Raw genomic sequence first — 288,358 nt, 5'->3', positions numbered from 1 at the left:
TCCCCAATGTTATTCAATCTGTATATTGAGCAACCAGTAAAGGAAACAAAAGAAAAATTTGGAGTAGGTATTAAAATCCATGGAGAAGAAATAAAAACTTTGAGGTTCGCCGATGACATTGTAATTCTGCCAGAGACAGCAAAGGACCTGGAAGAGCAGTTGAACGGAATGGACAGTGTCTTGAAAGGAGGATATAAGATGAATATCAACAAAAGCAAAACGAGGATAATGGAATGTAGTCGAATTAAGTCGGGTGATGCTGAGGGAATTAGATTAGGAAATGAGACGCTTAAAATAGGAAAGGAGTTTTGCTATTTGGGGAGCAAAATAACTGATGATGGTCGAAGTAGAGAGGATATAAAATGTAGACTGGCAATGGCAAGGAAAGCGTTTCTGAAGAAGAGGAAGTTGTTAACATCGAATATAGATTTAAGTGTCAGAAAGTCGTTTCTGAAAGTATTTGTATGCAGTGTAGCCATGTATGGAAGTGAAACATGGACGATAAATAGTTTGGACAAGAAGGGAATAGAAGCTTTCGAAATATGGTGCTACAGTAGAATGCTTAAGATTAGATAGGTACATCATGTAACTAATGAGGAGGTATTGAAAAGAATTGGGGAGAAGAGGAGTTTGTGACACGACTTGACAAGAAGAAGTGACCGGTTGTTCGGCATGTTCTGAGGCATCAACGGATCACAAATTTAGCATTGGAGGGCAGTGGGGAGGGTAAAAACCGTAGATGGAGACCAAGAGATGAATACACTAAGCAGATTCAGAAGGATGTAGGTTGCAGTAGGTACTGGGAGATGAAGAAGCTTGCAGAGGATAGAGTAGCATGGAGAGCTGCATCAAACCAATCTCAGGACTGAAGACCACAACAACAACAACAACAACAAGGTTTGATTCGATGGAATTTTCGTTCTACATTGGAATCGACTATCAAGTTGTGCCTCACTTCCAATAGAAATTCAGTTACCTCATGTATGTGAAAGCGAACATCATGTCTGTGTCACACCTCTGCCCCTGCTTGACACCAACACATCCTTAATTTTCCACCCATATGCGATGGTTTATTTATTTATTTAGCCGTTTGTAGACACATTAAAATGAATGGATATTGTCAGTACATGTACATTTACAAATTTATACAGTTTTTCGTTACATATAGTTAAACATTGTGAGACATATGTTATGTACAATCATTTTTGCTCTTACTACGGAATTCACTTAGAGTGTAAAAACAGTGTTCTTGCAAATACAATTTAAGATTTTTCCTAAAGCAGTACATGTTATCTGTTTTTCTGTGACAGTTTACTATACTGAATGAGATTTTCACTCTGCAGCGGAGTGTGCGCTGATATGAAACTTCCTGGCAGATTAAAACTGTGTGCCCGACCGAGACTCGAACTTGGGACCTTTGCCTTTCGCGGGCAAGTGCTCTACCATCTGAGCTACTAAAGTACGACTCACACCCGGTCCTCACAGCTGGCAGAAGTAAGTCGTGCTTCGGTAGCTCAGATGGTAGAGCACTTGCCCGTGAAAGGCAAAGGTCGCGAGTTCGAGTCTCGGTTGGGCACACAGTTTTAATCTGCCAGGAAGTTTCAGTTTATTATACAGTTTTACACCTTCATACAAGGAACCATTTTGAGTCTTATGTTTATTTTTCCTGTATAGGCGAAGACAGTGGTTTGTTCTTGTACCATAGTTATGAAAGCAGCTATTTGTACTATAATTTTCTATATTTTACTTGATATGGACTATGGTTTGGGATATAAATTCGCAGGCAACAGTTAGAATTTCTAACATTTTGAGAAGTTCTCTGTAGTGGGTCCATTTACTGGTTTTCGTTATAATTCTGACTGCTCTCTTTTGCATTTTAAATACTGTTTTTAAATTCTGAGCACTGTTTTCCGACAAAATTATACCATAACTGATTACTGAATGAATATAACTAAAGTATACAGTTCTCAGACTTTCATCACTGCATGTGGATGCAAGGACTCTTGAGTGCATAACATGTTGTGTACATCTTTTTCCAGAGTTTCAAAGCTTGTTCATTCCACTTCATTTGGCTGTCACTGTGGAGCCCTAAGAATTTTGTTGTACGTACATCATGTGTGAAGATTTAATCTATTTTAAATTTAAGGGACTCTGTTTCCTATTCATTCTAAAGCATATTGTATTTGTTTTCTTTATGTTGAGGGTTACTTTTTTTCCTGTGACCATTTGTAGACACCCCTCAGCACTTCAGTAGAATTTTCCAGCATTTGTGCTTGTCTTACTAGTGATTAATATGTTATGGTCAACAGTAAACAATATCTTCTTTTAATGGTTGATGTGTTGTGAGAAATCATTTATAAATACCAGACATAATACCGGGCCCAGTACAATTCCTTGAGGGACCCTAATATTGATATATTGTGGATCCAATATATGTTCCTCAATGTACCTTGATCCACTGGAGATGTGTGATCTCTATTGACTGTCCTCTGTTTTCTACAAATGAATGAAGTCATTTGTTATCTACTTCCCTTACTCCTAGTGCCTCTAACTTATGCAACAGTTCCTGGAGGTCAACTGTATCAGATACCTTAGACAGATCTAGAAAAAGACCAGTTACATAGCTGTTCTCATCTATTGCTTCTGAAACTGTTTTTTATGGATTTTGTGCCTCTTCCAGGAGCTTGAATTTGCTTAGATAGATCACAAGTCTGTTTTTCATTATCGTCTCTATCACTTTGGAAAAGGATGACAATAGGGCTATTGGTCCATAGTTCTCAATGTTTTCTGAATAAACTTTCTTGTGAACTGATAAAATTTTTGCGTATTTCAGATAGTCAGGGAAGAAACCAGTTTTGAAGGCTTCATTTATGATTTCTGTTAGTGCATCTTTGATACCATTTATGCATTTTTCCTGCACACACATTTGGATTTCATGTAAACCTGCCCAGTTTTTGTCCTTTAATTGCCTTACAACATTCCATATTTCCTCATCAGTAGCTGGAAGCAATACCATTCAGGTAGCTGTATAATTCTGTGATGGCTGATTAATTTTGGAAATTTTTTCTGTAACTTTTTTGCAATGCTGCTGAAGTAGGTATTCACATAATTTGCTAATTCTTTCAGGTTATTTGCTAAGTTTTCCTTGTTCTTGATTTGTGTGTTTGTACACCTCTGCTTTACAGTTCTTGTTTCTTGTTTCACTACAGCCCATATAGCTTCACTTTTATTATTGCCAAAATTTATCAACCTATCATTGGTTGATTTTTTTTCAGTATTGAGTACCTTCCTGTAGATTCTTTTGCAGTTTTTGTACTAATGCAAAAAACCTGGATTACTATTGTCCTTTTTAATCCACTTTAGATTTTTACAAGTTTGAGCAAATTCTCTAATTCCTTTACAAATCCATTTATTTTTGGTAGGTGTTCCAATAGGAATTAATGCTTTGGGGAATGTTTTAGTTTAAACTCAGACATGAAATTGGAGAATTTCCTATTCACTTCAGTTTCTGTATAAACTGCGTCACAACTGTAATGTGTCAACTGTAAGGAAAATTCTTGCAAAGCTGATAGAGATTAGACTCTTTCATATATGTGCAGTTTGGGTGCTTTTTCTAGACAAGCTTTTACTTGTACAATCTGACATAGATGGTCTGACAGCCCCAGTCCAGATTTTTAACGAGTACATCAGAGTTTTCTCTGCATATATCTGTAGCTACTTGGTCAATGTGAATGTGTGATTATTTTTATCATACAGCTGACTAGTGATGACATGCCAAACCTATGTAGGATAGTCAGAAATGTGTTACTGGTGTCATCTGTTTTACCTGTATTTATGTTAAAGTCCCCACACAAAATGTTGTTATGTTTTGAAGTCAATGCTAGTTGTAGGCTTCGTATAAGTTTTGAGATAAATATCTCTCAATTACCACTGGGAGGACAAAATACGCATGATGTAGTTAATTTCCTGGGCATATCTATAGCTGCTCTCTTTATTGCTAACACTTCAAAGTCTTTGTCTACACTTAACAAGACTTTCTGGCCTTAATTTCAATACTGTTCTTAATATAAATGCATGATCCTCCCCATTTCATTGTGTTGCTGTAATAAGAACATGCTCAGACCTAAGAGGGAAAATTAATGAATAAGATTTCGTTATCTGTGCACCACTGCTCTGTGCTGCAGAGAACAGAGCTGTCTAAGAACTCGACTTCCAGCTGTTGCACTTCGTCTTTTTCACACTGAATATTTTGGTGGAGTACTGTTAGACATTTAATGTTACTTACCTTGGTGACCTCTTTTTTGTCATACCTGCAATTAAAAAATCCTTCAGATGGGAAAGCGGTATTCTTTTCTGTCTTTTGTCATTTAATAACAAAATAAAATTTAATGCAGAGAATAAAAGCAAAGCAGTCTGGGATGCTCTAAAAAGGAAATGGGGAAAGGCAAACAAGCACAGAAGACCATACTGCTAAGGAAGGGGAATAAAGTAATAAATGATTCACAACACTTAGTTAACTACGTAAACGAGCATTTTTCAAGTTTTGCAGAGAACTTTCAGTAAAACTTCCCCAAAACAAATATAGCACCTGTGAATAATGTTGCACTAAACACAATGATGTTACTTCCAACGACAGAGAATGAAGTCAATAAAACAGTTCAAAAACTAAAAAATAAAAAGTCAGTAGGCTTAGACGAAGTACCAATGTGTGTACTAAAACACTGCATAGGGATTATACAAGGCCCCTTGACAAATTCACAAAGTTGAAGAATTCACAAAGTTGTACTTGTTATTCTTGATAACAATGAGTGTGTCACAGGCATATTTTTGGATCTTTCTATGGCGTTTGATACAGTCGATCACAAGATTCTATTAAATAAATTAGAAATATTAGGAATAAGAGTGGTAGCTAATGACTGGTTTCGATCACATCTAACAGATAGGGTACAAAGAGTAGAGATAACACATACTTCAAATAGATCTAAACATTTAGTAAAACACTTATCAGAATCGAAATAAATTAATATAGGGGTTTGGCAAGGTAGCATATTAGGACCAATACTGTTCTTGATATACATTAATGACTTTCCCTGTAGTGTTACCTATAGTGAAAAAATTCTCTTTGCTGATGACAGAGATATTATAGTCACTGAGAAAACAAGAGAACTCCTTGGCGAGAAAGCAAATGAAACTCTGAAGAAAGTTTATGATATGTCAATAAGCAATAAAGTGACATTGAACATAAAGAAAACTAATGCCATGAATTTCGATTTGAAGAGGAAAAATGACAATGCTAAATTAAATGTAGCTGGCACCTCTATAGACTGAGTAACAAATGCAAAATTTCTAGCCATGAATATCGATTCTCAGTTGAAGTGGTGTGAACCACAGTGTGAACACACAAAGCTACATGCAAACAGAATGTCATCAGCATGTTATGCCCTTAGAATCCTATCATCAGTGTGTAACATGCAGTGACTTTCAGTTACATATTACTTATACGTTCACTCAATTCTTAGCTGTGACATTCTTTTTTGGGGAACAAATGCACAAAATATGAACACAATTTTAAAACTCCAGAAAAGAGCCATAAGAATAATAACAAAAAATACTAGACGAGCTCATTGTAAAGATGTGTTCAAAACACTGGGAAATTTAACTGCTCCATGTGAATACATTTACCAGACAGTTGAGCACATCAAAATTAACATTGGTAATGACTGCACAAACAAATCTGTCGATGACCATGCAACAAGAGATAGACGCAACTTACATTAAAAAAGAAGAGATAAACATAAAACTCAAAACAGCAGTTTCTACAAAGGAATAAAACTGTACAATAAATTACCAAAAGAGATTAAAGAAATTGCAAAAATACACTTATTTAAAAAGGCAGCTAAAAAGTACCTGTTATGTAATGTATTTTATACATTGAAGGATTACTTAGATAAAACAGAGTAGGTGTTTGATAAAAAATGTTATACAAATAAATAATAATAATAATAATAATTATTATTATTATTATTATTATAAAACATACAACATTCCACATAACACCTTAATTTATGTTTTTCCTTATTTTTCTCCTTTCTAGAAATACTTACCCCCAAATTCTGCATAGCACAATACTAACACCTCTCCTTTTTCTGAGCTCGACATCTCACTCATTATGGAGGGATGCTGACTCAGTTTTTCAGGATAGCAAATGGGAAGTTGCAGTACAGAAAATGGCCTAGAGATCACCAGAGAGAGAGAGAGAGAGAGAGAGAGAGAGAGAGAGAGAGTGTGTGTGTGTGTGTGTGTGTGTGTGTGTGTGCAGTGTCTGACTGCGAGTAAGTGTTATGAAACAATGTGTGTATAGTGTGTGCAGTGTCTGACTGTGAGATATGAATGAACAGTGTTGCATTACATTATTTAATAAGTTATTTGTAGATGGTTCAAATGGCTCTGGACTTAACATCTATGGTCATCAGTTCCCTAGAATTTAGAACTACTTAAACCTAACCAACCTAAGGACATCACCTAAAACCCAACCATCACGAGGCAGAGAAAATCCCCGACCCCACCGGGAATCGAACCCGGGATACGGGCGCGGGAAGCAAGAACGCTACCGCACGACCACGAGCTGCGGACGTTATTTGTAGAAAAAAGTATTGTATACCAGGAGTAAATCTAATGATTGTCTCTTACTACAAGTCTGTAAATACATATATATATATATATATATATATATATATACAAATTAGCTTATTTTAAATTGATCTAAACTTGTAAATCCTTTGACATATCTTATATCCTTATAAAAAGAGATCTACGGATGAATAAAGGTACTACTACTACTAATACTACTACTACTTGCTGCCCTGTGGATGGTTGTTCCTGTGTTTGCTTCTACTCCTACTGTTGCTGGGATTACTTCTGCTGCTGCTGCCTGTGTTGCTGTTGTTGGCAGTGATGCTGTTGTCGGAATTTCTGCTCTGATTATTGTTTGTACTTCTACATTTGGTGTAACTGCAGTTGATTGTGTATGTTCTTCTGCTGCTATTTTTGTTGGGGTTATCACTTTCGATGAGATGGCTTCTCCATTATGATTTAGTACAATAATAGGCATGATGATGTTATTTGTGCACATCATTTCAGCCATCTCATTTATTCTAGAATCTATGAACTTTTTTCCATGTATATGTAAGTCCATACCTTGCATGGTGAAGTTTTTCCTTTCCAGGAATTGCACATCTAGGAAGTTTGTGTTCCTATATGCTTTGCATATGTTACAAAATTGCCTGTTGGACTCGGTTTCCTGGTTTACACATGACGTTTATATTAGGTCATATCTGTGCGGTATTCCAGTCACTTTTACACTTTCATTTTCCACTGTGTCCAGGGCTTTCCTTAAGTACCGGAAGGCACTTTTTAGTTCATTGCAATATACATCGTCTGCACCATCAACTATAACCAAAAACCGAGTTTCTTGTGTAGTGTTCTCACACTGTGAGTTCTTTACGACTTCGTGCATAGGAGCCCCTGGTTTTACATAGCTGATAGCTCTAAGATCATGTTCGTTTTGCAAGATTTTTGCGTGCTCGCGACCATTACTGTCTGAGTAAAGAACTAACTTGGATTTCCTAAGTGCCTATTTTACAATCTCCAGTTATCCGGTTAACCTCTATTCTCGGAATTGCGCAAGAAACGCGTTGTACGAACCCGGAACAACGCGTAACCAAGATAAATTCGAAGAGAAATTAACTGGCGATTTCTGGCCAGTTAGTGAGCTTAACTGGGGAATAACTTTTTAAGATGGCGGGGATAGCGATTCAACCAGCAATGACGAGATTTTGGCTGAACTGTTCATGATAGTAAGCAAGGAAAAGAAGGAGTGATGACACCGATTCAGAATTTATATCCAGGTTTTGCTTATCAAAGGATGCTGTACTTTGTCTTGTCAGTCTTATACGTCAGAAACTGGAGCATATGTCGGACAGGTGGGGTGTAGTGCAGCAGGGGATACAACCCGTCGGCTTTGAACAATGACGTCATTCCTTAGTCATAGATCGTAATGTCTTCACTTCGAGGCATAGATAATAAAGCAGTTCTGTGTTCTAATAAGCACTATCATTAAAATAATTGAATGTTAATCTAAAAGCGATCGCTTGATATTCAGTACATCATTAAACGTGTGATTTAATTAACTTAATTGTTTGCTTTTTATTCGCCCGGTACTTAATATTTTTCGTAATGATAATGAGGAAACAAAGGAATGCGAGAGAGATAAACATTGATCTTGTCAAAAGCCGAGAAGCGATTCTTCTTAGTGTTGTAGCTGCCTTCAGTAGCTAATAAGTGTATTTTGGCTTATAAAAAAAAGAATCTCACAAGATAGAATAAACTGATCCTACTTTATTAAGCAATAGTGTTTTTTGGCTTTTTAAAAAAAAAATCTCACGAGATAACTGAAACATAACAGCAAAAGCGAAAATGGTAAACTGCTAATAGAATAGATTAGCCATGCATAACACCCACCCACCTCCCCAGGAGTCGGAACTCCCGCACCCATTAGAATATACACATGCTTCAGTAGGTGATAAGTGTTTTTTGGCTTTTTAAAAAAAATCTCACTAGATAGAATAACCTGATCCTAAGATACAGATGCTTCAGTAGCTGATAAGTGTTTTTTGGCTTTTTTTTTAAAAACATCTCACGAGATAGAATAAAGTGATCCTACTTTATTAAGCAATCAATAAAAAAACGAAACTGAAACATAACAGCAACGAAACTGAAACATAACAGCAATTGCTGTTATGTTTCAGTTTCGTTTTTTTATTGATTGCTTAATAAAGAAGGACCACTTTATTCTATCTCGTGAGTTTTTTTTTTAAAGACAAAAAACACTTATCAGCTACTGAAGGGAGCTACAACACTAAGAAGAATCGCTTCTCGGCTTTTGACAAGATATTGCTTAATAAAATAGGATCAGCTTATTCTATCTCGTGAGATTTTTTTTTAAAAAGCCAAAAAACACTATTGCTTAATAAAGTAGGATCAGTTTATTCTATCTCGTGAGATTTTTTTTTAAAAAGCCAAAAAACACTTATTAGCTACTGAAGGGAGCTACAACACTAAGAAGAATCGCTTCTCGGCTTTTGACAAGATCAATGTTTATCTCTCTCGCATTCCTTTGTTTCTCAACATTCTCCTCAGCTCTTTCATACTTCTAATACATGGTCTCTGGCGACTTGTGACGTCATTGTTCAAAGCCGACGGGTTGTATCCCCTGCTGCACTAGACCCGACAGGTGGGACTACTCTGTTTTCTTAAATAATACTGTTTATTTGTAGTACTATGCTTTTGATTTCAGTACCTCGTGTTATTTATAAAAATCAGGCACATTAAAATGACGATTCGTACAAAAATAGTCTTGTTTATCTGGTGTGTGTTACAATTGCTTCAGTATCTTGCAAAGAACTAACCATGTCCAATACCCTTTTATATATTCTATACGTGTAGGATTTGAAGGACTAAATAAATAAATACACTATTTCGTTTTATTTAGCATACATAATAGACTTAACCAAATCGAAAAACCACGCCAATTATGTGTACAGTTTGCATTCATAGCGTTTTCTGTTTTTGGGGAAACATCGATTTTTCGTGTTGTAAAACATTTTGACAAAACAGTAGTGTCCCAGTCTTATCAACAGCAGAAAATATTGTTCCACTCTGTTTCCTATTGGGAATGTGCCTTTGTGCAAACATCACAGCATTGTCAAAAAACTTTCCACCTTTTACTGAAAATATTAGGATTACAGGCTCATTAATGCTTCACAGGAAGAAGAGCTTCAGAGGAAGAAGATTGTCTCCAAGCTATCATTATCCACTGAAGCCATTGAACTATCTGTTCTTACTCAGGCTAAGTTTAACACTGTGAGCTTAAGAGGGAAGTAAGATGTTTTGTTTTCACAAAATGATAGCTGTCTATGTATGCTATAAGAACAGAACAGGTTATCTGCATAGTTGTAGCATGTTGAAGGAGTGCCTGAAATGCTATGTTTTGAAATTTCCTTGAATATCAAGTTACTGTGAGTGTTCTCCTTTATGTCAAAATGTAGCTAGTTGAAGGTAACCTAAAATGAAATATGTTATATTGTACTTGTGTGAAGTACCATTTTTTCTGAAATTAATGGCGTATGATGGTAGTTTAATGTAATAGAAAGTTTGATAGTACACTAATGTTCGTAGTTCCCTCAGTCAAATCTATAGCAGAAAATATTGTTCACTCTTATATCCCACTAGGACAACAACTTTCTGTCTTTTAGTGAATGCTTCAGCAGCTTTCCATCTTTTAGTGAATGCTTCAGAGCAACAAAATAGTCCACTCTGTAGCATTATTCCCACAAACATGTGAATTGTTTGTGTTTACTCCAGCTATATTTAACACAGTAAAATTAATAGGAAAGCATAATTTTTAGAAAAAAAGAAAGCTATTGCAGATAGCTGTTGTATTTCTCAGTTATTAGTAATATCCACATAATGATGCACATATTTATCATAAAGTTATTATCTCTATGTGGCAAGAACATAGGTACATTTTATTCGGTTAACAATAATCATTAATATTGGATCTACATAATCAAACAGTGGAAAGAGTGGCTAGAATTATGTTTTTAAATTTCTCTTGAATTCCAGAATGAGACTTTCACTCTGCATCGGAGTGTGCGCTGATATGAAACTTCCCAGCAGATCAAAACTGTGTGCCAGACCGAGAGTCGAACTCGGGACTTTTGCCTTTTGTGGGCAAGTGCTCTGGAAACTGAGCTATGACTCACGATCCATCCCCACGGCTTCAATTGTACCAGTACCTCATCTCCTGTGTCATGCTTTGGTAGGTCAGTTTGTAGAGCACTTGCCCATGAAAGGCAAAAGACCTGAGTTCAAGTCTCAGTCCAGGACACAGTTTTAATCTCCCAGGAAGTTTCTCTTGAATTGTCTCATGTCATTGTTTTCTTACTTTCAGATATGACTCTGTTCTACAAATGAACCAGCTACTACAGCACTCAAATGTTTTGGCTCTGGTGATTTCTTTCTGTCCATTAAAGACTTTATTGGTATTGGCAAGGGTACAGCCAGTATGTGTATGACACTGGACAATATTCCCAAGAGACAGTTTATTATTTCAGTTCTCTGATGTAATGTATAGGAAAAGACAAGGAAATAAACAAATGTATATGGATTAATATATTTTTTCTGAAATGATTTGTATTAATTTTTATTTTCTGATCCTGTTTTTGAGCTTTATAACCAATACAGTTCTTTCTCCCTTCTCTGCTTTCTGTCAAGTTACATTTAAAGCAGCACCATCTGCAACTCTGCTAATTCTTTCACATTTGAGAACAGGTATTTGTATTCTGCAAACAAAACTGACAGTTCTAACCAGAGCTGACAAGAAAAGAAGGAAGAACACAGTGAAGGTGCCAGGCCTCTGATTACTTCACCCTCCTTTCCCAGATTACAATCAGGTGCTAGAGATGATTGCACAACCCAAAATTATCTATGAAACAGTTGTTCAACCATTTATGGTGTGATATAATAACAGCAGCCTCCAGTTTGGTATGTGCCATAGGTACATTTCCACCCCAAGATCATAGAACAGATAATGGATGCTTATTGTAAATGCTGGCATCTTATTCTTTATATATACCTTCAATATAATTAATAATCGTCACATCACAGAAACATGATTTATATAAGCATAAGAATTGCAAAAGTGCACAAATAGTGTTCAATAGTGTTCAATAATGTAACAAAGAGATTTTCTGCATAACATCCCATTGCTGCTATAATGAATGAAACATTTTAAGATGTAAATACAACAGCAAGCCAGTCAATAACATCTTTCAGAATTTTCAGTCAAATCAAGCTCTTTGATGTTGTCACAATTGGTTGAAGAGACTATAAAGACCAACTATTTCACAAAGCAGTCTGCACTTCACAGTTGCTTCTGTTTATGTGCTTGCTTACAATTAAATTCATCATCTGCCCTATTGCTACATTTGACGGAATACTATCATATAGAAATGTTGCATCTGAACCGAACTGACTGGGGCGTCTTTTTGTGACGATAATCATGTATTTTTGGAACTTACATTACACATATGGGGGCCACCAATCTACAGCCCCTGTTACCTTTTCTGTGCTTAATATTTACATGTTTCTTTCTATAAATAAAAAAATAGTCATACATCCAAAAGTTTAATTTCACAAAACAACTTGTGTGGTACCATTTATGCGTTAATGAACATGCTTTAATACCTTTTTCCACTTTATTGTCAAGTGAACAACACTGATGATAATAACGCGAAATTTATGAGGCAGTTTACAACAGTTTGTATACACGCCACCATCTTGTTTGATATTTGTCTGTTATCTACATGTGCAGCCAATTACAAACTAGTAGAATCTGACATTAAAAATAAAACTGAAGACAAATAAATATTCATCCGTAGATAACTGATTCGTAATGCACAGGCATATCAATATGTGATACCACAATCAGAGACTGCAAGAAGGCAGCATTGAACCAATGATCGAAGTTGACTGTGTCCCAGTCTTACACTAAACTTCAGAGTAGGTAACTGAAGGTGTAATACGTAAAAGAAAACAATCACACACACTTCAGAAAACTCTGGCTGTTCTGAAGAAGATGATATGATGCTGCAAAGACAAAGTTGTCTGAAGCAGAATGCACCAACTCTGGAACAGTGATTATGGACCTTCAGATCATACTCTTTGACACATAATTAATGCACAACTTGCTTAGTGACTGTTGCTGTCACTTAGTTACAACTCCAGAAACGGATTAGTCTTATAAACCAGGGAAAGACACTAAACTCTAATGATCCTCAAGTGTTATCTTGCTTACTACAGCCAATCTTAAGAGGTGCTGTTATTGAACAATGACAGTCCCATAACATAAGCAGGGAATCGCAAAACTACATATATAACTCCACTGTTGCCCAAGGTGTTATAAAAAATCCCTATAAATGTATTTCTGCATCATAAATACATAAATATATCAAGTGTTGCACATGTTATGCACCAATGAATAATACACCTTCCTAAGGGGCAAATATTACCTGCTCATTTATTTGTTTTGAGATATGTAACATATCTTTCAGTAATGAAATGGTAGTACACATGTTGAAGCCATGATAATTTAATAATGATGCTTTGGCTTGCTGTATGGTGGTTTTAATTGTGCTTGTGATAAGTAAAAAATTGATACTGCTATTCTGAATCCATGCAAAATTCTAGCATTAACAACAGGTTACAGGCCCAGGTGCAGTACGACAAATAAAGTTGGAAAAACTAATTAATTAATTCAATACATAATTCACTGTTGTGTCTCAGGAAATGGTGAAGTGCAGAATACCACTGTTTGATGGTACAAACTGAAATAACTGGAAATTTAGGACTGAAACACTTTTAAGTGAGTTGAAATGAGTGATTATTGTGGAAAATGGTAGAGCCCACTCAGGATGACACAAGTTAACAACGTGCACAGAAGGAAGCTCTTCTGAGATAACTTAGGGAAAATGATAACATGTGTAAGTCACAGATAATCCAAAGAATTTCAGGCAGTTACTTGGAATATGCTAAGAACAAGAAAAATGCCTATGATTTGTAGAACTCTTGAACTCAAACTTTTGAGTGGAAAGACATTGATAACCTTTGGCAAGACGGTGATACATATGGATGTAGTGGTAAATTGCTCTTTAAATATCAGTAAATTACCATCAGAAACACCAGCTGCGACATAGTTGTGTATCAAAGACTGGAATAAAAAACATTTACCAAAAGTAAATTGTCTTCTATCTGAAAAAAATGATAAAAGGTGTCAGAAAATGTGAAGTGACTCATAAATGTTATCACTAATGTCGTTTTGTGGAAGTAAAACTCAGTAAATAAGGTATTCGTGTGAGTGCAGAACTGAGTGCAGAAGATCCAGAAGTTTCTTCAGAAAAGTGTGACGCTGGACTCGAAATAAGTGTGAGGTAATACCTTTCAAACGACTTAAGCAAAGCTTGCCGAAAGCTAAGAAGTTAGATTCAGTATGTGGCCATCCCCACAGATGCGCAAAGCTGTGAACATGGGAGTGTATGTATTAGGCCTAAGAAATTCTCCCGTCCTGTGTTTAATATTAACGTTTTTCGTGTTCCGTTAAGGCCAATTCACACTGGCCATCATGTCACATTATGTCCCGTCCCGTCAAAACATTCTGCAATGCATGTGAAATGACGGCATACACTCTGGCCGTCCTGTTTCATCACTTCATATCATGGCAACATCTAGGTTTGTCGGGATGAAAGTTTTGACAGGTGACGTCATCCGTCCATTGTTGATCACATGACCCCCAAGTTCTTTTGCGCTGGATACTCAGTCATGCAACATCACCATATTTCGTTTCGTTTTGGTTTTCGTGTTTAATATCAGTTGCTTTTTGTTTGTTATTTATTATAAATTGTTTCGTTATTTCTTTTGTTAAAATTCGCAACAAATGACGAAAGATTAATTCAGGCACTGAGGCAGCAATGTGAAGTGTACATGAGTGTACTAAATTACTTGCGTTCTACTATATTAATAAAGTGGATTTTTATGCATAGCGGTATGGTATTTAACATTTTATGTTGAAACAGGGAGTGACGTTTCAAAACGCGAGAAGTCCACTCATGATCAAAAATTAGTTTTAAGCGGAATTTCTACTCTGCAAGGTGTGCTACATCGAGTTATGGTGTTGTTTCCATTCAAATCGATATTTTTAACCGTTTAAATGAGGTGGAAAATTTGAGTTTCGGTTCAAAGTGCAATAAGTCCATTTACTGCCGATTTCAAACGAAAGTTTTTTCAGTAATGCAAATAAAAACTGTGGCGCCCAAACAGAATGCGTTTTAAAACTTCACTACCATGTATCTGTTGTATACTTATACCACTTATTATTGTAGCCAGCGCATTGTCACATGAAACCGATTGGTTGGCCAGTATCTTGTTTATGAGGGAGCTTGCTGCTCGTGAAGGAGTTGTACGTGTAGGGGACCACTCCTCTGGACCCAGGAAAAGGCAGAAGAGCGTCGTGAAAAGAAAGATTGAGAAGGTGGAGAGGTAAGATGTTTTAAAAGACAATTTATTGTGAGATTATCTAGTGCATTGATTTTACTACACATAGTAACTATGAGGTTTGCTTTAATTTCTGGATAGGTTTCAACTCAAACGTGTACTATTTAACTCTTTCAGTTACCGTGATAAGGACCCTGAAATGCTGGTGTTTGAGTATCCTTGTGGACACAAAGAGGGAGGATTCAAATGCTGTACCATCCCTGTGTAGCATATAATCAGAAATAGGAGGAAAGTCTACAGACACTTTAACAAACAACAGCAGGGCAGGATTCTATCTTCATTTATAGTTGTCTCCAGTCCGAAACGACGACGTCCTCGGAAAGATGATGGAAAACTGAAGACTCAGACCACAAAGTTGCAGGTGAGCGTAGATAGCCTGAAATTTCCTGTGTATTGTAAGCTTTTTAGAGCTCTGTTCGGTATAGGAACAACTCGACTTAATAGCATTGCTTCCTTGGGAGTTTTTGGTAACATCATTTGAGAAAAAAGAGGAGGGGATCGCAGGACGAAACAAAATTTTGCAAAGAAAGATAGTGTGATAAAACTCATCGCAAATTTGAAGGCTAGAGAAAGTCGCTTTAGCAGTCAAAAAAGTAAAAGGCCGTATCTATCTTCAGACTAAAATATGACAAAACTTTTTAAAATGTATAGTTAAAGTGTCCCTGATTCATTAAAAGTAAAAAAAGGTGGTTCTTCAGCAACATATTCCCAAAAAAATTAATTTAGGGTTTGGTGATCCTGCAGTAGATGTTTATAGTGACTGCTGTAGAATACAACCTGAAATAAAACTAACTAAAGAGTTGGTCAAAAACACAAAGGGCGCGAGCAGAGCTTGCTGCTCATAAAATGAGAGCTAAACAGTTTTACAAAATTATGAAAGGGAAATTGCCCAATAGCTTGTCTTTATGCTTTGATCTGCAGCAAGTCCCAACCCTGCTAAAACTCGCTATTCGTAAGGCTTATTAAGCACAGCGACTGTTATATTACGCTCTCTGTCTTATATATACTGACAATAAGCCTCCAAACTTTTACTGCTGGAGTGAAAACCAGCCTGGCACAGGTTCAAATGAAGTAGCTTCAGCCTTAATAGACGCTTTGAGTAAGCTTAGATCTGAAGAAAATACTTCAACAATAAGACTATTTTGCGATGGCTGCACTGGAAAAAACAGGAACACCCATGTAGTTCATTCTCTCTATTGGTGGCTTTTAAAAAAATCTCCAGACTCAGTAAAGGTCTCCCAAACTGACATATAGCTGGGAGAGCAATGTGTTGACCATATGCCCCTCCACATCCCCATCCAGTGACACCTATGGGCTGAGGATGACACAGCGGCCAGTCGGTACCGTTGGGCCTTTATGGCCTGTTTTAGAGGAGTTCAGTTTTTTCCAGTACGCATTACATTTTCAGTGCATAGTCACTCCTACTTACCTGCAGATCAACTTTTTGGTAGTGTGGACAAAAACCTTTGGAAGTAAGCTCCTGAACAAAATCACAGATTTATAAAAAAACTGGAAATGTTCGTAGACTAGGAATAGACAGGGATGTTCTGAACTTCAAGGACCTCTGCCAAAATTTGAGGAAGCCAGTGGGGATAAGACATGAAATGGGCTATACTCAAAAAGAAATGGAAGGAGAAAATAATCCATGTTGTTTTTAGGATGGAGCCCTCATATGGTTTGGATGATGCATCAAAAAGTTGTATGACCCTGCTAAAAAGAGGTGTAGCAACAGATCAAATCCATCACCCAAATGTTGTAGGTCTGATACATCCAATAAAGTCAGAAAAAAGAATGATTTATTCGATCTTCTGAAACAATGCTTTGCTAATAGTTGAAATGAAGATGATTTCGTAAAATTTTATGCTGACATACTTCAGAGAGACTGTCTGGAAGACAAGGTGAAGATGTAGAGTGTGATTGCTTGGAGGAGGAACCATTATATCAAATGCTTTGTATAAAGTTTGATAGAATAATACCCAGTAAATTTTGAACATGACGTTTTTGATAGTGATATTCAAAATACGATTTTCTTTTCTACATCTTGTCAAAATGAATTTTACAGTTATTTTAAAACAATAAAGTAACTAAGAATTATTAATAATTTCAATTTAACTGCTTACAGAAGTTTTAGATAATTTTGAGACAAACAATGTATATTATAATTTGCAAGTTCGATAAAAATTATGGGTGTACTTTTAACAATGTTTGAAAATGGCGTGCTTAATTTTAATATTGAGTGAGAGATTAAAGAATATAGCATTTGCAAATTTGCTACAAAAGACAATATGTAAACAGTTGTAGTAAGCAGCCATTCAATGAAATGACTAATTTTGATTGTTTTCTTTCAACAACAGCAGGGCATTTGTTCCTGTTTCATTTGTATTGTGTCTTATTGGTGTAAATAAAAGACAAAGATTGTATTTTTGTTTTTTATTATATAAATTTGTTTCAAAACACACTACTTCCATTTGTCTGGTGCAAAACAAGCAAAGTCCATTAGATTTCAAAAATTCACTTGGCAACACTGCACTTAAATCAAGAAAACTAGTATCAGAAACAAAGGACTGATTTGTTTATTTGTAATTCCAACTTCTGAGACGTAGCAGAAGGAACGGAACAAAACAATTCGCAACCTTATAGACTGTGTAGTTCCCAAAATATGACTGCTCAACTGTGGCAGTATATGCATAGCCGCAAAATTTTACAGTCACATTCCAATATTCAAAATATTATTTGAAGGTCTCACCATTGTCTGATTTTAATGTATTATATACCAAAGAACATCATAGAGTGGAAAATGTCAAATTTTGACGAATATTTACGTACAATGTCTCCTAAAGGACTAGAATGTATAATTTATGAATAGTGATCTGTTTACTTTGAAAATCTATGAATAATTAGTGAATCACAGTATGGTTTTAGAAAAAACTTGACAATTGTTGAGTCTTAGACTCTGTAGTCAAATACATAGATCACTTTTTGCGATCTAAGTAAGGATTTTGACTGTGTAAAGCACACACCATTTTGGGGAAAAATGGAGTTCTATGGCATGGAAACTAACAACCTTAAACTTTTAATGTGTCCAGATTTTATGGACCTTACATGAGCTGGATCCATAATGACAGTGCAATACACTATGAGACTCTCAGAAAACTATATTATCAATAAAAAGCAATTGCAGAAACTAACATAAGAATATCTACCAATATAAGGACAGAGGCATGCATAAATAAGTTAAGGTGAAACACATTTTGGAGACGAATTGAGCACGTGGTTAATGGCACTGGAAAACCCCACTTAACAAGAGAACACCAAACTACAGTGCAGAAAGGGATAAGGCCAGAACAATACATTATTCCTTTTAATGCAAATATGGCCGGGACTGAGGATAAGCGGCTGCACGGCTTAAACAGGGCTACTGGCGACCTGGCAAGAAAAATAAAAATTCACCTGTAACGAGTCGGTGGTAGGGTGGAGCCATACTGGGCGATGCAAACGCGATATGCTGGGGAGATTTCCATTATATAAAAGCATTTTGAGAACTAAAAATTTCTAGATCTCTCTCATCTCGCAGTGGACCACACAAGTGTGTGGAAAATAGCGAGGGCATTGAGAGCTTTGCATCTGTTAAGTGTGGACGATATGCTTCACACATCATGGCGACAGACAGCAAAGAGGTAGTCAACTATTCCTGTGCAAATTTCTGAGGGCAATGAAATTGTGCCTGTCACTCCAACCCTACGTGAGTGTGCAATAGCCATTATTTAGACTAGAAAAACATTAATGTTCTACGAAATGCAGGAAAGTTGAGAGTGAGTGAATTCAGTCAAGGCCAGAGGAGGAATTAGCGTTTCAGATCCAGCACAGAAACAATGCCATTGCAGATCTCGATTGGTAAAGTACCATCGTGCATTAGGCCACAGTAAATGTTGAGTCGAGATTTTGCTCACTCCAACCCGCGTATGCTTTGACCATTGAGTATCAAGAGATAGGATACTAACCTACCCTCACACTGAGTACATGAGAGTTTTTCCATTGGTCTACAAAGGTATTTTTTTTCTCTACCAACTTAGTGCATTGACCCGCTACAGTATTGTAGAAGTAAATTTAATAGACGAAGATTTTTTATCATTCTTGCCTGTGATAACATTTTCATTTGTAGAGATATCGATTTAATAATTGCCAATTCAATATGTGCAAGAGTTAAATATTTTGTTATTGAGAGTTGAAGTAATTGAACATGATTGTTGTGTATCACTTGACCCCTGAAAGCACAGTTGATAAATGACATGTAGCATGAAAAAGGGAACAGCTGTTTTGTCTTTCTAGAATAGATCCCAAACCTTCACTTTCATTAATTCATGCATTCTAGTCATGTGACAGCAGCAATTCTAATTAATTTGATATGATCTGCACCTAATATTAGCTGCCTTACAGGGTTAGATTCATATTTTTATAGAATGTCTGTTTAACACCCTGGGCTTGAGAAGACAATTTAGATGCATTATCCATTTGCGCGTATATCTTACAAATGGCGACCCTACCAGGATGCAAAATTACAGTATTCTCCTTTTGATGGGTCCAGACTCGTAATCCTCTCAAATAATAAGCTGACGCAAATTGAAAAAAAAAATGTAAATGTAAATGTGACTCAACTGTGTAGGAAGTGTAGACAGAATTGTATTGAAGTATTTCTTATTTTCTGGCGCAACACATCATTAAATTGGATTGTGTTGAGTTCTGTCTCAACTCCAGTAACCAAAAGGCTACGAAAGACGAGGAAACGGCTTGAATATAGGACCAAGTATGATTTTTTGGGGTAGAATCAAGTCTTATGATCAGATGTTAATACGTACTCTGTTTCAAAAAATTCGCGAACACCATTGCTTAGAGGAACGCACAAAAATGGCAGAAAATAATAGAGTAAGACAAAGAGAAGTCGTGGAAGATCATGATAGGATCGAGTTGGACATGCAACAGGTAGATCAGCGTAAACAACACGAGACATAATATGTAGAAATACCGAATGAGACCGAAAATGCAACACATGATGTTCAATATGATCCAAAGAATGGACATGGGAACGGGGTTGGTAATGAATCAGACACTGAGTCTGTAGCAGGCGCGGCTCGTAATTAAAGGCTCTGAGGCGGAGCTGCCCCAAAATATACGTTAAAGTAAATTTCGCAAGAACGAATTACGTAATTTAAATTATCAGGACGAATTTCGCATGTTTCCCATTCCGATTAAAATAACGACGGTCAACGTTTTTGGAACTGTTTGTATCGACAGATGTGTTCCAAACGGTTAGTAGTGTTTAGGCTGCGCCTTGGAACTTCCGTAAGGTGTATGTAGTAGCAGTTTGGGGGTATGGCTTCTACATAGTACTGCTCTTTATGGGCGACCCGAGAAAGCTCAGAGCTTGCAGCATAAGGGTGTCATACTAACCACCACACGTTTTTCACGTTCCACTATCTATGTAATAAAGGAATGTAGAGTGGCCGAAAATTCGCTATCCAATCTCTGTCTCTGCACATCTCTACTACGCTTCGATGCGTCATTAATCGACGTTTAGTATTATTGTTTTGATAATGTTTTACATAGTTGTTTTGTTTCTGCCATTGGCTATTTTATCAACATTTAGAATAAGTTTGCAAATGTCCCGCCAGAGTGCACTAGACTACAGTACCATAACAGTACTGCCATCTACGAGAGTTTCGTAAGTGATTAGAGGACAAAGCTCGCGAAATTTGTCCCGTTACATTCCTTGCTTGCTGATGCTGACTGCTTTTGTTGATGCCATGTGATATTAGCAAGTTTCTTTTTCGGAGTGTATTTTGCAAGATTTTAGTGAGTTTTACTTGCTTGTGAATATCTGCGATATACCGCGAGTGTGAAACCAGCGCAATATGAATTCAGTGTGCAATTTAATAGGTAATAACTTGGAACACGGCCATAGGATGAAAGTGAAAGAACTTTGTGCAACCAGACCAGATCTAACGATCAATCAAGAACAGAAACAGTGCAAATGGAGGCAAGGATACAAACACAGTTCTAATAGAGCAATGTACGATGCAGCTGAGTGGTTGTGTGGTTGTCAAATGAAAAGCATTTTTCTGTTTCACCTATCTTCTTAGAAATAGTACTGATGGTACCTGGATGAAACTGGTATCACTGACTTAAAGGATTTTCACGCAAAGGTGATAAAACATATTTCCAGCGAAAAACATTTAAATGGTTTCATTGAGTTTTCAATGCTAGGGAAAGTGAACATTGTGTGCCAATTAGACAGTGCTTACCGTCGTAATATAAATATATAAATATATATAAATATATATTTATCAAAAAATCGGTATATTCTGGGTAAACTGATAGAATGTATTAAATTTTGCGGCAAATTCGAGCTTGCCTTAAGGGGCCACGACGAAACAAAAGATTCCAAAAACCCAGGAATTTTTCGAGAATTATTCAGTCTTATGGCAGAACTGGACTGCGTATCGAAGCAGCACATTGAGAAACGAGAAAACCGTGTTTTCTTAGGCCTATCGAAGACAATTCAAAATTAACTCCAGGAATCAATTTATGAGGTATGCCTCAATCTCATCAGGAGTGAACTGTCGAAGGCAACCTTTCTCGCAATAGAAGTTGATGAAGCTACTGACTGTGCAAATTTGTCACAATTGGTCCTAATAATTCACTATGAGCTACTGGGATAAATAAATGAAAGATTTATTTTCTTTGTACGCCCAAAAAGTCACAGTGCAGACGATGTAACTGCAGCTGTTCCCTGCGAGCTAGAGAAAGTGAATGTACATGAAACACCTGAAAAACTGATAGCTCAGTGTTACGACGGTGCTCCTGTTATGAGTGGCCATAAAAGTGGAGTTCAAACTAGAATTAGAGAAATGTACAGGAATGTTCACTTTATTCACTGTTACGCCCATCAGTTGAATATAATTGTTGAATGTTGTGTGACGGGGAATAAACAAGTGCAGATCTTCTTTAGCATCTTGGAAGGAATTTCCACCTTTATTTCCCAGTCTTCTAGCCGTACAGCCATTCTTGACGAAGTAGTGAGGAAGCGTATTCCTACCTGTCCTCAGTCCATCAGATGGAATTTTAAATCACAGAGCGTAACCATTGTGTACAAATACCAAAAGGAAAATGTTGAGTGCCTAGAAAGAATTATTCATGATGATACCAGTGATTACAAAACAATAAACAAGGCTACAGGACTGAAGGGTTTCCTGCAAGACGAAGATTTCCTCTTCTGGTTAAATGTTTTTAATACAGTCATGCCTCATTGTGAATTTCTCTTTAATCAGCTGTACCAGAGGAATATTGATGCAGTGAAAACTGTTGAATATGTATCGCACTTTGCAGATTCTGTCCACCAAATTAGGGCCTTACTTGAAATTGGCGATCACTGGGAACAGGTAGAACCAACTGCAAAACGGGGACGTTTCACAGAATCAAGAATAGTGTGTGCACGAAACAATTGCGACCTCATCACAACTCAGATCAAAGAACGGTTCAGTTTCAATGATTACTTATCGATTTCACAGCTGTTTGATTCATCGTTGTTTGCAAAACATCAAACTATTTTTCCGGAAAAAGAGCTTAAAATAGCTGTTAATTTGTTCAATTTACAGCCTTCAGACCTACGTCATGAGCTGAACGTGTTGTACAGCCGAAAAAATTTTATGAAGGCGTCAGGTGCTTTGACCTTGTTGAACTTTCTTTACGATAACAATCTGGCTAAAGCTTTTCCTGAAAGTGTAAAACTTCTGCAAATGATAATAACCTTCCCTATGACAACCGGAGAGGCAGAACGCTGCTTCTCTACGTTAAAGAGAGTGAAAACATTCATGCGAAACACTATGATGAGGACAGACTTTGTGAGCTTGCAATGTGTTCCCTAGAAAAAGAATTACCGAATTGCCCAAATTTCAATGAAATGGTCAAAGACCATTTTGATGCGCAGAAGGGGAGACGAGCTGACTTCGTCTATAAACAAATGAATTGAGGTAAGCAACAGTGCATTCACAGTTGATAAGAGGTAATTTGTTTATATGAAGTCCTACTTAGCTTATTAAGTGAAGTGAGTAAAAAAGGGTAGTGTCATGTTTAGCCAGATATAAACGTGATGACATTTTCCGAAACGAACCACTTTTGGTGCCGGTTCAGTGTGTTGCGCTACAGTGTCACATTTTGTGTACTTTAGCACAACAAACCGTACTAAAAATGACGTATTTTGGAGCGATCTTTAGTGCGCTATTTCACATAAGTGCATATTTTCGTAATACACAATAAATACGAACTGTTCGCTTCTCAAACATGTGAATTAATATGGCAGTTGCACGGACTGCTCATGCCACCCAATGACAGCAAAAAAAAAATGGTTCAAATGGCTCTGAGCACTATGGGACTTAACATATGTGGTCATCAGTCCCCTAGAACTTAGAACTACTTAAACCTAACTAACCTAAGGACATCACACACATCCATGCCCGAGGCAGGATTCGAACCTGCGTCCGTAGCAGTCCCGCTGTTCCGGACTGAGCGCCTAGAACCGCTAGACCACCGCGGCCGGCAATGACAGCACAAGACCTGTAACGTCACCAAAACATCACAGTATCGTCATGCGAACTCGTAAGCTTCGAGCTTTGGAGGTAAGCCACAATAAACGCCTTAAATTTAGAACTGAAAACACCAAAAATATTAAGCAGCCGCAAAGTTAACATCCATCGCATTAAAGATCTCTCCGAAACGTGTCTTTCCATATGATTTGCTGTAAAGTGTCAGAAAATGTAATGATGACATATAAAAACACTAACCAAAGATTTTAACTCGAAGTTAGCTTCTAATGATATTTAATACCTGATTATAGAAGATACATTACGTAAAATTATGGGTAGAGAGTGATTTGCCCACCCCCTCCCCCTGAATTCTTAGTTGTAGACTAATCTGTAGCATAAGCCGAGATCTATGTTGGCTCCGATCGATAAATGCCGCAGCCTTCCCAGTGTAGAAACCACGAGCTGCGACTGTTTTCTATTAACACTTTATGAAACGAATAGTTCTAAAAAACCTCCTCCATCTGATTTGTGGCCCTGGCAACCAACCTGTTGTTCTTGAAAGCAGTAATTTGCGTTGCAATCGCCGTAAAGACAATGCTAAATTTTTTTACAGTTAATGTATCCACTTCCAGTATTGGCAGGCTATAATTTGCACACGCTTGCCATCTATGGCTCCGATAAAGGCAACATTCTTCAGTTCTTCGGCTTCCTTTGGAATCGAAAAAGTAAAACATAATCATTACTTTCCCTGTTTTTTTTTTTTTTTCAGAATGACGACAAAGAGGACACAGAAACAAAAGATGAAGACGCAATTCAGACTTCAGACGAAAATGCGCCTCAAACACCAACTACTATTAAACCTAAAAAAGATAGCTCAGGAAATGGAGGGAGATGCTCGAGCTGCGGAAGCTTACCGGATTTTTAAAACTGTTGACAACAGAGATGATGAGTGGAGCGTGTATGGAGAGTTTATCGCCAATTAAATGAGAAAATAGATCAGAGGTTGAAAGCAGAGGAGAAAAAAATCACGGAGTAGCATCGTTAGTAACATTGAAATGAAAGGGATCATTCAACCCCAAGCTATCAGGTATCAACAGACAGGATATATAATCCGAACATCTGTCCGATTTGAGCGCTACCCTGTCAGGTGAAATAGATCACAACTATAACATATGTGAAGCACATCTTTGCAAATGTGCTATTCAAAGCAGCAGTGTGGGAGTATGAGAAACGAACTCCCAGCATCACAATCAGAAATAAGCTGTCCAGAGGCTGCGAAATTATACAGGGTGTTACAAAAAGGTACGGCCGAACTTTCAGGAAACATTCCTCACACACAAATAAAGAAAAGATGTTATGCGCTCATGTGTCCGGAAACGCTTAATTTCCATGTTAGAGCTCATTTTAATTTCGTCAGTATGTACTGTACTTCCTCGATTCATCGCCAGTTGGCCCAATTGAAGGAAGGTAATGTTGACTTCGGTGCTTGTGTTGACATGCGACTCATTGCTCTACAGTACTAGCATCAAGCACATCAGTACGTAGCATCAACAGGTTAGTGTTCATCACGAACGTGGTTTTGCAGTCAGTGCAATGTTTACAAATGCGGAGTTGGCAGATGCCCATTTGATGTATGGATTAGCACGGGGCAATAGCCGTGGCGCGGTACGTTTGTTTTGAGACAGATTTCCAGAATGAAGGTGTTCCGACAGGAAGACGTTCGAAGCAATCGATCGGCGCCTTAGGGAGAACGGAACATTCCAGCCTATGACTCGCGACTGGGGAAGACCTAGAACGACGAGGACACCTGCAATGGACGAGGCAATTCTTCATGCAGTTGACGATAACCCTAACGTCAGCGTCAGAGACGTTGCTGCTGTACAAGGTAACGTTGACCACGTCACTGTATGGAGAGTGCTACGGGAGAACCAGTTGTTTCCGTACCATGTACAGCGTGTGCAGGCACTATCAGCAGCTGATTGGCCTCCACGGGTACACTTCTGCGAATGGTTCATCCAACAATGTGTCAATCCTCATTTTGGCGCAAATGTTTTCTCTTTACGGATGAGGCTTCATTCCAACGTGATAAAATTGTAAATTTTCACAATCAACATGTGTGGGCTGATGAGAATACGCACGCAATTTTGCAATCACGTCACCAACACAAATTTTCTGTGAACGTTTGGGAAGGCATTGTTGGTGATGTCCTGATTGGGTCCCATGTTCTTCCACCTACGCTCAATGGAGCACGTTATCATGATTTCATACGGGATACTCTACCTGTGCTGCTAGAACATGTGCCTTTACAAGTACGACATAACATGTTGTTCATGCACGATGGAGCTCCTGCACATTTCAGTCGAAGTGTTCATACGCTTCTCAACAACAGATTCGGTGACCGATGGATTGTTAGAGGCGGACCAATTCCATGGCCTCCACGCTCTCCTGACCTCAACACTCTTGACTTTCATTTATGGGGGCATTTGTAAGCAACCCCGGTACCAAATGTAGAGACTCTTCGTGCTCGTATTGCGTACGGCTGTGATACAATACGCCATTCTCCAGGGCTGCATCAGCGCATCAGGGATTCCATGCGATGGAGGGTGGATACATGTATCCTCGCTAACGGAGGACATTTTGAACATTCCCTGTAACAAAGTGTTTGAAGTCACGCTGGTACGTTCTGATGCTGTGTGTTTCCATTGCATGATTAATGTGATTTGAAGAGAAGTAATAAAATGAGCTCTAACATGGAAAGTAAGTGTTTCCGGACACATGTCCACATAACATATTTTCTTTCTTTGTGTGTGAGGAATGTTTCCTGAAAGTTTGGCCGTACCTTTTTGTAACACCCTGTATATGCTGATAATGATACTGGTGAGAGTAAAGAATTTGCCAAAGTACGGGGACATCAGAAGAGCTTCATCAATTTTTGCGATTTAAACAGTATCTGAAATATTTTGCAGCAATTATTTAATTTCGATTGTAAATTACTTAAAATGAAAATTAAAAATTATTTAAATACAGTCAGTATTGAATGTTACGTACTTACCGTTATGTAATTCTTCAGCACTGATGAAATAGCTTCGCATACTTCTGGCACATGGGGGAAATAGCAGAATATGAGACTGAATGAGTACATTAGTGACTCGTATAAATTTCCAGTGGCGAAAAATCGTAATGTGATGCCCAGTCGAATTCTTGGTGAAATATTGTCTTGGCACTTGGTGTCTTCCTTTAGAAAACTGCAGTAAATAAATGAAGTCTGCATTGGACATTCTCGTAAAATTACTAAATAATTATCCATCATCTGCTACTAGATTTCCTAGTATACTCGTTCGTGGGCCTTCTTTAAATGTTATTCACTTCCGTCATCGTTTCCTTTCCCGTGTATTTTCATTTCCATTGTTACCTGCATGTGTAATGACCAAGTAAGCAACCGCCGCCATAACTTTATCACCCATTCTCCATGCAAGGCCGACCCAGTGTGGCACAAATCCTGTTGCTTTGATGTAAATTAACCTACTGCAAGCAACATAGGCTGCAAGATGTTACCTTTTGTAGCATGCTACAAGACGACGCACGACACACATTCGTAGCATGTTACAATGTTGTAAGAAGTTGCCCCAGCGTTAACAAGCCTTCAGATTCGCGCATGCGATTAGCTGCCTGAGTTAAGAGTGGGGGTACACTTAACGTTACTCGGGTTTTGCTTGAGGCGCGTTTTCTAATCGTTTCGAAGCTTTTACAGTTCTCGCGTTCGGCTATTTCACATTTACACTTCATAGTTAACAGTAAGGTAAGCATAACAGATGTTTATCCTCCACTGTGCGCGGGAATCTCACCAGAAATGCAAAGAGGGCTTCCACCTCACCGTAACAGCGCATGCTCATTAACGCCTGTTTTTTGAGTGCTTGAAAATAGCTGTCTGACAGCTGCTTACACGAACCCATTGTTACACCTCTTCCGAGATCAGCGCCATCAACATCTTTTCGAAATGGAAGGACACAACGGAAACTGTCAGTAATCGAGACAGATGGTGTTAATCGCCCGTGGAGCTGTACTAGACCTGGCTGTTGCCAAGATGTCATCGTCTTAGATGAACAATCGAAATGTAGATGTCCTTGTTAAATTGTATTCCTTTAGACTCTTGATTCGATACCGGGGAGGAAAACGCGTTGTACGAACACGTAATAACGCCTGACCGGAGAATAATCGCTGGATAACTAAACCGGTGATTGTGGCACGGTTAGTAAAGTTAACCGGAGAATAACTTTTGACAGTGGTAGGAATAGTTACAGAATTAGTGATGACAAGATTGTTTGTTAGAACGCGGAAGATGATGAAACGGGGACATCACACAAATTATGGAAGAATATCACGATTCCAAATTTATACAAAAATTTCGTTCTACAACTTTTCGGTCTCGTGCATGGGAAACTGGAGCGTATGAATGAAATGAACTATTTCCTAACATAAAGCTTTTTGATTGTAGTAGGCCAAATAGCTACTTCGTATTGGTTCTTCGTGAATTATATTCCCGAAACAGTCTCTCTGATTTGGTGTGTGTTACAATTGCGGCAATATTAGAAAGGCCTATTTTGTTTTATCGAGCACACACTGACAAAATAGACGTAATGAGATCCAGAAACCACACCAGTCTTGGGTACTATTTGTATTAACAGCTTTTTCAGTATTAGACGACATTTCGATTTTTCATGTAGCAAAACGTTTGACGAACTTGGAGATAATAGTTCTTTCGCAGAAAGAAAAGCACGCCATGTAAAGCTGAAACAAGATTAGAGAGAAAAATCGCTAGGATCTAAGGACGGAAGAAATGTGTACTGTCTTGCCTGTCTCTTGTCAGTGTTCTGCTACGCTACATCATACCATTACATATCGGGTGCCATTACTGCTACAAAAGGGGCTCAATATGGCGCCCATCAGTGTCCAGAAGAGTGCGAAAGCACAGGATTGGATTCTGCACAGCAGAGCGAAGCATGTCTGTAGATATGCTGGCTACCTCTCTTGATATGCTGCACTTCAATCAGCACATGTATGAAACGTCCCCTGGCAAACTCTGTCCTTCAGGTAGCTCCACAACCAGAATTCACAGGGAGATCAGGTGTTTGCGCGAGCCAAGCATTTGGAAACGATCGGCTGGTAATTCGATCGTTTCCAAATGTTTTTTGGAGAAGTGAGTGAACTTCACGAGCGATTTGCGGTTGGGCCCCATCTTGAATGAAAACTGTATGGCGCTTACGAGATGCTGCGAAGCATGTCGCAGTAACACTGGCAAGTCACACTGCGCTTCTTTGTTCCTTGAGCGCCAGCCTGTTCAAAAAAAGAATGGGCCAATGATGAACACAGGCGAGGAGCCACACCATACGGTGCACGTTCACCATAGACAGGAACTTTTTGCACAGTGACTAGAGGTGAAGGTCCCCACACTCGGCAGTTCTGTGTGTTCATCTCACACGTTAGAGAGAAATGAGCTACGTGTGTCCATAGAATGACCCAGGGCCAGGACTCGTCAATTTCAATCCTTGCGAGAAAAATGGAGAGCGAAGTCGGCACATCATTGTGCGTCCTGTGGTGCAGGCTGCTGCACGATTTGGATCTTGTATGGATACCATTTGAGAATGGTTCGAAGCACCTTCTGTACAGTGGACCACGGGATGTTCAACTGTCGTGACACAGCCACTGAGGCTCTGCTTCTTACAATGATGCCCGTGTTCCGCGGCTGCCTCGCTCAGCGGCTAAGTCCGCATGAAGGTCACTGTGCTCGACATCTATTGAGCATCCCACAGAGCAGAGCAGAGTGCCCAGAGAGCATCCCAGAGTGCCCCAGAGAGCTACAACACCAAGAAGAATCGCTTCTCGGCTTTTGGCAAGATCAATGTGTAGTATTTGTGGCCGTTAAAAGGGCCGTTTATTGAGACTCCACTTTCAATGATTGTATAAAGTAACATCACCCACAATGCGACAATCTTCTAAAGAGGAAGGACCACTAACCTTCACCCGTAAGTGAATACTACAATCGGAATTTATCTTACATCGTCTACGACAAGACAAAGACAAACTCCCATGCGGAAGAAGGTAAGAACCCTCATTAGCAATAATAATCTCAGAAACAGGAATAGTCCTGTAAGCTAAGATTTCCCTGCTTTCAAAAGATTCCAAACCAGCTCTACCTGCATTGTTACAGGCAACGAAAGCTACGGTTAGCCATCCATTACCCAAACTAGAGGAAGAGGATACCTTCATGCCTGACGATTGGGAATCGCGAGCGGCATTGTCTGCCATAGCAACAGCGATTTCATCAACCACCTTTGGTGCAACCGGTCATCGGCCTCTTGCCAGCGCAACGTCCAGTTCTCCAGTTCATTCGAACTTCTTCATCATGCTCCACACGGCGGTGAAGTAAGAGGACCCTTCTGTAATCGTTTCAGTCGGCGATATTCTCGAACTGCAGCTGCAGCATTACTATTGTTTTGATAATAGAGCTTCGCCAATAATGCCCTGCTCCTTTTGTCCAAGCCTTCGACCATAGATACTAGTAGACTGGCCTTGCTGTGCAGAAGATATGGGGCTAGTGTGGCTCCAACATAAACCACGTGACTGTTGGCAAAACGTGGCGGGATTTCAAATCAGCGGTCTGCCATCCTATGTTTGTATCGGATTTTTTCCACATTTCTCAATTGACTGCCAAACGCTTCCAACAAAAACTACTTTTTTATTTGTGAAAAATTATGCCAGATCTACATTTGACCTGGATTTGTTCAAAGTACCATTTATAAAATCTAACAAATACATCGAACGCCACTCTGGTGGGCAGCGGGACGAAATTACTATAAACTATCAATTATAGTAAAAAGTCGTTAAAATTCTTTTAAACAGTAAGAGTGGGCTCGTGTCAAAACTTTAAACATTGTATTCGCCACGTTTCGAGCTTTAGTCACTTATAAAAGAAAATGGGCTATGGGAATTATGTCAACTATAGGTGTCAAAATTGTTTACTTTAGGAGCAGGTCCATTTTATAGTATCAATTTTAGGTGCACTTCAAAGGTTCAGTTCCCACTATTTTTACAAAAGTTTAAACTATCAGTTTAAAAAAATGATATTTTAGATGAAAGGTGAGACTTTGCAGTTTCAGAAAATAATTTTGGAGCCTAGGTTTAAAAATGACAGACACTGTAAATACAAATTATAGATATACATTGTAAATAATAACTAACCTATCAAAACACTTCTCCGCGAAGTGCTTCGAGCAAAGGCGCGTATGTGCAAACGTCTTAAAGTTTTTCCGTTTCAGGGCCTGTATCCAAAGCTGCCTTCGGTTTTCATCCTTACGGAACCTATGAGTAGCAACGAGAAACGATTATACTTACTTCTGTAACCGAATTATCACAGATACTTTCCAAAATGTAATATCAGTCTGACTTTACAGGCATCACTTTCAACACTTTAATTTACGTGATACTCTATTTAAAGTGTAAAAAACATATAAAAGTCACTTCAGCAGATTTCAATAACCGCATCTGCACCATTTTACTTACACGTGAAATGTAATGCCATTTCCCCGACAAAACGACGAGTACAGCCATAAGCGCAAAACGAAACAACCATGTTTTGCCAACATTCACGTGACTTCAGCCCAGAGATGTTGGAGCCATGAAAATGACGTCAGGGCCAGTCTATTATATTTATGGTCGAAGGTCCAAGCCCTTACGGGGCAGCTCCGGCCGCCTTGGTGCAGGTCTTATTACATTCGACGCCACATTGGGCGACCTGCGCGCCGGATGGGGATGAAATGATGATGAAGACAACACAAAACCCAGTCCCTGAGCGGAGAAAATTCCCCGACCCACCCGGGAATCGAACCCGGGACTCTTAGGACGGCAGTCCGCCACACTGACCATTCAGCTACCGAGGCGTGAGATGACTGATCATGGCACCTGGTCATAGCTGGAATTGGACGGTGTTGCTGTGATGCAAGGGAATCATGCACCTCATACTCTGGACATTAATGCTACTAAGTTCGGTACTCGTACGGTAATTTCTTTCCGTGTTACAACGTGTTAAATAGGGAAAGTTTAATTATAACCAACCGGTACTCTAAATTGAAGTATTACAATAACTATGGGCAATAACGAAAGAAGCAAGTTCATTGTCAAGCTGTGATTTCATACTATAAGATGCGGAAAAACATTATTTTTTTACAGAATAGTTTCCCCACAATCAAATGAAGAATACTGTATAGCAGAGAACACACACGATTGCAAAGCAGTGTTTTTTACCTATACTAAAAGTAAAAGTTTTATGGAGAAACTGCATCTACGTAAATCAGTTTTCTGGGCCAAATCGAATGACTTAAAATTTCACTCCCCGTGTATCGTGTGATACAAGTTGCGTGTAGCGAACAGCAGCTGTATGATTGTGACTACCCAGCGGGAAGGGGAAGCTTGGCAGACCTCCCTTCTGTTTACCTCAATGCTCTGTGGTCGGCACACGGGCCCTGCAGTTGAGTGTGCCGAGTTTATAACGTCATAGCTCCAAAAAGCACGCTGGGGAAGTCTGTCCAAACATGCTGAGTAATATCTAGCATGTCAGATATTATGAACGTGCATTTGAACGTAGACCAATGAGATGGAAGAGCGCCACCTACGTCAGATGACAGTATTTCTTTTCAATATCGACTCACGAGACGCCATTTTGGCTTTCAATTGAAGCCCACATGTATATATGCCGTTTCTAAGAACCAGCTGTTGTGCTATAGACGTATGTACTTGCACTCTCCCAAAATTGTGTTAATTGGAAGTTATAATATGCATAGGTCACAAGTTTTCATTCTCCTATCGAGCTACATCCTGATCTCCACATCCCAATGCGACGAGGACTTGCATTCTTAAATGAACCTTTTTGGGGAAGAAGCCAATTCGAAGAGATAATAGCCGAAACAGCCACACCAGCATTGTTGAACATAGTTGGGGGAGACGAAATAAATGTCAAGCTGTACACCAGAACTCAAAGGCATTGCCACTACGTTTATTAACCCGCAAACATCCATACTTGCATGCGTTTCTGGACTTCACAATTTCTCGTGCGGCTAAATATGCATTAGTATAAATACGTCAGCTCTGAACAACTCACACAACTCTCTCTCTCTCTCTCTCTGTCTCCCACCCCTCCCTCCCTAACCATTGTATCTGGTGACCTGTACTAGGACGTCGCCATTGGGAAAGAGTTAACATGTTTGTAATAATTTAAAATAATTATATAATTTTTGTAAATTTCCTAATACATTAATTGTTGTCTTTCTATGTTCCGTGAATGGGATACTATATTATCGCAACAAGGATAGAAATCAGTGGGGGGGGGGGGGAGGGGGCACTGGGGGCCGAACCGCACAATAAACCTGGGTTCGGTGTGGGGCGGCGGTGGGTTGAGTGGACTGCCGAAACCTGTTGTGGTGGTGTGAACCACAGAGGGCTACGGCAGGGACGAAGTCTCTCCGTCATTTCTAGGTCCCCGGTTCAATAAAATACATGAGCTGAAATAGGTCAGAGGTTGAAAGCAGAGGAGAAAAAAAATCACGGAGTAGAATCGTTAGTAACACTGAAATGAAAGGGATCATTCAACTCCAAGCTATGAGGTATCAACAGACAGGATATATAAACCGAGCATCTGTCCGATTTGAGCGCTACCCTGTCAGGTGAAATAGATCACAACTCTAACATGCAGTAGGCACTGCCGACTTCTGTCCCTGCCGCGCATCGATAGATATTCGGAATACGATCCGATACATCAAAACAATGCCACGCCAACAACGGACAGTAGCACACGTCCTTCTACTTTGCTCGTGGATGAAGGGTTATTACGACACATGCAGTTTCCGATTTCTACCTTCTGGAACGTTTTGCCAAGAAATTGGACCGAGGTGCGGAAGGTATGCTTCGTGGCGGGTTATACACAGGCTGATGTTTTGCTGTGGGCCATTGACATGATGAAAACAAAATCACACCTACTAACAGTTTGAAAGGGCATTCCTAGACTGGTCCATCGCAGTGCAAGAGAGATTGGGACGCGAAGTGTTAAACCTGGCGCCATTCAGCAGTAAACACGGAGAGCTCAGAAGATACTTCGAGACAAATCTAAATAAAACCGGTACTGGACAAACCAGATAACACAGGTAGATGTCCTAAAAAATTTGTAAAGTCTGCTAGCAGCTAACAAACGTGAGAAATAAATCACCACTCCTGAGTACGATAGAGAGAATTTCCTGTCAATTCTCGATTCCATTGATCTTAACTATGAAGAGAGAAATGCACCACCAAAACGTGGCAGTGTGCTGGCAGACTGCACACGAACTAAGAAACAACACAGCGGGCATGGCAATAACAACCAACTCGAGTGGCAGCCATTTCCCCCTCGCAGAAATACCAACAGGAACCAAAATGGTAACGGAAAGGCACAAAAATTAAAGTGAGGATATAAAAATAACCAAGATCAGAATTTCTATTGGTCAGGACTTAATAGCCAGAGAGGTTATAGTCAGCAAAGGTATAAAGCGCGGCCGACCAGGGTCAATGACATGAACGGCAACTGATAAGGGCAGAAAGGAACCGGGCGACAAAATTATCTGCCACCGTCTGACTATAATCAGTAAAATCAAAATTACGTTTCTAATAGTGGCCAGGGACAGCGAAATCTCGAATCGAGAGCCGCCCAAAATATTAACAGGCGAAACCAGATGCTAATGTGTATATAGTTGAGGTTACCCCTAACGAGGAGGAGATCAGTGCTCAAGGTAATTCGGAAAGCTCGAACCGGTCTGGATGGGCCCCTGTTCGATGACCTGTAACAGGGGCGGTGACATGGAAGTAGGTAAAAGTTGTTTTCTTAGGTACAACATCTGTGCTGATATCAAAGATGATCTGTGCCAGGAAGATATTACCAACTGTGTAGATGAATACGAAGAGACAGTACAGGCAGTAATCAATGCTCAAATACTTGGTTTAAGGATACCCATAGTACAGGACGTTGGAGCTTCCACGAAGATAATTTCACAGAGTTTGTTTGATCAGTTACAAAAAAATAGTACACATACCGACGCTTCCAGTCCAAAATTGTAAAATTGAAAGCATTAATTCCTATTCAGAATGACAGGTTGCCTTTATAATGTATTTTTTTGTGGTTGAAAGGCTAACAGTAAACAGTCTTATCGGCATGGACACCTTTAGGAAGTACCAAGCACAAATTGACGTTGATAAGGAGAAGTGTCATTTCGTTGTGAACGACCAACAATATTCAGTACACTTTGTAAAGTCAAACTCCAGAGGAAGCAAACCAAAATACACTGCTGACATTTGGATATAATTCTTCTACCCACCGTCATGTTTGTAAACACACAGGAAATTCCAGAATGAGATATTCACTCTGCAGCGGAGTGTGCGCTGATATGAAACTTCCTGGCAGATTAAAACTGTGTGCCCGACCGAGACTCGAACTCGGGACCTTTGCCTTTCGCGGGCAAGTGCTCTACCAACTGAGCTACCGAAGCACGACTCACGCCCGGTCTCACAGCTTTACTTCTGCCAGTATCTCGTCTCCTACCTTCCAAACTTTACAGAAGCTCTCCTGCGAAGCTAGAGCACTTGCCCGCGAAAGGCAAAGGTCCCGAGTTCGAGTCTCGGTCGGGCACACAGTTTTAATCTGCCAGGAAGCTTCACACAGGAAATTGAGCAATTGCAGGAAGAGAAAAGAGGTCATGAGATTGTGTACACCGAGGCGAATTAGTCAGTGTCTCTTACGGAACAACAGAAGGAAGAATTGCAGGAGCTTTTAATATATTATGCTCGTGTTTCTGAATGACGCCCTGGCACACTCAAATACAAAATGGAGGTGTGCTAACATGAAACCATCTGCTTTTTATCTTACCCCATTTCAAGGGCCAAGAAGCAGGCTGTGAAGAAAGAGATCAATAGAATTCTAAACTTGTAAATAATACAACCATCCTTATCTCCATACAGTAGCCCCATTTTGACCGTTAGCAAATCAGATGGTACTGTCCTCATGTTCGATAAATAAAATTGTTTTGCCTCTCAGGACGCAACTTGACAACCTGGAAGAGCAACTTCTAAAATACCATTATGTTAAGTACCTAACCGTAATAGATCCCCAAGCCTTGTAAGTACACTGCCTTTGTATGTGAGTCAGAAGGTAAGAGTTCTGTGTTCTCCCTTTTCGTTTAAACGTCAATCTAGGCGTATTTATTTCTGCTTTAGATTGAGTCTTAGAACCTGAATTGTTAAGTAGAGTCTTTGCATATGTTGATGATTTACTGATTGCTACCCCCTTGGTCAGAACACTTAACGTTCTTGGCTCAAGTCCTGTACAGGTTTTAAGAGTACGAAGTCACAGCCAACCTAATGAACTCTCATTTCGGTAAGGAAATAGTTAAATTCCTCAGACACACAGTATCGCCTCAAGACATACTTCAGACTCTAAGAAGCTCGATGCTATCAGACACTGCCCTCTACCTCAAAATAAGAAGGAATTGAAGCGGTATCTTGGATTAGTATCTTCCTTCAGAAAATTTATAGCGCAGCACTTTTTAAATAGTGATGCCCTATTGAATCTTCTACGGAAGAACCACCACTGTTTATGGATCAAGCAATGCCAAACTGATTTTTACAACATTGAAAAAGCTCTTTTCAGTGCCATCGTCTTACATCATCCCAAAATGACTCCGGATTTTTGTCTGTGTACAGACATGTCCTACCAATGGCTGGGTGCTTGTTTATTCCAAATCACTGACACGAATGGGGAGCTTACCCCGTTAAGGTAATTAGTTTTGCTAGCAGGACCCTGTCTGAAGCCAAACGAGCATATTATGTGACCGAATTGGAAGCTCTCGCGGTAATATGGGCATTCAAAAAGTTCAAATATTACCTTCTCACTTGTAAACTCTTGCATAGGAGGATCATTAGGTAGTGTTTGTATTTACAGGAATTAGATTTTGAAATTGTGTATATCAAAGACTATAAAAACGTAATTTCTGATGGTTTATCAAGGGTTTCACTAGATCTAGATGAATTCTTGTAATTCGTGGAGAACAGTTCAGAAATCAGGGTTTTGTTGAGGAAAGATAAAACACAACAGCCATACTACTTCAGGATGTGTAAAAGCATAGAGCATCTACAGCAGAAGGATCCCAAATGGCAAAATGTAAGACTAAAACTGCTGCAGAACAATGATGACAGGCTGAAATTTTTTTTAATGATTTACCTAGGTGTACTGTTCATAGACACCACCCAGAGCAGAGCCAGTGATGTGTTTGTTTACCAGAGTACCACGTTAAGTACTGTACATTACACACTCACAATGTTTGGGGACGATATGGCATCCTCAAATGACTGATAAAGGTAAGAACATATTGTCACTGTCCACATTTAAGATGGAAATTTCTACAAGTAATACCGAAATGTGTTGGGTGTCAGAAGGCTAAGCATACAAATAAGTAAAAATTAACTGAACTACACACAAAATTGCTTAAAAGACCCTTGGACACGGTTGGACCGTATCCATAAGGGAAAGGAGGTGTAAGATATATGGTTGCTCTGTGCGATGTTTTCTCCAAGTATGTCAAATTGTGTGCTATGCGGTCAGTGTCTGTGAGCACCATCACCAGAAGAATTACACCTGACAGGCAACCATCAGAAAGTGTTCATCAACACTCACATCATTAAACAAACAACAGATTTATCCAGAATAGGCGTGGCTCATGGTTTCTATACTGGGGAAGGCTGCGTAATTTAACAATCGGAGCCAACATCCGCTACAGATTAGTCTGACGTAAACAACTAAGAATTCAGAGGGAAGCGGGGGGGGGGGGGGGTGCATAGATCACTCTCTACCAGGCGTGGCTGAAAGATCATCTGCAAATAAGTAAGTTGTAGTTGATGGCCCAACTATGTCATATGGTAAGTCATCTATATAAATAAGAAATAGAATTGGGTCAAGTACAGAACCTTGTGGGGACACTCATGTCCACAGGTAAGTAATCTGATTCTGCACAATTAAAAACCACCTTCTGCACTCTCTCACTTAGATAAGATTTTTTCAGTTCCAGAGCACTCCCTGTAGAGCCATAGAATTGCAGTTTGTTCAATAAGATTTCATGAGATACAGTTTCAAAAGCTTTTGATAAATCAGAGAGTTTATTCTGAACCACTAGCTTGCTCTCTAGTTGCTTCACACACTGTGTTACAAGTGATAAGGCAGATTTAACAGTTCCTAACCTTGATCTGAAGCCAAATTGACTATCTGTGAAGATTTTGTTTTCTTCAAGGTATTTTACTATTTGATTACTTAGTATAGGTTCTATTACTTTAGACAAAATTGGCACAATTGAAACAGGCCTAAAATTATCACAACTTGAGAGGCTGCCTTTTTTGTGTATTGGAGTGACTTCAAAAAACTTTAATGCCTTTGGGAATTGAGCCTCCAATATACATGTATTTACTAAATGTGTAATCAATTCTGGCAGTTGAACTGAATCACATTTTAACATGGCTGAACTTAAACCATAAACACCATTACTGTAACTGTTCTTCATTTTCTTCCGTATATTGGTAACATCCTGTACCTTGACCAGTTTAAAGCTAAATGTACTTTCAGGCTTTGTGGTGTTTCTCAGGTAATAATTATGCTCAGTGGCTATATTGGAAGTGCCAATCACTTTTATCATTTCTTGCACCTTCTCAGTGAAGACTGTATTGAACTGTGCAGCATTCAGACTACTGCTTTTAGCTTGTGAAGTCATTTTCTTATTGCACTGACTACTAATGATCTTCCGCATTGCACATGTATGATTTGTAGATGTTAACATTATATCTTTATATTTCTTTTTTTACACCTAGCTTCCTTTAAGATTTGTCTTAATCTTTTCTTTTTCACTGTGAGCATGTTTTTAATTACTTGAGAAGCTGTTCTTCTATACCAGTCATAATACTGATCACACTCCCTCTTGATCTTCAACACATTTTCATCCTTGACGGTATTTACTCTAAGTGTCTTTATTATTTAGTAACTTAATGGGAGAAGACATCTTAGCATATACAGAGAGTAGATATGAGATCTTCCACCTTTTTATCAATTGCATGTTCTCGATAAACCTGCAACCAATCACTTTTATCAATATGAGACTTAAACATATTTAGATTATCATAATTAATCACACATACTTTCTTTCCTGCCATGTGAACTGAGTCAGTGTTACAATTTCTTGTTATGTCTGTTCTAAGAAATAGTGGCCAGTGGTCAGATACCCAGGTCTTAATTACGTCTGACTTGAGGTGCATTAACTCATTTGATACAACTATATTGTCAATACAGGTACCTGTACCTTTATAATGTAGCCTCTTTATTTCAGTGGTTGTAATATAAAAGACAAAAGAATTTAATAAATTATTTACATATGAGTTATAGATAGTGGACAACTGAAAATTCAAATTGAAATCTCCACAGATTATCCTCCTACACTTATACTTACAGACTGTCTCACATAAAGACACTAACTTGTTAACAAAATCATCTGTTGAACTGCCTCCAGTCTTAGTTGAGTACAAAGCTACAACTATTACATTTAAATCTGTTAATCTAACAGCTGCAATTTCACAAAACATTTCTAAAGATAATGCCTTAACTTTTGCTATTGGTTCGTATTTAATCCCCCTTTTTTTTTAAAAAAAAAATATCACACACCCACCATGATTTTTATTAGTTCTACAATATTTGTCAGCTAGGGTGTAGCCCTCAGGGCAGTATAGATCTATTTCATCATGCTTTAACCAGTGTTCTATGAGACAGACTACATCTATCTGTTAAGTCCCTATGACATCTTCCACTACTTCCGACTTATTAGACGAACATTGTACATTCCAGTGAAGGGCATTAAAACTGTATGATCTGTGCTTGAGTCTGTTTACTTTGAGTCTTCCTCCCCATTCGGATTACCACTAAAAATTATTTAGATGGGAGGGAAGCACTGTTTTCCCTTTAGTCACCATATTAGTATTTGGTCTTGATTCTGGGATTAGAGATGATGCTGATTCATCTGCTGCTGATAGTGGTAGTGGTTCCGCCATGGCTGATTGGTGGAGTGTCAGCTACTGTTGTGACGATGCCTACTGTTGCTGTTGGTGCTCCTGGTGATTTCACAGTTTCCATAGTGGTTAATTCTTTATGAGATGAAGCTGTGGCTTGACTGTCTGCTGATGTTTATGCTGCTACTGCTGATGGTGGTTCTGCTGTGGCATCTGATATTTGTACTGCTGTTGTTGTTGCAGTTACTTCTTTTTGAACTGAAGCCACCACTCCTGCTGTGGCTTGACTGACTTCTGCTCCTGATGGTGATTCTGTTGTGGCATCTGATGGTTCTACTACTGCTGTTGTTGATACTGTAGCTGTTGTTCCTACTGGTTTCTTGTTTTTCATTTAATACTACTATTACTGGCACTGCTAGGCCAAATTCTCTAGTGTCTTCACTACTTTTTGTAGGTGAAATTGTTTTTAAGGTACGTTTTACCTTCCAGCAGGATCTTATTAATATGGCAATGCTTGCACATAGTTTACTTTCTCCTCTTCTATTTAAGTAAGTACTATGATGTATGAAGTGCCGTCTGTGCAATATAGCATTCACAACCAAGGCACTGACATTGGAGTACACACCTTCCAAGTCAATTATTGCACTGTTTAGTGTACATATTGCTAGGTTGTTTTCTGGGTTATCATAATGATAGGGAATTGTACACATCACAATTCTGGTATTAGTAATTACTGAACATAATCTTTTTGTGGTAATCATAATATTGTTGCTGTTTTTATCAGTCGTTTGAACCTGAAAGAATTACAACTACATCATCTAAGGTAAAGTTTTTTGTTAACTTGTCTACATCCTTGATCACACTTCCAAATAATGCATTTGGTTTGATCATAGCAGACACACTGAACTGTGACTCCAGAGTTTCCCTTACAATTGAAGCACAATGTCTGCCTTGAGCCTCTGACAACAGTAGAATCTTTTTTGATCCATTAACATTACGTTTCACAGTGTCCCTGTTTTCGTAATTAATATTTCCACTTCTGTCTACAGTGTTACTGTCACATAATTTCAATACAGATCCGTGATTATCAGTCTCAATTTTGGATACTTTTGTGGTGATGTCCTTGTCTACACTTTTTTGGTCATTAATAAACTGGATTTGTCAGTACTTAAACCTTCAGCCTTTTCTTGTGTGTTATGTTGGGAGGATGAATTGTTTAGGCCTACCACAGTTAGTTTGCTTTGTGGCCTCTCCTGTAGCACTGAACTGTTCACATTAGGCCTACTTGCAGAAATATTATTTTTGTCCTGTGTTTGAAGAACTTCAAACCTGTTGCTTGTCCTTCTAATTGATGAACAATCTTTTGAAATGCCTCTCTCTGTTTTAAATGTCTTTTTAGCCACCATATATTGTTTTGTTTTCACCACAGTTGATCATCACATGATTTAGCAACATATTTTTTCTCTCTTCGAATTTCACTATCATTTTGTTGCTTCTGTCGAGGAGGACATCGAGTTGACTTTTTAGTTATTTCACTTCATCAATTAGCACGTTAATAACTTCGTAAGAACAATCGTTGTTGTTTAAATTTAATCCTAATCCTTCTTCCATACATAACCAGTTTTTGCTTCGAATTCACATTTACACAGGCGGAATGAAACACAGTTTTGAATTTGATACACATTATTCCCCTGCACACACTTTCCACAATAACAGAGTCCTGAGACTTTGAGGTGAAATTATACTTTGCTGGTAAGATGATGTTGCTATGCTGTCTAATTTTACAGTTTCCTCACGTCTCTTTTCCTTAAATTTTGATGTTATAAAGCATGCTAAACACATATTTCCACTATATATATTACACTTGTCAATATATGAGTTACATTTACAACACTTATTTCTTCAAGTTTTACATTATTTGTTGAGTATTGTGACTGACTGTACGAACTTCATGCCATCTTAACATTATGTCGAGTCGTATGGATGCAAATATTGAGATAGATGGAAATATTCAGATAGTGTCGAAATACGTACCCTATTATCTGAATGCTTGTAAATTTATTTAAAAAATTTAAAGTCTTTTCCAGGTTTTTCCCCTTTACTTTTCTTTTTCAAATCAAAGCTTTTTCCCAAGTTAAAAATCTGGTGGCCCCTGATATTGCCTGCAAAAAAAGGCAATTTTGCTTGTTGAATGTTCAGTGGAAGGTCATTCACATATGTAAGGAAGGGAGTGGCCCAAAAGTGAACCCTCTGTGACCCCCTTCAGATTTTTTCTCCTTCTCTCCCTCATTAAAATTTTCTACCTTTCAAACCCTGAATTATTCAGTACAACCTTTTGCATCTTGTTTGCGAAGTATGATTCAAACTACCTGTGCATAAAGCCATCAGTTTTTCTAACAGAGTAACATGACCTAACATTCAAACACCTTTGAAAGACCAAAAAAAATACCAACTGATGATATATTATTTAAGGCTTGTACTATTTGATGAGTGAACATATAAATAGTGTTCTCAGTCGAGCAACCATTCTGGACTCCAAACTGTGATATGGTAAGTAAATTATTGTAATCTGCTATTGTTACTGTGTTAGTGATAAGCTATTGTTCCTATATTAGTAACAAGCTATTGTTCCATGCATACTATGCCTTTTTCCCACTTGACATACGCCATTTTGTTATGGGAGAATTTGACTAGAGAAAAAAAGTTCTCATTTGGGAAAAGAACGCAATCAGATACAGCTGTGGGGTATTTTAGATCATATTTCAAAAAACTAAGAATACCAACAGTTAACATCCCTCTTTATACTAAGTTGTCTAATACAACAGCAGATCGAAATCACAGTTGGTAGACTTTAAGAAAACTCAAGCAGCAGCATTTAGAAAAAGCATTTTGTATGATAGAAGAGTTCAAAATATGCCTTAAAGATTATTTTAAGTACTAATATAGTTTCATTAAATTAAACTAATATACAGTATGTGAATATATTGAATACATCATGTGCTGTAAGGTGGACAATTTTGTATCTCAATAGACAACAATGATCTAAAATATCTTTTTCACTGTGTGTCATTTATATAATTGTATATGTAACAGTGTATGTGCACAACAGATGAAAATGATTGCATTTCTCAATGCTTAAAAATGGATAACAAATGAATAAAGGTGCAGAAACCGACAGTGACGTAAATAACAATAAAATTATAAATAAGTCATTCTGAGTCACTGTTGTACATTTTACAGCTGAAGACAGAAACAACTGAAGGATCCTGTGGCACAGCGACATATTCATGAAAAATGCGAGCTACGAAATGGGCCGCTGCCCTACTCTCTGCAAAACCAAATTGCAGTTTCATGAAATTCTGGCACTTTATTTTCTTAATTTAATTCAGTTGCAAAACCAAATTGCAATTCTATAAAATTCTGGCACTTAATTTTCTTTCATTTAATTCAGTTACTTTTAAAGACCAGGAATTCTAATTTCTATGTCATCCATTTCACAGTAAGTGCAGCTTCTTGAAGCATTACTGACCTTTTTGAGGCATCCTATATCTCCTGGATGCTCTTCTTATTTAATATTATATTTTTTTGGATCATCAGTACTGTATTATATCATGTTAGGTTCTTTATTATGGCATAATGCCATACGCACTGGAACATGAAAACGCGCACTTGAAATGCAGCGAACAGTTGAAACTAGCCAGTACTGTGGAATTAAACATTTCATTTCAAATACATTGACTGCCTCTGCGGAAAAGGTTAGTAAAAGTCAAATTTCTTTAGCAAATAGACAAAAATAACTTAATTGTTCCGCAAGGCGATTAATGCTTGAGTGTCAGAAAGGTGGAAATAAAATAAAATCTGAAACTAATGACATATTTTAGCCTTCCGTAATTACGTGAATGTGTTTTAATTCACTTGTTAGCTCCCGGCCACAGATATCCGTTTTGTTTTCATTTGAGGTGAGAGTAAACGAAGGAGAACAGCAAAATCACTAAATGTAAACACTGGTCATGTGGAGACTACCCACTATAACTCAGACTGCTATGCGCATCAGCACCGGATCTACGACATTTGCGAACCGAGTCAATACCAAAAATATCGAATTTTCAAAATATGTTCATCTTGTAGCGCACATCTTTCTGAAAAGTCTGAAACACAAAACATGTATTCGAGGAAATGTAAGACATATTATTTGGTCTTAAGTATGCCAAGTTCAGTTCCATGCCTCTTCATAAAGCATTTTTTCACCGCATATCCAAACTATATTCAGGCGAGTGGAAACTGAAATGTCCTGTGGTGCCTCTCATGCTCCCAGTCGGCCGATTTGACAGCCTGTCCCAGTTAAAAAAATCTCGCAGTTAATATTGGATGGGATTATTTGTAATCGAGAGAACAATAACTCTTCAGAAAATCTGAACTCTTTATTGCCTATTAGTTAATAACTTGCTGTTCTGTGTGACATAAAATTAAATATAGTATATATAAAACCAATATTGACAAGAGATAAGCAAGAAATTACACGTTTCTTCAAGCCTTAGCTCGTAGCATTTTTTTCTCTCTACCCTTGCTACAGATTACATGGCGTGCTTTCCTTTCTGTGAAAGGATCTATTACCTCATCAAAGTTCGTCAAACGTTTTGTTACATGAAAAATCGGAATGTCGTTATTTAATACTGAAAATCTGTTAATACAAATAATACCCAAGACTGGTGTGGTTTCTCGATCGGATTACGTCTATTTTGTCACTGTCTGCTATATAAAACGAAATAGGCCTTTCTAATACGGCAGCAATTTTGTAAAACACCAAATAAACGAGACTGTTTTGGCACAAATGGCCATTTTTGCAACACGACAGAATATAATCCACGAAGTACTAATATCAAATGCCTATTAGGCCTACTACAAGCAAAAAGCTTTATGTTAGGAAATAGTTTCACATTTCATTCATACGCACCAGCTTCTCAAGCATGAGATCGAAAAGTAGTATTACGAAATTTTTATATAAATTTGGAATCGTCTTATTCTTCCATAATTTGTGTGATGTCCCCGTTTCTTCCCCTTCCTCGTTCTAACAATCTTGTCATCACCAATTCTGTAGCTATTGCCGCCATTGTTAAAATTTGTTCGCCGATTAACTTCACTAAACCTGTCAGAATCATAGGTTTAGTTATCCCACGATTATTTTCCGGTTAGGCGTCATTACGTGTTCGAACAACACGTTTTCCGCGTTACTTTCAGAATAGAACTGATGCGTCTGCTAGCTGGGGACTGTACAACTAGTGTAGCGATCTGGCCAAAAATTTTCTGTCAAAATTTCATTTTCTTGGATAGACCCAGAAGATAATACGTAATCTTTCTCACCTGTTATTCCTGTTAGTCGTTTATTGCCATTCTGTAGTCTGAATCTATGGATTTCGCTAGTAATTATAACAATGCTGATCATTCGCAAACCCAATCAACCACATAATCAGACAGCCATTAGCATTCATCCGTTCGGCTTTACTCCCTCAGCTCGTATTTCCCCGCCCCCTTTTGTCTGCGGAAAGTTTATTTCTAGATGCTACGAGGATTCTCCTGACAGACATCACGTACAGTATGCATGCATTCAAAACTCAACTTATAATTCATTCAGAAATCAACTTAAAATGTGTTCAAAAACAAACTGGGAAGCGTTTCAAAATCATATGAATAATCGATAGATAAACGTGCGATGGATGCTAGGCGCTTTGTGAAATAAGTTTTTTTTTCCTCTACAATATGAATTTGGTGCCCCCTTTTCCCGGTAGCATCTAGCTGCTTGCTGCGACTGCTTGCACAGCCAACAGCCACATTCCTGTAGCCAGAAGCGGGAGAATCTACTACTCAAAAGTGACTCAACTGCTCATGCGTATGAGCCCGCGCGTAACTGCTGAAACAAATCGAATGTAAACAGTTGCGATTTCACGCTCATTAGAGGCTATTTGTTGTTATAAAGCACTGCATACTCTTCCTAAAGCCTTTGACACATTTTCAGTTGGCAGACGCTTGCATGAGCACTGTGTCGTTGTTGCATATGGCGCATTTCCTTTGCAATTTTAGTTAGTTTCGTCTTTTTCCCTCGTTTATGTTTTATTGTTGAGTTATTATTCTGCAATAGCGGGATTCAGTAATATCTTTTGTTAGAGTATCAGTTCTTACCAGTCAAAATTACGAAAATTTAACAGAAAACTCAAAAAATGAAAAATTCCCGGAATTCTAAAAATATCTCGGGTTTTTCCCAGTTTTCTTCCGGATGAAAAAATTCCCGGGTTTTTCCCGTATCTCCCGGGTCGTATACACCCTGATCAAATAAAAAGGCTTGCACTAGCTGCAAACCATGTAAATACTAAGGGTTTCTTTATCATGACAATTATGTAATGTAGCTAACGAATTATCTTAGCTGTTTTTCAAATAGCTGTCACAACTTACTCGGTCACCAATGGAAGAGGCCAAATACGTGACTGATTATTACTTTCAGTTTACTCACTTTATTTTTGCTGTTGTGTACGAGGTGCATTCAAGTTCTAAGGCCTTCGATTTTTTTTCTAATTAACTACTCACCCGAAATCGATGAAACTGGCGTTACTTCCCGACGTAATCGCCCGTCAGACGTACACATTTTTCACAACGCTGACGCCATGATTCCATGGCAGCGGCGAAGGCTTCTTTAGGAGACTGTTTTGACCACTGGAAAATCGCTGAGGCAATAGCAGCACGGCTGGTGAATGTGCGGCCACGAAGAGTGTCTTTCATTGTTGGAAAAAGCCAAAAGTCACTTGGAGCCAGGTCAGGTGAGTAGGGAGCACGAGGAATCAATTCAAAGTTATCACGAAGAAACTGTTGCGTAACGTTAGCTCGATGTGCGGGTGCGTTGTCTTGGTGAAACAGCACACGCGCATCCCTTCCTGGACGTTTTTGTTGCAGTGCAGGAAGGAATTTGTTCTTCAAAACATTTTCGTAGGATGCACCTGTTACCGTAGTGCCCTTTGGAACGGAATGGGTAAGGATTATCCTCGTTGTCCCAGAACATGGACACCATCATTTTTTCAGCACTGGCGGTTACCCGAAATTTTTTTGGTGGTGGTGAATCTGTGTGCTTCCATTGAGCTGACTGGCGCTTTGTTTCTGGATTGAAAAATGGCATCCACGTCTCATCCATTGTCACAACCAACGAAAAGAACGTCCTATTCATGCTGTCGTTGCGTGTCAACATTGCTTGGCAACATGCCACACGGGCAGCCATGTGGTCGTCCGTCAGCATTCGTGGCACCCACCTGGTTGACACTTTTCGCATTTTCAGGTCGTCATGCAGGACTGTGTGCATAGAACCCACAGAAATGCCAACTCTGGAGGCGATCTGTTCAACAGTCATTCGGCGATCCCCCAAAACAATTCTCTCCACTTTCTCGATCATGTCGTCAGACCGGCTTGTGCGAGCCCAAGGTTGTTTCGGTTTGTTGTCACACAATGTTCTGCCTTAATTAAACTGTCGCACCCACGAACACACTTTTGACACATCCATAACTCCATCACCACATCTCCTTCAACTGTCTATGAATTTCAGTTGGTTTCACACCACGCAAATTCAGAAAATGAATGATTGCACGCTGTTCAAGTAAGGAAAACGTCGCCATTTTAAGTATTTAAAACAGTTCTCATTCTCCTCGCTGGCAGTAAAATTCCATCTGCCATACGTTGCTGCCATCTCTGGGACGTATTGACAATGAACGTGGCCTCATTTTAAAACAATGCGCATGTTTCTATCTCTTTCCAATCCGGAGGAAAAAAATCAGAGGCCTTAGAACTTGAATGCACCTCGTATGTACACACTTTTTCCCAGCATTAGAAATTTCACAGTATTTGACTCCTGTAGCCAAGAAGCATAACAGCTATGGTGAGTACCCAGCAAACTACTATACGACACATGGGGTTCCTCACTGGCTGTTAACTCTCAGCTTGTTAGTTATAGTTGACATAAAATGAATGTGCAATTATGTTGATTGTAGCTTCAGCAAGACTGACAGGACAACAGTTAGCTCAGCTTAGAGAAGCCAGTTATCCAAAGGTGAACTTGCACAAAGTGCATAAAACATTTATCTGCTTTATACTTTTAAGTTACGTGCTACATGGATATACTAATAATAGAGAGATACAATAATGTCTTATTAAACTTTATTAAATATTAATTTTTTGTTACATTTTCTTGATTGCACATTCACTGTTATCAAGTAGGGTTTGTAAACACCACTCTACAGCATAAATACTATACATTTATGTAAAACACTGCTGCAGTAGAATACACAATAGAATACAATTTTAAAATTTTAACCCTTAAATGCATGGTGTTACATACCTGCAACATGGATTGAAAAATTATTTTGTCCACCTTTAGAGAGAATTTAGTGAACTAACCCAAGTCTCACAGGTGCAACAAAGTATCTCTGATACTTAGTATTAGCTGTTGGCTGTACTGTGGGCTTCTGGTAACCTTTTTGGGAGTATGCAGAGAAGTCAAGTGTGAATTTTGCTTAGTTTTCAAAAGGGTGGGATAGGATGCAGCAGCACCAACTTGGCCAAATGTGGGAAGGTTAGTGGTGAGCAGGCAGCAATTTTCTTCATGCTGCCAGCTATGGGAATATGTGCTGTATCCCTTGTTTTTTAGGAACATACATCACATTTAAACTGGATCCATAAGTAGTCAGAACTGACTTGTGTCACACCAAATGAAACATCAAGTTCAACAACACTATTACTAAAGTAGCTTTTACTCTACAGCAATAGAAATTTTCAACTCTGACAACAAATGATAAAGTACATTTGTAGCCTAAAGTAGTCCAATTCCTGTTGATCCACTGTAGGGAGTTAAGAGGGTAAATTATTACTGTCATTAAGTTTGCTTAATTCTATGAGAACAGTAAATTGTAGCGATTAATAATGGATACAAAATCATATCTGTGATGGTTGAGAAACATGACTCTATGAATCTGCAGTTCACAATTGGTTCGCACAGATAATTGTAAGTTAATGGTTATTCCTGAAGCAGAGACCACAAAAGTCTGTGCAACAAAAAGAAAATCTAATAACACAGAAGTTAATTTTCGTAGCTGATGTCAGATGAAGAATAAATAAAATGCTTTAAGTTCTACATGCTAAACTTTCAGGGGAACACAGGGAAGATTTCATGGACTGAAGCAGCAGATTGTTCAGTACATGCGAGAAAAGTGGAAAAAGGCTTCCTCATTACTTGAGAAACTAATCAAATGAAGGTGCTGGAAATGAGGAGGAATTTTTCAACTGCATGAGGTGCAGAATTCAAAGCAAGTATGAGCTGGTGGATGGTATTTAACTTCTTCAGAACGATCAATATAATAATAAAGAGAGTCTGCAAATATTAGTCAGAATATGTTAAATACCAAAAAATTCACATGTTGGGCCTTCAAAGAAAGGGAGTCATCTTATATTCTGAGTTGTCTTACAGTGAGGTAAATACAAAGTCTAAAGGTAGTTATAGAAAATAAAAATCTTCAGTAAAAAACAATACAAAATGACAATGACACAACTCCACTGAGCACCAAATAAGGTTATTTTTTGTTTTAATTTACAGTATGTCCATATCAGGAAGAGAAGAGCGTCTAAGTTTTTTATTTGCTTGACATTCAGTAAATTCAGACGAGTTACGCCTGAGACGAACTGCCATACCAATGTTTTTGCGTGGGGGTTTCATCGGAATTTTTGAAGTCTTTACAGTAATATGTTGCTTTGTGTTGTTAATGTCTTTGAATGCTTCCCTTTTGTTAATTATACTTGAAGGGAGTCCATTTTCTTGTTGAGCGGCACTCTGCAAGACAATAAAAACAGAAATTTTTTTAGTAACTAACGAACAATTGGAATAAGTGCCAAATTTTTGTATAAAATACATTATACAAGACAACAATGAATCACCCTCACATAAAAGTAATTTCAATGCACTACAAAAACAAATAGTGATACTATTACAGGCGGGGCACATATTCACACTCTGCACAAAATTGTAAAGTATGCAAGAATGTAAGCTAGTTAATACATGTGTAGCACAATGTACAAGACAAAAGAGCACCTTCATGTTCACAATCCATGAGGAATATCACTGTACACTTCACAAAATCAATGAAGCAGTCAATGCTGTAAGACTAGTTACATGTTCTCCACAAATAGAAGCATTCTGTTGCTGGAAAACTACATGGAAATAATGGCTCAGACCACAAATTCAATAAGCCTTGCTGCAGCTTCTGGTGTGGCTGTTTTCCAAACTTCTATTCACTGACTCCTTTCATGCTTTCACAAATTGTGATCTCTAAATCCCATCATGAACAAGTGCTTTTCGGAATGCAAAGCAGGTCAAGCTAGACATTAATAGGCCAGAAGCAGCCACTGGTGGTCAGCAGTTATCCCCAGCTGATGCTAGGTTCTATCAATTTCTCTAAAAGAGTCTTTCATGTCTTGACAGCACTTGACGAAATGTTAATTTGTGTTGTTATTCTTTTGTTTTGTGAACTTGCTACCAGTAGTTGGTTGGTTTAAAACCGTGGGCAAGGGACCAAACTACGAGGTCATCAGTCCCGGCTACCAGAAAAAAAACGTGTGTAACAGCTTATTGTCAGCCACTTTCTGCAAAGTATGTATGTTGCACATTAAATCTGAATATATGAAATACCTGATTAGTCACATGAAAGCTATTTATGTGCGAAACAGCATTTAGCTGTTTTCATTCTACTGTAAATTATGAGAAATTTGTACAAATAATCTTATCCAGTGAAAAAGTGGAAATATTAAATCAAACTGAAGATAAATTTATGGTGGCACATGGAACTGTATGAGTAGTCCAGATGCAAAAGCCACTAACTGCATGATAAATGAAACTGAGATAATCGCAAAAAACTTGTCCCAACCAAGCTATTAAAGAATTAATTTCTTTTTTAAAAATAAGTAAAAAAATTAATTACTCAGTATTAATGGTTAAAATCTGCAATTATGTTATCTAAATTAAAATATTAAGTGAAACATTGACTTAGCAATTTTTGCACCCATTTATACAGTTAGCAGGTTTAGCAAACATTAGATACAATTACAAAACAAACATTCGGTTACAAAACCCGCTATTCTGTGATATGTCAGGAATAACAGAAGGATGGAATATAATTACTGCAAATGTGAACAAATTAATTTTATTTGAAAGATAAGTCTGAAAATTCTACAAACCTGATGCATTAAAATATGAAGGCGACATAATTTTACCAGGAAAAACTGACTTATTTAACATCAAAACAAGAACAGAAATGAATATCCATCAGTCAGGTTCTTTTTTAAATACACCATCATGTGTTGGACATCTCAAGATATTATAGAAAATAAAATAAGCTCCAAATTACATCTTAGTACAACATAGATAAAATTTTAGAAAATGATATAATTGGCAGAAAGTTGCATCTAAAACAAAAGTGGAGCTCCACGAGCTTTTTGAAGTATCAGAGTTGGTTCTTGAAAGTTCTACACCTGTTGTGATTGTCGTTGTGCCTTTTTCTTCTGCTGAAATTTTTTCCCCTCTTCAACTCCAAAATTATACAAGGATTCTTCACAAACTAGACAAATCATTTTATTTTTGCTTTTCATGAAAATGATTTTTTTTGGCTTTTTGAATCTAGAGATGTCAGTTACCAGTCACTTTCACTAAGTCTTCTGCACATGTCATAACAATTAGTATCAACACAATTTTCACAGCATAACATTGCTTTACTAGTACTTTTCATGTTCTTATATTTCTGTTTCGGAAAAATTTCTTTTCCACTGAGCAAGATGCCGCTTCCTTTCCCACGAAGGACTGTCGCCCTCGGTTTCGCTCTGGTCATTTCAAGTATTACTATGGTTTCAATTTATTGGACAATTCCTATTATTTCAATTACTCCCACTTCATTTGTACCATCTCCTGCATTTAAAGCGTCAACAAAATCACTCATTTTCTTCAAAACAATCACAGAAATACATCAACAGGAACGTTGCTCACTTGTTGAACTGTGCTTATCGGCAAATATTTCGACAACGCACTGGCAGCGAGAGCTTCACCTTTGCGTACACGTTTGCTACAGCGAAGCCAACCTAACTCTGAATACGAAAAATCTCTCTTCCAATCCTAACAAACTGAAATATACCTTTGAATGTCTCGATTGGTAAGCCTGATGCCAGTTGATGAGATTTGCATCTGGACATGGAACAGCGACCACCATTGCTGTTGAAATTTGTGGGTTTTGCTGGACTTTCAGCGAAGAGAATGTGTAGTTAGCGGATTTTGCAATTTAACATGATATTCTACATGGTATATATGAAGACAAGGAAAAAACTTCCTGGATTTCCTGGTTAAAAATACACTTTCTCCCAAGTGAAAACACGCTTTTTCCGTGTTAAGTGACAGTATATTTTCCCTTATCAATCCTTTGAATGGTTACGGTTTTATACACGGGCGTAAAATTTCCCGTCACTTTAGAACACGGAACACAGGGAAAAAAGACACGTTTTGGAAATGTCTTTGATGTGCAGCAACATGTACGCTGCGTATTTTCGTATTACGAAAGTATACATTGGAATTCCATCAAGCACTGCATGTTACTTTCCGAATAATTGAAATCGAGATTGCGATGCGCTTCTGTAAGCCAGTCATAGCTTCATTTCACTTGATCTCGCCAGCCGATGACAGTGAATATTCAGAGCATATGACATGTGATGTAGTCAGCCAACTGCAACATCACTGTTAAGTAGCGCGAACACACAAACAGGGAAAATATACATAGTGTTGCTACAAGAAAAGCAAAGCTTTCACATATAATATAGGTCTCCAAGGTTAAAAAACTACAGGAGAAGCTAAGCTTTCGCATATAATGTTTATCTTTTTTGCGCGAGTAAAATTTTTAATAACGACAAATATCTGATCTTCGTCATCAAAGACTTGATTTTTAAAAGAGTCAAACGCTCTGTGATTTAAGAAATTCATGGTACATTCTCGCACATAGTTCAACTTAACTAAAAGGATACTTACTTTGAAAGTAACGCTTTCAAAAACACCATTCGCAATATTTTCCCATGACCTGTTAGAAATAGGTTCGTATCAGCAGTTGCCAGAGAGCACAAATAACAGGTGACACCACACTTGCACAGCTACCATGACGTAGGAAGCCCCAATGTAAGTGTTAAACATTGAAAAAATCATACATTATGTCAGAAAATAAACAAGACATCAGAGGATACTCCAAGAGCATCGGATTTTCGTGAACCAAACTAAAATGTGCACATTTAAAGTGCATATTTGTATATCCAGATTCCCAATGAAGTACACCTTGACCTGTTATTAAGCTTTTCAGTGTGGTTTTCGGGATGTAAATTTTCTTGGAGCACCAGTACTGTATTCTATCATGTTTGGTTCTTTATTATGGCATAATGCCATACGCACTGGAAGATGAAAACTTGCACCTGAAAAGCAGTGAACAGTTGAAACTAGCCAGTACTGTGGAATTAAACATTTTGTTTCAAATACATTGACTGCCTCTGCGGGAACGGTTAATAAATGTCAAATTTCTTTAGCAAACAGACAAAAATAACTTCATTGTTCTGCAAGGCGATTAATGCTTGACTGTCAGAAAGGTGGAAATGTGAATGTATTTTAATTCACTTGATAGCTCCTGGCCACAGATATCCATTTTGTTTTCATTTGACGTGAGAGTAAACGAAGGGGAAACAGCAAAATCACAAAATGTAAACACGGGTCACGTGGAGACTACCCACTATAACTCAGACTGCTCTGCGCATCAGCCCCGGATCCATGGTATTTGCGAAATGGGTCGATACTAAAAAAAAATCGAATTTTCAAAAATATGTTCATCTTGTAGCGCACATCTTTATGAAAAGTCCGAAAGGTAAAACGTGTGTTCGAGGAAATTTAAGACATGTTATTTGGTCTTAAGTGTGCCAAAGTGCAGTGCCATGCCTCTTCATAAAGCATTCTTCTATCGCACATCACTGTATTTCACTCCGTGGAATTGAAACGTGTAATTTTGTAATGGATGTCATCAGACTATATTCAGGACAGTGGAAATTGAAATGTCCTGTGGTGCCTCTCCTGCTCCCAGTCGGCCGGTTTGACAGCCTGCCCCTCTTTTAATAAAAATATAAAAATCTCTCAATTAATAGCGGATGGAATTATTTGTAATCGGGAGAACAAGAACTCTTGAGGAAATTACCACTCTTTATTGCCTATTAGCTAACAACTTGATGTTTTGTGTGACATAAAATTATATATAGGATACGTAAAACCAATAAAGACAAGAGACAAGCAAGAAAGTACACATTTCTTCAATCCTTACCTCCTAGCATTTTTTTCTCTCTAATCTTGCTACAGCTTAACATGGCGTGCTTTCCTTTCTTCAAAATAATCTATTACCGCATCAAAGTTGGTCAAACATTTTGCTACATGAAAAATCAAAATGTCGTTGCTAATACTGAAAAAGCTGTTAACATAAATAATACCCAAGACTGCTGTGGTTTCTAGATCTGATTACGTCTATTTTATCACTGTCTGCTAGATAAAACAAAACAGGCCTTTTTAATATTGCAGCAATTTTGTAACATACAGCAAATATACGAGACTATTTTGGCACAAATGGCCATTTTTATAACACGACAGAATATAATTCACGAAGTGCCAATATCAAATGCCTATTAGGCCTACTACAAGAAAATGGTTTATGTTAGGAAATAGTTTCACATTTCATTCATACGCACCAACTTTTCAAGCATGAGATCGAAAAGCAGTATTAAGAAATTTTTATATAAATTTGGAATCATCTTATTCTTGCATAATTTGTGTGATGTACCCGTTTCTTCACCTTCCTCGTTCTAACAAACAATCTCGTCACCACCAGTTCTGTAGCTGTTCCTGCCATTGTCAGAATTTGTTCGCCGATTAACTTCACTAACCCTGCCAGAATCACAGGTTTAGTTATCCCACGATTATTTTCCGGTTAGGTGTTATTACGTGTTCGTACAACACGTTTTCCACGTTACTTCCAGAAAAGAACTTAAATGGCTGCTAGCCGGGGGACTGTACAACTGGTCCTTACTATGTAGCGATCTGGCCAAAAATTGGTCAAAATTTCATTTTCTTGGATACACCGAGAAGATACCAGTCACTTTCTCACCAGTTATTCCTGTCAATCGTGTATTTCCATTCTGGTAGTCTGAATCTATGGATTTCGCTAGTAATTATAACAATGCTGATTATTCGCATACGCAGTCAACCACATAATCAGACAGCCACTGGCATTCATCCGTTAGGCTTTACTCCACTCAGCTCGTATAGTACCATCCCCTTTTGTTTGCGGAAAGTTTATTTCTCGATCCAACGAGGATTCCTCTGACAGACATAACTTACACTATGCACGCATTCAAAAATCAGCTTCTGATTCATGCAGAAATCAACTTAAAATGTGTTCACAAATCAATAGGGAAGCATTTCAGAATCATATGAATAGTCGATAGACAAACGTGCGCTGGATGCTAGGCGCTGTGTGAAACAATTCCCCCCCTCAAGAATATGAATTTGGCGCCCCCTTTTCCTGGTAGCATCTACTTGTTTGCTTTGACTGCTTGCACAGCCAACAGCCACATTCCTGTGGCCAGAAGTGGGAGAATCTACTACTCAAACACGACTCAACTGCGCATATGCATGAGCCCGCGCGTAACTGCTAAGACGAATCTAATGCAAACAGTTGTTTCACGCTCATCGTAGGCAATTTGTTGTTATGAAGCATTGCATAGTCTTCCTAAAGCCTTTGACACATTTTGCTGTTGGCAGACGCTTGCATGAGCACTGTGTGTTCTTTGTTATATATCGCGCATTTCCTTTGCGATTTACGTTATTTTTGTTTAACGTTATTTTTGTTTTTTTCTCTTAATGTTTTATTGTTGGAGTATTATTCTGTAGTAGCGGGATACAGTAATATCCTTTGTTAGAGTATCGGTTCTTACCAGTCAAAATTACAAAAATTTAACTGAAAACTAAAACAATGAAAAATTCCCGCGGTTTTCACGGTTTTCTCCCGGATGAAAAAAATCCCGGATTTTTCCCGGATCGTATGCACCCTTTCCTATAGCCATTTTCAATGGTTTATAACAGGTTTTGCACCCTGAAACCTATTCCATCGTGTAGCCACTGAAAACATCTATATGGCAGTGTGCTCATCTTCAAATCAACAAAAAATGCATTTAATGGCCTATGGATCTGGGCTACTCATTTGCAATGGGCCAGACACCGGCTGCTGGGACCACAGCCCGACAACAGAAACCAGACCACAGTCTTTGACTAATGCCCTGCCAGCTCAGCAGCATCAGCAGAAAATAGAGACGTGATGTGGACTCTCACCACATGATCGACCGACCTACTGATTACACCAAGCCAGGCCATAGACACCACTCCAGATATTTCGATGAGGCCTTGACAAAAGGTGTCTTCCACAACTGTCAGCATGTGAAAACAGGATTTAAACCACCAGGACCAGCCTGTCAGCAAGTCATGGCACCTGGGCCGCCCGATGACATACAGACGGTGTTGGTCGTCAGCACAGTTATGATACTGCCTCCTCCGAGCCACAAACCAACAACCGTTGCCTAAGTGTCCAACATGGGCACAGGAACATCGCCATGCTACCACCCCACAGTTGTCAGTTGCTATCTGCCAGCATGCTGTGGTAGCAGGATGGCTCCTACAATCTATGGAAAACGCCTCCATTGGCATGCCCATACCAGTGTGTTGGGGCCCAAGGATCACCACCTGACATTCACAGTATGTCTCTTTCAGATGTGTTGAACCATTTCTGTTTCTGTTCATTGATAAAGTGTTCTAGCAACTGATTGGCTAGCTTCTTAGCCCACTCTATTGCCAACCTCCAGCAGAGAACCACTCGCCTACTCCTATCCTGCAATAAACCCATTACCATATTGATATCAAAATACCTGCTGGAACTGGAAATAGTCATCCAATAGAGCCTTTAAGAGAAGGCGGTGCAGCAGCAGCAATGGCTTTCAGCGTAAGTTTTCAAATAAGTGCTGGCAACACGTTTTATTCTGATTTTGGGTAGGCTATACTATATGCTTGTGGTGGTAGTGCTGAGTGAAACTGCTGTCCGCAAGAAAGCAACAACCCAGGAAACAATTCAGCATTTTCTAAACGAGGTAGCTGAGGTTAGAGCTGACAACGTAGTTTTGTGTAGAGAAGTTTGAAGGGAGAAAGGAAGGAAGGGTCATTTTCAGGTGTCTCTTCACCTATCATTGATGCTGGTATGCCCTCACTGGTGGCAACGTTTTCTAGTAAATCTGGGGAAGAAATTTTTTTGTATTTATGGATAGTTTGCATGCAGCTGTGAAATTAGTGAACTGGAGTGATGTACAGGTGTTAAGTAGGGGATTCCGGAACATATGTGATGTACAATGGCACTGCGGAATGCTCAGTCCCTTTCAGACTTTCAGGAAGAGTTAGTGGATCATTACAGGAGGAATACCTTGTGGGATTATCATGCATAAGTTAATAGTGTCATGCAGAAGCAGAGAGAATCAATAGAGGGTTTTGTGGATCGCATAAAGCAAATAAATATCAATACGTATGAATTAGAAAATGATGATTGTGCCCATGAAGAGATTTTGCGGGAGGCACAACAAAAGGCACTCAATGTGTTTCTGTGGGGGCTGCAATCTCGAATGTCATGGAAAGTATGCATGGAGTTTCAAGAACTCTGGATGGAGCAAAGGCAACTGCAATAGCTTTGACTGTAATTGATTCTCTAACTAAACCAAGCGAGAGGTGAGCAGTGTTTAATGCAGAGACTGTGTGTTACAGATGTGATGCTCCGAGACACAATCAACATTTCTGTACGAAATCACAATGTCAGAGGTGCAAGCAAGTGGGGCATTTTGTTCAAAAATGTCCACAGGAACACAAAGTTGAATCGGCGTAACACTTGTGTACCTGCGTTAAATGGTACATGGGGTGGTGTGACACACGTGCAACGCTCTCTGTAAGTTTGACTACAAGACGCCCTGGTACAAAATTAGTGGCAGACGTTTGTCTATTTGGTTACATAATGTAGTTGTTGGATACAGGATCACAGGTATCTATGACTGGCCAGAGTATACTGATTACAGTGAATCTGAGCTCACAATGCTGTATGTTATGTGGTGTGGGTAGTAGAAGTGTGAATTTTCTTGCTTCTCCATTGTTGTGTTTCTGAGAGAGAGAGAGAGAGAGAGAGAGAGAGAGAGAGAGAGAGAGAGAGAGAGAGACTTCCAAATATTTGTGAAAGTTCTGTCATCTGTGGATGTTAGCTATGACTCCATCCTGGGACAGTACTGAGTAAACATTACACTAAAACTGATCTAGCAGCACACAGTAGAGCTGGATGGGACATCATTCCATCTCAGTTTTATGGCTAAAAGAGCTGAACTGTCGCAAAGAACACCCGAGACATCAGGTAAACCAGTTATACTGCTTACACGGTCTCTCAGACTTGATGCACAGGCTTCGATACTGAGAGGTACAGGAAGGCTGGTCTGTATGAACGTAGGAGCTGATTTCCCAGTGAATGGTGTGTGTGCGCGATAGAACACTTGCGAGAGAATGAGGTGCTGGATCAGGTACAATGTTTTGAGTGACAGTTTGTCATACATGCAAAAGTTAGTGTCAAGATAGAATGTTAAAACCCTCATCTTCCCCTAAGAGTTAGACAGTAGCCTAATAGTGTCCATCAGCATAGATAATTTTGGTTGAGGAGGGATGAGTCTATCAAAAGAAACCCTGATAGCTATCTTAAGAGGTTTTAGGGTGAATGAGAAAGAGATTTCAATAGCTGGAACTGTCTGTCTAAATAGCGGCACTGAGGGGAAAGGTGTTGTATCTGAATGGATGTGGGACAGTGAATATGGAGAAGCTATTACAAGAATATCAGGACTGTTTAACCTTTGTGGACCATTACCGGCTAAACTTCTAGTACAGCATAGAATCCTCACTTGGAACGAACTACCAGTAAATGATAAACCACTATTTGCAACCAGTAATGTAGGAGGACAGACCAACAGCTCTGGGATGGAATCATAAAAGAATGTTCTAGCCCCTGGTCAGCCACAGAAGTATTTGTGCCCAAGAAGGCCTCAGGTGGGAAAAAAATGGTTGTAGGTTCTGCTGCAATTACAGGTTTCAAAATCAGTGAACAGTCACAGAAGTATAGCCCATGCCTAATATCACAGAGACATTAGACAATCTGAGGCAATGCCGTAACTTCACACTTTTAGATTTATGTAGAGGCTATCAATAATTAAAAATAGTACCAGAAGATCAGCCTAAGACAGTAATTTCATTATTATTTGGATGCTTCCAGTATCATCAGATGCCTTTTGGTCTTAAAAATGGGCCGGTGACTTTCCAACGCTTGTTAGCTGGTTTCCAACGCTTTTTAGATAGAGTTCAATGAGACCTGAAACCCAAGCTATCCTTGGTTTACCTAGTGATATAGTAGTATTGTCAAGGACATCCACGAGCACATAGTGTGCCTGCAAGAAATATTTGAATGGTTGCATCCAGCAGTTTAGACAAGTGATACTTCGTGTTGCAGGATAGCAGTCACTCATCAACCCTCAATTTGTGAAAGCTGCAAGGGATTTTGCAACGCCTAAGACAGTAAATGAAGTACAATCCTATCATGGGATCACCAATTTCTATGGGAAAGACATTCCAGAATTGGCTATGATAGCAAGACCCCTAACACATCTGTTTAAAGAGTGGTAAAATTTCAATGGGCTCTGAACTGTCATGAAGCATTTCGGCAGTTAAATGAATTACTAAGTTGTGTTCTCATTTTTCAAGGTGATCAAAAACAGTTTATCTTGTCTTGTGATGTGAGCAACCGTGCCCCAGACTGTCCTTAGCCAAGAGGTGCATGGGAAGGAAAACCCCATAGCCTATGTTTTCAAGCAACTGAATAAAGCAGAAAAACTATTAAACTACAGAAAAGAAAATGCTTGCATTATTTTTTGGTACCACATATTTTCGTTTCTGTTTGTGTGGGAGGCACTTTCAGGTAATCACAAATCACACAGCCCTGCAATGCGTTCTGGAGTTAAAGCATCCAACCAGTAGCCTAACATGTTGGGCCTTCAGGCTTTGTGAATTTGGATTTTAAGTAGTGCATCATCTGGGAAGTCTAAGGGTAACACTGGCTGGTTAAGTCGCAAAGTGTGCACTCTAGAATGCACAAGAATAAGCACCAAAGAATGGCCTAGATTTCCAGCTGCTGACCCTGATTTTTCAATACACAAAATGTAGAGATCAGCAAACATGACGTGGTTAATGTATTGTTCTGCCAGTCAGTTTACATGACGTTGAGGCAAGCCTATAATTCATCTTAGCTGGGTACAGCGGACAACGACCCTCAGACCATTGAGCAAAATTACTGTTGGCGACAGAAGAGACAATACATTGAGTGCTACGTAAAGAACCTGCATCCCTTGTACTCAAAGAGCTGAGTTGAGTCACAGGAAAACAATCACAATAAAAAGGTGAAATTACCTCAGTATACAATGGACAGTGGGTTATGTTATCTAACCCTCATATTCCGCAGTACCAAGGACCAGGTAAGGTAATCCTAATGACATCCCCAGTTAATGTTAAAATACAGTTACCAAAACAAACCACGACTGTCTCTATGAGTAGAATTCACCTGTTTCACATAGAACCAAAAGCACTGCCTCAATTACTGGCAGCTCCTTCTGAAGGGGGATGGGGATTGGGTAAGGAAAGCAGAAGAAAGGAAAGTAAAAGTAAGCCAGTAATGCAGGATGTACCTGAGATTGTTCAAACACATCCATACACCTTAAGAGCATGAGGTGGTCTCACTAACTGAATGTCTATGAGTACTCATGAGTTATTGGATATTATGATTATGTCTATGTTGTGTTGTTTTTTCTGGGAAAGGTTCACAGGGATGTTTGCATACAGATAACAGGTTACTGAACTGTTAACAGAACATTAGTGTGTCTGATTCAAATCAATTCTTTTGCTTTATATTTAGGTGGTATACAAGTATGCAAGCAGACATAAAAAGTGAGTTGGTAGTAAGCCAGAATGAGTTAGTATATGTCTGATACACGTTAGTGCGTAGCTGTAAGGTTGAAGATTCTTTATAACACTTGTTTTATAGGTCAATTCACTCATTTAATATGGTGTCCACTGTAGAGCCAGGCAAGCAGCTGTTTGCCCCACAAAATGAACACACACCACATCTGAATCATGTGAGTATATTATAATTTGTCCCAAGAAGCCTGCAACTAACTGTACCAAGGAGTTCATTATAAGTAAAACCAACTTTTTCCGAAGATAGGGTCACACTGGCTCTACTCAGTACCAAAATCAACTGTAGCTATTGCCACCTGCTAAGTGCCCAGTGCATAGAGTTACAGGGTCATGTACTACTAATGAGTGGTATGCAGTGTGACATTTCAAGTCCCACTTTCCAGTTACCTGCCACCATTATCAGAACAACAGTTCTGAACACGAACTACTCATTAGTTTACCTCCCAGACATACCTTTCAAAATCCTGTCCCTGGAATACCAGACTTTCCTACAGGCCAAGTTAGGTCCAACTCTCCTGGCTACGCTGGACCGAGTAATACCAGCACAAAATGGTCATGCGGTGATCAAACTGAACCATGCCACCGATTCATAACCATAGGAACTATCACATCAGCCATGTGTAGTTTTGATCGTAGTACATACTGTCTACTGCCATTTCAGGTGTACAGATGTCCAAATCCCCTCTTACCTTCCTTCAACTTGCAGGTCCACCAGTCATGCCAGTACCAGTGAAAAAGTGACTCAAACACAGTGAACAATAATAAATAGTGAAAAATGGGAAGAAAAGCGAGGGGGTGAGGAAAGTCAGTGCTTCAGCATCTTTGGAATGAGATACTGTATCTAGTGCAAGATAAAAACAGAAAGGAAAACACACCAAAGTTTTATCTGAGCACTGAAGGAAATATTATAGATGTGTTAAGTGGCTCTAACAGGTCCACCAACAAAATAGGAATCTGGAGGACTGGATTAGTCCAAGGAGGGAGGAAATTTAACAGCCAAGTCATCAGCAGCCAGGACAGCAGTCCACACCTTAAACCAGGTCGCAGATGATTGGCCAATGCACTGCCAGCTCAGCAATGCCAGCAGAGACAGCTTCCACAGCTGGCACTTGTGTGTCGACAATAGAGACGTCATGCTGCATGATCAACCAACTTACTTATTATGCCATGCCAAGCCATTGACCCCTCTCCATATGTTTAGATGTGACCTCGATACAGGGGACTTTTCATGACTCAGCACTGGAAACCAGTGTGCTGGGGTCTGAGATCACCTCTTGTAGTCTGTAGTCTGCCCATTTCAGATGTGTTTAATCATGTCTGTTCATGTTCATCAATAAAGTGTTCTATCAACTGACTGGCTACCTTCTTCACCCACTCCATCACAAGCTTACAGCAGAGAACCACTCACCTACTCCTAACCTACAGATGACTCATTACACATAAATATGTGATATATAGGTCACCAATACTGCATGCAAACTTACAGTACATGATTTTCTGTATCAAAGGTCTATCACATTCACAAGTTAATCTTCTGCACCAACTGGAATTGACTTATGATGTAGCAGAATATTCGAGTAAAAAGCCTTTCGAGGAGACAATAATTTCCATCTGAGTAATTCTAAATAAGGGCTTCATTATGGATACAGCAGACCCAAATAGCGATGATACTAGTAGTGAATGATCCTTTACAAAATATAAATGTTAACAGTGGAGGCCAGTGTCAACTACTAAATGTACTTATGCATGCAAGGACTTGCTCTAGAATAACGTAAGTAACAAAATCAAGGAAGAAGCAACATGGAAAATGGGACATTGTCAAAATTGACAATTTTTTTTGTACAAGGTTTTGACAGATGGTAGCGTCGACCAAAATAAGAAAAAAAAAATCTAGTACACATAGGCTCTAAAAAACATACACTAACATCTATGATTGCTCATCTTCGCTAATGTGAAACACATCTGACCCACTGAAAGCTCTATGCTACTATGAATGACCTACAGAGTGCTGTAAACATATGGGAGTACATTCTGTTACTGTCAAATAGCAGAGCTTCTAATGAAATACAACACGCATTTGTGACCCATCGCTAAAGAAGGTGCTCAAAATGGTGTCCACTCACAGTAAGGTATTCTCTGACTGACCCCTTAGGTAATCAAAAACAGCAGGCTCATCACAGATGCAGTGGCAGGCATTGACGAGGCATTCCTGTAGTGTGATCAAAAGTATCTGGACACCTGGCTGAAAATGACTTACAAGTTCGTGGTACCCTCCATCGGTAATGCTGGAATTCAGTATGGTGTTGGCCCACCCTTAGCCTTGATGACAGCTTCCACTCCCGCAAGTGTACGTTCAATCAGATGCTGGAAGGTTTCTTGGGGAATGGCAGCCCCTTCTTCATGGAGTGCTGCACTGAGGAGAGGTATCGATGTTGGTCAGTAAGGCCTGGCACAAAGTCGGCATTCCAAATCATCCCAAAGGTATTCTATAGGATTCAGGTCAGGATTCTGTGCAGGCCAGTCCATTACATGGATGTTGTCATCGTATAACCACTCCGCCACAGGCCATGCATTACAAACAGGTGCTCGATTGCGTGGAAAAATGCAATCGCCATTCCCGAATCGCTCTTCAACAGTGGGAAGCAAGAAGGTGCTTAAAACATCAATGTAGGCCTGTGCTGTGATAGAGCCATGCAAAACAACAAGGGATGCAAGCCCCCACCATGAAAAACACGACCACACCATAACAGAACTGTCTCCGAATTTTACTGTTGGCACTACACACGCTGGCAGATGACATTCACTGGGCATTCGCCATACCCACGTCCTGCCATGGAATCGCCATATTGTGTATCGTGATTCGTCATTCCACACAACATTTTTCCACTGTTCAATCGTCCAGCGTTTACGCCCCTTACACCAAGCAAGGCGTCATTTGGAATTTACCTTCATGATGTGTGGCTTATGAGCAGCCGCTTGGCCATGAAATCCCAGTTTTCTCACCTCCCACCTGTCATAGTACTCTGAGTGGATCCTGATGCAGTTTGAAATTCCTGTGTGATGGTCTGGACAGATGTTTGCCTATCACACATTATGGCCCTCTTCAACTGCCGGCAGTTTCTGGCAGTCAACAGACGAGGTCGGGCTGTACGCTTTTGTGCTGTACGTATCCCTTCACGTTTCCACTTCACTATCACATCGGAAACAGTGGACCTAGGTATGTTTAGGAACGTGGAAATCTCACGTACAGATGAATGACACAAGTGACACCCAATCACCTGACCACGTTCAAAGTTCCTTGAGTTCCGCAGGGTGTCCCATTCTGCTCTCTCACGATGTCTAATGACTACTAAGGTCGCTGATATGGAGTACCTGGCAACAGGTGGCAGCACAATGCACTAATATGAAATGCGTGTGCTTTTGAGGGTGCCCTGATACTTCTGATCACACTTTGTAATTAATCGGGCTTGCATATATCAAAGGTATCAAGTGTCCCCGGAACGAAAATTTAAAGGGATTGAAATTGGGGGAAGCAGGGACCTTCCTAACCAATCGACTGCCCATTAAATGTCTCTGTGAGGTGTTATCGGAAATGTTAGATATAATGGGCTGGTGATCAATCATACATGACTTCTCCAGCAATTGCTGGAATGGCACCTTCTTCAGCAAGGTAGACAAGTCGTTTGATAAGAACTTATAACACCTTGCACCAGTCAACCTATTTGGTAGTGGTAGTATATAACATCCTGCTACTCTATCAGCAATAATCCCAGCCCATACATTAAATTGGCACTGATGTCATTGTTATGAAAACTGACAATCCCATTTTGCATGAAACCAGCCTCTTCTGTGAACAGTATCTTCGTTGTTAAAAAGTGGATCTTCACCACATCTTTGCAACAGCCATTGGCTGAAAGGGATTCTCGGAAGCTGACCTTGTGGCTGAAGAGTTTGGATACACTGTAAATGATGTGTGTGTTGCAATAGTTCATGAAAGATTGACCAGACTAGAGAATGACAAACCCCCAACAGATACTGAAATTCTACATACACTAATTCCAGGGTCTTCTTCCACTCATTGCAATAAGCATCAACTCCCCACAACATGAGTGTGAACGGCGTGAGTTCTACCATGATCTTCCACTGTTCCAACTACAGAGGCAGAATCTGCTAGTTGCTGGAAAACATCGCTGAATAATTGTGCAGACAGTATCCTGCATTCTGGATATTTTTCAGCATACAAGACACAGGCTTCACAGTTGATTCAATTTACTACACCATATCAGAAGATCACGTCTACCATCCCCTGTGTGGAACAACAGGCTTCCATTATGCAGGTAAGTGCAAAGCCAGAACTATGATGTAAAAGCATTTCACAAACTTATCACAACACAAACTGTTCGGCTAGTCGGGGAGTATGGTTTGCAGTAACAACACTAACAAATGTTTACTGCACCTGTATCCATGGACAAATGTTCTCTGTTTTGGTCCACGGTACCACCTGTCAAAATATGGAATAATGGAATTTAGTTACCGCATTGTGTAGCTTGAGTTAGCCCACACGAATACTGCTCATCACACCTTCCAAGCAACGCCCAATGTCAACAGAAAGCATCAATTTGTTTCATGTTATAAACAGAACAGTGTGAAGTGGAATTTTATATGCCCATTCCACAGAGTGGGCCCAGATTAGTACCATATTTGTTTTAGAGATATGTATTAATAAAGATTGTTAAGCCTTTGTTTGCCTGACTTACCAGTGTGCTACTGCCAAGCAACAGAGCTAATCAGTCACTGCTGGACTACTGATTATTCTTCATGTTTTTACTGTCCTTGTTTATATTTAATGCAAAACCGAATATCACACTAGACTAATTTGGGACCACTGCATCGAACTGGCACATAAAATTCTGCTTTAAAAATAATTTTCTTTGTAACTGGAAACAGACCAATGCTTTCTGTTGACAATGGGCATAAAATGAGACATATGATGAGCAGTATTTGTTTGCGTCAATTCTCTATGCACATTGCAAAAATGAAGTTTAAATACCTGCAAAGACAGCAGAGAAAATGGTCTGGTGACTCTTAGGACATCCAGATCAACAAGTGGTATTGATGTAAGGAATAAAGATACAAGACACCAGATGTGTAATTACTATATGGCTTAAAATTAGTAATTAATATTGTGCTGTGTAGTTTAGGATACAGGCAGATTGAGTGAAGTAGGATTAATCTTTACAAGGGAAAACATAAGGATTAATAGATACAGCAATTAATGCATTGTAAATGTAGTTGATTACCGATTTCAACCATAAGGGATGAAGGGAATAATGCATCCTTGTGAATAATATAGTTTGAATGTTTAAATGCCTCAAAGGTATTTAATTTTAAATCAGGGCTGATGCTAAATATGCCAAGTGCTGTTGTGAATAAAAGTGAATAAAATTGTACTGGCACTGAAGAATTGCTATGTCACAATCTGAAAGAAGACCGAATATTGTTGATTGCTGGCAGTTGGCTTATGTATAAAACAGTTCGAAAACTGATCACATTCCGAGATGATGAGCATTACAAAAGGGACTGAAGAGTTCAGAATTAGAGTAAAACCTCCATTTTAAACTTTTTAGCAGACCGACCCAAAAAAGTGTAAAATGCAGGAAAGTGTAAAATATAGGAAAGCACAGGAAACGCACAAAGTGAAAAATGGCTAAATTACTCTTACTGTCTTTCTCTTTATATTGTTCAAAATACGAAATTAAAACAATTTAAATTTTGCCTGTTTAAAAAAATCTGAAGCAATTAATTGTTCTTATTTCTTTCTAACACAAAAAGCTCTTTAGCAAAACTACTTTTAAGAGATATTTATGTTCTAATGGGAGACTTATTATTTATAAATTACGGCAAATAAAATTTGCAACACAATATTGCGTAAAACACTTAACTTAGCAGTTTTCATAAAAGTAAAGCAACACGCACAAAAAAAGCTTGTTGCCAACAAGGAGGTCACTCAGTTCAGGGACGTGCTGGATTAATTTTAACCCTCATTTCAGACAAGGGACTCTGCAACTCCATTAAACTTAAACTAATGTATATAAAAAGAGGTTGAATCCAATCTTTATGAAAATTGTGTTTGTGTTTAACACGGAAATAAAGGTTTCTAATAACTGTATTACTGTAATATACCCCCATCAACAAAAGACACTCAGCTTCAAAATGAATCACTTTTCATTGACATCTGATCTGAGTTTCCTGAGTTACACAGCAAATAAAGTGTCTCGTACAGAAAATGAGACAAATTTTATCAATTTTAACTCAAGAACTAATACACTTTTAATAGAATAACTTCTTGAAAGTTTTTTGTGTTTTTTCACACTAACTGACATGTAGAAATTATTAATAATTAAAAAGAAAATGAAGTCAATTTTCTTGCTTTTCATCTGGCTGGAAATGGAATACCCTATTCAGTAACAGCAAACATGAAAGAATTGACAAATATTCAACTGCAATTTAGCCACTAAGGAAGACACTACTGTGCCTACAACAAGTGACAACCAAATGGGATGCTGATATCTATTCATACTAAAGTTGTGATAGGAGAAACAAATCATAGAAAAGTAACAGCAATTTAGTAAATCACTTTCTAGCATTTCAAATACAACGGATTCGCTCTACCATTTTTAAATGGATTTCAAGAAGACTTAGTTTCTACAGAAGAGATCTGAGGCTGCATAATGCAGGATCTCACACTTTTAATTTTATGGCCAAATGGAAAGGAAAGGGGAGGTTATAAAATATATATCAAATAGCATTGAATCAAGCAAAGTTTTTGGGTGGACCTTAGAGAATTTAATGGGAAAGCTAAATTTTGCAGGGGAAGAGAAAAAACGTGTCAGTAAATTCTATAAACTGCTAGCAAAACAACAAAATTCATCCAAAACAACGAAATTCAAGTACAATGATTATAAGACAAGTACATCATGCTATTGATAAAACGTTGAATGAAAGGAAAAATGTTGATCACATTATCAATGAAATTCTTAATTTGAAGTAAAAAGTTCTTTGCAAATACACAAGTTTTTCAATCAAAAGTTACACATAGATGATAAATCTTTCTTTTTATGTTCTCTAATCAATGTTCAGGTCTTGACACATGGAAGACATGTTATATCAACGCCTTCTCATCATAATCTTTATCTCCTTCAATGTTTCCACTTTGTTGAATGCAAAGAATATCCTCTATGAAGAGCAAATCAGATTTTGATATTTTGATCAAAGAGCAGGTGAGGTTTTTCACAGTAGTTGTATTCAGGTAATGGTCACTTGCTCTTGCCACATTCTGGAAATCTTCAAGCTTCACAGAGGCAACAATGAATGGTTGTACATGCTTTAGACGTCTTATCACTTTTGTGATTCCTCCTTTTTATCCATAATGCCAAAATTTGTGTCACAGGACAGTGCCAGACACTATAAATGTCTCCAAATTGTTAATAGTTACAATCCAAATAAGTACACTCATGCCCATAAATTAAGGATAATTGCAGAATGTGGACCCACACAATGTGACACTACACAAAAGTGGTACTAATAGCATAGGCACATAGGGAACACACACGGCACAGATCTGTAAGTCCACAGTATTGTTGATAAGTTGAGAAAACCGCCCCGAAACACATGTGCCACAAAACGCCACTGTTTCTTGTGCATGTACCCTGACATCAATATGGGATATGATCACCATGCACACAGGTTGGCATACTCTGGATCAGGTGGTTGAGCAGCTGCTGGGGTATAGCCTCCCATTCTTGCACCAGTGCCTGTTGGCACTCCTGAAGTGTTCTAGGGATTTGAAAACGTGCAGCGATACATCGACCGAGAGCATCCCAGACGTGCTCGATGGGGTTTAGGTCTGGAGAACAGGCAGGCCACTCCATTCGCCTGATACCTTTTGTTTCAAGGTAGTCCTCCACGATGGCAGCTTGGTGGGGCCACACATTATCATCCATCAAGCGGAAAGTGGGACTCACTGCACCCCTGAAAAGGCGGACATACTGGTGCAAAATGATGACCGGATACACCTTACCTGTTACAGTTCCTCTGTCAAAGACATGGCAGGGGTGTACTTTCACCAATTATGATCCCATCCCACACCAACAAACCACGACCTCCATAAAGGTCTCTTTCAAGGACATTAAGGGGTTGGTATATGTTTCCTGGGTCATGCCAGATGAAAACCCGGCGAGAATCACTGTTCAGACTATACCTGGACTCCCGCGTGAACATAACCTGGGACCACTGTTCCAATGACTATGTACTGTGTTCTTGACACCAGGCTTTACCGGCCCTCCTGTGACCAGGGGTCAGTGAATGCATCTTGGAGGTCTCCAGGCGAATAAACCATGTCTGTTTAGTCGACCGTAGACTGTGTGTCTGGAGACAACTGTTCCAGTGGCTGCGGGTAGGTCTCAAGCAAGGCTACCTGCAGTACTCCATGGCCATCTGCAGGCACTGATTGTGAGATATCTGTCTTCTTGTGGTGTTGTACACTGTGGACATCCTGTACTGTAGTGCCTGGACACGTTTCCTGTCTGCTGGAATCGTTGCCATAATCTTGAGATCACACTGTGTGGCGCACGGAGGGTCCGTGCTACGACCTGCTGTGTTTGAACAGCCTCCAGTTGCCCTAGTATTCTACTCCTCATAAGGTCATAAATATGTATTCTTTGAGCCATTTTCAACACACAGTCACCATTAGCACATCTGAATATGTCTGCACACTTACTTGCTGTACCGTACTCTGACATGCACCAACACACCTCTGCATATGTGGACTGCTGCCAGCGCCACTGTCCGGCAACAGCAGGTCAAATGCACCGCATGGTCATACCCCGAGGTGATTTAAACACAAAAACTGCCCACCAGAGCGTAGTTTCACCATGTATTAGCATTATCCTTCATTTATGAGCATGAGCGGAGAAGAATCATGCGATTATTGTTATATTCCATACTTATTACACCCAATTTGCAGAGCTTCTTCATGAATAAATCCAGGTGATTAAATACCATAACAGACAGTAATAAAACTCATTTCTAGCTACGTCCTTAGGTCACTAACACACAAAACTTTGTCCACTATCACTAATATGCAGGCATATATTGTAGTTGAACCAGTGTCTACTATAAAACATATTATAATGGTTTAATGGGTCAACACTGATGTCAGTATGACTTGCGTAATACCCATAAAAAGAGTGCAGAGAGTACTTGTACCCATTTGAGATCTAATGTAGTCGATTTCAACTTTTTCACAGCTTTTATTGATTTTTGTAGATATAGTTCCTTTTTAGCTCCACATCTCAGCTTCTCTGGTCCTGAACTTACTTTCATGCTGGTCACAAGTAAGTTGCACAAGAATCTGAAAGGGTGTAGCGACATGAAAGATTCTTTAAAATTTTTCTGAAAACCCAGTTCTAGAACCACTGATTAATACCAGTTGTGGGATGAGCTATTTGAAATAGACAGCTGATCCTGTATATATATTTAAATTTGTACTTCTGCCATGCTTAGTTGACTTGTGTCACAAATACACTGCAACACCAAGGAGTTGTGTGTCATTCATGAAACTCTGTAGGCATGTTTCTACATCTGAAAGATGACATCTATTGAAATTTTGTGCCAGTCGCATAAGAGTGGCGCTAGTAGCACCACTACTATGATTATGCAAATCGTGTTTGCACCAAATACATGTTGTAATGGTTGAGAGCGTTAGTTACCTTTCAGATTGGATGCGGTGAGTTGATGTTAGTCAAGAATGCCTTTAAGGCGACAAAAATGCCGTTATCAACACATCACTGAGGCTGTACAGAGTCATGTAATAGAGCTATGAGAAACTGGATGTTCCTTCTGCGATACTACAGAAAGACCTGGTGGGACTGTAGCACTGTACACAATTGCTGGCAGCAGTAGTCACAAGAACGTACGGTCGCAAGAATACTGGGCTCCATATGACCCAGTGGCATTACTGAGAGGGAAGACCACTGTATTTGGTGTATCATATCGCATCTGCAGAAGCTATTACAGTAGCAGTTGGCACCACAGTGACACAACAAACAGTTACAAATCTGTTACTTCAAGAACAGCTTAGAGCCAGACGCCCTGTGCTGTGCATTCCATTGAGCCCCAACCACTGACATTTGCGATGTCAGTGGTGTCAAGCAATAGCTCAATGCAGGGCAGAGTGGAAATCTGTTGTGTTTCCTAAGGAAAACTTGTTCTGCCTTGGTACCAGTGATGGCCATGTGTTGATTACGAGGAGTCCAGTTAAGGGCCTCCAACCAGCCTATATGCGTGGTAGACACACTGGACCTACACCTGAAGTTATGGTCTGGGATGTGATTTCGTATGACAATAGGAGCACTCTTGTGGTTCTCACATGCATCCCGACTGCAAATTTGTACGTCAATGGTGATTTGATCTCTTGTGCTGCCATTCATGATTAGCATACCAAAGTTGTTTTCCAACAGGAAGAAGATTGTCAACATACTGTTTTTGTAACCCAACATGCTCTACAGAGTATTGACATGTTGCCTTGGCCTGCTCGATCACCAGATCTGTCTCCATTTGAGCACATGTGGGGCATCATCGGACGACAACTCTATCAACATGCTCTAACAGCAGTAACCATTCCAGTATTGACTGACCAAGTGTAACATGCATGGAACCCCATCCAACAAACTGACATCCATCATCAGCACAACACAATGCAAGCATGTCTACATTTAACATTCTGGCAGTTACACCCATTATTAAAGTACCAGCATTTCACACTTGCAATGGCTTGTCTCGCACTGACATTAACCTATGATCTTGCAATGTTAATCACTTATAAATGTTAACTAGACAAATATATTCCCAAAATTTCATTACTCTACCTTAATTATTTCTTGAGGCTGCAATTTTTTTTCCATAAGTGTAATAACACTTCCGTTGGGAGAGAGGAAATATGAGCATTGATTCAACAGACATCCTGTTCTGTGTATTTCAACTTGTGTCAATGAGACTGAGGGTTCATTCCTTTGAGGTTTTGATAAAAACTATCCAGAACAATCTTAAGTTGAATGACCACATAATACAAATACAAGGAAAAGCAGATGCCAGACAGAGATTCAAAGAAAGAATCTTAAGGAAATGTAACTCATCTACATCTACATCCATACTCCGCAAGCCACCTGACGGTGTGTGGCGGAGGGTACCTTGAGTACCTCTATCGGTTCTCCCTTCTATTCCAGTCTCGTATTGTTCGTGGAAAGAAGGATTGTTGGTATGCCTCTGTGTGGGCTCTAATCTCTCTGATTTTATCCTCATGGTCTCTTCGCGAGATATACGTAGGAGGGAGCAATATACTGCTTGACTCTTCGGTGAAGGTATGTTCTCGAAACTTTGACAAAAGCCCATACCGACCTACTGAGCGTCTCTCTTGCAGAGTCTTCCACTGGAGTTTATCTATCATCTCCGTAACACTTTCGCGATTACTAAATGATCCTGTAACGAAGCGCGCTGCTCTCCATTGGATCTTCTCTATATCTTCTATCAACCCTATCTGGTACGGATCCCACACTGCTGAGCAGTATTCAAGCAGTGGGCGAACAAGCGTACTGTAACCTACTTCCTTTGTTTTCGGATTGCATTTCCTTAGGATTCTTCCAATGAATCTCAGTCTGGCATCTGCTTTACCAACGATCAACATTATATGATCATTCCATTTTAAATCACTCCTAATGTGTACTCCCAGATAATTTATGGTATTAACTGCTTCCAGTTGCTGACCTGCTATTTTGTAGCTAAATGATAAAGGATCTATCTTTCTGTGTATTCGCAGCACATTACACTTGTCTACATTGAGATTCAATTGCCATTCCCTGCACCATGCGTCAATTCGCTGCAGATCCTCCTGCATTTCAGTACAATTTTCCATTGTTACAACCTCTGGATACACCACAGCATCATCTGCAAAAAGCCTCAGTGAACTTCCGATGTCATCCACCAGGTCATTTATGTATATTGTGAATAGCAACAGTCTTATGACACTCCCTGCGGCACACCTGAAATCACTCTTACTTCGGAAGACTTCTGTCCATTGAGAATGACATGCTGCGTACTGTTATCTAGGAACTCCTCAATCCAATCACACAATTGGTCTGATAGTCCATATGCTCTTACTTTGTTCATTAAATGACTGTGGGGAACTGTATCGAACGCCTTGCGGAAGTCAAGAAACACGGCATCTACCTGGGAACCCGTGTCTATGGCCCTCTGAGTCTCGTGGACGAATAGCGCGAGCTGGGTTTCACATGACCGTCTTTTTCGAAACCCATGCTGATTCCTACAGAGTAGATTTCTAGTCTCCAGAAAAGTCATTATACTCGAACACAATACGTGCTCCAAAATTCTACAACTGATCGACGTTAGAGATATAGGTCTATAGTTCTGCACATCTGTTCGACATCCCTTCTTGAAAACGGGGATGAGCTGTGCCCTTTTCCAATCCTTTGGAATGCTACACTCTTCTAGAGACCTACGGTACACCGCTGCAAGAAGGGGGGCAAGTTCATTCGCGTATTCTGTGTAAAATTGAACTGGTATCCCATCAGGTCCATGAAGGAAGTCTCTTACAATGTGCTTGTACGACAGATTCTTTGGTACTGTTTGTGCTGTTTATCAATCTGGGATCCTTATGAGGTAGGACTGATAGAGAGAGAGAGAGAGAGAGAGAGAGAGAGAGAGAGAGAGAGAGAGAGAGAGAGAGAGAGAGAGAGAGAGAGGTTGAGGTTATGAGATCATTAGAGAGATAATCAACAAATCCAGTGGCAGTCATTACAAGAGAGGCAATGTGCATCAAAGGCAGATTTACTATTTAAATTGTGGCAGTGCACTTTCTGGGAAGAGTTGGACAACACATTACATTACTTCCTCATGCATCTCCCAAACTGAACAGGATGAGAAAATTAAAAAAAAAATAGGGGTAACGCAGAGGTTACTGGCAATCATTCTTCCCATGTGCTGTTCCAGGTGGAATGGGGAAGGGGGATCAGTTAGTGGTACCAGAAGTAGTACCCTCTGCCACACACTGTCAGTTGGCTTGCGGAATACTGATATACACTGAAAAGCCAAAGAAACTGGTACACCTGTCTGATATTGCATAGCCCCCCCCCCCCCCCCCCCCCCCACCCAAGCACACAGAAGTGCCGCAACACGAAGTGACATGGACTCTACTAATGTCTGAAGTAGTGCTGGAGGGAACTGACAGCATGAATCTTGAAGGGCTGTCCATAAATCTGTAAGAGTACAAGGGGTTGGAGATGTCTTCTGAACAGCACATCACAAGGCATCCCAGATATGCTGAATAATGTTCAGGTCTGGGGAGTTTGGTGCCCAGCAGCTGTGACATATCAGGGGTCCCATATCACTTCAACTGCACACCATTACAGAGCCTCCACCAGCTTGAACAATCTCCAGCAGCAGGGACCATGGATTCATGAGGTTGTCTCCATACCCATACACATCCATCCACTCAATACAATTTGAAACGAGACTCGTCCGACCAGGCAACATGTTTCCAGTCATCAGCAGTCCAATGTCGGTGTCGACTGGCCCAGGTGAGGCTTAAAGCTTTGTGTTGTGTAGACGTCAAGGGTACACAAGTGGGCCTTCAGCTCCGAAAGTCCATATCAATGATGTTTCATTGAATGGTTAGCACGCTGACACTTGTTGATGGCCCAGCACTGAAATATGCAGCAACTTGCGGAAGGGTTGTATTTCTGTGACGTTGAACGATTCTCTTCAGTCATCACTGGTCCTGTTGCTGCAGGATCTTTTTTTGCCCACAGCAACATTGGATATTTGATGTTTTACTGGATTCCTGATATTCATGATGCACTCATGAAATGGTTGTACAGGAAAATCCCCACTTCATCGCTACCTCTGAGATGCTGTGGCCCATCGCTCATGTGCTGACTATAGCACAAGGTTAAACCTCATTTAAATCTCGATAACCTGCCATTGTAGCAGCAGCAGCAACAATCTAACAACTGTGCCAGACACTTGTTGTCTTATATAGGCATTGATGACCACAGTGCTGTATTGTGCTTGATTACATATCTCTGTATTTGAATACGCATGCCTATACCAGTTTCTTTGGTGCTTCAGTGTAGATGCATATGCAGGACATGTATGAGCAGCTTATCATCACCTTTTGGACTTTGGGAAAGGTCGAATTATTGACATGATGGACATAGGAGCTTCATACCGATAGAGTGTACAGGCTGTAGTGGTGTGACTGCAGGACATGTGGTTAATTTATGGAGTAAGAACAACAATGTAGCGAAGAATAGTTGGCATGGGTTGTTTCAGAAGGACTGCACCACAAGGAGGTCATAGGATTGTTTGAGCTGCTTTGCCTATTAGATGGATGACAATAGCTGAAATTCGGGTAGCAGTTGCAGGCAGAGTGTCACTATAAAGAAAGGTAATGTCCCATTTTTTTTTGATAAATTGATTTTGTGTCATCCCTAGTCTGTTCCTCGTGGATATTTGGCAGTTGATGAAGCTTTGCATAGTTTTCCATGATCAATTCATTTTCATGTATGCATGAAAATTAAGCCAAGTAAGTATGGCATAAAACTGTTTGTTATTTCTAATGCTTTGATAGGGTACATACTTAGGATGGAGTTAAACTCAGGGAAATGGACACAGGAGTCAGGTGTTATGGAGTTTTTTAATCAATTGTTGCAGAATTATCTTTATAGGGGCAATACCACACACATGAATCACTAACACCCGTCACATGCTTACTTTATTTCTTATTTATGGGCACACACGATTTAGTAGCAGACATTTTGCATAAAGATACCGCCTACCAATAACAAACTGCATCCACCAGGTTTGCACAAAATATATGCCTATATAAGAAAGAGCCAGTTAGGACAAGTGTATCAGAAAGGAGCATCTTGATGATGTCCAAAGTTTGAAATTGCTGTGTGTATGCCCCAATGTTCCAAAACATACCTCAGTGAGGAAAATTAAAGTATAATGTGGATTTCACACGTTTCCTTTCTATATAAAATAAATCACACACTAGCAATTTCAAATACATGAGGGGGCAGACAAATGAAAATTGAACACAACGGGACCATGGAATGGTTCCATTCAGAAGTAATTACCACATATGTTAAGTCATTTATCCTACTGGGAGACAAGATGAACGATTCCTCTTTATAGAACATGGTCAGCCACTGATGGATCCACAACCCCAACCACTCCTGCACTTCCTCATCCACATGAAACCAACATCCATGCACATCTTTTTTCAGTCTGCCAAATGTGAAAACCACACAGTGAAAGATCTAGCCTGTAAGGAGGACGCTGCAGCATTTCCCAACAAAATCAGTAAATCATAGCATTGATCCAACAGCTGAAACATCCCACATCTCCCCAGCCAAAGAAATCCAAAACTGATTACACAAGTTCCGATTATGTCATGATGACCTCCTACTTTGACTGCAGGGGCGCTCTGCTCCTCAGGTTCCTTGAATGTGGAACCACAGTAAATGTGCAGCATTATGAAGACATTTTGCAGAAACTGCAATGCACCATAAATTCAACACCTACGAATGCTGTCAGATGGATTTGGTTGGGAAATACTGCAACATTCTCCATACAGTCTGGACCCTTCATTGTGTGATTTTCATATTTTTACATATTTGAAAACCTGATGGCAGTCATGTGTGAATGTTGGTTTTGTCGGACAAGGAACTCCAAGAGTGGGCGCCATTATGGATACATCAGTGGCCAGGCACATTCTACAAACAGCAATTGATCTTCTGTGTCTTAATGTGTATGGCAATTACTTCTGAGTGGAACCATTCCAGGTTCCTGCTGGGCCATGGGTCCAGGTTTCATTTGACTGCCACTTATACACTGGTGTCCAAAATTAAAGCAATAAATGGAAATTTTGCAAAGTTGCATTTAGTTTGCCTCGAAATAGTACAAACGGATGATAGTAAAGTACAAACAATGTAAAGAATACAGAACATAAACAAGTGCTACATGCATAACAATAGACAAGAATGTTTTTCATTTCTTCCAACTTAAAAGATTTGCACACACATTCCAACAACTGGTTAATGTGCTCAGTATGGGGTGTGGCCACCTCTGGCAGCAATACAGATCTGACAATGATAGGGCATGCTGTGAATGATGTCATAATCTCGTTTTGAGGCAATAATGCCCATTCTCTCTACAGAGCTGCTTGCAAGTCTAGGAGAGTGGTTGGTGAATGCTGACATGATGCAACCTATCTATCTAGGGGATCCCAGACATGCTCTATGGGATTCAAATCAGGAGAGTGGGCAGGCAACTTCATACACGAAATATCTTCCATTTACAAGAAAACATCAGCCACCTGTGCCGTACGGGTTCAAGCATTACCATCAGTCAGTACAAACTCTAGGGCTACAGCATCCTGCAACAACCACACCTGAGGTACCAAAACCTCATCACGATACTTAACAGCTGTTAAACCTTGCCGATTCACCTGTACAATTTCATGAAGAGGTGTTCGAGCAGCCAACATAATCCCTGCCCACACTGTTAGGCATCCTACTTGATAAGGGTCTATTTCCACAATGTTTGGATCCCAAAATCATGTTCAATGTTCCCTCCAAACACGAATCCACTGAGAATCACTCTCCAGACTAAATCAGGACTCATCTGTGAGAAGAACATTGGCCCACTGTCTGACCATCCACGTGGCATGTTGACAACTCCACCCTAGACGTTCCCCTCTGTCAAGACTTGTCAGAGCTACACATGCAGCAGGCTTCCGACAAAGGCCACTCTGTCAAAGCCTTCTGTACGCTGTTTGCCACAATACAACATGTCAAGTGGATGCTGCGAGGGCAGATGCCAGTTGCCATGCAGTGCTAAGGCGGTATCATAGTACCCTTACAGCTAAATAATGGTCCTCTGTTTCAGATGTCGCAAGTGGTCGGTCCTGCCCTCGTCTTTAGGATACAATTTCGGTCTCTAGAAAGTGTGACCACATTTGTGAAACAACAGAATGATTCACATTAAGCTATCGGGCCACATGAGCTTGCGCCTGTCCTGCTTCCATTCTTCCTATGGCCCTCCACCGCAGAGAGTGTGGTAGGTGTCTTCTCTGTGCCATACTGCACTGTCTATGACTATGTATACAGCTAATTTGGATAGGGGGTTACCCGGCAAACACTACCGTTTTTGAAAGGTGCCATGACATCATTGGCGTGATTCTCCGTTGACTGGAATGCCATCATCTGTGCAGAACATGGTCGTATGGACATCTGTTAAGTTTGTATGATTGTATCTGGTCAGGGAATCAGCGGTTTGTTGCTTTAATTTTGGACATCAGTGTATCATAATAATAACCTTGTATTATAAGAACCACCTCGTTAATAAGTAGGCCACACGGGACCTTTCCTCTGAGACATTGTACAAAAGTACCAAATTCACTGTTATAGAACTGTGATTTTTTTTGAAAAAATGTACTAAAATCGCCAGGCAAGTTGACTGTCCTGGGAGCTGGAGACCAGTGTGGAAATTAAAAGCAGTACGAGTTATGGTGTAGTGTGTTATTGAAGGAGGGCATGCTGTGAGAAACTAGGTGTGGGCTCCATTTTGTTGAGTTGGGAAAGTGGAAGGGGTCAGATGTGGAATAGGGTGATAGGAGGAGGGAGACTTTATGTACTGGTCTCTGCACCCTGGCGACTGTAGTTTTGAGTTGTGTGGGCACCAGAAAGAGCTGAGCCACATGGATTTTGAGTTATCTATTGCAACTTCTGGAGTATATTTCTGTATGAATATAGCAAAGATACACCCAGTACAGGAAATTAGCTTTTTTTAAAAAAACAGGAAAACCATTACTTTTGGGCTAACATTGTACTTCACTATGCAGTGTCTCTCAAGTGAAGTAAAGGATAATATTAGGTTAAAAATTGATTCCTTTGTGTCTTATTTTATCAGAAAATATCATTTTATTGTAGGCTAAAATTCTGGACAGAGAGAGAGAGAGAGAGAGAGAGAGAGAGAGAGAGAGAGAGAGAGAGTATCATGTACCCAGTGGCATATTTATCTACTGTGTGAATCATCAAAGTGATGATAACCTTAGATTTCAGAATAGTCGTACAATGTTGAAACTCGAAATGAGTGTTGGCAAAAGCTAGTACCCAAAAGATTGAGCATTTTGCTTAACAATTGATTATTGAAGTTTTATCTGATGGTATTTACAAGAATCTACTACATCGAGTGTTTATGTGGTCTCAAATTAAGGGTTATGTCAGAAAGAATAATACAAATGTATGCTAGCAGACAAAGAATGATCAAAATGAAGCTTCACCACCAGAATGGCATTACACTGTGAAAAACAAAGGCACTGAGCTTGAGGGAATGAATATGTAGATGATGATGATGATGATGATAACAATGAATAGCTCATTTTTTGTTAAATTCTGACAACAGTATTAATGCCCATACACATGCCACTGACTCACTCTCAATCAGAGAATGCATCTGTTGGTGGTATACCCTGCTGAGCTACAAATGTAACTGTGTTCACATTTTACAGTTTTTATCTCATTTGATGTATTGCCTGTTGGCTTTAATCTCAGGATCTCTGGCAGATGTTTAACAATTTTGTTGGCACTTTGTCAATGCAAGTGGCTGGTGTTCTGAGAGTTTCTTCCTCCATTTTTGGTAGCAGACTCCAATTACAGAATCAGAAATAACATGTGCAAGCAACATTTTTAGAATAACCAACACCGCACAGATGGACAGAATACTCAAAATAGAAAGGAGAGTAATCGGAAAAGGCATAAACAAAAGTTACCATGAAAACTGACACTGGACAGCAGCTTATAATGAGCCTGATCAGGAGTAACACATTGTTCTTTTGGACATCTTGTCAGGACACAGGAAAACACAACCATTATGAGAACAAGAGAGAGAAATTATGGAACAGTACAAATTGCAATACAAGTTTTAAAAAACAAAACTGACAAAATCAAGCAACTGGAAAAAATCAAGCTAAGCAATAAACAACATAAATTTACAATGGGTAGAGTGATTTCATATGACAAAAAGCTTAAGTCCAAATAATGAAGATTTATTTGGCCAACACGAAACTGAAAAATGATTTGTACAAAATTGTCTAAAGCAGTGCAATGAAAGACAACAAATGTAAATAAATAATAGATAAATTACTTTTACAGTGCAAATAATTAACCTGGAAATGGTTTCCTTGTTTCTACAATGTACTGTTTCAAGAACCTCAACACCACGAAAAAACAATATAACAAACTAATTTTATAGTGATGCTACAAAAAGGAAATACGTTCAGATCTGTACAATTTCCTCAATCTCATGAAGCCAGATGCATTTAATGAAATGTAATATGACTGACACAGCATAACCAACATAATACCCCAAACATGCAACCCACAAGTGACACCACAGGTTATGGTCAAGCTATCTTACAACCTTGGCGTATAACCACAAACAGCACCATCCAATGACACATGGTAGCCACTGGATGTTGCCCTCCTTTCACTAATGAGTGAAGACTTTCCTTAGTCATGAACATTTTCCATCAATCAGCCATGTTATTTCAGAATTGTACTAGATCTACTGGAGTATTCCTGTAGGGGTATTTTAAAGAATCGAGTTAAACTAAAGTAGTCAAATTACATCTGCTACAGTGGAGAATAATCCAGTTCCACCATTTTCAGGTCTTAATGAACTAGATGATGCTCTCTTACCTTGAAAACAGAATACATTCCACCATCGATCTCCCCAATGCCAGAAACAAATGTTTCATTCATATTTGGCAGTGGTGAAAGCAGCCTACGACGTGTCACCTGAAAGATTAGGGAATAAAAAGAAACAAATAAAGAAAGAAAGTTTGATAAATTGTATCTAATTGCAAATCTCTCAAAAATAACTTACCTTATTTGTATATGTCTTACCAGCTAAATTTTTAACCTAATTTATAACACACAATACAAAACTCACATTATTATGACAGTCTCTCTGGGGCACTAATTCATGTGGTTTTGGCCGGTATGCGAACTGCTGTTTCTTGTGTGATGATGTACTTTCAAAATCCAATTTTCGTTTCATTCCACCACTTTCTTTTGATGAGTGCTGTTTTTTCTGCTGAAAGCAAAATTATAATGGTTAATAAGTTACTAAAATATTCATCAAATAAATAAAACCCTGTCTCCACAGTTCTGTTCATTATAGCGGAGGAGAGTGGGGCTCCAGGAGCAGCAGAGGAAACTTTAGGTAAGTTGGCAAGCTATTCAGATTTCAAACTATAGCTAATATAAACAAACATAATCTGGAAACTACGAGAGGATAAATGATATTTTTAATTCTAAGTCTAATTGATTCTCTGCCCCATCTCCAGCAATAAAGTTAAATGTTCCTTTGAGTTGCTGCTGGTAGTGTGATCAAGTATGCATGAGGCATGCTTGCTTGCTGGTGTGCCTGTCTGCAACTCAATGGGTTATCTTTAAAGTTAGTACCAATCTATCCTTTTCCTAATATTGTTTATATGCCAACTGGGGGTTCCCATTGTTTGGCATCACATTTCATTCTTGTACTTTTCACTATGGGTACTTCATGTTTCAGTTCTCTAGTACAACGCAAAACCACAATGTAAGGAAAAGATACATTGCTACTTACCATATAGATGACATGTTAAGTTTCAGACAAGAACAATTAGGAAGAAACTTACATATAAGCTTTCAACGACAGCCCTCTTAAGAAAAACAAAGAAAAAGTGAAACACACAGACATTTATTCACACAGCAAGCACACCTCACAGACGCATGACCTCCATCTCTGGTAGCTCATTTCCGAATGCCACATGAGTGAGACGTGCTTGCGTGTGTGTGTGTGTGTGTGTGTGTGTGTGTGTTTCAGACAAGGGCTGTGGCCAAAAGCTAATGTGTAAGTGTCTTAATTGTGGCTGTCTGCAAATTAGTGTGTCATCTTTATGTTAAGTAGCAATCTATCTTTTCCTTACATTGTTAGCATGAAATAATAATCTTTAGTCTTGCATTTGGAGTAGGAATCATAATGTCAAACTGACCCTTTTCATTGCTTATACAAAACGTCTACAGATATCACTATCTAGTTTTGGTAAGCAAAATACATGTGCATTTATCAAAGTATGTTTCAGAAGTTTTAGGTCTTTCATGAACTTGACAGTACTCATATTATTACCTCAAAAACAGAATATGTTGCATCACTGATTTCCCTATTACCATAAATAAAACTTTTATTTAAATTTGAAAATGGAAAAGCGAGAGAGAAGCAGATTAGAAGGATCACACCTTGTACGTGATTAGTAGGGATATGGAGGAAAAACTACCTAAAAATCTTTGGTTATAGTGCTCTGAATATTAAAAACCAAACAGACAAGCTGGTTAAGGTTGAAGGTAAGACTTCAGTTGCATCAACAGCAGATTAAACAATGACAGAGGATGAAAACACTGTAGTGGAGAGAGACTGCAACATTGAGAAGTACTTTTTCTGAAAATAATTTCAAGTCTTTGCTACTGAAGATTTTTTTAGAGGCAAAACAATAATCAAAATAATAAAATAAATGCCAAAATTGAAGAACTGCTTTTCTGTACAAACAAAAAGGAAACACAATGTGACACAATGCAAATTTAGAGCAATGATGTCTACTATTAAACTGTATTCCCATTAACTGTCATGCATTATCAGTTGAAAACAATAGGAAGGAGCCTCAGAGCCAAAATCTCACAGAATAAACAAACAAATAAATGCAAAATCTCAAAACTATATGCATGATTTGCCTGTGTGAAATGAAATGATCAACAGGGGAACAACAACAACAAAAAACCACAAAGAACACAATTGACATTAAAAAAAATGTTATAATAAAATTATTTCTGTACCACTTTAATTTAGGAAACTTCAACAGTAAGTGAAAATGCAAATTTCTTAAAATTGTTAATTAGTTAATAAGCTATTTATCAAGAAACTGCAGAGTTTACTAAGGGTTAATACTCCCATAATCTTTTCACTTTTGTTATTGCACACCCATATAATTTTTTCTTTCACCAACAAGCTATGAAAATATTCCACGGAAAAAAAACCTGTAATTATAAAATCTAGAATTACCTGTGCAGTGAAAAAGTTCAGCATACTAACCAAATGTGAGCTACCATCTGCCAAAAACATGTTTCAATATCCTGAACGATTTAAAAAGATATGGTAGGCTTTATGAAAACCCATATAATTTTTCCTTTCACCAGCTACCGATGGCCCTCCACTGAAACTATAACTACAGTCGTATCGTTGCTTACGTGGGCAATGTGAGTGCAGGATTTACTCAAGACTGAAGACAGATGTAATGTCCTCTCGAGTCTAGAGAAAAATTCAATATATTACCTATATTTCATATGCAGCGAAGTATGAGCTAACATGCACTGAATGAAAACTCATGGTGACCCACGACCTGTATTTTTTGTTGCAAACTATTCGAATTTGTTGTTGTGAGGTACATAATCTCTAAATATCACAGTAACTAGCGCAATTAACAAGAAGACAGGCAATTCATCATGAAGCTTACATATAAAGCCATACGACACAATCTATTTTTTTCACAGAATAGTTTCTGTATAACAAATTGTCATGCTCCCTTGGTTTAATATTATGCTTGTGCTTGGTACAACACTCTGCAACTGTGCTAGTTGTCTGATCTATGTAGATGCAGCTGCTTTTGCAAGGGACACGATACACACTGGGCACATGAAGAGCTATGTCATATTTAACAGGGCACAATATATCTCGTGTCTTGGAGGATGGCGAGAACACTGGTCTCAGTCCATGTCTCGGCAGCACATGTCCTAACTTGCTGTTCATTGCCCCACAGTATGGCACGAAAGCAGCTGACTTGGCTCTTCAACTGATTTACAAGGCATCCTTATTTGGTGGCATCTGAAAGCAACTGCAAAGTTTCCTTTGTTACAACCATTTTCTCTAAACACGTCTCAAGTGATGCAATTCAGACTGTTGGTGGTTGTCATCAGAAATAACTTTTGCTCTGTGTATTAACACGTTCAGAACCGTTTTCCTGTGTACACGGTGGTGAAAATTATCGGCATTCACGTACCAATCAGTGTGAGTTGGTTTCCTCTACAATGAATGACCAGGCCAGCCTCCTGCCTTACACTCAATTAAAACATAGAAGTACGGTAGCTTGCCATCCTCCTCCATCTCGATGGTAAATTTAATATTGGGTGGGCACCATTCATGTCATCAGTGAACTGCTGCAATGTATTGTCACTGTGAGGCCATATCAGAAAGCTGTCATTGACGTGCCTTAGGAAGCAAGACTGACATAATGCCACCAAGTTCATAACCTGCTCCTCTAAGTGCTCCATGAAGAAATTCGTGACTGTCAGACACAGTGATGGGGCCATCACTGTGCCACCCAACATTTCATAACATTTGGTGCAGTACAAAAAACACTCACAAAAATGAAAGTAGGCCGAAACGACGTAATCGTTAAATAAAAGTTGCGTCACTTTTTACGAGGGTGCCAGTACAAGACAAGCAAAATTTTTTGGTCCAACAGTTCCACGTGGAACCATCAAACTGTTCTGTCATGTTTTAATGGCAACATACTTCTTTTAAAGTTAGCAGATAATCATGTACCCAAAAATCTTGCTGAATCATATACACTGTCACAAGTTTATGTGAATTTAAGAACTAAATATGGTTTATTGATGGCTCAGTTTACTCCTTTTTTTATTATTTGTTTCCTATGATTGACAGTCAAATCATTAAGTTATTGCAGAAAAAGTAACATGATCAATAATCTTGTCCTCTCTTTTACAAATTCAAAAGTGTACCTTATGTTATTCTGACAAGTTTGTAACAGCTTTTTGCTTTTTCAGGACCTGTTAATGTAACTACTAAGTTGACTGATAGTACAACTTAATCACTGAAGAACACAGGACACTATGTCTTGTGTCTGTTGCAGTCAGTCTCCTATTCGTTTCTAAACTCTTCTCCCACAATTAGTTTACTCTTTGCTAACCTATAGTTATTTTACAGCAGAGTGTTGTTGCCTTTGTCTCTTAGCTGGATTATCTGACAACTCATTGCCAAGCACCCCTGTATGAGTTCCCCCTGTATGAGTTCCAATCCATTTGAAAACAATATATCAGAATAGTTTTGTAATCTTCTGATATCAGGTTGTACTTCTCCAAACGAGAACTCTTTGAATCTTCTGATATCAGCTTGTACGTCTCCAAATGAGAACTCTTAGTCTCTCTCTCTCTCTCTCTCTCTCTCTCTCTCTCTCTCTCTCTCTCACACACACACACACACACACACACACACACACACACACACACCGGCCATTAACTTGAGGGGTAGTAGAATGGCAAACTGTTCTGCTGGGTTATTGATAAATATTGCAATTCCTGATCCTGTTCCTATCCTGATCCTGTTCCTATATGGCTTCCATTTGTTCATACACAAGCACATCAACACTACAGAGCTTCCCACACACTCTTTTGAAGTCTGCTATGTGGGGACGAGGGGCTAATTTATAAACTCTAGTACAGCATATACAATTTGTTTGGTATCTGTGTTACAAACTTTGACCATTTCTTATTCTTAATATGTATGGATATCAATCCTGCAGAAATTCACAACACTTCATTTCATCTGGTCTGATGACGAGGCCTTTCACTGTAACCAAATTGATTATTCTTTGTGTCATCTTAATTATGGTGCAAGCTGTATTATTGTTCTAGAGTCTGTACCGATACTGGAGAGATAAACAACAACATAAGTAATATTTCTCATTAGCTGATAATTATTAGTGCTTCAGTATGTTGGCCCCAACTGAGTACAGTAGACATTTAGACACATTACTTAAAGTTATATCGCTATCTCTCTCTCTCTCTCTCTCTCTCTCTCTCTCTCTCTCTCTGATATTGAATGTGTTTACCTATGCAAACACAGTGTTGAGTATGAAATTTAGATATTATGAGGGTTATTTGGAAAATAAGGTTTATTTATTATAAAATTTAACCATCACAGATTTTTCAAAAAATTGTTTTTATTTAATTCCTTACAAGTTTCTTCATTTTTGTACAGAGTTTTCTTATTTGTTCATACATCTACCATAACATATTCTAGGAGCTTTTGTATCCTTATGTCATTGATGTCTCCCGCCTATAAGAATAACCTGTTTCTAACCGCTGCTTTCACGTTGTCATCTGTTGTGAAGCATTTGCTACTGAGAAACTCTTAAGTAGTTGTACAAGTGAAAATTGCTCAGTGCTAAGTCTGGACTGTATCTTGGGTCCAATCTGTTCCCATCCAAACAATCTACATCTTCATCTACATACAAACTCCGCAAGCCACAGTACGGTGGACGATGGAGGGTACCCTGTACTACTACTAGTCATATTCTTTCCTGTTCCACTTGCAAATAGAGCAAGGAAAAAATGACCGTTTATATGCCTCTGTATCCCTAATTTCTCATATCTTTTCTTTGTGGTCCTTACAAGAAATGTATGGTGGCAACAGTAGACTCTCTCTGCAGTCAGCTACAAATACTGGTTCTCTGAATTTTCTCAATAGTGTTCCTCGGAAAGAACATCTGCTTTTCTCCAGGGAGTCCCATTTGTGTTCCTGAAGTATCTTTGTAATACTTGCATGTTGTTCAAAACCACCACTAACAAATCTAGCTGCTCGCCTCTGAATTGCTTTGATGTCTTCCTTTAATCTGACCTTTTGCAGATCTCAAACACTCAAGCAGTACTCAAAAATAGGTCACACTAGTGTCCTACATGCAGTCTCCTTTGTAGATTGAACCACACTGTCCCAAAATTCTCCCAATATACCAAAGCTGACCATCAACCTTCCCTACCACAATCCTCAAATGCTTGTTCTGTTTCATATCACTTTCCAGCATTGCACCTAAATATTTAAGTGACGTGGCTGTGTCAAGCAGGACACTACTATTAATTCTGTAACTGAACATTACGCTAGACATTTTGTCTAAGTTATCCTGTATCCTCCTACAGTCACTCAACTTCGACATTGCTGCCCATCCTGTCCACTAGATCACTGACACTGATCAGGCAGAACATTATGACCACCAAACTACTATCAATATAAACCAGTCCAGGTGACAGCAGTGTCACCTGGCAAGGAATGACTGCTAGCCAGACACATGCACAGTGCCTGTAGTATCAGTGAGTGTGCTGTGCATGTGTAGAATGGGAAAGATGCATTATCTATCTGAGTTTGACCAAGGGCAGACTGAGATTAGCCCAGAGGCTTGGCACAAGCATTTTGAAAACTGCGTGACTTCTTGGTTGTTCAAGAAGTGCTGCGGTGATTGTCTTCAACATGTGGTGAAACAAAGATGAAACCAGAAACCATGTCCATTCGTCGTGAGGTGTGTGTGCACGTGCGCGGCAATGAGAGGGCATGAATCTGTTGTCTTAGACAGAAAATCCATCTTCTTCCAGTGGAACAACTCCTTGGCACCTATACTGTGGGATAGAGACAAGCTAGCAGCAGCTCGCAGCTCCATTATGTCCTGGGGAACATTCATGTGGGCATCCATGGGTTATGCGGAGCTTGTGCAAGGCACCTTGACAGCCAAGGCATATCACACAATGGCTGCAGACCACGTACATCCCTTCACGATCATCATGTTTCCTGATGGCAGTGACATTTTTCAACAAGGTAATGCACCATGTCACAAGGCCAGGAGTGTGTTGAAGTGGTTCTAGGAACACAATGGTGAGTTCCAATTTATGTTCTGGCCCTCCAACTCACCAGATCTGAACCTGACTGAACACGTCTGGGATGTGATTGAATGTGGCTTCAGAGCTAATTGCCCCCCCCCCCCTTCCTGGAATTCACAGCAATTAGGTGACTTGTGTGTGCAGATGTGGAGCCAATTCCCTCCAGCAACTTACAGGTCTCATTCCTTCAATGTGTTGCCGCTGTTATCCATGCCACAGGTGTACATACCTACATAGGTGGTCATAATTTTCTGGCTGATCAGTTTCTGTATGTATAAGACAATAAAGAGTGGTCCTATCACACTTCTTTGGGGCACTCCTGACAGTACCCTTGTATCTGATGAACACTATCCATTTAGGACAGTATACTGCATTCTATTACTTAGGAAGTCTTTGAGACACTCACATATCCGGAAACCTGTTCCATATGCTCATAACTCTGTTAACAGTCTACAATGGAACAAATTGTCAAATGCTTTTCAGAAATCTAGAAATATGGGATCTGCCTGTTGCTGTTAATCCAGAATTCACAGTATATCATTGAGAAAAGGGCTAACTGAGTTTCACTTGAGCGATGCTTCTAAAACCCTGATTAGCGGACAGAAGCTTTTCTGTCTCTAAGAAATTTATTATATTCTAACTCAGAATATGTTCTAGAATTTTGCAGCAAACTGGTTTTAAGGGTATTGGTCTGTAATTTGGTGGGTCTATTCTTTTACCCTTCTTATACACAAAGAGTCCCCAGTGCTTTTTTCCAGTCGCTTAGGGGACTGCGCTGGGTGAGAGATTTGCGATAAATGCAAGCTAAATAAGGGGCCAATGACATAAGCACCCTTTGTAAAACCGAATTGGGATTTCATCTGGACCTGGCAGCTTATTTGTTTTTCAGTCTTTCAATTGTTTCTCTACACCAGAGAAGCTTATTACTATATCATTCATATGGTACTCTGTGCAATGGTCAAACAATGGTATGTTTGTATGATTCTCCAGAGTGAACACTTTCTTAAACACAAAATTTAAATCTTTGGCTTTAATTTTGCTATCTTCTTCTGTCACATCAAACTGGTCAATGAGTGATTGGATAGAAGCCTTAGATACACTTAGCAATTTTACACATGACCAGAATTTTCTTGGGTTCTCGGACAGGCCTTTTGCTATGGTATGACGGTGGTAGTTGTATGCTTCATGCATAGATCTTTTCACAGATGCACGAATCTCTACTAATCTTTGCCTGTCCTCATATGTGTGTAGTTCTATCTTGACTTGAGAATGCAACAGCCTCTGTTTTCTCAGCATTTCCGAATTTTGTAGTTAAATCTCAGTGGTTCTTTTCCATCCTTAATCCATTTACTAGACACATACTTATCCAGGGCATGATTTACAATCTATTACAACTTTGCCCGTAATTCCGCTATGTCCATCATACGGGAACTAAATGATGCCATCTTGATGCTAACAGAAACACTCTCTTAGCATTCTTGACTAATTTGTTAACTTTCATAACCATAGTCCCTATGATGACATGATCACTAATCCCAATTTCTATACTGATGCTGTATGTAAAGATGGCTGCAGAACCCGTGCACAAGTTGCCTTTAGTGCTGACATGAGCCACAACTTACAAATGACTGCACCTTGCTTGCCTGACAACCACAGGCAAGACTGCCTCCACATCTTGGATGAACAATGCCGGCAGACATACCGAGTGCACATTAGCTTCCTTTCCAGTCCTTGCTGCTATCTTCCTATGGGTTCCCGATAATTAAAATCCTCTGCCCTGATATGCTGCTCTGACCCTGCAGAAGGAATGGCCACTTGTTCACTCACAGGCCGAATAGGCGAGTCCAGATGGCCAGCTCCAAATTGGTCCTCCACCTCGAGCAAAGCGAACACCATCCCACCACTCACTCTGCTGTCAGGACAGATCCACCACATCGGGCACACTAGGAGGTGCCTCGGCAAGAGCCCATGGGCAAAACAAGTGACACCTGAGATGTCCCATGCAACATACTAGATACTCCACTACTGCAACACCCTGAGACAAGAGCGTGAATGTGGCACATTGTAGCCAAAAGTGCTTTCAACTCTTGAAGAACTGTGGCCACCTCCTCCTACATCTGCACATATATTACCCATGTTAGAAAGACTAACAGAAGAAGTAAACTATAGAAGCAGACAGAAACCCACATACGCAACTTCCTACGCTCCTAGTGTGTCACCAATGAATGCCGATGCCTTAATGAGGTGTGTAGCTAGCTGGCTGTTCAGAAAAAATGAAAATTCGCTACAGACTGCCTGAATTTACACTTATAGTTAAAATGCAAGATGAAACCTCTTAAATAGAAAGACATGTGTAAGTTAGGAAATTTGATCAGAAATAGGGTGTGAATGACAGAAGGCCATGTTAGTTATTTTGTACTACACATTGAAGTTTAGTCAGTGTAGCGCAGTAAGCAGCTTTGTTTCTTGTTGGTCCTTGCATATAATTGACTAACAAGATTCCATGTTCATCCCAAAACATGGTTACTATAACCTTGCATGTTGAGATTGTCTGCTCGACCTTGACTTTGACTAGTATTGTCATGTGACTGACTGATATTAAGACTCTGGGGTCACGTTAGATGATGGTGTTTGGTTTGTGGGGTGCTCAACTGCGTGGTCATCTGCGCCCGTCAAAGTCCCGATTTTTACACAGTCCAATTTTTTTTTTTTTTTTTTTTTACACAATCCAATCTAGCCACTGTCACGAATGATGATGATGATGATGATGATGATGACAACAGAAACACCCAGTCCCTGTTAAGAGAAAATCTTGAACCTGGGACCCCGTGATCCAGAAGCAGCAAAGCTAGCCACTAGACCATTAACTGCGAACAGCTTGTAAGAAACCCAATTCTTTCATCTTTTTCCCACTATTCCCTCCTTGTTTCCTTCCCTACCTCATCCTACCTACATCAGCTCAGGCAACTGCTTTCAATAATCGAGTATCAAATATTTATTTGTCTTTGTCATGGCAACAGGATGTGTATCTGTGCAATTGTGCATACTTTTGGTAGGAAAAGAGCTAGTGCTCAAAAGGTAGTGTCAATGCCGATTTCTGTTGGGTGTTTCTATGCTCCATGAAGTAATCCACTATAGGCGAGTGGTTGCCTTTCCATTATTGTACATATTACTCCATCCAGGAATTTCCATTATTGTTACAAACATGACCTGGGTATTATTTAAAGTGCAAAGCTGAGTCTGATAGGGTGTAAAGAGTTTCTGAGCAGCAATTTTCTGTGGAAAATATAGACTTGATAAACGTGGTAATGCGCTTTTAGTAAGTATGAAATAAAGATTGTGTACGTACATCTTCTTCCTCAGAACTGAGAAAACATGAAATTTTTGCACATATGAGGTTGAGACTCTGCCTAGGAATGAAGTGGTGAATGTAAACAAACCACGCGTAGCTTTCTGTGAATTTGTCACGAGTAATGTCCAAACATTAATTTGTATTTCATTTACTAAATAGGAATAGGGACAGATTAGGGTGCATAAATATTGCCGTAGGTTATATAAAGACTGTTTCTCACAAATCATCATCAGTTAAATGTGTCTTGTGAAGATTGCGAGGTCACATGTCTATGGACCTAGTGAGTGAGAGAGTTACTGAATTAAGAAAACTGCCCATGTTATTATACCACATCACATTAATCATATCATTTATAAGACACAAATGGATCTTCATGGCAAAATGGAAGCTTGGCAAACTTAACTAGAAGCTATTCTGCCAGTTGATGATCTCTGACTACAGATAAACCATTTATTACAGAGTAGGTCCCACCACTGACAATTCAGTGTTGCACTTACAATCTGATAATGAAGTTCTCAGGGAAACTTACAAGGCAGCCTGGGCCTTCGTGTAACAATAGGCATCTCTTTGCAGTCATGGGCAGATGGCAACACTGTAGGCATTCCAATTCTGACTGCTGGAGAGAACCTATTACTGTGCTTCAACATTTCTGGAGCACAACAACAAGAGCAAAAGAACCACTCCCTTTTCAATACTTCTAGGAAGCTATGAAGAAAGGGAAGCTAGAAACTGATTTCACTAATACAGACATATATACCTCTTACCAATATGGGAGTTAAAAGCTACCTTGTCTGTACTAAAGAACGTAGCTCCTGACCATGACAGTTTTCACACTACGGCCTGCAACAACTAAACTGCCAATGCAAAGACATATTCCAAAACTTTTTAACCAATTCTGGTCAAAAAGACACTGCTCAAATCTGAAAAAAAAAAAAAAAAACAACAAACTACAGCTTCTTCTCATGAAACAAGGGACAGATCACAGTCCACAAATAATTATCATTGCATTACACTTTTCAGTTAGCCAGGAAAGAATTTTTAGCTCTACGTCAACAACCACTTTGTAAGGGTGTTTGAAACCAAGAACGTTTCTCTCTTTCACTGTGGTTACAGAATATACAACCCGATCAAACTGGAGAGAGCTTGCTTGTAGGTAGCATGGCATACTACACAAATTAACATTTGCTGCACAGCTAATGGTCTCATTCATATCTTCTATTTTACTGTTATTTTTTTACATGCAGTCACAACTATTCTTCACATTGTTTCACGTATGAAAATTATGTCATAGAGGAAGTTATTCTGGTACTATTATTTTTATGCAGCTTTTAATAGTTGTCTGTCCACAGCTAATGTGGAGTACACTACTCTTTACACGTGAATGACTCCCCCTATTATCTTCTGTTTTGCCATTACAGCTCATCAAATGCAGCAGACTCCAGGTTGGAGAGATGGAAGGAAAACAATGATATTATTTGCAAAAGTTTTACACATCAGCGTTATTTACTCTGAAACACTTGACCTGCACCCAAGAGTCACTTTTCGTGTTTAAACATATGTTGATGTGTGGCCTTATACACTCCTGGAAATGGAAAAAAGAACACATTGACACCGGTGTGTCAGACCCACCATACTTGCTCCGGACACTGCGAGAGGGCTGTACAAGCGATGATCACACGCACGGCACAGCGGACACACCAGGAACCGCGGTGTTGGCCGTCGAATGGCGCTAGCTGCGCAGCATTTGTGCACCGCCGCCGTCAGTGTCAGCCAGTTTGCCGTGGCATACGGAGCTCCATCGCAGTCTTTAACACTGGTAGCATGCCGCGACAGCGTGGACGTGAACCGTATGTGCAGTTGACGGACTTTGAGCGAGGGCGTATAGTGGGCATGCGGGAGGCCGGGTGGACGTACCGCCGAATTGCTCAACACGTGGGGAGTGAGGTCTCCACAGTACATCGATGTTGTCGCCAGTGGTCGGCGGAAGGTGCACGTGCCCGTCGACCTGGGACCGGACCACAGCGACGCACAGATGCACGCCAAGACCGTAGGATCCTACGCAGTGCCGTAGGGGACCGCACCGCCACTTCCCAGCAAATTAGGGACACTGTTGCTCCTGGGGTATCGGCGAGGACCATTCGCAACCGTCTCCATGAAGCTGGGCTACGGTCCCGCACACCGTTAGGCCGTCTTCCACTCACGCCCCAACATCGTGCAGCCCGCCTCCAGTGGTGTCGCGACAGGCGTGAATGGAGGGACGAATGGAGACGTGTCGTCTTCAGCGATGAGAGTCGCTTCTGCCTTGGTGCCAATGATGGTCATATGCGTGTTTGGCGCCGTGCAGGTGAGCGCCACAATCAGGACTGCATACGACCGAGGCACACAGGACCAACACCCGGCATCATGGTGTGGGGAGCGATCTCCTACACTGGCCGTACACCACTGGTGATCGTCGAGGGGACACTGAATAGTGCACGGTACATCCAAACCGTCATCGAACCCATCGTTCTACCATTCCTAGACCGGCAAGGGAACTTGCTGTTCCAACAGGACAATGCACGTCCGCATGTATCCCGTGCCACCCAACGTGCTCTAGAAGGTGTAAGTCAACTACCCTGGCCAGCAAGATCTCCGGATCTGTCCCCCATTGAGCATGTTTGGGACTGGATGAAGCGTCGTCTCACGCGGTCTGCACGTCCAGCACGAACGCTGGTCCAACTGAGGCGCCAGGTGGAAATGGCATGACAAGCCGTTCCACAGGACTACATCCAGCATCTCTACTATCGTCTCCATGGGAGAATAGCAGCCTGCATTGCTGCGAAAGGTGGATATACACTGTACTAGTGCCGACATTGTGCATGCTCTGTTGCCTGTGCCTATGTGCCTGTGGTTCTGTCAGTGTGATCATGTGATGTATCTGACCCCAGGAATGTGTCAATAAAGTTTCCCCTTCCTGGGACAATGAATTCACGGTGTTCTTATTTCAATTTCCAGGAGTGTAATTAACAATGGATCAAAGAAAGTGGTCAAAGACATCTTTTAACTCTTGTTTCCATAATAAAGAATTTAGTTAGGTTGGTATTACAGTATCATATTTCTTTGTCAAAGTTGATATGTCAAATATTTATGTCAAAGAAGTTTGATGGTTTAATAGGGAACTTCATCAAATCTCGCCTGTCGTCAAATAAATATAATCAAATCTAGGGCCTCACAGTAGATTTGATTATAAAAGTCAATTGTCTTCTGTTCACTGCAATGTGAAATGTTAACATTTGACCAGTAGTGTGTTTGTAAATATGGCTGTGAAGTTTAATTTGTGTATGCCGTCAACAGCAAAATTAATAGAAATTATGAAGCTGATGAGGCCTTTACAATGTAATACAATGTAAGGCACCGTGAGTACAAAAATAGATTAAGAAGACTGGAGAGCTACAAATAAATTGCATGTGCGTATGCATGTCTTTTGGTAGTGTAAGGGACACTGTATTCTCTTGAGAACTCATATATTGAGTCAGAAAGTCGCTTACTGGATTCAGTTAATTTTCTGCCAGAAACAACTGATTGTAAAGGTAGGAGGTGTTACTGTCAGTAGACATCCCATCTTAGTTCCCCCTCAACTGTCTCAGGAATCAACGGATCTGGTACATCAGTGAAGGTGGCAACTACAGACGGAACAGGAAGGAAGGTAGCTAACACGCTGTCACCTGGAATAAGAGCTGCTTTGAACAGCCTGAAGGGGAGGAGGATTCATTACATATGTCTGCCACCGAATGGATGACTGTCATCAGTGACTTCCGACTTCTTTTAGATGAACTTATGCTGTGTTTCATATAGAACAGACTGAATCAAATTCTTGGTATGAAATAAAAACACCACGGAGACAGTATCATTGTAGACAATGACTGGTATCATGAACATCCTAGGTGCTTTTAGTGCTTACATTGTTTCCTTGGGTGACTTTTTGCCACATTCTTAGGGATCTAATTTTATTAGGGATAAAATGACAAGAAATAGGTTCCACGAACTTACCATATTCCTTCCCTTTAATAAAAGGTCCTCCCACACTCCAAGCATTCCCACTGTCAAGTTTTCTCTTCTTTCTGGAATACAGTATAAGTTCGTGCACAATTGCCTCTGGTGTTCCCTTCCAGGTGAAAATGTTGCAGTTGATGACCTGTTACCCTCAAGCAAAGCAATGTGCATGCTTACTGCACAATTACCCAGTTTATGCCAAACGAACCAGACATATATGGACTAAAACTCTGGACAGCTGCAGACATGAAATTTCATGTAATTTTCAATGCCTTCAGGTACCTTGGTAAGGAAATAGTCTGACCAGACAACCAAACGCTGGGAGAGTACAGCATTCCTTGGCTCATAGAGCCACTTCCAAACCAAAGGAGGAATGTGACAACAGACAAATCCTTCACATTCCTTCAGCTTGCCAAGAAACTTTAACAGAAGTGGGAACAAGGCAAAAAATTCACTGAAAACTCCCAAACTGTGTGAAGGAAAACAAGTATGACTTGACATTCTACAATCATCTTTAAGAACAATGATAAGCAAGAGTGCATCATGGCAGTGTGTCAAGAAGAAAAGAATATCATTCTTAGTGCACTACATCCTGAGGTAGCAGTGAGTAAAATAGCACAGAAGAAACTAGAAACTGTCCTCTTATACAATGCTACGGAGTATGGTGTGGATGTCATTGACCAGTGATTTGTAGATATTCGTTGAAGGTTGTTTGCGGAAGATTTTTGATGAATGTGTGTTACAACATTCTAGGCATTATAATACTTCTTTACTAATTATTTTATATACCAGGAAAAATCTTTGAACATTATTAGTCAAATATGTGGTATAACTACCAGTGGCTGGTACCAAGGTCAGCATTGTGAAAGGCTGTCTCTTTTTGATCAGCTGGTGACCTAGGAATATGGAATCCGCCTGTTGTCTATGGTTTGCAGGGTACCATGTGACAAAAGGGCAAGCTGTGTTTCGCATGAGCAGTGCTTTCTAAATCCACGTTGATTTCTGGATAGAAGCCTTTCTGTCTCAAGGAAATTTATTATATTCAAACTTGGAATGTGTTCAAGAATCCTGCAGCAAACTGATGTTCGTCTGTAATATGTGGATCCGTTCTTTTAACTTTATTATATAATGGAATCTTCCACTCACTTGGGACTGGGCCTATAGGATTTAGGTCTAGATGCCTAGTGACAGCAAGAGGTGAGAAACATTCTTGCAAAATTTTGTCAACAGAGTAGATAAGATTGGTGCTCCAAAGTTAATGGCAGAAGTTTAGCTTTGGGTTTCTACGTATTTTTAATTTTTTTTTTTGTCCATTTCTACATGATAGTCCAAAAGTTTTCATGTTACAGTCAAAGAGGAGAAGTTAATATGAAACAAAACTCTAGATTCACAAGAATGAAACACTGACTGGCACTGCTGTTTGACATGCTCTTCGCAAAATGTCTCTTTGTCGCCATTTAGCAATTTTTTTCTGGCAACTCTCAAAATCAAATCCAACAGGTGGAAGTGTTTTTTTCTTCAGAGATTCTTTGCGAGCCTGAATGACCAGCTCTGTGCAACATAATCTTTTAAGTTTTTCTACTGTTTCATCTGAAACGTTAATTTTGTGCATTTTGTTTATTCTTCTTAGGGGCAGATACAGGAATCCTGTTCCACTTGGCATTGTATGACTCTTTTTGTAATCTACACAATATTGAATTACGGAACAACAGTTTTTTTAACATTTGTCTGCACCTTCTGTTGCCTTCTCTCTTGGCAGGAACTATGACGCTTCCCTCCTTTTCATTTTCAGTAAAATTAATATTATCAACAGCACGTTGGTCCACGTATCTGCCAATTGTTTTCCATGGTAACTTTGGGTGCTTGCATTGTGAGGTAACAAAGCACATTATTGTGAATGGGAATCCAGTGGTGTGACAATGTTAGTGATTACTCTCTAAATTTATGAGGTAAGGGAATTTTTTAAAAAGTTATTGAAGGTCTAGTTCACACTACGGTATCTTCAGTTATCAACCAGCTATTATAGTGTTGATGACCTCAATGTCTAGAAACACTAAAAAACAACAAAGAAAACAAATACAGTAGGGTAAATGTCTAAAACAATACAGGAGTCAAAATATGAACTTTATTGAAACAAAGCATTTACACAGGCAGTTGCACTGGCAGAATGAAGATTTTAACTTAAGCCTGGTAACAATTTACTTTGTGAAATAATGGTGAAGTGTCTTACTTGATGAAGCTGCAGCATGTTCACATGGCAGTATCACACCACTGGCTGAACACCAGGATGCAAGACTGATTGTGGCAATCATTGATGATACTTCTTTTTTCAGACATTCGAGAATGCCCTGCTATATTGGCTGAATCAAACGGGTAACATTTGATAGGAGAAATAAGGTACAAATCCCATCACACTCCAGTTCTTGAGGGCAGGTTATTCATTGTCAAAATAGCTTTTCACAGGAATCCCTTGTTTTGTGAAACTTTTTGTACCTCCAGGACAAACGGGCAAATACGCTACTGCAGGTGTGGAAGCCCATGACTGTTCACACTGTTTGGACACTATCAGCCAATAGTTTGGCCTCCACCTCTCTGCCAACATCATCTGTTAATGATGCACGTGCAGCAAGATGGGCTGGTTTACTTCACCTCACTAGCATCATTGGCGTTGAAGTCTCTTTGGAGTTCATGATAGGACAAAATTATTAAAAAGAAAATGGCTTAGTAGTAATTAAAAGCCTCAAAATGAAAATCAGTCAAATCCCTACACTTCAATCTGCCATGGGAAGTAGATTACTTACTTATGGAAACAGAAACTGACCCTCAGCGTCTTTTTTTTTTTTATGGTATTTTATAAGCATGGAAGTAGTACACTGCGAAGCAAAATTTTCAGCTTCTTCATGAGAGATTCATAAGTACTATGTATATTGAGGAAATGAAGGCTTCCTGAGCTAAAATAGGAAAAAGAGAAAGAAGTAGTTAAAACAGAAATGTCATTTCTTGAAAATGTTACTATTATTTATAAAGTATTATGTGGTTTCGCCTTCAATTTTATCTCTTCCTTGTAGCGTACCTACAACAGTGGTGCATTGAGAGTGAGCTATAACACAGATCTTAAAATAACCAAAACAGCATGACCCTTCAGTCATGGAGAATTTGCTAGGAAGTTTTGTGGCTGCTGCAACAACCTTGTGTACAGAAAAATCTTCCAGTTTTCGAACCTGTTCCTCTTTCTCAGATAACTGGTGAAGAAATGTCAAATGTGGAAATGCAACTGAAAGATAAGATTAAAGATTTGTTTCTGTTTTTCCTCTTTGGCTTTGGATGAAAAACGTTGTTGCTTAGCTTGCTCTATTGTGAGCAGAGTAAGTTGATAGAGGAACTCCTTGATTTGGTGCCAATGCACAATACAACTACAACTGATGACTTGTTTTCTTACTTAGGCAATATGCTGACAGATATGATTGCAAAAGGTGGAGCTCCTGCAATGTTTGGTCAAACATCTAGCATCATTGTTTGATAAGGAACAAGGTGAAAGAAGTTGGTATCCAGCAGGAAAATCAGTAATGCACTGCATTCTACATCATGTTAATTTGATGGCAAAATGTGTCAAAGTAAGCGACGTCATGGACACACTGTAAAAACCGTTAATAATCTGAGATCACATGGTTTGAGACATTGGAAGTTTAAAACCTTCTTGGCTGAGCCAGTGTGTGATTATGGCAATGTGCTCAATTTTTGTGAGGTGCGTTGGTCGTCACAAGGTGTTTTAAAATGTTTTTTCAACTTCTGTAAAGTCAAAGACATGTACATGAAAGGAACACTAGTAAAAGAGTTTGATGACCTCCAGTGGATATTAGATCTTGCATTTCTGAATAAACTAACTTCTGATATTTTTGTCATGGGCTTTGCGTTTTAAAAGAAAATTGCTGTTGTGGATAAAGCAACTTTCAGGAAGGTCTTTTGCACACTTTTTGAATGTTGCACTACTTATAAATGAAATAAATTTTGAAAAGGAGACACTGAGCAAACATTACTTGGTGGGTGATCATCTTCATCGTCAAAATATTTAGTTGCTGTGTTAGGCCTACTTTCTTATGGAATTTCTCTCCACGATTTAGAAATTGTCTTTGACAGTAGATTTAGTCCCCCCATGAACCATGGACCTTGCCGTTGGTGGGGAGGCTTGCGTGCCTCAGCGATACAGATGGCCATACCGTAGGTGCAACCACAACGGAGGGGTATCTGTTGAGAGGCCAGACAAACATGTGGTTCCTGAACAGGGGCAGCAGCCTTTTCAGTAGTTGCAGGGGCAACAGTCTGGATGACTGACTGATCTGGCCTTGTAACATTAACCAAAACGGCCTTGCTGTGCTGGTACTGCGAACGGCTGAAAGCAAGGGGAAACTACAGCCGTAATTTTTCCCGAGGACATGCAGCTCTACTGTATGATTAAATGATGATGGCGTCCTCTTGGGTAAAATATTCCGGAGGTAAAATAGTCCCCCATTCGGATCTCCGGGCGGGGACTACTCAGGAGGACGTCGTTATCAGGAGAAAGAAAACTGGCGTTCTACGGATCGGAGCGTGGAATGTCAGATCCCTTAATCGGGCAGGTAGGTTAGAAAATTTAAAAAGGGAAATGGATAGGTTAAAGTTAGATATAGTGGGAATTAGTGAAGTTCGGTGGCAGGAGGAACAAGACTTTTGGTCAGGTGATTACAGGGTTATAAATACAAAATCAAATAGGGGTAATGCAGGTGTAGGTTTAATAATGAATAAAAAAATAGGAGTGCGGGTTAGCTACTACAAACAGCATAGTGAACGCATTATTGTGGCCAAGATAGACACAAAGCCAATGCCTACTACAGTAGTACAAGTTTATATGCCAACTACCTCTGCAGATGATGAAGAAATAGATGAAATGTATGACGAGATAAAAGAAATTATTCAGGTAGTGAAGGGAGACGAAAATTTAATAGTCATGGGTGACTGGAATTCGTCAGTAGGAAAAGGGAGAGAAGGAAACATAGTAGGTGAATATGGATTGGGGGGAAGGAATGAAAGAGGAAGCCGCCTTGTAGAATTTTGCACAGAGCATAACTTAATCATAGCCAACACTTGGTTCAAGAATCATAAAAGAAGGTTGTATACCTGGAAGAATCCTGGGGATACTAATAGGTATCAGATAGATTATATAATGGTAAGACAGAGATTTAGGAACCAGGTTTTAAATTGTAAGACATTTCCTGGGGCAGATGTGGATTCTGACCACAATCTATTGGTTATGAACTGCAGATTGAAACTGAAGAAACTGCAAAAAGGTGGGAATTTAAGGAGATGGGACCTGGATAAACTGAAAGAACCAGAGGTTGTAGAGAGTTTCAGGGAGAGCATAAGGGAACAATTGACAGGAATGGGGGAAAGAAATACAGTAGAAGAAGAATGGGTAGCTCTGAGGGATGAAGTAGTGAAGGCAGCAGAGGATCAAGTAGGTAAAAAGACGAGGGCTAATAGAAATCCTTGGGTAACAGAAGAAATATTGAATTTAATTGATGAAAGGAGAAAATATAAAAATGCAGTAAATGAAGCAGGCAAAAAGGAATACAAACGTCTCAAAAATGATATCGACAGGAAGTGCAAAATGGCTAAGCAGGGATGGCTAGAGGACAAATGTAAGGATGTAGAGGCTTGTCTCACTAGGGGTAAGAGAGATACTGCCTACAGGAAAATTAAAGAGACCTTTGGAGAGAAGAGAACCACTTGTATGAATATCAAGAGCTCAGATGGCAACCCAGTTCTAAGCAAAGAAGGGAAGGCAGAAAGGTGGAAGGAGTATATAGAGGGTTTATACAAGGGCGATGTACTTGAGGACAATATTATGGAAATGGAAGAGGATGTAGATGAAGACGAAATGGGAGATAAGATACTGCGTGAAGAGTTTGACAGAGCACTGAAAGACTTGAGTCGAAACAAGGCCTCGGGAGTAGACAACATTCCATTTGAACTACTGATGGCCTCGGGAGAGCCAGTCATGACAAAACTCTACCATCTGGTGAGCACGATGTATGAGACAGGCGAAATACCCTCAGACTTCAAGAAGAATATAATAATTCCAATCCCAAAGAAAGCAGGTGTTGACAGATGTGAAAATTACCGAACTATCAGTTTAATAAGTCACAGCTGCAAAATTCTAACACGAATTCTTTACAGACGAATGGAAAAACTGGTAGAAGCCGACCTCGGGGAAGATCAGTTTGGATTCCGTAGAAATGTTGGAACACGTGAGGCAATACTGACCTTACGACTTATCTTAGAAGAAAGATTAAGAAAAGGCAAACCTACGTTTCTAGCATTTGTAGACTTAGAGAAAGCTTTTGACAATGTTAACTGGAATACTCTCTTTCAAATTCTGAAGGTGGCAGGGGTAAAATACAGGGAGCGAAAGGCTATTTACAGTTTGTACAGAAATCAGATGGCAGTTATAAGAGTCGAGGGGCATGAAAGGGAAGCAGTGGTTGGGAAAGGAGTAAGACAGGGTTGTAGCCTCTCCCCGATGTTATTCAATCTGTATATTGAGCAAGCAGTAAAGGAAACAAAAGAAAAATTCGGAGTAGGTATTAAAATTCATGGAGAAGAAGTAAAAACTTTGAGGTTCGCCGATGACATTGTAATTCTGTCAGAGACTGCAAAGGACTTGGAAGAGCAGTTGAACGGAATGGACAGTGTCTTAAAAGGAGGATATAAGATGAACATCAACAAAAGTAAAACGAGGATAATGGAATGTAGTCAAATTAAGTCGGGTGATGCTGAGGGAATTAGATTAGGAAATGAGACACTTAAAGTAGTAAAGGAGTTTTGCTATTTAGGGAGTAAAATAACCGATGATGGTCGAAGTAGAGAGGATATAAAATGTAGACTGGCAATGGCAAGGAAAGCGTTTCTCAAGAAGAGAAATTTGTTAACATCGAGTATAGATTTAAGTGTCAGGAAGTCGTTTCTGAAAGTATTTGTATGGAGTGTAGCCATGTATGGAAGTGAAACATGGACGATAACTAGTTTGGACAAGAAGAGAATAGAAGCTTTCGAAATGTGGTGTTACAGAAGAATGCTGAAGATAAGGTGGGTAGATCACGTAACTAATGAGGAGGTATTGAATAGGATTGGGGAGAAGAGAAGTTTGTGGCACAACTTGACTAGAAGAAGGGATCGGTTGGTAGGACATGTTTTGAGGCATCAAGGGATCACAAATTTAGCATTGGAGGGCAGTGTGGAGGGTAAAAACCGTAGAGGGAGACCAAGAGATGAATACACTAAGCAGATTCAGAAGGATGTAGGTTGCAGTAGATACTGGGAGATGAAGAAGCTTGCACAGGATAGAGTAGCATGGAGAGCTGCATCAAACCAGTCTCAGGACTGAAGACCACGACAACAACAGTAGATTTAGTGACTTAAATTGATTTCAACTTTATTTTAGTGCTTTTGCAATTCTTTTCGCAACTTTCAGGGTAATCATGCGCTCAGGGAGGAGTCTGCACTGCAGAAGATATCGAGATATTTTATAAGAACTTCCCTGCACAACAGTTTCAGCAGATGTTTCAAATAGCTGCTCGAGTCTATTGTATACTCAAAACTGCATACTTGTGTGAAAGAGTTTTTTCAACAATGAAATTAACGAATCAAATCTAGTAGTAGTCTTACTAATGTTCATCGACCGGATGACCGATATTCTAACTCAAAAGACTGACATGCTACAGAAAAAACAGTTTAATACAACAGTGGAGTAACGAAAATAGATATCATCTACTGTTGTCACCTAATGTGTGTACCTGCCTTTAGTTTTTTGAATGATGCTGAAACAATACCTTCACTCTCAAAAGGAAGTGGAATATGAGGTACAAGTTGGTTGTACAGGAAAAAGACTATTATATTGTGTCACAAAAATTCATTGCATTGCTATATTGTAATAATAATAATAATAATGATGATGACAATGCAAAGAATACTAACTAATGTGATTTCAAACTTGAGCATCAGTTTTCAGTCCTGTTCTCAAGTAACAGAATGTGAACTGCACATGCAACATGCCCACGTGGCAATACACATGCCCACAGTGTCCATGGGCAGCTCACACTCCCAGCCCTGATCTAGGCATTATTCTGATGCATGTTGATAAGTCGAAGAGTGATATTGTTACATTCGAAAACCCTCATGGCTTGGCAGTCTTTTCAGTCACAACCAGTTTTAGTTTGTGGTTTATAATTGCATTTGAAGCCATCATAACTGTGAGCTACTCTACTTTTTTGTGCCCAGCAGCACCTTTTATGCACTTGATGCATTTTTTTGTCAGCAACAATGTGACATTTAAACCTGTTTCATTGCAGGTGTAAATTCGTTCATTCAATACATTTCCTTTCGTTATGATTCCTTAGAACTTTCTAATAAATCTCAAAATGGCTTTGGAGTCATCAGAGTGTTTTTCTATGCAGACATCTAGTTGATGCACTTCATATCTCTTCTTCCATTTGTCGAGCCAGCCCACACTAGTAGTGAAACTGCCATCTCCCACCTAGAGCTGGTTTCTAAAAATTTAGGCTTTCATCTGCAAGACTGGGCCAGAAATCAGAGCTTCCTTCTGTCTTTATTGTGTAAACGACATGAACAATGCTCCACTTGGTTTTTCAAACTTCATTGTTTTTCAGTGAAAAGAATCTTCAGAGCATCTCTTTGAAGAAATCCATTCCATTTAAGTCAGTTTCTTTGCCAGTCTCCAACAGTAACTTTGCCAACATCACATTTGAAACCAAGTTTGTTTAAAGTTGTTTCCCTCTGTCAAGTCATTTCAATGTTTCTAATTTAACATTCCTAGGCATTAATTTCCTTGGGACTTCAGTGCTTCTAACATAACATTTCATGGCATAAATTTTCTTTCCTCTGGTACAGCACTAATTTTTAGAATGTGTACAAATGAAAACAGTCAACAACGAAAACGAAACAGAACACTGTACTGTTGTGAAAAATTTATGAAGAACTCGAGGCGCCAAGACTCTACTAAACTACATGTCCTGTGACTAACAGAATGGAAGAGGTAAAAACTTAGGCTAGTTATCCAATGTTTTTCAATTTAGTCATCTGTTAGGTCAATAGAATCTGCAGAACAGCTCCATCGAATAAATTCCATCCGTGATCTTTATTCAAGAGGACCTAAAAAATTCCCAACTGTGGCTGCCATAACTTATTCATTAGTGTAAAATTTCTTCACATGTGGAAACAGGGTGGAAAAGCTGATTAATAGGGCAGATGTTCCCAATAATTACTCTTAAAACTCCATAGTGGAAGCATCTCTGTAGACATGCACATCTTTCTGAAGAAAGATGAAATTTTTCTTATTGAATACAAGACTCTTCTACTCATGTTTCTCATTCAACTGCTTTGAAATACCTTCATAGTTACGCCTTTTATTAACTTATCCTTACCAAGATAATTAGTTAAATGATCCTGTACATCAACAAAAAAAGAAACTATGGATGTTTTACGATGCCATAAGAAAGACAAAGACAAATACAATACATACGAAGATTTTATTATTAAGATGTTAATTTAACCAGGGGGAAAAAAAGCGATTGTGTGAAGAATCCAATTTGCACCCAGAACAGGACAGCTTATGTCAGATTCACATTATATACTGAAGGGCCACGGCTCTGAATATTTCAAGGGCACTCTCCCCCTCCCCCTGTGATCTTCCGCAACTGTCAGTGACCGGGTTTGTTTATTAGTGGGTTTATGTGAGATGTGATAGAAGGCTCATGACCACACCATGAATGAAATCATCCAAATTGTTTGTGTACCTCTGAACTGTCCAACATTTCTACAAGGAATGTAGTACCACATGCAGCCATGGAACATACTGTAAGAACAGTAGTTTTAAAAGGATTGATTGGAAAGAAGTGCCACATCTGGACAATGATGATCAGTTTCAAACAAAACAGAAATCTCTGTTCCAGTGAATGGATGTACATCTCAACCAGTTTCCAAGCAGACATTGCAAATAAACTGTACTATTTCTACTGGTATGCTTATGGCAGGCAGCTATTTCATAATCTTTAATCACTTATTGTTCAATACTGTACTGTGCACTTTGACATCCAGAATGCTGAAGACACTAGTCCTTGTGCTGCTTGTCTCTGCCAGCCACTATATACGAAGGGTGCCACACAACACTAGTGCCGTATGACACTAGTCTAAGTGTGGTGCACACACATATTCGCCAAATGGAGTGCACTGCACATTTTGAGGTGTAACACATCATTTTGGGGAAATTTATGGGTTACATTCTCTGTCGTCCTGAATGATGAAAGATGATTGTGATATTTAATATTAATTTATTATTAATAGTCAAGTTTTAGACAGCATCTTATGGGAGAAATGGTCTATTATTATGTGCAGGTAAGAAAAGATACATGGGTGCAGTATATCTGCAAGTCAGAACCACAAGTTAAGCATATTCACCTGCTGTGGGTTACTTGTTCTTGAACACAGTGGCTTGGAGATGTGTTGCCATGGAAAAATGGCACTCAAAACAACTGCAGTGATCTTGCAGAAGGAAAAAAAAAAGAGAGAGAGATTGTATTATACATATCTGATCAGAGTTATCTGTCTGTGTGTGGAAAAGCTTAAATAGACCTGACAAGGATTCCAGCTTTCCCTCTGGCTGTAGCATTGAAAACACTGCATAGGAACAGAAATAAGCTAGGAAGAACAGGAGCATGGTTATTCAGATCTGACCAGAATGTCTGAATCTTAAATCATGACACAAGTGACTACGGAAAATTCTATTATGTACCATTTATTGATGAATCATATACCTCAATTAATATGCCAAGCAACAGATTTAAACAGCCACACACCCACACTTGGCCAGTTTCAGTTGCCTCCAGTAATTAGGCAGTTCTCACCTTCAGTTTTCAGCTGTCAACTAGTTCCATCCCTCAGACATTTAACACTGGATGTCCAAGAAGAGTAGTCTGTTTTACACATTATATTGTCCCATGAAAGGGTTGTGGTAAGTGTGCAAGTAGATCATTTTCCTATAGCTGGAGGTTTGCTTTCTATCTTCACACTGGGCATGTAAGTTATTGATGAATACAACACATGTTGAACTACCTCATTTCACTTTTCATTAAGTTTTTCAGTGACTGCATAAGTTACATTATAAACAAAATTGTGTAACACTGTATCTGATTAGAATACTGAGTTTTGTCATGGATGCGGGTGTGTTTGTTTGGGTGTCTGTGTGGTTGTCACTGTGTGTACTTTTGCTAGAGAAAGAGCAAGAGCTCAAAAACTAGTGTGGAATCTGTTTCTGTTGAGTGTGTGTATTCATCATGCATCAGTCAACTCTATGGTTGCTTTCCCTTTATTTTACGTATGACTGGACAAAAGAGTAGACCCAAAATTTATACAAGGCTCTTAAAGCCAAAGAAGTGATTAAAAGCTGTGTGTGTAGATATGTTTAGTACTGATAAAATTAGAAAAATTACAGCACATACAATATTTAAGTAAGGAAAGGGTAGCAAACAAATTAATATGAGACATCCCTCCACAACTAGCCATGAAGTTATTTGCATCCTAAAAATAAAGAGATACGTTTGCTTGCATAGTTACATAATGATGAAGAAATTTACATTATACAAACATGAAACACGTAGTTTATGATTAATTATGGTTTTCAATGGCAAAAAATAGATTTGAGACTGACAAGGCCCACAAAATATTGTATTACATCAAAACATCTCTGCCTCCCAATTGTGAACTACTTGAGTCATCTCCAGGGAAGATCAATAAAGTTAATTTTTATACTGTGGTTTATGTTCTACTATTCACACATTATTAACACAGGGTGGGGAAAAAAAAAACCTACCCGCATTTTTCCGGGTTAAAAATACACTTTTCCTCGAGTGAAACTACACTATACACTAGGTGAAAGTATATTTATATTTTTGCATGTTACATGACAATATACATTCTGTCAGAGCTGTAAAACTTATCAATCCTTTACACAGTACAGGTTTCATACACCAGGGGGTACAACTTACCAGCACTTTCAGAAATGAAACTTAGCAATAAACAACATGTTTTGGAAAGCTCTTTGATGCAAAGCAACATGTACATTGCATATTTTCTTCTGAAGCACTGAAATTGAGACTACGATGCACTTTTGTCAGTCAGTCATAGTTCATGAGACTATCTTGCCAGCCACTGACAGCAAATATTCAGAGCATAGAGCATAGGACACGTGATGCAGTTAGGCAATAGCAACGTCACTATTAAGTAGTGTGAACATACAAATACGAAAAGTAAATGGATTAAATTAATACATATACAGTACAGCTATAAGAAAAGCTAAGCTTTCACATATAATGTTAGCCATCAAAAAAATTTGTTGTTTTTTCCAAGGGCGTGGTTAGGCAGAATCATAAGAGCATAGCTTAAATTGCAGCAGCTGAATTTTTCTGAGAAGCACAATGATAAATTTCACTGCTGTGCACCAAACATTTCATGGGTAACCTGGCTGAATATGTGTTCTGCCAAGCATTTTTGAGGTTTACATAGAAAAGCCAATTATGAGCAAAATTGCTCATGAACTGGCATAAAACTTTTTTTCTTTGTATAATTGTATGTTCTGGCATCATTACTGTATAATTTGTGTTCTATGAAAGAACTAAAATAAATATGAAAAACTAACCTCGAAGCCTGGTCATTTTGTGTGTGTGTTATCCTTCAAGAGACATAAAACAAAAATGTGCCAGTAAATCCACCATTCACAATATTTTCCCGCGACCTGTTAGAAAGGTAAGCAGTTGTGATGTCATGCTCATTGAAAGCAGTTAAAAGGTATAGCATAGTCTTCGTCCTATTGAACTTTTTGCTGTTGGCAGATGCTCGTGTGTACACTGTTTTGCTGTTGTTAAGTGGAGCATTTTCTTGTTGGCAACCACAGTTAATTTTGGTGTTATTGTCTTGTTCATGTCTCTCTCTCTCTCTCTCTCTCTCTCTCTCTCTCTCTCTCTCTCTCTCTCTCTCTCTCTCTTTTTTTTTTTTTTTTTTTTTTTTTTTTTTTTTTTTTTTTTTTTGCAGTACAATTCTGCAGTAGTAGGCTAAAGCGAAATTCTCTGATATAGTATCAATTCTTACCAGTCAAAATTACAACAATCTAATTGAAAACTAAAACAATGAAAAATTCCCGCAATTCTATAACATTCCTGGATTTCTCGCAGACGAAAAAATTCCCAGGTTTAAGATTTCACAGGTGTCCCTGTAATAGCTTCTTTTACTGTAATGGTCCTACCAACATCACTATGAAATCTGATTGGTTGGCACATTTCTAATGACCCCCATGGTACCACTACCCAGACAAAATTTGTTCTCGGGAGTTCCCTCTGACGACACCATGACAGACTTGTGTATATAAACCAAACCACAGTTGATCTGAATCAGTTAATATGTGATCAGTGAAGTGAGTGGTGATCAGCATACTAGTTTGGTTTACAGTAGTTTTGTTGTGGATTGAATGTTATTAGCAGATCTGGTACTGTGGGAACTAGACTCTGGGTTGCTGACTTAAAACAGCTTTCACTGCATCAGTAACAGACCTCACTTAGTTAAACAAATTGTGTGAATCCCCATTGGTTTTGCACATATATCACCTTTCCAAAACTAACACATTTTCATAATTGCTGGTAACAACATTTTGCTACACTTACCCATGAAGATTTGTACTTCTGTCGACTTTCATTCAAGCTGGTCCATAGCGTCTCTATTTTTTCATTAATGTCTTCATCGTAAAAATAAAATGGCTCATTGTGCTGCTCAACATACTTTCTAACTAGTTTTTTTATTTCATTTTCAATTTTTGGAAGCTCCTATGGAAACACAAATAATTAATTTCTCTGCATATTCAAAATACTGTGATTTAATACAAACACAATGAATTGACAACCACAATCTTATGTTGATACAGTTTAAAATCTTTCAGTTCATTAACATACATTTTGCAACATTTCACGAATTCCTTATACACAGGTTTCAATGCAACATTCAAAATATACAAACACATCATGTACCGCACTGAACTGCGTAAGGATGGCAATTGAACAGAATCTATGATGTACTTCATCTATGAATTGGTCATGAGTTCTTAGGTCCACAAAATTTATGCAAAAAACTGAAAACTGGGTATATATTATTACTTTGTGAATGTGGCATATCCTGATGTAAAGAAAACTAGCATTACTTTCAATTCAAGCATCCAACTAAATCAGCTTTTGCTGTACATCTCCTTGTGTGTGTGTGTGTGTGGTGGTCGGGGGGCGGGGGGGGGGGGGGGGGGGGGGCTTTAGCTAAAATGACATGTAGGTTCTGGCATTCAGTTTACTAAATAACACAGTGAAAAACATCTCAACGTTCTCTCTTACTCCATAAATAAGTACCTACTGAAGACTATTACAGAAAGGCAAGGAAATAGATAATGACTAGATTGGAGATATAATACTGTGAGAAGAATTTGGCAGAACACTGAAAGACTTAAGTGAAACAAGGTCAATACAATACATAAAATTCCCTCAGGATTATAGAGAATCTTGGGAGAATGCTCAATGCCAAAACAATTCCACCTGTTATACAAAGTACGAGACCAATTAACTATCCTTGGATATGAATGAGACTGTATTAATTCTAATTCCAAAGAAGACAGTGTAACAACAACAACTGTACATATTATAAATTTTTTTCTTTCTGAATTTCGAGAGATTAATGTAAGCAATGTTTTGAATTTCTTTTTCTTTTCGTATCGTTACGTTAAAGAAACTGTAAGCAACTTTTGAAATGAATATTATTATTTATGTTAGATTTCAAGTAATGTGGTAATCAAAGGGAAGTTTACTTAATGTTGAAACTCTTGTAAGATGTGAAAATTGTATTTTATACGCCTGGTCCATACGTAGGAAACGTATTAATATACGTTGAGTAGCAAACCTGTGGTGAATACCCTACCTGTAGGGGAGCGGGAAAAGGTGGAGGCAGGCGAGTGCGGGAAAACGCACACTGGCGCGGTTCGGCACAACGGGCTCAGTATTACAGTCGGAGTTGGGCATCGGTCAGAGGAATACGTACCGTATCGAGGAGGCTATCCAGGAAAAGTGGATTCCATTGAGCCTCGGATGTGCCGATCCCGACGACTACATGGCATGGCTATATTCTTAGGCACAAAATTGGAAAGATTACGACGCTAAGAAGAATGAAAGTGCCGATGCAGTGAGAGCCTTAGCCGTGCTTGTATGTGTGCTGTGCTTCTCGCTATCTCGCTGCCCGCCATCCGCCGCACCGACTTGCACAGGTCAAACATTTAATTCATCTTTAGAATTGTATCTGTGTGGACCAGTGTCGAAAATGTTTCTAACTGTTCAATAATAATGTGACTTTTACCAGAATTGCCCTAACAATTAATCATCCTTATCACTGACCTAGACAGGGTCCTTACCACATATTGTGCAACCCGAGTATCCCGAACTGAAAGTTTAAAGTTAGTGTTAATGGGCATTATCAGCAGACAAATCTATGCTATAAAGAAGTTTAAAGTTCTGTGTGTTAATGCAAATGTTAGTAAAGAACAACAGTTTGATTAAATTGGAAGATAATTTTTTGAATTGAGCTAGCAATGACACTTAATTAATTTGAGACAGAAAGAATGATAGTTAAATAATCCAGAAGTGAGACAAAAGAGTAGTAATCCATAGGTTAATAATTCTGAGTGTTAATTTACCTTCAGTACTTAATAGTTTCAGTATAACGACCATAACAGTTTCAGGGCCCCCCCTTCTCTTGTCCATTCTTTCAAACCTTGAAGTGTACTGATCAGATTTGACCAGCAAAGTTAAGTTCCATATTAAACTTAAGTGTATTAGTGTTTATCCATCCTTAATAGTGACATTGTATGTGTACTTTCAAGATTGCTAATTCTAGGGTAATCTAAGCCCGATTTCAGTCTGATCAATATACAAAATGCAGTTCGCAGTAATCATTGCAGTGTGGTGTTGTGTATTTATAGCTCGTCCAAATTAGTACAAAAGGAGAAAACTTTAGTTCAGTGGATTTTTCCGGTTCCAAACTTTGCCATAAAACGCAACATTACTACGTGTTATTATGCTTGTACATGCACCCACTTGTACAAGGAAAAACTCACTCAATGCCTAATTAGGCTGGTGACCGTATTATTAATCATTGGTAGTATCTACTGTGTGTACTTCTTGTCCATGCGAATGAGTAATTATACTTTACATTTCCTTGACGCATCACTGTAGTTACTGACTGGATATAAGTCCGAATTGCTTCCAATTAGGTACACGTGGTCAATTTATGTACTAAAATCCTTGTTTATAATGTGAAGCCCGTGAACTTATTACAGTACAGGCTTTAAAGAGCTAACGTACGCCCGAGCGGGCAGTAGTGTTACAAGTGGCTTCCCGGTGACAGGACATCCAGTTGTTGTCTGTTACAAATTAACGTAAAGACCGAACAGTGGATGTTCAGTGGCACGAATAGCAATAAAGTTCAGTAAAATAAACTGCAGTGTGAGTCAAGTATAATAGTGTGGTGTAATTGGCATTTAGTATGGACAGAAACGTAGACATTTATGTGCCAAGCGAAATGGAGAATGCGGCTGGCAGTAGCAGGAGTTTACGCGGCCAGATAACAGATGGCGTTAGCGGAAGACAATTGGCGTACATACAATACCATGAACACGTCAACGAACAGATTGAAATGTCGAGATAGTCTCGAACACAGCAAGGAACAAAACAGGAAGAAGGGGGTGACTTTGTAGATGATAGTGGGTACGTGAACGAATCCACTGACATGTTTGATTTACCACAGATAAAGAAAGAACCGAAAGAAACTTTTGAAGTAGGATCGGAAAACACAGATTCCGTAGAACAAAATAGTATGAAAATTTTAAGCATGAACGATTTATTTGAACAATTAACCAAACAAATTGCAGGACAGACTGAGCAACAAAAAACACAGAGTAATCAGCTTCAAAAACAAGTTGGTAATCAGGTTAATCAGCTTAAAACACACGTTGTCGAGCAGCTCAAAACCCAAAGTGATCAGATTAAAGCGCAGGTCGAAGGACAGGGAATTAAAATTAGTAAACAAATAGAACAAAAAGTGGGTAATTTAAGTTCTGTGGTAAATACTCTGAAATTTGAAATTGATACCATTAACAAAAATATGGATACTATGCAGGAGGAAATTGGTAACATTAATAGTAGATTCGATGTTGAAATTCTCAACATCCAAGAGAAAGTAGAACCTCTGGTTGAAACTAAGGTAGACGAAAAAGTTTTCGGTCTTAAAACTGAGATCGTAAACGAATGTCAACATGGGATATCACAATTGAAAAAGGTAGTTTCGGACACTGAAAGAGATTTAGGTGAAAAAGTAACCGGATGTGTTCAAAATTGTACGAAAATTCAAGGCAAAATTTTCGATCTGGAGAGTAAAATTAAAGATAGGCCTGGTGTTGTCTGTAATGGCACACCAATTACGAAGCTATTAGAAGGTGAGGAACGCTTCGATCCAGCCAAGAAACGTAACGGGTGGCATCCGTTAGATTTCATCAAAAATTGCGAGAGAGTATTTCCTGAGCACTTGTCTGATCAGGAAAAGATAAATGTAGTAATTAGTGCCTTAACAGGTGACGCTAAGCGCTGGGGAATCAATTTAAATACCGAACGAATGACGTTCGAAGAATTCAGGCAAAGATTTACGGAAGAATATTGGTCTGAACAAAAGCAGGACCATTTATGGCGCGAGTTTATCATGCCCAAACAGCATGATAACAGGGGCAGGAATTCTTTGAAAGATTTCTGCGAGTATTGGTACAGGAAATTGACGCATTTAAGGGGTAGAAGATCAGAATCAGAAATTATCTGGGAGCTATATAAAAAGCTTCCGGAGGATTCAAAGAGTAAAATTAAAGATAGGCCTGGTGTTGTCTGTAATGGCACACCAATTACGAAGCTATTAGAAGGTGAGGAACGCTTCGATCCAGCCAAGAAACGTGCGGCAGAACGTAGCCGTAAGAGCTGAGGAAAATTTTACGAGTGATAATTCCGTGGCAAAGGAAACAATAAATGAGACTGTGAGTACACAGAAAGGTGCGGTTAGCAGTGTTTGCAATGAGGTAAAAGGCGATAATGAATTAGCAGAAGTAACTGATTGGCGTGTGCAGATCGACGATCTGTACAAGGGCCTAAAGCAAGGTGAGTGGGAGGATTTTAAGAAGGAGTATGAGGCGAGGAAATTAGTTGGTGGAAAGAGAGATAGTAGGGACGTCAATAAAGTGACGTGGCCCAAATTTGAAGAGGGGAGAATAAATAGCGCCACGCAAAGTACGCGTGCTGCCGATAGGAGGAAGGTTAATGATGGGAAGGATTTGGAGGATGAAATCCTCAGCATTGACGAAGAAATAACTTCTGCTAACAATCCGCCAATAGTACAAGCTGCTACCGAGAGGCACCGTGGAGAAGGGGCAGATGATTACCTGAAAGTAATTAAAGTCCACGAGGATTACACTGAATATGAAGCCACAGTAGATGTAAATAAAACTGATGATGAGGCCGTTTTGCCAAAAGAGGAGATTGAATTAAAATCCAAGCCTGACGACAATACTGAGGAAGAACTTAGTGCCTGTCTCAGAAAAGCTTTTAAGTTAGAACCTGAAAGCGATCCGGAATGGTCAGATTCCGACGATAGTTCAGATGATGAAAGGTACGCAAATACAAACAAAATTGAATATTCTAACTTTACCTATTGTGCAAAAGTAGCGTACTTAAGTGAATCTGATGGTGAGGAAGAGAGTAGTGACGACTCTAGTGTAGATGAATTTTCAGGTGTAAAAGAAAGTGAATATACTTTTACTGAAAGAGGGTATGAGAAAATCAGTGAAAATAAAGGGGATGCAGTTAATTGCGATAGTGTACCTAACAATGACGACGTATCAAAACAAAATCCAGACGTTGAAACAGAACAAAGAAAGAAAGAACCACCAGACGACTCAGGGTTTATTTCGCAAAGAGTTCAGGTAATTAATGACTTTGAACTCCCGGAACCAAAGAAACCGCCAGATATATGTGAAGTGAATGTTAAAAGCATATCTTGGGACGATGTTATTGTCGACCCGGATTTGCTCAAGGAAGACCACGGTAATGAAAAACATTCGACGGTTAAACAAACTATAATACCAGTTGAAATTTATAATGTGAAATTGCAAGTACTTCTTGATACTGGGTCTCAGATAAGTGCAATTTCCCAGTCATTTTTCGAACACATTTGTGATAAGCCTGGGCTAGTAATTATGTCAGTAACAGGTGTAAAAATTGTTGGTGCAACTGGCAAGGCTAGCAAGCCAGTAAAGAACCAGATTTTGGTTGAATTTAGTATGAAAGGACAAAACTTTGAACACGATTTTTTGGTTGTGCCAGACTTGAGTACTGAAATGATTTTGGGGATAGATTGGTTGGGCAAAGAAAAGGTTATTATTGATTGTAGCCAGGGGCATGAATTCAAGGGAATGGTGGAAAATTTAGAGGGAATATCTCCCGAACAGAAAGCAAAATTGCTTGAAATTTTAGGTAGTAACAGCCCCGTATTTTCGGACAAACCTGGCCTAGTTAAGAATTTTGAATACCAGATTGAGACCATAGAGCATAAACCTTTCTTCGTAAGACCGTTTTCGATACCCATATCAAAGAGGCAGGCTGTTCAAGTGGAAATAGATAAAATGATAGAATGGGGGGTAATCGAATGAAGTAGCAGCGAGTATAATAGTCCCCTTATCATAGTGAACAAAAGGGATGGGGGAGCGAGAGTAGTTATCGACGCCAGGACTTTGAACAAAATTGTAAAGAAGGAAATAGATAAACCTGAAAATCAGTGAAGGTAAATTTTGACAGTGTGCAGTATCCTCAAATTAAGAAATATTACAAAATTTATAAAGGCATTTTATATAGGAGGAAAGATTTAGTTACTGAGGAATGGAGGGTATGTTGGCCAAACCAGTTTGATACTGATGTCATAGATTATTTTCATTTAGCATTGGGGCATAGTGGGCCGAAGAAATGTTTGGATAAATTGAATAATGTAATAGTGATTACTGGTAGTATAAGTAAGAAGGTAAAGGAACGGATTAAGTCATGTGATGTCTGTCAAAAGACCAAAGTACCGAACAGAACTAGTAGGGGACCAATGCAAAGTACATTGCCTGAAGACACCCTAGACTTATTATCGGTAGATTTATATGGTCCCCTCCCAAAAACTTCGGGAAATTGTGCATATATTTTGGTGATTTTGGAAGTATTTTCAAAATTTGTGAAATTATACCCCTTTAAAAAAAAAAAAAAAAAAAAAAAAGCAACAGCAAAAGCTGTATTTAGTAGGATGGTCGAATACTTCAGGACCATCGGGAAACCCAAGGTAGTACTATCTGACAATGGACCCCAATTCATATCCAAAATTTGGAAAGAAGGAATGGAGAAAAATGGTGTGGAGGTTAAATATATTGCAGCCTACCATCCAGCAAGCAACCCGGTTGAAAGGTACATGCGAGAAGTCGGGAGGTTGTGTAGAACATACTGCAGTCACAATCATAGAGCCTGGGGCAGATTTATATCGGATTTTGAGAATGTCATGAACACATTACATCATGAAACTACAGGATTCCCACCAGAAGAAATTTTGTTAGGCAGAATTAGTAAAAGTTTAATTGAAGAAAAACTAGAGTTTCCACCTTGTACAAGTTTGGGATTGGATCAAAAGAAAGAATTGGTGATAAAAAGGGCAAAGCAAAAAGCTGAATCTAGATCTAAAAGACACAATAAAAATCTAAAAGTTTCAAAATTTAAAATTGGAGATTATGTTCTTTTAAAAACCCACGAAAAATCTAGTGAACTAAGCCATGAAATTTCAAAATTTAAATATATTTATAATGGACCATATATAATACAGAATATTCCACACGATAATGCTTACTACCTGATCTACCCAAAATCCAAAAGACCTTTAGGTGTAAGGAATATTGTGGACCTGAAACTGTATGTTCCTAGGAACGAATAATTGTGCTGTATCTTATGCTGAACCCAAGTTATTCTAAATGTAACTAATCTTTGTAAATGTCTGTATACCCTTGAAAGTGTGCTAATGTAGTTATGTGAGTTTCAGATTACCAATTGTACTGTAACTGTAAAAATGTATGGAGAAAAGGACTGAAAAGAAAGGATAAATGCTATCAGCCAGATAAAAGATGGGACTGTCAAAAAATGAAAATGGGCAGTGTCTGAACCATAATATGAAGGACTGCCAAATACCAATGAGGGCAGATAAATAGTCGATGGAAAATTGTAAATGTAATCCAGGGGATGTGACAATATGAAGTGAAAAGGACTGCCCAAATCTGCATAATAGGCAGCAAATATGTGTAGTTAATTTTCTGAATATATGTGTGTGTTTTGTTTAGTAAGTAAGGAAATGGACTGCTATTCAAAGCAAGCAGCAACAAATTATCTTATAGTGTATACGAAATATGCATTTGTTTTTGTAGTTAAATGTTTGTATTCCATAATCTGAAATTATTTCTTTGAGAAATTTAGAAAAAATGATTAAATTACTATTTTAATAATGTTATGATGGGAAGTTGGACTGTGCAAAAGGCACTTGAGTAAATGACAAGTAATTATTCTTGATATGTTAAAAAACTGTAAACCTATATACAGTGAGTAAAAGGAAATATGTAGTGTAAATCTTTTTGGACATTTAAGTAAAGATTCGGAACCACTGTATAATGGTAAGATTTAGTGTTCCCATAAAATTTAGACTTAAGAAATTTTTTTGGAAACAGGGGCATGTGTAACAACAACAACTGTACATATTATAAATTTTTTTCTTTCTGAATTTCGAGAGATTAATGTAAGCAATGTTCTGAATTTCTTTTTCTTTTCGTATCGTTATGTTAAAGAAACTGTAAGCAACTTTTGAAATGAATATTATTATTTATGTTAGACTTCAAGTAATGTGGTAATCAAAGGGAAGTTTACTTAATGTTGAAACTCTTGTAAGATGTGAAAATTGTATTTTATACGCCTGGTCCATACGTAGGAAAGGTATTAATATATGTTGAGTAGCAAACCTGTGGTGAATACCCTACCTGTAGGGGAGCAGGAAAAGGTGGAGGCAGGCGAGTGCGGGAAAACGCACACTGGCGCGGTTCGGCACAACGGGCTCAGTATTACAGTCGGAGTTGGGCATCGGTCAGAGGAACACGTACCGTATCGAGGAGGCTATCCAGGAAAAGTGGATTCCATTGAGCCTCGGATGTGCCGATCCCGACGACTACATGGCATGGCTATATTCTTAGGCACAAAATTGGAAAGATTACGACGCTAAGAAGAATGAAAGTGCCGATGCAGTGAGAGCCTTAGCCGTGCTTGTATGTGTGCTGTGCTTCTCGCTATCTCGCTGCCCGCCATCCGCCGCACCGACTTGCACAGGTCAAACATTTAATTCATCTTTAGAATTGTATCTGTGTGGACCAGTGTCGAAAATGTTTCTAACTGTTCAATAATAATGTGACTTTTACCAGAATTGCCCTAACAATTAATCATCCTTATCACTGACCTAGACAGGGTCCTTACCACATATTGTGCAACCCGAGTATCCCGAACTGAAAGTTTAAAGTTAGTGTTAATGGGCATTATCAGCAGACAAATCTATGCTATAAAGAAGTTTAAAGTTCTGTGTGTTAATGCAAATGTTAGTAAAGAACAACAGTTTGATTAAATTGGAAGATAATTTTTTGAATTGAGCTAGCAATGACACTTAATTAATTTGAGACAGAAGGAATGATAGTTAAATAATCCAGAAGTGAGACAAAAGAGTAGTAATCCATAGGTTAATAATTCTGAGTGTTAATTTACCTTCAGTACTTAATAGTTTCAGTATAACGACCATAACAGTTTCAGGGCCCCCCCTTCTCTTGTCCATTCTTTCAAACCTTGAAGTGTACTGATCAGATTTGACCAGCAAAGTTAAGTTCCATATTAAACTTAAGTGTATTAGTGTTTATCCATCCTTAATAGTGACATTGTATGTGTACTTTCAAGATTGCTAATTCTAGGGTAATCTAAGCCCGATTTCAGTCTGATCAATATACAAAATGCAGTTCGCAGTAATCATTGCAGTGTGGTGTTGTGTATTTATAGCTCGTCCAAATTAGTACACAAGGAGAAAACTTTAGTTCAGTGGATTTTTCCGGTTCCAAACTTTGCCATAAAACGCAACATTACTACGTGTTATTATGCTTGTACATGCACCCACTTGTACAAGGAAAAACTCACTCAATGCCTAATTAGGCTGGCGACCGTATTATTAATCATTGGTAGTATCTACTGTGTGTATTTCTTGTCCATGCGAATGAGTAATTATACTTTACATTTCCTTGACGCATCACTGTAGTTACTGACTGGATATAAGTCCGAATTGCTTCCAATTAGGTACACGCGGTCAATTTATGTACTAAAATCCTTGTTTATAAGGTGAAGCCCGTGAACTTATTACAGTACAGGCTGTAAAGAGCTAACGTATGCCCAAGTGGGCAGTAGCGTTACAACAGGTCTTGACGAATGTGAATATTACTGAACTACCAATTTGAAAAAGCTTGGTTGCAACATACTGATATGAATTATTTATAGAAGAAAGGAAAAACTGGTAGGAGCTGACCTCGGGGAAGATCAGTTTGGGTTACAGAGAAATGTAGGAACACTTGATGCAACACTGATCCTAACTCAAGAGATAGCTTAATGAAACGCAAACCTATGTTTATAGCATTAGTAGACTTAGAGAAAGCTTTTGACAATGTTGACTGGAATACACCCTTTCAAATTCTGAAGGTGGTAATGGTAAAAAACAGGGAGCAAAAGGTTGTACTGAAGTCAGACTGTAGTTTTACGAATCAAATGATCTGAAAGGAAAGCAATAGTTGAGAAGGTAGCCCCAATGTTTTTCAATCTGCATATTGAACAACTAGTAAAGGAAACCAACAGAAAATACACAGAACAAATTGAAGTTCAAAGAGAAGAATTAAAAATTTTCAGGCAAGACAATGACACTATAATTATGCTAATCAACAAAGGTTTTGGATAGTGTCTTGAAATGAGGTTACATGATGGACATCAACAGAGGTGAAACAGGGATAATCGTATGTAGTCGAATTGAATCAAGCAATGCTGAGGGAACAAAGGTGGTTAGAGATGACCTGACATGTCAGCCTGACAGCACACCTGACAAAGTTATGTGCTGCATCCACACAACCTGACGTAACGCCCTAACCTGGCTTCAGTCAGAAATACACATGCACATGTGCCACACCTCTTGTTCTATTGAAACAAAAGAAAGTTGGTATTGCTCTGGTAGCACTGCTAGAAACTCTGTGTGAAACAGATAACAATGTGGCCCCAAAAAATCATTACTGAAAGGAAAACATTTTAGTCATATGACATCATTGAGAAAACTGGATAGTGACAAGTTTCACAATTATCTGAGAATGGACTGCGGCAGTTTCATTATACAGCTGAGCTTGGTGACTCTATTGGTTTCAAAGCAGAACACTGTCATGCTGAAGATAAATTATTGTCACTTTAAGACTTTTGGCTGCTAGTAGTAACTTTGTATTTCCTAAATAGAGCAGTGCTATTTCTCAACAATTACTTTCAGAAATAATCTCTGAAACATGCGAATTAATAAGCCAAATTCTAAGGAAGTATGTACATATGTGTAAAGGAAACACTTTCTGAGAACATATGTAACTTACTTGGAATTTATTTCATGTGAAAAGACATTTTATTGTGTACCAGTATTCTTAAATACAAGAAACTCACTCACTTGTAAGCACTGATTTCAGATTCTTGCTGTTCTGATTCATGTTGTGCAACAGAGCTGCATATATTTGAAATAATTGGTGGAACTGTTTATCTGCATGTACTGCTGAAGCAACAGAATCAATACTTGCCTAATGATGACAACGAAAGCAACGGTGAAGGCACGGGATGGTATCACTTAAATGTGCTAGCCATGACTGTACACTGAGCTTTCCTAATTTTCCATTAAAGGGACATGAGATCATAATTTTTTCTGCACTGGCATAAATGAAAACCAGCCAGTTCTCGTAGCTGTAAGCCAACACCCCGCCCATGTATCTCAGCTGCAGCTTTAGTTGTCAAGCTGTAGTAATTAGAGCAAAGTTGCCAATATGATTATTAAAGCTGACACGTTAATGAGGACCCATTAACAATGTAAGAATGGAATGTAACATCTACTTTTTACGTGTAGTGAAAAATAATTTGGCAATTATGACATGTAATACATAATATTCCACACGTGCCTGAAATTAGCTAATCGTACAATTTAAATAAAAATTGTCTACACTACAGCCTACTACAGACCATGTCTTCTTTTATTAAATATCATATCCAGCTCACCCTGTATATCTGAACTACACAGGTAGGAACTGTCTCTCCTGCATATCCTGTGTTCTCGAAATCTCCTTGGCCTAAATCTCTGTTAACCTTTTTTTCCTGCCTCAGCTCACCTTTTCCCCTCTCTTTTCTGTGACTGTCCACACAGTTCTCCCTGCCTAGAACACGTACTGCCTCATCCCACCATTCCCCCCCCCCCCCCCTCCTCCAAGTAGGCATTCTCTCTGCTTCCTTCCCTCTCCCCTTTCTAACCTTCTTCCCTTCACATTCCCTCTCAGTATTTCTATATCTTCATACATCTGATATATGCTCTACCGCCACAAAACTCTTTCCATCTCATTGTGTAGCCACTGACTTCACTGACTTATTTATCATTCCCCATTAGCACCCCTCCCCCCCCTCTGGCGATGTTCCCTGTCCCTGCCCCACATGAATGAACTCAGGCAACTGCTCTCTGATGATCAGTGTCACCATCACAGTGAATAATGGCAGAACACTTGGAAAATGTAACAGGTTTAGGCACCACTTGACCATCCTCTTCTGGAGTATTGCTGTGCAGTGTGGGATCTGCATGAGATAGGACTGACTAATGACATCAAAAAGGTTCCAAGAAGGGCAGCTCGTTTTGTATCACCATAAAATAGGAGAGCAACTGCCATGGATATGATACACAAATTGGGGCTTCAGTCATTAAAACAAAGGCATCTTTCACTACGGCAGGATCTTCTCTCATGAAATTTCAATCACCAACTTTCTCCTCAGAGTGTGAAAATATTCTGCTGGCGCCCACCTACAAAAGGAAAAAGTATCATCATAATAAAATAAGAGAAATCAGAGCTCGCAGGGAAAGATTTAAGTGTTATTTTTTTCCATGCACTGTTTGAGGGTGAAATGGTGGAGAAGTAGCTTAAAAGTGTTTCCATGAACCTTCTGCCAGGCACTTAATTGTGAACTGCAGAGTAATCACGTAGATGCAGAGGCAGTGTGTGTGTGGGTGGCTATGAGTGTACTTTCTGCCACAAGAGCCAGAATTCATAGGCCAGTTAATATCGAGTTCTGTTACTTGGGTGTGTGCGCCATACAGCAGTATGGTAAAGCTGAGTCATTGCCTTTCCAGGTGAAGGTGAAACTATTATCAGAAAATGGTCATTTTAATTTTGTTAATGTAACGTAATGTGGGATCCACTGAACAAGCAGTGAAACTTTTTGAATCAATGCACAGAATTGCTTGCACTAGGAAGGAAGAAAGGAAAATTAGTGTTTAATGTACCGTCAACTTCGAGGCCATTAGAGACCAAGACGAGCTCCGATCAAAAGGATAGCTGGGAAAGGAAATCAGCTGTTTCCTTTTAAAGGAACCATCACAGTATTTGCCTTGAACAATTTAGAGAAATCAAAGAAAAGCTACATCAGAATGGCCGGACGGGTATTTTGAACCATCATCCTCTCAAATGTGAGTCCATTGTACTAGCCAAGGCACTACCTCACTTTTTCTTGCACTAGTTAAAGCATGATATATTGCCTGCAAAAAAAGTAATACTATTAATCATTTGATTTACATGTTAACCTCCTTTCTGTTCAGAACCAAAGTTTGGAAGTGTAGCAGAAGCTGAATAATGGAATGGGCCATACGAGTTGGAAGCTGCATAGCTGTTTAAATAAGAGATGGAGCAATGGAATCACCCACTTTTGCATATGATATATAATAATAAGACCTAAGGAGCATGTTGCTGGAAAAAACTAGGATGCAACAATTCTGATGGACTGTACTGTGCAGCATCCCAATGGTGTTGCACAACAGATGAGGACATATGTTCTAACAGATGTTGCAATGGTTAGCAGAATCCATATCAGTTGGATATTTGAAGCCAACAATTAAGTGGGAGCTGTCTCGAGATGCATGTGAAGGCACATGCTCAGATAGTTTTACAGACCCTCTCTTGTACAAAATAGGGGAAACATATGCCTTTGTTTGGTGGCACAAAAGGAAGCTGCTGTAATGAGAAGCTGTAGCACCTGTACATCAGGGGAACAGGGTGGGATTTGGTACGTTGATGTGCGGGAACTGGCTTCTGAGATTTACTCTTGCTACCTTCTGAGATTTACTCTTGCATGTGCTCTGCTTATTACCTCCTGTCCTACAGAAATAAGAATCTAAATTAGCTCTGAATGGTTCACAGAACTTGACAGTCATTTATTGGCAAACTTACGTCCTGATTCATAATGAAGAAATCTTACATAAATAGACTTATAGTTTCTTAGCCATTCTCCACAAGCTCCCAGCCACTGACTTCTTATGATAACGTTGAGCCGTGGCAAGCTGGCACTAGTGCTATTTTGTTCATGTATTGTTGAGATTGATTGGGGTTGAGCTAAGTTATCTTTGCTTTTCACATGTCTTACCTTCTGGGTTGGCGCGTAACCCTCAATATCTCGTGACATTTGCTGGGAGACGAGTATGAACAGCTACCAAATGAGCGTGATGATCGTTACATATTGTGGTGTGAAATTGGTTGGGGATTTTGGCGACAAGGGCAGCTTGGAGATATAAGTTCTGTGACTTTGCTGAGAATAAAATTTGAAATGAAGCTCCCTCGTATTGTGTATGTGATATGAAGTAAGTGGTCGTAGTTGTATTTTGTTGTCCAATGCACTCAAAGCCATTTAAACTTTACTACTGTGGTGAGACTTTCATAGTCTAACTTTAAAGATGGTGTGGAAGAGTTCAGTTGGCCTAGTTAAGTGGTGGCCATTATTTGAAAGTTTTCTCAGAAGTTTTATTAGTGCTTTTTGTCTCTTGTAATCAAATGATTTTATATTGGCATTTTCGAAGTCTGCACAGTTGTCCATGAATAAAATACTTAAGGTCAAAGTTGCGATTTTGTCAGTGGTGTAACGTGTTCCTTTACACACTTACCCATATATTGAGTCAAAGGTTCTGCCAAGTGTTTCTATGTTTCAGAGTTATTGGAAAGTCTTTGTGATTCAGGCAGAAACTTTTGATTGTGCCAGCGCCTTGGTGGGGAGTGAAATGTCATCCGAGGTCTAGACTTGGCAGTATTTAAGACACTGGCCACTACCAGGAGTTGTTCACATATTGCCTTCCAAATTTTAGTATTTATCTTCGTTCCGCGAAGGCAGGTTAAGTAGGCAGATATAGAAATATATATTGTATGTAACCTGTTCGTATATTAACCTGTTTCCTTAAATATTACGGATTGGCAACTGGCTAAATCTTAAGCTGCAAAGCATCAGCCGAGTTCCTTGTGTAGCACTTTCTAGTAATTTTTTTTATTAACGCGACTGAGCACGTGAACATTTATTTTTAAAGATCAGTGTTTCTGCTGTAGTTTTTTATTTAAGTGGTTCTATCATATTATGTAATTGGATCTTAGCTTGGCACTGATATCAAGTGTCATTAAGTCACCCATTACTGGTAATTCTTTTTATTATATTTTGAGCAAAATCCTATATGGGAGATTGAATTTCTGAAGTTTCTGTTTACTTCATATGGGACTGTTTATCTGAGTACCGAGAATGTCGGTTTTCTAACTGTATTTGCAAAGCTTTATCTAGTGGGTCGTCCACAATTTGTAATTGTCAAATTCCGTAAAAGGCTTAATGTCAATAAATTGTCTTAATTATAAATTTTGACTGCCAACCTCAATTCCATCCCACTTCCTCTTTTATGGTATTTAAGATATGCTGTGTAAGTGTGGTACGGTTAAGGAAATCACATACCAAACGTTCTGATCAGCTAATTTTTACTTTCTGCAAATTGTCTGATGGACTCTGTATCATTGTTGTAGCCTTTGTACACTGCTTACTGGATGCATGAAGGTAGTTTATTTTTTCAGTCATTACATTTGCTTTGAAGATCTTTTAAAAGGACATAGAAACAATCAGACAAGTGTACGAATAACTGAATTTTAATGTTTCTTTCCTTTTTTCCTCCCTCTCTTTTTAGTTATTTTATAATGAGCTTAAATCTTAAAAGAGAACAGAAAATCTCTGATTTCAATAGTCGTGGTTGTAACTTATAAAGAAAGTGGCAAACTGTAGTTAAAGAAAGCTAAACTGAGGACTGAGACAAACCTTTTGAATGCGATTTCTTTCCTTTTCCTCCTTCAGCAGCTCACCTCCACGATTCTTGAATAACCTATCCTTGTCATGAGATTTTTCCTCAAGTGAGAGAAATTTTTCCCAGAGATTTTTATGTTCCAAGGCAAGGTCCAGGAGACACCTTAAATAATAAAGACAGACAAATCTCACACATTTATAAATTAACCTGCTAATATCTTTAACAACTGGCTTTAAAAGCATGAAAGACGAAATGCGAGCACTACACAGTGAAAGAATTTCTTTGATAGCTGCCTCTGTGAGTAAATGTGGAGGAAGCAGAATGGGCTGTTGCATTAGTCTACCAGCCAAATTAATAAAACTGTTGCATTTTCTTTTTGCTTTGTTCTTATTAGTAATTGTTATTTCTAATACAACCAGCAACTTGGTCATTCCATGTCAGTTCAACCAGGGGCTCCAGCTCATAGTCTCAGATTTGACTGAAATTCAGTACACTAATTCTACCATGTGTGGAACACTCGTGTACAAAGTATTAGTTTCCCTTGCCAATTAGTTCCAGAATTATGATTTGTGAAAGAAGGTGGGGTGACCCGAAAATTGCGGTGACCCGAAAATTGCAACCCACATCTGGGGCAATTTATCTTCAGACCCAACTTCAGGTCTTAATAACTTTGAAACTATTCCACACAGTAAAGTGAAATTTTTACAACCCAGTAACATCCATTTAGAGAACACACTCCATGAATCAAAACACCTACAACATATTTCTCAGGGAAAATAAAAAATTCCAAAATGTGATTTAAAAAATGTAATACGTTAAAAGGTACAAATTGTAGGTGCCCTCTATGCCAAATATAATTCACTCCAAAAGGGTATAAATTTTTTATGGTAAGCTTAATGTGGCTTAAACACACACAGAACTCATCATGCCCATATCCGTCACAAAAACTGAGTTACATGCACATGACAATACAAACATTTGAAAAATTACCTGAAAAACATGGATTTTCGAAGCGTGGTAGCACAAAAGGGACAAGTGGTATCCAAGCCACTTTCACACACTGCATAAGTAGACCATTATGGTATATATCTCAAAATTTCAGCATGTTATTGCAAGACATTTGTGTACAATGGAAGTTGACAGATGTATTTGGTGATGTGGCCATTGTTCCACAACACAATTTTGTAAAAACATATTGTAAACTTTGCTGTCTCTTCTTATCGTCTCCCACAACTGTTTAATCACTAAGCAACAACATATAGACAGATTAACACAACCTATCATTAATGTTTACTGCACCTTAATTGCTAAAAACCAGTTGATTGTGCTTCGAACAGAAGTTCTCCCACACTTTAGCTACTGTACTCTGTACATTGAGTGGCAAATTGTACTGTCTTCCTGACACTCGGTAGGAACTGGAACTGTCATAAGAATATGTTCAAAAGGAATCCAGCACCTGTCTGCCAAACATTGTCAATGAAATGACCTTGCTGGTCCTGCTGGTGCCACGAAGTTCACAAATACATCACCTTCTGCTTCACAGCACTCGGCAGCACATCCTAAGTACCACTTATCATAAACAGCAATAACATAGCAACCTGGTTGTATGTTGCTGCTGCTTTTGCTTCTGAATCCTGAGTCAGACACACTGTGAAGAGACATGTTGTGCATGAACCTATAGTTATAACCGGACGGTCTGCCCATCTGCACATTGTCAGAGTCCACTGGACAGAAGTGATGATGGCTCCTTGTGCCTGCAACAGTTTTAATGTGTTTTAGTCTGCTTTTTGCCAACTCTTCGACTGACTTCTCCTCATCTTTCGAAACATAGAATGATTGTATGCCAGAGATATTTTTCTGTACCCAGGTAAATAATTGAAGAGGTGTTAGAATGTGACCTTCTGTAGGGTGCTGCAGACTAGCTCGTGACACCATGCGTTTAATGGTAGCACCAATACCATCACATACATTTTTACCATGACTTGTTGCCAAAAAATTCCATTCTGCGTGAATCTGAAAATCATGGTAATGCATGCATAAATTTTTGAGATTTTTACAGTTTTTGTACTAACTAGCTGCCCCATCACTGACGAATTTCGCAAACTGCATGTGAGGCAGCTTGTTTTTCACATATGCCATGACAGTGCGAATGTGGGTATGAACTGCAATGGCACCATGAATTAAACAGTCACTAAAAACGCACAGGTTCATGACAAACACCTGATTCACCTCTATAGTAAATCGCAAATGGCTGGAGAGTTGCTTGAATGTTGTCCCAATGATATCCTTGGATGGCATCTTGAACTATAAATGCATAATTTTCAGAAAAGCCTAATGTTACTATAATTTCATCTTGTTTCAAATTATCCTTACAAAACTGGAGATAAGCCGATTGTGCTGTTGCTGTGAAGCTGTGTGTGGTCAGTTTGTCCGTTTTTTTTGACAACACATTTCAACAAAATCTTTCACTGTACTTTGCTTCGTTTCAAGACTTGTGCGAACAAGTATGTCCATTGTTGATAAGAAACAAGTTCATCGTCATCCATAAGGAGTTCACCATACAGTTTGTTATTCGTGTGGTCTGCAAGATTTGCCTTACCAGGACACTTCTCACACCTGTGTATCATGCACTGGTAGGCACTGATGTCACTCACTAGCAGCTTCATTGCATCTTTGTAATCCAGACCAGAATCCTTTATAGCAGCAAACATCAGCTTAGCATTTTGATGGGTCTCACATACAGAAACATTGTGAGTGCCCCTTGCACTTACAGCCACAACCCATTTTGGCCAAAGATTGAAAAAAAGATGATAAACCTACTTTGGTATTGGGATACTTTTCCTTGAATTCTACATATAGTTCCGATATGTTGCATAGCAACAGTCTTTCTTGCACCTGTACACGGACGTTTCCCATTTCCACCATTACATAGTCTTTTTTTTTCAGGCATTATTCGGCTGTAGTTGCTATTTTCATAAAACTCTGACACTAGCACCTTTATTTCTGAACTGAATTGCTTACCCTGAGCCTGCTGAAGTTGAAGCAGCACTCCTTGGGTTGCTTTTACTTTCCTAGCTTGCTTTACCATATATGTAGAAACATTGAATTCGTTTGCAGTGTAGTCAGTAGACCAGCTGGAAGGTGCAAGGGTAAGATCAGCTACTTTTTTCTGACATGTGGATATGGCACATTTTTCTTTCAAATCATGCACAATTTTGTCCAAATCAGAGCATTTCTGGCATGATTTCTGTTCCTTTGGAGCAGATAGTTCTTCCTCTTCTAAATGATTAATGGAAAATCTCATATAAAGATGTGAAACAAATACTAACAAAGAGATAGAGGGGCTGGTCAGTACTTACCTCAGCTCAGAACAGCCGATAGATACACAAAAACAGAACCGAAAATTTACATTCCTAGCTTTCGGAACAAATGTTCCTTCATCGGGGAGGAGAGAGGGGAAAGAAAGGGAAGAAGGGAAAGTAGATTCAGTTACTCACAAGCCAGGTTATGAAGCAACAGGGAAAGGAAAATAGGGAGGGTAGCAAGGATGGAGGCATGGTTGTCAGAGGGAAGCCAAAGATATTCTACTGTAAGTACTGTGCCAGCTTCAAACCAAAGAGGATGCATACAGAAGTAAATAGGCATATAGTATAAAGATAGTTGTGTTTATCTTGTTGTTGTTATGGTCTTCAGTCCTGAGACTGGTTTGATGCAGCTATCCATGCTACCCTATCCTGTGCAAGCTTCTTCATCTGCCAGTACTTACTGCAACCCACATCCTTCTGAATCTGCTTAATGTGTGTGTCTCGTCCTTCTTTCCCCCTAAGGTAAATCTTTCCGCTCCCGGGACTGGTAAGTCACATCATCTTTGTTTTTAGGTATATTTTTCCTTCATGGAATGTTTCCTTCTATATATATATATATATATATATATATATATATATATATATATATATATATATATATATATATATATATATTACCAAACGAAAGCGCTGGCACGTTGATAGACACACAAACAAACACAAACATACACACAAAATTCTAGCTTTCACAACCAACGGTTGCTTCGTCAGGAAAGAGGGAAGGAGAGGGAAAGACAGAGGCGAACTCTTTGCCTCTGTATATGTCTGCTTGTGTCTGTATATGTGTGGATGGATAGGTGTGTGTGTGTGCGCAAATGTATACCCGTCCTTTTTTCCGCCTAAGGTAAGTCTTTCCGCTCCCGGGATTGGAATGACTCCTTACCCTCTCCCTTAAAACCCACATCCTTTCGTCTTTCCCTCTCCTACCCTCTTTCCTGACGAAGCAACCGTTGGTTGCGAAAGCTAGAATTTTGTGTGTGTGTTTGTGTGTCTATCGACGTGCCAGCGCTTTCGTTTGGTAAGTCACATCATCTTTGTTTTTAGAGATATTTTTTCCCATGTGGAATGTTTCTCTCCCTTTTTGAGTGAATTATGTTTAGCATAGAGGGCACCTACAATCTGTACCTTTTAACGTATTACATTTTTTTAATCTGATTTTGGAATTTTTTTATTTTCCCTCAGAAATATGTTGGTGTTTTGATTCATAGAGTGTGTTCTCTAAGTGGATATAACTGGGTTTTAAAAATTTCACTGGACTGTGCGGAATAGTTCCAAAGTTATTAAGACCTGAAGTTGGGTCTGAAGATAGATTGCCAGATGTTGTTGTTGTTGTTGTTGTTGTTGTTGTTGTTGTAATGGTCTTCAGTCCTGAGACTGGTTTGATGCAGCTCTCAATGCTACCCTATCCTGTGCAAGCTTCTTCATCTCCCAGTACTTACTGCAACCCATATCCTTCTGAATCTGCTTAGTGTATTCATCTCTTGGTCTCCCTCTACGATTTTTACCCTCCACACTGCCCTCCAATGCTAAATTTGTGATCCCTTGATGCCTTAGAACATGTCCTACTAACCGGTCCCTTCTTTTTGTCAAGTTGTGCCACATACTCCTCTTCTCCCCAATTCTATTCAATACTTCATCATTAGTTTGGACAAGAAGAGAATAGAAGCTTTCGAAATGTGGTGCTACAGAAGAATGCTGAAGATTAGATGGGTAGATCACATAACTAATGAGGAAGTATTGAATAGGATTGGGGAGAAGAGAAGTTTGTGGCACAACTTGACCAGAAGAAGGGATCGGTTGGTAGGTCATGTTCTGAGGCATCAAGGGATCACCAATTTAGTATTGGAGGGCAGCGTGGAGGGTAATAATCGTAGGGGGAGACCAAGAGACGAATACACTAAGCAGATTCAGAAGGATGTAGGTTGCAGTAGGTGCTGGGAGATGAAGAAGCTTGCACAGGATAGAGTAGCATGGAGAGCTGCATCAAACCAGTCTCAGGACTGAAGACCACAACAACAACAACAGTTATGTGATCTACCCATCTAATCTTCAGCATTCTTTTGTAGCACCACATTTCGAAAGCTTCTATTCTCTTCTTGTCCAAACTATTTATCGCCCATGTTTCACTTCCATATATGGCCCCACTCCATACAAATACTTCCAGAAACGACTTCCTGACACTTAGATCTATACTCTATGTTAACAAATTTCTCTTCTTTAGAAACGCTTTCCTTGCTATTGCCAGTCTACATTTTATATCCTCTCTACTTCGACCATCATCAGTTATTTTGCTCCCCAAATAGCAAAACTCCTTTACTACTTTAAGCATCCCATTTCCTAATCTAATTCCCTCAGCATCACCCCACTTAATTAGACTATATTCCACTATCCTCGATTTGCTTTTGTTGATGTTCATCTTATATCCTCCTTTCAAGACACCATCCATTCCGTTCAGCTGCTCTTCCAAGTTCTTTGCTGTCTCTGACAGAATTACAATGTCATCGGCGAACCTCAGAGTTTTTATTTCTTCTCCATGGATTTTAATACCTACTCCGAATTTTTCTTTTGTTTCCTTTGCTGCTTGCTCAGTATACAGATTGAATAACATTGGGGACAGGCTACAACCCTGTCTCACTCCCTTCCCAACCACTGCTTCTGTGGTGTCACCGCCAGACACCACACTTGCTAGGTGGTAGCTTTAAATCGGCCGCGGTCCATTAGTACATGTCGGACCCGCGTGTCGCCACTGTCAGTAACTGCAGACCGAGCGCCACCACACGGCAGGTCTAGAGAGACGTCCTAGTACTCGCCCCCAGTTGTACGGACGACTTTGCTAGCGACTACACTGACGAAGCCTTTCTCTCATTTGCCGAGAGATAGTTAGAATAGTCTTCAGCTAAGTCCATGGCTACAACCTAGCAAGGCGCCATTAACCATTTCTAGAGAGAGTCTCACTTGTATCATCAAGAATGCTGTATACAAATGATGGATTAAAGTTAAGTATTCCAGCAGCTACGTACTTTTCTTTATAGCATTCATTATTTATCCTGCCGGCGTGAGTTGACGCGTGCCCTTTCGGTTTCCTCGCCTTGTGTCTAGACTGTCTTATCTAGACACAACAGCTTCCATTTCATGTCCCTCGAGTCTTATAACTGCCAGCTGGTTTCTGTACAAATTGTAAATAGCCTTTCGCTCCCTGTATTTTACTCCTGCCACCTTTAGAATTTGAAAGAGAGTATTCCAGTCAACATTGTCAAAAGCTTTCTCTAAGTCTACAAATGCTAGAACCGTAGGTTTGCCTTTCCTTAATCTTTCTTCTAAGATAAGTCGTAAGGTCAGTATTGCCTCACGTGTTCCAATATTTCTACGGAATCCGAACTGATCTTCCCCAAGGTCGGCTTCTACTAGTTTTCCCATTCGTCTGTAAAGCATTCGCGTTAGTATTTTGCAGCTGTGACTTATTAAACTGATAGTTCGGTAATTTTCACATCCGTCAACACCTGCTTTCTTTGGGATTGGAATTATTATATTCTTCTTGAAGTCTGAGGGTATTTCGCCTGTCTCATACATCTTGCTCACCAGATGGTAGAGTTTTGTCAGGACTGGCTCTCCCAAGGCCGTCAGTAGTTCTAATGGAATGTTGTCTACTCCCGGGGCCTTGTTTCGACTCAGGTCTTTCAGTGCTCTGTCAAAGTCTTCACGCAGTATCATATCTCCCATTTCATCTTCATTTACATCCTCTTCCATTTCTATAATATTGTCCTCAAGAACATCGCCCTTGTATAGACCCTCTATTATACTCCTTCCACCTTTCTGCTTTCCCTTTTTTGCTTAGAACTGGGTTTCCATCAAAGCTCTTGATATTCATACAAGTCGTTCTCTTTTCTCCAAAGGTCTCTTTAATTTTCCTGTAGGCAGTATCTATCTTACCCCTAGTGAGACAAGCCTCTACATCCTTACATTTGTCCTCTAGCCATCCCTGCTTAGCCATTTCGCACTTCCTGTCGATCTCGTTTTTGAAACGTCTGTATTCCTTTTTGCCCGCTTCATTTACTGAATTTTTATATTTTCTACTTTCGTCAATTAAGTTCAATATTTCTTCTGTCACCCAAGGATTTCTACTAGCCCTCGTCTTTTTACCTACTTGATCCTCTGCTGCCTTCACTACTTCATCCCTGAGAGATACCCATTCTTCTTCTACTGTACTTCTTTCCCCCATTTTTGTCAATTGTTCCCTTATGCTCTCCCTGAAACTCTGTACAACCTCTGGTTCTTTCAGTTTATCCAGGTCCCATCTCCTTAAATTCCCACCTTTTTGCAGTTTCTTCGGTTTTAATCTACAGTTCATAACCAATAGACTGTGGTCAGAGTCCACATCTGCCCCTGTAAATGTCTTACAATATAATCTGGTTCCTAAATCTCTGTCTTAGCATTATATAATTGCCAGATACAGGTTGCAATTTCCGGGTCATGCCACCTTCATTCATAAGCCATAATTCTGGAACTAATTGGCAGGGGAACTTAAAATTTTGTACACGAGTGTTCCACACTTGGTAGCATTGGTGTGCTAAATTTCCGCCAAATCTGAGATGTTCAGCTGGAACATTTTCTCAAGTTGGTTGAATTGACATGGAATGACCCACTTATATTACTGACTGCCACACACATTTGACTACTTTTCACGATTGACATCAGTATCAGTGAGAGTGGAGAATAAATTTAATAAAACCCAGGACAAACATTTCACTATAGTGTAACAGTGCTGCAAATTGATTCTAGAGTAAGGTTTCTGGTAAATAATAAAATTAAAAATATATTACAAATACCAAAAGAATAACAAGGATAAAAGTGAGACTTTTTCAAAAAGAAATGACTGATATTCCACAGAAATTATAAGTCTATGCACCATCATTATCATATTCTGATGAGAATGTAGACATCATCTAGGTAGAGTTACAGAAACTGATAAATGAAAGTAGAGCACCCTACAACATGATAATGGGAGACTTGCATGTGACAGCAGAAGAAAAACTGAATCCTTCTTCAGTGGGACACTTTTGGTAAGATACCAGGAATTATGTGGGTCAATTCATGGTAAAATGTTACAAGAACAACATGTTTATCATTAAAACATTCAGGTCTTGGGATGGACTGAATGAAACTAGACATGAAAATGATGGTAATTTGTTTTTGGTTGACTCAATGGCATGATTATTAGTGTCCTCTTTGGATATGAAATTATCCATTTTTCAGAAGTATAATATTGAAGGAAGTTCATTCTGGCCGTGAGGGATTAGCTGAGTGGTCTCAGGCGCTGCAGTCTTGGACTGTGCGGCTGGTTCCGGCAGAGGTTCGAGTCCTCCCTCGGGCATGGGTGTGTGTGTTCGTCCTGAGGATAATTTAGGTTAAGTAGTGTGTAAGCTTAGGGACTGATGACCTTAGCAGTTAAGTCCCATAAGATTTCACACACATTTGAACATTTTTTTTTTTTTTTGAAGTTCATTCTGTACATGTATATTAGCTTTCTCTTTAGTTGAGTAACTGATGATTTGTATTTATAGATACCATGAGAAATTTCCATCATTTATATGTGTATCTCTTCACTTTTGCTGTTCTAAGATCGATGAAGTGTGGATCAATAATTAAGTGCCAGAAGTGGGAGCTAAAGGTCTGGGGGAGTTCCATCTGTTGTGTTACATGGTATTTTTACTAGTCACTTATCAATTCTTTGCCTCTGGCAACACTTGCTAATGAGGAAAATGAAAAGTTGCACTGTACTTTAAAGTCCATATTAAACTGAAGATAGATCAAAGAAAGGAAAGGGCGTACTACCTACAATAGGAGCTTGCCTAAAAGTACAGAGCTGTTCAAAACCAACCTTCAGTTGATGACTTTACATTAAAATTGATCAATTTCCAAACAACATATTACATTCCATCCTGGATTTTCCACTTTTTAAATTTCCATATAACTTTTTATTTGTCATGTTACTTAATTTATGCATAGTTTTGTGTGGTTTCGCAGTTTCACATATTTTTGTGGATTTTCATGAATTTGTGCATCACTTTATGTACTTTTTATGACTCTTCTGTTATCCATCTCCCCTCACAACCATCTAAAATCTTCATTTGCCCATTTCCTCCTCATTTGTGTTTCCCTATGACATCCCTGCCACAATGGACCCTCACTCCATTTTCCTGCACCCACTTCAGAAAAATATCCCTTTCCTTGGCTAAAATCCAGTCTCCCATATACTGTTTCATAAATGCTGCCTAAACCATGGACTCTCCCTGAATGGCCTAAACATAAAAATTCCTTCCTCTAGATTCCATCCCTTCTTTCACAATGACTTCCACCTTTTCAGAATCTCTCAATCCCTGACCCTTACAAAGCTGTATTGCAAAAGCGCATCTCTATGGTTACAGGCATCCCACAACCACCTCCGCTTCCTCTCCAAGAGAAAGAAACTGCGCAATCCCTGCTGCATACATCACACCTCTGAAATTTAATCCCTTGCTCTCCAACACCTGGAGCATTCCAGACACCACCTCCATAAGTCAACCAACCTGCTGACATCTTACTGCTGCCTCTATCTGCTTACCTCTATCCTATGCACAGCACTCAGACCCTGCCTAGCTGACCTTTTCAACTTGCCCCCCCCCCCCCCCCCCCCCCAAGCTCCCTACCAACATTCCACCAAATCCAGATCCGAAACATTCCGTAACAATGTTCTTAACCTTTCCAGTAAAATTCCCAGTCCCACACAAGTTTCAGTCCTATCCAAAGGCCTAATCTTTAACAAATTTAACCATGTTAGACTCGTCAAAGACCTGCTCCTCTCATCCCAATCCCCGCAATGCACACACATCTTTGTCACCAATCCCTCCAACTAAAGCCAACCTAATCCCAATAATGAACCCTACCTCTCCCACTTCATACCGCCATCCAATCATGATTCTCCCTCCACCCTCCCCATCCCCTGGTCACTTCCCAGGAATTCCTTACCTACAACTTGGCCTCACCATTTGTCCTCAGGTCCATTCCTAAGAACACCAATCTTTAAGCAGAAGAAAGGACAGCCATACACAACCTCAAAACAAACCCAGACCTAATCATTCTACCTGGAAACAAAGGTTCCACTATTACTGATACGAATATAAGTGACTACCCGACAGAAGGCCTCTGCTAATTATTTGACTACTACACCTATAAAATCTGCCAGAATGACCCCATCCCAAAAGTTCAAAATAAACTTAAATCCCTGCTTAAAGCCTTAGGCCCTTCCCAGAACCTCTCTTTTTCCAACTAACTGCTTAGTGCACAGTATCAATACTAAGAATAAGAACAATATACATAAAGATTTAAAATCACTTACTCTTGCCCAGCAAGGAGTCCAGTATTCAGCAATGCATATTTTCAATAAGTTACGAGCAAACATTAACAGTTTAGTTTCAGACAAGGCACAATTTAAACAAATTTTTTGGTGGCCAACTCCTCCTATTCCATCCATGAATTTCTCAACAAGTGCAGCAGACCATTTTAATACAAATTTATTGTACTTTAATTTTTGACAATACTTGGTTGTAACTGCCAAGTAACTACTTACTGTGTGAATGATGGATGTATGGAAAGCAGAGATTGATGTATGGAAAGCAGATGAGTCTTAAGTCTATAAATAGTTGAAGTTTAATTTTAAATCTTGTACATAATTTGACTGTTCTTAATTGAGGATCATGGAAATGAATAATTTTCTTTAATTTTTGACAATACTTGGATGCAACAGCCAAGTAACTAGCTACTGTGTGAATGATGGATTTAATGAAATCAGATGTAAGTATTAAACCTGTAAATATTAGAAGTTTAATTTTAATTCATATACATAATTTTACTGTTTATTGACAGAGGATCACTAAAATTAATGAAACACAAGTTTTTCTAATTACATTTTTGCAATGTGTTTATCTGAAATGTCCCACACCCAGGAGGATTTCCTCTTTTGTGGGTCTACGGAATGAATAATTAATCTAATCTAATCTCCCCCAAATCCATTTCCCTACTCACCTCTATGACACTTCGCACACCCACCTTCTACACGCTCCCAAAAATCTGTAAGCCCAACTCCAGGGTTGTCCCAAGTGGAATTCCCTGATTTCCAGACAAGTTTTAGCATTTTTCCCTGATGAATTTTGAGATATCAAGGGTAAGTTAAGACGTTAGTTGACAATCTGTCCTTGCAGCTACAGTACAAGAAACAATAGTGCATTCCTGATGTGAGCAAAACTCTGAAGTACTAACATCAACATCTTTTGTAATAAACTGTCTTTAGATAAAGAAAGCAAGCCATTTGGTATGTGTGTTTCATTAAGACAATGATGTTATTTTATTTCCATAAAACGAAACACATTTGGTGACAAGAATACATATTTCCTTGGAGTCGCAACACAGATTTAAAATGCCTTCACCAATTTCAGAAATAACCTCAGAAAAAAGTAGGCCTCTTGAAATAATTGTATAAGGCAGGGAAGAATTGTGTAAACCAACACTGTAGGTGACAGCTAAAAAAATGTTGGTTCTACTATGTTCGTTATTGTTGGTTATTAACCACTGCGTTATTTCTATTTTTTTACAGGTATTGTGTCATTTTTCTTTCAAGAAATAAATGAGTACATAATGTACAAACTGCCAGTGACTGACACAATTTTCTTCTTCTTATCATTTATACTTTCTACCACATGAACTACTTTTGAAGTGCCAAAATGTACTACTATAAATAAAATGTTTATAAAATGCTACAGTGTACAACATGCTTGTGGTAAGACAATCACAATTCTTGAAATATATCACTGATGGTCTCTAGCCCACTGAGGAGCACCACAGTCCTGTGTCCATGGATAAACCATAAAAATCTGCTGCATCATACCACACACAAACAAGTCTGGCCTGTGAGCAGATCGGTGAGACTAGATCCGATGGGCAGGGTCTGCACATTAGTGGGAACAGAATGTGCTTCAGATCAGCAGACCCAATCCATTACCGATACCTGCCACCTTGGCTGCTGCATCTACAGTCTCTGAGAATCAGATCCAGAAAAACCACTCCTCATGCCTCCTTGCCTCTCATTGGCGCTGCTAGGCTAGTGGCAAGAAGTGGTGGCAGCACTGACTGCAAGGTGAGAGGAGTGGTAGGATGGGGGAAGCAGTAGGAATAAGGGAGTAGGGAAGCGGTGCACATACTCAGCTGCACCCAGCCAGAGACGATGCATGACCCCTCAGTAAACAAACCATTTCAGCTACAGAGACAAAAATTTCTCCAGTTTTCTTTTTTCCAAATTTCCCTAATATTTCCCTGACGTGTTTGAAACTCCCCGATTTACAAGACTTGTGGCAATCCTGAAATCTTAACTACCTCTCCTTCGAACAGAGGGACAAACTTTTGGCAGATCGATGGGCAGCTGCATGGTACCTTCCATGCCTCCTGTTTATGAACGATCTAGAGGAGATCTTCCTAGCTTCTTATAGGAGTAACAAGACTGCAGAGTCATATTACAAATCCTCTAGTTAATTTTAGTGAAGTAAATGTACAGTCTGGAGAAGAGTGTGAGTACTAAAATAGTTAAAGAAGTTTTTTAAAATTCTTTTCCAACACAACCACAATTATCTTTAAGGATTACTGGTTTTGAGTGTATCAAATGGTCAACTTCACATCTAAAAATCAAAACTTCTATATAATTTGACAAATCACATGTAAAATACATATAGTATTATAAAATTATGATATAATAAAATTCTCATACCCAGTTTCTGTACAAGAAGACCATGTGTTGTCACAAACGTAAAAGTTGAACAAGTACCTCCTGGATTTCAGAAAATGACTGCACAAAAACTACAAGACATATAGAAAAATGATACATTTGAGTAGATACAGGATCTCTCTCAAAGTTCTGATCTATAAAAAGTGTCATTGAGGAGTCTCAGAGTGCACTACTAGGGAGCATGCTTGTCAGAACATGGTGTTTAATGTATCATAAGTGCTTTTTGTGTCACTGAATTTGCTAAGTGTGAGTCAATTGTGATGGTTCAGCCATGATTTTGTACCAAGTATCTGGTAACAGCTCCATGAAACAAAATAATCCACGAGTGGTACAACACATTAAATGAGACTGGCTGCTTATGTGATGTGATGACAACAGGCCACCCAGGACCGACAGCAGAAAAGGTGTGTGGAAATCATTCTTCCCGATAGTGGAGGAAGATTGTTTTTCCACATAAATTGGTTACCAGCAACAAAGCTGCATTTCATGTGTCTGGAAAACTGAATTGCCATGAAGCGTGCGTGTGTGTGTGTGTGTGTGTGTGTGTGTGTGTGTGTGTGTGTGTGTGTGTGTGTGTACAGGTGCTACAATCCTGCCCAACTGCTACCCGTCCCTCCCACCCATCAGACGCACGCACGCACTCTCGGACAAGGGATTGTGTCAGGAGAAGTGGGCAAGAGAAGGTAAAGGTTGAGGTGTGGGAGGAATGGTTGGGAGAGGTTGTCTGATGGGTGGGAGAGAGGGGTAACAATTGGGCAGGATTGTAGCACCAGTGAGCACATTCTGGCTGCAGGCAGGGTGTGGGTTGGGTGGAGGAGATAGAAGGGGGGGAGGGGGTGAGAGTGGGGAGGGGGAGGGAGGGAGGGAGGGAGGGAGGGAGGGAGAGAGAGAGAGAGAGAGAGAGAGAGAGAGAGAGTATGGATGCAGTTAAGGTCCAGGCCCTGGTTAGGGCTACAGATCAAGGTAGCTAGGGTTGCGAAGCAGCCAATGAAGTTGAGCATGATGTGCTCAGCAGCATATCTGCTAGTGGTGGTCAACTCAGCTGTCGGCCACAGTTTGGCAGTGGACATTCATTTATAGAATACCATGCAGAAATTACAGCAGAGCTGGCATATGACATCACTGCTTTCACTGTGTGGAGAGATCTTGCACCAGGGTCAGGTACAATATATATGGTACAGGGATGAGAGTAAGTGTGATGTAAAGTTTGACCAGGAAATTGCACAGGAAAGATAAGCAGTGGAATACGACTTTGGACAGGGTGGGAAGTATTGTGGGTAGGATGTTTCTCATTTGTAGACAGGATTATAAATAGTCGAAACCTTAGCAAAGGAGTGTTTCTGCTTTGTGACAATATTGCGCGCCCAGTCTCCATAAGTCACAGTCACACTTACTGCTGTTTGACGTGTCAAATTTTGCCACAACTCTATATTCTCCTGGCATGGCACCCAGTGAGTTCTACCACTTTACTCACACGAAGAAACCAATGTAAGGCAGATATTTCCAGAATGACGACAAGGAGACTTTAGAGGTGTAACATTTTTGGGCTACCAAAATGTCGGTTTCTACAAATGAAAAATATGTTGCACTGGATGTTGAATACGTAAAGAAGGATTAACACCACCCATAAGTTTCATGGCCGTAGCTTAATTTTTTGAGGTTTAAAACTTTACGATTGCCCCTCATGTATGTCATTAGAAGACAATGACATTTTGAAACATTATAGCTATAGCTGTGCACTGGAGCAGTGCTAAGACAAATTTGTGTCATTTGTGCACTACAATTTAGCCACTGAACTACTGAGAATTTCACAGTATCTACCTTCCCCTTTTGTCAGTGAACCAGATCTTGTCTGTTAGCAGTGCACTTGCTGCAATATGAGGGAGGGATTAAAAGGTAACTGGGATCTGACTGTTGTGCACTTCTAGCATGCTGTTGTAGGACTACTGCTGAGTCAATCTGACAAGTTATGTCACCTACCAATTACAAGTGTGGTTTCTGTGGCAGTTCTTTGTGTGTCTCTATGGAGCACTCTTATCACAAAGCAATGATTGACTCTCACTAAAAATATGTGGCTGTGAAGTCTTGTTTTTTTAGTTAGTAAGAACACAGCAGAAACTGTTGTAGTGAGACGAACAACATATAGAGAACATGCTCCTAACAAAACTGAAGAGAATGAATAATTTTCTTGATTTAAAAAGGGCAAAATGCTTGCTGAAGATCAGCCCATTTCCAGCCATCCTTCAACTGCTTGAACTGAGGAATACTGTATTTACTCGAATCTAAGCCGCACCTGAAAATTGAGACTCGAAAGCAAGGAAAAAAAAATTTCCCGAATCTAAGCCGCTTCTGAAATTTGAGACTCGAAATTCAAGGTGACAGAAAAGTTCTAGAACGCCCCTCCAAATCGAAACAAAGTTGATCCTCTGTAACGTGAAACACAATTGAGGTCGAATGGATGAAGATACAGCTACAGTAGTTTGGTTCGAGCCGTAAGCTTAACAGTTAAGCTTTACCAAGTAGTCATTGCCATGCGTCAGGCGCTCTGTCTGTATTTATATGGGTACCCTTCCTTTTTCGCGTGCTTCGTCTGGTTTGAATCGGTTGCTTATTTTGCTTTGATCTGATAAGTGCCGTTCTCTTTGTTATAGGGGTTTACGTCACTCTAAGCTGAAAATGCATTATTGTACTGTGTCATGCATTGTTTGTCCCATTCTGATAATGAGTGTTTATGACCTGTCACTGCTCGCGGCATGGCTTGCTTTTGTGCGCGCTACGTGGCTTACAATAAAAAAAGAGAGAGAGAGAGAGGAATTGTCTCATAAGCGAAATAATGGCAAGAGACTGCTATTTGTTGTTACTTACACTGCTGCTTTCTTTGATACTGATCAACAAGAACCAAATTAGACTGTGTATGATAGAAGATGTTCTGAACAAGAGTTTAGCGAAAATTTTTCTCTGTTTGAAAATCTTTGCAGACGCCTCTTTAGTACATTACATTCTGCACAGAAATTAGAGTCATCTTAGATTTAAAAATCTAGTCGGTTGCCGTGCTTCATTTCTGACTGTATCACTATTCAGCATAAGAATAATATGAATATAAACATGACATGATATGTATATTCTTCCACGTTTGCTGTTGTCTCAGTCTAGTTTTGTAGTTTATTAGGCAGACAGGATTTAAATGAGATAGCAGCAAACATGAAAGAATACATGGCACAATGTTTGCATTCTTCTACTTTTTCTTTTAATTTATTTACTGAGCAGAGGTTTTGGTGCCAGTATTTATCTTTGTGCCTGCAAAGCATACCTGTGTTGCGCTACATGTATTTGACGGCAGAAGTTAGTTGTGGCGACACCTACCAACAATTTTCAGAACTTCCGCTTACTTTGCACTCGATTCTAAGCTGCAGGCAGTTTTTTGGATTACAAAAACCGGAATAAAAAGTGCGGCTTTGATTGAAGCAAATACGGTACATCATCAGTAAAAGCCATAATCTCACTAGTGATGATCAATGCAGGTCAATCAATGAATCTTTAGATTTATCCACGTAGTTCTGAAGCACTGTACAGCACATACTGAAAATTGATTTTGGAATGTGAAGAGTAGCAGCAAGGTTTGTGCTCAGACTTCTTACTGGGGATCAAAGGGTCAGCATGTTCAAGCCTCTTTTTAAATGAAACATGTATTCACAGAAAATCATAATTTTTTCAACAAAATTATCACACGTGATGGTAGGGGCCAGATTTGAAGGTTTTAACCTCACAGAACCTAAAATGGGCTAAATCTTACTTAAAGGCCTGAAACGGCTAAATAAGACTTTCACAGAAGAAGTAGAGGCTAAAGAGGACTTTTGCAGAAAAAACACAGCTTTTAAATACATTGTCCAAATTAATACTAAATAAATCAATAATGTGGAATTGCACTTTTCAAGAAAAGACCTAATAAATAAATTTATAGATTGCACTGAAATCAAGAATGTGTAACCCATAATATCGCTTGTCCTTGTTGTTGTTGTGGTCTTCAGTCCTGAGACTGGTTTGATGCAGCTCTCCATGCTACTCTGTCCTCTGTCCTGTGCAAGCTGCTTCATCTCCCAGTACCTACTGCAACCTACATCCTTCTGAATCTGCTTAGTGTATTCATCTCTTGGTCTCCCTCTACGATTTTTACCCTCCACACTGCCCTTCAACACTAAATTGGTGATCCCTTGATACCTCAGAACATGTCCTACCAACCGATCCCTTCTCCTAGTCAAGTTGTGCCACAAACTTCTCTTCTCCCCAATCCTATTCAATACCTCCTCATTAGTTATGTGATCTACCCATCTAATCTTCAACATTCTTCTGTAGCACCACATTTCGAAAGCTTCTATTCTATTCTTGTCCAAACTATTTATCGTCCATGTTTCACTTCCATACATGGCTACACTCCATACAAATACTTTCAGAAACAACTTCCTGACACTTAAATCTATACTCGATGTTAACAAATTTCTCTTCTTGAGAAACGCTTTCCTTGCCATTGCCAGTCTACATTTTATATCCTCTCTACTTCGACCATCATCAGTCATTTTGCTCCCCAAATAACAAAACTCCTTTACTACTTTAAGTGTCTCATTTCCTAATCTAATTCCCTCAGCATCACCCGACTTAATTCGACTACATTACATTATCCGCGTTTTGCTTTTGTTGATGTTCATCTTATATCCTCCTTTCAAGACACTGTCCATTCTTTTCAACTGTTCTTCCAAGTCCTTTGCTGTCTCTGATAGAATTACATTGTCATCGGCGAACTTCAGAGTTTTTATTTCTTCACCATGGACTTTAATACCTACTCCGAATTTTTCTTTTGTTTCCTTTACTGCTTGCTCAATATACAGATTGAATAACATCGGGGACAGGCTACAACCCTGTCTCACTCTCTTCGGAACAACTGGTTCCCTTTCATGCCCCTCGAGTCTTATAACTGCCATCTGGTTTCTGTACAAATTGTAAATAGCCTTTCGCTCCCTGTATTTTACCCCTGCCACCTTTAGAATTTGAAAGAGAGTATTCCAGTCAACATTGTCAAAAGCTTACTCTAAGTCTACAAATGCTAGAAACGTAGGTTTGCCTTTCCTTAATCTAGCTTCTAAGGTAAGTCGTAGGGTCAGTGTTGCCTCACGTGTTCCAATATTTCTACGGAATCCGAACTGATCTTCCCCGAGGTCGGCTTCAACTAGTTTTTCCATTCGTCTGTAAAGAATTCACATTAGTATTTTGCAGCTGTGTCTTATTAAACTGATTGTTCGGTAATTTTCACATCTGCCAACACCTGCTTTCTTTGGGATTGGAATTATTATATTCTTCTTGAAGTCTGAGGGTATTTCGCCTTTCTCATACATCTTGCGTACGAGATGGTAGAGTTTTGTCAGGACTGGCTCTCCCAAGGCTGTCAGTAGTTCTAATGGAATGTTGTCTACTCCCGGGGCCTTGTTTCGAGTCAGGTCTTTCAGTGCTCCGTCAAACTCATAACGCACTATCATATCTCCCATTTCATCTTCCCCTACATCCTCTTCCATTTCCATAATATTGCCCTCAAGTACATTGCCCTTGTATAGACCCTCTATATACTCCTTCCACCTTTCTGCTTTCCATTCTTTGCTTAGAACTCTGTTTCCATCTGAGCTCTTGATATTCATGCAAGTGGTTCTCTTTTCTCCAAAGGTGTCTTTAAATTTTCCTGTAGGCAGTATCTATCTTACCCCTAGTGAGATAAGCCTCTACATCCTTACATTTGTCCTCTAGCCATCCCTGCTTAGCCATTTCGCACTTCCTGTCGATCTCATTTTTGAGATGTTTGTATTCCTTTTTACCTGCTTCACTTACTGCATTTTTGTATTTTCTCCTTTCATCAATTAAATTCAGTATCTCTTCTGTTACCCAAGGATTTCTACTAGCCCTCGTCTTTTTACCTACTTGATCCTCTGCTGCCTTCACTACTTCATCCCTCAAAGCTACCCATTTTTCTTCTATTGTATTTCTTTCCCCCATTCCTGTCAATTGTTCCCTTATGCTCTCCCTGAAACTCTGTACAACCTCTGGTTCTTTTAGTTTATCCAGGTCCCATCTCCTTAAATTCCCACCTTTTTGCAGTTTCTTCAGTTTTAGTCTACAGTTCATAACCAATAGATTGTGATCAGAGTCCACATCTGAGCCTGAAAAGGTCTTACAGTTTAAAACCTGGTTCCTAAATCTCTGTCTTACCATTATATAATCTAACTGAAACCTGTCAATATCTCCAGGCTTCTTCCATGCATACAGCCTTCTTTTATGATTCTCGAACCAAGTGTTAGCTATGATTAAGTTATGCTCTGTGCAAAATTCTACCAGGTGGCTTCCTGTTTTATTTCTTAACCCCAATCCATATTCACCTACTACGTTTTCTTCTCTCCCTTTTCCTACTACCAAATTCCAGTCACCCACGACTATTAAATTTTCGTCTCCCTTCACTATCTGAATAATTTCTTTGATTTCATCATACATTTCTTCAATTTCTTCATCTGCGGAGCTAGTTGGCATATAAACTTGTACTACTGTAGTAGGCGTGGGCTTCGTGTCTATCTTGGCCACAATAATGCGTTCACTATGCTGTTTGTAGTAGCTTATCCGTACTCCTATTTTTTTATTCATTATTAAACCTACTCCTGCATTACCCCTATTTGATTTTGTATTTATAACCCTGTATTCACCTGACCAAAAGTCTTGTTCCTCCTGCCACTGATCTTCACTAATTCCCACTATATCTAACTTTAACCTATCCATTTCCCTTTTTAAATTTTCTACCTACCTGCCCGATTAAGGGATCTGACATTCCACGCTCCGATCCGTAGAACGTCAGTTTTCTTTCTCCTGATAACAACGTCCTCATGAGTAGTCCCCACCCGGAGATCCGAATGGGGGACTATTTTACCTCCGGAATATTTTACCCAAGAGGACGCCACCATCATTTAACCATACAGTAAAGCTGCGTGCCCTCGGGAAAAATTACAGCTGTAGTTTCCTCTTGCTTTCAGCCGTTCGCAGTACCAGCACAGCAAGGCCATTTTGGTTAGTGTTACAAGGCCAGATCAGTCAATCATCCAGACTGTTGCCCCTGCAACTACTGAAAAGGCCGCTGCCCCTCTTCAGGAACCACACGTTTGTCTGGCCTCTCAACAGATATCCCTCCGTTGTGGTTGCACCTACGGTACGGCTATCTGTATCGCTGAGGCATGCAAGCCTCCCCACCAACGGCAAGGTTGGGGAGGGGGGGGGGGAGGAGGGATCCACCACTCAGAATATGTTCCTAAAATGCAGACAGGAAAGCAACAATTGTATTTGAAGGGCGTGCGAAGCTGGCACAGAAGTCTGACATGAAAAGGTCCAGTTTTGTGGAATTTTGGCAAGTGGTTCCTGCATCACAATGCTCCCATGCTCAGTGTTCCCTAGTTCTTGTCCTCAATTAAGGCAACTAACTTGACCCATGTGTCCTATTTGCAAGATTTAGCTCCTCTGACTTCTTGTTCCTAGGATGTAAAGGGACTTTAAGGGAAAGTGTGTTGCTGCTACCGATGATACAAAATGCAATGTCATGACAGTGCTAGTGGGTATCAAAGATGGTGAATTTAAAAGGTGCTTCCAATGCTGGAATGAACATTTGGAGAAGGGTATTATATCTAAGACAGAGTACTCTGAAGGAGATTAGAGTACAAAGCACAGATTCTATTCCTGCCCTGCACAGTCTAAACCTGCCAAGAAGATCAATATTAACAAACATTACTAAGAAAAGTAAACCTGACTCCACTTTCTGTTACCTGTTCTCATTATAATACTTTCGTAATGTAGAGACTTCCTCTTCCAAACGTTCAAGTAAGGATTCACTATTTCCTTCTGAATAAAATTCCAGGAATGATAAACGCTGACGTCTTCCAAAGCAGCATTTATCCCACAGCTCCTGTATTTCTTCTCTTACAGCTTTTATGTAGTGGGGTATATTTTCCCTCCTCCTGATTTCACATCTTCGTACTTCCTGTTCTAGCTGTAAATATCAATACTTTAAAGAATTTCTGCAGTATATACCCTTTAAAAGTTTGCAAAGATAAAGTGTGTTATCTGTATGTACTACTATACACAGACATTTACTTAAGGGGCTCCGGAAAGGCTCGAAATCATGAAAAGTTCAATTTTTACTTTTTTGCGTTTTCTGAATCTGCAGACTATTACCTTTTAATAGATATATAATTTATTCAATTCCGAAGACTACAACTATTTTTAAATTTTTTTTAAAATGTGTTCTACATGGGTGTGACCCACTGTGGCGCTGTTAAACTGCTGTCAAATGGTGTTATTATTAACGTCCGTGTTCATCAGGTAAATTTTAGTGAAGTGAGATAAAGTATGTGTTGTGGCTAACCTGTGATGGTTCAATATATATCGCTGGTGTGATTGTCGATTGTTTCATGTTTATTTACTCTGTCGTTATCTTGAAAATATTCGTAATTAATTCTGTTTCTTGAGTCTCTGTTTTGTTGAAGTATAATAATGAGTAAAAGTAAAGTTACTAGAAATCCTCTGAAGGCTTTTTAGAAAAGGAGAAATGTTGGAAAGCCAGAGGTATTTAGAAATATGGGAATGAAGATAGGTTCTAACATGGTACGAGCGATGCTTGCTTTAGACAAGGAATGCCTTCGGGCTGCACACAGGGCTGTAAAGAGTCTAGAAATACAAGCAAGAGTAAACAGGAGGAGGAACAAGAGGAAGCTGCAGGAGGAGTTTGCAGAGAAGATAATCCATCCTATGGACCTGGAATGCACTAAAAAGTTAATCCAATCTTTGTCGCTCGATTCCCAAAACTTTTATTTTCTCATACTAATTACATGTTTTCTAAGGATCTTCCAAACATATTTGTTTCAAACTTTCAGTAAATGTTACACAGTACCTTCTGCATAATTTAACACAGCCTTTTTCCAAAAAACTGTATATTTTTGAATATATAAATAAAAAATTGCAAAAAAATGTTGTGAATTTTCATTACAATTGAAAAAAAATCATCTTTAATAACTGAACTAAAATTTTGTAAAATCCTAACAGAGAGATAGAGGGGCTGGCCAGTACTTACCTCAGCTCAGTACAGCCGATAGATACACATAAAACAGAACCGAAAATTTACATTCCTGGCTTTCGGAACAAATGTTCCTTCATCAGGGAGGAGAGAGGGGAAAGAAAGGGAAGAAGGGAAAGGAGATTCAGTTACTCACAACCCAGGCTATGAAGCAACAGGGAAAGGAAAATAGGGAGGGTAACAAGGATGGAGGCATGGTTGTCAGAGGGAAGCCAAAGATATTCTACTGTAAGTACTGTGCCAGCTTCAAACCAAAGAGGATGCATACAGAAGTAAAGAGGTATATAGTATAAAGATAAACACAACTATGCAGGATGAAAAGATGCGTGAATGGCTAAAGAGGAAAGGGAAAGAGGAGAAGACTGAAGAGTAAATGGGAGTGAGGTTGTTTAACGTAGGTTCAGTCCAGGGGGATGGCGGGATGAAAGGATTTGTTGGAGTGCAAGTTCCCATCTCCGCAGTTCAGAGGGACTGGTGTTGGGTGGGAGAAGCCAAATGGCACATACGGTGTAGCAGGTTCCTAGGTCCCTAGAATTATGCTGGAGGGCATGCTCCGCTACTGGGTATTGGGCATCTCCTAGGCGGACAGTTCGTCTGTGTCCGTTCATGCGCTCAGCCAGTTTAGTTGTTGTCATGCCGATGTAAAAGGCTGTGCAGTGCAGGCATGTCAGTTGATAAATGACATGTGTAGTTTCACACGTGGCCCTGCCTTGAATTGTGTATGTTTTACCAGTAGCGGGGCTGGAGTAGGTGGTTGTGGGGGGATGCATGGGGCAGGTTTTGCAGCGGGGTCGGTTACAGGGGTAGGAACCGCTGGGTAGAGAAGGTAGTCTGGGAATATTGTAGGGTTTAACAAGGATGTTACGGAGGTTAGGGGGGTGACGAAAGGCAACTCTGGTTGGTGTGGGGAGAATTTTGTCAAGGGATGATCTCATTTCAGGGGTTGACTTGAGAAAGTCATATCCCTGGCGGAGTAATTTGTTGATGTTTTCGAGGCCAGGATAATATTGGGTGACAAGGGGGATGCTTCTGTGTGGTCTGGGGGTAGGAACATTGTTGTTGGACGGGGAGGAATGTATTGCTCGGGAGATCTGTTTGTGGACAAGGTCTGCAGGATAGTTGCGGGAGAGGAAAGCACTGGTCAGGTTGTTGGTGTAATTGTTGAGGGATTCATCACTGGAGCAGATGCGTTTGCCACGAATACCTAGGCTGTAGGGAAGGGAGCGTTTGATGTGGAATGGATGGCAGCTATCGAAGTGAAGGTACTGTTGTTTGTTTGTGGGTTTGATATGGACAGAGGTGTGGATGTGAGCTTCAACAAGATGAAGGTCAACATCCAGGAAGGTGGCTTGGGTTTTGGAGAAGGACCAGGTGAAATTCAGATTCGAAAAGGAGTTGAGGTTATGGAGGAAATTAAGGAGTGTTTCTTCACCATGAGTCCAGACCACAAAGATGTCATCTATAAACCTATACCAGGCCAGGGGAAGCAGCTGTTGGGTCTTCAGGAAAGCCTCCTTCATGCGGCCCATGAAGAGGTTGGCATAGGACGGAGCCATCCTGGTTCCCATGGCCGTTCCCCTGATTTGTTTGTAGGTCTGGCCTTCAAAAGTGAAGTAGTTATGGGTGAGGATGAAGTTGGTAAGTGTGATAAGGAACGAGGTTTTTGGAAGATCTTCGGGTGGGCGTTGGGAGAGGTAGTGCTCAAGGGCAGAGAGACCATGGGTATGTGGGATGTTTGTGTAAAGGGATGTAGCATCTATGGTGACAAGAAAGGTTTCAGGTGGGAGAGGAGTGGGAATGGATTTGAGGCATTCTAGGAAGTGGTTTGTGTCTTTGATGTAGGATGGGAGTCTGCGGGTGATAGGTTGGAGGTGCTGGTTTACCAGAGCTGAGATACGTTCGGTTGGGGCTTTGAAGCCTGCTACAATGGGACGGCCAGGATGGTTCTCTTTGTGGATTTTGGGTAATAGGTAGAAGGTAGGGGTACGTGGCTCAGGTGGAATGAGTAAGTCTATGGAAGCCGTTGTGAGGCCTTGTGAGGGACCTTGGATTTTTAGGATTTTTTGCAGCTCAGTCTGGATGGAGGGAATGGGATCCTGGGTAACAGCTTTGTAGGTTGAGGTGTCGGAGAGTTGACGCAGTCCTTCTGCCACATACTCCACACGGTCAAGTACAACAGTTGTGGAGCCTTTATCCGCCGGGAGGATGACAATAGAGTGGTCTATTTTCAGCTCCTTAATGGCACGGGATTCAGCTGGGGTGATGTTGGGGGTTGTCGGGATGTTCTTCAAGGAGGACTGGGAGGCAACACTGGATGTGAGGAATTCCTGAAATGTCTGCAAGGGATGGTTTTGGGGGAGGGGAGGAGGATCCCTTTGGGAAGGCAGTCGGAACTGTTCTAGACAGGGTTCAACACTGGGTCTAGTATTTGGGGGCTGTGTTTGGGTAGTGAAGTGATATTTCCAGTTGAGGTTCCGGGTGAATGAGAGGAGATCTTTAACCAGGGCAGTGTGGTTGAATTTAGGCGTGGGGCTAAAGGTTAAGCCTTTTGATAGAACAGATGTCTCTGGAGGAGAGAGGGATCTGGATGAGAGGTTTAGGACTGAATTGGGACTAGTGATATGTGGCATTTGACTGTGGTTATAGTTGAGATTTGGTCTGTGTGGGGTATGTGCTGGGATGGGGAGATTGAGTAGGGTGGCTAGGCTAGGTTTGTTGGCTATGAGAGGGGTTTGTTGAAGGTTCTGTTGTGGTTGGTGTTTGTGAGGGATAGGGAGAGGGACCCCACTTCTTAGGTGTTGCACTAGCACTGTGGATAGTTTTTTCAGGTGGTGTGTGGCATGGAACTCAAGTTTGCAGCTGGCTTCTAGGATGATGTTCCTGAGTGTGTTCTCCAAGCAAGGGTTTGAGAGGTGAAGGACTTTGAAGAGAGATAGGAGCTGTTGGGAGTGGTGGTTACATGAAGTAGTGTAGAGATTCGGGACAAGTTGGGTAAGGGCTAAGGATTGAAGGTTCTGGAAGTCCAGGAGAGACTGGTGGAAGGAGGAATTGCACCCGGAGATGGGAACTTTTAAGGTAAGCCCTTTAGGGATAATTCCAAAGGTTAAGCAGGACCGGAGGAAAAGTATGTGGGATTGCAGTTTGGCTACGGTGAATGCATGTTTCCGGAATGAATGTAAATAATGTGGTATAGGATTAGGGTACATAGTGGGTAACTGGTGGGTAGGGAAATTAAATAACTAAAGTTGAAATAGTAATCATAAGAAGGAATAAAACGGGGAGGGAAGAACGAGAAAGAAAGAAAGAAAGAAATTGCGTTGGTGATGTTCAATACCAAAGGAAGACCACTAAATAAGAAAAATACGGAAAAAAGTTGACCAGACCAAGCAAGTATGTCCAGATCAGGGGAAAAAAACACACGTTGCTCAAAAACAGAGATAGCGAGTGGCGAAAAAAGATCGCGCGTGCCGCAAAAGCGATCGCGCGTGCCGCAAAAGCGATCGCGCGTGCCGCAAAAGCGATCGCGCGTGCCGCAAAAGCGATCGCGCGTCCCGCAAAAGCGATCGCGCGTCCCGCAAAAGCGATCGCGCGTCCCGCAAAAGCGATCGCGCGTCCCGCAAAAGCGATCGCGCGTCCCGCAAAAGCGTTCGCGCGTCCCGCAAAAAAGATCGCGCGTGCCGCAAAAAAGATCGCGCGTGCCGCAAAAAAGATCGCGCGTGCCGCAAAAAAGATCGCGAGTGCCGCAAAAAAGATCGCGAGTGCCGCAAAAAAGATCGCGGGTGGCGCAGGAATGTCCCAAAAAATTTTCTTGTGACAGAGAAAGATAGCCAATGGCACAAAAATATCGCCAGCAACAAGAAATCGACGGAAATGGATGATACTGGTAGGTGTGGAAGAGATTGTTGGCAGTGATTGTTGGCTGGGAAACAGCGAATAACGAACGTTAAAACTATGGAATGTTGAATAAATAAATCAATAAATAAAAAAGAGGACTATAAACGGAACAAGATAATAGGAGGAAGATGAAACTAGCACAGTTGGTGACGAAAATATTTATTTATGTATATATAAAACACTGAAGAAGAGAAAGTGTTAAGATGACAGACGTAAGTGATAGCTAACAAAAGGGACAAAACAATGAAGGATGTGGACCATATAGGTGATCTAAATGATTAATGGAAAATCTCATATAAAGATGTGAAACAAATACTAACAGAGAGATAAAGGGGCTGGCCAGTACTTACCTCAGCTCAGTACAGCCGATAGATACACATAAAACAGAACCGAAAATTTACATTCCTAGCTTTCGGAACAAATGTTCCTTCATCAGGGAGGAGAGAGGGGAAAGAAAGGGAAGAAGGGAATGTAAATTTTCGGTTCTGTTTTATGTGTATCTATCGGCTGTACTGAGCTGAGGTAAGTACTGGCCAGCCCCTCTATCTCTCTGTTAGTATTTGTTTCACATCTTTATATGAGATTTTCCATTAATCATTTTGTAAAATCCCTGTGTTAAGTTGTAGCCCATATTCCAATAAATAATCTGCAAAAAGTTCAACTTCCTACCGCAAATACTTTGTGAGGAAAGATGTAATTTATAAGTGTTATTTTAACATTGCAAGTATAGGGCGTTCCGGAGCCCCTTAAAATTTTTACGCAATGCTCTAAAAAATATTTGGACAGACACAGACTCTACAAAAGGAAAAAAGAAAGAAAGAAAGAGGTCATTAATAAACGTAGTTACCAAAAATCTCGAAAAGTACTTGGGTGATGTATTTTTAACTTTTCACTATAATAAATGTTCAGGCAGACATAGGTTACATGTTTTTAAGTATATATGGTATACTACTGAAAAGGCTGCTGCCCCTCTTCAGGAACCACACGTTTGTCTGGCCTCTCAACAGATACCCCTCCGTTGTGGTTGCACCTACGGTACGGCTATCTGTATCGTTGAGGTACGCAAGCCTCCCCACCAACGGCAAGGTCCACGGTTCATTGGGAAGGGGGGGACGTATGCCATGTAATTTTGTGAGGGTGTGATTGTGAATGTCTTCTGTAACACAGTGAAGAATACCCTGCCATTTTGAACAACGTAATCACAGGGGATGAAACTTGAATATCCAAATATGACTCGGAAACAAAATGGCACAGTTCTGAATCATACATTGCAGCAGTATCTCATGCAAAAATGGCTCCAGAGTGAAAGTCAAGCTCATCATTTCCTTTGACACCAAAGGGGGGGGGGGGGGGGTGTTAACTATGAATTTGTACCTGTGGGGCAGACAGTGAATGGTGCCTTTTACCCACAAGTGACAAAGACTGAAAAGAAGGGTCAGCCGAGTGAGGCCAGCCAGCACCATAAATTGGAAATTATACCACGACAATGTACGCATCCACACCTGCTCCAAGGTTACCAACAACCTGACAAACAGTATCACAATGATTTCTGAACTCCTTTACAGCCCCCGCTTGCCATCAGCAGACTTTTTCCTACTCCCGGAAGTGAAATCCCCCCACAAAGGACAAAATCATGGGGCTGTAAGAAGCTTGCATGCATACACTTAAGGACCTGCCGGAATCCACTTACCAGGGACCTGTGAGTTGTGGAAAATTAACTGGCAAAAGTGTGTTGACGTTGACCCTCAAGCGCTGTACTTTGAAAAATTTTGAGACAGTGTAGCAATATCTAAAATAAATCAATTTTTTTTTCAAAACTTGTGCCTATCAATGACTCAATGCCTCTACTATTTGTCAAGTTGGTACCTTTACTCTTAAATTATTTATAATCTGCCAGAACTTTCCATGCCCGATTTAAAGTAGAAGAAGACTATTTCTTTATTGCAATTGTATGATAATTTTTAAATTGTGTGACACAGCTCTCCACATTACTATATCTTGTGCATTCCTCTTCAGCGTTAAATAACTACTGCAATCTACACCCTTTTGAACCTACTTCACTTTATCTCCCACTCCAATTTTTACCCCTCACACTTCCCTTCAGAACTAAACTAGTCTCAGAATGTGTCCTATCAACCAATCCCTTCTTTTAGTCAAGTTAGGCCCTAAGTTCCTTTTCTCTCCAGCTCTATTCAGTACCTCCTCACTATTTCCTCTCTACCACAGCCATCATCAGTTATTTTAATACACAACTAGAAAACTAATCTGCTACTTTTAGTATCATGTTCCCTAATTTCCCTCATCATGGCCCGACTTAATTTAACTACATTTCACAACCTTTGTTTTGCTTCTGTTAATGTTGTTCTTGTATCCTCATTTCAAGACACTGTCCATCTGTTCAACTTCTCTTCCATGTCCTTTGCTTTCTCTGATAGAATTACAATGTCATCGGCAAACCTCAAAGCTTTCATTTCTTCTCCCTGGACTTTAATTCCTATTCCAAATTTTTCGTTGGTTTCCTTTACTGTTTGCTGTATGTACAGACTGAATAACATTGGAGATAGTTATGTTTCTACATTCCTCTGGAAACCGAATTGATCTTCCTTCAAGGTCTGCTTCTAACAGTTTTTCCATTCTTCTGTACATAATTTGTGTTAATATTTTGCAACAACGACTTATTACCCCGATAGTTTGGTAATATTCACACCTGTCAGCACCTGTTGTCTTTGGACTTGGAATTATTATAGACATCTTGAAGTGTGAGGGTATTTTGCCTGTCTCGTACATTGTTCACACCACGTGGAATAGTTTTGTCATGGGTAGTTCTCTCGCTTTTACTAGTTTTGAAGGAATGTTATTTATTCCTGGGGCCTTATTTCGACTTAGGTTTTTCACCACAGTATCAAATTATCCTCCCAGTATCATACCTCTCATCTCATTTTCATTCCCATCTACATTCTCTTCCAGTTCTATAGCATTGCAATCAAGTTCATTTTCCTTGTACAGATTCTCTATATACTCCTTCTACCTTTCAGCTTTCCCTTCTTTTCCTTTCTTTCTACCCTCTTTGTATTCATATATCTGCTTTCCTTTCCTCCAAATGTGTCTCTTATTTTCCAATAGGCAATATCTATCTTTTCCCTACTTGTATAAGCTTCTATGTCACTACATTTGTCCTCAAGCCTTTCCTGCTTAGTCTTTTCCATGTCTTGTCAATCTCATTTTCTGAATGTTTGCCATCGCTTTTGCCTGCTTAATTTGCTGCATTTTTATATTTTCTCCTTTCATTAATTAATTCAACATCTCTTATGTTATCCAATGATTTCTATAATGCCTTCTCTTTTTACCTATTTGATCCTCTGCTGCCTTCACTATTTCATTTCCCATTTGCCTTCTACTCTTTTCCTTTCCAATGTTTTAATCTATTGTTGCCTAATGCTCCCTCTCAAATTTTCAAGATTCTCTGGTTCTTTCAAACTATCCAGGTCCAATCTCCTTAATTTCTTACCTTTTTATCCATCTTTTCTGCTGCACTCTGCAGTTCATAACTAATAAATTGTGGCCAGAGTCCACCTTTGCCCCAGGAAATGTTTTACCATTATGTAACTAATTGGAAACCTTACAGTCTCCAGGCCTCTTCCATGTATACAGCCTTCTTTCATGGTTCGTAAACCAAGTGTAAGCAATGACTAAATTATGCTCTGTGCAACTTTCTACCAGGTTGGTCCTCTTTCATTTCTTACCTCCAGTCCGAATTATCCAACTATTAACCCTTCTCATCTTTTTCCTACTATCTAATTCCAGTCCCACATCACAATTAAAATTTCCTCTCCCTTAACTATATGTATAATTTATTGTATCTCATCATATATTACTCCACTCGCTTCATCATCTGCAGAGCTGGCTGGCACACAAACTTTTACTATTCGGTGTTGGTTCTGTGTCTATTCAGCTATGATAATGCATTCACTTGGTTGTTCGTAGTAGCTTACCTGTATCCTTATTCATTATCAGACCAACTCCTGCATTATCCCTGTTTGATTTTCTATTTATAAACCTGTACTCACCTGACCATTAGTCCTGTTCATCCTGCCACCGAACGTCACTAATCTCCACTGATAGAACTTCTATTTATCCATTTCCCTTTTTTAAATTTTCTAACCAACCTGCCTGATTTAGGGATCTAACATTCCACACTCCGACCCAAAGCCTGGCAGTTTAGTGTTTCCTGATGACAGCCTCCTAAGTAGTTTCTGCCCAGAGATCCGAATGGAGGACTGTTTTACCTCCAGCACATTTTACACAAAGAGATGCCACCATCATTCAGCCATCAATAGAGCTGCATGCCCTCAGGTAAAATAATGGCTGTAGTTTTCCATTGCTTTCAGGTGTTTGCAGTATCAGCACAGCAAGCCCATATTGGTTGATGTTACAAAATGAGATCAGTCAATTGTGCAGACTCCTGCCCCTGAACTACTACTACCCCTCTTCAGGAACTATATGTTTGTCTGGCCTCTCAACGGACACCCTTCTCCACTGTAGTTGCACCTATCGTGCGGCTACCTGCGGCAAAGCATGCAAGCCAATCTACTATGGTAAGGTCCATGGCTCATGGAGGAGTGGTGGGGTGGGGGTGGATAAATAGTGGACAATAAAATTACAGGCTGTAACAATATAACTTGCCAGTTTCACATCATTCAAACAATACTATTAACCAAAATTAGTTCTTTGGCATGGAAACCTGGGATACACATGTATGACAAGATATCTAAATAATTGCTTGGAATTATATACTACCTCTCAAAATATTCTTCATACAGTATTGAAGAAAAGCTACTGCAACACGGTGTAACAAAGTCAAGTAACATCATAAATTGAAACAATATTTTCATAACTGTCAAGAGGATTCATACCGCTGTCATTGTTGAAATGCCAATGCCTGTGTTGGTATGTAAGAAATCTCCTTGATATGTTGCATCCTCTTTAAGACGCACCCAGAGATTTCTTAGCTTATCCCAGAGAGCGTTAATACACTTCCTTCTCTCTACAACTTTCTTTTGAAAATATGTCTCCAACTCCTACAAAATTAAGAAGAAAGATATTTTAGATACATTTTACATAAAGTGTGATGACATTTACAAATAAATGTTAGGAGCAAGTTGGAACAACATGGAAAAACAGGCTTCAGGAACAAAGAATTGGGGTCAAATAAGATGTGCTATGTGACCAAGCAACTGTTTTAAAGTTCTATTATTCATTAGCCAAATAAAATCTGTGCCAGGAAAATTCAGAAAGTAAGGAACACTCAGTCATACAATGGAGTATGCTAACAATATTACAGAAACTGTACAAACAAAATACACTATCACATCGTTTGTTCTATTTCTCTCCAGTCACCACTGTTACAAATTGATGTAACACTAGTTTAAGCAATCTTAACAATATAACGAGGACTCCAGAACCAGTTGTCTTGGTTGCTGGTGAATCTTCTGTATTGTATGTTCTTAGCCTGTGAAACTTCATCACACTTCTGACATTTCACCCAGAGCTGCGCCGTTAGGTCTGAGGGACCTGAATTTTTGTTTAAACTTTTTCCACTGTATAGCTACCTTCTCCCTGAACAAGGAACTGATGGTTCTGAAAGCTAAGATGATGACCTAACTTCTACTTTCATGTGTGTGTACTGGCAGTACTAAACATTTTGCTCCCTGAAGGTATAAGCTAGCAATTCCCCCCCCCCCCCCCCCCCCAATTTATTTTTCCCTTGATACAAAATTTGGAGCTTGATCAACATAGAATACAGATATGGTTAGCTGATTAGTAAACTGAAAATGGGGCCTACCATTCTGTGACACGTAAAAACCTCTAAGCTAAAAGTTTAGGCTGCAGACCAATTTTTTTTAAAATTTGTAATATGCAAAGTTTCCCGTTTCCTTTTCACCGTCATCTAACACAAAGGAAAAGTCTTCATTAAAATATACAGTTGTTCCTGTCAAAAATTAAATGCAGAGTATTAAACTGTGGTACACTTGAATGATGGGGCACAGACACACCAATGCATAGGTTCTATTGTCGGACTAAAAACCTATTCTTTAGTAAACCTGGCTCCATACACAGAACACGTAATCCTCTCCGGCACCATGATAAATCCAGCCCGGCAACCAGTTTTAATCTGCCAAGACAATTCATATCAGCACACAATCTGCTGCACAGCGAAAATTCAATATTATGTAATCCTGCTTAACCCCACATTTCTGACTGGGAGGAATGCCATGGCCAGGCAAATGGCCTGATCAACTGCACCTTATTTGGCTATCACTTCTATCAACTCTCTCTCTCTCTCTCTCTCTCCACTGGTCCATGGCAGCTGACTAACTGTCGAAGAAAATGTTGCCACACCTATGAGCAATGGTTCCCCAACAAGTCTTCTTGGTCACTGAGTCAAGCTTGCCTGTTTCTCTGGACTCTTAACATACCATAGCCTCCATCAAAGTGCTACTTTCTTCTCTTATTTTTGTTACAGAAGAAAAGAGTATAATGATTTGTGCTGTTTTATCTGCCTGACAAATCTGTTCAATCACTTTGAGGACATTTGAGGAAGCTGAGGTAGACGTTTCCCTTGATTATGCTTCATCCGCTCCAGTGCCTTTTAAATATGTGGATTCAGAAATGGCAGCTGCCAGGAGTGTCTACCCACCTTAGAACTGCCAGTGAGCATTGTAATTAAACTGCACTACTTAATTCAAATCTGAAAAAGATCACTTTAAAAGCTGCAGTGGCTTTTACACTAGGAATACTGTTGCCTACCTTCTGTTCAACAGGAAAGATAAGATTCCACCTGTAGGACAGAGTGCAATGTATAGAATTTTCTGCAGTCTGTGTGGAAAGTTATATGTGGGTCATCAGATAGGGCTATTACCACTAGACTGACTGAGCATGAAAGAATCTGGAGACTGAGAAACAAAGACTCCACCTTTACTGAACATGCTCTAAATGAATGTCATTCATATGATGTAAAATGTGATGTCCTCCATAAATGAACTAAAGGGAAAAAACTAACATTATTTGAAATTCTGGCCATAATAAACACCAATCAAATAGTCCTGACCTGGTCTTTAATGACAAAACACAGTTCCACTACTGACCCACATTAAAGTAGTGGCCCGTTATTATTCCTCTCACCATTAGCTAATAAGCTTGTTATAACTGTTCCACACCCACTTTTCACAGGTGGCCTTCTTCCCCTCCCTTTATTCAGTCTGTTCATCACGTTCACCAGTTTGTCCACATGACACAGTAGCCTATGTCATTATTCACTTTTAGAACGTTTCTGTTTTATATGCTGACATAGTTTTAATATTTGAATATATTGTAATGTAAGATTTATTTGATCAGTGTATCTTTAGGTATTAAAATATGCTTGTGTTTTGTATCAATACAGTCACAAGATGTCACATATCTTTGCACAGCATTCTTTGTATAGCTCTGAATTCTTGCTGAAGTTGTGTGGACTATCTGTTAAGTTATCTGATAATGGCCTAAGAAGCCAAAAGCCGGTTCATAATGAACTAATAAATATTATTGCAGAACATTAGTATGTTGTATTCTTGTTGTTACTAAGATTACCAAAAATATCAGTGGTCCATGCACAATGCATGTGTATAGTCCTGACATGTTTCCGTGCATGTGCGCTACACAGAAGTACCCTGATCACTGGAAATACCACATAATCACAAAGGGAACTGTCTGACTTTTTGTAGAGTCACTCATTCAAATTAAAAATTCCAGAGATCTCAGGGTTCCTATTTATTATGTAATTGTTTTTTGTTATTATTTATTAAGTATTTTCTGCTCTCTTGTGTAAATATCATGGAACTATGTTCTGGAAGTGTGTGAACATTATCAATCCCTATATATGCAGGTTCTTAGTTGGTTACAACTTCTGTGTGCAGGTGACGTGTGTACCAATTTTCTTTATAATCTATAAAACATTTTTGTAGCATATGACTGGTGGAAAGCAAACAGTATCTTTCCTGATTTTGTTTTAAACATGAAACCAATACTGACCATTTCTGTAATTTTTAATACCTCTCCATAACCGCATAATGAAGGTGTTAAATCCGTAATAATTATGGACAATCTGTAAAAGTCAGCGGCTATGTATCACAATTTATAAAATATTTATATTTTCTAGGACATTTCCTTTGTTGCATGTTTCTAGAATGGCAGAATTGATCAATTTGACAACGTTACAATTTCTCTTCTGAATGTAAGTAGATAATCCAACAATGAAGTGGCAACGATCAGCAAACATGTAGAGTTATTGCTGCTCATTGTTACATCTTGGCACATCCCAATCTGACACAGTTTATATCGTGTCATTCGGGTAATATTCTTTGCCCATGAAAAATATCGTTTGGGAGTAGTTCAGCTGTGAATGTTCTAAAGGAGAGAGGAGGTCCCACTACTTACTCTTTCCAATGAGTAGACGAATCAGCACTTTCAGTCTTATTTTTGACAAATCAGTGCCACATCTCATGAAGAAATACACAGAATCGAACATGCAAAAAGTATTATAAAACAATGATTGGACCACGACATATGGGTAACTGGAAAAATCGATAGCTGTCGTATGCTCATGATGTCATTTGTACAAAAGGTATGCCTGCACATGATCTTTATTCACTTTCTTGCTCATCTATTTTCATGAAGGACGTTATTCCAAGGAAAAAATTTCAGGAACTTCTCAAATTTTTCCATTTCAGTAAAAAAAAAAATCAATCCGAGAGGAGCACCTACAAGCCAAAAAATTTGCTCCTGTATCTGAGATGTGAGGAAACTTCAGGGAAAACAGTACTAATTCTTACTGTCCTGGGTAAAATTTAACCGTGGATGAGCAGCTATTATCAAGAAACACAAGACGCAATCAATTCATCCCTATGAAACTTGACAAGTATGGTCTCAAATTCTGGATCACTGCCAATGTAGCAACAAAGTACACACATAATTCTTTCCCATCCTCAGAAAAGAGGACACACAGAGAACAAAGCAATTGCTCAGAGGTGGTTGTTCTGTCTCTCAGAGCCATTTATAAATCAATGAAGAAACATGACAACAGACAGCTTCTTTGCATCATTTCAAATTTTTAAGATCATTGAAAAGAAAAATTTATTACTTGGTATGACGAATAAGATACACTGTAAACTGCTTGATGATTAAAGAAGCCAAATGCTGAAATACATTCCAACACCATCCTGTGCCAGACTGGCAACACGGACTGCACAATAACTATATATCAAGAAAAGACAAATAGAAATGCCATTCTTCTGAGTATACTGCAGGCTGAAACAACAGGAAGAAAAGAAGAAACCTGAAACCATAAGATTCTACAGGGTAACAAAGTGTGGGACTGAGTATGGTCGATAAAATGACCCACAAATAACTACAAAGGCTGCATGTGGCAGATGGTCGATACAAGTCTTCTACAACATGGCAGACAAGGCACCAACAAATGCATGAGTTATCTACAAAATAGTAATGAACATCAAAATAGAAAAGAAGAAGTCCATACATCAGCTAGAGATAAATAGCAGGAAGGACAGGCAAAGGAACAAAGTATAGGACCAAAATCGCCTACAAAGTGGAAGACATGATAGCCGTGCCTTTGCAAATACAACGAGATAGTGCCAAATGTGTGAAATGCCACAAAGCCATGTGTGGAAAATGTGCACGTAAATCAGAAATCACCTGTCCTAAGTATGTGTAGAATATGCCAATGACTTGAGTAAAAATCAAAACAAAGCAGTGTCTAGAACACATGCAATTGTTGTATGGACCATACATATTTAATGTGTCTAGGAACAGAAACACAAGTACAATTTCAAACAGCCAAGATCGCTACTGTACAGCATTTATTGCCATGACCGGTTTCAGCAAACTATGTTGCCATCATCAGATCTGTAAAGCACACTGGTATCAGATGTAAAGGACTGTAAAATAATTTAACACGAACACAAACTATACCATGGAATATAACGTATCTTCTGCAGTACATTTTACTGAATCTTGACCAAAAGCATCTTATATCATACCATATAACAATATTTCGTAATATGATATAAGAAGCATTTGGTCAAGATTCAGTAAAATGTACTGCAGAAGGTATGTTATGTTATATTCTATGGCAAAGTCCACGATTATGTTAAAATGGTACAGACCATGATTATGTTAAATTGTATGACACCCTTTTACATCTGATCCCACTGTGTTTGAAGATGTTGCTCTATGCTTTACAGATTTTATGATGGCAGTTTGCTGAAACTGGTAATCATAATAAATGCTGTACAACAGTGATCTTACCTGTTTGAAGTTTTACTTCTTTTCCTGCATTAATCTAGATTGCACCCTAACTTGACAATGCCAATCAACTTCAAACAGGTAAGATCGCTGTTGTACAGCATTTATTGTGATTAGGAGGTTTTGCAAATAGTTATTATACAAAACTCTACAGTTTAAGAAAGTTCTTAGTATGAGCAGTGATATGTTGGTGAGGTGTTCTTTTGTTGAAGTAAGTAAATAATGTATTAATTATTGTGTCACATGATTTTGTTATAACATGCAAAAAGGCAGGAATTAACATGCGGCATGACACTGGTGTCTCTTCTCACTGGTATCACTTACTTAAAAAGTTCTTGAAATATGATAGTTAATATAAGAAATCAATTGGAAACGTAACTTGTATGGGTGTGGGTTTTTATTTAAGAGCGAGTGACACACCATATAGCGATATGAGCTGGGGATCGAGAGGTATTTGAATTTTGATTGAGCGTAGTAATCAGAATTGACAGGAGCAGGTGGTGGCTGCAAGCAACCATTGTTGCCTCATGGGATGATGGAGTGCCCAAAAACAGCCAGTCATTATGGTGGTGGTTCGGAATGTGGCATTGAAAAGTCCGAAAATCTGGAATAAGAATACAAGAGAGGCAAGAACGAAAAATTCGATGCAGTTTTCAGGGGCAGACACCCCTTGCCAGTGAACAGGTCGGCATGACCCATGCTGTGCAGCTCAGGGAAGGAAAAACAGGTCATCAGAAAATTACACTTTGTTAGAGTTAACAGGAATGGAAAACTATTTCAAGTATTGTTCTGCAAGTGTCTCCACCAGAGGAACTAATGTAGGACTTCATATCTATAATAAGGGGAAATATTAGTGCAGTAAATTGTCTGACATTGCTGTAGCCCAAGAAAGTTAGCAGTGGGGTTGACGGAGCGCTGTTTGTAGACAAAACAGTGGGCGCTAGCATATGAAGGATGTGTGTGAAATGGCACCTCCATCTCACATACCTAATAACTTTCACCTTTGCTCATTTTAAGTTGAAAATGACTGATTAAGTACAGTCACATAGTCAATGGTTTAAATTGGTGTTGATAAATGACAATACGTCACACACTTAAACATAGGTAGTGCATAGGGGGGGGGGGGGGGGGGGGGGAGGGAAGGCGGGCGACGGGGAGGGGAACAGTTTCACATCAAGAATGACTATAAAGTTTGTCTGGGCAGTACCTCAAGAGGGAGCAGATCAGAGTTTATGAGTACCAACACTCACAATCTAAAAATACACGATTCCAAACAAAAAGAAATCATCTCAGTAGGTAGCACTTGTTTCTTCCAAATCTCAAAGCAGAACGATCATACATTTGAGTCCAATCCAAATGCTGAGTGTAGCACTTAGAACTGAAAGAATGTTTGTAACAAACAACAATGTACAGACAGAGCAGAACAGAACTAAAATGATGGATGGAAAGTGCTGCTATTTATACAAACATTGAATATGCCATAATATAAAAATATTATAAACATACGAAGTTTCAAGAACCTTCCAGAAAGTCAGTGACACTACTCAATACTCTACAAGGCATGCAGCACATCTGGCAATAGATCCTCCCTCACAAGGTGACAGTATTCACTGTAGAGGTAACCGTCATTATATTAGCTCTCATGCTGCTTGGACTGAAACAATCTTAATCATATCTAACTTGTTAAATGTCTTATCAGCTTGTAAGACAGAAGCAGTACAGAGCGACAACAATGTTCATCCTACGAACATAATGCAGAAATTGGTTGAGCTGCAGCAGAATGGAACTCTGATGAACTGTCTCTGATCCCACTTTATAAAGCCACTGAACACCATAGGTATGTGGACCACCCCATGAAGAACACGACAAATAATGGGAACTTACTCATCCTTTATTTCAATGTATCCTAATCCACGAACTCAAAGGGAGGACACATTTTAGTGTCAAAAATTGATGTTACTGCCATTTCTACAATGACTTGCACAATCACAGGCAATTTGTTGAATATTACTATGTTTTGTATTTTAATATATTAATGAAATTATTTTCAAAAGAACTGATTCTGTTGTGCTATGCTGAGTAGAGTTTTCATGTGGAGAGAGGAAGTGTGGCGTTCAAATGAAGTTACTTTTCTACAGGTAATGAGCTGGTCACCATTATTCCTGTCACACTGGCCAAAAACTCTATGAAGCTATATTTCAGGACTGATAAATGCAGAGAGCTAGAGCACCCCTCAGGCATATGGCTTATCTGTTTACTTTGGTAACCACCAATCAACAGAATAACAGATAGTATCACATAGTTGACAACGAAGAGTAACTGAAGAATGCACTTGCACTTGGTGTGTGAGTGGTGCTGCTGATGGACTGGACAGTTCAGCAAAAACACTGCTGACAGTAAAGAGTGCTTAACTCAGTGCTTTGTTGTGGCTCAGTAAGGCAGAACACCATAGGTATGTGGACCACCCCATGAAGAACATGACAAATAATGGGAACTTACTCATCCTTTATTTCAATGTATCCTAATCCACAAACTCAAAGGGAACACCCCTCACTTCGTTCACCACGGCTGGTGCTGACGTAGGAGCAGTGGCTTCCACCCTGATGAGAGGATGCTGTATAAGTGCCTTGCTCCATCCTGAGGATGGCCAGCAGTCACTGTAGGCCATGGTCATGACGTCAGTGGTATGCTACTTTTCTGTTAGTGGCGATACCTGGACAAGCCCCCCATGTGTTCTCCATGGCAGCACAAGGAAACTGCTCTGCACAGGATTCAACCCTCTGCCCTTTGGCAGGAGTCAGATGATGGCTAGTGCTGTCTCAGTCCTGTTTTGAACCCATGGCAGCTGCTGGCAATGCTCAGTCTTCTTGATGTCTGGCGTGACTCTGGCTTCAGGGTGGTGCTGCTAGACTCTGGCAAAAGGAATGCTTCTGCCACAAAATTCACGCATATTTATATCCCTCCAAGGTGAATTTGTTTCACTAAATCCTGGCACCTAGTCACGCCACCCATAACAATAGACTTGCCCTTGTGTGGTGATACTGACCCACCTGCTATGGTTATTACCACTGCACAGTGCAGTTTTCCACTGAGTGCAGCTGTCCTTGTCTTGCAATCAGTCCCCTTGCATGCATGTCATTCTTACCCCCATGTCACCACACTGTGGCTACCAGCATTCGAGCACTAATGCAGTACTTCACGGCGGCTTTCTCACTGCTTCTTATCACTTTTTTTTTATAAGACTAGGTAGTAACAATACATTGCCCACCTCCAAGGGAAGACCTGGCCCCTTGGGTCTTGCTTCAGCACAGTTCGCTATCAAAATTACCTCCATCCTTCATCCGTAAAACAAGTACATACATACTACTAGATTGGCTATTCTTAACTATGATACAGTTACTGTGTTCAGCTTCATAAAAGTATTTTTCGACCCTCTATCGGGGAACCCAGTCTATGGGAATTAATATTATCCCAGCATCAGGTTTCAGAACATCTCATTGTCTCAAATACATAAAAACAAGACAGAGCAAATTCAGAGCCACTATGGTGCTAGGAATTGTGACACTCAAGGTCACGGTTACCCGATTTCTACCATCCCATTACTGTTCCACATGATGAAGCAACTGCTCTGCACAGCTGCAATGCTTCTGGACAGCTATCATTTGACCTAGTGAACAGTCCAGGCTTGGTTATTAAGTGTTGTTTAGGAACGCTAAGTTTTGCTTGGACAACATCTCTAGAAGATTGCCTGGTCAATACAGCTGTGGATGCGTCAAATTCAATAGAGTAACTCCTGTCACTGTGGATGGTAAATGAATTATAGGCCTCTCGATGTAAAAACTTAGACTCCATTGAACAAGAATCCACCATCTTACGATTCCAAATGTCTTGCTCCCATGAGCTTTCCCTGCTCTACTAGCAACCACTACTACACCATCATACATTGAGTACAAGCAATGCATACCCGCTCTCTGAGAATACTGCTTTGGTTCCACCACTACTTTTGGACATGGACATCCCACTGCTTCACTCCTTAATAACACCATGATGCATGTGCTTCCACCCGCCGTGACCTCGCAAGTCAGGCATACAGTGTCCCCCCCCCCCCCCCCTCTGACATTGGTGAAGCTCAACCTTGGTCATCATCATGTGTCAATCCCCATTTTGTACCCCTTCATGTCTTATTTACACGAATCTCCCAACTGCTGTGAGCTTCGCCGGAGATGTGTGCACAAGTAACATTTAAACCATGGATGCTTGCTCACTACCAGAATCCTCACCGATACGTACAACCATGCACTATCTGTTATCGCACCCACGGTTGCTCCATAGCAGTAGAATGACAAGTTCTGACCCAGGTGGTTGACCCAGGTGGTTTGAAAAGTTCTTGGAACAGAATAGAAAAAAAAGTACTTACATCACTGAAACTTTTTTTTATTTTTCAATGTAGTCTCCTTGTAGATTAATGCACTTGGTCCAACAATGTTCCAGTGCTTTGATCCCATCTCGAAAAAGAGTTTCCCCAGGCCTGCAAAATAGTTGTCAATTCTGACTATCAATTCTTCTTTGAAGTGAATCTTCGCCCACCAAGAAAAATTTTCAGTTTTAGGAAGAGATGGAGGTCTGACGGAGCCATATCAGGTGAATAAGGCAATTGTGGCAACAATTCATTCCTTATTTCATGTAAATTTGCCATGGCAATGGCACATGTGTGCGAGCGTGCATCAAGACTCGCGGCATCCACCTTGCAGATAATTTTTTCATTTCTAATTCTTCAGTTAAAAGGTGATATACCCTTTCAGATGACATCTGGCAAGCTTGAGCAATTTTTACACGCACTTTCAATCAGCGATCCTCCATGACCATTTTGTGCACTTTTGCAATGATTGCTGGAATAGTGCAACACCTTGGCTGACCACTACGCGAATCATCACCTAAGCTCTCTCCATCACATTTGAATTCATTTGTCCACTTGGCAACAGTTGAATATGAAGCAGCAGAGTCCCCCAGTGTATTCCAGAAATCAACATGAATGTCCTTTGCTTTCATACCTTTCTTTACGAAGTACATAATCACTGCTCAAATCTCAATTTTTTCCATCTTCGCAAATCACTATGGAGGAACAACAACAGAGCCACATCACTGCCACAGCTCTCTTCCAAGAGCACTGATGTGGCACATGCTTACAGGCAAAAGTCCAACGAATATCACGTGAATGAATCATTGCGCTAGCACTGACCTCTAATGGTGATTCCGAGAACTTTTCAAACCACGCTCGTATCCTCCAGAGACTGCAATAGTCTTGCCAGAATTATTCTTGCATATAACGCTTGCATCCATGCTTGAACTAACTCCAAATACTGGTTAAGAATGCAAGTCGAAATTCTGGCATATTCTATTAACTTCCAGAGTAAACTGTTGAAGCATGCATGTGGTGTTCAACACTCACTTTCTATGTTAACAATCTGTATGGAATGCCACTCCATGGCTGCTCTATTTGCCTCCACTAACCCCCTTGTTGATCAAAACTGCGGAAGCGCAATTCTGATCAATTCGCTCAAGTTGTTTGTATCTGCATCCCAAATATGGTCCGAGGTATTCTATCTCTTGCATCCATCCATTCTATCTCTTGCATCCATCCAAAATGTTTTTACCCTCCTTGGCTCGTGCGGCGTAACTTTTATCACTTCCTGCACCTGCTCCTTCAACTGTGCATATGCCCCAAGCAACTTTTTGTCTTCCTTTGACATCTCCTTAAGCATTTAATACTTATTTGCTAATTACTGAACCCCTGAAAACACCACCTCTAATCTCCTTATTTTGTTTCACAATTCCCATACATTAAATATTAAACCCAATGACCATCTGATGGCTGGACAATACTATGTCTTGCTGCCTGAAAAATAAAACTCCTCCATCCAGGTGATGATTTTGGAACGCCCTACTCCACCCCGATCAAAGAACAGCACTTCCAAAGGTAGCATTCTTCTCCTCTTGCCTTTCTCCGTATGGCAACCTGAGAACAGGAATCATTATTAGCTCCCGTCAGACTGGGATCATAATCACCTCCTCTCAGAAGCCTGTTGTCTCCAAACAGCATGTCTTATATCACACTAAAGATAATTCCCACCTTAACATAATATATAACCTTATCCGAAATAACTTCAATAACCTAAGCAACAAAATGAGAATATCCAAAACACAATACATATCAACTAATTCCTCGGCCTCAACATATACAGAGCCTTAGGCACACAGACCACCTCTTCCTGCTTCTTCCTCATCTCCTTCCTTGACTTCATTAATAACCCTCATGTGCTTCTGCCACATCCTTGAATAGTTGTGCATCATTGGCCTCACTGGCAACTTTAGACATTAATTTACTGGTGATGTGATTTCAATTACTTGGTACAAGCCTTGGTACCATTTACAGATTTTTTTTTTCAGAATATAAGGACTTGAATCACCTCCCTTTCACCCACTTTGTACTGAGGTAACGTTACTACTCGCTTTACTGCCTCTTCTTGCTTCTCCAATGCCTTAGTAATTGCTTTGTGGGCCTTTTTCCACATTTCTGTCACAATTCTTGCAAATTATCAGTCCAACTCTACATTCCTGTCTCCTTTCTGTTTAATCAGGTTGAATGGTGATGCATCTTCTTACACATTCCACCTCAAATAGCAACAACCCTGTGTTAAGTGTGCACTTTGAGGTTACGTGCACTCACTATGCAGGATAAATTCGTGTTCCAATCCAAATGGTGCACATTCACATAATAATTAAACATCTTCGCAGTTGTCCGATGAACTCGTTCCATCCTCGCATTAGCTTCAGGATTAAATGGTGTAGTTCTTAATGCTTCTACTTTTAACATTTGTCACAACTCTTTTACTGGGCCTGACATGAAGTTTGTTCCTTGGTCTGTAATTATTGTCTCTGGCATCCCAAACTTCATTAACAACCTATTAATTAATGCTTGTGTGTTTGTGACTGCCTGTTGGTCTGGCATTGGTACCATTTTGATGTAATGAGAAAAATGATCTACAATGGCCACACAATACAGTTACCAGCTGGTGTTTGGCTGAATGTTTCGTTTTTTTTTTTTTTTTTAGCACTGAAACTGAAATTTTTCTCGCTTTAGCTCATAATGGTTAGCTTCAGGCACTGTGAACAAAGCGACTGTGAATTTAGTTCTGCCACTGACTACTGTCCATTGCTTTCTTGCATGCACTGCACAGCATGAGGTTGTGGTTAGATTAAGACACAAATTTAAATTCAAAGCTACAGAATGTGTCATATGCTGCAGTTGAGTCATTGGTCACATAAAATCAGTTGTCAACAGAGCATGTCACATTTCCATCATACCTTGTGGCAGCCGCTTCCAAAATTGGTCCGTATTATATGTTAACAGCATTTGTGAAGTGACCTGCCGTGTTTGAATGTCAGCTATAACTGAGCGGTAGCTGGCACCAATGTGGCCACCGCTCATTAGCAGCAAGTGACAGACATCAACTATCAAGTAATTTTAATGGGAATGTAGGTTGTCAAGTGGCCACTTTTTTTTTCCTTTATTTTTTTTTTACGCTTCGTACGCTGAAGAAGAATACAAAAACATTCTATTTTAAGACAACGGATAACTGTTGCTCTGTGAATTCAACAGTAGTTTCTTTTTTAACACAATGTCAAATATTTGAAGAAATTTATTGTTCAAATGTACTCAGTTCTACTGAGCTGAATGTGATGTTGCTGAAAGTGAAGCATAAAATTTATCATTAAGATATGTACAGTATTTGAGAAAAAAATCTTTTTAGTTATTTTTTATGTGACAGCAACCAAAAAAATTCAATTTTTTCCGAGTTAGCTGTCTTTTCTAAATGGCGACAAATATTGCCACTGAAAACAGAGACGAATCCGAAAATAATGCATGAGAAGTAGAATGGGAAGAAATACAATGGCAGAGGGGCCACTAGTACTATAATGTCTAGCCTGTTCCCCCTAGACGATCTTAGTTTACAGACTGGACATTTGGCAGATCAGATCTGATGCCCAAGATAAGGATGATTTTCCATCACAGAAACTTCTCCCGTCACCACCACAGGTTAAGCTTTACTGACTTCCAGCTCGTTTATGTGAGGAAAGATTAATTACTCACAGAATCATTTTAGACACCTAGGCTAATTGTCTATCACCAAAGACAGCTTTTGTACCATAAGAGAGACTGACTGTCAGGTGATAGTGTCCTATACACACATTGTTTAATCGTTTCTTTTTAGAAGTCATTATATGAGAGTGATCCAAAATGTAAAGAATGCTTGCACACTATACCTAGCACCAATCCCCTCCCACTGTGACTGCTAGCGTGCCAGTTAGCGCCTTCCCCCATATCAGTGCGAGCTGAGTTTTGCTGTCAAGCAGTCGGGCCTATTTGCTATGTAAGCTTTCGAAATAGTGGCACCCACTGAAAATCCCACCAAATGCGAAATACAGTGTCATTCTTTTCTGAATGCAAAAAAGTTTGGCCTGTCAAAATTTATCTGCATGTAAAGAGTGTTTATGGTGATAGCGCAATGAACAAGTCTTGAACAACATGGAACGTTGGCAGCAAAGGTGTTTTTGATTCATGACAATTCATGGTCTCATGTGTCAGCACATACACAGCAAAAACTTCAACATCTTAAGTGGAAACTTTTTTTTACATCCTTCTTACAGCCCTGACTTGGAACTAATTGATTTTCATTTATTCCCAAAACTAAAGGAATTTTGGGTTGGAAAACAGTTTGTTAAGTATGAACACCTCAAATAATTACATACTACCTCAAATATTTGTCGGTAGAATACAAAATTAGAAATTAAAAATTGCAAAATTAGAAATTAAAAATTGGTCCTATGTTGCAGTAAGTGTCTTGATAGTTATAGAGACTACACTGAAAAATAAAGTAGGGTACTGTAACTTTGAAAATAAATTTCTTTACATTCTGTAGGACCCTCATATAATCACAAGATAAAATCATAAATACGATTTGAATGAGTATTTGTATTATTCTTTATATTACTTCCCTTAGTAATCTACTAACTGTGTTGCACAAAATACTGATGCTCATTACACCAATATCTCAACAGGTGTAGACTTTTTCATGACTTCTGGTAATGAGAAAGTGCCCCCAATTTTCCGAAAATTTGGCACACATCCCTATGAACCATCCGCAGCTGAAATTAAATGAAAATTTGGCCTATAGTTGAACACCTCAGCCACAAATCCTGAAGTTAGTACATGCCCTGAAGAAGTATGATGACAGATGAGAGTTGATGTTCATGTTATGTGAGACAAAGTCGGTGTGTGTGGTCTCTCATTATATACATAAGTAAAGGACTGAAATGTATCATGATACGCCACGGCTACTCAGACTGTAATGATCTTGACAAAATGATTTATGAATAAAGGCTATTGCCTTACAGATGGTAATTACTACCCATCACCTCAACTCACTGACTCACTCGCTGCATAGAGAACGTGTAGGCATGGAATTGATGATGATGATGTTTGGTTTGTGGGGCGCTCAACGGCGTGGTTATCAGCGCCCGTACAATTACCCAATCATTGCTCAGTCCAATTTCGCCACTTTCCTGGATGATGATGAAATGATGAGGACAACACAAACACCCAGTCATCTCGAGGCAGGTGAAAATCCCTGACCCCGCCGGGAATCGAACCCGGGACCCCGTGCTCGGGAAGCGAGAACGCTGCCGCGAGACCACGAGCGGCGGACTGGAGGCATGGAATTGTGCGTTCATGCGGAAGAGATATGCCTCTATCATTTTCATTATAGGAAATGAAAGCAATTAAATGGGAGGACCAAACAGATGTCTATCTAGACAACAATTCACAATGCTGAAATGAAAGCAACAGCCAGACCCAGGTAACTGATTGGCTAGAATTTTCCGTCAATTTTACTGTGAAACAACTTATGACAAGAACTTGGGTAATAAGCAGTTGTGTTCAGGACAATGGTGGGGAAAAGGAAAGAAGGGAATTGAAGTATCGTTGTAATGACTGTGATGTCATCCTCTACAGTATTCCCTGCTTTGGTGCTCATCACACAGCTATTAACATTTACATTACCTGTGACATTCATGGTCTGACTTAATATCTACACACACACACACACACACACACACACACACACACACACACACACACAGAGAGAGATATATATATATATGGTTATAATAGAAGGAAACATTCCACGAAGGAAAAATATACCTAAAAACAAAGATGATGTGACTTACAAAATGAAAGTGCTGGCAGGTCGACAGACACACAAACGAACACAAACATACACACAAAGTTCAAGCTTTCGCAACAAACTGTTGCCTCATCAGGAAAGAGGGAAGGAGAGGGAAAGACGAAAGGATGTGGGTTTTAAGGGAGAGGGTAAGGAGTCATCCCAGTCCCGGGAGCGGAAAGACTTACCTTAGGGGGAAAAAAGGACGGGTATACACTCGCACACACACACATATCCATCCACACATATACTGTGTTGGTTAAGTTGATCCTGTGGTGAACATGGGTTGGTAGACAGCTATGTGCAGAAAGGTTAGGTGGTTGTGTTGCCGCTAAATCACGTTAAAGGACAGAGAAATTCGGGAAAATTTCGAAAAAACGTATTAAAAGGAGTGGTGTTGTGAAAGATTACAAAAATGTGGCTAACAATTGTCCGGCGAAGAAATAATGACGTTAAAACCTGTGGGGAGCGACTAAAATGATCAGTGATGTGCGAAAAACGGAAGTGGAAACAAAGTGAAAGTTATTAGAACTAGCCGAAATGGTTGTTTAATACGTGAAAGCAGCTGTAATTGAACTAGAAACAGTGGATTTTATGTGTGGATGGATATGTGTGTGTGTGTGTGTGTGTGTGTGTGTGAGCGCGCGCGCGAGTGTATACCCGTCCTTTTTTCCCCCTAAGGTAAGTGTTTCCGCTCCCGGGACTGGAATGACTCCTTACCCTCTCCCTTAAAACCCACATCCTTTCGTCTTTCCCTCTCCTTCCCTCTTTCCTGATGAGGCAACAGTTTGTTGCGAAAGCTTGAATTTTGTGTGTATGTTTGTGTGTCTGTCAACCTGCCAGCACTTTCATTTGGTAAGTCACATCTTCTTTGTTTTTAGATATATTTTTCCTACGTGGAATGTTTCCCTCTATTATAGCCATATATATATTTAAAAAGAAAGATGATGAGACTTACCAAACAAAAGCGCTGGCAGGTCGATAGACACACAAACAAACACAAACATACACACAAAAATCTAGCTTTCGCAACCAACGGTTGCCTCGTCAGGAAAGAGGGAAGGAGAAGGAAAGAAGGGAAATAATGACTTTCCTTCTCCTTCCCCTTCCCTCTTTCCTGATGAGGCAACCGTTGGTTGCGAAAGCTAGATTTTTGTGTGTATGTTTGTGTGTCTATCGACCTGCCAGCGCTTTTGTTTGGTAAGTCTCATCATCTTTCTTTTTAAATATATTTTTCCCATATATATATATATATATACAAAAATAGAAGGAAACATTCCACATAGGAAAAATATACCTAAGAACAAAGATGATGTGACTTACCAAATGAAAGTGCTGGCAGGTCGACAGACACACAAACGAACACAAACATACACACAAAATTCAAGCTTTCGCAACAAACTGTTGCCTCATCAGGAAAGAGGGAAGGAGAGGGAAAGACGAAAGGATGTGGGTTTTAAGGGAGAGGGTAAGGAGTCATTCCAGTCCCGGGAGCGGAAAGACTTACCTTAGGGGGAAAAAAGGACGGGTATATACTCTCACACACGCACACACATATCCATCCACACATATACAGACACAAGCAGACATATTTTAAGACAAAGAGTTTGGGCAGAGATGTCAGTCGAGGCAGAAGTGCAGAGGCAAAGATGTTGTTGAATGACAGGTGAGGTACGAGTGGCGGCAACTTGAAATTAGTGGAGATTGAGGCCTGGTGGATAACGGCAAGAGAGGATATATTGAAGAGAAAGTTCCCATCTCCGGAGTTCGGTTAGGTTGGAGTTAGTGGGAAGTATCCAGATAACCCGGACGGTGTAACACTGCGACAAGATGCGCTGGCCGTGCACCAAGGCATGTTTAGCCACAGGGTGATCCTCATTACCAACAAACACTGTCTGCCTGTGTCCATTCATGCGAATGGACAGTTTGTTGCTGGTCATTCCCACATAGAATTCATCACAGTGTAGGCAGGTCAGTTGGTAGATCACGTGGGTGCTTTCACACGTGGCTCTGCCTTTGATTGTGTACACCTTCTGGGTTACAGGACTGGAGTAGGTGGTGGTGGGAGGGTGCATGGGACAGGTTTTACACCGGGGGCAGTTACAAGGGTAGGAGCCAGAGGGTAGGGAAGGTGGTTTGGGGATTTCATAGGGATGAACTAAGAGGTTACGAAGGTTAGGTGGACGGCAGAAAGACACTCTTGGTGGAGTGGGGAGGATTTCATGAAGGATGGATCTCATTTCAGGGCAGGATTTGAGGAAGTCGTATCCCTGCTGGAGAGCCACATTCAGAATCTGATCCAGTCCCGGAAAGTATCCTGTCACAAGTGGGGCACTTTTGGGGTTCTTCTGTGGAAGGTTCCGGGTTTGAGGAGATGAGGAAGTGGCTCTGGTTATTTGCTTCTGTACCAGGTCGGGAGGGTAGTTACGGGATGCAAAAGCTGTTTTCAGGTTGTTGGTGTAATGGTTCAAGGATTCCAGACTGGAGCAGATTCGTTTGCCACGAAGACCTAGGCTGTAGGGAAGGGACCGTTTGATGTGGAATGGGTGGCAGTTGTCATAATGGAGGTACTGTTGCTTGTTGGTGGGTTTGATGTGGACGGACGTGTGAAGCTGGCCATTGGACAGGTGGAGGTCAACGTCAAGGAAAGTGGCATGGGATTTAGAGTAGGACCAGGTGAATCTGATGGAACCAAAGGAGTTGAGGTTGGAGAGGAAATTCTGGAGTTCTTCTTCACTGTGAGTCCAGATCATGAAAATGTCATCAATAAATCTGTACCAAACTTTGGGTTGGCAGGCCTGGGTAACCAAGAAGGCTTCCTCTAAGCGACCCATGAATAGGTTGGCGTACGAGGGGGCCATCCTGGTACCCATGGCTGTTCCCTTTAATTGTTGGTATGCCTGGCCTTCAAAAGTGAAGAAGTTGTGGGTCAGGATGAAGCTGGCTAAGGTAATGAGGAAAGAGGTTTTAGGTAGGGCGGCAGGTGATCGGCGTGAAAGGAAGTGCTCCATCGCAGCGAGGCCCTGGACATGCGGAATATTTGTGTATAAGGAAGTGGCATCAATGGTTACAAGGATGGTTTCTGGGGGTAACAGACTGGGTAGGGATTCCAGGCGTTCGAGAAAGTGGTTGGTGTCTTTGATGAAGGATGGGAGACTGCATGTAATGGGTTGAAGGTGTTGATCTACGTAGGCAGAGATGCGTTCTGTGGGGGCTTGGTAACCAGCTACAATGGGACGGCCGGGATAATTGGGTTTGTGAATTTTGGGAAGAAGGTAGAAGGTAGGGGTGCGGGGTGTTGGTGGGGTCAGGAGGTTGATGGAGTCAGGTGAAAGGTTTTGTAGGGGGCCTAAGGTTCTGAGGATTCCTTGAAGCTCCGCCTGGACATCAGGAATGGGATTACCATGGCAAACTTTGTAAGTAGTGTTGTCTGAAAGCTGACGCAGTCCCTCAGCCACATACTCCCGACGATCAAGTACCACAGTCGTGGAACCCTTGTCCGCCGGAAGAATGACGATGGATTGATCAGCCTTCAGATCACGGATAGCCTGGGCTTCAGCAGTGGTGATGTTGGGAGTAGGATTAAGGTTTTTTAAGAAGGATTGAGAGGCAAGGCTGGAAGTCAGAAATTCCTGGAAGGTTAGGAGAGGGTGATTTTGCGGAAGAGGAGGTGGGTCCCGCTGTGACGGAGGACGGAACTGTTCCAGGCATGGTTCAATTTGGATAGTATCTTGGGGAGTTGGATCATTAGGAGTAGGATTAGGATCATTTTTCTTCGTGGCACACCTGATCTCCATTTGCTTTCTAGTTTTACCTTTATCTCTCCCCATATATTTTTATATTTATTTTCATTTTCATTTCAGCCTCGTGTTCCACTTTCCACCTTTTAGTACCATGTCACCCTCACAACACCTCCACAACGACCCCATTAAGTTTTATTTACATTCCCTCCGCAAACATGCCTTCACCCTAGCCAGATTACACTCCCATATTTTATTTTCTCAGGATTGTCTGACATTTGGCATCACCCCCAAAGGCCTCACACTTAAAGTTCCCATCTCTGGCTGCAACCCTTCTTTCCATCAGTCCCTATACCAGTTCCAAACTGAACAATCCATTGCCCTCACCCACCTAATCCTTCACCTACACATCCACTCAGCCAATCAACACACCCATCAACTCCTGTCCCTAATAAAAGTCCTCAATCTTTCCTCTCCCACATCCACACCGGTTGTTCAGAGCATCCTCCTACAGGCCAACCGCAAATTAGAACAGCATGCCACCCTCCACCTTAAAAAACTATCCAATCTCCTGGTTTCCCACCTCCGGAAAGGCAACCCACTCACCCTTCACAACCTTTCCAGCAAACCTCAACCTCCTCTCATTGCACACAAACCCAGTCTCTCCCATCTACTCGATCTCCCACTTCCAGCTCCACTCCCTCCAAAACCTCAAAATTCCAATCAACACAATCTGGAACCACAACACCCCAATTCAGTAGTTAACCTCTCCTCCAAACCTCTCTCCCAATCCGAAACCTCTGTCCTATCCAAAGGCCTCACCTTCAGCCCCACTCCCAGATTTAACCAAACAGCCCCTGTCAAAGATTTACTGTCCTACACCCAATATCACTTTGCCACGAAGAAAAATGATCCTAATCCTACTCCTAATGATCCAACTCCCCAAGATACTATCCAAATAGAACCATGCCTGGAACAGTTCCGTCCTCCGTCACAGCGGGACCCACCTCCTCTTCCTCAAAATCACCCTCTCCTAACCTTCCAGGAATTTCTGACTTCCAGCCTTGCCTCTCAATCCTTCTTAAAAAACCTTAATCCTACTCCCAACATCACCACTGCTGAAGCCCAGGCTATCCGTGATCTGAAGGCTGACCAATCCATCGTCATTCTTCCGGCGGACAAGGGTTCCACGACTGTGGTACTTGATCGTCGGGAGTATGTGGCTGAGGGACTGCGTCAGCTTTCAGACAACACTACTTACAAAGTTTGCCATGGTAATCCCATTCCTGATGTCCAGGCGGAGCTTCAAGGAATCCTCAGAACCTTAGGCCCTCTACAAAACCTTTCACCTGACTCCATCAACCTCCTGACCCCACCAACACCCCGCACCCCTACCTTCTACCTTCTTCCCAAAATTCACAAACCCAATTATCCCGGCCGTCCCATTGTAGCTGGTTACCAAGCCCCCACAGAACGCATCTCTGCCTACGTAGATCAACACCTTCAACCCATTACATGCAGTCTCCCATCCTTCATCAAAGACACCAACCACTTTCTCGAACACCTGGAATCCCTACCCAGTCTGTTACCCCCGGAAACCATCCTTGTAATCATTGATGCCACTTCCTTATACACAAATATTCCACATGTCCAGGGCCTCGCTGCGATGGAGCACTTCCTTTCACGCCGATCACATGCCGCCCTACCTAAAACCTCTTTCCTCATTACCTTAGCCAGCTTCATCCTGACCCACAACTTCTTCACTTTTGAAGGCCAGACATACCAACAATTAAAGGGAACAGCCATGGGTACCAGGATGGCCCCCTCGTACGCCAACCTATTCATGGGTCGCTTAGGGAAAGCCTTCTTGGTTACCCAGGCCTGCCAACCCAAAGTTTGGTACAGATTTATTGATGACATTTTCATGATCTGGACTCACAGTGAAGAAGAACTCCAGAATTTCCTCTCCAACCTCAACTCCTTTGGTTCCATCAGATTCACCTGGTCCTACTCTAAATCCCATGCCACTTTCCTTGACGTTGACCTCCACCTGTCCAATGGCCAGCTTCACACGTCCGTCCACATCAAACCCACCAACAAGCAACAGTACCTCCATTATGACAGCTGCCACCCATTCCACATCAAACGGTCCCTTCCCTACAGCCTAGGTCTTCGTGGCAAACGAATCTGCTCCAGTCCGGAATCCTTGAACCATTACACCAACAACCTGAAAACAGCTTTTGCATCCCGTAACCGACCTGGTACAGAAGCAAATAACCAGAGCCACTTCCTCATCTCCTCAAACCCGGAACCTTCCACAGAAGAACCCCAAAAGTGCCCCACTTGTGACAGGATACTTTCCGGGACTGGATCAGATTCTGAATGTGGCTCTCCAGCAGGGATACGACTTCCCCAAATCCTGCCCTGAAATGAGATCCATCCTTCATGAAATCCTCCCCACTCCACCAAGAGTGTCTTTCTGCCGTCCACCTAACCTTCGTAACCTCTTAGTTCATCCCTATGAAATCCCCAAACCACCTTCCCTACCCTCTGACTCCTACCCCTGTAACCGCCCCCGGTGTAAAACCTGTCCCATGCACCCTCCCACCACCACCTATTCCAGTCCTGTAACCCGGAAGGTGTACACGATCAAAGGCAGAGCCACGTGTGAAAGCACCCACGTGATTTACCAACTGACTTGCCTACACTGTGAAGCGTTCTATGTGGGAATGACCAGCAACAAACTGTCCATTAGCATGAATGGACACAGGCAGACAGTATTTGTTGGTAATGAGGATCACCCTGTGGCTAAACATGCCTTGGTGCACGGCCAGCACATCTTGGCACAGTGTTACACCGTCCGGGTTATCTGGATACTTCCCACTAACACCAACCTGTCAGAACTCCGGAAATGGGAACTTGCCCTTCAGCATATCCTCTCTTCTCGCTATCCGCCAGGCCTCAATCTCCGCTAATTTCTAATTTCAATCTGCCGCCGCTCATACCTCACCTGTCTTTCAACATCATCTTTGCCTCTGTACTTCCGTCCCGACTGACATCTCTGCCCTAACTCTTTGCCTTTACAAATGTCTGCTTGCGTCTGTGTATATGCAGATGGATATGTGTGTGTGTGTGTGTGTGTGCGAGTGTATACCTGTCCTTTTTTCCCCCTAAGGTAAGTCTTTCCGCTCCCGGGATTGGAATGACTCCTTACCCTCTCCCTTAAAACCCATATCCTTTTGTCTTTCCTTCTCCTTCCCTCTTTCCTGACGAGGCAACCGTTGGTTGTGAAAGCTAGAATTTTGTGTGCATGTTTGTGTGTCTATCGACCTGCCAGCGCTTTTGTTTGGCAAGTCTCATCATCTTTCTTTTTATATATATATATATATATATATATATATATATATATATATATATATACCTAAAAACAAAGATGATGTGACTTACCAAATGAAAGTGCTGGCAGGTCGACAGACACACAAACGAACACAAACATACACACAAAATTCAAGCTTTCGCAACAAACTGTTGCCTCATCAGGAAAGAGGGAAGGAGAGGGAAAGACGAAAGGATGTGGGTTTTAAGGGAGAGGGTAAGGAGTCATTCCAGTCCCGGGAGCGGAAAGACTTATCTTATGGGGAAAAAAGGACGGGTATACACTCGCACACACACACATATCCATCCACACATATACAGACACAAGCAGAAAATATGTCTGCTTGTGTCTGTATATGTGTGTGTGTGCGAGTGTATACCCGTCCTTTTTTCCCCATAAGATAAGTCTTTCCGCTCCCGGGACTGGAATGACTCCTTACCCTCTCCCTTAAAACCCACATCCTTTCGTCTTTCCCTCTCCTTCCCTCTTTCCTGATGAGGCAACAGTTTGTTGCGAAAGCTTGAATTTTGTGTGTATGTTTGTGTTCGTTTGTGTGTCTGTCGACCTGCCAGCACTTTCATTTGGTAAGTCACATCATCTTTGTTTTTAGGTATATTTTTCCTTCATGGATTGTTTCCTTCTATTATAACCATATATATATATATATATATATATATATATATATATATATATATATATATATATAAGGACAGTTTCAGGACACTTTATTCAAATTCAAGTGCATGAATATAGCTAGGAATTTATTCATGACGATTTCCAAAAATTTGTAACTTACTGAGTTTTAAGAGCTCTCTTCATATGTCTATATGTAATTATTTCATTAAAGGACTTTTCATTAGTTAAAAAAGTGCTTTTTTTAACAAACTTCTGAAAAAAAAGATATATTCAGGGGTTACTACTGCTTAAAAATTAAATTTTTTACTTCTGTAAGAAACAAAGCTATGGGTTTTGTATCTGCTTCATTCACCTACTTACATCCAGTTTCCTCATGTTTTCTTCAGAAAGTTTGAATTCATCATCATTGTCACACACAACTTTCCTTTCAAAATCTTCAGAAGGTTCACTTCCCAGTTCTCTCAGGGATGATACAATTGATGATTTCTTACACTGAAATACTCTGAACAGTGTAGCCTGCAAAATAATAATTAAATAGTATAATCTAATATACTACCAGCCCACAATATTTTTTTTTTTACTTCTGATCATAACTAAAATAAACATGGCAATAGTCTTGTAGGAAATGACATATCAGCTTTGTAACTGGAGTGCATCCATAATAGTAAAATTTGCAACCGTACACACTATATTAACACATGGGGCAGCAAACACACAAGAAAAACAACCCAAAAGCATCATATACCCTGAAACGTAACCAAAGTGCAGGTCAGGAAGATAGAATAGATAAATCATGAAAACAACTGCCACATAAATAATTTCTGTTCAGTCTCTGAGCATGTTTGAAATGCTTGGAACAGAAACATTACTTTGGAATAGGACATACAATTTCAATATGGAGAGATTTCATGAAAGTATAAACAAAGCATATAGGGTTAGGATTGAAGAAAAGCCTATTGTTTAATAAAGCATATAGAACAGTAAATGATGCCCTAAATGATAATGTCCATGAGCTAAACTAGAAGTGTATGATTTTCCTCCCACAAAGCTGTATCATGGATTTGCAGAGGATGACGCAGCACAAAAACCTTCTACAACCATGCTTGCTGACTTTCTTATCGGGAAGCTGAACTGGCGATTTCACACACTGATTTATTTGTTGTTGAAGCTCTGCATCCACAACACATGACCTATATGATAGAATGTTGTGTTAAGGGATAAAACCACTACCAACTGTGTCAACTGCAGAATCACATCTTCACTTTCAAAGAAGGATATAAACTGCACTGCAAACAGAAACTGCCTAATCAGAAGGAATACCTTTCACAGATGTTTGATTAAAATGTTCTAACTTCTCACAAAACTAAAACATTTGTTGTCAATTAACTAAATCAAGAATGAAATTTTCACCCTCTGATCAGTGGCTCAGTATTCTTAGTCATGGGCCCACTATAAAAACTCCCTCATGACAAGTGGTGACAGATACACACATACTTTTAAAAAAATCTCAGTCTTGCTTTCAAGCCACTCTGCAATGAAACACATTGAGAAAGCCTAACACTATGATAGAGGTAGAACAATGAGGGTCAAAATACTTACCAAAATAAGTTGTCAAATCATCAAAAGAAAATTAATGGTAGCCTTGCAAGTGATGCTCTCAACTATCAGGTTGTATAGTGAAACCAAGCTTAAAACAAAAACAGAGAAGATGTACAAACTAGTTTTTTTCTCCATTACTGTTGACGAAGTTTAACACCCAGAATTTGCTCGGAAAGAAGTTTTCACATTTCACTAAAACATGTTACTAGTATACAGTTCAAGCATTCTGCAATGTCAATGATATGCAGCCAAAGCAGTTTATGGTAACTGAAGAAAACTTCCCAAGTCAAGATCAGTAAAAAGCATTTTACTGTATGACCAGTTTCAACAGTGCTATGTTATCGTCATTGGCTCTTATATTTTTGAATTGTTAGAACACATTATCCATCAGTGTTACAAGTTGCTTAAAAATGTGTATGTACATGCCACTACCAAGAATTTCACTAAACATCAGCATGTCAAAATGTAAAAATATTATATAGAAATATAAAACTAATTACATAGTGCAGTTTGCATTGCCTTCTCTGTCAGTTACCAGCTAGTAGTGAACATAAACAATTGCAACCAGCACAATGTAGTTAATTTTGTGTTTGTACATAATACTTCTACATTTGAAATGCTGATGTGTAGCGATCTTCATAGTAGCTGTGTGTACTTAAGCAATGTTACGGGACTTTTAACACTGAAGGATGCTAAAAATTCAAAAGCATATGAACTGATGACAACAGCATTGGTCTGTTGAAACCAGTCATACAATAAAAATGTTTTTTTAGCAACCTTGGCTTGTAAAGTTTTCTTCAGTTATCACACATTATAGATTGCCCCAGACTCATCATGTTAGAAACATACAATGTTGCAAGCATGTATTCAATGCAGTCTAGCAGTTGTTAACATGGAACCAAAAACAGCAGAGTACAAAATTTGGTTGCTAAAAGAAAGAGCACAATTTAGTGCCATTGGAAGAGGAGATCACCAGAGTGTTAATGTATTTTGTGGAAAATTCTGGTTATTTGATCATTCTGGGTGTAAAAGACATTGAAGTTGGTATTGTCAATGTATATACACTCCTGTTGAGATCAGTCATCTTTTGTTTTTGTTCCACTAAAACAAATTATTGTGATAGCAGATAACTGTGTAAGGAATTGAAATCAATAATATATAACTATGATTGTTGAGATGAGTGGCAGAACAGATTACATTTTTAAATAAGCAAATGAGCTACCATTTGAAGATCCCAACAAAGGAGTCAAAGGAGTATGGGACCTCTGAAGGTTAGTACTGAGCTGCAAATAATTTAATAAATAAGTGTGGTTAATCTGAAAGATACATTACATTCCTGTGATCAATTTTCACAGAAACTGAGTAGCAAAAACAGAATGAATTTTGTACAAGATGAAGGAGTAGGGGAAGGATACACAACACTTTTTGGAGAACAAGTGTTATACCAATGAAACCTTGAAAAAGAATATGTAATGGTGGGAATGTGAAGCTTGCCAGCTTAATGGCCCCTGAGGTAGAAATCTTCTGACCATTAAGGTATAGATCAGATGCAACATAATGCAAGAGTGAACAAAACAGCTAAAAAATGTGAAAGTGTGAATAAGAGGTTGGAGAAGTAAAGTATTTTCAGTAGAACTTATACATATGTGACAGTGAGGTAGAAAGATAGTTTCAATAAATGTTACAGAAACAAGGAGGCAGGAACATCCAGTGATGTGTGGTGCGGTGCATGGAATCAATTTGTTGCCCAACTAGACAAGGAAGGCCCCTCTGGGACATGCTGAGATTTGCAGGGCTTCCTCAATCATTTGGTGTGACTAGTGACTGATTGTCAGATTAGCACTCCAAAGGTCCAGGGTTCAATACTCCATCAGTCTCATAAAATTTTCTGTAACTTGTAGCTTCTTTTACATCAAGCAATGATTTGTTAATGTGAAGAATATCAAGTTTCACCCTTGGTCCCCCTGTAACTGCTTGGGTAAATCAGTTCAAGATGCAATGAAGGCAATGGCATATCTCACACTAGGATCATGTCTAACAAAAGCACAGTGCTAATTAAACCAATCTTTGAGATGAAGATAGCTTTACTGACATGTAAGTGATTTGTATGTTGTAGCAGGATTACTTATGACGTAAGTCATTAATATCTGGCATAGGAAAAACATTTTGCTAAAACTCAGTAAACAGTATGTTCCAAAATGTTTGTTAATTCTGGCCCTGGTGTAACCTCCAAGACATATCTGGGCTTTAGCAAATTTAGTTTTGGATTTAAAATATGGAGAATTATATATTTATTTACCATTGTAGTAGAATAGTGTTACAAGTGCTTCACAACAGCTGAGAAGGAAGAAGACGGCTACTGAATACACTTAGAATAATTCCAGGCAAATTATTAGAGTGGAAAACAATTTATTTGTAGAGGGATGAGATTTTAAAAATTTTATTAATTTTACTATACAGTATAACACTAATTATGATAGTGCAGTAGTTTTGTTGTCCGGCAATAGAGCAGGGAATATAAAATTTATGAGATTGACTGCATCTGTGTATGGAGTAATCCAACCTCTGGTGACAGCAACATGCCGTATAACAACAACCATACTTATATACCTCTTAGTACTAGCAGTTCTTTATCACCTACAGTAACTAATCAAACAGAGTGAGTCGCTGGATGTGTACCTGTGAGTAATAAACAGAAATGTATGTAATGAGGCGATAATAAGAAGCTCACACCCTGCAGTAAGCAAGATTGCCAACATTCTGGAAAAAATTATACCTATTAAGATTATAGAGGTGTTATAAAAGGTATCACTCATAGAGAGCAAGCAGTCAGCTTGGAGGCCGATAGAATTAAGCAGTGGTTACTATGGGCATCACAGTGAGCCAGTTAAGCAACCTATGGACAATACAGGGCAGTCCTGGTTTTCGACAATGCTACAACGAAATTTTACTTATTGTGCACATACTATAAAGTAGAATGAATAAATGATTCATCTGTACATGACTTGTGGGTATAAAAGGAGTGAAATTTAGTACATAAAGCTGCTATCTCTTACTCCAACCCATCTGGGCATTGAGTTGTGCTGAGCTTGGATGATATAACATGTACATCATTTCACAGGGCTTCAACTCTACGTTAGTGCTCGGCAATTGGAGGGGCCGGCACTCAAGCTAGCCTGCGAGAGGTGATGTGTCAGTGTCCTGACAAGGCATGACCAGATTTTTTAATGGTTGAAAGACTTGAGAATGTGATGGTCCACTGTATCCTGGTAGGTCAGGACAGCATGGACAACATCAAGTTTTGCAAAACCTTGTTAACACACATCATGAAGAACACAACAGGGCACAGCTACTGGCTTTGATATGTCAGAAATGTGTACCCAAAGGCACACCATACCATCAAGCAATGTTGCGTTCATATGATAGTGCTGATGACGAGGTCGAATGGAAACTGGCAATGCTAATTCTCCTCCGAGCTCATGCAGGTGGATAAATCTATTGTAGTGCAGTATAGAGGACCTGAACTCATATGGACAGACAAGTTGGCACTCCTGTGAGTAATTTTCATTTGGTGTACCACTTTCTCTGCTGATGTGTAATGTGAGGCCACTATAATGGTCACTGTACTGACAGTCTGTGGTGAGAGAGACACTGTCACGCTGTCTGTGAGGACACTTGTCTTGCTGCGCATAAACCCATATCCTGACTCACGGTATGTGACAAGGCTGTACAATGGCCAAGCCAACAATATGACTGCTTCTCAGGTGCTAGTAACAAATTATATTCTTTTTCATCCTTATGTATTTTGTGTTTCAGAGAAATATTCATGGAAGACGTGACAAGACTGGGAATCAAACATGAGACACACACATGGTAGGCGAGCATTTTACCCCACAGCTATAAGAAATGTCGAGGAAAATCAACCTTGCTTTAAATTGTCAGAAAACTTTGAAGTCTATTTTCTTAAGTATTTTTTAATGTTGCATCGAACTGCTTTGGCAGAGGTATATTTGAGTTCTGAGCTTCACGTACCATAAATACAAAAAATTACAAAAATCTGATTGCCGTGTGGTGCCCTTGTAAGTTATCTTACCTTATATGCAGAATGTTGATGGTACTACTCCTAATTAGTTAGTGTAGTTGCACTGAAATGCTTATCATTTGTCTGACCAAACATGCAATGTCCTTTGTACCAATGTGACATTAATTGATCAAGTTTATTTAGCACAACCCAAGTATAATTTATTACGTAAGATGTAAGTAATATAAGAGCCTATGTGTAGTTGTTCATTACAATTAATTCATGAAGAATGGTTTAGAGAACTGAGAAGAAATTTTAGTATTGTGGGTTTATTCAGAATAGTTATTATGTGACATTAGACTGAATGCTAATTTGTCTTTCTGAGAACTTTCCTCTCCTAAAATTGTAATCAATTATTTCACAATTACAGTGGAACTTTGAATTTACATTCCCCATTTTTAATGTTCTTCACAACTCTACACCATAAATTCGTAGCCCCTGTGTAAAACCCATAAGATCAATGCTAAAAATTCCCCGATTTTACATTTTTTCCTAGTAAATTTTACCTTGATTCTAAGTTTTCACTCAATGTCTCACTTTACTTCATGCCATTTTCTTCCTAATGACATTTGATGTGACTGTACAAGTTATAAGTGGCACAAAAGACAGATGGTTCACATCATGGGTGGTTGAGGAGTTAAGGGATATTTTATGGCTACTGTGGAGAGGGGAGATGTGGAAGAGGAAATGCCGACATAATCCACAATTGGTGTTACCAACACAACTTGCAACATTTAGTTTCACAGCACAACTATGGTGAAACTACTGCTACATTGCGGCGGTAATGGAAAAACTAGACAGTTAACACAGAGTAATTTGGACCGAGCCCAGCCACCACCTTTTCTTGTACCACTTGCAACTCAGTCTCATATTTTTGCATGTATTTCTGATGTACTGTATTCAACAACAATATCGAATGTCAATCTTTTAAATTCAAACAGTGAATCTCTAAAGGACATGCTCAGTCATAATCGAGGAAACATCGTCCACTTCCAGATAATGAACTTTTATTGGCTGGTGACTTGTTAAGTCATCCAAAGCCAGTGTAGCCACCATACTACACTGACACATGTAAAATGAGCTCACCTAATGGATGTGTGGAGAGGCCCTTCAGTGACAGGAGTGCAGGTAGGGGTAAAAGCATTTTAAGTGCTGAAAATATACTTTTCGTTCAGATGATATATTATGATAGAGATGTCATACAGAAATAGAACAAGGGCTTTGCAATGACACATTTTGAAGACTTTTGTGTTCATGAACATGTTTCAGTTGCAACAACTACCTACATTACTCACGTATATGTTTTACACTGCACAAACCACACACTGTAGATCATAAAGATTGGCAGCAGTGAAAGCATGAAACTAAACTGTAACACTTGAGCTTTCTTTCAAATTTACATTTTACATAGTGTACAGAAATATACTGAGTCGGCTTCTAATTGCTTGTAATGTCAACTGGAAAAGTAAATTCATTTTTTCACGTCTCTGTTTCTCTCATCAAGCCTAAAATAACACTTGAATGGTGATGAGCATATGATGTGCGGCTCATAAGAAAAGCATTAAACAATTACAGCAAGGGTGACAAAGTATGTCATTAATCAGACGTTCACATTTCTGCTTACGGTCTAACCCCTTCGCTGCTACGATATTTTTTATTTAATTCAACTTGTTTATCCATTTTTGCATTTTCTGGGTGAATACAAAGGATGATCTCTCGAAAACGCATGTTCTGAACATATAATTCATGGTCGTAGCATGTCAGAAAACATGCTCGAGTACTTTGCACCCAGACACAAATTTCAAAAGAACTAATAAAATTCATTACCACAAATTAATGTATAAACATTATATAGTACACTTAATTTCCTTCACTTACACTGATTTTATACAAAGTACTGGAGAGGATTGCGATTTTTAGTTGTAAATGCCAATTACATGTGTTTTTGCACATGTTTTTCTTTCTTTCTTTTTTTTTGGGGGGGGGGAGGGGGGGGGGGGAGGAGGAGGAGTTACCATTTGCTTCGATTCGGCATTTTTCATTACTTTTGTGTTTTTAAAGTCTAGTCCACCTGAAAACATAACAGGGATTTCACTGTATTTTATACGTGTAATTTCAGATACCTCAAGGAAGTATGACCTAGGTTAGAGTCCCAAAAACTGGCAGCCTGCACACTGTGCAAGCAACACACAAGTGCATTTAAAGGCCCTGTACTAACTGAGCTCCATCTAGTAGTGGGACAAACCGTCAGCAAGTTTCATTCACACCTGAGCAACCCTGGGCGCATTCCGAAAGTACAGAGAGAGACCTGAATTACATACTTGAATATATGGCATTAAAACAGTAACCGAGTTTTCATAAGAGCTTCACCATAGAGCAGATGTACTGGTGTATTTTGTACACCAGAGTCACCTTTTAACCTCTGCCTGAAAAATGCCAAAGCTTATTTCCACCTAAACACTGATAACTTTCTAGTCATCATTTAACAGGTGTTCGGTTGTGCTAGTGATTGCAGCATCAACAGGTCATGAGTAACAGTAAAGTATTGTTGAAACTACAGCAGTGGTGTACTACTAACTTTGATTCAGTAGTTTGTGACGTCACAAAGTATTTAAGGGTGAGAGGTATGGCACATGTGATGTTTTGCTGGTCACCAGTGTTTTGTCACTGACTTTGTGCCTTCTGTCTTTGGTCACTGTTAGGAAATGAGCTTTTGTCGAGTGGATACGTTGCCGAGCAGCCATGTAAGATAAATATTTTAACTTCTTGAAGGACTTACTGATTTTGCACAACTTTATGAAATCTAACTCTGTTTACGGGATATGCAGTGTTATGAACTGCTGCTGCAGTTGACATTATTATTTGTGTACGATGGACTTGCAGAACAATTTTCGCAGTGGTTATTCAGGATAACTGATCATGGAAAACTCCACTTTCAGATCTGCAAGTTCACTGTTGAAATTGTGAATTACAGTCCTATTAAATGAACTTTGCTCCTACGTGTTTCTGTATTCACGGCTATTCTAACGCTACAAATATTAATTATTGCTCCTACGTGTTTCTGTATTCACGGCTATTCTAACGCTACAAATATTAATTATTCAACAATGGAAAATCCAAGATGGACTGTAACAATATTGTCGCAGAAGTAGCTGAGTAGCTCCGTGGTGTACTGGTTATGATACTAAACTGTTGGATGGAGAATTGCGAGTTCAAAACTCACCTGGACTGTACAATTTTAATTTCTATATTTGGTTCGAGTACATTCTAGAAGTTATCCACAAATGTCAAGAATCATTGTACAGGAATATTTTGTAGCTCTATATATACTGTATGTGTTCCGGACAGAGGCAGATCACTCCGCACTCTTGTATGTGCAAGTGCTCAATAAACCTTCATTAAGTTAGTGTTCCTCATTCATCTACTTACACCTTCTTCTACATCTACATCTACACGATTACTCTGCAATTCACATTTAAGTGCTTGGCAGAGGGTTCATCGAACCACAATCATACTATCTCTCTACCATTCCACTCCCGAAGAACGCGCGGGAAAAACGAACACCTTAACCTTTCTGTTTGAGCTCTGATTTCTCTTATTTTATTGTGATGATCATTCCTACCTATGTAGGTTGGGCTCAACAAAATATTTTCGCATTATAAAGAGGAAGTTGGCGACTGAAATTTCGTAAATAGACCTCGCCACGACGAAAAACGTCTTTGCTTTAATGACTTCCATCCCAACTCGTGTATCATATCTGCCACACTCTCTCCCCTATTACGTGATAATACAAAACGAGCTGCCCTTTTTTGCACCCTTTCGATGTGCTCCGTCAATCCCACCTGGTAAGGATCCCACACCGCGCAGCAATATTCTAACAGAGGACGAACGAGTGTAGTGTAAGCTGTCTCTTTAGTGGACTTGTTGCATCATCTAAGTGTCCTGCCAATGAAACACAACCTTCGGCTCGCCTTCCCCACAATATTATCTATGTGGTCTTTCCAACTGAAGTTGTTCGTAATTTTAACACCCAGGTACTTAGTTGAATTGACAGCCTTGAGAATTGTACTATTTATCGAGTAATCGAATTCCAACGGATTTCTTTTGAAACTCATGTGGCTCACCTCACACTTTTCGTTATTTAGCGTCAACTGCTACCTGCCACACCATACAGCAATCTTTTCTAAATCGCTTTGCAGCTGATACTGGTCTTCGGATGACCTTACTAGACGGTAAATTACAGCATCATCTGCGAACAACCTAAGAGAACTGCTCAGATTGTCACCCAGGTCATTTATATAGATCAGGAACAGCAAGGCTCCCAGGACGCTTCCCTGGGGAACACCTGATATCACTTCAGTTTTACTCGATGATTTGCCATCTATTACTACGAACTGCGACCTTCCTGACAGGAAATCACGAATCCAGTCGCACAACTGAGACGATACCCCATAGCTTGATTAGAAGTTGCTTGTGAGGATCGGTGTCAAAAGCTTTCCGGAAATCTAGAAATACGGAATCAACTTGAGATCCCCTGTCGATAGCGGCCATTACTTCGTGCGAATAAGAGCTAGCTGCGTTGCACAAGAATGATGTTTTCTGAAACCATGCTGATTACGTATCAGTAGATCGTTCCCTTCGAGGAGATTCATAACGTTTGAATACAGTATTGCTCCAAAACCCTACTGCAAACCGACGTCAATGATATAGGTCTGTAGTTCGATGGATTGCTCCTACAACCCTTCTTAAACACTGATGCGACCTGCGCAATTTTCCAATCTGTAGGTACAGATCTATCAGTGAGCGAGCGGTTGTATATGATTGCTAAGTAGGGAGCTATTGTATCAACGTAATCTGAAAGGAAGCTAATCGGTATACAATCTGGACCTGAAGACTTGCCCATATGAAGCGATTTGAGTTGCTTCGCAACCCCGAAGGTATCTACTTCTAAGAAACTCATGCTAGCAGCTGCTCGTGTTTCAAATTCTGGAATATTCCATTCGTCTTCCCTGGTGAAGGAATTTTGGAAAACTGCGTTAAATAACTCCGCTTTAGCAGCACAGTCGTCGGCAACAGTACCATCGGCACTGCGCAGCGAAGGTATTGACTGCGTCTTGCTACTTACGTACTTTACATATGACCAGAATTTATTTGGATTTTCTACCAAATTTCGAGACAATGTTTCGTTGTGGAACCTATTAAAGGCATCTCGCACTGAAGTCCGTGCCAAATTTCGCGCGTCTGCAAATTTTAGCCAATCTTCGGGATTTCGCGTTCTTCTGAACTTTGCATGCTTTTTCCGTTGCCTCTGCAACACCGTTTGGACCTGTTTGTGTACTACGGGGGATCAGTTCCATCGCTTACCAATTTATGAGGTATGAATCTCTCAATTGCTGTTGCTACTCCATCTCTGAATTTGAGCCACATCTCGTCTACATTTGCATAGTCAGTTCGGAAGGAATGGAGATTGTCTCTTAGGAAGGCTTCTTGTGACACTATATCCGCTTTTTTAAATAAAATTAATTTGCGTTTGTTTCTGGTGGATTTGGAAGAAACGGTATTGAGCCTAGCTACAACGACCTTGTGATCACTAATCCCTGTATCAGTTATGATGCTCTCTATCAGCTCTGGATTGTTTGTGGCTGAGGTCAACTGTGTTTTCGCAACCATTTACAATTCGCATGGGTTCGTGGACTAACTGCTCGAAATAATTTTCGGAGAAAGCATTTAGGACAATCTCGGACAATGTTTTCTGCCTACCACCGGTTTTGAACAAGTATTTTTGCCAACATATCGAGGGAAGGTTGAAGACCCCACCAACTATAGCCGTATGAGTGGGGTATTTATTTGTTACGAGACTCAAATTTTCTCTGAACTGTTCAGCAACTATATCATCGGAGTCTGGGGGTTGGTAGAAGGAGCCAATTATTAACTTAGTTCGACTGTTAAGTATAACCTCCACCCATAGCAATTCGCACGGAGTATCTACTTCGACTTCACTACAAGATAAACCACTACTGACAGACACAAACACTCCACCACCAATTCTGCCTAATCTATCTTTCCTGAACACCGTCTGAGACTTTGTAAAAATTTCTGCAGAACTTATTTCAGACTTTAGCCAGCTTTCTGTACCTATAACGATTTCAGCTTCTGTGCTTTCTATTAGCGCTTGAAGCTCAGGGACTTTCCCATCACAACTACAACAATTCACAACTACAATTCTGACTGTTCCTTGATCCAAGCATGTCCTGTATTTGCCATGCACCCTTTGAGATTGCAGCCCACCCCGTACCTTCCCAAGGTCTTCTAACCTAAAAAACCGCCCAGTTCGCGCCACTCAGCCACCGCTACCCGTGTAGCCACCAGCTGAGTGTAGTAAACTCCTGACCTATTCAGCGGAACCTGAAACCCCACCACCCTATGGTGCAAGTCAAGGAATCTGCAGCCAACACGGTCGCAAAGCCATCTGAGCCTCTGATTCAGACCCTCCACCCATCTCTGCACCAAAGGTCCACAGTCGGTTCTGTCAACAATGCTGCAGATGGTGAGCTCTGCCTTCATCTCGTAACCGAGACCGGCAGCCTTCTTCCTGGTCTATTTTGACCTTCCGCCCGAGGTCGGCATTCCATCTCTTGGGGGAATTGTGCAGCTCGTATGGGATGACGTTCATAGTCAACCCATCTCCCTGACTACCTGTCTTCAAGTTGTTGCAGTTTGCCTTTCCCTTTCCACTTGACCTTTTCTCTTTTTACCATTTTCATCCCGCTGTCATTCGATGTCACCAGGGCTGACTTCTTCCAGCTTATTGGACAGCTACCTCAACAATTTCTGCTGCCCACCATCCTATTTGGGGTTATCCCAGAACCTGTCAGAGATGCGCCCTCTTGGCTGACATTCTTAATCAACTTAACCTTTTCTTCCTTAACACAGCAGCACCCACATTCCTTTCAGACTTCTCGCAGACCTATTGCCATTTGGACCTGTCCTTCTGCACTGCCCATCTTGCCCATTGTCTTGAGTGGTCTGTTCTTTCTGTCACGTACATGAGTGACCATTTCCCATGTGCTATTCATTTGCTGACTCCTACCCCACCTTCATGCACCTCCATATCACAGCTTACTAAGGCCAACTGGAGGCTTTACTCCTCCTTGGTGACTTTTGACGAACACAGTTTCCACATTTGTGATGACCTGGTGGAATATCTTACAAACATTATCCTTACCCTCACAGAACGTTCTATTCCTCACACTTCCTCTTTACTATGCCACGTCCCGGTCCCTTGGTGAACTGAGGTGTGCCGAAACGCAATTCGAGCTCAGAGATGTGCTCTCCGCGTATTTAACCGTCATCCTGTGATAGCAAACTGCATTCAGTATAAACACACACTTGCACAGTGTCGTTGCATTCTTTGGGATAGCAAAAAAACTAGCTGAATTTCATTCACTAGTCCTATTAACAGTTTCACTCTCTCTTCTGTCATGTGGGCCAACTTAAGACAGCTCTCTGGGACCAAGATCCATGCCCCAGTTTCCAGCCTGACAGTAGCAGACGATGTCATCATGGACCCTATTGCTATCTCCAACACTGTGGGCTGCCATTTTGCAGAAATTTCGAGCTCCTCCCACTATCAGCCTGTTTTCCTCCCTTGGAGACGAGTGGCGGAGGCTTGGGCGATACCATCCTCTTCTCAGAATCAGGAGACTTACAATGTCACCTTTACTATGAGGGAGCTATAGTTCAATTCTTTTATCTTGGCGGTTCGCGCATGCCCGCCCAGACACGAGAGATTGCTGCGTTGCCAGTTGTACGTACCAAGAGAAGCAGCACGATAGTATAGTTCGCAAACTTACGTTTAGGGGGGGAGCGCGCAGTTTATGAAGTAAAGCCACCACGACCGCATTAACCCTTTCACTGCTACAGAGATGTGCTCCCCGCATTCCGCGATGTGCGCGATTTTGTCATCATTGTACTGCTCACCTGTGCGTTCGTTTTCTTGAGCCTGCAGCATGCGGAGTCGAGCTAACTGCCGAGCTTCCTCAACTCTGGTTAACACCTGGCCGATGTAGTCGTCATCCACATCATCAAGATGTAACAGAAACACAGTGTCCATCACCGTAGTTGCCTCACGCCCATGCACCAGGAAAAATGGCAGCCAGCCAGAAATAGTTTTACTGTTGTCAACACGTGACCGAGTGGTGGCGCCCAACACGCGCTCTATATAAACAGGACCTCCACGGCCTAGCAGCCAGTCATAGACTCACCTCAGATGATGTTGCCCACAGCTGGCAACGAAACATCAGGGAGAAGTATTTCTACTATTGGACCACGGCCTCTTAGCCCGGAAGTTTTAATTACTGAAGACGCCGGCCGTGAAAGCCTACACGCTATGATTAGTATTCTCCTTCGCCAACTTGAATATCCTCTTAGACGGTGTCGCCTCTGTGTTGCCGGTGCACACCACCAACTGTTTTTCTGTGTTTGACTATGCACAGGCTGACAGCAGAAGAAAGAAACACGTCTGTGGACCTCATGGAGCAGGATCGTCCTTCCTCCGTGTGCTGCAGCAGCAAGTCTTTGCAGGCTGGCACTCGGCAGCCACTGAAGTGAAACCACTTCATTTTTTCCTCATCATGACTCTCTTGTAATGGATAGTTCACAACCTTCGGTCCAACAAAGAGGATTTATTGCTGTTTTTAGAATTGCAGCATCCACTTGTACTCTGCCATCAGGAAACAAAATTGCGTCCTCACAAGTGCTTTGAGATTTCACATTTCTTCATCTACATGACTACTCTGCAATTCACATTTAAGTGCTTGGCAGAGGGTTCATCGAACCACAATCATACTATCTCTCTACCATTCCACTCCCAAAGAGCGCGCGGGAAAAACGAACACCTTAACCTTTCTGTTCGAGCTCTGATTTCTCTTATTTTATTGTGGTGATCATTCCTACCTATGTATGTTGGGCTCAACAAAATATTTTCGCATTCTAAAGAGGAAGTTGGTGACTGAAATTTCGTAAATAGATGTCGCCACGATGAAAAACGTCTTTGCTTTAATGACTTCCATCCCAACTCGTGTATCATATCTGCCACACTCTCTCCCCTATTACGTGATAATACAAAACGAGCTGCCCTTTTTTGCACCCTTTCGATGTCCTCCGTCAATCCCACCTGGTAAGGATCCCACACCGCGCAGCAATATTCTAACAGAGGACGAACGAGTGTAGTGTAAGCTGTCTCTTTAGTGGACTTGTTGCATCTTCTAAGTGTCCTGCCAATGAAATGCAACCTTTGGCTCGCCTTCCCCACAATATTATCTATGTGGTCTTTCCAACTGAAGTTGTTCGTAATTTTTACGCCCAGGTACTTAGTTGAATTGACAGCCTTGAGAATTGTACTATTTATCGAGTAATCGAATTCCAACGGATTTCTTTTGGAACTCATGTGAATCACCTCACACTTTTCGTTATTTAGCGTCAACTGCCACCTGCCACACCATACAGCAATCTTTTCTAAATCGCTTTGCAACTGATACTGGTCTTCGGATGACCTTACTAGACGGTAAATTACAGCATCATCTGCGAACAACCTAAGAGAACTGCTCAGATTGTCACCCAGGTCATTTATATAGATCAGGAACAGCAAGGCTCCCAGGACGCTTCCCTGGGGAACACCTGATATCACTTCAGTTTTACTCGATGATTTGCCATCTATTACTACGAACTGCGACCTTCCTGACAGGAAATCATGAATCCAGTCGCACAACTGAACGATACCCCATAGCTTGATTAGAAGTTGCTTGTGACGATCGGTGTCAAAAGCTTTCCGGAAATCTAGAAATACGGAATCAACTTGAGATCCCCTGTCGATAGCGGCCATTACTTCGTGCGAATAAGAGCTAGCTGCGTTGCACAAGAACGATGTTTTCTGAAACCATGCTGATTACGTATCAATAGATCGTTCCCTTCGAGGACATTCATAATGTTTGAATACAGTATTGCTCCAAAACCCTACTGCAAACCGACGTCAATGATATAGGTCTGTAGTTCGATGGATTGCTCCTACAACCCTTCTTAAACACTGGTGCGACCTGCGCAATTTTCCAATCTGTAGGTACAGATCTATTGGTGAGCGAGCAGTTGTATATGATTGCTAAGTCGGGAGCTATTGTATCAACGTAATCTGAAAGGAAGCTAATCGGTATACAATCTGGACCTGAAGACTTGCCCGTATGAAGCGATTTGAGTTGCTTCGCAATCCCGAAGGTATCTACTTCTAAGAAACTCGTGCTAGCAGCTGTTCGTGTTTCAAATTCTGGAATATTCCATTCGTCTTCCCTGGTGAAGGAATTTTGGAAAACTGCGTTAAATAACTCCGCTTTAGCGGTACAGTCGTCGGTAACAGTACCATCGGCACTGCACAGCGAAGGTATTGACTGCGTCTTGCCGCTTGTGTACTTTACATATGACCAGAATTTCTTCGGATTTTCTACCAAATTTCGTGTCAATTTTTCGTTGTGGAACCTATTAAAGGCATCTCGCATTGAAGTACGTGCCAAATTTCGCGCGTCTGTAAATTTTAGCCAATCTTCGGGATTTCGCGTTCTTCTGAACTTTGCATGCTTTTTCCGTTGCCTCTGCAACACCGTTTGGACCTGTTTTGTGTACTACGGGGGATCAGTTCCATCGCTTACCAATTTATGAGGTATGAATCTCTCAATTGCTGTTGCTACTCCATCTCTGAATTTGAGCCACATCTCGTCTACATTTGCATAGTCAGTTCGGAAGGAATGGAGATTGTCTCTTAGGAAGGCTTCTTGTGACACTTTATCCACTTTTTTAAATAAAGTTATTTTGCGTTTGTTTCTGGTGGATTTGGAAGAAACTGTATTGAGCCTAGCTACAACGACCTTGTGATCACTAATCCCTGTATCAGTCATGATGCTCTCTATCAGCTCTGGATTGTTTGTGGCTAAGAGGTCAAGTTTGTTTTCGCAACCATTTACAATTCGCGTTGTTTCGTGGACTAACTGCTCGAAATAATTTTCGGAGAAAGCATTTAGGACAATCTCGGAAGATGTTTTCTGCCTACCACCGGTTTTGAACAAGTATTTTTGCCAACATATCGAGGGAAGGTTGAAGTCCCCACCAACTATAACCGTATGAATGGGGTATTTATTTGTTATGAGACTCAAATTTTCTCTGAACTGTTCAGCAACTATATCATCGGAGTCTGGGGGTCGGTAGAAGGAGCCAATTATTAACTTAGTTCGGCTGTTAAGTATAACCTCCACCCATACCAATTCGCCCTCTACGCGCTCTATATAAACAGGACCTCCACGGCCCAGCAGCCAGTCGTAGACTCACCTCAGATGATGTTGCCCGCAGCTAGCAACGAAACGTCAGGGAGAAGTATTTCTACTATTGGACCACGGCCTCTTAGCCCGGAAGTTTTAATTACTGAAAGAGAAGACTGTTTGCCTTTGTTGGACTTCCTCGAGCCTTTCCAGTTAGCAGAGGAAGACTCAGGTGTTGGTTGGCTGGAGGCTCAAACAAAGTCGTCATGGGAGATTTTGCTTCCGTCCTTTCCAGCCTGCTGCTTGTGTAGCTTGTGACTTGGCCCCATGAGGCAAGAGTCTGATAGCTTGTTGCACACCTAGATGACAGGACTGCAATGCTACCATGAAACTGGGCGATTTCGCAACCTCAGAGCCGAATGTGAGGTCACATGTCTGTGATGCTGTGTCCTTCATGGAGCGAGATGTAGCAAGAGCAGTACTGTAAGTGCCACATGGTAGAACGCAGGGTTTGTGACTAGCCAATAACTTGCAAGCCACCAGATAAGGAACTTTTTCCTTTACCAGGATCTCCTGGACAGCCTGCTCATCAAGATACACGGGAAAATCGAGAGGAAGCAGCATGGTCACCATTATCGTTGATACAGCAGGGAGAATGAGATGGATGATCGCCCTCGTGTGCATCTCTACCACAAGTTACACATTTGGATGGGTATCGACAAGACATACGAGTGTGGTTGAAATGATGACACTGGTAGTAACGCATGGGGTTCGGGATATATGGTTAGACTGTCAAAACCTGATAGCCTGCTTTGATCTTGGATGGCAGCACCACTCTATAAAAGGCGAGAAAAAGAGTGTGTATGGGCACTAAGAAGGCACTTATCTTTTTCATCATCCAATGGACAGTAGTAACACCCTGATCAGGGAGGCATGTTTGGATTTCGGCCTCGGTCAGAATGTCGAGCAGCCTATTGTAAATAACACCACGGGAAGAATTCAGTGTTTGATGGGCCTTGACATGAACAGGATAGCTGTGGAGAAGTGAAGCGGAAAGCAGTTGTTGTGCTTGAGAACCAGTAGTAGTCTCAAAAAGCTAAGTGCCTTTCCGTATATGACAGCAGGATTTCACAGGGTCGGCAACTGCATCAACACCTTTCTGAATAATAAACGGACTGACTGTCTTCAGTACGTGAAACCACAAGGAATCATTAGCCTCATTCCATTTATGGTTTGCAGACGTTGATTGTGAGGATGATCCGGCTCATTGCAAGAAAATCCCCCATTACTGTCAGTGTCTCTGATGGCATACTGCTTCCAACTGGGGTCCACCTTCACAACAGGGTGCACCCACCTTAGGTGATTGTTCACACTTCAGGTCACACCACCTGAACACCTGATAGAGGGATCAGTTGGCAATTTGGGAAAGATTTCTCCCTTGTGTGAGCAAAAATCTTAAGTACTAACATCAACATCTTTAGTAATGAACTGTTTGTAGGTGGAGAAAGAAAGGCAAATGGTATGGGTGTTCCATTAAAACCACTGTTCTTTTGTTTCAATAAAATGAAACACATTTGTGACATAAATGCGGATTTCCTAGGAGTCGCTAGACAAATTTAAAATACCTTTACTTATTTCAGAAATAACATCATAAAAAAGTAAGCCTCTTGAAAGGAGTGTACAAGGCACGAAAGGGTTGTGTAAATCAACACTATGGATGATCACCAACAAAATGTTGGTTCTACTATGTTCATTATTGTAGGTTATTAGCCACTGTGTTATGTCTATTATTTTACAGGTATTGTGTGATTTTTCTGTGGTGAAATGTATGAGTACATAGCGTACAAACCACCAGCGACTGCCACAATTTTCTTCTTCTTATCATCTATAGTTTCTAATGTATAAACTATTTTCAAAGTTTCTAAATGTACTAGAATAAATAAAAGTCTGCAAAACACCTCACTGTACAATGTACTTGTGGTCACACAGTCGCAATTCCTGAAATCCACTGCCCATGGCCTCTGGCCTGCCAAGGAGCACCACAGTCTTGGGTCCTTGGATAAACCACAAAAATCTGCCACATTATGCCACACACAAACAGACCCAGACTGTAGGTAGATCGGTGAAACTAGATCCGATGGGCAGGGCTTACACATTAGTGGGAAATGATGGGCGTCAGATTGGCAGCCCCATTCCATTAGAGATACCCAAGGAAATGGCCTGCAGTTTTGGTCCGTCGTGGAAGTCCACTTGTGCGGCTAGCTATTCACATGTCACAGACACGATGTTGATGAAGAGAGACCAGTGAGATTTTTCCCATACCACATGGTCCTAACAATCACGTGGCTGAACTGCCCATTACTTTAGAATACTCATCATCATCATCATCATCATCATCATCATCATCATCAAGCAAAACTTCATTTGCTGATTATGACTCCACACCCACAAAAGGACAACCAGAGCATATGAGATATATGGCTTGCTAAGAGACCTGGGTCTCTTGAAAGAAGCAGCACAAGCTTTGGGGTCACAATTAAAGGAAAAACATTTGTTTACCTCGGGCACAACATTCTAATGGTTTCATTTCAGAAGGCTCTTGTTTATTGTAAGAACATTGAAGTGTGTTATCAAGATATGGAGTTACATAAAACATGAATGAATGGAGGCTGTTCCTAGATTCTAAAAAAAGAAGTCACAAGGCCGTACTTCTACACATGTACGGCTCAGTGCCAGCGGCATATTCTGTGCACTTAAAAGAAACTTATGAAAATATGGAGATGCTGCTGAAGGTATTAAAGTATTCAAAACATCGATGGGTTGTATATGGAGGAATATTGATGGGACAACAGTCAGGCTTTTCGATGTTTCATTGTTTCCTGTGCCTCTGGCTCAGTCATGCTCCTGAATTGCATTGAGTAGAATAGAATGGCGTACCAGAACAACAATGAATCCTTGGGAGAAAAATGTGAAAATGAGTGAAGATAATCTCTGGTGAAATGAGAGAAAATCATCCTGTTGCCTCTTCATATTAAACTGGGAAACATGAAACAGTTTGCATTGCCAAAAGATGGTGATTGTTTTAAGTATATAAGTTCCAAATTTTCTTTTCTGCCCGAGTATAAACTTAAAGACAGAATATTTGTGGGATCAAACAGCAGAAGTTTGTAGAAGGTGAAGTATTTGAAAATGTAATAACACAAGAAGAACGACTGGCTTAGACAGGATTTAAGACTGTGGTTGGCAATTTCTTAGAAAACATATTTCAAAACCACGATGGAAATTATGTTTATAGCACTGAAAAATTTACAAATTTACAATGTAATGAGAGCCTCAAAATTCATCCCCCCACCCTTCATGAGCTCTCTTGACTACTTCCCTGACAATCTTCTAAATGTTGGCAAAGGACATGGAGGAAGGGCTTATCAATAAATGAAAGAAATAAAATCATATTATCAAGGCAGGTGGGATGAAGGGATGATGGCTGACTAAAGGAGATAACAAGGAGCTACAGTGTAGAAGAAAATCTTTAAGACAAATTTTCAGTATGAAGAGGAAGCAGTACTGAAACAATGCAGTGTCTCTGTAAGACTTGGAATATGTTGAACTTAAATTGTTGTTATATCTGTGAACAAATGAATGCTGTTTGATTTTGTTTATTGCATACATTTATAAACAGTTTGGAAGTTACTAGCATAGCTGTAAATACCATCATTAATACATTAAAAAGTCTTACTCCTGTATAAATATGACAATTCTTTATAGCTCTATTACATTTTTCTCATACATGATTGCCAAAATCTGAATTCAGGTTCCTTAACAGAGGCCAGCCATTAATAAAAATCAACCTTCAGGATTAAAAGCCTTGAACAAAAATTTAATTTTTTAGTCCTGTGTTATTGCTCCCAACTTCAGATTGTTAGGGCAAGGACATTTTATGAAATAAACCAGAGTTTGGGTGGCATTAGTATGCTCAATGGCATTTTTATTGAGTGAGCGTGATCAGTTCAAATTAAGATTCAACAAAAATAAAGTTTGTGTTTATTTGTTGAAATAATAGTATTATTCTGGTTTCAGTTGGTCATATTTTTTATGTTTGACGTGCTCCTGAGGTGTCTTGTGGCAACACAAGGTCTACATTTAATATGCTGGCATCATCCGAAGTATTTCCTTGGACTCTGCACCACCATACGCCATGCCATGGAGTCCCTCCTAGTGAAGTTCTGTGGTTTGGGCTTCCCAACAATAAATAATCAACACATCTTTGGTACACAGTTCAAGAAATGATACCATCTGCACAGAGAGTCTGTACAAAGCTACATGATTGTGAAGCCCAATGTAATACTGTTAATGAGTTATTCTGTGGATATAAATCTAGTTAATGTTAGGTATTAGTGCTTTCATTTCATAGTCAGAGTTTTCTGGTATTTACGGATGTCTTGTCGAACTTGTACCAGGGGCCAAACTTCAATAAATTTAAAGCAAGACGGGACCCCTCACAAGACAATGTGCATGCTGATGCACAAACAGTAGGATAACAACTTTTTAAGGTGCAGTGGGTGAAAGTTGTAGCAATAGATGCACTACTGATGATTGGAATGTCTAATATGAACTGAAATTTTTATAGTGCAAACATCTAGAAAGGTCACACACAGAATTGAGAAGGACCATCTGCAGTGGCTTTGGGAGTAGTTGTTAAAGTCTGAAAAGAAGGGCAGAATTTGTTTCTGCCACGGGTTCAGAGCATGAAGGTGTCGTTAATAGGGTTAACAAGGTCTCGAGGTATTGAGTGGATAATTATCATTTTAATGTATCCTATAAACAAGTTACAGTAGGATGGTTCCATGACCATGCCTACTGTAGTTCCACTGATTTGTTTGTGGATTTAGTCCTCAAAGAAGAAATAATTATGGGTCACAATGTGGTGGGCCAGTAGGTTTAAGAAATATGATCAGGAAGCGCTAAAAAAAATTAGTGTCCAATGGTAGCAAAGCAACAGGATAGGGAACTGTTAATGTACAGTAATGTAAACTTCACAGTCATGTAATGGTTCTTGTGGTAATGAGACAGAAACAGTGGAAAGGCAGTGGAAGTAGTAATTAAAAGTGAGACTGCAGGCGGTTGGCTGAAGATGCTGGTTGGCGAACTCAGAGGATCTTATTGTGGAAGTATTGTAACAGTCACAATAAACAGACCAGTGGAAATGAGTTTTTAGTGCCTACAAAGGACAATAAAAGGAGGTTGTAAAGTGTTGCCAGTGTAAAGAGCAGTGGCAGTTTTGTCTTTGGAGCACATTCACAAGTAAGCCTCTCACAGAATGCAACATCATGTATGCAACTGGTAAGTATTATGCTCTAAAAAACTGTTAAAAATCTGCTATCTTTCCTAGCACCTAGCTCCACAACATGCAGCCAGGAGAACTTATGACATTGCTCGGACTGACCATGGAAGAAACAATGGAAGAGAAACCTTGGGTAGCAAGCCTAAGTTGCACTCCTCAGCTGCGCTCTGACACTGGAGTGACAGGGCGGTGTTTATCTGAGTACAGAATGCAGATGATTGATTTATGGTCACACAAACAGTCAACAACAATCAATCAGGGGCTATTTGGCAAATGTTAGGTAATCCTCTATTAGTATTTTCACTCATTTCACACAATTATACCACATGTGTTGTGTTATGCAATTGACTCCAAAAAAAAAAAAAGGACAATAAGCCTATAAAAACAAAAAAACATATCGACAAATTTTCACATTCAAACAGGAATAAAAAGTAGTACTGTCAAAGCAGAAGATGTATGCAATTTAGTAACATGTAAAATAAAGTAAGATTTTAATTTGTAAATTCAGTAACCTACTTTGATGCTAAGAGCATTCAAAATATTAAAAACAATTCCTTGTTAAATTAATTTTGAGTGAAGAAACATAAAAACTGAATTAGGAGTTATCTACAGACAGTAAGGCTTTGTAATGATGTGCCACTACCAATTTTCTTTAATTCATGATTGAAAACCACATGCAAACAACATTTTTAGAAAAATGGAAAATCTGGATAAATGTCTGCACAATATCTGTGACGGCTGCTGAGATTGAGACAAGCTCCCCAACTTTAAAGGGTATCATGACATTTTTAACAAAGAACAATGCCTGAAACTATGTTTAATGCAATTGCCGTGCTTTGCATAGGAAAGGACATGATAAAAAACCGAATTTCAATGAAAATGTTACTGACTCATTTGCTTCAGATGCTATTTATGCTGTCTGAGGCCTGTTTATTAATTATTTTCATTTAAACAAATGATTTTGAATTCACTTACAAAGCCCCCAGTTGTATTAGCCAGGAGCTACCAATGAAGAAGAGGGATATGCATTCAGGTGACAGGTTGTGGGATGGACCTATCAAGGTTGGTTTGTTGAATTGGGGGAGAGGACCAAACAGTGAAGGCATTGGTCCCATTAGTTTAGGGAAGGATGGGGAAGGAAGTCGGCCACGCCCTTCCATAAGAACCATCCTGGCATTTGCCTGGAGCGATTTAGGGAAACCACACAAAACCTAAATCGGAATGGCTGGATGCGGGTTTGAACCATCATTCTCCCAAATGCAAGTCCAGTGGGTTAACCATTGCTCTACCTCGCTCGGTACTTATGGAGGTCACATTCGGTTTTTGGGATGGAACTGTATTTTTAAGGGTTGTAAATAGTACTGTCACAAAGTTATAACTGTTTGAGACATTGTTCTATTCAGTTTTTGGTATGCTGCATTCAGTGGGGTAACAATGGGGTAGGTGTCTAAGATATGTTTCCATTACAGAAAAGCAAGTAAAAAAGAATAAGCGAAAATTTTAGTTTAATGTGTCACTGATGACAAAATCACTAAAGAGGAGGAAAATGGCCACGTCCTTTTCAAACAAATGATTCATCTTGAACAACTTATGGAATTTAGGGAAAACTTAAATTTGGACTGATGGCAGTTTGAAGCCCAATCCACCTGAACTCAGTGGAGTGAGTAAAGGAAGGAAGGCTCTTTATTAGCCCAGCAAGGTTGAAACTAAGTTTGGAGATAAAAATGAAGCTTTTGAGAGAACTGAGAATCCTGCAGAACTCAGTTTTTCAGAAGATAGATTGACAACAGTGTTGGAAGCCTGAAGGGGGTGTTCAGGAAAAGTATTTTTTATTTGAAGTGAAAAGCTTCTGGAAAAGTAAAAGCCAGATTAGGTTATCAAGGCAGGGCCTCCAAGCTACAGCAGATTGTTGAGGAGTTGGATGGGAGTAATATATTCTTTGCTCAGTTGTTAAATGATTGAGGTAATTTTTTCAGATAATATGGGAATAAAAGCCCCCCCCCCCCCCCCCCCCCCCCCCACACACACACATATCTCTCCTTTCTAGCTGTCAGAGGCTGACACTCTCATAACTGGCATACACAATATTACTGCATCGGGATGAAAAGATTTTGCAAAAGGAGTAGAGGAAAGTTATTTACAGTCATAGTTCAGTGTGTGATTGCAAAGAACCATAATAGTGAGGGTTAGGGATTGATGGAATAGGAAAAGTTGAAAGCATTTATACAAGGTAGGCAGAGGTACCAATTGTAATAGTAAGTTCAGTAGGAGTTATATCTAGTGCCAGACTAAATTTCAGAAATAATATGTGGGATTGGAATCTTATTATGACTATGGAGAATTTTTGGAACTGACAACTGTAGGACAAGCATCAACTCAAGACAGATTTAACAGAAAACAAAATGCAGCTAAACAGAACTGAAAATGAAAAAGTAGTTGTAAAAATAGTTCCTAAAAGGAGTGGTTGTAAAATCAATGCGTCCAGATGGTCCAGAAAGCTGACCAACAGCTGCCCAAAAGCAAAAGTTCTTGTTACTGAGAAATGTAATGAAGTGACATTGGATGATATAGAGAAGGTTCATTAACAAGTCTCACTGGATTGAATTCTTTAGTGCAACGAAGTATTTTTTCTGGAGTTGGCACTTCAAAGTCCTTTATTAACTTTGGAACAAAATAAAATGAAAAGAGAGAGAGAATATAAGCAAGGAGATAGTGATTGACAACAGTCCAACTAATTTGCGAATCTTAAATTTATTGTTATTGAGCTTTTAGTGTGGAGTGAGATGCACCTGTTGTCCAAATGTACAATTTGTTTAACACAGCATGTTTTAGAACAACATGATTCCATTATCAAGTGTAAAAATTAATACATCATTGGACACTGTCAAAAATAATAAGCAAGTAGCAATAATGCAGTGTCAAACATGAGAGTTGAGTATAAAATGTATTTGACAGTGCATTCTTGCTGCTTGCTTATTATTTTTTGACTGTACTTGATAATGTTATGATGTTGTCCCAAAACATTGCGTTACATAAATCAAATTTTTGGACAATTGGTGTGTCTTAGCTGTCCACTGGCATTGTGTTACAGCTGTACTAAAATTTCACAACAGATCAGTGCGCTTTGACTGAAATTTAAATGCAGTACTTTGTGAAGAAAATTGCAGTATCTTGATAAATATTCCAATTAAAGAATAATGTATGAAGCCAGTATGTTCTATAGTACCTTTCGTGACTGCAGAACTCGAAGTCTTTGATTGAAAATGGCTATCTCTTCCCTTGTTGGTAGAGCATCCTCTACTTTAATCTCTGTAGCTTCTCCAAGACTTGAACACAGTTCTGCCTCCTAAATGAAAAAGTTTTACAGGAAAGTGACATTTTCTATAATATTCAATGATGTGTGAAGTTCTATGTATAAAAATACAAGAAAATATTCAAAATTTGGGAACACTGAAGTAAAAATCAAACACTCATTACTGAAATGAATTGCATCAGAATGTAAGCTGTGTTAATTATTACACTCTAGAGAATAAAGAGACACTGTTACTCACCTGCTTTGAAATCTCCAATATTTCTTTCATGAGTGCACATTTCTTCTCTTGAAGTGTTCTTGTTTCACACTCTACCTTAGTAAGAGCCTCACATAAAGGCAGCGTATCATATAACGCAGGATAAAAATGAACTTCAAGTTCCTGCAGAAATTAAAATAATATGATTTGATGCATGCTAAACTTACATAGTATCAAAATTTGAAGCTTGTGTACGTGTCTGGTGAGTGAGAAACTGATGAGCAGCATTATTAATAAAGACCACTTTTCTTATTTAAAAAAAAAAAAAAAAAAAAAAAATCAGGAAAATGGTAACAATCATCTTTTTTAACTATTTACAATTACAAGACAATACTTTCAACACAAATGTTGAAAATTCTACGTATAATATCACAGTCAATACAAAATTAACTACTATCTCTGGATGAAAACTACTTTAAATTATTTATAACATCTTACTGTACTTTGTACATAAAATACATTTGTAATACATAGAAGCCAGCCCAAATACTAAACCGAAGAGTATCAAGGGCAGAATGTATGTTTTTTACTTATACATGAGTTACATTGGCAACACTACCATCAGTTCTATTTTTTGATGGGCTGTTCAACAAAGCAGGAGTTTCGTTGGCTTACAAGTTAATGAAATGTTCTCTCACATATTAATGCTAAATGATAGGAATGCTGATCTCTAATCAGTGGAAAGTTTGGAGAGAGAACTTTGAATTTAAACTCTCTTAGTATAAAATAAATAGGCAGTCAGAATTCTGCCGTAGTATCAATGAAAGGCATTTATTGTTGATTCATTATATGCCTGTAAGTTCCAAGAACAAGAAAGGAAAAAATACGGAAATGGAAAGGACGAATCAGAGTCGATCCAGCAGCAGAGCAGGAATCCTGCAGGGCTCAATTTCGGGTCCACTTCTCTTCCTTGTGTATGAGAATGACCTTTCACTTAACATTCAAAAAGCAAAATTGGTACTTTTTGCAGACAATACTAGTGTTACCATAATTCCCTTCAGATAGAAAGCAACTTGGTAAATGATATTTTCCAAAGAATTATGAAGTGGCTCTCCAAAAAATGGACTCTCCCTAAGCATATAAAAAAACACAACGTACTACACTCAGTACTGTACAACAAATGTTCCAAATTTTTGGGTGTGCATAGTAATGAAAACTTGAACCGGAAGAAATGTTACAAGCTTCTCAAACAATTAAGTTCAGCTACTTTTGCTCTTTGTACAATTACTGATCTTGGAAACAAACATATTAATCTCCTGGCACATGTTGCATATTTGCACTCAATTATGTTGTACCAAACAAATTTCTGGGGTAGCTCATCACTTGGAAAGAAAGCACTCACTGCACAAAAGTAAGCAGTAAGAATAATATGTGGTGTTCATCCACAGACCTCACGTACTAGGCAATTTTAACTGCACCGTTGCAATACATACATCTGCTAATGAAATTACTAATAAATAATCCATCCCAATTTGAGAGGAACAGTGATGTGCATACCTACAATACTAGAGGGAAAAATGACATTTATTGCCCTTTGTAAAGCTGTCAGTGGCTAAGAAGAGAGTTCAACATGCAGGAACAAAAATTTTTGATCATTTGCCCAGTAACATAAAATGTCTGAAGCAAGTTTCAAATCTAATTTAAAATCATTTCTCACAAGGGTGTGTGTGTGTGTGTGTGTGTGTGTGTGTGTGTGTGTCCGCACCTGCACACACACACACACACACACACACACACACACACACACACATTTGACCACCTTCACAAACCAATCCAAATTGCTTTCAAATGTGGCAGCCATACATCCTTTGCCATTTCCACCATACTGAAATGCAACTCAGGCAGCATTTTGGCACATTTAAGATAAGAGACCCTGCAACTATTGAATCCCTCTTTTCGCCTTGGGTTCCGTCCTGAACATATCGGCTGCTAAAGCAAGCTCGCTCCTTTTATTGAACCGGCCTAACTTCATTTTGATCAAATGTATTTTCTTTTATATGCCTTCTTTCACTTGTATTATCATGTAATATCATCTTAAGTGGAATTCTATCAGCGTCGCAAACAGCCCAACCAGTCATACCATGCCTAACTCTGACAATTAAGTACAACCCCACATTGGAGGAAGTACTGAAATTGGCTAAATGATTCAAGTCTCCCAGGCAGACAGCTGCCATTTAGAATCTTGGGCAGACATGGAGGCCATCCCTTTCTTCAACCCATGTAATGCATACAGCTTAGCCGACAAAAAGGAAGTAGCTATCATCAAAGGAAACACTGTCACACTCTGGCTCAGCCCTGCAAACGAGGACATACTCTCAGCCACTCAACTGGAGCACTCCCGTTGTGCTCAGACTGTTATCGAAAGCATTCTGGGGATGACTGCCCAGAAAGTTGTGCACAATGCAGCAAAGACAGATCCCTTGCTTCCATATTTATAGCCTCCTCATTGTGGTACTCCCCTCAAAAATGGCTACTAATGTAATCACAACAGACTTTCAAACCACAATGTTGGCCCTGAATAAATTTTGCACTATGCTGGCAATGTGCAACACAAACCTAAGACTTTGTAGCGGCTGACGTTCATAAACTGTTCCACACACTACAGGCCTCCTGTCTCAAGTGTAATCTTGATGAATCTCTGTTCTTTCAACCGTCATTGGAAAACCTCAGTCTTATCATCTCTCAAGATGGATTTCAGACTACGAAGAAGCACGTGGAAATGGTCACAGAGCTCCCCAGCTCCTCAAACTACAAGAAGTACAATCTTTCCCTGGGAAAATCACTTATTATAGCAAATTTATTCCTGGCACTGTAGTGACTGCACATCTACTCTACAATCTTTGGAAGAAAGGAGTCTCTTTCTCTTGATTGATGGATTTTGATTGGGCATTCCAGACCTTCAAATAGGCCTTACCCTGTGCAACATGCCTTGCCACTTTCTAGTTACAGAAGCAACTGGTAATAGCTGCCAACACATCTGAAGGGGGCTTGGGCACCATATTAGAGCACAGTAATACCTATGGCTCTGAAGAACCAATTGCTTGTGCTTCAAAAATAATAACCACTGCCCAGAAGTAGTAGTTCCAGATTGAAAAGGAAGTGCTCGAGATCATTTACACATTAAGAAAGTTCAAAATTTTTCTCTAAGGAGCCAAGTTCCACTTACTGACTGATCATTAGCCCTTGATATCGCTCTTCGGCCCAACTGCTGAGCAGCTTAATCAAACAGCCCATCAGCACCAGTGATGTTCTGTTTCTCAGTAGATATAACTATGAGCTACATTTCCGAAACACTACTCAGCACGCACACACTGACGCCATGGTGTGCCTCCCAGTGACCCAAATCCGGCGTCCAGCCAAGACAAGGCCCTTTGTTACCATTTAGACAATGAGGCCCAGCAAGCCATGAACCACTTCCACATCATTGGATACCATATGACAAGCACCATGGCACCTCCCTCCATGTTGCTGCACCCCTAGGCACCACCACCACATGTCATGTGCCAATTGGAACCTGGTCAAGCATGTATACCCCTCTAAAGCTTCCACGGACATAGCTCTCATCCAGCATACTTCTTAGCATCCTGCCGGGCGCTGGGCAACATGACACAGCACTGTTCTTTGTCCTCATATGGAGGAAGGGCCGTCGTAACCCACTGGGCTACCACCCCCTTAGGTGGACATCAAAAACCATTGATGCCACTGCCACCGACCAGTCACAGTTATGACTCATCTGCTTTTTCTGCCACCCACTACCGTGCGCCTCAGCCACTAGAAAGAGAGACCACTGCAAATTTGCCCTGCAGGTACTCCCCTAGTGCCACCTGCACCATATTTCACTATGGCCATCTATTTATATGGCTGTTGCAGGTCTCTCTGGCCTTTTTGTCTTCGTTGGCAGTACTGTGCACTTACCATTCTCTACATAGGAAACCATTTGCTGTAACACTGAATTATTCTTGTGGTTTTGTCTTTGGGATTCCGCACTATGCTTGTGACATGAGCATTGAACTTTGACTATAAAACACACTGCTCAAAAGAATTTGGGGAACACATATATCAGGTATGTTAAATCTATTTTGATACAGATAGCACCTGTGATCCTACTGCATAGCTCGAGATCTTTGCTTTCAATGCATTCAACAAATAAAATCATTTGCCTTCTATTGGCTGTGTATCAGGTGACCTGCAGAAGAAAGTAAGTACTGGTGTCCCAGTGTTCCCTACTGAGGTACACAGATGGCAGTTGTCATCTGTGTACATCGTGTTCAGCCAAGCACATGCAATGCAACATTTTAATGCAGTGCAAGTTGCAAGAACTGTGTTTGATCCAAAGAAGATGAACTTTCTATCGTGCTGCCACAGATGTCAATGTATTTCCATCTGCCAACCGTAAGTTGTGGGCATGCTACAAGGAGGCAGGCCACTACACAAGGCAAGTTGGACAAGGTCACTGACGCATTACAACCATACATGAAGAGCACTATTCAGCCATCTGTGTTGCGGCATTATACAGCTACCGCCAGGGCACTGCAAGACCATGTCAGAGGGGCCACTGGAGCCATTGTCGCCAATCAGAATGTAAGAAAAAGGTTACGAGAAAGAATCTTATGAACCAATCATCCTGTTTAACTACTCTACTTGACACAACAACATGTCACAGCTCCCATTCAGTTCTGCCATTCCCATGTCAACTGGCAACTTTGTCACTGGCAAAACGTGTTATTCAAATAAGAGTTCATATTTCTTCTGACACAAGGTGATGGTTGTGTTCACTTGTGGAGATGCCATGGGGCGCAACACCTGTCAGATGTTGAGGACATCAACAGATTCGGGCAAAGTTCTCTGATAGTGTGGGGAAGCATCATGGTCAATAGCCCTACAGATCTTGTTATTGTACATAGTCCCCTTACTGCCAGGCAGTACATTGAACATATATGTTGGACCATGTAGTGGCTGCTGCACATGGTGCTGGCAATGAATTGTTTCTCATGCACAATAATGCTAAGGTCTATGTGGTGGGTGTTACCAGGGATGTCTTCTGAAGCCTTACAATTGAAGTAATGGCATGGTCGGTGGTAGTTCCCAATCTAGACCCCATCAAGCACTTGTAGGGCGCACTTGGCAGACATGTTCATGGTCGTTCTGTTCCACCACAGACACTCTAGGAACGCTTACTGAAGAATTTGAATGGATACCACTAGGTGACTTCTACAGACTTATAAGAAGCCACCACGTTAGTATCAGACAGTAATGAATGCTCACTGAAGGCATACATTTTATTGAAGCTCTCAAACTCCAATGAAAAGAAAACCAGGATGATAGGATGAATGATTGTTTCCACTTTGTTTTCAACAGCTATTGGACATTTCAGTTCTTGTTGGGTAAATAAACAAGAATGTAATGATTTGTTGTGTACTTAATATGTGAAATATAAAGATATAATTTGGTAACATACCCAGTCTTCAATTATTGCTCAATGAAGTATTGCAGATTCCCAAAGTTATGTTACCCTAATTCTTTCGAATGGAGTATCAGTTGACTGACACGCAGCACAATTCTTTCTGTTGCGAGTCACAACACATCCCCATGAGATGGAGGCATCCAAATCTCATTCCATCTCACTCCTGTCAAAAGTGCTTTGTTCCATAATGATCACCTTGAGTCCATCACTTTTTAGAGACGTTTCTAACCCCACCTCCACTTCCAATTCAAACACACACAACCAATTTACCGCATTTATTATTCAGGTGGAAGGCCAAGTACCCACACAGTACACCGAAATTAACAATTAATTTTGTTGACAACCCTATTAGTAATAGTAATTCCATCCACATGTCTCTCACTGCCAAAAGCATAAAAAAGACTCATCACCATCAGTTTACAAAATATGCTCCCATTTAAAAAATTACCTAACCCTGATCACATTTCCCTTAGAAACCATTTCATAATCTACTGGAACATCGAACTCATCTACATGGGTTAGATAAAAATATAAAAACAAATCATGAGAAATCAGTGCTTCAAATTAATGCAGATGCTAGCCAAGCCTGGAGGTTGCACTGTTGTATGTGACAACAAATGATACCTGTGCAATGTCCTCAATGTACGTTGCAAGTGTCCTGCGTAGTTGGGAGAGCATTTGTCGGAGCTAAGTGAATTCAAACATCAGCAAAATGTTGTTGCTCATATGATGGGTACTTCAGTAACTGATGTTGCCGACATCCTTGGTGTTTTAAGAGGCACTGGGTCTTATGAATTAAAAAGGAAAATGTACTTTATTCTTGGAATTTTGGAGAACCTTTTTGGTTGGCCTGAATAAAGAGTCAGAATATATGAGGGCTGTTCTAAAAGTAAGGTGACTTTCCAAGTTGTGCTGGCACCGTACATTCGATTATTGACCATTTTTTTGTTGTGTTGGTAAACACGTCCCAAATGTATGTTCACAGTTTCAAGTGTACAGCATACTTCGTTTGTTTTTGTAAAGGTTACAGGGTGTCTACGTGGACAAGAAAAAAAATTCCCGGATTTCCCAGTTAAAAACACAATTTCCCGGATGAAATTGCGTATAAAGCGGGTGAAAATACATCCGGGTTAAGTAACAGTATACTGTCCCTCGGAGCTATAAAACGTATCAGTCCTTTGAATCGTAAAGGTCTTATACCGGCGGAGGACGTCCCACCACTTTAGGAAACGAAATCCTGGAAAAACAATGCGTTTGGAAAGTTGTTTGATGCGAGACAATTATTTTCGTATTGCGAAAGTATTTACACAAATTACAGCACGGTAGCTTCCGAAACTCTAAAATAGAGATTGCGTTGAGCGATGCACTTTTGTCAGCCAGTCATAGCTCATGTCACGTGACCTCGCTAGCGAATGACGGCAGTTATTCAGAGCACGAGGCCTACGAGAAAGACAGGCCGCGGCGCGTACGTTACGAAATTACGCCGAGATCGCTCAACTCAGCTAAGTGCGTTTCTACACCCGTTAACTCGTAAGCAGATGTGTATGTACGAACGAGAATTCCACCGTCTATTGGCATCCACTGTTATTAGTCCTACAATGATAGGAAGTCCGTAGGCCTACTAACAGGCTCTAATTTGGCAATTAAAATCGTGCCAAAATGATTATCAGTTGCGTAGAAAAGTCGAAGTGTTCTGGCATGAAGAGACTTGTGACATTGCTCAGTAATACATTATGCACATTTTTTTTGAAGGTCAATTACACTTTTTGGCATCGATTGCATAATTTTTTATCTATGAAAGAACAACATTAAACATGAAAACTAACCTGAAGCTCGGTCTTTTTTTAGCGTGTGTTACATGTTAAGTCATATCAAATACAAATGTGCCAGTAAAATTTTAAATAGTGGCATAAATGACTTATCTTCTGGGCTCCACATTTTTCAAATAGCTGATTCTCAAAGTGTTACGTTTTGAATGAAAGTTATAAAGCCCTGTGATTTAAGAAATTCACTGCACATTCTCACGCGTAACATAAATCATCTTGCATGGAAATTTACTTTGAAAGTAACGCATCTCAAGCCACTATTCGTAATATTTTCTGGTGATTGTTAGAAATTTAAACAGTTGTGACGTCACGCACATCGAATGCACGTTAGTTGTTACGGACGTACTGCATAATCTTCGACCTTAAAGCCTTTGACACTTTTCGGTGTCCGCAAACTGGTCTGTGCATTGTGTAAATTATCCATTTTCTATCCAACTAAACTTTTATTTTGGTGTTATTCTCTGATTTATGTTTCATTGCTGCAGTATTATTCAGCAGTAGTGGACTAAAGTTCTTTGTCAGCGTATCTGATCTTACACGTCAAACCTACAAAACTAACTGAAATCTAAAACAATGAAAAATCCCGGAATTCTAAAAAATTCCCGGGTTTTTCCCGGATTTGTCCCGGATGAAAAAATTCCCGGGTTTTTCCCGGATCTCCCGGATGTCCCGGGCCGTATACACCCTGGGTTAGATTGTTTTAGCGTGCTTGGCAATTTTTGATTGTTATAAAAAATGGAGCAAAGAATTTGCATCAAATTTTATGTGAAAATGGAATGAAGTGCTCTCAAGCACATTAAATGTTGACAGTGGCATTAGGTATGCTCTAAGTAAAAAAAGGTTTAGAATTGGTAAAAGCTCTTCCAAGATGGCCGAGAAGATGCCAATGACGAACCTCACTCTGGACGCCACAGCATATCCAGATGATAACGTCGAAGCGGTGAAGAAAATTGTTTTGAAAAATCATCGAACTACTGTAATAGAAGTTGGTGAGGATGGCTGGCTTGTGTCATGCAGTTTTTTCGGATATTTTGAGCAGGAGACGTGTGTCAGTTTGTTCCGAAACTTCTCAATTTTGGTCAGAAGAACCGTCGCATGACCATCGCTCAGGACCTCTTGAGTGAAGTCAATGACAGTGCTGATTTGCTCAAAAGGGTCATGACTGGTGATGAAACATGGGTTTAAAGTTATGACATTGAAACCAAAGCCCAATTGTCTCAAATGGAAGCATCCCGGCGAGCCAAGACTGAAAAAGGCACGTCACATTCGAACAAACGTCAAAGTTTTACTAACTGTTTAATTATTGGGGCGTAGTGCATCATGAATTTTTGCTTCAAGGTAATACGGTCAATGAGGAGTATTATCTTAATGTTATGCGTCGATTGCGAGAAGCAATATGCAAAAAATTCCGAACTGTAAAAAAACAATTCATGGCTTTTGCATCACGACAATGCACCTGCTCATTCCTCATTGCTTGCGAGATGTTTTGGCCAAAAACAACACGACAACCACACCACAGTCACCATATTCACCGGATTTGGCCCCCCTGTGAATTTTTCCTGTTGCCATAACTGAAGACGCCTATGAAAGGATCAAGATTTTCAGTGACAGAGGAAATAAAAACTGCACCACTGGAAGTACTCAAGGCTGTACCAAAATATGCTTATGAGAAGTGCTTCGAGGATTGGAAGAAGCGTTGGCGAAATTGTATTGTATCCGAGGGGGATTACTTCGAAGGGGACAAAATGAATATTGATGAATAAATAATTTTTCATAAAAATATATAGTCATCTTACTTTTTGAACACACCACTTACTTCACCTGAGAATGTTCTCAGCTTGAGATAAGGGTGTGGGAAGTTGCTCCACACAGAGAACAATCTCCGATTTTGTATGAATAAAACTTCAAGTTAAATTTTACTGAGTTTTCTTTCATTAAAAATGGCAGAATCCATGTTGCTTGTAAGGCAAAAAAATATATATGTAGCCCAAAGGAATGCTGAATGCTGAAGAGAGAAATTGTAAAAGAAAACTCATGTATACACCAGACTGCTGTGTCACTGACATTTTCAGATGTTCTTCATGTTATCAAGAAATGATATCCAAAAAGCACCTTTGTGGATTCCATTTCCCAGAAACTTACAACTAGAAACAGTAAAAGGTACGTGCTGTTCAAAGTATTAGTTTCCACATGCAGTGTGGGCCCTTGATTGCACACGCATACCAGTCATAAAACCTGCTCTACATGGAGACCAATATATTAGCTGAAAGGGCTTTCCTATGGTCAATGTGCCAGCCAATACATGATTATGGTGAAGTGTTTACTAGTGTCGCTGCTCCACGAACTGGAACTGTGCATGATGCTAGGATAAGGAGAAACTTTGATGTATACCAGATACTAAGAGAAGACCAGTGTAATGCTTCAAAATTCAGGCTATGAAGGGCAAGACATTATACCAGTTTTGGATTTTAATGAGATGGCCTTATCGCTAACTAATTCCAAATGAAGTTCACTTCACAAATTCAGTCTGTATAACATAAAAATTGCTGTAATACTACGATACTGTTTTTTGTATTGTTTTTGTTCCTTGCCCTAATACCAGTTGGCGTATTTAAGTTACATTTTCTTGACGCATAAATCTCTCTCTCTCATATAACCAGGCAGATTAGAAAATTTAATAGCTTGTTAACTACAAATCTATCAATCTAATTCTCATAATGAAACCTTAATTCTCATAATGAAACCTCTTGGGTGATTTGCCTAAGTACTTGATATGAGCCCAGACCATTGTGCCTCACATTTAATCCAAAAATCTCATTTTAGAAAGTTCTGACTGAGTTCCAGTTTGGAGTAGATGAAAATGTGATGCATTCTGAAGATTTCAGTCGCATGTCTTCACCTAACTTTTTTTAAATGTTTCCTGTGCCAAAACTCCAGTAAGATTATCAGAAAACGCATTTTTGTAAACTGACTGTAACTGTTTTAATAATCTGATGTCGCACATAAAGCTATAATCGAAACATAATGCAACTCTTCCAGAATACACTGATGCCAATTCCATATTTGTACATTGAATAGTTTGACTGGGCAAGTTGAATTTAAACATAAGATTATGTGTGTTTTCATCTGAATCTTCCACGTGGGTTTCCAACCACTTTGACATTTATCTGTACCTTATACTCGCCGCATAAATGTTTACTGGTCAGGAATTCTGTAGTGTAAATCAAGCAGGAAATTGGTGAGATCAAGACTGTATGGTGGCTCATGGCACCCCCACTTCACTTCAAATGCTTCAGAAAATGTGTTGTTTGCTGAGCCACATAAGGACAAGCATTGTTATCTTTATTCTTTACATTTTTTATTTTCATCTAAGGACTTTACATAATCATACTGTACTCATTTGTTACAAGTTTTACTTTATTGGTTGGGTCTCTCTATTCCTTTGCGATCAACCCAAGGCTGTGGAAGTGGTAGAATATTGAACATCTCATTCCTGGAAACTATAATAATGAGCAGCTAGGCAGAGTACCACATGTCTGGGTAATCAGAATACAAAATTGGATAGGGCAGGAGCCCCAGACGTTACTCACTAATTACTGTTTCATCTCCAAAGTCGCACACTTGTGATGAGAACAGCTCTCTTTGAGATTTTTATTATATTTTTTACGGATACCTACATATTTTCACTATCCATGATCCCTACTCTTTGATATGCCCAAAATTTCACCACTGAAAGTACTCGGAACTTACGGTAACAGAGGGCCGTAAGTGCCGATTGGATCTTGGGTTCAGAAAATCCCATTTGCCAGACTAGAACTCAGTCAGGACAGAGATACTTACACTATAACAAAAGTGGAAAATTAGCCTCATGGTGAACGTAAGTCCTAAACTTTCCAGTACTCAATATCTGCCTGCTACAAACTGTGATTCAATCACATCCTAGAGTCTTCCTACCACCTTTGTAAAATATGTCACTATGAAAAATACTGTTAAGACGAGCCTTTAAGCATTCCTACAAAACACAGAATTTATTTGATGTAAAATATATTCATATTCTTTCTTTCATAAAAATCATACAGAATTATAATAAATTGTACTCTGAGCTACTTTAACCTCAGCAGAAACACCCTGGAGAAAAGTTTCATTTTTGCTCTGAATCTTCTCATTGACAACAAATATTAAACTTTTGTACAATAACATGATATCACCTACAGCATATTATCTTTCTTACCTTGCTTAGTTTGTCAGCTTCATGCAATAAAGAATTCAGCCTTCTGTGCATCTCATCTTTCTTATGTTGCTCTCTGGAAGTAATATGCTGGATACTATTCTGGATGCACTCCTGCAAAACACCATGTAATACTGTAATGATAATACTATGGGAAATTATACTGATAGAAGTAGAAAACTAGATGTTACACTGTTCATGACTGTCAGTTGAAAAAATTGCACACACCGTAGCTTAACGAATGAACAGTGCTGATCTCCTATACTCCAAAATACTGTGCTGCTGTCTATAACTTCCGTATTCCTCAGTTATACTGTCATTATCTTAGCCACTAAGAGAAATGCAGGTCAATTCTACTCATGGGAATCATCCAAAAAATCAACAGAAACTTACTCTCTGTTTGAATCACAAATGATATGTTTTCGGGTATTTGCCAAGTAGACTAGCTTTGGGCATTAAAATGGATTCATCAAATCTGCAATACACCTAAAAACATATCTAATAATAATAATAATAATAACAATAAATACTAGCCGGAGGTTGCAATCAGAAACTAATTTTCATTCCTCTGTGATCTAGCATCAGCAACACACCACAAAAATCAGAAATTTTACAATAATCTTCTCACAGAATTACATAATTTAATTACAGATCCACCAAGCTACGTATTTAATTTCTCAGTTTTATGAATGTTTTTATATAAAATTTGGCTAGGAATTTTGCTCTCTCAAATGAACTCTGCTTCTACATATCCGAGACACGAAAAAGTAAATTAATACTGCATTCTTATCCATGTGGTACCCTCTGTCACACACCATATATGGCTTGTGCGGTGTAGATGACACTTTCTTGCCTTTCTCTTAACACATTAATCTTTTGATGACAGCATTAGTTCCTAGTATTAACACTTAGATGTGAAAGGAGCATCTGCATATCCATTGCAGAGAATGGTTTACATGAACAAAGCCTGTTCACTATATTGTTATTTCTCTATTTTCTAACCTTTCCACGAGTGGAACATGAATTTTCTTGCCGGTTACTAATCTACGAAGAGATTAAATAATTTTTATGGCTCTGGGTTTTTGTTTTGCTTTGCTTTAGGGCACAAAAAACAACTGGGGTCATACGTGCCCAAGTCAAAACTATAGAACACGAAGCCAGAGCAGTTGAAAAACGACTATACATCAGTCCCAACTGACATAATAGAAGACAGCTAAAAACAGACACGTGGAAAGAGGGCCAAAATTAGACACCATAGAGAAATGGATGTCCAAAACAAAAAATTAAATGGCTTTGCCATATTGCTTTGGTGGATAAAAAGTAAATTGTGGTTGACAGCCCGTGCGTCATTTGCAAAAACAGCCAATAAATCAGAGAGCAAACTGAAGCAGGAACATAAATGGTCAAAAAATGGGCATTCCATCAGGAAATGGCGCACAGTTAAAACTTTGGCACAATGCGTGTCGGTGGGAGGGCCAAGTGGAGGTCACCCAAGCCACTGGGACAAGCCTAATAAGCCAGAGCTTATTCCCATGAAGGGAGGACCATTGGCAATTCCAAAGGGACACCAGCTACTGACAGGCGGCAACACAGAGATCATCGGAGGGAATATAGGTACTCGTGGGCTGAGGTACAAGGGCTGCAGCCTCGTTTCCTGGCAGACCGACATGACCAGGAACCCACAGATACATCACACTGGCTCCACCAAGAGTGGGAAAGTGACAGTTTTCCTGGACCCGCTGCACTAAGCGATGGGCGGTGTACAATGCATATAGACTTTGAAGGACTCTGAATGAGTCTGAGCAGAGGACACAATTGGGAAGGCTGAGTCACCGGATGTACTCCACGGCCTGATACAAGGCGAAGAGCTCGGCTGTAAATACTGAGCAGTGTGCCATAAGCTGATATCGAAAGACACAGGTGCCAATGACGAAGGCACACCCGACTCCACGGTCAGTCTGAGAGTCATCAGTGTGTACAAAGGTACTATCAAGAAGTTCCATGTGAAGGTCATGAAACTGAAGGCAATAGCCCAACACTGGAGTAGTGTCCTTAGGAAGCGAATGAAGGCCAAGGTTAACATGGGCAACTTCACAAAACCAAAGTGGTGAAGGGGAAAGATGCAGGTAGTGTGAAGTTAAGCCACCGTAGCAAATGCCAAAAGCGGACTCCAGTAGGTAACAGAGAAGAGGGACGTGCCCCATACTGGCAATCAAAGGAATCACCAAAGGAGGCGGCACAGGATGGGTGGCCACGCATGGCAGAAAAACAGCATGCATACCTGCTGAGGAGAAACTCACAGCAGCAGGACAGTGGTAGTTCAGCAGCTTCAGCATACAGACTCTCAACCGGGCTAGTGTAAAAGGCGCCCGTGGCCAAAGACGCGTAAACAAAGCACCCATAGTCGAGTTTCGAACGGACAAGGGATTGGTACAAACAAAGGAAGGTGGTTCGATTGACACCTAAAGAAGTACCATTGAGGACACTTAGGACACTGAGGCACCGTGTACAGCAGTAAGTCACATGGAGGACCAAGAGAGTTTCCTATTGAGCATGAGCCCCAGGAATTTCGTAGTTTCACAAACAGAAGGGCAGCAGGTGCAAGATGTAAAGATGGTGGGAGAAACCACTTACAATGCCAGAAATTCATACAGTGTGTTTTGTCGGTGGAAAAGCGAAAGCCAGTGTTGATGCTCCAGGAGTAAAGACGATAAAGACATCACTGAAGACGCTGCTCAGTGAGACAGGTCCATGGAGAACTGCAACAGATGGCACAATCGCCAACAAAAAGGAAGCCTGAGGTGCCCGGTGGGAGGCAGGCCATTATAGGGTTAAAGGCAAAAGCAAAGAGGACGACCCTGAGGCACACAGTTTTCCTGGATAAATGTGTCCAACAAGGCAGAACCCACACGCACCTCGAAAACTCGATCTTTTAAAAATTCCTGAAGGAAACAGGGCAGACAACTACGGAAGCCCCACATGTAAAGAGTACGGAGGATACCAGTTCTCCAGCAGGTGTTGTAGGCCTTCTCAAAATCGAAAATCAAGTCCACAGTCTAGGATTTCTGCAGAAAACCAATCATGACATGGGTAGTCAACTGCAGCATGCAGCACTTGAAATCCACACTGTGCATTCATCAGTAAATTGCGACACTCAAGCCACCATACCAGCTAGGCATGAATCATACAATTCATCACCTTGTGAAAGCAGCTGGTAAGAGAGATGGGGTGCTAGCTAGAAGGAATATTTTTGTCCTTACTGGGCTGATATATGGGTATGACAGTGGCTTCATGCCTGCGTCCGGGAAACATGCCCCCTGTCACATGAGGTGGTCTGTGTTAAGCAGAAAGTGCTTGCCTGCAAGAGAAAGGTGCTGCAACATCTGAATGTGGATGGGGTCTGGCCCTTGGGTAGAAGATCAGGATGAACTGAGAGCACGCTCTAGCTCCCTCATAGTAAAGGCGGCATTGTAGCACTTATGATTCGGAGAAGAGAAATGTATCGCCCGAGCCTCCTCTGCTCGTTTCTGATGGAGGAAGGCATGGGGATAGCGGGAAGAGCTCAAAATTTCCGCAAAATGGCGGCCCAAGGTGTTGGAGATAGCAAAAGGGTCCATGATGACATCATCTGCTACTGTCAGGCCGGAAACTGGGGAATGGATCTTGGTCCCAGAGAGCCATCGGAGGTTGCCCCACAAGACAGAGGAGGGAGTGGAACTGTTAAAAGAACTTGTGAATGAAATCCAGTCAGCTTTTTGCTAACCTGAAGAACGCAATGACACTGTGCACGTATCTGTTTATAATGAACACAGTTTGCCATCATAGGATAACAGTTAAAAATGAGGAGAGCACGTTGTCACGTAAAAACTGCGCCACGGTGTGCCTCTGTCCAGCAGGGAACGGAGACATGGCGTGGTCAAGAGAAAGTGCTAGGAATGGAATGTACTGTAGTTGTACGGATAACATTTGTAAGATATTCCAGCTGATCATCACAACTGGAGAAATCACATTCTTCGAAGGTCGCCAGGGAGGAGTAAAGTTGCCAGTCAGCCTTTGTAAGCCGCCCTTTGGGCGTGCATGCGGATGGGGTAGGAGTCAGCAAATGGAGGCCACAAGCGAAATGGTCGTTCAAGACTGTGTAAGAAAGAACGAACCACTAGAGATGAAGGGCAAGCTGAGCAGTGCAGAAGGATAGATCCAAATGGGAATGGGTGTGCAAGGAGTTGGAAAGGAATGTGGGTGCTCCTATGTTAAGGCAGAAGAGCTTAAGTTGATTAAGACAGTCTGCCAAGTGGGCACCTCTCTGACAGGTCCTAGGAGAACCCCAAAGGGGATGATGCACATTAAAGTCACTGAGTAGAAAAATGGGTGAGGTAGCTGCTCAATAAGCTGAAGGAAGTCTGCCCTGGTGACATCGAAAGATGGAGGAACATAAATGGTACAGAGGGAAAAAGTCAGATGGGGAAGGAAAAGGCGAACTGCAATAGCTCCAGCCAAACAACACCTGAGTCTTCCTCTAACTGGAAAGGCTCAAAGAAGTCCACCAAAGCCTTTGGTCCCACAAAGAGGATTTACGGCTGCTTTTAGCATCACAGCATCCCCTTGTACTCTGCCTTCAGGAAACAAAATAGCGCCCCTCACGACTGCTTTGAGCTTTCACATTTCTTACTGATTCGTTTTGACTGTCTACCCGTCAGGGAAATGGGTTGATTATGAATGTCATCCCGTATGAGCATCATGACGTCCCCATGAGATGTGGACTCAGGTGGTGTTTGGCTGGAGGGATGGAGAAAGTCTAAACGGGACTACTCCTGTCCTTTCCTGCCTACCGGTTGTGTAGTTGGTGGCTTCGCCACTTGAAGCGAGAGTTTGACACTGGGCGATTTCACAACCTCGAGCTCAACTGGAGGTCTCATGTCTGCGTGGCCATCGCCTTCATGGAGCGAGGGGTAACAAGAACAGAACTATAGGTGCCAGACGGGAGAACACAAAGTTTGCAACTAGACAGTAACTTGCGAGCTACTGGGTAAGGCGCTTTTTCCTTTACCCGTATCTCTTGGATAGCTCGCTCATCATCAAGATACACAGGACAATCCTGGGAGGAGGCAGCATGGCTGCCATTGCAGTTGATACAGCGGGGAGGAGGAGGCGGACAATCGCCCTCATGTGCACCCCTACCACAGGTTACACATCTGGCTGGGTGTCGAGAAGACGTTGTAGTGTGGTTGAAACAATGACACTTCTAGCAGCGCATCAGGTTCGGAATGTACGGCTGGACTGTGATAATTTCATAGCCTGCTTTGATCTTGGACGTAAGCACCACTCTATCAAAGGTGAGGAAGAGAGTGCGGATGAGCACTAAGGAGGAATCTACCTTTTTCATTACCTCTACAGCTACATATCTACTCCGCTAGCCACCAAGCGGTGTGTGGCAGAGGCACAATTTGCGCCAAAGTCATATCCCCCTCCCCCACCCCCAAACCCCTCCTCTGTTCCACTCGCAGATCGCGTGAGGGAAAAACGACTGTCTGAACGCCTGAGTACAAGCTCTAATTTCCTTTATCTTTTAGTGGAGATAATGGCACAATTTGAAAGTTGGTGGTAGTAATATATGCTCTACATCCTCAGCGAAGATCAGATTTCGGAATTTAGTGAGTAGCCCCTTCCGTTTTGCGCGTCATTTATCTGCAAGTGCGTCCCACTTTAAACTTTCTATGAGATTTGTAACGCTATCGCGGTGGCTAAATGTACCAGCCATGAATCTTGCCGCTCTTCTTTGGACCTTCTCAATCTCTTGAATCAGACCCAACTGGTAAGGTCCTCATACAGACGAACAATACTCTAAGACTGGATGAACTAACATATTGTAAGCAATTTCCTTTGTTGAAGTACTGCATCGCATCAGGATTCTACCAATTAACTGCAATCTAGAGTTCCCCTTGCTCATTACTTGTGTAACCTGATCATTCTATTTGAGATCATTTTGAATAGTCACACCCAGATACTCGACGGATGTTACAGCTTCCAAAGACTGAGCATTTATTTTGTACTCATACATTAATGGGGATTTTTGCCTTATTATACACAGTAGCTTACACTTACTAATATTGAGAGAGAACTGCCAGTCATTACACCACGCATTTATTTTCTGCAAATCCTCACTGATTTGTTCACAACTTTTGTGTGATACTACTTTCCTGTAGACAACAGCATCACCGGCAAACAGTCTAATGCTGCTGTCAATACCATCAACCACATCGTTTATGTAAAACGTAAAAAGCAGCGGACCTATTACGCTGCCCTGGGACACACCTGAAGTTATGCTTGTTTCTGCTGAAGTTACCCCATTCAGGACGACATACTGCTCTCTGTCTGTTAGAAAACTTTCTGTCCAACCGCATATGTCATCAGATAGACCGTAAGTGCGCACTTTTTTGAGCAAGCGACAGTGCGTAACTGAGCCAAACGCCTTTCATAAATCAAGAGATATGGTATCAACCTGGAAGCCGGTATCTAGAGCCTGTTGCACAAAGAGGGCCAGTTGTATCTTGCATGACCTCTGTTTCCTAAAACCATGCTGGTTTCTGCAGATGGACGGCAATGACACCTTGATCAAAATGGTAAGATTGGATTTCGGCCTCAGTTCTGCTGTACTGCTCTGCAGTGTGGGACTGACGGATGACATCGAAAAAGTACAAGAAGGGCAGCTCATTTTTTATTATCGCAAAATAGTGGAGATAGTGTCACAGACATGATACATGAACTGGAGTGGCAATCATTAAAACAAAGGCGTTTTTCATTGCGACGGGATCTTCTCATGAAATTTCAATCACCAATTTTCTCCTCCGATTGGGAAAACATATTGTTGGCACCCACCTACATAGGGAGAAATGATCATCACGATAAAATAAGAGAAATCAGGCCTCGCACAGAAAAATTTAAGTACTCGTTTTTCCCGCATGCTGTTCGTGAGTGGAACAGTAGAGAGACAGCTTGGAGGTGGTTCATTGAACCCTCTGCCAGGCACTTTATTATGAATAGCAGAGTAATCATGTAGATGTAGATTTACCATTCAGGCATGGTTAGTGCATACAGTTACTTTCCCACCATTTTCTGACCAGTTGTGTGTCAGCACAACAAAGCACTGGAAAAAGGATTTAATATCAGAGTATAAAACCCAACTCAGATATTTCAATCAAAAATAAGGGGGAGCGGGGGATGGGAGAAGGAGTGTGATAATGAGTGCATCTTTTGTTTTGTTTCATGAGGGTGTGGGCTGCTTCAGAAGGACAGGGAATTTTTAGGTGATGGGACATTAGGTAGTTCACATTGCCAACAGTGAACATATTAATACTAACACCATAACAAAACTGAGGGAATGATGTGAGGGGAACAGAACTGATGAATGCAGGTTGAAGACAGACTGGACTGAGCTGAAAAAAATACAAAGACCTTACAAAAGACCCAAATTTTATGAACTTTTAATTTTTTTGTGTTGGTTGTGTGTAGCATCCAAGTTTTTGATCTTGAGGTCCCTGTGCCAACTTAGGGGAGCTGAAAACCTGCAAATTTTTTGCAGTTTTTTAGGTTATTCACCTACATTTTCTCTTGCATCAGACTTCCTTTGAGACCAAGTACTTACTAAGGCATATAACTTCTAAGTGACAACACAATGATCGTCAAATTCTTAAAAAAATCTCCAAGGACAGGTTTGTAACATTATCATTTTAATTGAACAACTTCTTAAAGGATAATGGTAGGTGCCTGTTGGTCAACGCTTAACAAACATAAACAATGCCAGCCCACCCCCACCCACTCTTACCCTCAATGGAACACTCATTTCTGCATAAATGTGGTGAAAAAGTGTAGGTTTTTCATGGTAGATGCCTCTAATTGCCAAGGTTTAACAACCCTGAGACCACCACCTTCCTCAGTCTTCCCACCAAACATATTGTCTTTCTTACCAGTTAAATCTATGTTTAAGAAATAAAAATTACTACAAATTAATACACATGTGATGGGATGCAGAATCACTCGGAACAAGTTAATGCCTTGACCCCTTTGATCCAGATGTCAGGTTTAACTGGGCATCAGCTTCTTCCTCCTCAGCGATGATGTCATTGGTTAGGGGTTCTCCTTCGTTGTAATCCTTCTAAGAGTTCTCCTTGTTGAGGTATGGCAAAGGTGAATTCTTGCCACAATAGTGTACGCAAATGGTAGAGTACCAGAGCCCTGCGTTTTCTTTGGTGTTGGCATACAGTGCAAGAAGTGAATTTCAGTAAGGAATCTGGAGCTGCATGTTTTGTTGTTATGGGTATCATCCATTCTCTGATCAGTGTCCAGCCCCAAAATGGTGAAATCTTTTTGCTACCCAGCCGCACCTTTCTTGTAGATACTAGGTACAGTCGTTCAAGTGCGTGGCCATCTCACAAATTGAAGTTTGGGTTTGCTGCAGATACAGAGTGGCAAAGGCAATCTAGTGTATCTCTGTTCACATATTCTTTGCACAATGTCGCAAGAAACCTTTCCCTACTTCTAAAATTTTGCATGCTGTTGCACCAGGAAGTCAGAGAGGGAAAGGTTTTTCTTGTAAATTGTGCTGTCTTCCCTCCTCCTCCAAAGGGAATTGAGAAGTGTCTCACCTGCTTGCTGCACGAAGGGAAAAAATTTAGTGTGGATTGAATTTCCATGACATTGAAAAGCACAGAGCTCTGGAAGAATTATTCTTCACTCTCTTCTGGAAATAGATGTTATTTTCACAAGAGGTCAATGCTATCAGCAATACGAAAATCTCTGTCTTCCGATTTGATGGTAATGCTATCATAGTCAGCAGTGTTTATCATCAAAATTGTATCTTTTATTGTCACTTACCGACAATGCCTTTGCAGCCATTTCAGTCATCAGCACTGAAATGAAGTTTCTTTTTGTTGGTATCTTTTGATAAAAAAATTGTTACTCTGTAGTGGGTGGTGGTGTAGAAAAGACTTATTTTGTGGACAAGTTCAGTAAAGTGTCCTGCTTTGATAACAGATATTGCTAGACTCTGTCAAAAACTACTATGGTATTACATCAAAAGTGTTTTTGCACTCAGTTCACATGGACTGTACACACTGACTTGAACATGGCATATTCCAAGCAACTACATGTATAATGTATCCATTTCAATTACTACTCATTGTTCATCTTAGTGTCCACTACTTCTGTATTAGAGTGAATGCTGCATACATAGCTGACTTTGTGCCTTTGTAGATACTGTTGTCAGTGGCGAGATGCATTGGAAAGGGTGCAAGTTCACATCTGAACAATTCTCTCAAGTTAATCATCTGATTGCTTGGCAATGCAAACTCACTGGAAGAGAGTAAGAGGGTGGGCTGTATGTTTTTATGTGGACTTTTCAGGGGACATGAAGCAGAGGCTAGAGACATTATTATTTCGTTTGAACTTCAAATCTTCAAAATTTTCTGCCACTATTTTCTTCATGGACTTTATGCCAGCTCATTGATCTAAATGACGGCTCGCCTCTTGGGGATAACTTGCCCTGTGCTAAGTGACACTATCTACTTAGCCTCAAGGGATGGTGAATGTTCAGAGAACCCTGGTTACTCAGCAGGGCTCCGTACCTTCATGTTACTCAGGTGTTGCTGAGCATACCTCGGTGAACATCTTTATTTGTCGACAGAAGTGTTGACGGCATTTCATAGCCGAAAGTACATAGAGACAGCACACTATCTGTTAATCATGCAGGGACCATGAGACAGCCCTTCCGTAACTCTTCATTACAGTTATCAGGACCTGCTCTATTATCATGTCCGTCTAATTTTTCAGATTAACAATAATGAAATAGTCTTCACATGTGAATTTGTGAAACTCCTGAGGAACCATTTTGTCTTTTAAGTTGATCATGTCCTTGTAGTACAGACATGCACTCTATTCACACCACCATTTCACTTTATGAAAAGTTACAGTGCAGTGGCTGACAGGAGTAGCTGTTTCAATAGAAGATGTATGATTTGGGGCCAATATTCACTTGCTCCAGTCACTACCAGCCTTAGCATTCATTCAATCATGTGTATGAATAGTATCTTCATTGAACATATCAACAAATTTAAACCATTTCAAATTCAATTACATCTAACATTTCTGTGATCTCTAACTTAGCGTGTTATGTTAGTTTCTGCTTACAAATATGGAGATCCATGAATACATTGTTGTCCACTAACTATGGTAGACAAGATTGACTATGTCGAATAAGCTGTTAGCAGCGACAGAGATGATACGATGTAACTATTCCCATCAGTCACTAAACTCTTCATAAAGTGAAAAAATAATAGTTCAAACAACCTGCTGCATGGATGTAGGAAATCTTCCTTCTACAAATTTGATGTGCAGATTCCAGTTCCATAGCTTCACTGAAGTATGTCATTAGAGTACACTTTTGAAAGTACTACATCCACAGTGCAGCAGAAGGACCACAGTACTATGCGAAGAAGTCCACTTTTACAACAATAGCTCAGGCAGTGATGGATGGTGGTGGAGGATACAGACCAGTTTGGATCTCCCAAGGCCACACACCCACCCAGCTCTTCAATCCAAGTAAGTAGGCCTCTAGGGGTTTATAAATTCTGATCTTTAGAGGCATGCACTTATTTGACAATTTGAGAAATTTTCCATTTCTTTGAAGCTATTTATCTTGGTAAATATTTTATTCAAAAAGCTTTTAACCAGTGCAAATTACAGGAAATTTAACTCTCTGCAAGAAATGTTTAAGCACTTTTTGTTGTGGCGCGCAAGGGGATAAAGTTACAGCAAAAGGCTGAAGGAAGTTCTATAAGTTCACATATTTTCTTTTCACAACACATTAGCGCAGGGATCTTTATGTCGAAAATTTGGATACTACATTACAGACCCGGCTAAACACAACATACTAAAATCTCAGGAAAATTTGGACCTTTCTTAAGACACTCACCTGCCCCCTTCTCTGTTCTTTCTGACTGGAATATAAAGAAAGGGTGACACAGGATGAGGCTACTGGAGGTTCAGGCGGGGGGAGGGGGGGGGATTCCTAGAATGGGGGTGTATTAAAGGGAGAGCTTAGACTTCCACTGTTTAGAGACACTGTCAAGGAGGGAAATTCATGTGACACAGTTACTAAAGCAACTGTTCATGTGGCACACAATTTTGTGAGGTTACGTATGGCTGCCATACTTTAATAATAAATGCACCTCACTATGACAGCTGTAACTTGGCAACAGGAGCTTATAGAATTAACTCTGTTTCCTGCCATAGGCACAACAGTAAGCCATCATACGAAGCAGGGAAATGGGTGGGAGACTAAGTAATTGGCACACACTGTCATTCTTTGTGCACTGTAGCATCACTGGATAATATGTCATATTAAAGTAGTGATGGGACTAAAATAAATCACAGTCTTTTTGGGATACTCTAACAATCACTCTAGGAAATGATCTTGACTCAAATCTCTGTATGATACTCTTCTGCTCAATGACTTTTTACCTCCCTGGTAGAGTAACGGTTGTGTTTTTGGAAGGTGTTAGCGAGTGGTGCTCTGCTCGAGGTGGGTGGAAGAGTGGGCGCTGAATGCATCGAATCAGTTGATGGAGCTTTTTATTGACTACCTTGATCTGACATACTTTACAGCATCTGAAACAGTGACTGTAGACGGCCGGAGGTGATCCTCAGACTGGACCAGGCTGGTACAGATGCACCGACACAAGTCATTCCCTGTGGAGTGAACGATACTTATCACTATGAGTATTATGCAATCAGCTGATGCACTGGTCATTATGGTTATGTGTCAGTAGCAATGTTTAGTCTGATGAGATTTCATGTAACCATTTTGGGCTGCTATCATCTGGTCCAGGTTAGCTAGAACAGTTGGATTTAAAGAGGTTTAGGTAAGTCAGGTTTTCCTTGTGGTTCTAGTATGGTGGCAGATAACGTGAAAGCAGGGCCTGAAATGTCACATCATGTACCATTTACCAGCAATACCTGCCCCTTTAGCTCTGATTGCTGAGCATCACCAAAATGTCCTTTTAGCAGGTGGCAATGACCACCGTCTGCTTAGGCACTGAGTAAAGCCAGTGTGACCTTCTGAAAAAAATCGTTTTCATTTGTGATGACTCCCAGGAGGCACTTGGCTGCAGGCTCATCAGAACACTGACAAACTTTACACAGACTTAATTATTCCACAAGGTTGTGCTAAATAAACACATTTCTGACCCAAAGATATGAATATTACTCTCAATGTGTGCATACACAAATCTGACAAAACCTCTCCAGTGTACAAGCAACTGACAAAATACGTGCAGCAAAAATCAAAATTACCAAAAAATTTTGAATTAATAGCAAAGTCTCCTCCGGTACTACTAGCACAATCACGGCAAGCTGCGACCTCTCACATTGCGTGGCTTCTCTCCACCGTACACTGTGTCCAACCACTTCAAACTCCCCTCGACAACTTTTCGCTCACTACAACACATGATGATAATATCTCAGACTCAAAAGAGTTTGTATATGCACACAGCAGAATCATAGTCGTCCAACTCTCAATAGTTCTTTTTAATTTGTGTAGGACTAACTATGTAACATTTTATATGTTAATTAAATTTTCATAACAAAATATAACTGTGTCTTTTGGCAGGGTCTTTAATATCACCCCCCCCCCCCCCCCCCCCCTCTCTCTCTCTCTCTCTCTCTCTCTCGGGACGGGTTAAAGTACAACCACCTTGAGGCTCAGGCATTCTCTTGGTTATTGAAGCCCCACAGAGATATAGCAGGCAGGTCAGGAAAGAAGGCCAGTGTCGACTCTGCATGTTTGGGGGGGGGGGGGGGCGGTGTCTCATCCGAGATGTGGAGCAAGCTCTGCTGGCAGCACTTAAGCGCACTGGATACACTTGGCTGCAAATTGTGGCTGATGTCAGCACAAATCATACCTGTTGCCCGGATTCAGAGGCCTTCTCAGTTCCTAAGGTAGCTGGCTGTTTTGCTGAAGATAGATAGCCTCACCCACAGGGTAAAGCAGAGCTGTCATTTTGCAACATCGTTCATAGGACCAATTGCGGTGTGTGTGTGTGTGTGTGTGTGTGTGTGTGTGTGTGTGTGTGTGTGTGTGTGTGTGCGTTTTTTTTTTGAGGGGGGGGGGGGGGGAGTATCTTATGAGCGCTCCACGGCAAGGTTATCAGTGTCCTTACAGTCATTTGCACATTCATGCACTCGAAATGACCACACAGTCACTATCTCATGCACTAAAACAACTTAAAAAGAGGAAAAGTAGTTATACACGAAATTAAAACACAGGTGAAACAGCAAAGGAGCTAAAAGAAAAGCACAGGGAAATGTCACTGGCTAATCACTTACAAAAAACTTCGGTGAGCCAGTTACCATTAACACATTAAAACCATCTCCTTAAAATCTTTCCGAACAATTCACAAAACTTTAAAACTCAAACCACATTCAGCTGAACATTACTTAAAATAGAAGGCAGATCCATTGGCAAATCCGCTGCGGCCCGCTTGTTGAAAAATAACACACATTCCAATAAAATGTGGCACACAGTGATCTGTATGCCATAAGCACCACAAATCGGAGGGTCCTCTCGCCGGAGCAAGAAGCCATGAATCATAGGACTGTGGTCTATGCAAAGGCAAGTAAGGACGACCTGGTGCCGTTGACATGGCTGGAAGGATGTGTGCCATGGCCACTTTGTGGACTCCACTAGACAGAGGTTATTACCTGTCCCTTCAGCCATACGCCTTCCCATCAACGCATGACTTTGTAGCTCAATGGTGAGGTGATAGCATGCAGGGGGATGGCACACTGAAATAACTGAGGATCACAACTTGCCTCCTTCACTGCTAGATGCGCCCTTTCGTTCTCTGCAAGACCCACGCACCTTGGTACCCAGCAGAAAGACATTTCCTTCCCCAGTCATCGTAGTTGGAGGGGGGGGGGGGGGGGTATACTGGATATTCTCAACTCCTTTATCTGCTGCGTACAAACGTTTCAGAGAGCACAGGACACTCAGAGAATCAGAGCAGACAAGAAATTTAGCACTGGAAGAATGTCTAATCTGCTCCAGTGCTCGCAAGGTTGCATGGAATTCCGCATCAGAGATAGTAAATGTTTGAGGCAGTCTAACCTTAAGAATAATATCCGGGAAAACGACAAAGCAACCAACAAAGTCCCCCTGTTTACAACCATCCTTAAAGATGGGTACATAGTTGTGGAGCTTAGAAATAGTGTACTAAAAAGAGGAGGAGGAGTGCAATCTCTCATGTACTGTACTAAACCTGAAATGATGCTGGCAGACAGTTAAAACCCTGGATTGGGGTTGTACATGGTCCGCAGAGGGACTCCACAACATGCTGCTCAAGGATCCCAAATAGCATTGAGGTTCCTGGACAGTTGGAGACAAGAAATTCCACAGATGAACAAGCTACAGTACAGTATGCAGGTGAAGCTGGAGCTGTGAGGAACTTACATGCTTAATGCACCATGAAGAGCTGCTGCCAGATGGTGAGTGGTGGTTCTCCAGCTTCAGCACGGAAGCACAAAGACTGTGTATGGGAATGTACTATTAGCACCTGTGGTCACCCAAATCCCCTCACAGTGGACAGCATCAAAAATCTTAAAATAAAAAGGCCTCGCCAATCCATACACCATGCACCCATAGTCCATGTGGGAACTCTTGAAAGCCCTATAAAACTGGAGCAGAGGTGCTCTGTCTGCTCCCTAAGACCTGGGGCAAAGGCACTTTATGATGTTCAGAGCCTTGCAGGTTCTGACTTTCCGATCTCTCAGGTGTGGCAAACACCACACTCTAGGATAAAAAAAAAATGAGACCCAGTAACCTCACCAGGTCTCTGAAATTAAGGATGGTGTCCCTCATATGCAAGTCAGAATTAAAAATATGACAAGAATGATTAAAAAGAAAACACGCGCGTGCAGAGGAAACTGAAACCCTGTCTTTGCAGCCCACTCTAACCTCCACAATGTAATTTTTGAATGATTTCTTGAAGCTTTCAGCTGTAATTCTCTTTATTTACTGTATGAATGTACAATTACACCCTTAGGCCATTTTCAAGTATCTAAAACGGGAATTCCATACATTGGATACATTAGTGACACTTGTGATTTTGATGTAGGAACAAGTAATATCTATTGATATGAAGGAGTCAGAGAGATATAGTGATAAGCCACACTTTTATCAAAATTGAGATAGTCACGGTATGACATTCTTAACGATGCACTCCTCATATTGGACTGAAGAAGTTCCATCTTTCTCCAACAGATGGCAGGTTATGACATAGTGTAGTTCTATACTCTACCACATGACATCTTTTTCAGAAGATACATAGTCATAAGCCACATCAAAATGACTGAATGCTCACGTAATCCAAAGGTGCTCCACACATTCTAGTCGTATGAGGCAGTGACAGCAGGACAGTAATGTAAACGAGGATTCTCATCCTTTTGACAGTGATGGTGATGAGTCTTGGTGTCCATCAAGCAACAGTACTAGTTCAGAAGATGAAGTATACAAAATATTTTTTAGTGGTGATCATTGTTCAGTGGCTTGTGACTTTGTTTCTCACAACATTGCTCTCGCAGTTGATCGTCGTCTTTTGTGTTAATGAGAAACCTTTAGAGCCTAATTTTAATGACCACTGATTGCAGTAATAATATAGTTTTCATGACTGCAAACTTGTAAGAATATTTTTATTATCAATGCCATTTCAGTGGCATATAATGATTTGTGTGGCTTGTGACTATATCTTACGAAAGTTCTGTGACTATTTTTCTATTCATATTACAGCTTGAAATAAGTAGAGCAAATGAAGTATCACCCCAGAAACTAAGCTCTTCAAGAAAAAGGAAGTGTAATGTTAATCAGTGGAAAAAAATTAAGGCCAAACGTCGACATAATTCGGGTCAGCAGTACGTGCCTTCTAAAACCAACAAAACTGTTCAGGCAGCATCTCTGGGAAGTCCCTGTAGTTGTTCAAATAAGTGCTATACGAAACTACTGGGAGAAGAAGAAAATATTTTCCATAGGAAACTTTAATGCCCAGAATACTTACCTAATGTGTTGTGTGAAAATGGTACCAAAAAAGTGAAGGTTTGTTTCACTTTTTTTAGACACGGGTGGACCAATTGTCACAAAATTACTTTACCTTGTTCTGCTTCATATTTATTTCTTTCACAGCTACCCAAAAAAGACTACAAAGATAATTTCATCTAGAACTGTGACATTTTCATGCAGTGTGAAAATAAATGGATTTGAAGTCATGATTTGCAAGCAAGCTTTCCTCAGAGGTCATGGCTTACAGAACCACGCAAGAAAAGTGACGAATTTGCAACAGCAAATGAAGGTGGGTCGCGCATTTCCAAAAGAAGATGGAAGAGGTTTGTATATTACATTTTACTATAAGGTATCCATTTTAACCAAATAAAATAATGTTGAAGTATAATAATAACACAAAGTAATGTATCAAATCATGCGCTCTTTTCTTTCTGACAAACATGACACTCATCCACACAAATTTCAAGACGGAGCTGTGCAAGGTGTCAGAGATTTCATCAATGGTATATCAACATATAACAGTCACTACAGCAGGCAGCAGAACCTCAACAAAGTATATTTTGGATGTGATCTCACAATTGCATTCTTGTTTAGGGACAAATACTCCGAATACTGCAAGGAAAAGGGTGTCCCTACTGTATCACAAAGCAAATTCAGGGCAATTTTTGTGTCCGAATTTAACATAGGCTTCAAACTGTCGAAAAGCAACACCTGTTCTACACGTGATGCCTTTCTAACGGCAACGAGTAACTCAGGATTATTTGCAGAAGAAATTACACATGGGAAAAAACAATGTGAGTTGCAACTAAGAAATGCTGATAGTGGGCAAAATATGATTCGATTGTGGGTCAAATAAGGGATATATATTTCTGTGGAGTGAGAAGGATGGACGAAGGGAGCTGTTTATTAAAATACTTGGAGATAACTCACTCTCAAGCTAAAAAATCTCCACATAATCACAGATAACTGTAAGGGCCAGCCAAAGATTTGGTCTCTTATTGCCCTGGAAAGGACTCTCATTGCCACCAAAAGATTTGAATCTGTGCAGCATTATTTCCCCGTGGTAGGTCATACTAGATTTCTTTGTGATCGTGATTTTGGTTGCATTGAAATTTATGCAAGAAACAGACGTCCAATAGCATACACACCAGACGAATGAGCAGAAGTACACAAATCTGCTAGTCCAAAAAATTTCAGTGTGACAAAAATGCACAGACAAGACTTCAGAAGCTTGGGCGATCTGACGTCATTAATTTACATACCCATTCTATTCAGATCTGGAGATCCCATTTGTTTTAGTGAAGCGGCTCAGTTTAAGTTTGAGTGTAAAGATCCCTTCACGCTCATGCTAAGTGTGGGCACTGCTACTCACATATAGGAACCTTCAAGTTGGTGGATCTACGCAGCAAGAGGAAAGGAAAACCAGATGAACTAGATCTATTTCAGCTGTAAATGAAATATAGAAAGTGACTTCAAATTAATCAGAAAAAGACTGATGACATACTGTCTCTTATGGGATACATACCTACAGCATATCAAAGCTTTTTTTGGTCATGTGCTGGAAATAATGTGAATGATGATAACATAGAAGAATTTCCTTGATTTCACATTTACAGTGTAAAATGAAGTATTAGACTGACTTATCTGTTATGTATGTGTGTAGGTGAAAGTGCAAAAATTGCTAGTTGTTATACAATTTTCAAAATAAAACCTTAAAAATGTATTTTGTGTTCTAAATTATTTTCAGTGAGACACAGTCATAAGCCATTTTCAATCACGTCATAATTAAAATGACTCTCAAATTAATATTACATAACAGAAAGAAGATGGTGTTTTTACACAAGGTTTGCAATGTATTAAAGTATAATTAAAAGCAAAAAGTACGTGTCTATTTTGTCTTTAACATTTTTATACTCAAAGCAAGTTTAATGTGGCTTATGACTACATCTCTCCAACCTCTTCATACTCTAGGCGCATTATAACTTACTTTATGGATGATTTTTATTAACAGATTATGTCATATACGTCATTGCTCCTATGACATCTGTTATGCTCATAAATTAGGTGTTCACACTGTTTTAGCAGTACATTACTTTTGAGCAGTTGTTGCAAAGCTCTTATATATAACGTACTTAACACAATTGGAAGATTGCAATTATTTTACAGAAATCTGCTATTTAACTTGCATATGCTTTTGTTCTCAGTTATATTTAATTATCGTTCATCATCAGTGTAAATATGACTGTATGTAATTTCTTTAAAATAACTTGTAAATATTTGTTCTGTTGTTGTAGGAGCACGTCTTTTTTGAATAGTTGGTACACAGATCTTATATATCACATTTATCACAGTATTCTAATGAAAGTACTGAGAACTGCGAGAGTCCAGTAAAAACTGCTTTATGGTTGCATGATGTTTCGCATTACAGTCATATTTATATGACTTTATTATATTATTATATTATATTATGAGTGTATATTATGAGTGTAGCAATAATTTCACATTCTATGCTGTTGTAACGCTTCGCCATAGAACTGGTAGACAACTGTCTAGGAATTTCCTATTTCAGAGGTCTTTTTTGCTCATTTAAAACTCTGACTGACTGATCTTTTAGATGTACATAGATTTCAATTTCTTCCATTACATCCATGACTTTTCCTTTCTGTAACTTATTTAACATTTGAAGTGATCCATCTATATTAGGCATTTTGTGGTTGGTGTCTTAAGTGGACAGCAAATGTGGATGGTTATTGTCGCTTATTGTTGTGGGTTAATTTTTTAGATTCCTGATTGCGAAAACGGTTCTGATTTATGTGGTATGTGCCTCAACAATCGGTTTAGACTGTTAGGGGTTCTGTAAGAGATGTATAATTTTGTATCCTTGAAACACCATGTAATTTTATCGGAAATAATACCTAGATATGGCCATACAAGAACTTTATTTTTCTGTGGTTTGTTTTTGTATCTAGTTAAAGTTGTTTCATCTATGGGACTGGCATGTGTTTGATTGGTTTTCTTTTTGAGTAACGTGTCTACTAACTCTTTAGGATAACCATTGCTTGTAGCTACATTTAGGAGAAGATCTAGTTCTTTCTTAGTATTTTCTTTTTTCAGTGGAACGTTATTTAGTCGGTGTAACATAGAATGAAAATATGTGAGCTTGTGTGATCTCGGGTGGCATGAGTGGTTGTGGACAATTGTGTCTGTCTGCTGTTGGTTTATGAAAAATATCGAATACATGTTCAGATTTTTTGTTTGAAATTTTTAAATACAGAAAGTTTATGATCTTATTTTTTTCTCTTTCCACAGTGAAATTAATTTTTGGATGCAAACTGTTGAACTGTGAATGCATAAAGTTGCACTCATCTGTTGTTCCATCGAATAGGGTAAGATGCCATCAATGTATCTGTAGTAATAAACGATTTTTTTGGCTGTTTGAGTGAACCTGTTGAAAAATTTTTCTTCTAAAGTGTTAACGAAAATATCAGCTAATGTACCTGCTAGACATGAGCCCATTGCTACACCATCTTTTTGGAGATAAATTTTGTTCTAAAATGAGAAATAATTGTAGGAAGTGATTAATAGTAGGAAGTTCTATTATTTCACAAATTTCTCCTTGAATGATTGTGTTATATTTGAGAAAGTTTTTTTTAATGAATTTTATAGTTTCTACTACTGGAATGTTTGTATACATGTTAGGCATATCGAGTGATAAGAGTATTCCATTTTCTGGTATTTTTATATTTTTGATTTTATTAATAATATCATAATGGCTTTTTGCAGTGTATTCTTTCTCATATATGTAATATTGCTTAAGGAGTATGTTGAGCTTTTTACTGACAGCATGTGCTGGGCTACTGACCGTGGACGAATCAAGATTTGTTCTTTATGTATCTTGGGCTGGACACACAATGATGGTGTTGCTGGATTCATTATAATGGAGTCTTTTACATATTTTTCGGTGAATATGAAGTTACATCTTTTTAGAGCTTTCTTTAGTTGTGCATTAAATTTGTTTGTTGGATCTATGTCAATAATTTTGATCGAAAAATTCTAGTACTTTTCCGTTCTAATCTTCCTCTGACATAATCGTCGATGTATTTCCTCTATCTCGTTTTACACTAATTGCATTATTTTCTTGAAGCTTATTATTCATCTGATGTATAATACTACTGTCCTTCCCTTTTATGTTGGTCCTATTTTCTCGCTTTATTTGTGTATGTATTATTTTTGCAATTTTACAAGTAATGTAAATTGCAACTGATGGCTCATTGTTGCAATACAGTGTCACCAACTCGGGAGCTAAAAAACTGCTGAGATAGGAAAGACCAAATGAAGATGAGGAAGTGACCACAAAAGCCCCATTAACGCAACTGTGCAAGAATACTGTGTCTCCAAGTAGTGTCATACATCTTACTGATATCAAAGAATATGTCGATACAATGACGTTTACGTAGGAAAGCCTGCTGAAAAGCCGCCTCTAGAAGCGTCAGGTTGTCAAAATCGCCGGAATCCACACTGAGAGCGGCTAAGGAATTGCCTATTCTCTAACAACCAGACAAGAGGACAGCTGACCATTTCTTCCAGGGTCTTTCCTACACAGCTCCTTAACGCTATATTCCTGTAGCTACTGTGACACATACGGTCTTTTACTACCTTGAAGAGAACTAACAAAATTGCCTCCCTCTGTGGGTTGGAAGTTGCCTGTCTGCCATACATGATTAAAAAATGTGAGGAGGATTTCCTTCGACGCCGCTGGCAAATGTTGTAGCATGCAGCTGAGTTAGTTGTGACTGGGTGCAGTGTCACGAGTATCAGACAGTTCCGACTCCAGTTCCCACATGGAGAAAGAGGAGTTGTAAGACTCAGAAGATCTGAAGTCCAGCTTGCCCTCTCGACATGGTAGAGGTGAAATATCAGGTCTTGCCTTGCATTGGCAGTAGTTTTTGCAAAATGCTCAGCCAGTGTCTGAGCGATGTCTCCGGGTGTTGGTTGGAGATACCCCTGTTTCAGCACTGCTGCTATTGGTGATTGACTATGTTCAATGGAAATCCTCTGGACAGCTTCAGGAATGCTTGCCATGACAGTTTCTTGCTCTCCTTAATGACGCAACGAGCCTTGGCCCTAACGACTCGACAGGCTCAGAGGTTGTCTGCTGCTGGCCAGCACTTGAACTGTCAAAGAGCCGCATGCCTGCCCTGAATTGCTGAATGGCACTCATTTGTCCCCCAAAGTACAGGTCACCTCTTAAGATGACCTGATGACTTTGGGATTGCTAGGTCAGTGGCGCGATGCATCACTCTTGTGATGTTGTCCAGCCATTCCTGGGTGCTGTTTTTGTGTTCACGCACAATCAGTATGTTGTACAGCACCCAGTTAGCCTCGCTGATCATCCATTCCAGTGGCTTCTGTTCCTCTAAACACAAACACGAGGGCTGTGCCTGTGCTATGAGTTTCAGTTCTTCCACATGATTCCTGAACCCATTCGTGTTCCACTGTAGTATGGGAACCATCTATCATGGGGTCTGTACTTTCACCTTATCAATCTGCTCGAGTGGGGAGCCCACAACAGCTAGAGTTCCAGCCTTGTGGCAAGATGGTTGCCCCGTTCAGACTTTGCAGTCCATTGGCTCTTAAACAGAAGCAGCAGAACCATCAATTCGAATGACATTGACAGTATCTGATGATTTACCACCTGTTTTTGCCTGTGGTGGAAGCTTCCCATTTGCTTTTGTAAACTGGAAAGGCCTTGGAGGAACTATCAACAGCAGCACTGGAGACCGTGCCAGATTTTTTACTGGGCTCTGTGTTTGGAGGTACTGGAAAGTCCGCAGTGGTGGCAACTGTTGTTTAATCTGAAGTTTGCAAAAGGTCTATGAGCTATGAAACAACTGCAGCTTGACAGCGCACTGACAAACGCAGGTACCAGTGTTGACACTAGCAACCTCCATTTGTGTAGAACCATTGGCTGTTGAAATCGGCTTTTTAACAGCTGAAGCAAAAGTGAATGTGGGAGATTGCATGGCCTTATAGCTCTTCAAGTCTTCATATGGGGTGTGTTTCAACGTCTTAGTCGAGTGTATCTTCCACTATTCAAGGAACACACTGCAATTCCTACTCCAGACAGGGTGATCCCCAGAGCAATTTACTCACTTTGGAGGGCAGAAGCAGCCGACACCACCATAGACAGCCTTACCACATTTGCCACAAGTGCCTTCACCCTTACATCCTAAGGTGGTGTGCCCAAAGTGCTGGCATTGAAAACAGTGCATTGGATTGGGGACATACGGCCGTACACTTAGACGAAGGGAACTGCCCTGATACGCTCAGCGAGTTTCGTGCTACTGAAGGTAAGGTTGAAGGAGTCAGATTTTATGAGATCCCCATCCTCCTTTTTAATATATTTTGCATGTCAACGATCCCTTCCTGAACCCACTCATCCTTCAAGTTCCACCTTGGGAATATCAACAAAACCTCTAGAGATCACAACACCTTTCCTATAGTTCGAGTTGTGTTATGGAGCTCCATTTCTAGGACATGTTCCCTAAGACGCTTAGCTTTCTAGAGGTTGGTGACTTGTTGGGAACTAGCAGTTTCAACCAACAGTATTCCATTACACTATTGCTTGACAGATGTCAGAGTACCTGTGACACCCTCTAAACCTTTCTGAGAAGGTGAAACCTTCACAAAGCTGCCCTCTTTTCGTTTCACTATCAAAAACACATTCTGTGTCCTGTTACTGTATACTGAAGAACTCTGTAATCCCTGAGTCAGGAGGACGGTTTACTTGAGCCCTCCTGTTAGACTGGGTTTTAGTATCTACCAGCAGCCCACCCTTTCAGCTGGGAGGAGGAAAAGAAAATGTCGGAGGATCCACTTCATCCCATGAGCAGCTAGTGAAATAAAGGTCCACTCAAACAGAGCGCCACATGCCTGAGTAAGCCTTGTACAACTGAGATGTGGCAGGTTCCCCAGAGGTCGTCTGCTAATGACAGCTCCACCTCAACAGCCATGCATAGCACCAGCACAGAGCACACCCTGAAACTGAGGGTTTTCTGTAGTAGTTTATTTGATCCTTGCAGTCCGGGTGGTCAAGTTGAGATCCCTGTTCCCTGTGACACACAACATTCCACTGCTGCACCATACAGTGGTCGCTGAAGCATACTCAGAGCCTACAGTGACAGGGGACTGGCAATGCTTACCAGTCCCCAGCTCAGGAACCCCCAGGCCGTCAAGCCCATACTTGGCAAACGAATAATGAGCCTCTACAAGTGTTTGAAACTGAGTGGAGGGCTTAAACCATGGGCTCCACTGATTCTGTGACAGACTTGGATGTGGATTTCTTGCCCTTAACAACTGGATGGAGATCTGTATGACCCCCTTAACAGGTCAGGCATACACAACACATAACAAGCAACTATGCTGGCAGTGGAGTATGTGTGGCATGCACTTGTGGGTTTCTTAAAATAGAGAAATTCCTCCATAGGCCCAGTAAGATACATTCAGGTTCCAGATGGGGCTAGCATTCACCACTGAGGATCAGAAAATGAAAATGTTAACATCATTTCAGTTAACTTCAGGAGCATCCATGGAAAGGTCCTGAAACTAATCACGCTTATAAACAGCAAGAATCCCCATGCAATACTAACAACTGGTTGAAACAAAATGTTAATAGCAATGCAATTCTAAACTTTGATTGGAACATACACTACAAAGTACCAGAGCTCCAAGAGCTAATAGAAGACACTATTTCTCAAATTGTTATAGGCACTGAAAGCTGGCTGAAGCCGGGTATAAGCTCAGCCAAAATTTTTGCGGAGAACCTAACGGTGTTCCAAAAGGATAGGCTAAACATGATTGGCGGTGACGTGTTTGTTGCTGTTAGAAGTAGTTTATCTTGTCACAAAATTGAAGTAGATACTTCCTGTGAGTTAGTGTGGGCAGGTCATTGTTGGCAACCGGAATAAAATAATAATTGGATCCTTATACCGACCTCCCAATTCAGATGATACAGTTGCTGAAAGGTTCAAAGAAAACTTGAGTTTGATTTCAAACACTTACCCAACTCATACAATTATAGTTAGTGTGACTTTAATTTACCCTCAGTACGTTGTTGAAAATACATGGTTTAATTCTGGAGGTACGCATTAAATATCATCCGAAACTGTGCTGAAAATTATTTAGAGCAGTTAGTTCATGAGCCCAAGCGAATAGTAAACGGTTGTGAAAACACACTTGACCTTTTAGAAACAAATAATCCTGAGTTAATAACGAGCATAAAAACCGATACAGGTATTAGTGAACACAGGATTGTCGTAGCGAGACTGAATATTGTAACCCCCAAATCCTCCAGAACTAAATGAAAAATATACCTATTCAAAAAAATCAGATAATAATTCACTTGATACCTTCCTGAGACACAATCTTCACTCCTTCCAAATTAATAATGTAAGTGTAGACCACGTGTGACTTGAATTCAGAAAGATAATATCAGCAGCAATTGAGAGATTTATACCAAATAAATTAACAAACGATGGAGCTGATCCTCCTCGGTACGCAAAATGGGTCAGAATACTGTTGCAGAAACAATGAAACAAACATGGCAAATTTAAACAGGCGCACAATCCCTAAGATTGGCGATCTTTTACAGAAGCTCGAAATTTAGCGCCGACTTCAATGCGAGACGCTTTTAACAGTTTCCACAATGAAACTTTGTCTCGAAACCTGGCAGAAAATCCAAAGAGAATCTGGCTGTATGTGAAGTTTGTTAGCGGCAAGAAACAATTAATGCCTTCTCTGTGCAATAGCAATGGAGATACTATCGAAGATAGACCTGCTAAAGCAGAGTTACTAAACACAGCTTTCCAAAATGCCTTCATAAAAGAAGACGAAGTAAATATTCCAGAATTTGAATCAATAACAGCTGCCAACATGAATAACCTAGAAGTAAATATCCTCGGAGTAGTGAATCAACTTGAATCACTTAATAAAAGCAAGTCTTCTGGTCCAGACGGTATACCAGTTAGGTTCATTTCGGAGTATGCTGATGCATTAGCTCCACACTGAACAATCATATACAACTGTTTGCTCGACGAAAGATCTGTAGCCAAAGACTGGAAAGTTGCACAGGATTTCAGATCCATTCCGTATTTCTGGATTTCCGGAAGGCTTTTGACACTGTACCACACAAGCAGCTCGTAGTGAAATTGCGTGCTTATGGAATATCGTCTCAGTTATGTGGCTGGATTTGTGATTTCCTGTCAGAGAGGTCACAGTTCGTAGTAATTGACGGAAAGTCAACAAGTAAAAAAGAAGTGATTTCTGGCGTTCCCCATGGTAGTGTTTGTTATAGCCCTTTGCTGTTCCCTATCTATACAAACGATTTGGGAGACAATCTGAGCAGCCGTCTTAGTTGTTTGCAGATGACGCTGTCATTTATCGACTAATAAAGTCATTAGAAAATTAAAAACAAATTGCAAAACAATTTAGAAAAGATATCAGAATGGTGCAAAAATTGGCAATTTACCCTAAATAACGGGACGTGTGAGGTCTTCCACATGAATGCTAAAAGGAATTCATTAAACTTTGGTTACATGATAAATCAGTCAAATCTAAAGCCCGTAAATTCAACCAATTACCTAGGAATTACAATTACGAACTACTTAAATTGGAAGGGGGCACAGAAAATGTTGTGGGGAAGGCTAACAAAAGACTGTTTTATTGGCAGGACATTTAGAAAATGTAACAGATCTACTAAGGAGACTGCCTACACTACGCTTGTCCGTCCTCTTTTAGACTATTGCTGTGTGGTGTGGGATCCTTACCAGATAGGACTGACGGAGTACATCGAAAAAGTTCAAAGAAGGGCAGCACTTTTTGTATTAAATATGGGACAGTGTGTCACTGAAATGATACAGTATTAGGGCTGGACATCATTAAAAGAAAGGCGTTTTTCATTGCGACAGAATCTTCTCACGAAATTCCAATCACCAACTTTCACCTCTGAATACAAAAAATTTTTCTGACACCGACCTACAGAGGGAGAAATGATCACCACGATAAAATAAGGGAAATCAGAGATCCTATGGAAAGATATAGGCATTTGTTCTTTCCGCGTGCTATACGAGATTGGAATAATAGAGAATTGTGAAGGTGGTTTGATGAACCTTTTGCCGGGCACTTAAATGTGATTTGCAGAGTATCCATGTAGATGTACAAAGACGGGTCAAGGTGTGGGTGTAGCCACAAAAAAATGTGTTAATATCTAGTGTAATTAGTACAGATTCTGAATGCAAAACAATTTGGGTGAAAGTAAATGTTAAAGGTGGATCAAACATGATCATTAGATGCTTTTATAGACCCCCTGCTTCAGCAGCAATAATGACAGAACATTTGAGGGGAAACTTTGAGAATATTACTCATAAATTTCCTGGTTGAGATTTCGAAACTTACCAGCTATAGCCTGGGAGACAGAAGTAATTAGGTTGAGTACTAGGGACAGGAAACTGTGTGATATTATTCTGGATGCCTTATATGAAATGTACCTTCAGCAGCTAATTAGAGAACAGGCTCGTGAAAATAACATATTAGATATCCTGGTAACCAATACGCCAGAATTTTTTGACTTCGTTACCACAGAACAGGGAATAATCACTGAATATGACTGTAATTACGAATATAAATACAGTTAGGAAGATCATTCTGCTTAGCAAGAACTGTAAGAAATAGATTTGAGATTAACTGAGTGGTCAACATGAAAAATTCATCTTTAACAGAAACAATGTTGAGTACAAATGGACTAAGTTCAAGAGTGTTGTACAATATGCTTTGGACAACAAAGTTGTGAGGGACTGAAAAGACCCACTGCAGTTCAACAGCTGTTGTGAGGGTACAGGTGGCCTTTTTTAAAACATATACAAGCCTTTAGAAAACATTTGTACCCTCAGTAGTCTGGAACGATTCAGCATGTGTGAAGTGCCATTCCATGGAAAGTGAACCCAAATACACTCCTGGAAATGGAAAAAAGAACACATTGACGCCGGTGTGTCAGACCCACCATACTTGCTCCGGACACTGCGAGAGGGCTGTACAAGCAATGATCACACGCACGGCACAGCGGACACATCAGGAACCGCGGTGTTGGCCGTCGAATGGCGCTAGCTGCGCAGCATTTGTGCACCGCCGCCGTCAGTGTCAGCCAGTTTGCCGTGGCATACGGAGCTCCATCGTGGTCTTTAACACTGGTAGCATGCCGCGACAGCGTGGACGTGAACCGTATGTGCAGTTGACGGACGTTGAGCGAGGGCGTATAGTGGGCATGCGGGAGGCCGGGTGGACGTACCGCCGAATTGCTCAACACGTGGGGCGTGAGGTCTCCACAGTACATCGATGTTGTCGCCAGTGGTCGGCGGAAGGTGCACGTGCCCGTCGACATGGGACCGGACCGCAGCGACGCACGGATGCACGCCAAGACCGTAGGATCCTACGCAGTGCCGTAGGGGACCGCACCGCCACTTCCCAGCAAATTAGGGACACTGTTGCTCCTGGGGTATCGGCGAGGACCATTCGCAACCGTCTCCATGAAGCTGAGCTACGGTCCCGCACACCGTTAGGCCGTCTTCCGCTCACGCCCCAACATCGTGCAGCCCACCTCCAGTGGTGTCGCGACAGGCGTGAATGGGGGGACGAATGGAGACGTGTCGTCTTCAGCGATGAGAGTCGCTTCTGCCTTGGTGCCAATGATGGTCGTATGCGTGTTTGGCGCCGTGCAGGTGAGCGCCACAATCAGGACTGCATACGACCGAGGCACACAGGGCCAACACCCGGCATCATGGTGTGGGGAGCGATCTCCTACACTGGCCGTACACCACTGGTGATCGTCGAGGGGACACTGAATATTGCACGGTACATCCAAACCGTCATCGAACCCATCGTTCTACCATTCCTAGACCGGCTAGGGAACTTGCTGTTCCAACAGGACAATGCACGTCCGCATGTATCCCGTGCCACCCAACGTGCTCTAGAAGGTGTACGTCAACTACCCTGGCCAGCAAGATCTCCGGATCTGTCCCCCATTGAGCATGTTTGGGACTGGATGAAGCGTCGTCTCACGCGGTCTGCACGTCCAGCACGAACGCTGGTCCAACTGAGGCGCCAGGTGGAAATGGCATGGCAAGCCGTTCCACAGGACTACATCCAGCATCTCTACGATAGTCTCCATGGGAGAATAGCAGCCTGCATTGCTGCGAAAGGTGGATATACACTGTACTAGTGCCGACATTGTGCATGCTCTGTTGCCTGTGTCTATGTGCCTGTGGTTCTGTCAGTGTGATCATGTGATGTATCTGACCCCAGGAATGTGTCAATAAAGTTTCCCCTTCCTGGGACAATGAATTCACGGTGTTCTTATTTCAATTTCCGGGAGTGTAGGTTAAATTTGAAATTTTATTTGCAGTTCTCAAACTGTATTCTTTTGAGAGAGAAAATGTCCCTCTTTTATAGAATGTATGAAATTTGGTTGGCAATACTGTAATTACATTGACACATGATCAGAAAAACAAGATGGCTGACACTGCCTGAAGGAGACCTATTTTCTTGTGATTTAGACGTTCATTTAAAGGGTAAGTTTGAGCCTTTTTTATTGGTATTTATTTCTAAATAAACCTTGAAGGGTTCTTAATCAATGTTAAATGTTTATTTGATGATATAAAACACACAAATACACTTATGACTATTTTAAGTAGAAGATATTTACCTGTCCTGTTCCATCTTAAAATCCTGTATTTATTAGTTTATTACTTCCTGTTATTTATTAAATTAATAATACCTTCTGTTACTTCTACGTATACAAAGTGGACAATACACACTACAAATTGTATTTAATAATATAGTGTTTATTATTAGAAAAATATAACCTGAACATTTTTCCTGTTGCATCACATTATTCAAATATATTGTAGAAACTTATGAATTGGATATTAAGTGTTCGCAGGAACGTATATACAATTGATTATATTAATAATTAAACTCTTAAATTTGAACTAGAACTTTTACTTTCAGTATCTGAAACAGTAAAATTACAATGGTCAAAACAGCTGCAGAGAGACAGAGTGAACAGTGAAGATTAATAGAAAGTGAAGAAGAATTTAAAGAAAATGATTAAGAAAAATTGTCAAGCATAGGGAGATTCAAAAAACTTGCAGCAAAGTGGGAGGAAATCTTTTCAGACAAAATTAGTAGAAAATAAGCCCAACAAACCAGGATTTACAACAACTCAAAGCAAAGGAAAGCAGTTAGAACAATCTTCAGGTCACTCCCAAGAAGTCCTTCAAAGACTTCTGCTGTGATGAAGGAACTAGTTAACACCTGTGAAGTAACATTATCGCCAAAGAAACAAAGACACCAAAATAAAAATAAAGTTTCTGGGATGGAAAACGAAGTTCAACAATTTTCCCCCAAAGAGGCGATGTTTCAAGACAAACATCAGGCAGAAAAAGTGCCATAATTGTGAGACAAGATAACGTGAAAACAAAATGTCAACAGTTACATACACAACTACCGCAAAACCCTGTCAAATTTTCAAAAATGAACACCTAGACATCAAACTTAGAATGCCAATTTTTTTTTTTTTTCACTTGGACCAAAATTTGTTTTTCCTCTTAGTGAGATGACACAGCTTAACTGTCTGCGCAGTTACCATGAAAATATCCAGTTGCTTCTATGAGCTCTGTCAGGTAACAGAAGAGAATTTTCAACAAAATTCTCTGATTTGATATCACTTTTTGTTTGTAGTGATGAGAATGAAAGTGAAGTACTTGATCTACAAGATGTATCTCACGTGATGTACAAGATGTATCTCACAAGTTTAATGAACTCTCAGAGAATACAAATGATTTAACATAGTACAATTGGAAAAATGTTGAAGAGAAGATTGATAAAGTTTCCAAAGATCTAATCAGCAACATACCTCACTTTATTATCATTGTATCTTAGAAAAATAGCAAAATAGCTACTTCTTAGAAAAAAAGAATAATGTTGATGGAGAAAGCATTGAGCTTTAAATAGATTTCACTGAAAACTATTCAGTATGGCAGCAAGATGAAATCCAGTCTGCACACTGCGGTTCACAACAAGTCACATACTCGCAACTGAGGGCTGCATGTCTCCTGCTGTTCTCCAAAGTTATGCTATAATCAGTGAGTAACTCTCTCACAACAGATATGCTGTTAATGCCTTTCTATTACATCTACAAATTAAGTTTCCAACTGTGATAGTTATTAACACATTTTCAGATGTAGCAGCCAGCCAGTTCAAGCAACAGTGTACATTACGCAACATTACCTTAATTCAAGAGGAATTGCGTTTTTTATTAATATGGTATTTCCTGGCTACAAGCAATGATAAAGGCAGTGCTCATGGTATAGGTGGAGAATTAAAACATCATGTGTGGCATGCTGTGTTGAGTGGAAAATTCAATGTCACTTATGCTAAATCATTTTATGAATTTGCTCAGGAAGTTTCAAAGTCCACCATTGTCATGTTGTGTACAAAAGATGAAGTACAAATACAAAAGAGGTGCTTTGATGAAGCCATGGAGCATATTCATGCAATTTCTGATAATCAGTGTACAAAGTTAAAGGTGTTTGCCATACACAGTATCCTACACCAAACATCCTCAAATCAGTATTGAAACTCAGTTTCACTTCCTACAAGGAAAATGCCAAATGAATGATCCTCTTGAAAAGAAAAATACAATTAATTTGGGCTCTTTTGTAATGGTTAATTTTGCTGCCAAAATAGGAATCAAACAATTCATAAGCTAAATTTTGACAGCTGATAAAAATGAGTATGAAATTATGTTCATGAGGAAAAATACAACAGACTAAAAATTTAGTTTTAAACATAATGATATGTCTTGTATACCATAATCTGACATTGTGAAAGTTCTTTCCACCCCTGACACGACAATCGTCACAGATATTTCTTTCCTGTATCATAAATGTAAGAAATGTATCCTGTAACTCCATTCTGTTGACTGTTTTTTTTTTTTCTATTTTTATTTTTTGTAAAATCCATGTAAGATACTAAATAAGCCACTTGGAAAAAAACTTACTTTCGTTCAAACTGAGAAGAGGATAATCACACCTGTCCCTTTCTGTCATATTGCCTGCCCTTTTCATCACAGAAATATATATTTTTATTGTCTAAAAAGTATCCAACCTTTGGCCAGAAAAAATATTTAGAATACCTGACAGGGTTGGGACCCTAATAGTCTTCAAAGTAGACCCCCTCGTGCTTGCGCACACTTAGTTCACCGACCGTTCCACTGCCGGAAACACCTACACAAGTCTTCTTTTGGAATGGTGTTCAGCTCCATTATCGTGTTCCACATCATCTCTTCTCTACTCTCAAAACAGGATCCTTTCAGTGGCGTCTCCAATTTTGGAAACAACCAGAAGTCCCAAGGAGCGATGTCTGGAGAGTAGGGAGGTTGGCGAACGGCTGTAATTCCATGTTTGGCCAAGAATTTTTGGATCAAGTGAAATGAATGTGCGGGGGCATTGTCGTGATGATGATGTTCCCAGTTTTCGCCGTCCACATGTCTGGTCTTTTGCACTGAACTGCATCACGGAGTCACTGGAGAACATCTTGATAATACTCCTTTGTCACTGTTTGTCCTTGTGGTGCATCTTCGTGACGCGCAATTGCACGGACATCCATCAAAGCAAACAGTCAGCAACATCTTGATTTTGCTTCGCACTTGCCGCACTTTCTTCGGCCTTGGAGACTCGGGATGCTTCCACTGCAACCACTGTATTTTTGTTTCTGGGTCGTACCCATACACCCATGACTCATCTCCAGTCATCATGGTGTTCAGAACCCCAGGATCAGTGTCAGTGGTGTTCAGAAGGTCCTGTGCAACGTCAAAACGGAAGTATTTTTGTTCCAGTGACAACAACTTGGGCACGAATTTTGCAGTCACTCGGTGCATGTTCAAATCATCATGCAAAATTGCATGTGCAGAATCTTTACTCACTCCAACCTCTTGGGCAATCTCCTGCATGGTCAAACGACAATCTGCCATCACCAAATTTTGCACCCTCTCAACAACAGCAGCACTCCGAGCAGTTTGGGGCCTGCGAGAGCGCTGGTCACTCTCTGTCGATGTGTGGCCTTTTTGAATCAGTTGAACCACTCCTTAATTTGTGTTACAACCATTCCATCTTCTCCAAACACCTGCTGAATCTTACGAATTGTTTCGCTTTGAGAATCACCAAGCTTTTGACAAAATTTGATGCAGTGTCTTTGCTCAACACTTTCAGTCATCTTGAGAGAATCGGTAACCCAACAAACACGTTCTGTAACACCTCACTCAGCGACCAACAGGCAGCAACTCACCAGCTGGAAGGCAGGAACAAAATTCATGCATGCGTATAAGGGTCTCTTCTTTTACTGCGTACAGTGGTGCCACGCTATCGTCTCTATTTTGCACAGGAAAATCAAAAGTCGGATACTTTTAGACAGACCTCATATTAGTCATTTGATCTATTGCATTTATGTGACTTGCATACCAAATCCCTAACGCATCACTGAAAAAAATTGCCACTATCAATAATTTGTTTGCACAGGAATTCCAGCCAACACTCAGAAGAATGGCACTACTCATTTTTCTGAGTCCCGCTTCGTCTTATATGTGATTGTTTATAAATTTGTTGTATTAAGTGAGTTACTGCTTTATTTTTCATTCTATAATAAGAAATGATACTCTTTTTACTATAGTACACTAAGCTTCAACATATATTGTCCCGTTCTGTCATGTCGAATGGCCTTTGATATTCTTAACTAGGCATGAAGATGCAGTATATAATTAGAGTGATACTGTTTTTTATTTGGTTGGAGTTTGTATGTTTGAGGTACTCCTGAAGCATCATGTGGCGACGTGGGGTCTCCTTACAATGTTTTTGCGTCATATACAGTGCTTCCTCAGTCTGCAATGCCCTGCGCCACACCATGGAACCCTTCTGGAAAAATTCTTTGCCAAGGAGGTTCTCATCAATCAAATAATAGAAGGAAGATGCAATGCCACACATTTCAGTTGGTACACAATTGATGCTTGAGAAAATCTTTATTTTCTTAAGGAATAATGTGATATTCAAAGACTGATACATGCACAATAAAGAAAGTCGTCATTCAGTATATGGACTTTCTTTCAGTAGCTTGGAAACATCACAAGAAGAGTTTTTTGAGAGTTTGCAGGGTTGTCTCCAAACCAGCACTGGAGCCTAACTGCAAGAAGTTGCACTTTGTCATCTCAAACCCTCAAACTATTGGAGTTGCTACAAAAGTAAAGAGAGCTTCACTGTAAATTTAATAACAGTCAAAGCCTCACAGGCCAACAAAAACTAAATTAAGCCAAAAATATCATAAGGAGAGCCGTGTATGGAGTGTTCAAACAATTTGAAAGTAAAATGTTTTGACTTGACACAAAATCCTAAGAAGTTTTGGTCTTGTTAAATCAGTAAATGGGTCAAAGCGAACCATCCTGACACACTGTGACCATAATGGCATTGAAAAAAGGAAGACAGAGAAAAGGACAAAATAGTAAACTTTTTCTCCAAAACTGTTTCACAGAGAAAAATCGCATTTTAAATTGTCCCATGAATGACAAAACGACATATCAAAATGAGTGTTCATATGATGGGAGGAAGTAAGGAAGGAAGATTTATGTTTAATGTCCTGTCAACAACAAGGCCATTGGAGATGAAGCACAAGCTCAGGTGAAGGAAAGCTGGGGGAAGGTAATCGACCATGCCCTTTCAATGGAAAGATCCCGGCATTTGCTACATATGATTTAGGGAAGTCACAGAAAACTTAAATGAGGATAGCTGGACAGGGATTTGAATCATTGTCCTCCATCTATGGAATAGGAAAGCAACTGAAATTGCTCAATGGAGGAAAAGCCACTGGACGTGACAAGATACCAACACAATTCTACAGAGTACTCAAAAGAACTTTCCCCTCTTCCAGCAGCAATATACAATAGGTCTCTGGAAGAGCAAAGCATTCCCAGTGATTGGAAAAAAGTACAGGTCATTCCTGTTTTCAAGAAGTGTCACTGAACAAACATGAGAACAAACTATAGTCCTATATCTCTCTCATCTTGGTCTGCTGTAGAATTTTAGAACATGTTTTATGCACAGGTAGTATGACATTTCTGGAGACAGATTGTCTCCTCTGTAGGAATTAACAAGGGTTCAGAAAACAGCGGATGAGTGGAACTCAGCATGCTCTGTTCATCTTGAAGACACAGAAAGCAGTAGAAACTGGCCCCCGGGTTGAGGCAATGTACCCTTGGCTTCCAGAAGGCATTTGACACTTCATCACAGTGTAGTCTACTATCAAATAACTCATGAAAAGTTCACAAACATAAAATTAGAGAGATTCAAGCCCACACAGGGGCCTACCAGCAATCGTTCTTCCCGCAAACCACTTGCAACTGAAAGAGGAAAAGGGGGAAGCAACAGTGGTGCACAAAGTAGTCTCCACCACCCGCTGTAGAGTTACTAGCAGAGTAGAAGTGTAGATGTGGTACATTCTAAGTTTATAACCTAAACATTAATAACAATAATAATACATTAAAATAATAAAAATAATAAAGTAACAGAAAAATAGATAGGCTTATAAAATAAACTGCCTGCAACGAGTTACAAAATTGTTTTATTACCTCAATTTCTTTCTTAACCTCATCACCACGCTTTGCAACATCCTCTGCATTAAACCCACATTCTGCCCACAGCGTCTTAAGATTCGATATGGCTGTTGTCACTCTGGAAATAAAAACAAATTATGACAGTAATGCTAGTGTTTTCCAAGCTATCTGATGGACAAAAAGCAATTAATGCCGAATTAACAGCAGTAACGACTAGCTCAGCTCCTGGACAAGACAAAGGAGAGAAAATAAATATTATCTTTAGCAAGTTAAATGCATGCAATTGAGAGTAAAGCGAGGCCAACATTTTTTGGTTTACATGATGACAGTAATTATATCAATGCTAAACAAAATGAAAAACTTAGTACTTTTCCTTCTTTGGTTGTGAACATCAATTTTAATTCCCATAACAAAGTACTTTTGCAAACCCAACAATTTGGAAACCTTATCACAGTCAAGAGCAAGTAATGCAAAAGATTAAGTTTTTGCAATCGTTTCCTCGGATAAGATTCATGCATGATAAACACATCATATCAACTAAGCGGAACATCACAAACACTACTGTGGCTATTGCAATCAGCCTCACTGGAACAATTTCGCCATGATTTCTGCACAACAATGCTGTGTTACCATTCCACTGCATAGAAAGCCAATTTGTTCTTGTCCACATCACTACCAACATTAAATACAATTATATAGTGGTCAAACTAAATGAACATATGACTACAGAAGTGCAAGGAATCTTGATTTTATCAAGCACAGGGAGGAATGCTGAAATCAAATGGTCATTTAGCCACTGGATGTCTCGATCTGAGGCCATCCCAGAGATGATTTCGCATATGGCATGTTTGAATGTGATCACAAAATTTCCGATAACTTAAACTATCAGTGGACAATGCAGTACATGATGACATATTGCTGGGGGAAAAAAGAAAGAAAGAAAGAGCTAACTTTATAGTATCTAATTGCCATCTTGACAGACAGCTGATTGCACACTAAGCAAAATCAAATAATGGAAAGTCTGGGATGGAATACAAACAATATTATAAAAAAGTGTAGATTGATACTCACTGTAACAGTGAAATGTAGAGTTGCAGACAGGCATCATGATAAGATTGTTATCTATAGGCTCTTGGCCAAAACCTTCTTTCGAAAAGAGAAACATGCACACATTCAGACAGGCAAGCATACCTTACACACATGAGCGCTACCTCTGGCCAGACTGTAACAGAAATGCATTGAATGGTAGCAACAATCTGGGGTGGGGGCAGGGAAGGGGGAGGGATAGCAGGGTACAGGTGGGGGGGGGGGGGGGGGGGGAAAGAATCAGTGCCACCTGGTGGAGTATGCAGGGACTAGGAATGGCAGGGCAGGGCTGACAAGCACAGCATCACCAGGCTGTGGCAGAAGCAGAGGAGTTGGTGGTGGTGGTTGTTGTTGTTGTTGTTGTTGTTAAGGGTGCAAAACAGCTGAGGTCATAAGCTCCCATGTCATAGCTTAAAAATGTCAATTACCGGATGAAGTTGAAATCAATAATACTCAGAACCTAAATGAATTGAGTAAAGGGATACTAAAAACGATCCGTTCCCCTTTGAGAGGGATGCTCAAATTGTTGAAAATTAAATGTCCTTTGCTGTATTACTATGACAAATAAAAGTAAACACAATCTACAGCTTGTGCTGCATCTGCTCCAAGCTAAAAGTGTCTCCTCATAACGAGAGGGTTGAGAGGAAGTCGTCCAAGCTATTGGGAGATTTTTAATTTCACTGAGTTTGTTGCCACATAGATAATACCAGTGCTCATGACAGAGGGACAAAATGTTTCAACATTGCGGCAACACACAGATCACCTGAAGGGACAGAACAACTAAAAAGCCAAGATAGTCTAACTGCAGCCTTGGCAGTAGCATTGGTAGCTTCACTGCCCAACACTCCGAAGTGACCAGGAAACCACATGAACATCTTGTTGACTCCATCATCAACGAGCGAGTGGAGGCATTCATGGATTCGTTGCACTAAGGGGTGGTATGTGTATAGTACACAGAGGATCTGGAGGGCAATAAGTAAATTGGAACATAATACCCAATTGAGAAGCCTGTGTCGTCAGATGTACTGGGTGACTTGATAAGAGGGCATAAAGTTCTGCAATAAAAATTGAGCATTGGTCTAGAAGACGATATCTAAAATGTGTGCTACCAATGACAAAGGTGCACCTAACAGCACTGCCAGTCTTAGAGCCACCAGTGTAGACAAAGGTGTCATCTCCAAGATGTATGAAAAGTTCAAGAAACTTAACAATAGGTCGAATCTAGAGTTGTGTCCTTGGGAAATGAACTAAGTTCAAGATGAACATGGACCTCAGCATGAAGCAAAGACAGTGAAGGATTCTCACCCACCTGGAACATGGCAGGTAACTTAAGGTTAAGCTGCTGAAGCAGTATTTGAAAGCAAACTCCAGGAGGAAACAAAGAAGTTGTGCTTACCTGTTATTGACGGTCAAGGGAGTCATTAAAAAAGGACAAACAGGATGGATGGTTGGGCACAGAGGACAGTGGCACACACATCTGTTGACAAGAACATCATGCCAGTATGACAGCGGTAGTTCAGTAGTGTCTGCATACTCATAACTGGGCTAATGTAGAAAGCTCCAAAGGCCAAATGTATGCCTCAGTGATCGATTATGTTGAGACGGGGTAAAATGGTTGTCATGCAGATGAGTAAATGAGACAACTATAGTCCATTTTTTGATCAGACATGGGACTGGTATAAGCGGAGAAGGATTTTCCAATCCGCTCCCCATGAAGCACTGTTTACAACACGTAGGATGTTTTGAGATTGGGTACAGTGTGCTGCCAGATAAAACGTGGGAATCCCTTCAAAGTTTCCTATCTAGTGTGAGCCCCTTGAATCTTGTGGTTTTGACAAATGGAAGAGCAACTGAACCAAGATGTAAGGGCAGTGGAAGAAACTCCTTATGCTGCCAGAGGTCCAGACAGGCAGTTTTTTAAGTGGAAAAGTACAAGCCATTGTCGATGCTCCAAGGGTAAAGATGGTCAAGACATCACGTAAGTCATCGCTCAAGTAAACACATCCAATGAGAGCTGCAGTACATTGCAAAGTCATTGACGAAAAGAGAGCCTGAGGTGCCTGGCAGAAGGCAGTCCCTGATAGGGATAATTGCTACAGCAAATAGAGCTACACTCAGCACAGAGCCCTGAGGCACCCGATTCTCCTGAATAAAAGTGTTTGATATAGCTGAATGGACAAAATGGGGCAAGCAGCATCAGAAGTCACACATATGCATTGTACGGTCAATGCCCATCCTCCAGCAGGTATCATGAGCCTTCACTAAATCAAAAAACACAGCAAAAAACACAGCTACAGTCTGGCATTTCCACAGAAAATAGTTCATAATGTCGGCTGACAGAGTAATGAGATGATCAACTGTAGAGTGATACTTGTGAAATCCACATTGTGCATTTGCTAGCAAATTCCAAGACTCACACCACCATACCAGCTGACCACTGATCATGCATTCCATTACCTTGCAGACACTGCTGGTGAGGGAAATTGAGTAGTAGCTGGGTGAAGATATTTGTCCTTGGGTATTAGAATTACAGTGGCTTCACACCAACATCTGGGAAACACATTGTCCATACAGATGCAATTATACGTACAATGGAGAAAGAGCTTGCCGTCAAGAGAAAGGTGCTGCTACATCCGAATATGAAAATTGTCTGGTATTGGTGCAGAAAATTAAGACGAGGTAAAAACAGTATTGTAGCATTTGCAATTCTGAGAGGGGAAAGATACCTCCCAAACCACCTCTGCTCGTTTCCAAGGTACAAAGGTGGAATGAGCGGAGATCAAGATCTCTTCAAGATATCGATCTAAGATGTTGGAAATATTAATAGGGTCCATAATGACATGGTACACTACAGTTACATCATGAATAGGGAGATGCACCCATGCCAGGAATCTGGAGTTTTACCTCATTTTCAGAAATCTGACATAGGTTACTCCAAACAGCAGCCAACGGAGTAGCATGGTCAAAAGAATTACTAAAAGACATCCAACTAGCTTTCTGCTATCTCTGATAATGTGATGGCTTTCAAAGACATGGAGAGCACGTCTCCATACGCAAGCCATGTTGCCGCATTCTCAGTCCTTGAGGGGACTAGAACACATAACAGTAGCAAAGAAGTTCGGGGGGGGGGGGGATATTCTGTGGCAGTAAGAATAACATTTGTAAGGTACTCTACCTGGTTATCACTGCTGCAGAATTCTTGTTTATTGAAGATTGCCAGTGAAGAGCAGAGCCCCCTGTCAGCTTTAGAAAGCTGTCAGTTGGTCTTGCACACAGATGGGACATGAATTAGCAGATGAACTCTACTATATGTATGAGAGGACAAACAACTCTAATTGGTGGGCAAACTGTGCATTGCAGAACAAGAGATCCAGGTGCAAGAAAGTGTGTGTGGAATCTGAGAGGGGGAATAGATTCACCAGTGTTGAGAGAAACGAGAGTATGCTGAGAATATCTGCCAGGAGAGAGTCACTTGGGAAGGTTCTCTGACAGCACCAAATGGAATGGTAGGCGAAGTAATCACAGTTGAGGGTGTTGAGCGGTAATCTACAGTACATCTGCGCTGGCAAGACTGGGGTATGTCAATATTACAAAGAAAAAAGGTATAATTGGGAGAGGGAGGGAGGGAGAGAGGGGGAGGGGGGGGGGGAGAGAGAGAGAGAGAGAGAGAGAGAGAGAGAGAGAGAGAGAGAGAGAGAGAGACACGGACGGACAGCAACAGCTTGTAGCAGGGTGTTCAATGAAATAGTTTGGCTATGGAGACGTCCCAAATGGGCATCATAACCCCCATGTGAGCTGGAGTCCCTTCCTTAAAAGCAGGGTGGAAACATACTGGAATGAAGTTTAAGAGGACAAAGCAGTCTTGAGGGTGTAATTTCATTTCTGAGAGGCATAAAACAACTGGGCATTGTGATCACAACAGCAGCTCAGTCAGCTGATTCCAGGGTGGAGAATCTGTTAATGATTCACACCGACAAAATGGAGGTCGGTTGGACAGAGGTGTCACACGGATTCACTGTTGCAGAGGATCTCCGAGCTGGAGAAGGGGAAGAACATTTGTGTCTGTTCACCGTCTTGGTATCTTTGCATTTGTCAGACATGGACCCAGACATTTGCAGACTTGAGGTGCAAAAAAAGTTGTCTCTGAAGTCTTCCTTTCTAAATTTCTGTCGTTCTGATTGTGTCACAGGCGCCTTCACCAGTGAGGACAAATGATTTTTGGTGTCTTTAACAACTGTAGTGGATGGAGGTGAGGCTGTCACCTTATTAGTAGGTGATTTCACAACTGTAGCACTGAAATGGAAGTTGCAGATCTGTGTGATTAATCTTTCATGGACTGTGACATAACAACAATGGAAATGTAACTGCTGGTTAGTGGTAAACAAGGCTTTTGGTTAGCTGACATTTTGTGAGAAACACTGAGTGGTGCCTTTTTCTTCACCCAAATCTCTGAACAGCTGGCTTGTAGAGACACACAGGACATTCATGAGATGAAGCAGCATGGTTGCTATTGCAGTTGATTCAGCAGGGACGATAAGGTGGGGGCAATCTCCCTCATGAACAACCTTACCACGAGTTACACATTTGGCTGCATTTTTACAGGACATCTGAGTATGGTTATAATGCTGACATTGGTAGCAATACATTGAGTTTGGTATGTAGAGTCTGACAATGACTTCATAGCCCACCTTTATCTTCGAAGGGAGCTCCACTCGATCAGACGTTAAGAAAAGGATGCAGATAGACACGAATTCTCCATCAACCCTCTTCGTAACACAATGGGCTGTGGTTATGCCTTTATCAGAGAGATAATGTTGTCTATCTCCCTCAGTCATACCATCAGGCAGCTGAGAGTATGTGACACCACATGAAGAATTCAGTGTTTGATGATCCTCAACAAGAACAGAGTATCTGTGGAGGAGCGTAACCTTAAGCAGTTTTTTGTGCTTTAAAGGCATTATGTCCCTAGGAGCAAAATTCCATTGTGTAAGCAAATTTAGGACTTAAGTGAGCCTACAATTGTGTCCACACCTTTCTAAATGATAAACAGGTTCACTGAAGAAAAGTTTGACCTCTTCCTAGGCGTGATGCCATGAGGTAGCAGAGTTCAACTAGAAGATTCATTATGTCTTTGGCCTCACTCCATTTCCATTTCTTACATGGAAGCTGTGTCAATGGATTTGATGTACTCATCACAGGTGAATCCCCCACAGTTGCTTCTTCCTTCTGGGAACCCCCACAGAGGTGAGCACACCTGCCTTAGGTAACTGTTAACACCTTAGGTCACACCTCCCAAACTCCAGACATGCGGACCACTCGGCAATTGGATAGGTAACAGCTACGGAAATCACTTCCCCCTGGACCTGGACTTTATCGGTGTGTGTGTGGTGGTGGGGGGGGGGGGGGGGGGGGGGGGGGGCAAGCCCTACCTGTCAACCTGGGTGCTGGGAGTTATAGTTATGCGTTACCCAGTGATTATTTACAAGTCAACCACATGAGCCGGCCTTCAGGCACACAGAGGAAGAAAGACAAAACAGGAGATCTCAAATGCCAAGGTAGAGGAGGGACAGGAGAAGTGAGAAAAAGAAAGTGAAGGGAGAGTGAGAGTGGCGATGTTTGGTTTGTGGGGCGCTCAACTGCGTGGTTATCAGCGCCCGTACAATTACCCAGTCTTTACTCAGTCCAATTTCGCCACTTTCCTGGATGATGATGAAATGATGAGGACAACACAAACACCCAGTCATCTCGAGTGAGAGTGAGAGTGAGAGTGAGAGTGAGAGTGAGAGGGAGAGGGAGAGGGAGAGGGAGAGGGAGAGGGAGAGGGAGAGGGAGAGGGAGAGGGAGAGGGAGAGGGAGAGGGAGAGGGAGAGGGAGAGGGAGAGGGAGAATAATGAAACCTACGTAAGCCTTCCAATACTTTCGTAAGTTTCAGTTTCCCAATTTCACACAAAGCGTGGTCTCCAAGGAAGGTGAGAATGAACAGGAGACAAGACATGCAGCACAGAAAAGGAATGACAACAGCAAGGACAGGGAGCCATGTGTGACACGTAAATACAAAAAGAGTTGTAACTCCACTGGTGGAGGGGAGGAGATGGTAGGTAACAGAGAAGAGGGACACGCCCCATACTGGCAATCAAAGGAGTCATCAAAGGAGGTGGCATAGGATAGTTGGCCAACCATGGCAGACAAACGGCATGCATACCCACTTAAGAAGCACGTCACGGCAGTAGGACAGTGGTAGTTCAGCTGCTTCAGCATACAAACTCTCAGCCAGGCTAGTGTAAAATGTGACAGTGGCCAAACGGATATCATGATGGTGGATAGTGTTGAGGTGGTATAAGTGGGATAGACATGCAGATGAATAAACAAAGCACCCATATTCTAGTTTCGAACGGACAAGGGACCGGTACAAATGGAGGAGGGTGGTTCAATCTGCACCCCAGTAAGTACCACTGAGGACACTTAGATGGGAGGACCAAGAGAGCTTCCTATCGAGCATGAGCCCCAGGAATTTCGTAGGTTCAATGAAAGGAAGAGCAACATGTCCAAGATGTAAAGACGGTAGGAGAAACCAACTGTGCCGTCAAGACTTCGTAAAAACTGTTTTGTCAGTGGAAAAACGAGAGCCATTGTCAATGCTCCATGAGTAAAGACAATCGAGACATCACCAAAGAAGTCCGTCAATGCGACAGGTCTGTGGAGAACTGCAATAGATGGCAAAATCATCAACAAAAAGGGAGTCGGAGATGCCCAGCAGGAGACAGGCTATTATAGGGTTAGTGGTGATAGCGAAGAGGATGACGCTAAGGATGGAACCCTGAAGCACACCATTTTCCTGGAAAAAGGTGTCCGACAAGGCAGAACACACACACACACACACACACACACACACACACACCTTGAAAACTCAGCCTTTTAAAAATTCCTCAAGGAAACGGGGCAGGCGGCCACGAAAGCCCCACGTGTAAAGAGTACGGAGGATACCAGTTCTCCAGCAGGTGTCGTAGGCCTCCTCCAAATCAAAAAACATGGCCAGTCTGATATTTCCACAGAAAACCATTCATGACATGGGTGGACAAAGTGACAAGATGGTAAACTGCAAAACAGCGTACTCGAAATTCACAGTGCTCCGTGATTAGTAAATTGCGAGACTCAAGCCACCATACCAGCCGGGCATGAAACATACGTTCCATAACCTAGCAAACACACGAGGTGAGAGAGAGATGGAGCGGTAGCTAGAATGAAGGTGTTTGTCCTTATGTGTCTTGGGTATGGGTATGACTGTGGCTTCACACTAGCATCTGAGAAATGTGCCCTCTGCCCAAGTGCAGTTGTCATAAGGGTGATGAGGGAAATGGATTCAGAGGAGAGGTTCTGGGAAGAGCCTAAGGCTTTAAACAAGAATTTGAAGTTATACTGCATTTTTGGGATGTTATCACTCAGGCAGAGTTCATACGTGAAGGCAGAAGCCTTCCGCCAGGTAGTCACTGCGATTCATAACAATGGTGACATCTGCAAATAGGACGATTAGAGGACGATTAGGTCAGGATCTGTTTCGAGATTACGTATGGCTGACCATTCTTCTGCTGGAAAGCTGGTGTGCTGATGTTCTTAGGATGGAACCTGGGAAATGATGGTGGGGCCAAGTTGGAGGTACGGAATTCTTGGAAAGTGACCAGTGGGGATGTGACGATCGCCTGCTTTATTTTTCTTCGTTTGTTGTCCTCGGTGTCGACGTACTGCGCTGCTATACTGGCTGAAAAATGGGGTGTGGAGGTCAAACAAAGACTACTTTAAATGATGAAGCCAACAGATGCACATTTGCGTTTCACAGTTTATAACTTTAACTGTTCACAACCCCGGAATATCATACAGTTATATGGCCAGTGCACTATTGTTTAACTTTAGATAAGTCTCATTAATAGGTTGCAAGTGAACATCCACATACTGCTTCAATAGTTTACTGTTGTACATCTATGAGCAGTAAAGACCTAACCACACAGTTCGTAAGTCTTGCAGAATATTGCAGTACGCACTGAACAGACACTGTCATTGTTTTACCACACGGCCTAATTGTATTACACTTATTTCACAGTTAATTTGATGCAGTGTTGTTCTAACCAACACTGAAACTCTGACGTGGACTGACTGTCTTGGGACAAAAAATCGAGCCCTTATATATCCTCACAATAATAGGTACTGAAACTACACATTGTTTGAAGTTAAATTTACAGAAATCATAATTAAAACTTAACTCATTCGATTAACTGAAAACATTGAAAAATTAGTTCTTTTTAACAGTTTCTTCTACTACAAGAGTTAGGCCGAATTATTTGTTTAAATGATGAAATTAACAGATATCGTTACACAAACAATACTTTTGACAAAACTGTTACTTACTTTGGAATTAATTAAGAGCTGGATTTGCTAACATGTTTTCAAATAGAGCCAAATAGATCATTTAAGCATACTATTAGTTGCATCTCCAAATGTTTATAATCAGTACAGAATTTATATTTGTTTATAAGGCAACAACAGAATTTAAGTTACAAAACAATTACTGATTTCACCAGATAACAAAACATACTAAATAGGAATAGTTTAAATAAATTAGAAAATCAATTACATACATAAAATGAAGCACATAATTATATCTGGTGTTATATTCTTTAGAACTGAAGGCCAACCTTTCTCTTTTATGAAAATGCAGATTATACTTTACGTGTGTTAATGGTAATTAATTCAAAAATGGGAAAATGAATTTTAAGGAGGCAGATGTAAAAAAACAAGACGAGAAGTAAAAATTCCCCAGCTTGCTTTGCCACAGGGTGGTTGTGAGTGAGGGGGTGAGCATGGGTGGGTGGGTGGGGAGAGAGGGCAGGGGGACGGGGAGGGGGGACAAGATGGTCACCATTGGACAGTGGTGTGAAAATGGCACAGGCAGTGTTCAATGTTGGGGTTAGGTTTGCTTTCATTGGAAGTATTGGTGGTGAAGAAGTGTTCCCACTGCACAGATCGGAAGGAGGTGAGTAGGTATCTGACAAGCCCAACACCTAGATTTTGGTGTAGAGCTGAAGGTGAGGCCTTTGGATAGAATTGAAACTTCTGTAGGGCTGAGGATTTTGGTGGAAAGGTTAACAACAGTGTCCTGGATTTAGCGTGATGCTGGAAGGGAGTTTAGGGGGGATGTCCACGTTGGAAAGATGAGATAGGCAGGGTCTGGGCGCTATGGAGGGTTGATGAGGAGGAACACTGTGAGCAGTATAGAGATTGGATAGTGGTGCCCCAAGTTGGCAGTACGATGTCAGCAGGCTGCATAACTTATGGTGCCTGGAATTTTCTTTCAAGTGCTGGAGTGCAAGGGATTCAGAGACGTAATGTATGTAGTGGGAACTGCACAGTACCAGTATCTTGCAGAGGGAGCAGAAGTGGTTCTGGGGTGCCTGTTTCACGTAGATGTGATTCTGCAGATCCAGGTTTTTGATGGTTTGTGGGGGGAATCTGAAAAGGTGAAGGTCATTGTGAATGGAGGGGTAGGATTTAGAGAAAGGCATTTTTATGAATAAGCAGGTGGGGTGGGGGATCAATGGCTTAGGCAGCATCAGGGTTGCCACAAGTTTCTCCAAGTAAAATTCCCCGTTATTTCCCTGATTTCCAGACAAGTTTTAGCATTTTCCCTTACCAATTTTGAGATCTCAAGGGTAAGTTAAGATGTAAGTGGATAATCTGTCTGCAACTATGGTACAAGAAACAATAGTGCAAACAAGGAAACATCTGAAAAAAACTTGCAAGCAGATGTCTGTTCCTGATGTGAGCAAAAATCTATAGTACTAACATCAACATCTTTTGCAATGAACTGTTTATAGATGGAGAAAGCAAGCCAAATGACATGTGTGTTTCGTAAAGACCACTGATGTTTTATGGAAATAAAATTTGGTGCCAAAAATACACATTTCCTTGGAATCACAAAACAGATTTAAAATACCTTCACTGATTTTGGAAATAACCTTCGAAAAAAGTAGGCCTCTTGAAAGAAGTGTACACGGTGGGGAAGAATTGTGTAAACCAACGAAGTAGGTGACTGCCAATAAAGGGTTGGTTCTACTATGTTCGTTATTATCTGTTATTACCCACTGTTGTACATATGTTATTTTACATGTATTTTGTGATGTTTCTTTCAAGAAATATGAGTATATAGCGTACAAACCACCAGCGACTGACAATTTTCTTTTTCTTATTGTCCATACTTTTTAACATATAAACTACTTCTGAAGTGCCTGAAGTGTACTAGAACAAATAAAATGTCTATAAAATGCCACACTGTAACAATGAAATCCATTACCCATGGCCTCTGACCTGCTGAGGAGTACCACAGTCCTGGGTCCACAGATAAACCATGAAAATACCCTGCATTATGCCACACACAAAGAGACCCGGCCTATGAATGGATTGGTGAGACTGATCCGATCGGCAGACCAAATCCATTACAGATACCTGCAGAAATGGCCTCCGGTTTTGGCCCGTCCTGGAAATACACTCGTGTGGCCAACTATTCAAGAGCTACAGATAGCATGCTGATGAAATGAGGCCATGGTGATCAATCCATGCAACAGATGATGTGTTCAAATACTTTGGGAATCAATAATAATGAGAATAGGTAGCAGCTCACTGTAAAGATGATTGCTGAGCCCTGGAGAGGCATGTAGAAAAGACAATCACACTCACAACTAAATTTTCAGCCACAGTTTTTGTCAGAAAACGGGAGCACACACACATTCACACAATAATTCACACACACTCACACACACACATATGACCGCCATTTTGGCTGCTGTGTCTACAGTCCCTGAGGATCAGATCCAGATAAACCACTCCTCATGCCTCCTTGCCTCTCATTGGTGACTGCTAGGCTAGTGGCAAGAAGTGGTGGCAGCACCGACTGCAAGCTGAAGGGAGTGGTAGGAAGGAGAGAAGTAGTAGTAATGAGGGAACAGGGAAGCAGTGCAAATGCTCAGCTGCACCCAGTCAGTGACGATGTATGGCACCTCAGTAAACAAACCATTTCACCAACTGAGATACAAACGAAATTTTTCCAGTGGTTTTTTTTCTAATTTCCCTGAGAAGTTTGAAATTCCCTGATTTCCAGAACCTGTGGCAATCCTGAGCATTTAAGGAACAGAATGTGGGACTGGGTTTTAGGCAGGTAAAGGGATACTTTTCAGAGCTGGTGAAAAGATAGAACAAGGGTCCACTGTGGCAGGGATGGCACTGGGTAAATGTGAAATGATAGGAAATGAACAAATGAAGGTATTGGGTGGTTGTAAGCAGAGCTAGATAACAAGAAGAGACCATTGCTGGGAGACAGTGGACGACACGTTGCCAATCAGTCTCTACCACTGTTCCCTCAACTCTGGTGGAACCCACCCAGGAGTTGAAGTACACCTACACTAAGCTAATTAATATAGCTTTTGAAGTGTCCAATGACAACACTGTTCATAACATCTGGGACTTCAAAGGATTTGCAATCGAGATTGATCGAGAAAGATTAACGAATGGAAGAGCGTCTTTTACATGCCTGAAGACCAGGACCAATAGCTATTTTTTTCTATTTCTGATAAAAAATATTGTGATACTAGTTGTATTTTGAGTGCTGAATTGAAAACTGTTTTTGGTTTTTTTCTGTCAGGGATAGTTTATGAGTAATCGCAATTTTATTTCTCTTTTCAGTTTCTGATATAGTGCAACAACCGTGAGGTGAAATTCAACAAACAAATGCACATCTTTATGATGTTATAAGTTCATCACATTAATGGACGGTGGGATCTAACATATAACACAGTAACCTTTGTGTATACACTTTGAAGCATTTATTTGACATGAGAAATTACAGAAAATTGACAAACAGTGAGCCACTGCCTTGTAATGCACAACACTTTTTTCTCTTGTATTGTGAATCTTTCTTCTCTCGAATGATATTCCAGCAATAATCTGCTAACATAGAAGGTACCCACTTCCCTTCACAGCGCCTTTCTATGGTAGAAACGTCTTTATGGAATCTTTCCCCATGTTCATCCGATACGTCACTACAACTCTCTATGAAGTAGTCCAGATGAGAATCCATCATATGTACCTTCAAAGACATATTGCACCCCAAATCCTGATTTTCTTTGATCATATCCTTCACCATTGCTTTGTAGTTAGTAGCTCTTCTTCTTCCGAGGAAGTTTTCTGACACCATCTTGAAACAGTCGCATGCAGTTTTTTCTTTATCAGTTAAACATGCTTCAAAATTTGCACCTTTCTGCAGCTCCCTGAGTTGTGGGCCCACAAATACACCTTCCTTTATTTTTGCAGCTGAAAGACGGGGGAATTTGGTAGCTAGATATGCAAACCCACAGCCTGTTGGATCCATGGCCTTCACGAATTGTTTCATCAGGCCAAGTTTGATGTGAAGCGGTGGAAGTAGTATATATTCAGGAGCTACCAGACTTTCACGTTGTACATTCTTTTCGCCAACTTTCTATCTTCGCCTAAGCCATTTCTTTTTTACGTAGTGAGAATTTCGGTCTCGACTATCCCACTCGCAAAGAAAACAAAAATGGTTCGAATGACTCTGAGCACTAAGGGACTTAACATCTGAGGTCATCAGTCCCCTAGAACTTAGAACTACTTAAACCTAAAGACATCACACACATCCATGCCCGAGGCAGGATTCGAACCTGCGACCGTAGCGGTCGCGTGGTTCCAGACTGAAGCGCCTAGAACCGCTCGGCCACACCGGCCGGCGCAAAGAAAACAGGCGTACTTTTTGTAGCCTTGTTGCATTCCCAGTACCATAGCAATTACCTTGAAATCTGCACATATTTTCCATTTGTCTTCATTGTATTTTAATGAATTTAGCATCCTTTGTACGAATTCGTAATTAAAGCTACTGGAACAGAGGGTATTTTATTTCCGTTATGGAGCGAAACACCCTTCAGACTTGTTTTCGATGCATGTTTGAAAAGTCTCCACTCCTGTGAAATGTAAGTGAAGTTCAGCATTTTCATCAGGCCAGCAACGTCATTGCAAAATGTCAGTGCTTCGTCAGTTGAAAAATAAGAAATAAAGGCATGTTCTCTGTGCCTGAACACACTGATTCTAGTACTTTGGTGCAGCAGATTACACTCTTGTAATCTTGAACCAAGCAGCTGCACCTTTTGTTTACTTAGTCCTAGATCACGTACTATATCATTTAAATCTGCCTGTGTTAACAAATGTGGCGATGACTCACTTGTGCAGTGATATAAAGAATCATCATCTGTGTTTTCTTCAGTACTACTTATTTCACTGTCACTCGGAATTTGACCTCGAGCTCTTGAAGGTACTGGAAGGTTGTCGGAATGCTGCACTGGCATTCTCACTGAAGGCAGATCTGGGTAAACAATGTGCCTCTTTGACTTTTTGGTTGTAAAACCCTGAATTTTTGTTAGACAGAAATAGCAATCAGTAACATGGTCCTTAGGCTCCCTCCACACCATGGGAACAGCAAACAACGCCACATTCTCTTTACCTTTCCATCACTGAATTAGTTAGCAGTAAGATGTAGCACAACAGAAATGTGGTGCCCATTCTTTATCTTGGTCTCCTACCTCTACTCCAAAGTAATGTTTGTATGCTTTCTTTATGACTGAAGAAATGTTCTTCCTATTTCTGGCAAAAGTGAACCTCCACGACGACGTGGCATTTGTGCAAATTTAAAAATACCACTTTGGTAATACACCTGTATTAAATTAATAGAAGGGAACTTTAGGAACGTTGATGTGTAAAAACAAGCAGTCATTTTACCTTCAGCACCAGGCTCAATCAGTTTACACACAGGAACTAAAAAATTCAACCGTGCTCGGAAATATGACAGACAATTACTTGTCAGCCAAAACACCCACTCGTTAAGACTGACACAAATTGCGGCTAACACCACTGTTGTAAACTCGATGCACCTGCCCCTAGGAGGCGTGAAGCTTTACTGCCGAGGCAGCGGCCGGCTATCGCCATTCGAGTTAATGAGATGTTTCAGGTGGTCTTAATGACATAGGTGTAGCGGGGGATAACCTAATGATGTCTGATTCTTCCCACCTGCTGTTGCACAAGAAATTATCACGTTCTATCACTATTGGATGCGGCAACATACCCGTATTTCTCTATAACGTCTCTGTGTTTGCCATGAATTGTGACTATACATATATATGCATATTACATAAAAAGTATCCCTGACAACGATATTTTGTTTACATATTTGAATTTCCCACGGTAAAATGGTCTAGAACCACATACTTTAATGTCAGAAATAGAACCCATGTCGAACAGTGTAGTCAGCCTCTCTCAGAAATCCACTAAGTGCTACTAACAGTTTTCGTAATACTGAAAGGTGTTTTGCTACAGTGGAGAAGACTATTGTGAAATAATGACCTGAGCTGTGCATACAACATTTTAATATTGAGTATATTATAACCAAGAATGTAGAACTGATTCCCATGGAAGAATCCGCGTGTTCACTACTACAAGAGATGACAGGTGGTTGGTTTAAAAATACAAGAGAAAGGAACAACCAAAAGAATGACAGAAGGACAACCAACACTAGTATAGACAAAAAAAAAGTTCGGCAATCGCGTTTCCGTCGGTAGATAACACACCATTTATGTTAACACCGGGAACACCTGTTGGGGTCTGGTACCCGAAAAGATGTTTGTTCTTTGCCCAGACTTTGGAAGGTGACGTATGGCACCCAATGGTTGAGACACATCTCACCCAACACTCCTGCTTCCGTCATTTGATAAGTTGGCAAACACGAGCACGGAACCATTTAAATGCTAAGAGGTGCTCCAGGGAAGGGTGCCACTTACGCCGCTGTAGAGCTCGCCGACACTCCTTAATTGCTTCAGCGACTTCCGGCAACCATCAAAGGGACTGTCTTTCACTGGGGGCACCCTAAAGAGCGAGGGCTCATGTTTTATGCCACAGAAATGATTGTTGTAGTCACCTGCTCAATCATCACATTGATGTTCCCGTGTGGGGGAGATTCAACAATGACAGCAGAGGTGAAAGTTTCCCAGTCTGCCTTGTTTAAAGTCCATCTGGGCAGGTGTCTGTGGGCTTGATGCCAGGGCAGTGACAGGAAGATGGGAAAGTGGTCACTACCACACAGGTCATCATGTGCTCTCCAGTGAATAGATAGGAGAAGTCCTGGGCTGCAAATTGATAAATCAATGGCCAAGTAACTACCTCGAGCCACAGTGAAATTTGTGGCGGCCTCAGTATTTAAGAGGTAGAGATCGAATTGAGACAGTAAAGTTTAGACATCTCTGCCTTGGCCAGTAGGCACGGTGCCATACCACAAGGGGTTACAGTGTGTAAAATTTTAGATGGCAGACCTCTCCCTAGTCCTGAATCGGCAGAAGTCGGTAAACGTCGGGAGGCTTCGGCAGGCATGCAGTTTCGACTGCTGCCAACATTACGTAGATGACTGTGTTGTACAAGGTAGCCATTGTCGTCTGCTTCGTTATTGTTTTGCACTGTGCTGTTCTGCATGTTTTTATTGTGGAGTTGTGCTAAACATTATCAAAATGAGTGAAGAGGCAGTTGCTGGCCCATCTCGGGAGCCGACAACAACCCCTACTGGTAGGCCTACGTTTAGAAGGAAACCAGTATTACGCAGTGATGCTCGCAAAATTATATTGCGTGTGATTGAATGCTGCGAAAGGGAAAGGGAGCAGAAAAAATTGCTTCACCCCATTTACAAATCTTCAGTGAGAGCTGCTACATACACAGGACAAAGCATGCGTAACATTGGAAGATTCAAACAGTTTTCCAATAATCATCCTGGCGTATCACCACAAACGCCTGGCAAGAATAGGTGAGTTTCCATTTCAGATATTTTGTTCACGATCACTTTGAAGGAGCCCCCTATTTCGTCCGAATTACCTTATATTTCATTTTTCCTTGCTACTGTATTGCTCTGTATGGAAACACCACTGGTTACTGTATTATTTCGAAACACATTCATATTACTGTACTTTGCAATCGGATGAATGGTTTGTGAGAGCATAGTAGACAAACATATATATATATATATATATATATATATATATATATATATATATATATATATATATATATATATATATACACACACACACACACACACACACATCTAAAAAGAAAGATGATGAGACTCACCAAACAAAAGCGCTGGCAGGTCGACAGACACAAAAACAAACACAAACATACACACAAAATTCAAGCTTTCGCAACCAACGGTTGCTTCATCAGGAAAGAGGGAAGGAGAGGGAAAGACGAAAGGATTCGGGCTCCAAGGGAGAGGGCAAGGAGTCATTCCAATCCCGGGAACGGAAAGACCCACCTTAGGGGGAAAAAGGACAGGCATACACTCGCGCGCGCGCGCGCGCACGCACACACACACACACACACACACACACACACACACACACACACACACACACACACACGTCTGCTTGTGTCTGTGTGTGTGCGGAGTGAATGAGGGACACAATGCACCATGTAAGGTGCCCTTCCCCAATTGGCTCACCCTTCAGGACAATTTTGAAAAATGGAGGTCAAACCTTACAGGGGACCATCACAAAGGCCGAAATGTGAGAGACTCCATTTAGTCGCCTCTTACGACAGGCAGGAATACCTCAGGCTTCTTCTAACCCCTGGACCCAAGCGGGAGATGACAGGTGGTTTATGAGATTAAGTTTAATGTGCTTTGCAGTCACTCCAGATATTACTCAGTGCTTTCTGCAGCTCATTCAACACATTGATGGTAGAAGCCTTACCAGTTTCTCCTAGTATAAGATCAACACTACTAAAGTTGAGAAAGAAATCAACACAACGTGAAGGACAATGTATCAACTGGCGTGGGATGCTTAGTACTACAATTATTGGTCCTTATTTCATCAATGGTAGTCTAGACGTAGCGTATGCCAACTTCCTCAGAGGAATTCTTCCTACTCTTCTGGATGAAGTGCCGCTAAGAACAAGAATGCCTATGTGGTATCAACACTAATGCCTTGCATGCACATCGTGTTTTGAAATGAAGGTATCCTGCACGGGCTCAATGTTGTGTTATGTAATTAATAACGTTTTGTTTCAGTGAATGGTACACTGTGATACATTTCTGGATAGGTCTTTAGGAGAGGAAATGAATTGCCAAATAAAAAATACAGGGTTCCAGTTAAAAATGTCATACCGCTGTTCATACCTTTGTAAAAAAACAAAGTTACAACACAGGCAATCATGCTGATTGATGACCCCTGACGGCTAAAGGACATTTGCTTGAAACATTTTGTAATTTGTATCTGGACAAACAGTTATTTAGGGAGGTCAAGATAAATGTGACACCCTGTATATGGATGGCCTTAGTGCAGGAACTGGAACATAAGGCAGCCTGGTCTCTCAATATTATAAGTTGTCTTCACTAAAAATGCAAACACAATGGCCACTGTATAAGTGTGTCACTAATTTGAGACAGTTATTTCTAACCTGGAAGGCAGCAGGGGGAGTATACAAACAAACATCATTGTACTTTGAGAGTTGTGGAATTCTGAAGATAATAGATTTTCAGTGAGTCAGCAACAACTACCTCGAAACAAAAATAGATCAATATGTAATATTTTAACAACAGAAATTTGTTTATTACAAGCCACCAGAGGCCTCTACAAACCTACGAGATTAATGTAACCAATACCTATGGTAGGAAAAATTATATTTCAAGACACTTGGCTGCTTGGACTAGGCAGGGACAGAACTCTTGCCTCAGAGTATAGATGTCAGATGGAACACCTGGATGTTAACCTTGTCTGAGCCATCTAACATTATTATTCTGAAGTGGATCCAAGCAACAGAGGGTGAGAGTCCTCATATTCATGTTTTCTGTGAAGCCTCAGAGTGAGCATTTGGTGCTGCCTTATACATAACTTTTACATATAACTGTCCCTATAACTAGTTTGTACAAAGAGCCGATAAACACCTGTAAAGAGAATTAACATGGGAGAGACAGCTATACTACTATTGCAAGATCACTACTTCCGAGCTCTGAAGATCAACATTCTGCACCGATTCAGTCCTAGCCCTCTGTCAGATTGAGAGTGATCCCACAATTTGGAAAATGTTTGTGTGCAACAACATTACAGAAATCCCATCATCCACCTCTGCATTTTGGTGGAACCACTATCCATGTGAAGACAACCTGGCTGATTCATACCTCAGACATTGGTGTAATGGACTGCCACGGCTACTACAAAGATCCTAAGCTCTGCCCCAATAGTTATCCCACATTAAGGGCACCTATATTCTTTCAATAGCTACTCTGACCACCTCAAGATTTCCCAATTTAGGCTCCACAGCCTCCAAGAGACACAAGTAGGTTAACTTTGTGCTGACAACTGTAGTGCACCACTGTTTATATTATGCACTTCAGAAGGAAACTCATTCAGAAGGAAGATACACAGAGTTCACTACAGGAGAGACAGCATACGCCGATTACTATTCGATTAAGATCACGAAGAAAGAAAGGTGCTTCCACAAAATCAAAACTTTAATCAAAGACCTACCACCACCCAGCACATCAAAGATCGAGTGTTTAAACCCCTATTTTGATTGTTTATTATACACTGAAGTGCCAAAGAAACTGGCATAGGCATGTGTATTCAAATACCGAGAGATGCAAACAGGCAGAACATGGTGCAATGCCTATACGAGACAAGTGTCTGGTGCAGTTGTTGGATCAGTTACTGCCACCACAATGGAAGGTTATCAAGAGTTGATTGAGTATGAATGTGGTGTTATAGTAGACGCATGAGTGATGGGATACAGCATCACTGAGATAACGATGAAGTGGGTCCCATATGACCATTTCACGAGTGTAATGTGAATATCAGGAATCTGGTGAAACATCAAATCGTCAACATCGCTGCGGCCGGAAAAAGATTCTGCAAGAACGGGACCAACGACGACTGAAGAGAATTGTTCAGCGTAACAGAAGTGGAACCCTTCCACAAATTGCAGCAGATTTCAATGCTGGCCATCAACACATGTCAGCATGCGAACCATTCAACGAAACATCATCGATATGGGCTTTCGGAGCCAAAGGCTCACTCGTGTACCCTTGATGACTGCACGACACAAAGCTTTACAACTCGCCTGGGCCCATCAACACCGACATTGGACTGTTGATGACTGGAAACATGTTGCCTGGTCGGACAAAGTCTCATTTCAAATTGTACTGAGCTGATGGATGTTTAGAGGTATGGAGACAACCTCATGGATCCATGGACCTTGCATGTCAGCAGGGGACTGTCCAAGCCGGTACAAGCTTTGTAATGGTGGGGGCGTGTGCAGGTGGAGTGATATGGCACCCCTGATACATCTAGATACGACACTGACAGATGACATTTACATAAGCATCCTGTCTGATCACCTGCATCCATTCATGTCCATTGTACACTGCGAAGGACTTGGCCAATTCCAGCAGAACAACGCGACATCCAAATGTCCAGAATTGCTAGAGCGGCTCCAGGAACACTCTTTTCAATACAAACACTTCCACTGGCCACCAAACTCCTCAGACATTAACATTATTGAGCATATCTGGGATGCCTTGCAACGTACTGTTCAGAAGAGATCTCCACTCCCTCGTACTCTTACAGATTTACAGACAGCTCTGCGGAACTCGTGGTGTCAATTCCTTCCGGTGCTACTTCAGACACTAGTCAAGTCCATGCCATGTTGTGCTGCGGCACTTCTGCATGCTTGCGGTGGCCATACTCAACATTAGGCAGGTATACCAGTTTCATTGGCTCTTCTGTGTATTTGGGAGGCCAACTGCAAGAAAACAATGTGTCTAACGAATATCACCACTCCCTTCTTCTACATGGGAACCATCAATTCAGTGTTACATCATCATTTCCCAGTAAAACTGTACAAAGCACTGTGGGCCTACAGATAGAAGCAACATTACTAGCTGATAGAGAGAAGACTCTCAAAGTGTTTGAAGTTTACAGAATAGAGTTTACTAGACCCCTAAAACCAAATACATACAGTACTAAAAACAAGTGTTAGCTTATTCACTGCATTGTAACTAGAGCTATCCATCTGGAACCAACCACCAATTCAACAACAGTTATCAGTTCTTGAAAGCTTTATATGTCAGCACAGCATTCCACATAATATTTACTATTTGAGGCTGACTGCACAACAATTCTGTGGTGTCACCGCCAGACACCACACTTGCTAGGTGGTAGCCTTTAAATCGGCCGCGGTTTGTTAGTATACGTCGGACCCGCGTGTCACCACTATCAGTGATTGCAGACCGAGCGCCGCCACACGGCAGGTCTGGAGAGACTTCCTAGCACTCGCCCCAGTTGTACAGCCGACTTTGCTAGCGATGGTTCACTGACAAAATACGCTCTCATTTGCCGAGACGATAGTTAGCATAGCCTTCAGCTACGTCATTTGCTACGACCTAGCAAGGCGCCATTACCAGTTACTATTGATGCTGTAAAACATGTACCGTCAAGAGCGATGTTCACCATTTATGGATTAAAGTTAAGTATTCCAGCAGCTACGTACGTTTTTTGCTAAAGTCTAATTTCCTTGTCCTGTTCCAGACCTCACGCCAGCCTGCGTGAGCTCAAACGCGTGCCTTTCGACTTCCTCTAGTAGACCGGGTTGGCTCTCTTGCCAACCCACAACTAATTCTACTGCCACCATTGTACATTTTCGGCAAGGACCGCAAAGATAAGACAAATCAGGTTTCATACAAAGGCATATAGATGACAGTTTTTCCCTTGGTCCATTTGCAAGTGAAACAGGGATGGAAATCGCTAGTAGCACGCACCATATAGTGGCTGCAAAGTGTGTACGTAGATGTAGAATATTGAATGTCTACTGGTGAACACCGTCTATTACAACACATTATTATTACTATTATTATTATTATTATTCTCCTCCATTATCAAAGTCCACTGCAAACCACGAAGTTAGGTATGGATCCACTATTCAAGACAATTTACATGAGAAAATCAAAGTATAATTGAGAGAAGTAATTCTGATGCAAAATCTGAACTACACAAGAGGTATTTTTTTCTAACTGATAACTTTCTGAATCAACTGTCTTACATTTTTTCATTATAACCAGCAGAGTCCATTACATATGAAGTGGCGTAAGAATGAACATTTCTTAAACCACATAAACCATAATCCATAATTCGTGTGAGTGTGTGTGTAGGGAAGACACATTTTTCATATCTCCTCCTAAGCCACTGGAGCAATTTCAACCAAACTCAGTACACATATCCTTTACTGGCAGGCAACAATCACTGTGAGGATAAGAACCACCTACCGAACATAGTTTACCAGATAAATAATGAGATATGTGAAAAATTGCTGCATCAAGCATGACATTAAAATGTAATACTTCTGTGCTTCTAACTCAATTGCAATAAATTTCGAAGACAGCATCCACATATGCTGCTACATGCACCAACAAAAGTTTATCATGGTACCATACATAGTTCAGGAGAAATGACATCAAACCCTGAGATGTGTGAAAAACTGCTGAGTATGCACAATGTTTAAATGTATTAATACTTTTCTACTAACTATTCTCAATACATTCTGCAGACACTATCAACATATGCCGCTGAATGTACTTACAAGGAAAAATCATTGTACAACACACAGTTCCAGAGATACGACATCAGACATCAAGATGTGTGAAAAATTGCCACATCTTGGACGAAGTTTTAAAACCTGTATTCTTGACTACTAAGTCACTTCTACGGTCGAGTCAAATTAAGGAAATCCCCGACCCCTAGCAGCACCTTTGGCAGCTTTCACTGCAAAGTGCAAATGGCTGTAAACAAAAACGATAGCCATCCATATAGCTACAAAGACATGCTGCCATAGAGACGTTTACAATATGGCATTTTAGACATGCAAAGCATCTGCGCTCAGCATAGAGAAACTGTTTGGCATCATGTTTCTTAATTTGGATACTGTACCATATTTATATGTACAACTGCTTCATAACTTTGTGTTTTCACAAATACATGGAAATGAAAATTTTTCAATACTTCACTACAAACAGAATTCATTTTTGTTTTTGTTTTAATAGAAAATTGGCAAAATGAATAACCAAGCAATGTGGGGTTTGTCTGTTGTTGTTGTTGTAGTCTTCAGTCCTGAGACTGGTTTGATGCAGCTCTCCATGCTACCCTATCCTGTGCAAGCTTCATCATCTCCCTGTAACTACTGCAACCTACATCGTTCTGAATCTGCTTAGTGTATTCATCTCTTGGTCTCCCTCTACGATTTTTACCCTCCACGCTGCCCTCCAATGCTAAATTTGTGATCCCTTGATGCCTCAGAACATGTCCTACCAACCGGTCCCTTCTTCTAGTCAAATTGTGCCACAAACTCCTCTTCTCCCCAATTCTATTCAGTACCTCCACATTAGTTATGTGATCTACCCATCGAATCTTCAGCATTCTTCTGTAGCACCACATTTCAAAAGCTTCTATTCTCTTCTTATCCAAACTATTTATCGTCCATGTTTCACTTCCATACATGGCTACACTCCATACAAATACTTTCAGAAACAACTTCCTGACACTTAAATCTATACTCGATGTTAACAAATTTCTCTTCTTCAGAAACGCTTTCCTTGCCATTGTCAGTCTACATTTTATATCCTCTCTACTTCGACCATTATCAGTTATTTTGCTCCCCAAATGGCAAAATTCCTTTACTACTTTAAGTCTCTCATTTCCTAATCTACTTCCCTCAGCATCACCCGACTTAATTCAACTACATTCCATTATCTTTGTTTTGCTTTTGTTGATGTTCATCTTATATCCTCCTTTCAAGACACTATCCATTCCGTTCAACTGCTCTTCCAAGTCCTTTGCTGTCTCTGACAGAATTACAATGTCAGTGGCGAACCTCAAAGTTTTTATTTCTTCTCCATGGATTTTAATACCTACTCCGAATTTTTCTTTTCTTTCCTTTACTGCTTGCTCAATATACAGATTGAATAACATCAGGGAGAGGCTACAACCCTGACTCACTCCCTTCCCAACCACTGCATCCCTTTCTTGCCCCTTGACTCTTATAACTGCCATCTGGTTTCTGTGCAAATTGTAAATAGCCTTTCACTCCCTGTATTTTCCCCGTGCCACCTTCAGAATTTGAAAGAGAGAATTCCAGTCAACATTGTCAAAGGCTTTCTGTAAGTCTACAAATGCTAGAAACGTAGGTTTGCCTTGCCTTAATCTTTCTTCTAAGATAACTCGTAAGGTGAGTATTGCCTCACATGTTCCAACATTTCTACGGAATCCAAACTGATCTTCCCCAAGGTCAGCTTCTACCAGTTTTTCCATTCGTCTGTAAAGAATTCGCGTTAGTATTTTGCAGCTGTGACTTATGAAACTGATAGTTCGGTAATTTTCACATCTGTCAACACCTGCTTTCTTTGGGATTGGAATTATTGTATTCTTCTTGAAGTCTGAGGGTATTTCGCCTGTCTCATATATCTTGCTCACCATATGGTAGAGTTTAGTCATGACTGGCTCTCCCAAGGCCGTCAGTAGTTCTAATGGAATGTTGTCTACTCCCGGGGCCTTGTTTCGACTCAGGTCTTTCAGTAGACTAAAATGAACAACAAACCACAACTGGGCTTTGGTTTATGAAAAATACTACGAGCAGGCTATTTTGAAAAGTACCCGGAACTATTTGTGCTTAAGTGATGTGGATCCTCTTGTTGAGATGGATCTGTTCTGTTCTGAAAAATATGGTGAATTATATTCATGCAACTAAGGTAGATAATCAAAGTCTAGAATCTCTCAGTAGTTATGACAATTTGCAATGAAAATTGGAAGCCTCTTTGAACTTCAAATTCAATTAACTTGGGGGATAATTAATTTCTGGAAAAATAAAATGTGTTACTTTAAAGCTGGAGTATTGTACTAAAGAATAGTACAGGTCAAGACACTCAAATACATATATTACATCATACAACATCTACAGAGTAGCTGTGTATGAATATTTTCAAGTAATCAAACCATGGAAACTCCACGTAGGAACATCAGTGATGTAGGAAAAGATATATTGCTGCTTACTGTAAAAATGGCAGTTAAGTTGCAGACAGGTGCAACTAAAACACACTTACACATAAGCTTCCAGCCACGATCTTTGTCAGAAAAGGAGAAAAACACACAGTTCACTCACATCACTCCGGCAATGCCAATGGAATTCTGGCAGGAGCTGCCCGAGTTGATGGTCACGAGCTGCCTGAGTTGACAGTCACGTGTGCACAAGGCACGCTAGCTTGTGCGAATAAATGGTGTGTGTTTTTCTTTTTCTGATGAAGGCTGTGGCCGAAAACTTACGTGCATATGTTTTTTGATTGTACTTGTCTACAATTTAACGTGTCATCTTTATGGTAAGTAGCAATCTATCTTTTCCTACTTAATTTATTTTCAAGTAATGATACTTTGTAATTACCGTGCTCCCTAGCCAAACCAATTGTAATAATGGATTCAGAATAATCAGATGAATGATTTGAATAATACAGTTACATTGAGCTAGGCCTGGCAATGAAGCCAGAATTTTCATGTATGTACCACATACACTGTGCGAAAAAAATGTGTTCCATTTGGTCTGAATTTGTTGTTATATGCTTCTTGTGTTAAAGACTCCAACCAGTAGGCTAATAGGCTAACCCAGTGGACCTTAAGGTTTAGAAAATTCAATTTTGAGGTAGTTCATCGTCCATGAAAGTCTCATGATAATGTTAACAGATTAAGCCGCAAAGTAAGTGCATAGATTGCATTGGAGTAAGCACAGAAGAGTGGCATAGACTCACACTGCCAAACCCAATCGTCAGTGATATGCAAAACACAGAGTTCAGCTCTGACGACAGTGCTTTAGAAGTAAATGATGTGCCAGCCTGTTTATGCAACGAAATGTTGAGGCAAGGTCATGATTCCATCTTAGCTGGGCACAACAGAACAGCACATGAGAAGTCACAGACTGCCACCTTGCAGAAAATCATTAATGACCACAGAGGAAAAAATAATTTGAGCTCTACATGAAGAACTGCATCCCTTGTGCTCAAACAGCCATGCTGCGTCGACAGCAATTTCTGTTGCAAAGACTGGCTGAAGCAGAGAAAACTTTTCAATTAATTAGCCTAGATGTGCTTGGCTTTTTTACACAAAAATCACGAGGAAAGGAGGTGAGACAGTTGGCCACACTTTTGTCAATTGTTGGTTACTGAAATTTGGCACACCAGAAGCAATAAAAACAGACCAAAATACAAACTTTATGTCCGAATTGTTTAAGCAGCTATGTTGACTACTGTGGGTTAACAAGTTATCAACCAACATTCTTCACCTACATCATTTGCACGAAAAGTGCAAAGGACACTGAGAAAAATGCTAATGTTATTATGTGAATAGTAGCCCCAATAATTGGGACACCTTATTAGAGTGTGTCTTAAGCATGTACAATTCGAAAGGCTGTGAAAACATGACTCTTTCACCCTACGAGGATGTTTTTGGTGTGAAAATAGCCTCACCAGCAGAGGATGTATCTTCAGTTTCGGACTTCTAGAAAAAGAGTAAAAGGGATACAGTGTCAAGTGGAAAAAAAAGAATGTGAAGACTCTAGAAAGACAAGAAAAAACTCAATAAAAAAGTGAAATTACACAAGTATCACATTGGGTACTGCGTTATGATATCTAATTCCCATGTTCTGAAGGGGAAAACAAAGAAGTTCATTCAGCAGTACCAAAGACTCTCAGGTAGCTGAAATAACATCCCCAGTTAATGTTAAAATACTATTCCCAACCCAAACAATTGTCCATATGAGTAGAATCCACCTGTTTCTAGGTGAACCAGAAGCACTGGCTCAATTGCCAGCAGCTTCTTCTGAAGAGGGAAGGGAATTGGGAAAGAAAGAAGAAAGAAAAGTAAATTGTTCCAATACATCCATACATGTTAAGACCACAAGTTGTTCTCACGAGTTGAATATTTGTAATTACTTATTAAGTATTGGATATTGTGATTATATTTATGTTGTGTTATTTCTATGAAAAAGGATCACAGTGAACATGTGCCTATATGTAGTAAGTTACAGAATTATTAATAGAACATTAGCAAGTGTGATCAAAATCAATTGTTTTATATATTGTTTATATAGAAGTATTAGTAGATAAGTAGACAGAAAGAAGTGAGTTGGTAATAAGTGAGAATGAATGAGTACATGTGTGACACATATTGGCCTGTACTTTAAAGTTGGAGATTCTTTATAACTGATGTTTTCTACATCAATTCAGCCATTTAATATGGTGAATGATTTGAGAAAGTACTACTCTCCAACAAGGAGTCACTGCAGCTCCAAGCTTTGCCCCACAAATCGAATATAATCTATGTCTGAGTAATGCAAGTATATTCCATTTCACTACAAAGAGACTGTGACCAACTAAACCAACGACCCGTTATTAGTAAAGGCAATTTGTGCATTACGTAGGGTCACACTGGCTGTACTAAGTACCAAAACCGACAGCAGGCAGTGTCTCCTGCTACAGTCGAGGATATTCAGCAAACCCAGCATAGAGCTACAGGGTCAGGGACCGCAAATGAATGGGACAAAATGCAACATTTCCAGTCCCACACTCCGGTTACCTGCCACCACTGCCAGAACCACAACTCTAGAAACAAGCTACTCGTTAATTTACCTGCCCAACTTCCGTTTCAAAATTAATAGCATCATCTACTCATTAGATGAATTTTTGGATATAGTAAGTGGGCAATTTCCCCACCCCCAATTTAAAAAAAAAAAAAAAATTAAGTGTCATGTAATATTTTGTATAATGTAATATCTTGGGTAGACATCTTTTATTAACCTGACATGTTCCACATCATTAGGAAGCGTCATATTCATGATCTATGGAACAAGTACTAATCTAATCTAATTAGGAACTATTATAGATAAGCACTTGTCACGGGAAGAGCACACACACATACTGTGTAAAAAGAAACATGCCAGTTTTCCTCATAAGCAAAATGACAAAAGTTTTAGATGATGAAGTTCTCCAGGACACTACTATGGACATGGGTTCCCACATTTCCCGTACAAAATTCGTATATGGGGAAATGCACAAGGTATCTATTTAAAAATAATATTTAAAATTCAGAAAACGGCAGTGACATGCAGCCTACAGCCAAAATACCACTCATACAAACTTGTAGACAAGCTTTTGAGCACCATAATATTATGACAGTGTAAGTGATAAACACCACCTAAATACAGACTTACATGGCCACACAACAAGAGGAAAGGAAAATTATACACAAGACAGTGAAATCTCATACACAATGAGTGTTCCCAATGAAGCACACAAAATGTTTTACAACAAGCTATTAAAATCAATCAAGGAAGTAAAGGTAATAAATTTCATCTTTTAACAATGTATCTTACAGATAAATGTGTATATAGTTTAAGGGAGAATTAAATATCAAATTAAATAAATATGTAATAACCTCACATTTCCCAATAAAATGTAATCCTTGTTTCTTTATTGTATGCACATTTATTGTGCATATAAAACTGTAGCCTACACTATCAGCTGAAAATTTTAAGCTACAGTCCATGGGCAAAGTATAAATAAATAAATGTACAATGTTTCCAAAGATTTCACATTCATGTCACAGCCAGTTTCAAACAGTATTAAACTGAATGACTACATTCACTTTTCACGGCTCAAGGAAAGTATACATCACCCCTGAATTTCACTGTATATCAATGCAAATAAAAGTGCATTTTTGAGAATTTTTGGAAGCTACCTTTGTCCTTAATCTATGAGCAATCAGGGTTAGTGTTTTAGTTACTTAGCAGATTTTCCAACTAATGTTTCGTGTTATATACAGTTTTCCCTTAAAGAGTGGCAGCTCTAAATATTATCTGCATTTATCGTACATTAACTCTATTTACGAGTTTGCTAACAACTATAATTAATATCAAAATGTTTTAGGAAACTAGTAATTTCTACAACAGGTTTTTGTGTCGCATTAGTAGAAATCTCGTTTTGTTTAACTGCTTCAGTTCTTATATGGAATTAGCAACTTTTTAGCACCACAGATTAAAAGATAATCAGCAGGTGTAATTTAAAGCCCGAGTTACCTCAAGTACTATCCTCTTCTGTGGATTCTGTCTCCTCTGCAGAAAGTACAGGGTCTTTCATTGCCTATCCACTTGACTGTGAGTGGCACATCAGTGATCTAGATGTCCTGTACAGGGTGGATGGGGACCAAGCTATTGTGCCAATGTCCCTAACCGACAAGTTTGAGGCACTGTCTTTCACTGAAGCTGAGCCAGTGGGACTCACCTCACCTGTTTTGGGGAAAACTGTTTTGTCTGGTGTCAGGAGGAGGGTATGGTTCTATTAATTATCGGCATTTCAAATGTACAGTGAATGACAGTACTCAAAAGGAAAATCGTAGCAAGGCAGAGGAAAGGACACCAGGTGTATTCAGTGTGTATGCCTGGATGCCTCATTCAACATGCTGAAGAGGCTATTCCAGCAGCCATTGAGGGAACAGGGTGCAACCAACTGCAACTTGTAGCACAAATTGGAACAAATGCGGGTGTCATCTTGGCTCCGAAGTCATTCTTGAGTCATTTCAGCGACTGGCAGAGAAAGTTGAGAAGACCAGCCTTGCACATGGAGTGTCAACTAAGCTCACAATTTGCAACATTGTCCCCAGGACTGATCATGGCCCTTTGTTTCTGACTCAAGTGGAAGGACAGAAACAGAGATTTTGAAGGTTCTGTGACAAGCTAGGCTGTGACTTCCTGGACTTGCGCCATAGGGTTGAGAACTATAGGGTCCCCCTAAATAGGTCAGCTGTGCACTACACATCAGAGGTGCTACTCAGGTAGCTGACTGTATGTGGGGTGCACAGTTTTTTTACTATTATTTTTTATTTATACTTTCCATCCAATCCAGATAACAATGGCTGCAGGAAACCCAGAAGTATCAGTGTAAGACCAAAAGAAATGCCTCCCACAAGTGAGAGTATTAAAATCCCAATGGAAAACTGCCAAAGCATTTGTAACAAAGTGTCAGAGGGTGAAGCACTCATGAAAGGAAGTGAAGTTCACACAATATTAGGTGAAATTGATAGCAGTGATATTTTTGGGAAAAATTTAGATGTAGGCCTATTTTGAAGTGATAGGCTAATGAGAAATGGAGGTGGTGTATTTGTTGCAGTAGACAAGAAACTCAAATCCACCAAGAGAGAAATTGAAGCTGCATGTGACACTGTTTGGACAAGGGGTGGGCATAAAATTATAACTCGATCCTTCTATCGCCCACCAGACTCATCTCCTGACGTAGACAAAAGCTTCAGAGGCAACCTCAGTTCACTTGTACATAAGTTCCTCAGTCACTCTGTAATCATCAGTGGAAAATTTAACAATCCAACAATTGGGAAAATGACAACTTTGTTAGTGATGGATGTGATAAGAGATCCTGTGAAACTGATAGTTACGGGCCGTGTTCATGATGGAAGCATATTGGATCTCGTGGCAACAAATAGACCTGACCTCTTTGAGGACGTCCACATTGAAACTAGTATCAGTGACTAAGATGCGGTTGTGCCAACAATGATTAGCACAGTACAAAGGACAACTAAAGCAAACATAAAGATACATATGTTCAGTAAACTAGATAAAAAAATCTAGTAATGCTTATCTCAACGAGGAACTTCAAACTTTTTGCACAGGTCAGGAACATATGGAGAAACTCTGGCTCAAGTTTAAAAGAGCAGTTGATGACCCACTGGATAGATATGTACCAAGTAGAACAGTTCGTAACAGGAGGGTACCTCCATGGTATACAAACACTGTAATGCAACTTCCAAAGAAACAGATTACTGCATAATTGGTTTAAAACAAAGCATAGGGCTATATATATATACAGATGCTGAATGAAACGCATTTGGCAGTAAAGAGAGAAATGTGTGATACCTTCAATGACCAACATAGCAGAATATTGTCAAGTGATCTTTCACAGAACCCTAAGAAATTTTGGTGGCATTTAAAGACCTTTAGTGGTACGAAATTTAGTGTCCACTGAATGAGACAGGAACTGAAGTTGAGGATAGCAAAGCAAAAGCTGAAATACTGAATGTTCCTTTACAAAGAAAAACCCAGGAAAATTGCCCCAAGGTAATCCCTATACAACTGAAAGAAAGAAACGAAATAACTGTGTCAGTGGTGTTGAGACACAACTGAATTTCTTAAAGTTGAACAGAACTCCAGGTCCCGATAGAATCCCTGTCAGATTCTATGCCAAATTTGTGGCCGAGTTAGCCCCTCTTGTAACTATAATCTATCGTATATCCCTTGAACCAAAAAAAAAACATGCCCAGTTCTTGGAAAAAGGCACAGGCCACACCCATCTACATGAAGGGTAGTAGAAGTGATCCACAAAACTACCGCCCAGTATCCTTGACACTGATTTGTTATAGAACCTTAGAACATATTCTGAGACCAAACATAATGAGGTATCTTAAACAGAATGACCTGCTCAATACCAACGAGCACGGTTTTTGAAAGCATCAATCATGTAAAACCCAACTAGCACTTTTCTCACATAACATACTGAAAGCTTTGGATCAAGGCAACTATGTAGATGCAGTGTTTATTGATTTCCGAAATGCATCTGACTCAGTTCCACACCTACACTTATTGACAAAGTATGATCATTTAGGGTGCCAAGTGAAATTTGTGATTGGATTGAGAACTTTTTGGTAGGGAGCACACAGCATGTTATCTTGGACAGTGAGTTATTGTCAGATGAATTAACTTCACGTGTGCCCCAGGGAAGTGTGTTGGGACCCTTTCACCTTGCAGATAATATTAATAGTAAAATCAAGCTTTTTGCAGATGATGCAGTTATCTCTAATGAAGTACTATCTGAGAGAAGCTGCATAAATATACAGCCAGATCTTGGTAAGATTTCGACATGGTACAGAGATTGACAACTTGCTCGAAATGTTCAGAAATGCTAAACTGTGCACTTCACAAAACAAAAATTGTAGTAGTATCCTATGAATATAGTATCCATGAGTCACTGTTAGAATCGGTCAACTCATACAAATACCTAGGTGTAATACTTCATATGGATATGAAATGGAATGATCACATGGGTTCGGTCACGCGTAAAGAAGGTGGTAAGCTTTGGTTTATTTGTGGAATACTGCAGAAGTGCAATCAGTCTACTAAAGTGACTACTTACAAATCACTCATGCGACACATCATAGAATATTGCTCAAGTGTGTGGGGCCCTTACCAGATAGGACTAACTGGGGATATTAAACGTATACAGAGAAGGAAAGCACGAATGGTCACAGGTTTCTTTAATCCATGGGAGTGTGCCAGAGAGACACTGAAGGAATTGAAATGGCACTCTCTTGAAGACAGGTGTAAACTGTCCCAAAAAGGAAAGTTTCAAGAACTGGCTATAAATGATTACTCTAGAGGTATGCTACAACCCCCTGTGTGTCGCTCACACAGGGATCATGAGGAGAAGATTAGAATTATTACTGCACGCACAGAGGCATTCAACCAACCATTCTTCCCACGTTCCATACATGAATGGAACAGGAAGAAACCCTAGTAACTGGTGCAGTGGGACGCACCCTCTGTCATGCACCCCACAGTGGTTTGCAGACTACAAATGTAGATTCCTTAATCGTGCAAAATCCACACCTTAATTCAACACTTTAGACAGCTATAACGGCTAGATAACGCGCCGATAATAATAATCAAATCATTATAATACGCCACTCTGCAGCCTACTGGCAAATAAACGAATTTAAAATGAAGAACCACAGGCACTGATAGTATTTGACTGTTTGATACTTGCAATCCGCCTTTATTTAAAACAAAAACCTCAACTCCCAGGAAACTTCAGTTGCCTGCACAGCACAAAACAGTCATACGGAAACAATAACTCGCGAAGCATATTTGTCAATATTTGTAATAACATTCATTCAATCAGAATTAGACAATGTAGTAACATGTCTCCACGTATTTTTTTTTTTTTTTTTTTTTTTGAGGAATACAGATACAACACACTGCTTACTTACAAAGAATTAGTATCGTCCATCATAAAACATATAGTCTCAACCACTCAGTTATAAGAAAAACTCGATTCAATCAAAAAGGAGGCCGCCGACGCCAATTTCAAAATCAAATACCTGCCGCCACTCCCTATTGGTCAAATTTTAAGGAATAGTCGACATGTAGCTATGTCGATAATCGATATTCCAACATACAGACGGAGCGGATTGTGGCAGACTATTCAAGTATTCAATCATGGCCGTGCTGTACAATGGACATAGACAGTACCAAATTGCGCAAATTTCTTCCACAATGCAACGCTGTATTCGTGTTCGTTACGACTTTTACGACAAAAGTTGTAGGAAACTAGTAATTTTTATTACAGGTTTTTCTGTTGCCATAATACAAATCTCATTTTGTGTAGCTACTAAAGGTTCAACTGACGTCACGTTACGTCCCATCAAAACATATCGCAATGTATTTCAAACGGCGGCATCCAATCTGGCGTCACGCCACGTTGCGGCATATCAGGGGGTGGTATGAATAAAAAAGAGAACATCCTCCGGAGAAAATTCTCAGAGCAAAAGAACATTCTCTGAGAAAGTTCTCAATTTCGTCTTGAGAAGTTTCTCTGTTTGTGCCGTCTGCCGTGTCCAGCACAGTACGCACACACAATGTTACGTTTCATTTAACTCGCTCAACCAGGCAAACCATTCAGTGTACAAATATGGAACTGGCATCATTGTGTTCTGGAAGAATTGCACTACGTTTCGATTTTACTTTTATGTTAGACTGTGCGAGAACTCCCAGTTTTTAGTGGCGTAACTTAAGAGACGAAAATTTTGTCACGCAACAAAAAAGTTCAGCTTGGTTGAACTTCCTTGCCCCACATTCCTACCATCACTGCTTCCTGGGGGCAGTATCGCGAAACACGAGCATTCTGTCGCAGTTATCGTGCAGTAAATGCTGCTGTCCTCCATTTGACTTTATTGTGTTTTTGTTTTGTTTCTGAAAAAGGTGAAAACAATGATCGGCAGGTACACTGGCGAAGCTTCTAGAACTACAAGAACAGCAGCCTATGTTTGGCTTTCTGCAGCAGTGTGTGTGTGTGTGTGTGTGTGTGTGCAATATTTGAAAGCCATTGACATATCCCATGCAGAAATAAATTTAATATATGTCACCAAAAGAGCGAGTCGTGTAAACTTCGCAATTTGTGGGACCAAACATTCTATAAATTGTATATTATATGCAGGTATTAGCTCAAGAGTTTGATGTGACAGCTGTTAAATAAAAATTAGTTATTCGAAATGCTACCTCAACGAATACAATAAGATTTTAAAATTTTGGAGGAGTGGCGTGTCTGCAGATGATGCCAGATGTTGGTTAGTTTGCCACTGCAAACAGCATTTTTCATCAGAGTGTTATTTCTTTTATAAACGTGTTTGTTTCCTGTGCAAAATCTATTTTCGGATCCAGCATTTTGGTTTCGCCTTCCTTGTATTCAACTCTTGTCACAGCTCTAAGGCCATAGCCTTCACTATAAAATGTATACCCACCCATATGATTTTACTTGATGCCATATTGAAACCTGTGAAACTATGTAGAATTTGTGGCATCCTGAGTGACCATTACGATGCCACTACAGTAAGCCACAAAGTGTGGCGTCACATTAGACGTGTGTTTGTGAAGCTGTCTTTACAGACAGTTTACGAAAATGCATTTTCGTGTGATGTTACCAAAGTTTCGACATGAGGGAAACTTTTTTGCAATAAACCAGTTATAATTTTTCTGGTCCGCCTACTTATTTCTAACATAGCAAAATATAAGATTTATACTGTGAGAAAACATACTAATGAACATCTGGAATGTCAGTGACACATTAGTTTGGTGTATACTTAAGTCTTCTCGGAGACCGGTCTGAAAACTTGCGTCTGCTAAATAGCAATGTAAAAATGTTTTAATTTTCACTTCTGCTGAAAGACAGCCCCCTCTTCTTTCACAACTTTTCTGGAAGGAAGCTCGCCAGGCAAATAATGTTTCTATTGCTAAACCTGTATAAACGTCTACAGTTTCTCTCTTCAGTACCTCTTTTGGCTATGTAATACTTTTTTTTGCTTTCCAAGATACTTAAATTCTGCCATTACTACTGTTGTGAATTGGCAGGAGCCAATTCACGGAGTTTGGAGGAAGCCGAAAGGCACGCGTTTAAGCTCACTCAGACTGGCGTGAGGTCTGGAACAGGACAATTTAATTAATATAGCCAATAAGGTACGTTGCTGCTGGAATACTTAAATTTAATCCATAATTGGTGTACATCGCTCTTGACGGTGCATTAATAACAATCTCAATATAAACTGGTAATCGCGCCTTGCTAGGTCGTAGCAAATGACGTAGCTGAAGGATATGCTAACTATCGTCTCGGCAAATGAGAGCGTATTTGTCAGTGTAGCTTCGCTAGCAAAGTCGGCTGTACAACTGGGGCGAGTGCTAGGACGTCTCTCTAGGCCTGCCGTGTGGCGGCGCTCGGTCTGCAATCACTGACAGTGGCGACACGCGGGTCCGACGTATACTAGCGGACCGCGGCCGATTTAGAGGCTACCACCTAGCAAGTGTGGTGTCTGGCGATGACACCACAACTACCAAAAAGTTGGTAAAACGTAACCCCCATAAAACATACTCAGCTCAGAGTATACTACAGAGCTCATGTTAAAAAAGGTGGGATGTTCTCTGCTAGTGAGAACCTCCTCTAGTTTTATTCATCCGGAATCAGAGAGTGTTCTTTATTTTGAACAACTCCCATCCTTTTACTCAGGCTGAGAATGTTCTCAGGTGAAGTATATTCTCTGATTCACTTTATTCATTTGAACTTGAGATCGTTCTTCGAAATTTCGAGTATAAAGTATATCCTTCATCTTATCCATACTACCCTAGGTTTCATGGGAAGAAAGTTTTGACGGCCAACGTCATCAGCTGTTGACCACGTGACACCGAACTCATTTCCTCCCAACACACAGCTGTGCACTCATCTTCCATGCTTCGTTTCGCCATGCATTTCGTGGTTGATATCAGTTGCTGTTCTAAGTATTTCTTATTCGTTATTTTAGTTATTTGCTGTAAATTGTTTCGTTTAATTATTTCCTTTGTTAAAATTTATGAAGAAAGATTAACTGAAGCAATGAGGTAGCAGTTTGAACTGTAAAATATGAGGGAAAGGAGATACTCAATCACTGTTAGG

At 40.1% G+C, this 288,358-nt stretch overlaps 1 protein-coding gene across 2 annotated transcripts; it reads right to left on the bottom strand.

Annotated features, from left to right (window-relative positions):
* Positions 1–48,030: 48,030 nt before the first annotated feature.
* LOC126162218 (protein regulator of cytokinesis 1-like) lies at positions 48,031–285,286 on the bottom strand. Of its 2 annotated transcripts, none has more exons than XM_049918565.1 (13): positions 285,150–285,286; positions 251,863–251,965; positions 217,040–217,150; positions 205,501–205,641; positions 205,176–205,295; positions 179,989–180,144; positions 156,151–156,315; positions 146,037–146,260; positions 125,037–125,184; positions 109,122–109,280; positions 81,169–81,312; positions 80,916–81,014; positions 48,031–49,713 (listed from the first exon to the last, which is right to left on the bottom strand). In XM_049918565.1, exons 1-13 carry the CDS (start codon positions 285,170–285,172, stop codon positions 49,474–49,476), a joined length of 1,833 nt encoding a protein of 610 aa, XP_049774522.1. In that variant the 5' UTR covers positions 285,173–285,286; the 3' UTR covers positions 48,031–49,473. The 2 variants fall into 2 exon arrangements, with proteins under 2 accessions (XP_049774522.1, XP_049774523.1); XM_049918566.1 differs by having other exon boundaries at positions 81,169–81,309.
* Positions 285,287–288,358: the final 3,072 nt, after the last annotated feature.

Source organism: Schistocerca cancellata, chromosome 2 (genome assembly GCF_023864275.1).
Source record: "Schistocerca cancellata isolate TAMUIC-IGC-003103 chromosome 2, iqSchCanc2.1, whole genome shotgun sequence".
Lineage (NCBI taxonomy): Eukaryota > Metazoa > Arthropoda > Insecta > Orthoptera > Acrididae > Schistocerca > Schistocerca cancellata.
This window is presented reverse-complemented; position numbering and strand designations above follow the sequence as displayed.

Bases quoted from the DNA above. Each gene is read 5' to 3' on its own strand.
- LOC126162218 (XM_049918565.1), bottom strand. From the start codon at position 285,172: ATGATGGACGATACTAATTCTTT. The intron at 205,642-217,039 runs GTAAGAAAGATA...TAATTTCTGCAG, and splicing joins AAGCTGACAAACTAAGCAAG to GAACTTGAAGTTCATTTTTA. The intron at 49,714-80,915 runs GTAAGAGAGCAT...ATTGTCTTGCAG, and splicing joins GAATGTATTCTGTTTTCAAG to AGTGCCGCTCAACAAGAAAA.